Source organism: Hirundo rustica, chromosome 2 (genome assembly GCF_015227805.2).
Source record: "Hirundo rustica isolate bHirRus1 chromosome 2, bHirRus1.pri.v3, whole genome shotgun sequence".
NCBI classification, from domain to species: Eukaryota; Metazoa; Chordata; class Aves; order Passeriformes; family Hirundinidae; genus Hirundo; species Hirundo rustica.
In genome coordinates this window covers 1,035,356-1,306,011 of record NC_053451.1, presented here as the reverse complement: position 1 = coordinate 1,306,011, position 270,656 = coordinate 1,035,356, and the positions used below count along the sequence as shown (strand labels likewise).

At 49.5% G+C, this 270,656-nt stretch overlaps 10 protein-coding genes and 1 long non-coding RNA gene across 23 annotated transcripts in view; 8 read left to right on the top strand and 3 right to left on the bottom strand.

The window, feature by feature from the left end:
* Positions 1-18,714: 18,714 nt before the first annotated feature.
* P2RY6 (pyrimidinergic receptor P2Y6) lies at positions 18,715-25,314 on the top strand. 3 transcript variants are annotated; one of them, XM_058419337.1, is made up of 2 exons: positions 18,715-18,731; positions 23,067-25,314. In XM_058419337.1, the coding sequence occupies exon 2, from the start codon at positions 23,122-23,124 to the stop codon at positions 24,109-24,111; it is 990 nt and encodes a 329-aa protein (XP_058275320.1). In that variant the 5' UTR covers positions 18,715-18,731; positions 23,067-23,121; the 3' UTR covers positions 24,112-25,314. The 3 variants fall into 3 exon arrangements, with proteins under 3 accessions (XP_058275320.1, XP_039911462.1, XP_039911463.1); XM_040055528.1 differs by having other exon boundaries at positions 18,731-18,859; XM_040055529.2 differs by lacking the exon at positions 18,715-18,731 and adding an exon at positions 18,925-19,018 and having other exon boundaries at positions 23,067-25,245.
* A 2,520-nt stretch (positions 25,315-27,834) lies between these two features.
* Positions 27,835-56,941, top strand: ARHGEF17 (Rho guanine nucleotide exchange factor 17). Its single transcript, XM_040056610.1, has 21 exons — positions 27,835-30,735; positions 46,813-46,890; positions 48,482-48,664; positions 49,055-49,171; positions 49,469-49,561; positions 49,926-50,102; positions 50,373-50,423; positions 50,682-50,791; positions 50,902-50,987; positions 51,098-51,216; positions 51,450-51,663; positions 51,759-51,832; positions 51,951-52,144; positions 52,230-52,480; positions 52,815-53,061; positions 53,142-53,228; positions 53,340-53,407; positions 53,746-53,894; positions 53,983-54,157; positions 54,818-55,060; positions 55,497-56,941. The coding sequence occupies exons 1-21, from the start codon at positions 27,835-27,837 to the stop codon at positions 55,685-55,687; spliced, it is 5,808 nt and encodes a 1,935-aa protein (XP_039912544.1). The 3' UTR covers positions 55,688-56,941.
* Positions 56,942-57,360: 419 nt separating this feature from the next.
* RELT (RELT TNF receptor) lies at positions 57,361-64,034 on the top strand. 2 transcript variants are annotated; one of them, XM_040054723.2, is made up of 11 exons: positions 57,361-57,454; positions 60,027-60,084; positions 60,355-60,444; positions 60,530-60,684; positions 60,766-60,851; positions 61,115-61,348; positions 61,519-61,599; positions 61,689-61,770; positions 61,851-62,036; positions 62,110-62,224; positions 62,826-64,034. In XM_040054723.2, exons 2-10 carry the CDS (start codon positions 60,040-60,042, stop codon positions 62,195-62,197), a joined length of 1,047 nt encoding a protein of 348 aa, XP_039910657.1. In that variant the 5' UTR covers positions 57,361-57,454; positions 60,027-60,039; the 3' UTR covers positions 62,198-62,224; positions 62,826-64,034. The 2 variants fall into 2 exon arrangements, with proteins under 2 accessions (XP_039910657.1, XP_039910658.1); XM_040054724.2 differs by having other exon boundaries at positions 57,441-57,505.
* Positions 64,035-67,762: 3,728 nt separating this feature from the next.
* Positions 67,763-188,766, bottom strand: FAM168A (family with sequence similarity 168 member A). 6 transcript variants are annotated; one of them, XM_040054726.2, is made up of 9 exons: positions 188,630-188,749; positions 151,336-151,419; positions 124,525-124,612; positions 78,416-78,496; positions 73,142-73,267; positions 70,830-70,972; positions 70,518-70,692; positions 69,066-69,195; positions 67,763-68,361 (listed from the first exon to the last, which is right to left on the bottom strand). In XM_040054726.2, the coding sequence occupies exons 3-8, from the start codon at positions 124,592-124,594 to the stop codon at positions 69,083-69,085; spliced, it is 708 nt and encodes a 235-aa protein (XP_039910660.1). In that variant the 5' UTR covers positions 124,595-124,612; positions 151,336-151,419; positions 188,630-188,749; the 3' UTR covers positions 67,763-68,361; positions 69,066-69,082. The 6 variants fall into 6 exon arrangements, with proteins under 6 accessions (XP_039910660.1, XP_039910659.1, XP_058280049.1 ...); XM_040054725.2 differs by lacking the exon at positions 151,336-151,419 and adding an exon at positions 168,499-168,581 and having other exon boundaries at positions 188,630-188,730; XM_058424066.1 differs by lacking the exon at positions 188,630-188,749 and adding an exon at positions 168,499-168,516.
* Positions 188,767-191,333: 2,567 nt separating this feature from the next.
* Positions 191,334-196,932, top strand: PLEKHB1 (pleckstrin homology domain containing B1). 2 transcript variants are annotated; one of them, XM_040054733.1, is made up of 7 exons: positions 191,334-191,397; positions 192,344-192,406; positions 192,852-193,004; positions 193,826-193,928; positions 194,727-194,766; positions 195,481-195,586; positions 195,663-196,932. In XM_040054733.1, exons 2-7 carry the CDS (start codon positions 192,370-192,372, stop codon positions 195,797-195,799), a joined length of 576 nt encoding a protein of 191 aa, XP_039910667.1. In that variant the 5' UTR covers positions 191,334-191,397; positions 192,344-192,369; the 3' UTR covers positions 195,800-196,932. The 2 variants fall into 2 exon arrangements, with proteins under 2 accessions (XP_039910667.1, XP_039910668.1); XM_040054734.1 differs by having other exon boundaries at positions 191,344-191,397; positions 192,347-192,406.
* A 4,795-nt stretch (positions 196,933-201,727) lies between these two features.
* On the bottom strand, positions 201,728-243,296 carry RAB6A (RAB6A, member RAS oncogene family). 2 transcript variants are annotated; one of them, XM_040054732.2, is made up of 8 exons: positions 242,984-243,296; positions 218,095-218,153; positions 215,626-215,679; positions 214,115-214,220; positions 212,052-212,163; positions 211,255-211,348; positions 205,880-205,946; positions 201,728-203,801 (listed from the first exon to the last, which is right to left on the bottom strand). In XM_040054732.2, exons 1-8 carry the CDS (start codon positions 243,051-243,053, stop codon positions 203,737-203,739), a joined length of 627 nt encoding a protein of 208 aa, XP_039910666.1. In that variant the 5' UTR covers positions 243,054-243,296; the 3' UTR covers positions 201,728-203,736. The 2 variants fall into 2 exon arrangements, with proteins under 2 accessions (XP_039910666.1, XP_039910665.1); XM_040054731.2 differs by lacking the exon at positions 214,115-214,220 and adding an exon at positions 213,942-214,047.
* A 29-nt stretch (positions 243,297-243,325) lies between these two features.
* On the top strand, positions 243,326-250,758 carry MRPL48 (mitochondrial ribosomal protein L48). 3 transcript variants are annotated; one of them, XM_040056257.2, is made up of 10 exons: positions 243,353-243,521; positions 244,260-244,979; positions 247,314-247,366; positions 247,663-247,700; positions 248,014-248,099; positions 248,693-248,865; positions 249,487-249,589; positions 250,125-250,214; positions 250,306-250,381; positions 250,651-250,758. In XM_040056257.2, exons 2-9 carry the CDS (start codon positions 244,848-244,850, stop codon positions 250,378-250,380), a joined length of 750 nt encoding a protein of 249 aa, XP_039912191.1. In that variant the 5' UTR covers positions 243,353-243,521; positions 244,260-244,847; the 3' UTR covers position 250,381; positions 250,651-250,758. The 3 variants fall into 3 exon arrangements, with proteins under 3 accessions (XP_039912192.1, XP_039912191.1, XP_039912193.1); XM_040056258.2 differs by lacking the exon at positions 250,651-250,758 and having other exon boundaries at positions 243,326-243,521; positions 250,306-250,521; XM_040056259.2 differs by lacking the exons at positions 243,353-243,521; positions 244,260-244,979; positions 250,651-250,758 and adding an exon at positions 246,294-246,568 and having other exon boundaries at positions 250,306-250,521.
* Positions 250,759-251,315: 557 nt separating this feature from the next.
* LOC120749111 (cytochrome c oxidase assembly factor 4 homolog, mitochondrial) lies at positions 251,316-252,461 on the bottom strand. Its single transcript, XM_040056260.2, has 2 exons — positions 252,117-252,461; positions 251,316-251,919 (listed from the first exon to the last, which is right to left on the bottom strand). The coding sequence occupies exon 2, from the start codon at positions 251,911-251,913 to the stop codon at positions 251,674-251,676; it is 240 nt and encodes a 79-aa protein (XP_039912194.1). The 5' UTR covers positions 251,914-251,919; positions 252,117-252,461; the 3' UTR covers positions 251,316-251,673.
* Positions 252,160-257,871, top strand: PAAF1 (proteasomal ATPase associated factor 1). The gene is made up of 12 exons (XM_040056256.2): positions 252,160-252,314; positions 252,392-252,432; positions 252,895-252,998; positions 253,333-253,422; positions 253,860-253,958; positions 254,624-254,774; positions 255,145-255,339; positions 255,663-255,754; positions 256,043-256,158; positions 256,738-256,820; positions 257,064-257,146; positions 257,474-257,871. The coding sequence occupies exons 1-12, from the start codon at positions 252,268-252,270 to the stop codon at positions 257,546-257,548; spliced, it is 1,176 nt and encodes a 391-aa protein (XP_039912190.1). The 5' UTR covers positions 252,160-252,267; the 3' UTR covers positions 257,549-257,871.
* Positions 257,872-258,049: 178 nt separating this feature from the next.
* Positions 258,050-261,734, top strand: DNAJB13 (DnaJ heat shock protein family (Hsp40) member B13). Its single transcript, XM_040055680.1, has 8 exons — positions 258,050-258,117; positions 258,757-258,860; positions 259,067-259,228; positions 259,492-259,649; positions 260,213-260,326; positions 260,937-261,050; positions 261,137-261,213; positions 261,560-261,734. The coding sequence occupies exons 1-8, from the start codon at positions 258,050-258,052 to the stop codon at positions 261,711-261,713; spliced, it is 951 nt and encodes a 316-aa protein (XP_039911614.1). The 3' UTR covers positions 261,714-261,734.
* Positions 261,735-269,984: 8,250 nt separating this feature from the next.
* Positions 269,985-270,656, top strand: part of LOC120749177 (uncharacterized) — a 2,446-nt gene continuing 1,774 nt past the window's right edge. Inside the window, exon 1 of the long non-coding RNA XR_005699572.1 lies at positions 269,985-270,161. This is a non-coding gene — a long non-coding RNA (uncharacterized LOC120749177). The remainder of the gene's footprint in view (positions 270,162-270,656) is intronic.

The window sequence follows — 270,656 nt, the reverse complement described above, 5'->3', positions numbered from 1 at the left end:
TGAGCAGCTCACAAAGAAACTTCCAAGGGATATGGATGATGCCTGCAAACACGATCTTGTGGAAATCACTGCTCTATGCATCCTGGGAAATGTTCAAGACCAGGCTGGACAGGGCTGGTGCAAGGTGCCCCTGCCCAGGGCACAGCGGTTAGAGTGAGATGATTTTTAAGGTCCTTTCTAACCCAAACCTTCTGCGATTCCATGACTCTCCAGTTCTATGAGTTCCTTCACTTTTCATCCTGAAGTTGTTTTCAAATCAGTTTACCCTTGGTGTCCCAGCAATGTCTTTAAGGGGCAGCCACAGTCACTCCTCACCCCACTGTGGGACAGAAGCCCTTCATGGTCCCCTGCACCAGGGCAGAAAGCTTTGCTTTGCTCACTCTTTTCAAGAAATTTGCAGCCCTTAGAGCTGCCAAAACACAAAGTATCAAAAGCATAAAGCCAAAGAAATAGCTTTAGAGAAATAGTCAAAAAAATAGCCAAAGAAATAGCTTTGTGAACTATTTATTCTGTGAGCCCCAGAACTGCTAAAATAGATATCCCAGGATGCACCCTCTGAAAAGCCCCTCTTGATTTTCAGGCCAGGTTTTGGGTCTCCTTCTGGGGCACTGCCCAGGGATCAAGGGCTCATATGTGAATAGGTTTAACTTCTGGGATTTAGAGCATCATTCCCAAATCTTTACTGTGATGACTATGCACAGCTCATACCAGCACTGAGTCAGCCAAACCCAAGAATGAGAATTAAGGAAGAAAAACAACCACTGATGGGGAGCGCAGAGGTTGAGCAGAGAAACAAGCAGAAAAAAAAGCCAGCCAGCCATGCCAAGTGGTTAGAAACCGCTTTTTCTAAATATCCCTTAGCACAGGGAGTAGGAAGAGAAAGTTAAGAGCACTGATGGTTTCCTGCCAAGGAGACAAATCTGCCACATGGGCTGGAGGGATGCACACTTCTTCTGGACCTTCCCAGCATCCAAGTGGAGAGCTTTTCCTTCCTGATCATGCCTGTCTAGGAAGTAGACCCTTAATGGGACAGTGGCAGGCAACAGGCCATGTTGTCACTGTAAACACTTGGTGGATCCACTTCTTCCAAGTCCTGTCTCCATTTTTCTTCTGGGTTTCTGTCTTGAGGCTGGATTATCCAGAGGATCAAGTCTGTGTGCCCCTCCAAGTCATTTCTGGTCTGTTTGGCCAGCTTGATTCAGGGACAAAGCCGCTGCACTGTTGAGCTCCTATGAATTTCATGGGAAATTGTGACATGAAGGAGAATGAGCCAAAAGAATTGTCACATCTCAAAATCTGTTTTAGACACCAGAGAATCCTCCCCTGTTCCACAGCCTGAGGTGAGAGTGGGAGAGTGTCCCTCACACCATGACGGGTGAGGGAAGGTGACAGGCCCAAAGCCACCCAGCAGGCCAAAGCTGTGTTCAAACACGGGGGCAATTCCCAAATCCCACAAACCAGTATTATTGCAGAAATTCCCCCACTATGGATAGGCCAAGGCAGCAGTTGCTCAGGGAGAAACCAAACCAGTGGGTGTTGGAAATAACACGCCAATCACCCAGCACTGTGAGGAGTTTATTTGAAGACTTTCGTGGCTTCAATACCAATATTTGCAGACTCTGGCAAATAAATGCTCAGGGAAAACCTGAAAGTTTGAAATACCTTTTTTTTGAAAGAATTATTTCTCCTCAGATACCTGCAGTTTTAAGCCCTGCCTAAGCACCAGCATTTTGGGGAGCAGCTGGACTGTGCACGTGTAGGCACACATGCATGCGTTGTATATAAGTACACAGATGCCCACAATCCCACTTCTCCATGCTCCAGGTTTGGAGAAGGGTTGGACCCTCAGGCCTATTGCCTGATCTCCCAAGGGCAGAGGAAAGCATTCAGAACAGCCAAAAAAAAATACCAAACCCCAAAACCTAATTTACATTCCCAGCCCCCCTTGAATCCTGGGGGAGCCTCTAGATGCCCTCAAACCTTCAAACTTGGAAAGGGAGGGGCGAGGGGTTTCCAGCTGAGTTCTCAGCCTGTGGGGGAGATGGTGGAAGGTACATGGAAGATCCCGGGCCTAGCAGTGCAAAATACATCCTGGGCTGATTATTTTTTTTTTTCTTCAGAAACAATTTAGCTGTATGGGCTGAACCTGCGGCAGCAGAGTCCTCTGCTGGTGCCAAGGGGATGTGCCAGCAGTGGGGCCCTTATCCCCAGGCTGGGATTGTGGCACTCACAGCCGCTCAAGGCCAGGTCCTGATTTTCATCCGGGGGACTTTCCAGGGGATGGGGAAGTTTTCTGTTCACTTTGAAGTTTCCCTTGTGTGGTTTTCCTCCTCGTGTGATCTGTGGTTTTAATGACGGGGGACGAGCCTGGTCACCATTAACTCATCATCCAGTCCCACCTGCTGTTCCAGCTCCATCCCTTCCACTAAGGGAAGTCTTGATGCACATTTAACGTGTGCCATCCTTTTTCTCAGCTGGGGCAAGTGGGTTGGAAACTGGCTGGACACATTAGGAAAGGATGGATGTGTATGGATGGAGGTGGAGACTCCTTGGCACCCGCGTTGGGAAGGACCTTGGTCGGTGCCCTTCATAGTGGGGCTTTCAAACCATCACTGCCTTTGGAAACGAGTTTATTTCAGATGTCCCTGATCAGTCACTCATCTGGGCCCTGAAAGGCCCTGCAAACCTCCTCTGCTGAGAAGCAAGAGGATGGGATGTCTTTCCTGACCTTCTCCAGGTAAGCAGCTCCACCACCCCCAGCCGGATGCAGTTCTTGCCCTGCTCCTGCTCCTGCTCCTGCTCCGTGACTCGGGTGCATTTTGCAGCCTGGCAGCAGGACAAGGCAGCACATGAGTGCCAGCACAGCCTGTTTGCAAACAGGGTGCGGGTTCAACACCCCTCATGACCTGTGGAACGAGTCCATCTGGTCCCAAATGAGCCCGAGAGCCTTGGGATTGGAACTCGTGTGGGGTGTCCAGCCCTTGGGTGCCACAGCCTGCAGAGCCAAGAAGAAAGGCTGCAAGAAAGGGGAGGTGCTCAGGGGATCCACACTCTCCTGGTCCTCCTTGGGCAGAGGAGTCGAGACAGCCCAGCTGGGAGCTGTTAAATGACCCAAATTGTCCCTAAATAGCTTCTGCAGCCCTGTTCTCAGCAAGATGCCTCTACTCCGATGTTTCACCCTCCAGCATCCTCCAAGGATGAGCTCACAGGGCTGAGGCCTAAAAATACCTCACTGGGGGCAGCGGGTGGGTGGGCATCGCTGTCACTGCGCCATCAGCAGCGTCAGCATTCCCAAGCCCGTGTTTCCAAGCCCATCTGCACTCTCATGCCGGCCCAGAACCCCTCTGGCACACGGTGGCTGCGCTGCAGCATCCAAGGAACCACGAGGGGTTGCCGAGGAAGTCTCAAAAGGCCTGGAGCAGCTTCCCAGCTCGTGCCTCCCCATCTGCTCCTCCTCAGGCAAAAGGACTCCCCGCAGGACATGCTAGGCTCCGGGATCCCTCTGTAGTCAGCACCGGGAGTGGGGGGCAACAGCAGTGCCAGGGGGTTGGAATCTTTGGGATCGTGGGCCTGGAGTGAACGATGTGACGATGACGCCTCAATCCAGTGCCGTGGGCAGCAGCGAGTGCCCATGTCCCAAGATGCCAGTCCCATGTGGTGATTAATACCCCACTGTCCTGAGCCTCATCCAAACTTTATGAGGTCATTTCCTTGAAATCCATTATCCCTTCCCAGGCAATGCTTCCCAGATGTTGCAACCCATCTCTGCATTTCAGCATCTGGCTGGTGATGTGAAGCAGCACAAAGCCTGGAGCAAGAGCGGCGCGTTGCAACCATCCCTTGAAGCATCAAAATCCCCCTCATCACCAAAATACTTCCACTTTTTGTCCCCATTGTGGTAACTCTTCGAGCATGCCCAGAATGCAGCTGGATTGAAATGTGCTGCAAGTTTGGATTTGTAGCAGCTGCTCTTCCTCCTGGTTGCCCGTAGATGGAGGAAGAGCACTGCCCCGCCTTCTTCAGCCGCCTGTTTTGGGGGTACGTGGTGTTTTGGGGGTCTCCTCCCCCCTGCTTTGGCCCATCACATGCTTGGTTTGGGTGATTAAAGCCTGTCCTGGGAGAGATGTTGGCTATGACCTCCACGAGACCCCAGTATGAACCACAAGACAGAGGTGAGCCCTTCAGGACCCCATGGACCCTCTTGAGGCACTCAAGATGCCCAGGTGGCCACATCCAGATGGGCATCTCCCAAAAAAAAAGAGATGTTGTGGGGGGGTCCAAACCATACCAGTGGTGGTGCAATGGTTAATCTAGACATTCTGAGCCCAGGGCTACGGATCCAGCTGGTGACGTCCAAGGAGGGTGAATCATTCCAGGCAAGCACCACACGAAGATTTACTACCAAGGTGCTACTCTGCTGCTCAGAGGCTGATGTTTAGTTGAGGGTGGAGATATTTTGGGGAGGAATAGAGAAGATGGGGATGGAAACATCCAAGGCCAGGTTGGATGGAGCTTGGAGCAACCTGGGATAGTGGGAGGTGTCCCTTCCTGTGGCAGGGGCTGGAACTGGTTGATCTTCAAGGTCCCTTCCCACCCAAATGATTCTGTGACTTCTATAAATAACTCAACTCCCAGAAAAACATCATTCTTTTGGGAGATAGAATTATTCCCCTTCCTACTTTTCTGATACAAAGCACTTGACTTTTCATTTCAAAAAGACACTTTTTCAAACCACCACCCCCTCCCCCCGAAAAAATACCCAAACGAAAAACCTCCACTCATTTATTTTACCAAAATAGTCAAGGGTTAAAAGGAATCAGCAGAAATTACTCGCTTTCACCTCCCTTTGACCGGAATCATGTTTTCCTCCCAAATTTTGGTTCAGCCACCCGGTCACAAAATGCCTCCTGCCCCAGCCTTGCCCAGGGCCGGCTTTGTGGGTTTTGTCCGGTTTCAAGTTAATGGGATTATTGTGAAACTGGTGGACGCACACTTGACGTTGACCCTGTGTGGGAGGAGGATCAGTCTCGAGACTTAAGAAACCCGATTTAGTAGGAAAAAAGGCAAGAGAAAGACTCTGTGCCCTCATTACCCTGCAGATAAAGCGCCAACAAAAGCAGGGAGGGATAAAAAAATTCTTTTCCAGTAAGAGCAAATGTTTACTGTGCACAATACCAAACTGACCCCAGGTAATCTCAGGTTTAATGACATGGTTTAGTACCACTGAAAAGGGCCTCTTTTGTGTTTCTCAGGCCGTCATTCAGAGATGTCCCCACTGGGGAATTTCCTACGGATATCTGGAGATATCCTGGTAACAGCAGAGACAATTTTCAAATGTCTTGTGAAACCTGTTATATATATAAATATATATTTATGTATTTTGAGATGCATTGTGCATTGTTTTTCATACATATTTGCGTAAGCCCCAGTGCCCCATTGCTGGCAGAGGCCACTGGGAAAGGGGCAGGGGGAAGGAATTAGTTAGCAATGTGATACCTGCTCTGAATCACACCCTGCTTTTGTGGCTGCAGGATTTTGTGAGAAGGAGGTGGGGTAAATTAGATAATCTCCAGAAAATTTCCCCGCTTTGGAAACCTTCCCACTTTTATAACATCCACATGTCACACTACCTCCTCCAGGTGGGTGCTGGAGGGTGAGTCGTGGTGGCTGGAACATTCCCCCCTCCCTGTTCCATCCAGGTGATCTTGGATCTTGGCCCTGGGTCTTGGACAGGTCTTTTACAACCATGAGGAGCTTAATCACTGTTTGAGGTTCCCATTCCCCCTCGGGGCCCGTCGCAGCTCCAGCCCATCTCCCTGTGGAACAGCAGGGCAGGGACAGCTCGCGGGAGATGCTGCCACCTCCTCAGAGCTGTGCAATTCAGCACAATTAATTTTATCCACCACCACCACCACGAAGCTCTGCAGCTCTGCTTCCTGTTCATTCCTTTTGCAGCTTTCAGTGAGTTGCTGCTCAAAATCTTCTCCGTGCTCAAGCGGAATTTCACATTCAACTTGCGGTGTCCATCGTCTCTCCCACGCCTCCCGTTCGGACACGCTGTGGACCTTCTGCAGGAGATTTTCTTTCCCCTGGTGCCATTTCTCAGCCTGCTGTTTGGAACTGGCTGCCCTGGCTCACTTTTTGAATCAGTGCTCTGCATTTGCATCCTCAGCCCACTTCCACTCCCTCTGCAAACATTTCATCCTGTTCAGCTGCTTAATTCTCAGGAGCTTCCTCATTTCTCTGCCATTTCCCTTTTTGCAGTCAAGCACTGCAGTATCTGGATTTTTTTCCCACTGAAAATACTTCACAGCAATGCTCAACCTTCTCTGCTAAATCCAAACAACTCCCTAACCATGGCCAGGCAGGAGTTTATCTGGGCCAAATCAAACCCATCAAGACAACGCTCAAGGATGGTCAACTCTATGGGTTGGCCATGAATTTGTCCTCTCCGAGGGTGGAACACTAATTCATGGCTAAATTAGGAGGGATTCCAGGATATGAGAGCTTTAAAGGCTTTACAGAGGTTGAACTGCTGTGGACTTTTACAAGGAAAAGTCCGAAGGATCTTGCAGCAGAAGCATGTCTTGGATGGCCTCAATAAAAGAGGGAAAAGTAAATTCTCTCAAGTATTGCTGTAGAAAATAACTTCCTCTCATATTTCATGGTCTAAGCCAGAGTCCAGGATCTCACCCCCATCATCATCTTCTCAGGGCAAGGCTGGTGGAGGTGGTGAGAGCCTGGTTGAACTGAGTGTGCTGGGGAGCCCTCCCTGACACACACAGTGTCCTGGGACAGCCAGAGCTAGTGGGAGCCAAAGGGTGCCTTCAGTCAGGAACACACTGCCTTGCACATTTCTACTCTGGGGCTTGGCTTTTGCCAGTGTGGTCACCTCTAGGTGCCCCTTGACCACTGTCCTCCAGGGACAGCCTCTCTGCACCTCTGCTCCAGCCACCAGACTCGGGGCAGGAGTGACTCTCCAGACATGTGGCCTCAGTCTGATGAGCCTAAGAGGAATATTTGTTCTGGCCATGGGCCAGGACACTTTAACGTCCCAGCCCAAGCCCTGGAGAGTCACTGGTCAGTGTTGTGGCACCACAAATCTCTCGTCCTGGCTCTGCCTGTCACAGCTTGGCCACCCAGACCTTGGTGACAGCACCCTGAGCTCATGCGTGGATCCTTCAGAAGAAGAGGAAAAGCCAAGGAAAAGCACCTTGAGCTTTCATCAGTGCAAGACCTGCAGATTTACTTGTCTGGATCGTGTCTCTACACCCCTAAAACAAGGCATAGCCTTTTTTTCCCTCAGAGAAGCTCAGAATCTGTGAATTCACACAAGGGTGTAAAGGTGCTGTCTTGTGCAGCTACAACAAAGTCCTTCCTTGTGTTCCTGAAATGTTATGGGCACAGCAAACACCTCTGACATGTAGCCAGATCATTTTTCCAGGTGTGCAACTCCTTGCTTGGCTGAGCACACCTGAGGAGATAAAAAACCCCTGTGGATATCTTGGGGGTTCCTCAGAGATGAACCCCTTTCCTAACCTTTCCATCTTCATGGAGAGCAAGGATGGAGACATCTCCTTTGTCCAATAAACGCCATTCCCTGACACCAGCTCGCTTTGTTGCTGCTGTTCTGTGTGGCTTGAGGGTTTGAACATAATCCAGGGAGTAAAAATGGAAATTCCCCAGAGCCCAGAGGATGGAGAGGGAACTGTTCCTAATCTTGTGGCAGCTCCTTGTCCCTGGTTTTGGGCCAGGCTGTTCCAGCTGGGAAGCCACAGGGGCCACTGGGACACAAATTTCAGGGCAGGCTGACCTGAGGGAGTCATCTCTTGCCAGGCTTTGCTCCTCACCACAGAGGCAGAGGCAGGAAGGTGGGAAGTATTGAGCCTGCGGTCAGAGAGAGGCAGCTGAAAGCCCGGGTCCTTGATCCAGAATCCCTGGAAGTGTTCAAGGCCAGGCTGGACAGGGCTTAGGGGTCTAGTGGGAGGCGTCCCTTCCCATGGTGTGGGGTTGGAACAAGATGGTCTTTAAAGCTCCTTCCAACTCAAATAATTCCATGATTCTCTGACACACACTCCAGCGTGCTCATGAATGCCTGCTGTCTTAGAAAAGCCTCCATCAGCCCATCCAAAATCAAATACAGCTAACTTAGAGAACACAAGAATCTTCTGTTATTGCATTCTCTCTATTTATCTTCTCATCACAGGGTTTCTCCAGGATCATCTAGGATCCCTTGTCCCCACAAGGGGCCAGAAAGCTGAAACTTTGGGAATTGTCAATTCCCAGTCTCCAAGCTGGGAGAAGCAGTTCCAGTGGACGGATACCCATCGTTAGAGACACTGCTGAAGCAATCAGCTCTTCTTTCCAAGCTCCTTGGGGTTTCTGATCTGTATTTCATCACCCCTTCTGCACTTCTCTGGTGTCGTGTCCCAAGTGCAAACACACAAATTGCCCCTGGCCGCGGTGGGAAATATGGCCGCTATCAGCAACACACATTAATTCCTGGTTAAAATAATCCACTAAAACTAGCAGGGAAGAAGATCTGGTGTCCTAAGAGACATCACAAAGAGGAGTTGAGTTCACTGTCCAGGCTCTGGCTCAAATGCTGGTGCTGCTTGTTTGCCCCTGTTATTATTTCCCCTCCAGCCTCTCTTCCCCTCTGCATTTTCCCCTCCCGCTCATCCCAGTCTAGGGCCAGGAGAGAGCTGCAGAAGGAACCCGCATGGGGAGCGTGAAAGGACAAATATTTGGCTTTTTGTGCTGTTTCTGTGCAGTGTTTCTGGGGCACTGGTATTTCCCTGGTGCTCCCACTGTGGCTGCTCGTGGGAGGTCACTGTAATTCAGAGGTAGGCAGCAAACAGCTCTGCATAATCCCAAGCCTTGTCCCCAAATATTCAGAAATCTCTGGTTTGTGGCATTAAGGACCTGCATTGTCCTTTGAAAATGAGCTTTAGTGTTGGGTGAAGGGATAAGAGAAGCAAGATCCTTCTTGGGCCTGAAGGAAAGGGAATCAGGCAAATCCTCAGGGATGCTTCGACCTGCTCAGTGCACACACCAGCCTGTATGCAAAGAACAGTGTGGGAATCAAAGAAGATGGATTGGAAGGGAGGGAGGGAGGGAGGGAAGGATGAGAGAAAAGCTTGCAGCACATTATAAAATCATAAAACCATTAAGGTTGGAAAAGACCTCGGAGACCATCAAGTCCAACCATTAATGCCGGACCAAGCAGAAGGACCTGGAGTATCTGATCTCCACCCAAGGACAAGGGAAGGGAAATACCCAATGCCAGGGTGACTTCCCAAGGGAAGCAACCCTGAGCATGGTGTTGCATCCAGCCACGATGCCACAGAGAGCTGGAGAAGGAACCAGAGCCTGGATCAAGGTGCTGGGGGATGCTCAGTTATAATTATTAATAGCTATGATTTGTAACCCCAGGGATGCAAAGGGCAGCAGAGCAAAGGGATCCACTTGGAACATCCACGATTTTGGACTGAGTCCCAGAGGGGCAGGGTTTGTCCATGCCCCCAGGGCTGGCAGAGTGTGTCCTCTCCTGTCTCTGGTGCAGTCCACAGTTGCTTGGCCCTGGATGCAGCTTCCTGGAGCTGAAACAATTCCATGCCCTGCAGCTCAGCCAATGGCTGTTCTTATCACAGCCCAGCTCCCTGCGTCTTTACCAGCCCTTATCTCCCCACAAACACTCTCCCTGTGCTTATAAACCGGGAGAAATTTTTAACTGGGAGCCCTTTCAAACTGGGAGAACATCGCTCCCCTGCCAGCTGGGTTTTTAGGCTGGGTGAGCTTGGAGGGGTGATCTAGGGCAGTGAACACATGGTTGTATCCATTTCCCCCCACCCTGTTCTTTTCACCACTTGTCTCTCCATTTTCCAGTCCCAAACCAGGAGGCTGGATGCACTGGGAGGAATGTTAGAAGTGTGCTGGGAAGAGAGGGACCCCCAGCCCCCCTGCACAGCTTGTGAGGGACACAGTGACCCTGTCTCCTTATCCACAGTGGCTGAAACGTTCAGTATGCCCCCGAGGGCACTGAACCAAGCAGCCCTGGAGGGCAAGCACAGGCTGGAGCCAGAATGGAGTTGTTTGGGCTAAGGGAGGAGCTGATTAGAGCTGCTGAAGGCCCTCAGAAAAGCTGATTTTGCTGCAGGACAGTGGTGAGGAGCTGGAGCAGAGGAACATCACACATCCTCTGAGCAGCTCCCGGGAGAACACTGAGCTTTGATTCTCCCTCTGGAGCAACTTTTCCTGCCCCACTCCCTTCTTCACTCTGCATCCATGGGCAGTGAGCTGTGAGATGATGTATGGCACAGAAAGAAGAAAACAGGACAGAAAATTAGATACAAGAAGGTGTTGTGGTTTTTTTTTTTTTTTTTTTAATAACAAGGGTGGTAAAACACTGGCACAGGATTCCCAGAGAGGTGGTGGATGCCTCATCCCTGGAAACACTCAAAGGCAGGTTGGATGGGGCTATGATCAACCTCATCTAGGTTTGGACTTTTCTGGGCTCCTTCCCACCAAAACTGTTCTATGATTTTACAAAAGTAGGTGGCTCTTCATGCCACTAATCCTTCTCCAACCTCACAGTTTCTCACTAGCCCAGTATTCCACTGGCTTTTTCCCCACACCAGATGCGACCGTGGCTCTTTGTGCAGGGGAGTGTGAGAGGTGCAGGTGCTTCCCTGTGCTCCTCATCTCCAGAGGAGCTTGTGCTGCCTTTCCAAACCAGCTGGAAAGGGCTCCCTCTCCAAGGAGAGCAGGTCAAGCAGCCACCATGCCCAGATGTTTCTCCTGGCCCAGCCTTCTCCCCCATTTCGTCCCTGTTCATGCTGTGAACATCTGGACTTCGGCACCTGCTGCAGAGGGCACGAGTTCATCCACTGCAGCCAGAGCTCTTCTCTCTGATCTAATGACAAAAGCCTGGTGCTCATCCTTCCGTAGAACATCTGGAGGATGTCTGGGATTTAATGGGCAGGGAGGAGGAGGAGGATGAGCTCACTGTGTCCTTGCAGGGCCACTGCACGAGTCAAGGCACTGCACTCCTGATGTGCACTGTGGTGGGTGGAAGAAAGCTTCCTAAAAAGGCTTGGAAAGAGCTGGAACCGGCAGCCCCTCCGTCACGCAGAAGTGTGGGTCAGACACATCCTCACTACACCCATCTGTGGCTTCAAGGACTTCCCTGGTTGCCTCCCAGGCCTGGGAGAGACTCCCCGCTTCCCATGCAAGCAGGCAGGATTTATTTCCTAAGGATGGCCTCTCCTTCCTTCCCTTCCAGAGGGCCTGAGGCTGGCAGGGACCTCTGGAGACCCTTTAGTCCAGTGCTCAAGTGGGGGCACTGAGAGTGGGATGCTCAGGGCCACATCAAGCTGCATGTTGAGCATCCCCACAATCCATTCCCTGGATGCCACTCCAAAGACTCTGGCTCCAGTTTCTTATTCCCACCTTATCCGCTGCCTTTGGATTTTTGCCTTGCACACAGCTCATGGAGACAGTCCCCCCTCCTTGGCTCATCAGAGCAAAGGATCTGCCTGAGCCAGGACCTTGGGGAGGTCTCATCCTCCCTGCCCTCCAGCCATGGCCCCTGAGAGGGCTCTGGGCAGGCTGTGGGGGATGAAAGGGGTTTGGCTCCCCGTTGTCCTTGTATGGGAATTTGGTTGGAAGCAAACGTGTAAGAAGCTGGCCAAAAGGAAATTCTCAGCATGACATGTCAAAGCAGATTTTAATAAATGTTTACAAACCTCCCAGCAGCCAGGAGGGGGAATAAAGAGGGAAATAACTGGAGGAAAGGACAGGTTTACTATTTAAAACTTCTTTGATTCATTCCTGCCCAAAAGGACAACCAGCTCTTATTCATTTTCCTCAAAAACAGAGACCTCTGGGAGTCTGCAGGACAGGGCTGGATCATCCCGTGCAGGAGCAGGAGAGGGACCTTCCCAAATCCAGGATGAGTCTGTGTCACTGTGGGACCCAGGTGGCCCTCAGGGACAGGGTTTATCCTCCCGGTGGCATCTCTCCATGGATTGTCCTGCTGACTCTGCTCTGGGTGAGGAGCAGAGTTCCTGAGCACCAGAGCTGGGAAGGGGAGAAGATTTTCACCTGCCCGGCCGAATTTAGTGAGAGGACTCACCCAGTCTCTCCTCCAGGACAAGGTGGATTCAAAGAGCGAACAATTCCCAAGGCTCTGCCGAGGCCTCTGCTTTCGCGCTTGCCTTGGCACAGGGCCACGGCGTGAGTCACAGGCCACCAGCCTTTTGTTTAATGTCCCCATTCCGGCTCTGCCGACTCGCTCAGAGGGAAGTTAATTCATAAACCCAATCAATATTAACCACCCGAGGAGGAGGAGGAGGAGGAGAAGCCAGGCCGTCTGCCTTCACCACCAGAGACCCCTTCAACATCGCCTGCTGGTGCGGATGCGTCTTCCTCACCACTCCTAGGATGAGGGTGTGACAATCTAGGACAATGTGGCTGTCCTAGGACCTACATGACAGTCCTAGAAGCAGCGTGGACACGGTTATTCTCTCCAGGGCCCGCACACCAACAAAGAATTCCTGGGAACGTAAGGGAGGAGCACAGACCCCCGGACACGTCAGTTTGGAAGGTGCCCAGAGGCGTCAGCCCACCACCACATGGCTCCCCACGCCCTGGGCAGTGACACCTGGGAGCTCTCCCACGGTAATTAATGCCTGGCAAGGGACAAGCACGGAGAGGAGGGAGGAGCAGGGCTGCTGAGACAAGGAGAGAGGGAGAAGAGCCAGTGGAGGAACACATCCAGGAGCTGGCAGAGTGGGAGCCAAGCCCTTGAGCTGCGCTGGTTGTTTGAAGACTGAAAGCCTTGAGCGCACACGTCCGCGGGGATGTGCTCTCTTTGGAGATTCCCAAACCAGCCCATTGCTGTGTCGGCTCACGGGCCACACGGTACCTCTAAAATCCCAGAGCCCCAGACACTTGGACGCTCACCCAGGAGGAGATGGGATGCAACTCAGTCCTCACTCTGGAGCCGAGCAGAGAGGCATGTCCAGGTGCGCCAGGACAAGAGGAGAGGGCAAGGTGTGTCCTGCTCAGAGGCCCTGCTTAGCCAAGGGTGGTTTGCACCTGCTCTCATCCTGGGGGACAAAACCAGCATTTCCTCTTGTGGCTGGGTTAACAAGCAGATGTCCAAGTGCCTGGAAAACAGAGATTTAATGATTTGCTTAATTACAGCCGCCTGGTCTCGGCCCGTCTTGGCCTCTGGATGGCAAGGGTGGGATAAGTCATACTCAGAGCCGCGTGTCAGGGACAGAGCCCACCACAGCACATCCCAGAGGCCATCCCAGGGCTCCTTCTCCAGCCACCCTGCTGAGATGAGCCAGTTTGGACCAAGGACGACCAAGCCCAGACGTTGTTCCTGAGGGGAACACAGTGCCTTCACCGCCCCCTCCAACGGGCCTTTGGAGCACGGCACAGTCACATCCCTGCACAGGAGATCCCTTCAGCCTTCCTGGAAATCCAACCAACCTCTTGTCCGCCATTCCCGTTATTTTTCTGGTTTTATTTTAATCTCCTGTCTGTTATTGTTCGGTTTTCCTTTGAGCGATTTTCTCTGAGTATCCAGGAATAGAGGAGACATCAAATAATAACGGGAAGGAAGTGAGAATGCCTAGGATTACTGGATATATTAAATCAAACTCATTTCATCATTTTCTCTGTTTATGCCAGATTTGTCTGGGTATTTATGCCTTAGTTGGAGGAGTCACCACACTGCCAAGACCAGGAGTCTTGGTGTGACGTCCATGGAGAGAGAGCGACCCAGGCGCTGGCAGCTCCTGGCCTGAGTAAAGGGATTTAAAAATAATAACTTGGGATAGACAAGAATTGAATAGAACTCTGTTTGCAGGAAAATGATTCAAAAAAACTAATTCAAGAGGCTGAAAAAGGTGCTGCGAGTGAGGTCACCCACTGCTCCTGAGCCTGCCAGCACACGCAAGCTCCAGGGCAATGAGCTGATCTTGTTTCCCATCAGATTCCCCTCCTCCCTCCCTGCCGAGGTGCAGAACTCAGCCAGTGCCTTAGTTTTGCAACACATCCCTGACGGGACGGACCTGCTTGAACATTTTTGGCTGGGGCAGGTCTCAGGTGTCCCGGATGGCACAGGGCGGGCAGGCTGAGAGGAGGAGGGCCCTGCCTGCTGCTTTCGCCCATGGCAGACGTGAGATACAACTTCCCAACCCTCCGTTTGAGGGTTTTATAGCTGCGACCTGGAAGTTGAAAGCCGGGTGTTCACTCTTCGGTGCAACTGGGGAAGCTGAGGCACAGACTGGGGTCAGCACAGGAGCTCCCCGGTCTACCCTGTCACTCCCAGCTGCGACAGGCACAGACCTCTGTGCTCAGGATGGTCTTACAGCACCCCAAAGATACCCCTGACATCCATACCAGCATCTCCTGAGCATCCATGAGCATCTCCCGGCCACCGGACAGGCACCGGAGAACCACCCACCCAAACCCCCAAACACATGCAAACCACCGCATCAAAAGAGAAGGCTCAGCAGCCATGCCTGCTTTAGCCCAAACGCAGAAAATTGATGGCCAGGACCCCCCAGGATTGCATTTTCCTTGTTATGGTTTCCCCCCTGGTGTTTGGATGAAGTGTCTGGGCACTGGCTCTGCTCTCAGCTTTGTTTAGAAGGTGCTGCCAAGGTAATGCTGCTCCCAGCACTGCTGCACAAGCACCACGTCCCTGCAAAAACCCAGCCCATCCTGGGGAAGCTGTTCCTGTCCCCCTCCTTATCATGGGCACAGAGCTGGCCCCAGACCCCTGATTCCTGCTCCTAATGTAGCCCATAGCACCAAGCAAACCCTACAGCGAGCCCTGAGTGGGTTTGCTGGAGCTTTGAGCCCTTCTCTGCTTGCACAGAAGCAGATCCAAAGGATTTTCTGGTAGATTAGGTGGGGGAAGAAATGGAAATAATTCCCCTTTGGGAATGGAGGACATGGAACTGTCCCTCTGTGGGGCTGCTCCTGGTAAAACCTCCAGCAAGTGGTGCTTCCGTCATCTCCCAGCAAGCAGGGCAGAAAAACCTCTTATCCCTGAATCAAGGGGTATCATCACCTGGGATATCTCCAAAACCTTCCTGTAAAATGTTACCATCACATTTGGTTTAGCTCGAGCACTGAGCTAAAGGGTTTTTTTGCCCACCTGTGAATGATGGAAGAGAAAACCGTGACTCAGTGTTGCCTTGTTTTTGTAACTCTGCTCTTCCACAGAAAAAGGGAAAAAAACCAAACAAACAAAGTCTTTTCCTTCTTAGGAGAAAGAGACCAATTCTTGGAATTAAAAAAAATAAATCACTTGGGACATGCCTTCCCCTTTCATCTTCTTCAAGGGCATGGCATGATCTGAGAAGCAGAATCGAAAGGGAGAAGTAAAGACATATGAGTAGCCCCCGGCGGGAAACATCAGCAGTGATGCCAGACATGAAACAGAGGGTTCTTTTCCCCAAAATAAATGTCCAGTTTGGTTTCCTCTGCCGTGAAAGGAACAGGGAAGTGTGTCTTAAATATTTGCTGTGGTGGCTGGATGTGATGGACCCACCTGCAGGAAAAGGAGAACCAACCCAAGACTTGAGCAGATCCCTGCCTTCTCCTGGGAAGCAAAGGTTCCATGCTGAGTTGGAATGCCTGGAAGGCTTTGGTCCCTCTGGGAGATGCCTCATGCCTTGAAGTAATTTTGGGTTCTCGGGAATCCCCAGGTCCCCATCCTTACAGACCTTGGTGAGGGAATGGGCAAACTGAGTCAACAGCTCTGCATTTAATGGTATTAATGAGGAAATAACTTAAACTGACCTGAAAAAACACTTAAGAAAAGAATTCCCATTAAGGAAATGCACAGACTCATCGCACAGACTAAGAATTGTACATCAGTCCAGCTGGGTGATTCCATCCATGGTTTGGAAATCACATGGAAAATTCCTTACTGCTTCCAGAACTGAGCACAGGGTTCCCACAGAGGCAACAGAAAGTTGCTCTAAGTAGTTTTTAATGTAAAGCATTTCATTTGCGCTGCACAAAATTCCTGGTGACATTTAACCATCTTGTCCTTGTGCCGTCTCCACCCATCCATAAGATCCAAGTGTTGGATGCCCACACGCGGTGGGAAATTGGGACAGCTGTGTTTGGCCCTGGTTTATGGTGATGGACCATGACCATGGAGTTCCTTGAGGTGGCTCATCCCTAGGATGATGGGTTTCAGCCTTAAAATAACTGTTCAACTCCTTGGCTCTGTGGTCTCTTTGGGATGACGCAGGCATTTCTACCAGCATTTCCACACTTGATCCCTCCCCAGCAAGAAGGTGCAGGGCTTCACCAGAGTGTACCTCAGGAGATGAGACTTTCCGCACCAAACACCTTCTCTGCCAAAAATCCAGGGACTCAAAAGGTGCTGGGATAGCAGATGTCCATCGAGGAGTCTGGGATGACCATATCCTCTGAGCTGGTTTAAAAAGAGAAAGTTGATCATCAAATGTGACCTCCTCACGAGCAAGCTCAACCAGATCCACCACCCTGGCAGGCTAGAGTTGTCAGGACATAAGAGATTAACTCCATTTCCGTTATAAATAGCTTTTAGATGTAATGAAATTCTTCATGCAAGACGTCTCCGGTCTGGTGAGACGCGGCGGAGCCCGAGGCAGAAGGGACCCAGCCTGATCCCTGCATGTCTGTGCTAGGTAACAATCTGAGAGCTCTGAGGAACCTCCCCGTGGGGACAGCCAGTGTCTCGTGGTGGGGACATCCCAGCCCCGAGGCTCTCACAAAGCTTCAGCATTTCAAAAATGCTGCTTTTCACCTCCAAGGGGTTTTGCAGCTGTTGAAAGACCACGGTCCCAGTTCCAAATTGCCTCTTTGGCCTTGACCACAGATGTTCCTGTCTACATCCAACCATTCTGGGATCCGCTGGCAGCTGGAGGCCTGGATACCAGTGGGAAGGTGCAATTACCCCTGGGAACAGCAGTGGCAAAGGTCATCTGCATTCAGGAGCTAATGCAGTTACTGGCAACATCCAGCCGGAGGAACAGAAACCAGGGGCTCGGAAACTCGAATCCAGCCACGGTGCCAGGCCTTTCTGCCAACGATTAATTCACTTGGTCAGACTCTAAGAGGAACCCCGGCTAGTCCCTTTCCCCACTTATTTTTCCTAATGAACCTTTTTATGTGAATAAAAAGAGTATAAAAACAATGCTTTGCTTGAAATCTCTTTTTTTAGACCCAGCTAATGCCTCCAAATTCGCCTCTCCTATCCCTGCTCAGCCCTCAAAATGCCATTTTTGGGGATTTCCCATTAATTCCAGGTGCTCTGGGGCTGGGCTTGTGGCTCGGCAGAGGCATTTGGAGCTGGCAGGCAGCCAGGAGCCACTATTATATTTTCTGTTTTTTAACACTCCCACCACTATTTACAGTGTCCCCACAGCAGGACAGACGGCTGTTCACCTTGGGGAGTCGCAAGGACATCCGCTGTGCCAGGAGGGAGGAGGACATCAGCCTTCCCCAGAGCCAGGGGCAGCACTGGAGCTGGGATAGATGCCCTCACTGTCAATGGGGGAGGGGGAATGAGTTGCATCCATCCTCAGCTGCATTCCCCGGATGCTTGTGGGAAGTCCTGGGCTCCCCATCCCAGGACGCTGGGCTTGTTTGCACAAGGTGTGTTTTCTGGGGAAAGGCACATTTCCCCCCAGTTTTCCTCTCCCCGTGGAGGCTGAGGGAGCAGGGAATTTCACAAGGGCACCGAGCCATCGCCAACCCAACCCCGCAAGCCCGGGCAGCCCTGGGATGTGAGGGATGGCTCCAGCCTGGCTGTGGTTGCAAATGTTCCTGACACATCCTGCCAGAGCCCATCTCTCCCGTGGCCACGCTGCCCGGCTTGGCCGTGGGCTCGCGCCAGGATCGATGAAAGCCCCCGTTGTCCACTGCTGCAGGATCCAGATGCCTCATTCCACTTCACCATCCATTCGGTACAACCCAAACCCTCTCAGGGCGTGTTTGGGTGCCTGCTCAATGAAGTGACACCGGGGAGCTCCCCCGTAGGGAGTTCCATCATCTGGGCAGTGCCTTCAGCACCTCCTTCCCTCCCACGTCCACCGAGACCGATCACAAGCCCCAAGAGAGAAAGCTGGGAATAATTCTGGAGGGCTCCCAGAGAAAGGAAGGGTCAAGCCCATCATCCCACCGAACCCCAGCATCCCAGTGCTGTTTATGCATCTGTCGTTCCATACCCAACCCTTCCCCCCCGGGGGTTCTTTGCCTTATTGCTCTTTAATGGCCCTGCTCAGGAAGCGCGGAGCCTTGACCGCCTGGTTAATGAGTACGGGAGGCACCGACCCCTTTGGCTGCACCCGGTGCCGCAGGGAGACCCTTTCCCCCCACACCCGGGGTGGGACAATCCAGCTGTTCCCCAGCGCGTGGGCATCCCACCCTGTAAATCCCTTTTTCGGGGCTTTCGGGAGACCCCCGACACCCGCTTCCACACAGATGCTCGCCCAAGATCCCACGGCAGATGTTTGCCTGGGAGCCCGGCACTCTGCCCCCCCAGCCCAGCTGTTTCTCCCCCCTTCCTCGCCCCGGTGCAGCTGTGACCCCTCCCGCAGGTGCCCGAGCCGGAGCGGGGCGGAGCGGGGCGGCCCCGGGGCGGAGCGGCGGCGGCGGGGCGGCTCCGAGCGCTCCGTGCCCCGGGCTCCCGGCGCATCCCGCTGCCGGTAAGTGCCGCGAACGGTGGGAACGGGATCAGCCGAACGGGGCCGGGATGGGACCCATCAGGGTCAGAGTGAACCGGGCAGGTTGGGACCCTAAAGGGTCAGACCCGGCCGGGCAGGATGGGATCTTGGTGGGTCAGAGTGGACCGGGCGGGATGGGGCTGGACCGGGCGGGATGGGGCTGGAAAGGGCGGGATGGGGCTGGACCGGACGAGATGGGGCTGGAAAGGGCAGGCTGGAAGCCCACAGGGTCAGAGTGAAGCCGCTGCCTGCCGGCGCATCCCTCTCTGGTAAGTGCCGCGTACCGGGACTAGGGGACAAGCCGAACCGGGAAAGGATGGAATTCGAGTGTGTCAGAATAAAGGGACAGGATAGGACTGGATGGGACTGGACTGGACCGGACAGGATGGGACCCAACAAGGTTGGACCCGACTGGGTAAAATGGGACTGGACCGGACAGGATGGGACTGGACCGGGTAGGAAGGGACCCGACCGGCAGGATGGGACCTTATAGGGTCAGAGTGAACCCGCTGTTTCCCGGCACATCCCGCTGCCGGTAAGTGCCGCGGATGGGGAGTGGGGGACGGGACAAGCCAGACCGGGAAGGGATGGGATCCGAGTGGGCCAGAGCGAACCGGGCAGGATCAGACCCGAGGGGGTGAGGCTGAACCCGTCAGGATGGGATCCAACAGGGTCAAACCAAACTGGGCAGGATGGGGCAGGACTGGACCCAAACGGATCTAATAGAACTGGGCAGGATGAGGCAGAACAGGAGAGAATTGGGGTCACATCCAGAGAACATCTGTGCTTCGGCTGGGATTTGGGGTGATCCCAGAGCCACTCCAAATGGAAGCTGATGGACTTTGCTCCTGGGGAGGTTTGGCAGCTCTTCCCGTGGAGCAGGGTTCAAAATCCCACCGTGATCCCCCTGGCAGGGCTGGCACAGGGTGGATTCTCCCCTGTCCCTCTTCTCCCGTGCTCTGGGGTGCACCCGGGACACGCCTGCATCCCTCGGGCATCCATAGGGATCAGCTCCGTGGTGGAGGTTGTTTTGCACATAATTGTGCTTAAATCTGCTCGGGGGATGGACCTGGTTTTCCTTGGCACCTCTGCTGTAGGTGTCGGTAGCCTGACCTCTACCTTTTATATATATTTACATGTATTTGTGCATATATACATCCAGAGGTATAAATATATTCCTAGAGATGAGCATGTCTGCATAGACATTTGTGTGATATGAATATATTTCTGTATGTATGTATGGAGTTACACATCTACGTGAGTGTGATTCCATGTGCTCTGGGACATATATTTGTGTATAGGGGTGTAGAAGTTTGTGTGCGTGCATGCGTGTGAGCAGAGGGATGTATATTTATAAATATGTAATGTGTGTGTATGGAGAGCCATAGATACGGCTGGATGAAGTGAGAGATATATGTGTAGAGAGATACGCTGAGGTGTATTCAAGTATTGAGGTGTGTATTTACATTTATTATTGTATTTGTATTTTTATTTGTATTTATATTTACATGTACGGAGGTATAGGCCAGCTGAGATTGGGAAAGATCCTTGCACCTTCCCTGTCCCCATCATTCCCTTTCCAGCAGGAAATCGCAGCCCAGGTTGCCCAGACCCTCCCTAAGGCGCTGATTTATGACGGGGCTGTTGGAAGATGAAGGTGATCACCCAAGGACAGAGTGGCTCTGCCACCGCCCTGTGCCCCATTCCCGACTATTTATCTTTAGTACCCCAAATTTACCAATGTAGTCCAAATTTTTCCACTCTCAGGCTTCACTAAATGGAGATTTCCCTCAAAACATCTGAGCCTGGGTCGCCACTGGGTAGATGGGCACCTGAAGATATTTTGGCACCAGCCAGGAGGTGTTTGGGGTTAAGGATGTGGTGGCTTTGGCCAAGGGACATGCAGGATGGAGCATCCCCCTTTCACGCTCTTTGAAATTTGCTGAGCTGGAGCTTTCACTTCCACCCAGCCCAGCTTTCCAGCCCTGCCAGCAAGCCACAAAGACCAGGATGGGAAAGATAAACCATGGAGGAAGATTTCCAAGAGAGGAAGTCCTCCCCCACATCCCATTCGAGGGCAGCAACATCCAAAAGCTTTTCCCACTGTATCCAGCTCACAGAATCTCCCTTCAAACCCATAGCAGGGTGTTAATTAAAGCTAATTCCTCTGGAGAAGGGCTCGGTTTGAAATCAAAGAGGCCGGAGGGGGCATGTGCAGGGGGCAGCTCATGGCTGCTGGTGATTACTTTTAATCTCTTCCCCATCTGGCCACAGAGCAGCCCCACTTCTCTCTCCTGGTCCTTGTTCCTCTTCTGCAGGCACCTTAAACCTCTGGGAAGAGGGTGACCCCATCCTGACCCCTCCCAACACCACAGGCACCTTTTTTGTTTTTTCCCCCTGAAGTTTCATTTCCCAGGGGGTTTCAGTACCCATCACTGTGGTAGCAGGCCACCAGCTCCTATGGATTTGAGAGGTGCCAATTCCATCACCCCAAGAGCTGGCAGAGATTCCCATGATGGGATTTTTGGGGTGAGAAAAGGGACTTTTGGGATAACCCACCCAGACAGACAATGAGGTAGGAACATGCCATGGGCACAGAAACTGACTTGAGGCTGAGGGTCTCAGTGTGGTTTCATTAATTGGTTTCATTAATTGGTGGGTGCTGGCAGACTGTGGCCTGGATACAGCTGGGATGGGGATTCTCCAGTATCTGGCTTTTCCCTGGGATCAGGAGGGGTTTTTCCTCCTCTCCTCCAGCTTTCCCATCCCTCCAAACCCAGCAGCAGGGGGATTTAGCGCTGTTTCCCTCTAACAAAGAGGGTTTTTTTTCTCATTTGTAATTTTTTTTTTTTTTTTTGGCTGCTCCTCCTTTTTTTGGGTTCCTTCCATAACATGGCCCTTGGCAATGCCCTGCCAACACCTCCAAGGGGTGTTTTGGAGGAAAAAGATGTTAAAAAGGGGCTGTGCTCTGGGGATTGCCGAACCCCCACACACCTGAAAAGAGGGGGCTACAAGCTGACGGGGTGGCCCTGGACTCGTTTGTCTCCTTCTTTCCCTGTTGCCTTGCGCCCCACGCTCCCGGCTGGAACTTGAGCACGTCTCCCCTGCCTCAGTTTCCCCTTAGCAGTGGGAGGGAGCGAGGGGCGGGAGGAGAGGCGGCTCTCCCGGACCGGGTGGCACCCGCGGGCGGAGCCCGGGAGCAGCGGCCGGGCTGGGGCAGGGGGCTCGTGTTGCCGTGGCGCCGCGTCTGTCCCGCTGCTCCCAGCCTCCGGGGAAAGCAGACGTCCTCCTCCCCTGCTCAGAGCAGCCCAGGGGACACTGCCTGAGCTCTCTGAGCCCACTAAACTAAAACAGCTCTGGCGTGGTCGTCACCGGTGCCACGGGGGTCGCGCCGGGCTCCGTGCGGTGGCATCTCCCGGGCTGCACCCGGCTGGCTGCAGGGCTTTGGCACCCCCTGCAGAGGCGCAGGAAGCCGTGCCGGCGGCTACCGCCGCGTCCTGCCGCGATTTCCCCTGCCGGAGGGGCACGGCAGCGGCTTGACCTTGTGCAAACCTTTCTGCGGGGGATAAGTGCCGTGGGAAACGGAGCTGGGATGGTGGCAAGTTCTGGCCACCGCGCTGTCCTGTGTGGTCCCACTCATTCTGCCTTCACCTTCTCGTGAGACCCCTAAATCCATCCACCGTGGTTTAGAATCCTGGAATCACAGGAGGGTCTGGGTTGGAAGCGACCTTAAAGGTTCCTTACAACTTCCTGACATGGGCAGAGACACCTCGCTCTAGCCCAGGGTGCTACAGGCTCTGTCTAAGCTGGCCTTGGACATTTCCAGGGATGCCACAGCTTCTCTGGGTAGCCCAGCTCTCCCAGCCTGGCTCCAGAGCAGAGGGGCTCCAGCCCTGCAGCAGCTCCGTGCCCTCCTCTGGACTCTCTGCAGCAGCTCCAGGTCCTTGTGCTGCTGGCCCAGGGCTGGGGCAGCTCTGCAGGTGGGGTCTCACCTGAGCTCAGGGGCAGAGGGGCAGAATCCCCCCTGCCCTGCTGCCCACAGTGGGATCAGCCCAGGGCATGCGGTGTTGCACAAAGGGCATGCGGTGTTGCACAAGGCTGCAAGAGGCTGGGTCATGTCCAGCTTCTTATCCACCATCATTCCCAAATCTTCCTCAGGGTTGCTCTCCATCCCTTCATCCCCCAGCCTGTGTGGACACTGGGGACACCGGGACACTGCAGGCCCCAAGCTGCAGAGCGCTGGTCCAGGTTGGTCCTGTGAGGGCGTAGGTGACACCACACAGACGAGTCACCAGCTGTCCCCTCTGACATTCACAGGTGCTGAGGAGGGGCCGCGCCAGCAGAGGGGACGCTGACGGCTGGGGACACTGCCATGGCCAACCTGACAGCCGTGAGCACCGCGAGAAACTCGTGCACCTACCACGAGGAGTTCAAGCAGGTCCTGCTGCCCCTGGTGTACTCGGTGGTGTTCGTGGTGGGGCTGCCCTTGAACGCCGTGGTCATCGGGCAGATCTGGCTGGCGCGGAAGGCGCTGAGCCGCACCACCATCTACATGCTCAACCTGGCCGTGGCTGACCTGCTCTACGTCTGCTCCCTGCCTCTCCTCATCTACAACTACACCCAGAAGGACTACTGGCCCTTCGGGGACTTCACCTGCAAGTTCGTGCGCTTCCAGTTCTACACCAACCTGCACAGCAGCATCTTCTTCCTCACCTGCATCAGCATCCAGCGCTACCTGGGCATCTGCCACCCCTTGGCCTCGTGGCACAAGAAGAAGGGCAAGAAGCTGACGTGGCTGGTGTGCGCGGCCGTGTGGTTCATCGTCATCGCCCAGTGCCTGCCCACCTTCGTCTTCGCCTCCACCGGCACGCAGAGGAACCGCACCGTGTGCTACGACCTGAGCGCGCCCGACCGCTCCGCCGCCTACTTCCCCTACGGCATCACCCTCACCTTCACCGGCTTCCTGCTGCCCTTCGTGGCCATCCTGGCCTGCTACTGCAGCATGGCCCGCATCCTGTGCCAGAAGGACGAGCTGATCGGCCTGGCCGTGCACAAGAGGAAGGACAAAGCTGTGCGCATGGTCATCATCGTGGTCATCGTCTTCTCCATCAGCTTCCTGCCCTTCCACCTCACCAAGACCATCTACCTGATCGTCCGCTCCTCGCCCGTGCTGCCCTGCCCGGCGCTGCAGGCCTTCGCCATCGCCTACAAGTGCACGCGGCCCTTCGCCAGCATGAACAGCGTCCTCGACCCCATCCTCTTCTACTTCACCCAGCGCAAGTTCCGCGAGAGCACCCGCTACCTCCTCGACAAGGTGAGCTCCAAGTGGCGGCACGACCACTGTGTCACCTATGGCTCCTAGGCGAGGATGAGGCCACCTCGGTGCCACCGAGGCACGGAGCGATTTCGGCTCCAAGCTCCACAGAGCGGAGGTCGGCTCACCAGGGACATGCTGGAGGAGAGGAAGATGGCATCTCCCGAGCTTTCAGCACTTTCGGCCCATCTCCAGCCTGCAGCGGTGCAGTATTATCCCCATCACAGCTCCAGAGTCCTCTCCCTGGCTCCATCGCTCTCTTGGAGCAGCTCAGCACCTTGGTGGTCAAGCCACCAATGCAATAAAAATCCACTGGGACCGTGGAAAACAAGATGGGACCGTGGAGGACACATCCCTGGCTCAGGATGAGCTGCTGGGGGATGATTTGTCCCCGTTCCCAGTTAAAAATTCACTGATGGGGCCAGCGTGCAAAGGCTGGGGAGGGTTTGGTTCATTCCGTGGGGCCGTGTGTTCGTCCAGCTCAAGATCAGTGTCACGGGTGGTTTTTGTGGAACACTGGGACATCCCTATCCCCCAGTGCCCAGAATGAGGACAATACCACACTCACTGGTATTGCTGGTGCTACAAAATGGCGGAGGAGCACCCCAGACGGACTGGGAACAGGGAAAGGGGACATCAGGGCAACCGGAACACCCATGCTGGATTTCCCACTGAAGCCACGCCCATGGGCTGGGTTAGGCACAAGCCTGCAGCGTTGTCACCTGCCTGGGGACCTTATTTGAGTCCAGCTCCCTGCTTAGCCCAGCACCCCAAATCTGGCCAACGCTGGTGTCAGTGGTGCCCTGCTGTCACCTCCTAACCAGGACCCACCACAATCAGAGCCAGCACACATGGACACGATGCCCAGAGTTGGAAGATGCACGTCACACACTCAGTGTCCTGGCCACGTCACCGCACATCCCACAGCTGGCTTGGCCTCTCCACGGGGTTGAGCTTTGCTCCCCAGCCTCTGTTGGGATGCTGCTCCCTCTCAGCCAGGAGGGCTTTTCCAGGTGGATGCACCACTCATCGCTCTGCAAGTCTTCTTTAACGTATAGGATGTATAGAATTGACTCCCTGCTCTTTCTCAGATGGGTGTATACACCCACCGTATGTACAGACATAGAACGTGTCTGAGCAGAGGGAGCTCTGTGGCCCAGCATATGCTCTGCAGTGCAGAAATTCTCTGCCTGAACACAATATATGTATCCATACAGTGTATATATAAAAATATATATATGTGGATAACTGCATTTTCCATGTCTGCCTATAATAATCACACCTAAGCAGATCTGAGTAATTTGCCTCAAATCTCCAGGGTCGAGCATCCCTCCAGCTTGGCTGCCTGCAGCTGGCCAAGCGTGCAGCTCCATGCTGGCTTGCTCCCTGCAGGTACACAGTGTCTCCTCGGGTACCCGGCCACCCAAGCATCCAGTGCTGGCAGTCCCAGGGTGTCTGCTTGCTGTCATGAGGATGAGGAGGGTGTCCAGAGCTGTCACAGGCTCTTGGATGATGCTCAGAGATGTCAGCATCACAGCACGGCTGGAACAGAGAGGGATCCTGCAGCAGCTTTAGCTCAAAGCACCTGGTTTTGCAGGAGCTGTATCCCTGTCCTGTGACGGTGACAATGACTCTGGGGCACAGAATGTGACAGAGCACGCAAAGGCAGCCCTGTGCTTTCCCTTGGCCTGAGCTCATCTGCGCCCAAATCCCCTCTGCTGCATCTTTGGGGTCCTGCAGTGGAAGGGCAAAATGCTGGGAGGCTGGAGGGACAACGCCAGCCTGATGTCCCCATCTCTTCCCAGACAGCAGGGTGGCGGCGTGGGAGGGCCGGGCCACGCCATCCGGACCCAGGAGAGGGCGCAAAATATTTAGATTTGGAGAAATCCGGCTGATCTGTGGGTGTCCACCTGGCTCCAGGGAGGGAGGGAGGAGCCCTGCACCACCAGTTCCCGGATAGGACCCATGGGAGGAGGTGGATGAAAAAATCCAACCACAATAAAGCTTGGGGCGGGGGGAGGAATTAATCAGCTTCCAAAAAGTCTGGTGGTGGCTGCAAGGGCTGCATGGGCTGAGGTGGTGACATCCAACAGCCTCAGGATGCTGTTCCTGATACTGGAATCACCAATTTGGAACGTTTTTAAGAGGGGGACGGACACACAGAGCTCCCTTTGGATCTCACCGTGTCCTGCCCTGCCTTGGGGTGCTGCCAGCAGTTCCCGTGGCCTAGAAGGGCTCCCACAGAACAGAGTGGGGATGAAAGTGGGGATGAAACGCATGGCTCTTCCCAAAATGCCACATCGTGGGGACATCATCCTTGCAGCCAGGAGACACCCAGGCCTGGGGGAAGCAGGGAAGCAGGGCGGAGGGTGGGAAGGGAAAGCCAGGGAAGGAATACTTGCTGGGGTGGAGCATCTCACGGCATGGCTGCGGGCGCTTTTTAGTGCCTGAAAAATGCATTTACAGGAGGTGTCGGATTTTATTTTTCTTCCCCCCTTCTTTTGTGCCTCGGGGTCAAAGCCAGCAATATCTTCTACATGGCCAGGACACCTCTCCAGCCCCATCCACGTCTCCAAGGCCACAGCTCACGCACCAGCCGTCCCAGCCACCTTCATTTTTCACATCCCCAGCGATAAATCTGCTGTCTCAGGGGGAAAAAAGGGTTATAGGCTCCAAATAGCAAGCGCTGACAAGCGATGCTGAAAACCCACGAGAAAGTCTGTTCACGGGGCAGTGCCTCGCTGGAGAACTGTGCAAGTTGGGAACAAGGTGTTCTCTCTTCCCTGAGCTGCAAAGCAGGGTCTGGAGGAATCTGCTGCGATGGGAAGAATCTTGCACTGGCACTCACTGGCATTTTTGATTATTTGTCCTCTTTCCCCCAAAAAAGAAAAAGCTGGGAAGGGATGGAGGGAATCACAGAACGGTTTGGGTTGGGAAGGATCTTAAAGACCACCTAATTTCAACACCCTGCCATGGGCAGGGACACCTTCCCCTATGCAAGGTTGCTCCAAGCCCGGTCCAGTCACAGCTTCTCTGGGTACCCTGTGCCAGGGCCTGCCCACCCTCACAGGGAAGAATTTCTTCCCGATATGCCACTTAAATCTCCCCTATTTTAGGTTAAAGCTGTGTCGTGTATGTCCCTCCCTGTCCCGTCCCCCCGCCCCCCTCCCATCCTATCACTATCTGCCCGTGTAAAAAGGTCTTCATTACCTCCCTTATAAAAGATAAGGGGGCAACGAAGGATGCTGGGGATGGCGGAGTGTGGAAGAAAGGAGGCAGGGGGGTGCGAGGTGCTCCTGCTTAGCCTGGGAGCAAGAGGGCAGCTTTTAAAAAAAAAAAAAAAAAAAGTAACAAAACAACAACAAAAGCACAAAAAAAAAAAAAAAAAAAGCGGGGGGATAAAAAGCAAACAGAAAAAGACGAATTAGAAATTTTTTTTTTTTTTTTAAGGGAGCAAAACTTCAACCCTCCCCCTCTGCGGGAGCAAACCCCGCCTCCGGGGAGGAAAGTTTATTTGAATGCAACAAATAAAAAAGCAGGGGGTGAGGGAGGAGGAAAAGCCAAAAAAAAAAAAAAAAAAGAAGAAGAAGGGGTGGTGGTGGGGCGGGGGGGGAGAGAGAGAGAAAACAAAGCGGGAGGGATGCAGCCCGCCGGCAGCCCGGAGGAGGAGCGGGGCCGGGCGGTGCCTGCGGCGGGGCCGGGGCCGGGGCGCGGCGGCGGCGGGGCCGGGGGGCGGGCGGAGGCGGCGGCGGCGGCGGGGGGGCACCGACAATGGCGGAGGGGGGCAGCGGCCGGGGGGTAGCGGCGGCTCGGTGCCTCCTGCCCGCCTCCTCCCCGCCTTCCTCCTCCTCCTCCTCCTTCTTCTTCCCGGGTAGGAAAGTTTCAGCGCCGATCGCGGAGCAACAACCGGGCCGGGCTTTTGGCAGCCTGGCCCCGTCGGTACGGCAGCTTTCTCTTCGTTTTACCGAGCCGGAGCCGACGGGCCCGGTTCATGCCGGGGCTCAGCCGCCGTCCCCGGCTCCACCGCCGCCGTCGCCGCCGCCGCCGTCGCCGCCGGGCCCGGGGTTAAACGCGGAGCCGCCGCGCTGGCCCAGCGTCCCGGCGATGCGGAAACTCTTCGGGGAAAGCTGCCGGCAGCCGACGGCGGCCACCGGGAATGGGATGGGGAGCGGGAGCGCCCGCGGAGCTCCCCCGCCGCCTCCGCCCCGCAGCCGCGTCCCGCACCCGGCGCTCCGCTCTCCCCGCGGAGCTCCGCCGGAGCCCGGCCCGCATTCCTGGCATAACTCGACTCGACCGCAACCACCCTCCTCCTCCCCATCGCCCCGCTCCAACGGGGACGATGAAGCCGCGGCGGCCCGCTCTCCCCGCGCCTCATCGGGCAGCGAAGGCGAAGGGCAGAGCGCTGCCCACCGGCCCCGCGCCGCGCGGAAGAAGAAGGAGAGCACGGCGGACGGCGATGCCGAGGCCGAAGGCTGCGCTAGGGTGGTCCCCCGCCACCCGCTGCCCGTGGTGGCCCGAGTGTCCAAGGTGAGCATCCTGCCCTTCGGCAGCCCCGGCGGGTCACGCGGCAGCAGTCGTTATTCCAGCACGGAGACCCTGAAGGAAGAGGAGCAGTTCGGAGCCTGTTGGCCCGGCCAAGGACGGACTCTCCAGACAGGTTACGGTATCTATCGATCGCCCAGTTTCGGGGCCAGCGACGGCCTGGCGTGGGGACAGCCGGGGGTCCGCATCCGCCCCAAGCTGCCCCAGAGTGTGGCCAAGGCAAAGCCGGACTATGGGAGCGAGAGCCTGCACCAGCCGGGGCTGGAAGGGGAGCGGGCCAAGCACCGCAAGTCCTTGTCCAACCCCGACATTGCGACCGAGACCCTGACTCTCCTCAGCTTCCTCAAATCGGACCTCTCGGAGCTGAAGGTGAAGAAGAAAGGGGTGAGGATCGGCCTTGACGTGGGCTCCGACGGATGCTCCGGCCTTGCCAGCCCCTCCCCGGGCAGCTGCGGTGCCGCTCATCCCCAAAACCGCTGGGCGCCAGGCGAGCGGCCGACGCTCAAGGACCTGACGGCCACTTTACGTCGCGCCAAGTCCTTCACCTGCTCCGAAAAATCCGGGACGCGGCGGCTTTTCCTACAGAGCTCCATGAAGCAGAGCTCCTCTGAGCTCCTTCTGGCCGCTACGGACAGCCAGGACCGGGTGGCTCCGGGTGGGGGACAGCGGGGGGACGAGGATCCTCTCCCCGTGGTCATCCAGGACCAGTACATCCAGGAGGCAAGGCAGGTGTTTGAGAAGATCAGCAGGATGGGTTCCCAGCAGGACTACGGCTTTGCCGCCGAACAGAAGGACAGTGGAGGTGTGGAGGGCGCGGAGGTGGTGGCACCGACGGGGACGACAGATGCGACCCTTCGGGGACAGGCGGAGAGCACACGGTGTTTGAAGGACGTGGAGTCGGAAGAGAATCTCGCTCACAGTAAATCCGTGGAGGAGCTGTCGGGTCACGAGTCGAGCGTGACGGACGAGGGCATCGTCACGGAGCCGGAGCCCGTGGGGATGCCCTTCCAAAACCTGCGCGGAGCCGTGGACGCTTGGATGCTGCCTGGTGCCGCTCCAGCAGCTGGCGACTCCGAAACACCGCTGCCCGCTCACCCGACTGCAGCGGCGGCCGAAGACCTTCCAGCTGGCAAACCCGAGACGCCCAGCACCCCTGGCAGCCTGCGGCGCCGACGTAAGTTCCCGTCAGCGGGCGCCAATGGGATGGAGGGCGGCAGCGAGGGTGGCGCCGAGCCCTACCGCTCCCTCAGCGACCCCATGCCTCACCGGAGATGCTCGGTGGTGGAGGAGGCCAAGAATTTCTCCGTCGACAGCAACCTGCTGGGCTCGCTGAGCGCCAAGGCGGGCATCCCCCAGCCCGCCGCCATCGCTGGCAGCGCGGGCAGCGCGGGCAGCGACCTGTCCCTGGGCAGCGATGGGCCCCGGGACTACAGCAGCCTCATCCGCACCATCGTCAGCCAGCCTGGTGCCATGGCCAAGCTGGATGATGACAAGGCCAATGGCAAGACCATCAAGAAGAAGTCGCTGAGTGACCCCAGCCGGCGTGGCGAGCTGGTGGCCGGTGCCTTCGAGGGTCCCGGTGAGGCCATCAGCGAGCTGGAGCCCAGCATTCCCCCTTCCAGCAGCGAGCCCATCCTCTCGGCACAGCCGGCAGCACCGGGCACCGGCCGCGGCTACGGCTTTGACCCCAAGCTGGCCGACGTGCTGTCCCCTCGCATCGCCCGCCGCAGCTCCAAGAAGCGCTCCAACCGCGCGGCTCACCAGGAGAACCAGCCGCCCCCGGCGCCCGCCGTCCTCGCCAAGAGCCGCCCGGCCACCAAGCACGTCCGGCACACCAGCGAGCCCGCCACCTTCGTCCCCATCACCGTCCCCGAGCCGCTCGTCCCCTCCGGCCACCACGGCCCCCTCCCTGCGCCGGCTGCCGGCCGCTCACCTGGAAAATCCTTCCCGACCCTCCAGCCTCCTTCGCTGGAGGATGTCACCAAGCGGTACATGCTGGCCCTCAACTCAGGTGACACGTCCCCCGGTGCCGGGGATGGACCCCGCTCGCCACCCGCTGCCCCACCGCCCCGGCTGCCCCGGTGCTCACGGCTGCCCGAAGAACATGGCCCCAGGACCAAGCCACAGGTGGTAAGTGCCCATCCATCCTAAAAGCACCTTCGTCTCGTGGGCTACACCACCCGTCCAAAGCACCAGTGGCCTTGGGGATCTGTCACGTGGCCCTTGTGCTGGACAAATTCCCATCTGCAGAGGTGCTGCTGGATGGCCAAGAGCCCTCCCAGCCCCTTCCGGTGGTCCCCAGGGATGAGTTGTTTGTTGGGGCAGGGCTCTCCCTGATAAAGAGGCCATTTTTGGATGGGAAAAAGCAGTTTTCAGGTTAAATAGCACCAAGTTTTGGTGGAAGAGGGTTTTATAAATATATATATGTGTATAAAGTTTTACGTTCATGTGTAACATCTCTCAGTGATGCCATATAAGGTACTGATAAACTGACCATCCCTGAGATGCTGAACCAAAAATTGCCTTTTCTTTGGCTGGGAAGGCTTAAATGATCCTTCTGCTTGGGTTTCCTCATGTTAACACCCCTCATTGAGCAAATTTGCATTTTCCCCCCCACAAAAAAACCACCATCCCTCTACTTGCAATCATGAGCATTGCCATGCCGGTGGGTGGGAAAAAGGGGGAAAAATATTTTTGTGCATGCGCTCAATATTTGATGGATAGGTGAAAGTTTGATCCTCTCTGGGCAAGAATTGGTGCAGTCTGGGGGATGTGAAGGTGCTCTGCTCACCCTGAGGCGCAGCTGCGGGCTTTGGGATCTTTCCTGGGATGGGTTTTTGGCATTGCCTGCCCCTTGGCTGTTGTTTGAACGTGGACTTGGGTTCCCATCAGTCCGGCTGTCTGTGCCGGGAAAGGCTTGGAAGCATCACCTCCTGCTGCGGCACAGCAGTGCCAGCACCCACGGGGCTTTTAATAGCTCTGGGAGAAGCCCAGAAATACCCGTTCCAGCGGGGGATCTGCCGAGAGCTCGCAGGAATGATGCTGGCAGGGCTCTCTCCCCTGCTCCGGTGCCGATTTAAGAGGATGGGCCGGACCATTCCCTTCCAGCAGCCGCCGGCAGCCAAGCGTGAAGTCCCCGGGGCTGAGCCCAGCCGTGTAACCCTTGCTGGCCAGGGCAGAGCCACACGGAGCAAGGCTGCTTTTCTTTGGATCCACCCAAAACCCAGATCCCCGCAGCATCTTCCCCCAGATCTTGGGATCTGGCATCTTCCTCACAGGATATTCTCGTGGGATGCAGCAGCCCTGCGGCGTCATCGTCCCCAGGAGGTTCTCCTGGGGTCTGGCATCATTCCCCCAGGTTATTCTCTTGGAATCCGTCCTCTCTGCAGCAAGATTCCCCTCAAAATATTCTCTGGGGATTTCTGCTCCCCATCCAGCTCCTTCTCCCATCCCCCCTGCCAGACAACAACTGTTGGCGGCTGAGAACAGGGATGGCCACTCTCGGCCATTGTGGGGGTGCTTTGGGTGAATTTGGGGGGAATTTGGCAGCATTTTTTGCCTGATGGACCAGTTTAAGTTCAGTTTTTTTGTCATCCTGATCATGGGCTGAAAAGTGCTGTGAAAACATCGAGCGTTATAATTAAAATGGGTTAATGAGGAACCTCCTGGAGCTTTGGCTGGTGCCACCTTGGGAACATTGGCAGGTCCCCAAGATGAGGCTGTGCACCCAGTGGCATTTCTAAATAATTAATGTGTTTAGTTTATATAATATATGGTTGATCTTAATAATTTATAGGAGATATTTCTTACTCAGGCACCTCCCTGTGGTGTCCTGGGGCCGGCACCTGATGGCCCCAATATCAGGGACACTCTGCTGACCCCACTCCCTGACCCACCCCCAGCCCTGGTCTGATCCCAACTTTGGGGTGATTTGGGGTGGATTTTTAGCAGCTGGGAGCCCTGTTTGGCCGAGCACGTCCTCAGGTGGATGGGCCACCCTGTGGAAGCAGACCCTGAGGATGCTGTTCCTCACCTTGCCTGAACCCTCCGGCCTCGAGGAAGAGGGTGCGAATTTTCCCTTTTAAGGGCAACACCACAGCTGTATCTTCAAATCTCTCCCCTGCCTTGGGATTTCTTTGTGCTCCAGCCTTATCCTAACTGAAACCAGGATTTTTATTTCTCCTTTTGATTTATTGGATAGTGGAGCTGGGATGTTTTATTTCAGATGGCACCAACTTTGCCTGGGGGGGCGGAGGGGGACAGAGCCCTGCAGGGGAGTTGCTTTAATTCTACGTGAGAGCACCGAGGACCGGATATATCTTGGCACTGGGATGGCTGGCTGGGAACAGGGATTTACGTGCTCCCTGACCAGCAGAGAAGAAATAAGCTTTACCTTTTACTTTTAGATTATTTCCCCCCTGCCTAACTCAATGGAAAGGGCCAGCGTTGTGAGGCTGTGCATCTGTATGGGGAAATGGTCACATGCTTCTGGGAATTTTGGGGGATGGGAGCATCCATCCCATGTCATGGTGGTGATGGTGAGATGGTGTCCATCTCCAGCAGACTACGCTGGGAAGGGATTAATAATGGGGTCTGGCACCTCTCCCTTAAAATATTCTCTCCCAAAATCTTTCACCCTAAAGATATATTCTCTTGGGGTTGAGTATCCCTGCAGCATCATTCCCCCAGGGTATTTTTCCAGCTCCCATGGTTTGGTGGTGGCTTTGGCAGAGGTGCATCTGGCACATCCCGCCCAGAGAGTTAACGTGCTGTTCTCCCTTGGGGGCAGCACTGTTTGTCCTGGGTGCTTTCCAGCAATTCTCTGTGGGGCTGGAGCCATCCAGTTCATCCGGGGTGCAGTAGAACTCCTTCACCCTGTACCTGATGATGGGCACCAGCATTTTAATTCCTTGGGGGTCGTTAGCAGCCCATCCCACTCTGGCAGATCCCGTGGGAGAAGGAAACCCCAAAACTCAAGATAACAACTTTTTCCTGCTTCCAGCATCCCAAAAGCTGCTGGAATGTGTGTACATCCATGTGCAGCCCCACACAGCCTAGCAGCAAGCCAGGACACATTTAGATTGCATTTGGGTTGGATTTGGGGTCCATTTGCTGCTCAGTGAAAGTCTGAGCGGGATGCCAGACTGGCAACCCCTTGGACCTTTCTTCCCCCCACGGCTGAATCTGTCTGGGGATGGAAAATTAGGTATGTTCTCTGTCATGCTGTGTTTGTTGACTTAGCAGCGCTTGGATTAAACAGGAAAATATTGATTTAAATATAGCACCTCTGGGGAGCACGGGAGTCGTGGGAATGCGGCCCCCGGCGCCCCGGCCGCTGCCTTCCCCACCTGCTGGTCCCAGAGCGGGGCGGCCGCACCCCGGAAAAGCCATCAGGGATGGAGAGGGAACCCAGAGGGAAACGTCGGGGTCACGTTCCCAGGGACGCTTGCGTAAACCACCCCCTTTCCTCCCCAGCATCCTCCCTCCCAGCTCATCCCTGATCCTCCAGGAGCTCTCCTGGCTGTGGGGAGAGCTCAAAGGCCGGATTCGTGTGCCGGCCATGTATTCCTAAAGTTTGTCATCTCTGGACTTAGTTTCCCTGTGCTACATTTCTGTAAATCCCCATAGGAACCAGGTCTGGGGCTGTGGCTGAGAGCTGTCTCATTTTTTTTTGGTGTTTCTGGAAATCTGGAATTGAAGCAGCTGCAGGGGAGAGGCAGGAATGGGAAAATCTTGGTTCTTCTCTCCCTGCTCCGATGGTTTGCCCGGAGTTTGTGTCCCTGAATCTGCTGTGCTCAGTGAAATGCTGCAGTGGGGGGAAACTGAAGCACACAGGCAGCCCTTCAGAGAGGTGGGATGTGGGACTGAACATGGAGAAGTTGACTGGAATCAGGTGGCATGGATTGACCCTAGGATCAATGGCATGGGGCCAGGCAACACGTCCAGGGGAATGGCCCAGCCCAAATCCCCTTAACTCTGCCCATTTTTGTCTCTTTCTCTCCCCACTGCCAAAATCCCTTATCTTTGCCCATTTTTTATTCTTTCCTTCCCCTGTGCCACAATCCCTTATCTTTGCCCATTTTTTTCTCTTTCCTTCTATGGTGCCAAAGTTCACCTAACTCTGCTCATTTTTACCTCTTTTCTTCCCCTGCTGACCAAGTCCCCTAAACTCTGCCCAATTTTTACTCTTCCCCAGTGCCCAAATCCCCTAATCTCCGCCCATTTTTTTCTCTTCCTTCCCCTGGTGCCAAAATCCCCTTAACTCTGCCCATTTCTGCCCCTTCCCTTCCTCACTGCCAGAGCTTTAAACAGCGCTGCTTTGTCGCTTGCCCCAACCCCCCCCCTTTAATTAAAAGCCTCTAATTAATTAGGCAGCGAGCTCCACCAGAGGGGGTGATCCACGTGGGATGTGCATCCTTTGAGGCCCAGGATGGTGGCGCGGGGCAGGATCCAGCCTCGGAGCGACAGGGTTAGCACTGGGCTGAGCTGGTCCCGGGGGCTGGCCTTGGCCTGTGGCTGCCTGATCCAAAGGTCAGGCTCTTGGCAGGATCCAGGGACTGCCAGCGAGGGAGGCTGGAACGGGCTCGGCAGGAGCTCGGCTTCTCCAGCCGGGAGAGACCCACAGTCCTGCAGCTGGGATGCACCAGGAGCTCCCTGGAGGGGTGCACAGGGAGAGGCTGCTTCTGGAGTTTGTGCATCCAGGGAAATCCCTGGAATTTGTGTGGATGTGCATCCCTGCACAGGGAGTCCTGGAGCGTCGGGTTACGCATGTGGGGGCACGGAGAGGGCCCTGGTGCTGGGATATATTCTCAGAGATGCACTGGGCAGCCTGCCTGCACCCTGCCTGCATCTGTACACAGATGCCTGGGCTTTTCCATGGAAAATCACATGCCTCCAAAGCTTCTGGGAGGAGGTGGCCTTGTTCTTCCATCTGCTCTTGCCAGGGAAGCAGCAGGTCAGCCTCTCTGAGACGTAACCTCCAGGTAACGTCCTGCCAAACCCAGCTGGGATGGGAGCTCAAAGCTTCCCAGGGCTTGTTCTTGCAGCCTTAATCCATCATTGTAAGGGTTGTGGGATCCTTGGAAGCGTTCAACGCCAGACTGGATGGGCCTGTTCCAGTTGGATGTGTCCTTGCCCATGGCAGGGAGTTGGAACAAGATGAACTTAAGGTGCCATCTGGTCCAAGCCATTCCGTGATTCTCCAGGTCCGATTCATTCTCGGATTTGGAGCCTTTCCCGGGGATATTTCTGAAGAGGGAGATTTCCCCTGGGCATTGATCCATGAGTGATGGGACTGTCCAGAGAGGTGATGTGCTGAGGTCTCCTCTTGCTGAGCTCCCTGACCTGGCCACAGCAGGTCCCATGGGGCATCCCACAGCTTCAGAGCTGCAGCAGGAACTTCTCCTAAATCCAGGATGGAGAAGGAGGTGCCCTCACACGAAGGGAAGGCGCAGTAAGGCAGCACTGGGGTTTGACCAGTGCAGTTTCCTCTTCTCTCAGGGCATGCCCTAGAAAACAAGGGAAGGAGACTGCCTGCCATCCATCCATCCATCCATCCATCCATCTGTTTTGTCTTCATCCATCTCCTCCCATCTCCATCAGCCTCCATCCATCCACGTCCATGTTCCCATCCAGCCATCCCCCTCCACCCATTCCCACCACCCATCCAACACAACTGTCCCCACATGCTATCCAGGCATGATTTTCCAAGAGAACGTGGTCCGTCTTCCAGGATGTCTCCTCCTGAGGGCATCAAGCCCGGCTTGCACAGGCAGAGCCCGCTAAAACTAAAGTGTTGCCATTTCCAGCATGGTGCTTCCAGGCCAGGTTGTGTCCAGTGAGGAAAAATCAGCCACTTCCACCCCCTCTCCCTTAGTGTGGCTCTTTTTAAAGCTCTGATGGTTGGTCCCGGTGGGGCTGTTTCTCTGGACTCCCTTGGTTTCCATGGAGAGGATGAGTGAGGAATTTCAAAGGGAATGGCTCCAGTAAATGAACTCTTCTCTAAAAATAGTGTGTTTGCTTTTGGTTCTTTGGGAACTGCAGCCCGGCCAATGGCAGGGAGAGCGAAAATCAGCATCTGGGTAAAAGTATTCCAGTAACCCACTCTTTGTGCAAATTCCCGTTGGAGCCGCTCAGCTTCCGGGGAGCAGGAGGCTGCTCCCAGTCTGCCCAGCTCCTGCCTTCATGACCACCATTCCTGGGTGCAGCTGGGGGCTCTCCCCAGGCCTGGTGCTCGCCTGTACCTTGTGTAGGGTCTTTTGAGCAGAATCCCTTTAATCCAACTGGTGGAAGGATTGGTGGAAGCAGATGTTGGGCTTGTGTCCCCCCCGTGTCCTGCGTTGTCCCACAAACCCCAGGCGGGTCCCTTTTTGTGAACCTGGAGATAGCCACCACCACCTTCCACCCCACCAGCGACATCCAGGACATCAGCCCCACCAGGACATCCCTGCATGGATGTGCTGGGGAAAGGACACCTGTGGTAGTTCCCACCACCAGGTTTCCTCTGGAGGAGTCACCATCCCAGTGAGGGGACGGCCACCACCAGGTTCCCCCTGGAGAAGCCACCATCCTGCTGTGGGGTCAGCGGCATCCCCTCATGGTCCTTGGGGCTGGAGGACGTTTCCTTGGTGGTGCCGTGGAGTTGCTATTTGCGACTGCCTGTTCCCGAGCCCTCCGATACTCTCCAAAAAAAACAAAAAGGGAGTTGTTTGCATGGGAAGATTGGCATCTCCGAGCCTGGGATATGGTTTCCTGCTTTTTTTAGCTGGAGTAGCAGCAGACTCGTCGGCCTGCCCTGATTTGGCATCCTTCTTCTTGCTCTTTTTTTTTTTGGAAGAGTTTCATCCTGACCCCTCGGCAGAAACACCATCGCTAGCGGTAGGGGATCGGGTTTGGTCCTTTCGATTGTTTTGGGGTTGCCCAAAAGCCCGGTGAGATGGGATGTAGATGGCTCAGAGCCTCGGTGAGCGGAGAGGGAACTCGTCCCTCGATCGTCCGAACCTGGCGCAGGTCAGTGGATGCTGGACCCCCCCGTTCCACCCCCTTCCCCCCACCCCGGGGTGCTGCCATGACAGTGACAGGGCAGGGAAGCTGTCACCTCTCGCCCTGACTGCGATGTGACGTGGGCTGTGGGCGTTCCTGGCGAGGTCTGTGGTTCCCCCTCCCTCCCCAGATCCCTGCTGTCCCCCTTGCAGCCGGCTGAGGGGACCCACGGAGTCTGTGGGGCACAGCTGGGTGGAGACTGGTGGTGGTACCTCAGCTGCTTCCAGGACATGGATCCAGGCAGGAGAGACAGGAGAAGCCCTGGCAGGCGCATGGAACGGGGTGTTCATGTCTCCTCCGTCAGCTCCTGGGTGTCCATCAGCTTCTGTGTGCTTGTGGATTTGTGGATACCCACAGATTTCTGGCGCCTGTTTGATCCCAAGAATCCATCTGCCAGCTCCTGGCTATCTGCCAGCTGCCAGATGATATTTCTGGGTGCCCATGGACTCCTGGTACTGGTTGGCACCGGGGGGGCCATCACCTCATGGGGGCAGGTGATTACTTCGGGATTTGTGAGTGTCCATGGACTCCTGATACCTGTTTGGTTGTGGGAATCCATCGGCTCCTGCATCCCCATCCCCTCTGGGTGCCCTCTGGCTTCTGGGTGTCTGTGGACTGCTGATTACCTGTTGGATCCTGGCCATCCATCAGTTCCTGGGTGCCCATAAGCCTCTGAGTGTCTGGTGGCTCCTGGCTGTCCTTCAGCTCCTTTGTGCTGTTGGGTTCATGGGTGCCCAGAGTCCTTTTTGGATGGTGGGCACCCATCAGTTCCTGGGTACCCAGGGAGTCTCCGTTGGCTTCTGGGGCCCATGGACTGCAGGGTGGCTCCTGAGCAGCCACCATCTTCTGAGCACCCATCATCTTTGACTCCTGGATACCTTGGCTTCAGGCGTGCTTGGAATTCTGGCTCCACGTGGAGACCTGGATCCCCATCAGCTCCTGGGTACCAAGCACCTTCTGGTGCCCATCGCTCCCTGCGTGCCAGGCTGGCTCCCTCCTGGCTATCCCGAGACTTCTGGCCCCATTCCACCAGGCAGCCAGGGCACCTCCCACCTACCTGTGCCAGGCTGGCATCCAGCAGTGATGCCAGGGAGTGCCAGCATCCATTGCCCTTCTCTCCGGCTCCCTCATCCCCCAAAATCCCAATAACCATTGCTTTTGGGGTGGCGTGGGATGCGGGGGCAGGCTTGTGCCAGCAGCAGAGGATGCCGGTGGGGGATCCAGGGATTCCAGCGAGTTGAGGGGGCGGAATTACTCCTGTCCCGGTGGGTGCGGGGCCAAGCCCACTGGGAGGCAGCAGGGAAGGAGCAGGGGGAGGGAAGAAGAGCCGGGCTGACCTCAGCATCTGGAAAGCTGCGCTCTTGGGCCGTGGCCTGCGTGCCGAAAACCGGAGGCAAAAAAAACCTTCCATATTTGGTGAAAGTTGCTCCAGGACTCGGCAAAGGCTGGCCGCAAACGGGGGGCCACAAGCCCCCAGCTCTGCCCTGGACCACTGGTGTTGTAAGGGCTCTGCAGACGTGCCAGGGGATGGATGGTAGCTGGGGAAGGTTAAATTGGGGTGAGCATCTCCGATCCCATGGGAAGGGGGGCAGGGAGAGGGGCATCCATGGGATGCTGCCAGCAGTGCAGGGAGGATGTAGGAGGAAGTAGGGTCAGCACGACCCTGAGCTTCGAATTTTGGCAGGGGGGAGAAGCCCTCACCCCAGTGCCTTTGGTGGAAACCCCTATTTCTAGTGAAAATCCCACAGGAAAAGCCCCACTGTGCATTTGGAGGAGGAATTTCTGTTGCTTTGGGAGATGAGTCTCCTACAGCTCCCCATTCCCCATCCCACCAGCACTGCTGCTCCTCTTGGACAGCACAGGGACGCTCAGCATCCTCCCACCCTGCCTTGGAAAAACTGCCCCAACTCCTTTATTTTTTATTCCCTTTTTTTTTTTTCTCACACTTTAAAAGCAGAGTTGCAGCCAGGCCGTGTCCTCCCGGGATGAATCACCGCAGCCGAGAAGTCCAAGACGGGAAAACAACTGAATTCCCGTGCACTGGGGCTGAAGCTGCCCTGCTCCTCCTCCTCCTCCTCCTCCTCTTCCTCCCCATCCCGGAGGCGGTGGTGCTGCCGGGTTTCTCCATGGGAGCATCCCCAACCAAATCAATGCTCCTCTGTGAGCCGGGAGCCTGGGAAAAACCAGGGCCGAGGGAAAAGCAAACATCTCCAGCCCCGGGCCTGCGAATAAACACGGGAATATTATTAGTAACTGAAGCGGGGCTGAATCAGAGCTGCTGATTTATGCTCTTATTTCCTTTCAAGAAGTTGCTCTTTGGAGAGCAGCTCGGACTTTCCTTACCCGTGGGAGAGCGGGGAGAGGCTGCGCAGGGAGGGAACGCAGCCCCGGATGTGATTCCGGGCAGGCTCGGGCATGTCCCCTCTTCTGTGCCACAGGTCCTCCTGTTCCCATGGGAGTGGCTTCCCCAGGAGCTGGTGGTCCCAGGGATGGGCTGACTGTTATTCAGGGATGAGAGGCTGGTAGCAGGGAGGGAGAGGTTGGAAGCCAGGGATGAGGTGACCCCTGGAGAAAGAGGTGACTTGTGCTCAGGGGTGGCAGTGACTGACGCCCAGGGATGTGCCCCAAAAAGGTGACTGGCACCATGGAATGGAGGTGAATGGCAGTGGCTGATCCTCTCCTTGGTGGCTGCCATCCCCCGACTTCATGGCACGTGTGGGACGTAGGGCAGAGCGTCACTGATCCCAAGGGAAAGGCTGCTGAGGTTCAAAAACCCTACAAATCCCAATCAAACCTCCTGCTTTAATGCTTCCCAAGAGGACTGAAGGTAATTTTTTTTTTTTTTCCCCCAAGTGGTCTCCTGCCAGAGGCTGAGTGCTGGAGGAAATACAGGATTGGATGGAATAGCATCCTCCTGTTTTGGGAGACGGTGCCAGCCAGGGGCTTTTCTGGCTGCAGGAGGAAGTTTTACGCGCCAGGATGATAATGTTTGTTTCAGAGCTCGTTGCGTTGGGATGGATGGAAGCAGGTCCAGTTTATTTCCAAGCCTTTTCTTTCCAGGGTTTTGGTAGAAATAAGAGCTGAGGATGTGTTAAAATTGTTCAGCTTGGGAATTCACCACGCACTGTCCCCATGCACCAGTGGTTCCCACTATGTCCCAGCTCCCTCTAGTGGGATCTGCTCTGGGAACAAGCATCCAGTGAAAGAAAAGGTGCAGAAATTCCAGATTCTTTCAGACTGGGAATGGTGGTTTCAAGGAGGTGCCAAGATTTAGGTAGCTCCCAGCACAATCCTACTGTGACACCCTAGGGAATTTCCCATCAGGAGCTGGCAGCAGGAATGAGCTGTCATGAGGGAAAACCAGCTTGTATTTATTTACCCTTAAAATCTGGGCGTGTTTTGGAGGGGTGGGAATAATTTTGTTTGAGGCAGGGTTAGCTCCTCCTTCAGCAGCTGCTGTAAGGCCCTGAGCAGCGAATCCCACCCTCAAAGTGGTCTAAAACACTCCATTTTCCCCTGAATCTGGATATTTTCTCCCCAGAACAGGGTCTCGGGGGCAAAATCCCTGCTGCAGCTCACTCGGGATAAGGCTGAGTGCTGGCACAGCTCATTGCACCAATGAAGGGAGGAACACTGAGTGCTGTGGCTGTGGGAATTTTGGGTCTCTGGGGACACAGAGATCCTCCTTCCCATGGGATGTGATTTCAGCATCTCAGACAGGTGGTGACAGCACGAGGAGCACCCTCCCACACCGGCCAAATTCCCGGGATTTGGGAGTGTGGGGGGGGAGCCCTCAGCGTGGCTGAAAACATCATCATTCTATGCACTGGTGTGTGCACGGCCTCAGCCCAGGCTCAAGGGCCAGAATTTGTGTGATGGCTGTGATTCCTCGTGGAATGTACATTCCTGCTCTCCCTTTGGCCTCTGTTTGTTTAGAAAATGGATGTTTTAGGACTTTCCTCCATCGATGCCTCTTTGTTTGCGGGGGTGGAGGCAGGACACAATATACCATGGCCTTTCCCAAATATCTTAGGATGTTTTAAAATCCCTGGGGATGCTCAAACTCCTCCTGTGCAGGGAAAAGCAAAATGATGTGGTTGCACTCTGAGCCTGATTAAAAAACACAGTAAATCAAGATGGGAGATTCCCATCCTTCTTCAGGGTTGTATTTCCAATGGCAGCAGGAAAGCTGAGGGAAAAGACCTTTCCTTGGCCCCTCATTCCAAGTTTGGGGTGCTGCTGAATCACCCCCAAACCCCCGGTGCCGGATCCTCTCCATCTCTGGGTTTTTGGGAGCATTTTGCCACGCTGGCACAAGCCTTGGGATGAGGGATGAGTCCCTTGGCTCCATCCCAAGGAACTGGCACACGTCTCCCAGGAGGGTTTGGGGTTTTGGGGCAGGAAACACCCAAGTCGGGGAAAAAAAAAAACAAAAAACAACAGGGGCTGGTCCGAAAGGAAATCTAAAGGTGTTTACAAAGAGCCGCGCTGCTAAAAATAACCGGCTCATATTTTAGACAGCCCTAAAAATAGGCAGCGCTGTTGGAGTGGCCAAACACTCCCAGGAATTTCCTGTGGGCTGCTGGCCGCTTGCAGGGGGGTCCGGCTGGGCTGGCTCCGCAGTTTGCTTCCCTGGGTGATGGAGAGGTGACCCCCGAAAGCACAGCGGGATCCGGCCTGGCTCCTTTCCTGCGCCAGCCAAGGCGGGTTTAACCCTTCTCCAGCCATCCTCCCTCCCTCCCTCCCGTGTCACATCCCCAGGGATTGGGTGGCTTTGGGCGAGGGTTCCGAACCCATGGGAGGAAAGCGCAGCCCCTCCAGCCGACACCGGGGAGTCTCCTTGCAGTGCTCCCGATGGCTTGGATGAAGGGATTGATCCAAGAGTGGCGTCCAGGGAGTGGGGAAGGAAGGCTCTTCTGCGATGGAAGGACGGGCGGTCCCGGGGCAGGGCTCGGGGGCGTTGCTGCGGGAGGAGCCGCCGGGACAGGGACTGCGGCAGGAGTGGGCTGGGACTGCCAGAAGAATGGGATCGGGATTGCCAGAGGAGTGGGAATGGGATTGCAAGAGGAAAGGGATCGGGATTGCCAGAGGAGTGGGAATGGAATTGCAAGAGGAATGGGATTGGGATTGCATTGCAGCTGGACCTGGGTTTGAATCCTTGGTGGGTCTGTGATTGCAACCCAAATGGTCCCGGAATCGCAAAGGAATGGGTTTGGGACTGCAGCTAGATGGGTCTGGGATTGGAACCCAAGTGGGCCCAGATTGGATTCCACCACAGATGGGGCCCAGGATGGCAGATAAGTGGGTCTGGGATTGCACCCCAGAGTGCTGCAGCCCAGTTGGGCCTGGATTTGCAGTCCAGGTGGGTTTGGGATTACAACCCCAAAGCACCCAGAATTGCAAACAGAAGGGTCTAGGTGGACCTAGACTAGCAACCTGTTTTGTTCTGAGATTGGAACCCAAATGGATCTGGAATTGCAACAGAAATTAGTCTGGAACCCAAATAAAACAGGGATTGCAAGAGAAGCATGTTTGCAATAGGATTCTAGCAGAGCCTGGGATTTTATCCCTGATGGATCCCAGATTGCAATGCAGATATGCCCAGGACTGCAGTTGAGATGGGTTTGGGATTGCAGCCCAAATGTGTCTGGGGTTACCACCAAAATTAATCTGGGATTGGAGCTCAGAACAGCCCAGGATTCCAATCCAGATGGCTCTGGGATTGCAATGCAGACGGATCCAAGCTTGCAACAAAACTGCTTCTAGGATGGCAGCCTAAAGGAATCTGAGATTACAGCAGAAATGGGTCTGGGACTGGATCCCAAAAGAGCTCAGGACGGCAACCCGAACAGATGTGGGATTGCAAACCAAATAAACCCAGCATTCCAACAGCTGGGATGACCAGGGCGCTGCACTTGCAGGAGCAGGGGCTGCTGCCTTGAGAGCAGCCTGGTTACCTGGCTGCAATTAGCTGTCCCTCTTCCCTGATCCCTGGGTGCCCTGACAGCTGCTGCAGCTCTCATTCCGTGCCCCGAGTGGTCCGTTCTGTGCCGCGCACCCTTCCCGGGATGGGATGCTCATCATCCTCGTTTCCAAGAGGAAATTTACTGGCTGCAACGGGAGGATGCAGCCCTGCTGCACGCCGTTGCTGTGGAAACGGGGTGAGCGGCTAATTAGATTTAATTAGCGAAGCAGGAGGGGAGATACAAACAGATCTGGGCAGGATGCATCACCCGGCCAGCAGGGATGTAGGTGCTGAGGTGGTGATGCCGTGGGGGGCAGGGGGCGTGCCTCAGTTTCCCTGTCTGCCTGGTCAGGGAGGGGGATGTTCACAGGGATGGAGTCCCTAAGGATGCTGAGCACACCAGCATCATCCGTGCGTGTGTCCCCCCCACCCCCCAAAAAAAAAAAAAATCACAGTCCTCGAGAAAGCATCAGCTCCCCCCCACCCCACCCCCAGCATCCTCCCCGGGCAAAGCCTTTCCAGCGGCATCCCCCGGCGGGATCCGGCCCTGCCCGCGTCCGCGCGTGTCTGTGTGGGCACGGCTCTGCCTGCGGCGCTCCCGTCGCTGCTCCTGGGCAGCTCCGGTGGCCGGGGACCCCGGCGTGGCCGCGGACGCAGGCGCAGCCTCGCACCCCGCACAGCCGCTCTGCGGGAGGGCTTCTTCTCCATCCCCGTAGTTCCACATCCCCGCCGAAGCCCGGCGATATAAATAGCGCCTCGCTTTTATTCCCCTCCCCGCCGCATCCCGGCGCAGCGTTCCGGCTCGGGCGGACACCTGGGGATAGAGGCGGAGGGATAGAGAGGGGATTTCTGCGCGATTCCTTGGGCCGCGTGGGACGGACCGACCCCCGGGACCCGCATGCTGCAGATGGTGAGGACTCTGGCGCAGTTCACCATCGCGCTGGAGGACATGCGAGACATCGGGGACGGCATCGACGCGGCCTTCGCCACCTCCGGGCTCAGCGGGGCGGCCGAGGAGCTGCCGGACAAGGGCCGCGGTGGGACCGAGGTGATGGCCAGAGGGGTCCCGGGCAGCGGGCGGGGGGGATGCGGGGGCGAGGCGGGGATGCGTCATGTTTGGACACGTGTGCGGAGCCCGGCACCTGCGGGGTCCGCACCGCGATTGCCGTGGCAACGGTGCCTCCATCCTCATCCTCGGCTCCGCAGCCCCGGGAGGCTCTGGCTTGCGGGCGGGGGGGATGCTCCGGCCCGGAGAGGGTGAGATGAGGGGGCAGGAGCCATCGCTGCCCCCTCCCCCCGGTGCTGGTTTACACCACGGAGGCGTCGCTGGTGGGAAATACCCCCATTCCCGTGGCGGCAGGGGCCGATCCCGAGGGTGCCGAGCGTCTCGGGGGAGGCAGCGGGAGGCCGGGGTGAGGCGGGGGCGTCCCCAGGGAGAGCAGATGGAGCCTGAGGCATCATCGGCCCCCCAGCTCAGAGGCTTTGCTGGGATAAGGAACGCAGTGGGGCACAGCCTGCCTCTGCCTTGCTGGGACCGTGCCTTACCCCCAGCTCCTGCTCATCCCGGTGGGTATTTGCCCATGCCGGGGTGGTACTGGTGCTGTGACAGTGGAAAAAAATCCCCTTGCCAACCGTTGGGCCTCATCCCGCATCTCCCCACTGCTGCAAATCCCCAGCGGCTAGTGCAGCGTGCGGTGCTGAGCCTGCTCAGCTCCTGGGTCTGACCCTTTGCTTCGGTCCTGGCTGGGACGGCTCCAGGAAAAAACAGGCTGGATAAGGGCTGGGGAAACTGAGGCACTTTGGGGCATCAGATTCCCCTGAGCCCCATCCTCCAGTGAGTGCCCGTCCGTCCATAATTACAGCAAATTAATCCGTCAGTGAGAGTGTCTGTAAGCCTTCTAACCAAGTGGGAAGGGCTCAGCTGGTGTCCCCGAGGACTCCACTGTCACCGTGGTCTCCTGATTCCTGAGGAGATTCAGACCCGTCACCAATATTTGGCTCTAGGCAAGAGTTTCCTCCATGCTTGGTGGGGGCAGCCTAGTGGGGAGCAGGGAAGCTGAGGCACAGCTCTATCCTAGAGCACTCAGCAGGATCTGGCCAGGATCCCTCTCTGGGGACCATGAGGGGCATAGTGGCCTCTCCCCATGGTGAGGATGGTCAAACTTCCTCCTGTGGCAGCAGAGCAGCTTCGCAGTTCATTGTGTCCCTGCTGGGGAGGACACAGCCCCACATGTCCAGGGGACAGGGGCTCATCCCACAAGACTGAGGACACTTGGGATGTCTCACATCCAGGGGCTCTGGAGATTCTACACGTGCAAAACTTTTGGGGTATCTGTGCACCCAGGGCACTTGGAGTGTTTGCACCAAAAGCTTTTGGGATGTCTCTGTCCCTGGGGCACCTTCACCGGCAAAACCTTTGGGTGTCTCTGCGCCCAGAATCTCTGGAGTGTGTCCAAACACAAAACTCCTGGGGTATCACTGCACCTCCAGAGCATTTCTGCATCCAAAACTTTTGGGGCCCAGGGCCCTTGGGGTGTCTCTCACCGAAATCTCTTGGGGTGTCTCACACCCGGTGCCCTTGAAGCATTTCAAACCCAGGACTCCTGGGGTGTCTCTGCACTCGGAGCCTTTGGAACACCTCACACCCAAAACTTCTGGGCTGTCTCCTGCCCTGGACTCTGGAGCGTTGGTCCCCCGGGCCGAGCTGCAGGGAGTGCACACAAGAGGGGTCCCAGAGCCAAGAAGACCCCGGCCCATCTGCACCCAAGGCCGGCGGCCCATCCCGCACCGCCACCTCCCCGTGCCCCGTGAATCCGCCCGCCGCGGGGCCACAGCCCAGCCCCAGGGTGCCCGGGGTGCTGGGCGGGAGGTGAATTCCTACGGGTCCGCTCGGAGCGGAGCCGCCGGAGAGCCAGAGGGCTCCGGCACCGACCCATGTAGGGCTGTGAGCTCCAGGGCGGGCTCCTGACGCGGCCGCGGAGGAAACCAGGCGTCTGTGCGCTCGGTGTCATGTACTTCCTAATCCTCCCGGATTCCTCCATCGGGGTGGAGAGGCAGCGCAGGGGAGCTGGACGCCAGCCGGGCTGCTCCGGTGTTCAGCCTCCCCAGCCAGCCCCGGTGCCGGCCCCGACCCCCGGCACGCAGCTCCCCCGCCCCCGGTCACCCCAAAACGCTCTTGCGTGTCTTTTCCCCCCGGGCAGGACATGAGGAAACACGTCATCATGACACTGCTGGACACCGAGCAGTCCTACGTGGAGTCCCTGCGCACCTTGATGCAGGTAAGGTGGCACGGCCGCGGTGTGACACCCAGAAGCCACGGCGCGGGGTGGCCGTGGTCACCCCGAGCCGGAGCCCCGGCTGCGGGTGCTGTGCCAGGACCTGCGTGGCTCCGGGGTGGGTCGGGGGCAGGGGGGATGCTGGGGACAGCAGGAGCAGAAGTGGGAGCACTGTGACAGCAGTGCCAAGAGCGGGGTGTGGGAGTTACCTCCGTCCCCACAGCGAGCCTGTGACATTCCCAGGGTGTTGTCACCTGTCAGGTATCCTGTCCCCGAGGCTCTTCGCCGTGCTTGCCTTTCAAAAGCTCTTCCTCGTGTTGCACCCCATCTCCTGATGGCCCTGCCATGACAGGGGACCCCTGAAATCCCCTGTTCCCTCGTGCTCCCTTTTCCTGCTCAGATCATCACCTGCAGACCCGAGCCAAAGGTTTTTCTCAGGCTTTTTTTGCTGAGCTGGTTCCAACCCCCTAGAGCAGCCTGGCCCGAGGGTCCACCCCACGTTTCAGATGTTAATGAAGGTGTTTCAGCAGGTTGATGATGGTCAACGCCCTGGAGACATCACCTGGCCGAGGTGTGGGTTGTCCAACTGCATCCCTGCTGGGGGGAGACACCAAAAACTCTGAGCTCTGCAAAAGCAGTGCCTGTGGGACCTCTGTGACAGCCCACAAGAGCATGGGGCTCTCCATCCCAGCACTGTTGTGGGCTCTTCCCATAAATCCCCCACAAGGATGCCCCCGTGGTGGACACATTAGGGCAGGTGAAGGGGGTTAGGAGCCTCAGGAGGGATTTGGTCCTTCTAACTTGGGTCTCCAGGAGATAGCTGGCATCAGCTTGAGGAACCTGATCCCTGAGGAATCACTCCTCCTTGACCAGCATGGTCAGAGATGTCTGAAGCCACCGGAGATGGATCCTGTCCTCACTGCTCAACTGTGTGGTCCTCCGCACGTCCTGAAAGCCACCAGCACCCTGTACTGGTCAGACTGAGGGGGTGGCAAGGGGCTTGAGAGGACCTTCCACATCCTGCTGCATCCCCTGCAAATTCATCTTTCCCATTCCAGGGGCACTGCTCCGCTCTGCAGCTCTGGAGGGAGGGCAGGGCTTTCACAGCAGGGCTCCTTGGCCATTGTGTTGTGGTCCAGGGTGTGATCCAGTGGATGCATCCTGCTGGTCCAGCCCCTCCTGGTTCCAAACACTCTAAATCCCACCAGGAACACCGCAGCATCCGGATCCCGGGGTTGTGTTGCTGTGATTTCCAAGCTGGGTCAGGCAGATGGAGGCGATGAGGGCTCATGACAACAAAGGTGGCTCTTGAGGCCCTGGGACAGAGGATCCTGTGCTCTGGAGGTTCCTTGTGCAGACCTGTCCTCCTCCCCACATGGCTGTGGGGGATTCACTGAGTGGGATGGGACCCAGGGAGGCTGGCTTGCAAAACCTGTCTGGTCCTGTTGGCGTGTCCCACAGCCCGACATCCCCTGGAGGAACCCCCTACTGCAGGATGCCATCCAACCCCCTATTTACATGGGCCGAGAAATCCAAACTGGCCAGGGAGGGAGAGGAATCCTCCATGGATCCAGGTGCCTCTGCTTGCCCTCAGGGATACATGAAGCCGCTGAAGCAGCCGGAGAACTCCGTGCTGTGTGACCCTTCGCTGGTGGACGAGATCTTCGACCAGATCCCCGAGCTGCTGGAGCACCACGAGCAGTTCCTGGAGCAGATCCACGACTGCGTGCAGAACTGGCACGAGAAGCAGAAAGTGGGCGACCTCCTGGTGCAGTCGGTAGGTCCTGGCGGGGCGATTCCCCCCAGGAATGCGGGTGTGCCCGCTCCTGGGCACGGCCCCAGAGCAGAGGTTTTGGAGCAGGAGGCAGGGGAGTGGTGAAAGGATCGGCCAAGCAGGCCTGGGATGGAGAGCAGGAGACGATCTCCAGGCCTGCTGTCTGCTTAGCATAAGGGTGGGAGCTGCTGCTCCCGGCTGGCTCTGCAGCTCCGCGTTTCTGCCTCGGGAGCACAAACGTCAGGGCTGAAAAATCGAGGTGGGCGGACAGCGGGTGAGCCCTCCCTGCCAGAGCCAGCCCAGAGCCAGAGTTAACCCTTGGGGCAGCTTCTTCCAGGCTCTCCCAGCATGCCCATGATCCCTGCTGGATCTAGCCCTGGTTTTCCCTCCCAGTTCTCCAAGGACGTGCTGGTGAACATCTACTCTGCCTACATTGATAACTTCCTCAACGCCAAGGATGCCGTCAGGATCGCCAAGGAAGCCCGGCCAGCTTTCATGAAGTTCCTGGAGGTGGGTCCTGGTTCCTGCCTCCATGGATCCTGGCCACGATCTAGGCATTAGCTCCGGTGGGAGCTAATGGGAGTAAATTTATTGCCAGACTGGGAATTTTCCCCCACCTTCTTGGGTTTTTTGCAAAGAGGTTCAGTTGCGATGAATGAGAATCACTTGGGTGAACCAGAACCGCCCTGGATGGTGTGGAAGGAAGTGACCCCAAACCAAAACGGGTGCTCCTGGGTTGGTGGGAGGCTGTGTCCCTGCCGTGTCCCACTGAGGGGCCCATCCTTGTCCCTCATGGGTGTTTTGCAGCAAAGCATGCGGGAGAACAAGGAGAAGCAGGCCCTGTCTGACCTGATGATCAAGCCGGTGCAGAGGATCCCGCGATACGAGCTGCTGGTGAAGGTGGGTGACGCGGGGGCGGCAGTGTCACACCAGCAGCGGGGGAGGCCACGGCTCCTCCTCGCCTCCACGCAGCTTTCAGGGCTCTCAGATGTCTCCTGACCCCTTTTCCCACCCCTTGTCTCAAAGTTGGTGCGTGCACATGGCTCTGCCCTCCTGGAGATGGTCACTCTGAGGACGGTCACCCTGGTGCCCCCCTGCCGCTGCTGTCCCCTTGCCCTCAGCCTTTCTGCTGGACATGTGCACCCCCTCCCTGGGGCTGGATCCATCCCCAGCAGCCAGAGCAGCCTGGGAGGTGCTCAGGCAGTGACGTTGGCAGTGTCCAGGCGCTGGCAGAGGTGACAGCCCGGCTCTATCTCCGCGGCAGGACCTGCTGAAGCACACGCCAGAGGACCACCCCGACCACCCTTTCCTCATCGACGCCCAGCGCAACATCAAGCAAGTGGCCGAGAGGATCAACAAGGGCATGAAGAGCGCGGAGGAGGTGGAGAGGAACGCCCGGATCGTGCAGGAGATTGAGTCCCACATCGAAGGGATGGAGGACGTAAGTAAGGGGGGGGCCTTAGCTGGGGGTCGCTTGTTCCTTCTCCACAAAATGTCCTCATTTCTGCTCTTTCTGGGTCAACCCAGGCCAGGGCACTTGTTTTCTCCTCCAGGTCCAGCTTTCCCCGTCATCATTTGGCCTAGTTGTGCTACTGGGTGTTTGGGAAGGGACTGGGGTCCCAATTCTGAGCTGGGGGATGCAGGGCCGGGGATGAAGGCCACAGAGCTCCCTGCCGCGGCTTCCCACCCACAGGTCTCCTTGTCCCCACAGCTCCAGGCTCCGCTCCGCAGGTTCCTGCGCCAGGAGATGGTCGTGGAAGTGGTAAGAGCAGGGTCCGTGGGGCCACATGCTGGGTGGGGCAGGGGGGTGCTGTGACCATGGGTCATGGGACACCTGTGTGCCCATGGGAGGCTGTGGATGGATGGATGGATGGATGGATGGATGGATGGATGGATGGATGGATGGAACAGACAGATGGAAGGCAAGGCGGCACACGGGGGAAGCTGAGGCAGGGCCCTCCCCCAGCACTGGCACAGAAAGATGGTCATTAACCCCCTGCTGTCTCCCACGGCTCTGCAGAAGGCGGTGGGTGGGAAGAAGGACCGCTCCTTCTTCCTCTTCACGGACCTGCTGGTCTGCACGACGCTGAAACGCAAGTCGGGCTCGCTGCGCCGCAGCTCCATGAGCCTGTGAGTACCGCCGGGCCTGTGGACAAGCCCTGGCTGTTCCTGCCAGCTGGCCTGGCTTTAGGGGGCTGCGGCTGTGGGTGCAGCTCAGCCATCCCCCCCCAACCTCCCAGGTACACGGCGGCCAGCGTGATCGACACCGCCAGCAAGTACAAACTGCTCTGGAAGCTGCCCCTGGAGGATGTGGACATCGTCAAAGGTCTGTCACCGCCTGCTGGAGTTTTCCATGTCGCCCCAAAACCCATGGCTCCCCCTGGCTGGTGGTGCCAGGGAGGGAGGGGTTAACGCCGTGCGTGTGTCCCCACACAGGTGCCTCGCAAGCCACCAACAGGGAGAGCATCCAGAAAAGCATCAGCCGCCTGGATGAAGACCTCAACACGCTGGGGCAAGTCAGCAAGCTGTCAGAGACCCTCAGCTTCCCCCACCAGGTATGGGGATGGCAGCCCTGGAGCCGTCCCCTAGTTGGATACGCTCCCAGTGGGACCACACAGGATGTCCTCAGCAAGAGGGGAGAACCTGTGCAGGGGCTGGTGGCCGTAAGCGTCCAGCCCTAAGGTCACAAAAGAGGTTGGGGCAGCCTCTGAAGGATGGCAGGGGGTTATCGAGCCTGTGGCTTGTGGTGGCCCGTCCCTGAGAGCTGAAGTGTTGTCCCTATCCCAAGGGCCTGGATGACGTGATCAAGGACCTGATGGCCGCCATCCACCGGGAGCTGTCGGAGAAGCAATCCCTGTCCTTCAGCATGGCCTTCCCCCCCAACAAGGTGGAGCTCAGCACCACCAAAGCTGACGGCACCGAGTCCTTCATCTTCGAGTTCCCCAACCCCGACGCCCGGCTCGGCTTCGAGCAAGCCTTCGAGGAGGCCAAGAAAAAGCTGGGTAACAGCAGGGAGGGGGGGAGTTGGACGTGGTGGTGGGCTCAGGTACACCCCTTTCCTCCATCACTTCTTGATCCCCCAACCTGATTTTCCCAGCTTCCAGCAAAAACTGCCTGGACCCGGAGTTCCTCAAAGCCATCCCCATCATGAAGACGCGGAGCGGGATGCAGGTACTTAATGTCTGTGTTCAAGCACCCCACGGGCCCTCTCCGTCGCAGTGATCTCGTTACCAGATGCTGACAGCTCCTGCATCAGTCCTGAATAACCCAATCTGCTGCTCCCTCGCAGTTCTCCTGCGCTTCTCCCAGCCATGGCAGCCCGGAGAGCTCGCACGAGGTTTGGGTTTGCAACAGCGACGGCTACGTGGGGCAGGTTTGCCTGCTGAGCATCCGCAAGGAGCCCACGGTGGAGGCCTGCATCGCCGTCTGCTCCGCCAGGATCCTCTGCATCGCCTCCGTGCCGGGCCTCAAGCGCACCTATAGGTAGGACGCTCCCCGGCCCCGCGGAGCCGGCGGGCGCTGGGCGATGCTGGAGCTGCTTCTCTCCCTCCCTCCCCGGCGGCGGCAGGGAGCGCGCGGAGCCGCTGGGCAGCCCCTCGGCGGAGCTGGGCGCGGCGCAGCAGGAGGACGCGGGGCCGCAGCCGTGCCTGCACATCTCCATCTCGGGCTCGTCGCTGGAGCTCTCGGAGCCTGTGGACGGCGGCAACAGGGAGCTGGTGCCCTTTGACAGCGATGACACGGATGACGAGTCCTCGCCCAGCCCCTCCGGGACGCTGCAGAGCCAAGCCAGCCACTCCACCATCTCCTCCAGCTTTGGCAGTGAGTCCTCTCCAGCCCCTGCTTAGGGAGAAATGCACTTTTTAGCCCCAAAATTATGGGCAGCTCCAGTTTTTTGGCCTCTCTGCCTTGTATTCCTCAGGGGAATCTGCCTCGAATGGAGGCTTTTTGAGCCTGGGAAAAGAGATGTTGAGAGGCATCAGCCCAGCAGTGTGGAACTGAGATGGGAAGGGGCTTTGGGTGAAACCTCGTGGGTTTTGGGGCTCAGCGTCCCTGTGCCATCCCCTGGACTTGACATCACCCATGGTCTCTTCCTGTGACTTTGGAGGGTGTTGGATGCTCGTGGTCTGACCCTTTCCTTCCTCCTCCTCCACAGATGAAGAGATCCCGAGCTGCAAGGAGGCAGTAGTGGAGACGACGAGCTCAGAGGAAGAGCAGGAGCCTGGTTTTGTGCCCATCACTGGCACCTACGGGCAGAACCGGCACGGCGAGAGCCCCACGGACGGGCGCGCCCTGCGCCGCTCCAGCCGCGGCTCCTTCACCCGCGGCAGCCTCGAGGACCTCCTCAGCCTGGACCCCGAAGCCCACCAGAGCTCCATGTGGCTGGGCACCGAGGACGGCTGGTATGTCCCTGGGGTGGGAATTCCTACACGGGAAGGGCGCCAGTCCTGGGGGAGCCTCAAGCTTTGTTCTCCTCCTGCAGCATCCACGTGTACCAGTCCTCGGACAACATCCGGAACAGGAAGAACAGCATGAAGATGCAACACGCTGCTGCCGTCATGTGCATCCTGTGAGTGGGGAAAGGGGGGTTTTCAGCTCCGGGGGTGGGCCAGAGCAGGGGGTTTTGGGGTGGCTGAGCGAGGTTCTGCAGCTGGATGTTGAAGGTGGTTTGTCCCCACAGGTACCTGGATAACCAGGTGTTTGTGTCACTGGCCAACGGGGAGCTCGTGGTGTACCAGCGGGAAGCAGGTGAGGTCGGATTTGGGTCAGCCCCAAAATGGTGGCTGTCAGGGGGTGGCTTGGGCAGCCCCTGGGGAGGGATGCTCAGGGTGGCTTCCCTGCTTCCACAGAAAGGGACATCCCAGGAGGGATGCTGGGGACACCACACTCAGAGGCAGGTGGAGGTGGGCATCCTTCTCCTGGTCCCTGCCTGCCGCTGGAACCCCACGGTGGCATCAGTTTATGTCCCCTCCAAGGGGTGACCTGAAGAAAGCTGTCTTCAGCCGCCGCCTCCAATCCTCCGTATCGAGTTGGCCTTTTTTTTGGGAACGCTTTAACTACCCGCCCCACCCTTCCCACCCTCTCAGGCCGCTTCTGGGACCCCCAAAACTCCAAGTCCCTGTCCCTGGGCTCGCCGGGCAGCCCCATCACCAAGATGGTGGCGGTGGCGGGGAAGCTGTGGTGCGGCTGCCAGAACCGAGTCATCGTCCTCAACACGGCCACGCTGGCACAGGAGGTAGCGTGGGCGGCGGCGGGCGGGCGGGCACGGTGGGCAGGGGCAGCGGGCGGCGCTGGTGGCATCACCGTGGCTCTGTCGCCCGCAGCACACGCTCCAGGTGGGGCAGGACGGCGGGCGCAGCGTCACCTGCATGGTGAGCGCGGGCAGCGGCGTGTGGGTGGCGCTGCAGGGCAGCGCCCAGGTCCGGCTGTACCACGCCACCACCTACGAGCAGCTGGCGGAGGCGGACATCACCCCCCCGGTGCACAAGATGCTCGCCGGTAAGCGCCGCCCCTGACGCGTCTCCCAGCGGGTGCCGGTGCCCCTGGAAAATGCTCTGGAGCAGCCGGTGCTGGGAAGTTTAGGATCCTGAGTTTGGGGAAGGAAATGCGAGTTCTTGTGCTCGTGTTAGGCAGCTGTGTAATCCCAGGTGGAAATGGGGCAGCCCCTGGGGAAATGGGTAATCCCGTGTTGGAGCGGGGCGGTAATCCCATAGTCACAGAATCATGGATTCCCAGAGTGGTTTCGGCTGGAAGGGACCTTAAAGGTCACCTAATTCCAACCCCCTGCCATGGGCAGGGACGCCTTCCACTATCCGAGGCTGCTCCAAGCCACAGTGTTCCAGCCTGGCCTTGGACACTTCCAGGGATCCAGGGGCAGCTGCAGCTTCTCTGGGCACCCTGTGCCAGGGCCTCACCACACTCACAGGGAACAGTTCCTTCCCAATATCCCATCTATCCCTACCCTCTGGCAGTGGGAAGCCATTTCCCCTTGTCCTATCAACCCAATGTGCTCCCACCAGCTGGCGGTGGGGTTGTGAGGTCCCTTCCCCACGTCCCGTGTGCCACAGATCCCCCTGGGGATGGATCCCTGTGGTGGGGGGTGGGTTCCCAGCCCCGTGTGAGGCAGGATGAGGCGCTGATGGCCGGGATGCTCGGCAGGCTCGGATGCCATTATCAGGCAGCACAAGGCCGCCTGCCTGCGGATCACGGCGCTCCTGGTGTGCAAGGACCTGCTGTGGATCGGGACCAGCGCCGGCGTGGTGCTGACGCTGTCGGTGTCGGCCAAGGCGGCGCCCGCGCTGGTGGGGCTGTCCCAGGGTCACACCGGCCACGTGCGCTTCCTCACGGCCATCGAGCTGCCCGACGGCTTTGACGTGCTCTTCCCGCTGCCCAGGGACACGGGTAGGTGCGGTGGCTGCCGTGTCCCGCTCGTGGCACATCTCAGGAGCAGCACAGGGCGTTTGTGGGGCTGGGAATGCCGTGCTGGGGGACCAGGAGCAGCCTTGAAATGTCGGAGTGCCCGTTCCATTCTTGCCCTGTTAAAATCCAGGGTGAAAAACTGGCAGCGCTGGGTGGGGGAAAACTGCGGTCTAAACTGCCCTCCGCCAGCATGAGCAACCCCAAAATTCCCAGGGGACCCAAATTCCCATGGTGTCGGTTTGGGGTGAGAGGGGCTGTTGGGGTGAGAGGGGTTGTTTTGGGGCCGGGATGCGGTGCCTGGGAAGCGGTGCGGGGTTGGTGCTGAGGTGCCGCTGCTGCTGCCGCTGCTGGGCTGTGGCAGGGACCGGCGGAGCTGCGGGTACACGGGTGACAGCGTTTGGGGTTCTGCGCTCGGCAGGGGCCGAGAAGCCGAGCGAGGCCGAGAAACGAGACCCGTCCCGCCCACGTGGGCCGGCCCTGGCCCTGTCCAAGCCCAAGATGTTGGTGATCAGCGGCGGGGACGGCTACGAGGATTTCCGGCTGACCAGCAGCAGCGAGACCGTGGGCCGGGACGACAGCACCAACCACCTCCTCCTCTGGAGAGCGTGACCAGCCACGGCCCCCCCGAGCCGCCCCGGCCAGGAACGGGGGTGCTGGCCCCCCTAAGTGCAGAGGGGGGGTCCCGGCCCCCTGCCCACCGCCCCCCGCCCCAGCACCTCTCATCTCCAACCCGGCTGCTCTCTGTGTGCTCGGGGTTGGGGGGGATGAGCCCCGCTCCCCCCGCCGTCCCCCCGGCCGCCGCACTGGACTCGGGGGGGGGACGCACAGCGCTTCGGGGGCCTCCGGAAGATGGGGAGGGGGCGGGGGTTTGCTTGGGAAGGCGCGAAGGAGGAGGAGGAGGAGGAGGAGGAGGACGTTACTGAGCATCCCTGGGGACCAGCCGGAGGATGCCCGACCGCCAGGAACCTGCCTTGCTCTCCGGTTTTGTGTGTGCCTGCTTCATGGGGCGGGGGGGCGCGGGCCTGTCACCAACCCCCCCCGGCCCCCGGGACCCCCGGCCACGCCGCGGGACCACCCCAGGGACAATCCGCCCGCGGTGTCCCCCCCGGCCCGGGCCTCCCGCTAACCCGCTCGCTCCATCGCCAGCACCCAGATAGCTCTGTTCGTTTGTTCGTTTGTTTTAAATATATATATATATATTATATATATATAAACATCCTTATTTATTTGGGGGTGTGCGGGGCTCAGGGGCGTCAGCACCGCACTGCCAGTCCCTCCGCTCCGGAGCTGAGGGGTTAAAACCTCCCGGTTCATCGTGCCGAGGGTGAGCCTGACCCCGCTGGTGGAGCTGGACCACGCTGCTGGAGGGGGGGAGCTGATGCAGGGGAGGAAGGAAGGAAATTTGGGTGTCCCCCCCCCTCCTTCTCTGTGATTTCACGTGGGATTTTGCAGCCTGGGTAGTGGGATGAAGGCGCTGCTGCCTTTTGAAGCACCTCTGGATGAGAACAGTCATCTTCGCGTTCCCTGCCAGCCACCAGAGCTGTTCCCCCGCCCTTAAAATGGGGTGACAGTGTGGGGGACCCTAAAAACCAGACTGCGCTGGACCAACCCTCCCGCGTTTGCCCTTTGTCTCGCCATTTTCCTGCTTTCACCCCAGGATCCAGGCGAGATCGGTGCTCCCAGATCGGGACACCCCGTTGCCCCCGTGGGAGACGTGACAACCGTGGTGGCAGGGATGAATCAGGGTGTCCCCAGTCCCACACAGCTGGGTGAGTGACAGGAATGCTGCCATCCCACATGGAGCCATCCGTCTGTCCGTCAGCGGAGCGAGTGGGTGTGTGCTATAACTGGGATGATGAGGATATTTTGGGAAAGGAGGGTGGGGCGGGGGGGATTTCGGTCACTTGGGGGCCCTTTGTTATTAAAGGTCACCCGTGCCGGAATGATCCCAGCGTGGTCTCATCCTTCACCTCGGGATGGGGTGGTGGGGACAGGGTGAGGTCGGGCACAGCTCCCACCACCCACTGGTGCTGAAGACCCCGGTGGGGAGCAAGGAGCTCTTTCCACCACTGGGGTGCAGTTATTCTGTCCTGGATAACCCTGAGGGGGATATCAGGGTACGCAGCCCCTCGGGGGGGATCAAGCCCATCCCAAATCCCGCCGGCAATTCCCGCAGTCCCCACCGAGGCCGGGAGGTGGCGCTGCAGTGACAACAGGGGGTGTGGCCATGCAAATATAGGGCGTGGTCTGAGCGTATGACGTCGTGAAACGGGGCGGTGTCTGTGCAGCCGCGCTCCCGCGGGTTCATTCATAACGAGGAGGCGCGACCGACGGGGCGGCCCCGGGGGGAGCCCGGGGGCTCCGCGGTGAGGACAGGTAGGGGACAACCCCTGCACAGGGACACCCCCTCTGCCCGGAGGGGCTCGGGTAATTCCCCCTTCAAGGGATATTCCCCCGTTGGGGGGATCTGGGGTCGGGGTTTCCTCAGCTTTGGGTTGTGCAGGGAAGGGGGATCCGGTGTTTTTTGGGATGCTCGACCCCCACTTTGCGCTAAAAAGGGTGGGCGGTGTTTTTGCCTTGGCCGTATCCCTAAAGCAGGGCTTTGGGGGAGCTCCGCCTGGAGTGGGGTGCGCTGGGGAGAGCCCGGCGGGTCCGGGAAGCTGCGGCTGCTGCAGTGCCAAAGTAGGTTAAAATAAAGGGTGGAGAGGAGAAAAAGTAGGTTAAGGAATACTCAGCAGCAGCTGCCTGGGAGAGGAGGTAGGAGCCGTGTAGGGTCTTTTTTTTTTTCCTTTTTTTTTTTTTTTTCTTTTTTCTTTTTTCTTTTTTTTTTTTTTTTTTTTTTTTTTTTTTTTTTGCCGGAGCTGGAAAATCCCAGGGCTCCGGGCCAAAAGGCCGGAGATGCTGCGGATGCTGCGGCGCGGGGCTGCACCCCGGAACGGGGCCGGGACGTGCCGCTGCCGGGGCTGGGCGCCATCCCAGCCCTTCCCCCGGGATCATTTGACTTTAAGGCTGGAATTTCGTGGCGGCTCTGTCGTTCCCACTTGCTCCGGGGGTGCGGTAATGCCGAGTTTCGCTCCATCTGCCGAACAATCCACAATCCCCTCCTTGTGCAAGGCTGTCTCCAGCAGCTGTTCCCCAAAGTTTTCCCGAACAGTTGCTCCTTTTTACCTCTGTTTGTCTGCGGGAGCCATCGGCTGAAACCCTGTTCCCCCACAGGGACGGGAAGCCCTCGCTGGAATCCCAGCGGGCAGTTTTAGGTTGCAGACTGTGCTAAGGGGGGCTGGGAGTAAAGTGCTCATGTGATCCCGGGGGATTAGGGGAGGTTTCCAAAATCAAGTCGCCTCTTCTGGCGTGTTGGCATTGATGCGCCGGTCAGGTGGGGCGCGGGGCTGGTGGAGCTTGGAGCGTCCCCAAAAGCAGCCAGGTCTAGCACCGGTGGGGTTATTTTTTTGTTTCCTCCGGTTCTTGGAGGGGCAAAGTCGGTTTTAGGAGTGTGTCAGGGCAGCTGGGCTTCCCGGCATCACCAGCTGAGGGTTTGTGCCTGCATACCCCGTCCCCACTTGGGATGGCCCCAAGCTGCCCCCAAAAGCGGGTGTTGAGTCCTGGGCAAAGCTCCAGTGCCAACCAGGAGCTGGCACCCTCTGGCCCCTGCACCTCCTGCATTCCTGTGGCAGCGTTTTGTTCATCCGAGGGATGTCCTTAATCCTTGGATTAATCTTGGCCTCAAATCGTCTTTACCCCTGCTCCTGGTGGTGTTTAGATCCAGTTACCATGATCTGGAGTGCTCTGGTGAGCCGGGATGCTCGTGGTCCCTCAGGCACGGTGGGACCTTCCTGTCCCCTCCCTCAGGAGACCATTTCTTCCCTAGCAGAGCCAGCCGGTCCCCAGACATCTCGGTGTGTCCCTAAAGTGCTCGAATTGCACAGCCCCAGAGGATTAAAATGCTTCACGTTAGGTTTAAACTCGAGTTTTGTTGGATTATAGGGTGGAGAGCTTGCCTGGGAACCACCATCCCTTCGGCACATCCCAAATCCCAGGGGCATACAGGAGCTGAGCTGGCCGGCTCCGTGCCGGCACCCTGAAGGAGTGCTCCTGTACTGGGAGCTACTGGAGGGAACTGGAGTACGGAGGATGCTCCTTTTGGCTTCTGCCATCCTGTCCCAGCCACGTCCCCTGAACACACCCGGCTCAGCCCCGCTCACCCCCGGGACCCCCCTCATGTGTAATTAGCTGCATCTCGGAGTGGTGCTGGCCACTAATTAGGAGAAACTAGTCAGGCACAGGCTGTAATGAAGCTCTCGCAGGACCGTGACGACCGGGGGCGTGGGGGGGAATTTCCATGCGGGTGGCAGGATTTCCATGCGGAGGCTGGATCCGGCTTTGGGTTATTATTTATTTTTTCCTTCCTTCCTTCCTTCCCTGTGCTGTCAGCATAGATTTTAATTTTAACAACCAATTGCTGAGCCCGAAGAGGGGGGATGAGACTCTGGGAAACACCTCTTCAAGTTTTTATTTAAATATTCTTTAGAGATTTTTTTTAGTGGCTTCATTTCCTTGTGGCAGATGCAAAAGGATTTCCTCCGGAGCAGGAAAAATCTTTCTTTAACTTTGTTTCGCGTCATCTGCTCCTTGCACGAATGGTGTGACTCCACTGCTGAGTCACACCATTCGTGCAAGGAGCAGATGGTCCCTCTCCAGTTTGGGATGGAGCAGTTTGGTCCCTCTCCAGTTTGGGCTGGAGCTGGGATCTCCAAGGGCAGGGGTGATGCTGGGCATTCCATAAAACCTCTAAAAAAACTTTCTGGGGAACGGTTCGGGACTGCTGCTGTAGGGATATTTAGGCAGATACCTAGGAGCATCCCAGAGGGGAGAGAAAGGCCCCCCCAAATAATAACTTCTCCAGTGGGATTTTCCCTGGATGATAAGCCCGGTGCTCCCCCTCGGGCAGGTCTCCCCGGGTGATGAAGAGGAGCGGGATGCACTGGTGGCTTGTCACCGTCCTGGGGGTGAGTATGGCCTCGTCTGTCCCGTCCCATCCCATCCCTCTGCTTCTCTGATGCTCAAACATCACCCCGCTGCCGTGTAGGACATGGGCATGGGTTTGCATCCATCGTGGTGCATCCAGTGAGTTCTCATCCCTCACCCCACGGGATGAAGCCCTCCGCTGGCTGTGCGGCAAGCGGTGGCATTACCTGTGACAAGGTGGCATCTGCCACCGGCACCCCACCACGGGGGAGCCGCAGCAGCCGGCGCTGAGCGCTCTGATCCTCCCGCAGGTGCTGAGCAGAGCCGCCCAGGGGGCCGGGAGCTGCAGTGCCCCGGAGCAGGGGACAGCGGGATGCCCGCCCGGAGAGGAGCCCAGCGGGGTAAGCCGTGCCCACCTGCGGCACCTCCAGCCGGAGGGAGACTGCGGGACCCTGCCGGCGCTCACCCTCCTCTTCCTCACCGCAGGATCCAGCGGGGACGTGCCGAGCTTGTCCCCCCGGCACCTTCTCGCTGGGCGACGCGTCCTGCGCCGCTCACACCCAGTGCCGGGCCGGGAACAGGGTCCTGGTGGCAGCGGGGACAGCGGCGAGCGACAGCCGGTGCGGAGCCTGCCTGCCGGGGTGAGCCCAGCCGGGGGACGCTGAGCCGCAGCCCCGCCCGGGCTGGGGGCCGTGTGCTGACCCTCCCCTCCCGCCCCGCAGGTTTCACAGCCCTGGAGGGGAGAGGGAGCCCCGGGGCCGGTGCCTGCCCTGCGCCGCTGCTCCCCGCAGCACCCCGGGGTGCCCAGGTGGGTGCTGGAGCCGCAGGTGTCACCCCAGGGTCGGGGGTGACGGAGGAGCTCGTGCCCTCGGCCAGGGGACGCCACAGGGCGCGTCCCCCTTGGGATGGGGCGCCGTGTCCTGCTGTGATGTGGCAGCTGAGGACGCCTCTGCTCACGACACGAGCGGCTTCTGCCTCGCTGGGGTCCTACCCTGGTGCGGGGCTCCTGGGGAAATGGGGTTTAATCCCAGCGAATCCCCTCTCTGAGGATGATCCCGTGCCTCTCTGCAGGCCGGCGGAGAGCCCGCAGCCCCGAAATGCCGGGCCGGACACCAGGAAGCAATGGGACAAGGGTGACCCTGCTGGGTGAGGAAGAGGAGGAGGCAGCGGCAGCACAGGCAGCCGTGCTGACCATCGTCCCGGTCTTCTGTGCCATGGGATTGCTGGGAATCCTGGTCTGCAACCTGCTGAAGAAGAGGGGTTATCACTGCACCGCCAGCAAGGAGCCCCAGCCAGGCGGCACCGGTGAGCCCTGGCTGTGCCACGATCACTTTGGTGATCCCACATCCGTCTCATCTTGCTCAGCCCATTCCCATGGTTTCCTGTCCTCCTCGTCCCAGGGCATCCTGCTTGGCCTTGGAGTGCCTTATTCCCCGTCACCGAGTTTTCCCTCACTTCCCATCTTCTGCTTCCAGGTCCCAGCTCCATCTACCAGCTGGAGGATGCCAACGAGGACACCATTGGCGTGCTGGTGCGGCTGATAACCGAGAAGAAAGGTCGGGGGGGTCCCTGGGAAGGGGGAGGAGGGGGTGACCTGGGCCAGAGCCCCGTGACCCCCAACTCCTCGGTGTCCTCCCACACACAGAAAACGCAGCGGCGCTGGAGGAGCTGCTGAAAGAGCATCAGAGGCAACAGCTGATGCCACCGAGCTGTGCCCCCCTCAATAAGTAAGGGTCCCCTAAGGCTGCACTGAGGACCCCCCATGGTGGGACCACCCCCACGCTGACGGCATTTGCCCCCTCCCCAGGCTGCACCTCCTGCCTCAGTTTCCCCCCGCCTGCCACCACCAGCAGCACCTGCACACGGTGCAGGGACCGGCCCCGTGCGCCCGCTGCGGCCAGAAGTGGCCCGAGGTGCTGCCATCGCTCAGTGCCACCAAAGCCCCCAGACCCGGCGCTCATCCCAGCGAGGTGACCATCCTCTCCATCGGCAGGTAAGCGGGGACAGCCCCGCCCTGTGTGTCCCCTCTGCAGGGGGGGACGCGCTGATGCGATGCTCCCCGACAGGTTTCGGGTGTCCCGGATCCCTGAGATGAGGAGCGAGGCGGCGGGGGAGCCCCTCCGTGGTCCCCTCCCCGCCAGCAGCGGGATGTGACCCCTGAGATGGAACAGCACCCACGAGGTGAGGGGGAGCCCTGGGCTCCTTCCTGGAGAAAGGGGTTCTGGAGGCTGGAAAATGGAGCATTAACACTGTGGGGATGCAGCGTGGGGGCTGTGAGGCGGGAGGGAGGGGGTGTCCCTCGCTGCAGGGTGCTGGCAGGGCCTGGCACGGGGCATCCATGACTCATGGGCAGCTGCACGGGCACACGTGCCCTCGCTCACGTCCCGTGTCCCCTCCTCCCGCAGCGCTGCTGCTGGCACCATCCATCTTCCCCACATGGACAGAGGGGCTGGAGCGTGTCCAGGGAAGGGAACGGAGCTGGGGAAGGGGCTGGAGCATCAGGAGGAGCTGAGGGAGCTGGGAAAGGGGCTCAGCCTGGAGAAAAGGAGGCTCAAGGGGGACCCTGTGGCTCTGCCCAGCTCCCTGACAGGAGGGGACAGCTGTGGGGGATCGGGTTCTGCTCCCAGGAACAAGGACAGGACAAGGGGAAACAGCCTCAGCAAACTGTGCCAGGGGAGGTTCAGGTTGGGTAGTGGCAGCCATGGATGGGTGACACCGAGTGGTTCCTGCCACCTTGGGGCCAATCCAGCCTCACCTGTGGCCCATCCCTTGTCCTCCACAGCAGGCACCTGGCCTGGGGGCTGCCTCAGGGGTCAGTGACAGCCACAAAGACCCCGTGGAGGGGATGGAGGACACTGGGCACTGTGTGAAAGCCAGTCCCGCTCAGAGCTGCAGAGTGCTGGAGGTGGCAGCTCAGCTTCTGCCCCTGCCACCAAGGTGTCCGACAGCAGCACAGCAAACGCAGCGTCTCTCTCGGCTGGTGAGAAGGATTCTCTGTCCCTGAGGCCTGATGGTGGCCACAGTGTGGTGGCCTCACAGACAGTAACTCCAGGAGCTGCGATGCCGGTGGTGGTGGCTGCAGGAATAATCATCTCTGGGAACCATGCTGCCACAACACAGCTCCGCGGGGAGCACAGAGGACACTGAGTGCCATTTCATGGTCACCTTCTGGGTCTGTTGAACTCTCCAGGACCATCATGAACTCCTGATTTCCCTCCATCACCTGGTGCCAGCGCTCAGCATCACACAGTAATGAATCACTGGATCACGGAATGACTCCCCCCTTCCCAACAACCCAGCTGGGGCAGGGATTGCTCCGAGCAAAGCTGGTCTCCTGTACCCACCCCTCCATCCTCTCTCCCAAGTCTCAGGTTCAGGAGCACATGGTGGTGATGCTCACCATGAAGATCACACATTTCACTTTCCACAGGAATTGCTTCTATGGGATCACACTGGCCTGGCCATGGGATATCCCTGGGATAACCCACCCAAGGCTGGGCTGGAGACCATCAACCTCAACCATCAACCCAAAAAAAGGGTTTGTGGCTGGTCCCATTCACCTCTCCACGACATCACTGTGCCAAAAAACCGACCACCAAACCCTCTCGGGCTCTTTTATTTATTTATTTAATTTTTTTTTTGGAAACATTTTAATAGTTATCGAATGTTCTACATCTTACAGTAAATATCGTACAGTTACAAACTCTTGGCTGAAATCTGTCAGGGAGATCACGACCTGATCCTCAGAACCAAAACCAGAACAGAAAACAAACGGGAAAATAACCCCAAATTTACACTTCAGATGGACAAACTGAGGCTGTGGGGCTCTCCAGGGCATCAGTCCAAGGCCATGTTCCCTACACACCTGTGAGATGTAGACTTGGAAGACGTGGTTACTCTTGGGTTTAATTTGTTGTTGTTGTTGTTCTTTCAGGGATTTTTTTTTTGGTATTTATTTTTATTTAAGAGGTCCAATAATACTTAAAAACCAGCTGGTCTGATGGTCGAAATTAATTTAAAACTAATTACATAGAAAGAGGGGTGGGAGCCTGGTGTGGGTTGAGGCCGTGTTGTGGGAATGGGAGGGTTTGGGTGTGATCCTGCACCTCGCCATGCTTTCCTAGAAATCCCTCCCCTGATCCTGAACCCCTTTGCCCCCAGAAAAATTCCATCTCCCAGCTCCATCTCTTGCAGCAGGATGCAGGGAGGCTGCAGGTGGCCATGTTGCATCAAGATTATTCCCTACAAACAGCGCAATCGAGCACTTCCAGGGAATCGCTCCTGTCAAACCAAGTATTTTGCTATTCCTGCCCTGCAAACATTCCCACAAGTTCTTTTACCTGATTGCCAGAGAATCTCTAAGTTCCATGGTGCAACATGCCACAGAAATGCATTTTCCAAGATTTTCTCCCTCCCAAGCTCCGTCACAGGCTTTATTTTCCTTTTTTTTTCCCCCTAAGGGAATGCTAACGCACAGCAGAGCAGAGGCTGATCCTGGCTGAGGAGCAAAGCAAAGGGAAGATGGGCAGAGGGTCACCACAATTTGGGGATGAGAGTTGGAGGGCCTGTAAATATTGGCAATCAAAAAAAAAAAAAACAAAAAAAACCCACAAAACAAAAAACCCCACAAAAACAAACAAACAAACAAAAAAAACCCAAACAAACCAAAAATATCTGGGTTTATGGGTATCCAGCAGCTCTTATTGCTATTGTTGGCTGGTTGGATTTTACCTAAAATAAAGCCTCAAATGTTGTTTTCCACCCCTCTAAAAAACCAGGATGCCATTTCATGCCCTCCAGCTGGGAACCACATCATACCACATTCCCTGTGGGGATGGGGGAGGGGATGGCAAAGAGTCAGGGGGGATCTCTGTGGGAAGGACCAGTGGGCAAACTGGGAGTGGGATGCCCATGGCTGGAGGAAAACCAGATGCTCTGAACATCCCTCATTAAAACAAACCTCTTAAATAACATTTCCTGGGAATTACATCCCAAAACTGCAACAATGCTGACCTGAGGGATTTACTATTCATAAAATACTGGAGCAAATCCTTGCAAGGATTTGCCTGGAGGGTTCAGCCACATGGAGGCATGATGGCCTCAGGCTTCAAGAGGCTCCTGGGGTTTGGGGGTCACCGCCACTACTAAGATCCTATCCTCCCCCCAAATCTCGCATCGCAGCTTGTGTTTTGAAGTAAAGGTAAGGACAGGGATGGATAAATGGTCCAGAGTTTTTTTCCTTCCTCTTTAGCTGGAATTTTAATCTCAGACACTTCAATGGCTGCTAAGGATGGTTTAACCACTCCTGCTCTTCCCCACTAATGCCTGGTGTGATCCCTCACTGTGGAAAACCCTTTTCCTTAACCAACATCAGCAAAGCTTTGCTGGAATGAAATATTTGAGAAGCTGGTGGCCCTCCACCGGTGTTCCCCACTGCGACCTTCCCAGGACCCTCACTCAAGCCATGACTTGACCAAGGGAAGGACTTGGGATCAAGGAAAGGGCAGGGAGCATCTCCCCACCACCATGAAGCCACCTTGGGAAGGAGCTACCCAAGCCTGGCACCGTGTGGTGGCCCTGGGTCCACACAGTGGCTCAAGGCTGGTAACCAGATGTCCTCACTAAAGCCTCTGGCCCAACAGGTGGCAAATATTTCACCTCTTCACACCTTGGTTAATAAGTATTTCTGCCTGGGAATAATGGGATGAGGAGCACTGGATCTGCTATTGATCCAAGCAAAGGAATTAAAACCCAGCTGCCCCGTGTCAGGTGTCATCAGTGGGAACACTGGGTGATCCACCACGCTCAGCTCCTGGGGCTTTCTCCACCACCTTTAATGGGTTTTTTTTTCCCTTCCAGGAGAAAGCCCAACATCTCCTTTCCACACATGGGCCAAATTTTTAGCAGTGATTCCTAAAGCAGTGCAGGGTCTCTGGGACAGTGGTGGGATGGTGTCTGCTGGGAAAGGTCACTTGCCAAGCCCAGGCTGGGATCCCAAAGCTCGCCGGACCCCACAAACCGGAGCACCATTACACTGGGAGACCTGACTCAACGCTGACAGACAACTCCTGGAGTGTAACACAAAATCAACATTCTTAGGATCTACTGGGGATTTTTTTGGACCAGGTTTAACTGCAATGTGCTACAAATGGTGGAAAGACGATGTGGTGGTGTTATTTCCCAAGGTCCTGTTGCTCTTTACTAATCCTTGGCTTTGCCAAGCCAAATGGGGAACCCTCTAATTATTGGCTCTTTTTCTGTTTTTTCTTTCTCCTTTCTCTTTATATGAACCAGAAGTGCAGCACAGGGGTGCCCCTTCCTCACCCCACAGCACTGGCCTCCAGTCTTCCCCCGCTTTGTTCCCCTTGTGGCTGAGGAGATCAACCAGAGCTTTGCTCTAGATTTCCTTCAAAACCAGCACAGTCAAACAAATGACCCCCAAACAGAAGTGCCAACGCCAACACCCAACCTGACAAACCACCCGGGACCAGCCAGTGGGAGGGAAATCCTCCTGGGATCCCTAGGCTGGTTACTCCCCACCGGGCCCATGCTCAAGGGCAGGAGCTCCAGGAGCTCTCCCAGTGGCAGCAGAAGCCAGGCTGGGAGACACCACCGAGAGCATGGAACGCTTTTGGCACACTTGAGGCAAAAATCAAAACCCAACCAAGCTATTGTCTTAAAAAAACCAATAAAATCCCAAAAACCTTGTTTCTATGCTGGGTTTAGTGACAAGGATTTAAAAACAAACTGGCCACAAGCACTGTCTGCAAATCCAAACTGCCTCTGCTCCCCTCAAGACAACTTATTGCTCTACTTGGACACCCCGAGGGGGGATGTCACCAGCTTCCTGTCCCCACGTCCCCGGGTAAGCCAAATCCCCCCAAAACGACCCTGATGCCCAGAGCCTCTGCGTGCCTGGTGTCCTCCATCCTGTCCATGTCAACGGTGGATCACCTTCCCTGCTGTCACCTCTTCTCAGGTGCCTTCCCGTGAAGAAGGCGACGTGTTTATTGCTATTGCTTCCTCCTCTCCCACTTCTCCAAGCAGAGCAGCCAGACATCGTCCCCCTCCCCGGCCTTTCCCTATGGTGCTGGTATTTGTGCTTGGATGAACATCTCTCCTGGAAGTCCTGGAGCTGTAACCCAAACAACGGGAGGGGGACACCTCAAGTGCCCCACAGACAGCACGGTTTGGTCTCAGCCCTGCCAACACCATGGGTGCAAGGTGAAGCCACACATCTTCCCCTCACCCTGCCTTGAAGGCATCTCCATCAACCAGACACCCTCTTTTCCCACACCACCATGCTCTGGAGAAGCTCTTCAGACCAAACCCTGAACCTGGAGGAGCTCTTCAGACCAAACCCTAAAACGAGAGAAGCTCTCCAGATCAACCCTTGGACCTGGAGAAGCTCTTCAACCCAACCTTTGGACATTTCCTTGCTTCCCTCAGCAGCTGCCCAACGCACCTCTGCTGGCAAACAGCAGCCACGCAAGTGGCTGAGGTGGAGCATCCCGTTTTCCCAAGAGGTTCAAGATGCTCCCAGGGCATGCGTCTTCCTGCTGCTGCCTTCCCATCACCCACCATCCGTTTGCCCAGTTGGAAAAAGCAGACCAAAGACCCGCCGGTGACCAGTCCTCGTGCTTCCTAAGACAAGTGTGTTACGTCGCTAATTATATTTATATTCTCTTACTCCTACAAAAAGAAGGGATGAGTTCAGAATTCCACTGCAGATAATGCATTTATAATCTATCACGACAGCTATCTGGAAGACACCAATTTTCTTGTAATATGTTATGGAAGATTGAATAATTTATATTCTCCAACTAAAAATACCCAAACCAAATCGGAATAAGCCTGCCTACCAGTGCTGTGCTTTTCACATAGTACCCTGAACATCAACCACTCTTACTAGCCAAAAAAATCTAGGCTCTTGTCAACAACAACGACAACAGAAAAATAACAGAAAGAACCCAAACGAACAAGAAGTGGGGGGATCTTTGCACCACTCAGCTGGGCAATGCTGGAAAAGTGAAGATTCTGAGCTTTCAAATGATAGGACCGAAGAGAGAACTTGACTATTGCTCAGTGTCAGTATGTGTGTTACACAATTCATGTGGGGGACGGGGGCGGGGAAGGGGAAAAAAAGAGGCAGAAGATTAGAAAAAGCAGCTTTTACAAAAACCACTAAAGAATGCATAAAGTGACCCTTGCACTTTTTTTTTTTCTTTTGTTCTTGCAAACAGACGAGGCGCTGCGGCCCAGCGGCTGCAGCACCGATGTAAGACTTGTGTAGTTGCATACAATGTTTGACTCCGGATCTGGAAGAGAGCAAATACATTAAAAACAGGGAGCTGGAAGGATGTTCTCCTCCTCTCTGCACCCCTGTGCCACGTGGAGCTGATCCATATGGAATTCAACCCTCCCTGTGGGCAATTTCTCGGGCAAGGGAGCTGGGAAAGCAGCAGCTCGCTGGTGGCATCCAAGGCAGAGGATTACAAATGTGCAGATGGGATGCCCCCTGCTAATTGCACACCAATTTGGGAGGGGCAGGATTCATTTGTGTGGCACCGAGAGATTTCAGATAACCCCGGGGCTGGATGGAATCTCCGCCGCCTCCCTGGGCAGCATGGTGTTCCCATCAAGTGCCTGTCCCGGTAATTGGGCGTGATGGGCCAAGGGCTCCAGGAACAAGCAGCTGGGATTTCTGGGATCCTGAGCATGACAGGAACACACAGGCAGTCGCACGCACCCCCGGCGCTAACGGACAGCGCGATCTCCCAGCAGGGGAAAAGAAATATTCCAGGGACATAAAGATGGGGAGGGACTCCTTGTCAGGGAATGCACGACGAGGCCTGGGGTAGTGGTTTCAAACTGCCAGAGGGCAGGGCTGGATGGGATAGGGGGAGGCAATTCCTCCCTGTGAGGGTGGGGAGGCCCTGGCACGAGGCCCCATCCCTGGAAGTGTCCGAGGGCAGGTTGGATGGGGTTGGGAGGCTCGTCCAGAGCGAGAGGCAGCACTCACATGGATTGGCCAGTGGTTTACCAGTGTGGAGGTACGTAGCTGTAGGTGGGGGTTCCTTGAGCCCTGTACGTTGGCACGGACACTGGATGTGCTCCGATGGCAGTGTGTTGGGGGGTGGTCAACAAGGTTCCTGCAGGGACAGGGACAAACACTGGTCACAGAGCAGAGGAAGTGGCATCCGCGGGTACAGTGGGGCAGGAACAGCATCAGCTGCCTCCTTTTTCCTTTTCCCTTTTCTTCTGCCTGCCATACCTGATTGGGAGGTGTTGGACCCATGTAATTGCGATTAGCCAGCACCACAAACTGAGTAAGAACACCTGAAGCTTCAGCAGATTTTCCATGCTACCTCTGGCCCTTACCCTTAAAAGGTTTTCCTTGTTTTTTTCCAGTGTTCCTTGTCCCTAAAGAGCAGTAGCAGAGCTGGCCACAACCTGCTGAAATCTACCTGCTGAAAACACTGGGCTAAACTGGGACAGCAAACCACTGCACAGATCTGAAACAAACTGGAAGGGAGATGAGGAAAAACCACAGCAGATCTCCAGGGAAAATTAAGATGAGCCTTTTTTTATCTCTGCAGACGGTCAAGAGAGGGATTTAAGGCCAGAATTTGCACAGTGCCTTCATGGGAAGGGAGAACACAGCCCTGGACTGCCCTGTCCTGGGAGCAACTGAGTGCTCAAACCAAATTCTCAGTTTCTGGGTATCTCTCTACAAATGTTATTAATGAAATTCTAACACATCCCACGTGCATTAATTACATTTATCCACTTCTCAATATAAGCAACAGTAAATCTCTCAGAGTGGTTCTTGTCACATCCAGGCTGCAATATCTCTGCTTGGAATAGGGATTGTGTCCCTTTACACACTCCTATTTCACAGCTAATGCAGATGCAAAAGGATGAATGATGCATTTCTTGGCATAATTCAATATACAGTCCTAAGAATTGCTAAGGAGAAAAATAAAGGCTTTGGGAAAATATAAAACCAGCCCCTATCTTACTTAATGTACTATCAATTAATTGCAGTTAGAATCTGCACATAAAATGTAGAGGAGCTGGGATAGATAAAACAAGGCTAACATTCATTTTGTGAAACAAAAACATGACCAAAAGTGTCTTAAAAATAAGAGCCTGAGAGAAATACAACTACGTGAGGATGGACCAGCCTGGTTACTCCTTTGCTTATGGAACAGACAGAGGAAAGGAAAACATACTCAAGGATACGGAATAATACGTCTAAGGATGCAGGAGTGAGCCAAAGCAAAGGTCTCCCCTGCTGAGTCAGACCAGGATTTGGGGCGAACCACTGCATTTTTGCCTGCAGAGGAGAAGTAAGCAGCAAGCAAAACCGGCAGGCGAGCGGCGTGCACCCTGCAGGGCCGGGGCAGCACTCGGGACGCACGGGGAAGTTTTCTGCGCGGGCCTCAGGGCACGGGAAGGGCTCCCCGCTTACCTGCGGACATTGCCATGGTGGTGCCGGCGACCATGCCCATGGCCACGCCGTTGGTGCGGGGCGCGGCCACCGGGGCCGGGTAGATGGCCGAGGGGATGCTGTTGGGCTGCACCACCGTGGTGTGGTGGATGACGTGAGGCTGGGCCGCGTACACGGGCTGGGTGTAATAAGCTCCCTGTTGCAGAAGAGGGAAGAAGAAAAAAAGATCCCGCCGTCACGCTGGACCCCGGAGGCTTATGCGGTTCCTGGCGACGGCAGGATGCTCCAGTCTCAGCATCCCAGCACGATGAGGGGACAGGAGGTGGCACCTACCTGGGTGTACAGGTTCTGCTGTGGGTAGGCACTTCTGATGGGGTACATCGCGGTTTGGTACGGGTTCGGGGACGGCGAGTAGGGAGGAGGGGCGTTGTTACTCTGGGTCGGTGGCACCTTGTAGGGAGTCCCCGCAGTGTACCCTGCCAGAGACAAGAGGGGCCCCAGTCAGGGCTTGGGATGGCTGCTCAGGGCTGCCAGGAGGACCGGGAGAAACCATCCCGTGAGCAAACGGGCCCCGAGGACTGTGTGGGATGGAGAGGAGAAGCCAAAGCTCAGCCCAGCCAAAACACTCAAATATATTTAATTTATTTACTCCACCAGTGTTCAGCAATTAGAGGAGGCCAAGATTTCAAATCTAATATCCCACATCATCCTCCAAGCAGTGAAACGGTGCAAAGAACACACAGAGCTTTTAGGAACTCCCAAACAGCATCTCACCCCCTCCTGATTACTGCAGACTGGAAAAATAAGTGTTAATTAACAAGGGGAATAGCTGTGACTCTTCCTCACTCACATGAGCAGGAGAGCAATCGTCTTTGAATGACAAGTGGAAAAGGTTTGAAATGCTGATCAGTGCAGAAGTGGAGCCTCCTCCATCAGGACTCCTCCAGGAACCCAATGTCACCCACAGACTAACCAACCTCCTGTTTTTCCATCTAATGGATTTTTTTGTCTAGTCTGAACTTGTTTTTTCAAACAAAGACCTCAGAGGCTGCCAGTTCTCTGCATCACACTTCATTTCTGAGCTGTGTCTAGAGTGTGCCTGTGTGTTTATTCACCATTTTGAATAACAAGACTTGCAGTGGTTTCCTGACTCATGAATTACGGACAACTTATCTCCTATATTAAAAAGGTATTAAACATAATAACCCAGGCAGATGTAATCTGCTGTGTGTATAAACTGGGGAAAAAACAGAACAACCTGCAGGTAAAACAATGTGAAATCAAGATTTAATGACACAAGATGATGGAGGCTCTCCTCTGTCTGGCAGATAATTTTAAAGCCTAATTATGACTAACACCTTATTAGGATTAGGCTGGTGTGGCCCGTGCTGCTGCCGCTTTGTGGTTCAGCAGCAGTGAGCCTTTAAGCTCCAGCTTCTATTAAAATTGCTGATTAAATCCCTCATGTCACTCGAGAAATCTCAGCCTTATTGATCCTGCAGCTCACAAGGGCCCTGGATTGCAGAGAAATGTTTTTCTGTAAAGGGCTGCTGGCGGCGGTGGGGGAAAGAGCTCAGTGGGGAATTTTGTGTCGCCATCGCCGCTGGTTTCCAGGGTTCACCACAAGCAGGATTCCTCAACTGGGCACGGAACTGACTCGATGTCCACATCCAGATTCTGCCCCTCTGCCTCCCTCAGGTGAGATCCCACCTGCAGAGCTGCCCCAGCCAGTCCAGAGGAGGTCACAGAGATGCTCTGAGGGCTGGACTGTGCCCAGTGTATGGCCTCTATCCCAAGGAGTGGTAGGGACATCCCTTTTCCAAAAGAAAGTCTCCCAAAAGCTTTTAAAATATTTATTTTTAATAGCTCTTTTCATTAAAAATAAATATATTTCTTTCTCTCACCTTGCTGTGTAATTGATTTAATTTAGTGGGGAAAAAGGTGTCTGGAGTAGCCGGAAGGTGGGGAACACTGACCCCATGCCACTCATGCCCCAGATTTAGCAGGGAACAGTCAGACAGGGGCCAAAGGACACCCCACATACCAGGGAAAGCATCCCAGGGTTTATCAGGGAGCTTATCAGCCCTCCTGGAGGCACTACTTATCCTCTTCAGGGATGAGATGACAAGGCTGCACTGGAAAAGCCTGTTGGACTGCATCCCTAAACTCCCCCTGCTCCTGCTCAGCCAGCCTGGATTACAAGGTGGGAGTTCAACAGCGCTCCTTGAAAATCAGGCTTTATTTTGGAATTCTCTCAGTTTCAAGGGAATAATGTCCCTTTGCAGATAAACGCCCGCGAACAACCCCAGGTTGCTCCCAGGGATCAAACACTCAGCTGAGAGAGGTTTCACCTTCTCCACTGGAATTCCTCCTCTGCAGGAGCAGCAGGAGGGTCAGCGCTCTCCTTTTCATGATCCTTCATAGTTTTAATCCATCAAAGCCAGGTTGGATGGGGCTTGGAGCAACCTGGTCTAGTGCAAGGTGCCCACGGGGTTGGAACAAGATGGTCTTTAAATCCCTCCCAACCCGAACCAGCCTTGGGCTCTGTGATCCCAAATAACCCTGTCCACAAATCAAGCCCCAGCAGGGGAGGCAAACAGGCACAAACCAACCCAGTAAAGCCCCAGAAGGAAAGGTTTATTTACTGAATGCTGCAGAAGAAGCCTGGTAGGTTCTGTTCTCGGTGCCGGTGTCCACCGGGAGGTGGAAGGTGCCCTCGGTGGCACAGGACGAGGAGGTCTGGGGCCAGGCCTGCTTCATCAGAAGTGTGGCTTGAGTGGAGACAAAGAGGTGTCACACAGAGCAACGAGAGGCAACTTCCCACACTTATGTCACATTGGAATCACCTCGATAATCTCCTCCCCCTAAGTTCTGACCCCTGAGGTGCTGAGCCCCACGGAAGGGACTCTACACCTTGGTCCTTGGGCTTGGAAATCTTCCTGGAGTCTCAAGGCCGAGCATATCTGCTCAGACTCTAAATTAACCCTCTCTGAAGGTACAGCTGTACATCTGGAGTGTCTCCCTCCTCCTCCTCCTCCTCCTCCTTCAACAGAAAAGCAGGAGGTTTGTGGGAAGTCAGAGATTCAAGCCCCATTTCTCCTCCATTCACGCACCGATCATTTTCTGCTCCAAGTCTCTGCCCTCTCCCAAAGGTTTGGGAGTTATTAAGGATTTCCAGGCTGCCTTGCTTTATTTTCCATGGTAGGCTGCACTCGGGAACATCACACCGGAGAGCAACTCCCAGCGCTCCGAGAGAAGCATTCCTTCACTTGTGCTTTTATTCAGATTCAGATTCATTTTTGCCTCTGGATTTCACAGAGGTTTTAATCTCCGAGACAGATGAGACAATTCAGCCCAACGTTACACGAATGCTTCCTCTGTGGTTTTCCCTCTCCACATTAAACCTGCCACAAAATCAAGGCAATTTGGGTTGGAGATGGCTGGGAGATTGCCATAGCTCTGCATGCTCTTTATTAAACCACGGATCCTCGGAGAATCCATCACTTAAAACTACACAAAAGGTGGATCAAGGAGGCTTCCAGGAACATTAATTCCTCCTGGTGCTTTGCAATAATTCAAAGGGATCACAATCCAGCCATGGCTGCCTAATATCTTTTAAGGGCTACCTCCAACCAGAGTCTTCTAGATTTAGTTTATCCTCTCAACTAAAAATAAAGAAAATAAAGAGTTTTTATTCATTATTGGTTTAATCCCTGGCAAATCAACCAGCGGGAGCTGAGCAAACAATGTGAGCTGTGGGTCTCTGCAGCACTGGGGCTGCTCAGTTTTCCTGACAGGCCCTTTAGATGAGGTGGGAATGTTCAGGACATATTTTAAGTGGAAAAGACAGAACTATGAACCCTTTCAAACCATTGCAGGATATCTTGCTTCCCTCTGACAACCTCATTTGTGATGGATACGGCCTCCAGCCCTACACAAAGTTTGCAATAAGCTTAATTCCCCAGGCAGTCCCGTGCCTGAGTGCCTCAAAACTATGGGAGCATTTATCCTTGGAAAGCCCTGTGAGGCACTCTGGGATATTCACTTCTCCAGAGCCCAAGATATCCCTTAGGAGACCCAAAGCGTGGCTGGGCACCTCTAGAGGATGGCTCAGAGCACTGCTGATGCTCCAACTTCCTCCTGCAAAGCAGCCTTTCCTCCAGGCAGGATCCAGAAGCAGGAATGGGGGATCAGAGCCTCCATCCTGTCCCACGACATTCCCACACAGATCCCTAAATTCTGAGGCTGCTTTTAGTTCTGCTCTGTTAGGATACCACTGCAATGCCATTACTTCTGCCCTGCATTATTAATAAACACAGCTCCAGCCTCAGCCAGCCTCCAGGAGCAAAGTGTGTGTCCTACTTTCAGGAAAATAAAAAGGGAGGCTTTAATGAAGGAAGTTAAAACAAAACAACCATGTGCAAGACAGAATGCCTGCGAGGGAACATGCATCAGGCTTAATGAAGACATACATAATTTTATTTTTTTTTTAATTGTGTCTCTGCAGCAGAGTGACTTTAGATGCTTATTTTTTGCATACTTAAAAGGGATTTTTAAAGAACAGCGTCCTAAAAAAGCAGGCTTATTGCAAGCCTGAGTTTGCAATGCTGGTGTTTTGCCCTTGTGTGTCTCCCTCTAAAAGCTGTGGGAAAATGCAGCAGGGAAATCACACAAGGCAGGAACTTGAAGTAGAATGGGAAGGAACTGATGGAATCACAGAACATCCTGAGCTGGGAGGGATCAACAAGGATCATCCAGTCCAGCTCAAGCCCTTGCTTGTAGGGCTCCTTTGGAATAATCTGGGGAATAATTTAACACTTTTTGGGCTCAAACACCACAAATATCCACTAGAAATGTGGCACTGGGAGAGGGAGAAATCAAGACTGGCTCCAGTTATCATTTCCCTTTCCTCACTGAAGGACTGGACCAAGGGGACTCCAAGATCCTCTCCTTGTTTCCTTCTGATGCTGTTACAAGGCTTTGGTCACTACGTCATTTAATTTGCCACGTGGAACCCAGGATTTTGGGAACCATGAGGTCAAGAGAAGAGCATGAGCATCTCTGACTTCCAGGGAAGCATCAGGGAGCGTTTGGAGAACATCAGGGACAAAAGAGGGTGGGATTTGAAAACTGGAATTATCTTCACTCAGAGGTCGATCTCCCACCAGGACTTTGCATGGAATCCAGCAAAATTCGTGAGGTTTCAGGCAAGAGACATCTGAGAGTGAGCAGGAGCATCTTTAGGGTGGAGCAGAGAGGGTGATCGAGCTGGGAACAGAATGGTTCCGATCAAGAGACCTTGCTTGCAGTTACATCTCAAGGATTCAGAAACCACAAGCTCTTCCCACCCTTCCCGAGCTCTGTTCCAAGCAGTACTTGAGGGGAACCTTTGCCTGGTTAATCTCCATATGGAGAACCAGATGAACCCTTGGTTTGTGACTGCTTTCTAGTGAGCTGGAGGGATTTCTGCCAGCAGGTACCACCTCCTTCCCAGCCTGGGAGCTTTGGAAGAGGACCTTGTCCATGGATGGGATGTTCAGGAGCAGTAATTCTGCTGGGAACATGCAGCATCTCTTTCTTTTTTAGACTCAATGTCTAAAATCCCTTAAAAACATATTTAGAATTAGTCTGCTCTTTCAGAAGTCCAAGATTTTAAACCCCAAGCTGATTCCCAGTGTGCTTGAAGGACACCAGGAGCACATTCCTCTCCAGGCTTTTTCCAGCCTCCTGTGTGACAGCAGCTCCTTCAATTTGAGGAAACACTCTCAGTACTGATGAAGGTTTTAACTCAGCCACTGAACCACAGAATTAGTTCAGCCCAATTCCATTTAACACAGTTGAGGATGCTGTCACTCTGTCACATGTTCCCACTGCTGGGAGATTTTATGGCACTTTTTCCCATCAGCTGGCTCTCAAAATCTCTTCTTTTTTTCCTCCTGGAAGTCTGCTTTCCATTGAGAAGAGACCACTGAGTGTGGTGCTGGGAGGTCCTGAGCAGCAGAGCCTGCTCCTGCTTCCCAGAGTGGTTAAAATGGTTTAATATCCTGCTGTGATATTAAATTGTATCAATTTCAACAGCTAGAATAAAAATTGTTTATAACAGAACCACAGAACGTTTTGGGTTGGAAGGGACCTTAAGGACAATTCCAGTTCCTTGGCCAGGGACGCCTTTACCCAAACCAGGTCTCTCCAACTTGGCCTCAAAATTTATGAGAAACTCTATAAAAAGTTTCAGCATTTTCATTTCAGTTTTAATTTCTGAATTCTAATCTTCATCGTTTCCTCCCCAGTTTAGTGCTTAGCTCTGTAACCTACTGGAAGGTTTTTGTTCTCCATGCAAAACAACCTGCCAGCTCTCTGGACATCAGGAGATTTCCAAGATGGAAATTACTAAAAGCATTTTTTAAGGATGAGAAGCAGAGGAATGAAATTGAAATGTCAAATTGCCGTGGCAGCTCTCTGGCTTGAGCATTAAGCTGTGCAACAAAAAGATCTGGTGTGGGGGGACAAAAATGATCTGAAGATTTTTTGTTTGTTTGTTTTTGTGGGTTTTTGGGGGTTGTTTGTTTGGTTTTTTTTTTGGTTTTTTTTTTTTTTAGGGAAAGCAAATCAGGAAAGATTAGGATTGCACTGGGAATGAACAAAAGGCTGACTGGCACAAAGAAGATTGACCACATCATGCAAATCTAAAGCAACAGACAATAATTGGCACAGCTTTTTAAAAAAAAAAAACAAACAAAAAAACCAGCAACTCGAGCCATAATGAATCTGCAGAGCTGCTTTCTCCAAAGGATTGTAGTGATAAAACAGAGCAGGAATCAAAGCATTTTTCATGAGAGGACGCCCACAGCCACAGCCATGGGGACAAAGGTAGGGAATAACCAACATCTTGGAAAAGGGGTTTGGGGGGATTATTCTGTATGGGACAATGGTGAGGAAGCTTCTGAAAGCTGTTTGCAGTGAGGAGAAACCAGGACAGATGGACAGCTTAGCTCTCACTGTGTCCCTTCTGCTGGGTGGAGGGGACAGGCCTGGGAGAACCCCATTTTCAGGGTTATCCCTGTGTAGGAAAGCTCTCTCCTGCTTTTCTCGACTGTTCAGGTTGGAGGGGACCTTAAAGCCCATCTTGTTCCCCTCCCTGCTGTGGACACCTCCCACTATCCCAGGCTGTTCCAAGCCCCATCCAACCTGGCCTTGGACATTTCTTTCTGAGGGTTGTTTCAGTATGTTTTCTCATGGAAACTCCACCCCCCACAAGGATGGTGTCTAAGATGCACAAGAAGCAATACAGACTCCCCCCAAAAATCCCTGTCCCGCAGTGATTTGGGGTTTCCTCTCACTTGGGTGTTCCCTTGGCCATCTGCCCACTCAGGGGAGGAGCCGCTGCCTGCACGACTGGGGACCAGTGACATTTTATAAGATCCAGGCCAAAATGCTGGAATGCTGCAGTATTTACATTCCTGGCTGAGCAGGGAGAACATCGCCAGCCTCTGGCAGGACAAGCTACTCATAAATTTATGGGCTTTTTCCTATTCCGTGGAGTTGTTTTCATTTAATTCCTCCAGTGTTTCACCCTTCAGGAGAATTTGAGGGTGGCCAGCACAAATCCAGGGGAACAAAAAGTGTTTCATGTTCCATGTTAAGGCTTTAATGGGAAGAAATGCAGCTAAAGACTTTATTAAAAGCACATAAACCCAAGCAAAACACAACAGATCCCTTCCAGAATCATCCACAATAAACAGTTTTATGAAATTTGTGTAAACTGTGATGTGGAGGAGACAAAACCAAAAGATTTTGGCAACAAACCCCTCATTCGTGTTTCGTCAGCCTTGGAAAGTGCCTGAGCCTGGGGATCCGCTGATTTTATGACAATTGGGAGACTGAAAACTCGGCAATTAAGGGGAGATCGGGATTTTTACCTGGGGCGTAGCCAGGGCTGCTGGTTGGATACATGTTGGGATTGTAGGCTGGGGCAGCGGTGGGATAGCCTGTCGGATAACCTGAAAGGAGAGAAAAACAGGAATTGGGATTTGATTAATCAAGCAAGGATGGCACCCCTGAAAAGCAATCAACAACCTATGTGAGCACAGAGGCCACCGAGGGAAAACACAGGGGGATTCTCTGGGAATAGGAAGGGCCATGAATGCGCTCCACAGACTTCCATGTGACGTCATCAATATTTCATCTTTCGTCCTGTGGGAAACAAGGATCAGAATGCAGAATGCAGGTGTGCTCACTGTGCTTTGGAGAGAACTGCTGGGAAAATCCACGCTCTGACCGTGGAATTCAGGCACAAATCCCCACCGGCACAGCGGTATCGGAAAGGTTCTCCTGGGCTGCGGGGCAGCGCTTTGGAGAGCTCAGCACTTCCATCAAGCAGAGTTTCTTGCTGAAGGGAAGGCAGGGATCCTGCAGGAAAACATGCCAGCCCTGTATTCACCCATGGCTGCACAAGGGCCATTCCCAGGAGGGACCTGATTACCTGCCAGGCCACCTGGAAGGAACACGCTTGGGACCTTGGGAGCCAGGCAGGGTTTAATGGCGCTTTGGGGAAGGTTGCAGAGCATCTTCAGTTTGCATCAGCCTCACTCGGGGAGGTCACAGGGAGTTCAGGGGAATTGTGTGATGGGAGCCGGGGGCTGGAAATCGTGGCACACCCCAGCGCCTGTGTGCACCCACACAGTGCAGGTGCCCAGCATCCAACTCTTACTTCACTGGAAATTTCTGTCCTCCGTGGAGACCACAGACACAACCTCTGCACCTCGGTCTGCTCCTTTTCCACAGAGTCACAGAATATCCTCAGCTGGGAGGGATCCACAGGGATCATCCAGTCCAGCTCCTGGCCCTGCACAGACACTCCAACAATCCCGCCCTGTGTCCTGGAGCTCAGGCAGCCTCGGGGCCGGGCCCATTCCCTGGGGAGCCTGGGCAGTGCCCAGCACGCTCTGGGGGAAGAACCTGTCCCTGATATTCCACCTAAACATCTCCTGGCACGGCTCCAGCTGTTCCCCGGGGTCCTGTCACTGGTCACCATTTTGCTCTTCACTTCCTTGCATTTTCTGGAAGTTTTCCCTACCGAAAAGAGTAACACCCACATAACCCCATCCTTCTTAGGTGCTGCTGAGTAAATCCCCCTGGCAGAGCGAAGGGGACACGTTAATCCTGCTTTGCTGGTGGACAATTTGGCTTTGCTGTGCGTCACCACCCGGTTTATCTGTGTGTCCCCTTGGCCATCATCCCAGGGCAGAGCCAGTGGAATGACCCTTGGAAAATGTTTCCATGCCAAGCCCCACTGACACTGACTGTTGGCTGCCAGCAAAGGCTGGAAGGAGGTAATTAGCGGTGGATTTACACCCATCTTTTTAAATATTTTATTTTATTAAATAAAAGCGAGCGTGGGTCCCTACTTCCCTCTTCTGGGCACCAAAAGAGCCACAGCACAGTCCCCCCTCCCATGCCCCAGATCCCACTGCTTTCAAACCCTGGCACCACTGACTTCTGTGGCAAAATGTTGAGGTTCATTTGAATAAATCTAATTCAACAATCATGACCACTGTACTGGAATAAATGACTGGATGTTCTACCCTCTCATTTTCATCAGTGATATATTTGGCTTCTAAATCAGGTTAATTAAAAATTGCTGTAGTTAATGTTGGATAAGCAGCAGTTTAACAGATTTTTTTATTTTTTTTGGGCTACACAGAACTCCGTTGTCATCGTACCCAGGAATATCTAAAGCCTTTCAGCAATCAAGAAGCTCCTTAGAAAGTTATTTGCAGATCCGGTGATTGCAAGCAGAGCATTAATGATGAGGATCTTAAATCAGAAATATCCCTTCTCTCCAGTTCATTAGAAGATAACCCTGTCTTTTCCAGGACGTTCATCGCTGCACGCTCTTCCCGTTTCTTCCTGACAATCTGGCCAGGGGTGCTAAACCAACTCCAGCTCACTTCTTGAAGTGTATTTTCCCTAAAATTCTCCCACCTGTGTGTCTCCATGGGGTTTTACCCTCTTGGCACCTGGTTTAGTGAAATCCCAGGCTGACTGGGGTTGGAAGGGACCTCAAAGATCATCCTAATTCCAGCCCCCTGCCATGGGCACAGATGATGATGATGGCTGTGTGTGCTGTGGTGTTGGGAATTCCCTTGCTCATTTGCAAGGGATCTAGATGACAGTCTCTCGGGGCTCCAAGAGGCTCTTCTGACCTTTGCTGCTGGAAAATCCCCCCAAAATAAGCCCTGAATCCCACAGACTGCTGCAGTCTTTAGTCATAATCCTTAATTAACAGTCCACACCTAATTCAAAACCCTCCAGGGCTGGGGACTCAATTGGTCTTTCTTCCTTTTTGGGGGGTTTAGTTTCTGCTTCACAGGACTCCTCCTTACCATTGTTGTTCTGAAGGTAAGTCATGGCTGAGTTTGGATTCATTTCAGCTCAAATAAATACGATTTCTATCAAGGAAGCTTTAATAGCTTTGGATGCAAAAAGAAGCCCTGCTCTGCACTATCTTCCACTCTGATCTCATAAACTTTGATAAGTGCTGACCTCCAGCAAGAAAACTTGTCCTTTCTATTTTAAGGCAAAGCAGAGATGGGAAAGGTACAGGAAAATTAATGCGGTTTGCTCCTTTTTTTGGACATAGTGAAAAATAAGAAAGTAGCAGAATCTGGGGCAGTTTGTGCCAGAAGAAACATGCCTGGAAATTCCCAGCACTCCAAATCCAGCAGGTTTAAAAATACACGAGATATTTTTTTATTTAGCAGGGCCTGTTGTGATTGGACAAAGGGGAAGGTTTCAAACTGAAGGAGGGTTGATTCAGATTAGATATGAGGAGGACACTTCTCACAATGAGGGTGATAAAACCTCAGCACAGGGTGCCCAGAGAAGCTGTGGCTGCCCCATGATCCCTAGAAGTGTCCAAGGCTGGGTTGGATGGGGTTTGGAGCACCCTGGCACAGTGGAAGCTGTCCCTGCCCATGGCAGGGGGTGGAACTGGATGACCTTTAGAAGGTCCCTTCTGACTCAAAACTATTCCATAATCCTATCATTTTTATATCTTACTGGTTTTGAGCCTTTCGGAGTTGTTTGTTGGCTCTTCTCCATGCCCCAAATAATCCCAAATCAGGTCCCACATGGAGGCAAAAGCTGTGGTCCCCCATGAAGGTCCCCATGTCTCACATTCCCTTGGGTAAAAAACCAAGTCTGGATCCAACAGCCAGGAATGATCTCAGGAGAGGTGACAACACCAAAGCACCTGGCATCCTGCTCTGATTTTCCCCCTGGAAAAACCTAAGAGACCTCCTGTAAATTCCTGTTCCTCCTGCTGACACTGCTCCCCTCCTGCCATTTCTGTCCTGCCTCGTCACCTTGAGTGAAAAATAACGGCAAGAGGCTCAAACCCACCCGACATGAAAAGGTCAGGAACAGAAAGAAAATATCCTTTACTTTCTATGGATCTGCACGTGACAGGACTCTGTCTCTGCTTGAGGCTCTGCAGTGGTGCAGAAGGAAAGAAAATGAGATGAAAAAATATTGAACAAAATTTATTAGATTCCTCATAGAAGAAATCCAAAGTTGTTTTGTGGCTTGTTTTAATTTAATATCATCTCCACAATCAATAGGAGTAAGAAAGGCAGTGTTCATTTAATCTCCTCTCCAAGGAAAACACACAGCACTCCAGCTCTGGGAGGCACTGACTGAGCTGCTTTAAAAATCACCACACAGTAAAGTGTGCAAAGCAAAGAGCACACGGGGCTGCATCAAGTAGGCATTTAAAAGGCCATCTTTAATTTTTCATGTGTTTTAAATGTTTCTGTAGCAAAATCATCTAAATAACGCCGAACAATGACAACACACAAGTGCTAAGGCTCTGAAGGTTCTCTTGAAATTCTTGAAAGAGAATTTGCTTCTCCCTGGCTACAAAGCCCTTGCTATGGTCCATGTCTCAGCCTCCCACCCACTGGGAATTGTCACTTACAACACTGAATTCCACAATGTGCCATTTCACTTTTTCGAGAGTAGTTTCATTGACCATTATCTGATCAAGGCCTTAATTGCTACAAGCAGCTGACATTAATTTAAAAGACGAAATATTCTCCTCCATTCTTCTCCTACGCGAGTCTCGAGCAGCGCAGACTCCTGAAAGTGGCCCTGTCACAAGGATTTTTACAGGGACAGATGATAAAGTCCTTTATCTAAGGGCAGGACAAAGCACTATAAAACCACACTTCAACTCCTTGAACTCCCAAGGACTCCAGCTCCACTCCTGCTGCAATTGAGAGCTCATTAACCACCAGCATTCCCTGGAAGGAAAAGCCAGGCAGGCACACAGAAGTGTCCCTCTTGTGGCATTCATTGCTCTGAGGTGGGTAAATATTTTTATTACTTACATATTTAAATATTTTTATTATCACCCCGGGCAGAGGTGAGTCCCCATGCCTGAAGCCATGTGGATGCGGCGCTCGGGGCAGTTGTAGGGAAACAGTTGGACTCAGTGTTCTTGGAGGGCTTTTCCAACCTGATTCTGTGATTCTGTTTTACCAACCCTCCCTCTAAACCCCGTTAACCACTGTCCACCCCTTTGTTTCTGCTGAGTGACAGCTCTGAAGCTGCAGCAGCCCCAGGAACATTTCTGCTTTATGATCACCTCCTCGGGTCAGCCAGATGGAGCCAAAGCATTTTCCCCAGCAAAACACTTTCGTGTTCTATTTTAAGCCCATCCAGCATTTCTCATTCTTTATTGCCCAGCCCTCAGAAACTCTTCAAAAATAGGATTTACAAGCACCTTCTCAGGACAGAAACGTGAGAAACTCCGTGCCTTCAACTACATGCAGCTGTAAATCCGTTCCCTTTCGGGCGATCGGGAATTTATTCCTGCAGAAAATCTCATGTTGGGAAATGAATGTGCAGATTTGGTACTTGAGGAATTACCCCAGCAGTGAGAAATGAGAGAGCAGACACCGTGTAGGCTCGCTGGCACAGCTCCACCAAAGCCTGCACCAGCCAGACTCGCAGCAAAGGCCCCGGAACGTTGATTGCTGGGAGCAGTGACACTGGAAAGAACGTGCCTGGAGATGTGATGGAGAGGGGACACGGGGAAAAGAGCTGAGAAGGACATCTGGGAACTCATTCTGCATGGGAACGCAGCCTCCAGAGATGAAGAGCTCCAGCGTTTCCGAACGGACTTGCAGCAGGGGTGTCATCAGAGCTTGCTCTCCCCCATGGCATGAGCCAGCCTCGTTCCAAAAGGATCTTCCCAGCCTGCCTGGCTCCTCACACAGCTGCAGAGCCCCAGGCTGAGGCCGTGCATCTCCTCCTGCCTCTTGGGGAGCAGTCCCCAGGGAATATCCCTCACCATGAGGGATTTAGGGAGGTGATCTCCGAGCAGCTCCTTACACAGGGCACTGCTAGACCTTCCCTGCTCAGTGGGAGCTGTTTAACTCATCTCCGGGTGAACCCTGCTCTGCCAGCTCAGGGCAGGAAGGACGGGATCACCTTTCCTTCCTTCCCTCAGTGCACAGATCCATTTGTGTGATGTGACACATTTCCATGGCAAGTTCTACCCAAACCTCTCCCGACGCCTCTCCTTGGAGAAGCAGCCAGGTAAATGCACCTGGATGCTGCAGGAGCCCAGGGGCTGGAGCAGGTTTCGTTTCCCACTGAACATCCCACATCACCACAGCTACCCCATCACTCACTCACCACCTTGCCATGAAGCTATTCCAGCCCACTCATGCTAAATGGATGTAAAAATAGAGGGAAAGCTGAAAGCAAGGGTGGGACTGTTCTGAAGAGCAAGTTAATGGATGGTTGAGAATCCAGCGTTTCTGAAGGCTCTGAGGATAATAAATACATTTGTTCCCATGAAAAAATGCCACCCCCTTATTACTGTTTCAAGGCTCATCAGCCCAAGAGTGGAGCAGTCAAATGAATGTGAATGCACCAGACACAGCAACGGCTTTAAAAAAAGATTTGCTCTCACATTTGACAATCTCACTCCTGGAGACCTTTTACAGTTGATTCTTTTTTCCCCTGAAGGGTCCTTCCCTTTATATAAACAGCAACTATTTCCTGCTCATTACCCAGAGCCATGAAAAAACAACCTTCCACCGTCCCAGGCTGCTCCCAGCCCTGTCCAGCCTGACTTTGGGCACTGCCAGGGATCCAGGGGCAGCCACAGCTTCTCTGGGCACCCTGTGCCAGGGCCTCACCAGCCTCCCAGGGAGGAATTCCTCCCCAATATCCCATCACTCCACATTCCCAGGATTGCGAAGACATTACACAGGAGGAGGCAGCTCTGGGCTTGCAGAGCAGAGGATGGGGAAGGAAGAGTGCAGGTCCTCTCTGGTGAGAAGATGTCTGTACCTCCTTCTGTCTCCTTCCTCTCCCTCCCCAGGATCACAGCTTGATCCAGAAGGTGGTGAATTCCATTTCTGTGACAGCACACGCTCCTTAAGGAATTCTCCTTATGGGTTATCCACATTTTTCATGGCAAGCACAACGCTTGGAGTCCGAGGACGGGAGCACCATGGGCATCACCCATAACACAACCGTGTCTCGGCAACCTCATGGAGAAACCATAACCCAAAATCCCGACAAAACCCACAGGAATCCGGCAGGAAATCTGTTCTTTTGATGCCCATTTCCTTTATATTGCACAGACTCCTAAGAAAGCATGGCTGACAGCGCTGGGAGTGGCAGAGGGGCCTCTGGCATGGGGTGATGGAGAGAAACCCTCCAGTCCTCGGCAGGACAGCTCGGACACGTGGCACTGCCTGTTTGTCTCCATTCCACAGGGTCACAGTGTTGACACAATGGGGTCCTGCCTGCCTGGAGGAGCTTTTCCCAGCTGGAGGTCAAAGACAAGGGGATGGATGGGGGGGGGCTCCCTGCCCCGAGGAATCTTGCAGAATCCTGGCTGGGATAGCGATGACTTCGCACAGAACTCTGAGCTCTTCCCTGGGACTCTGTAGTTGCACGATGCCATACGTCAGCTGGAAGCTGTTTCCTTCATCATGCCAGGAATTAGGACAATTTATGAGCTCAAAAAGATATTAAGAAAGTGACAGAAGCACTGTTTTGGACACATATTGCCCCGATTTTCTCTTGTTCAGACTAAACTTGTCTTTCAGACCAGTTTTTTAAGGCTCAGTACAGCTGTAAGCTGTAGGACAAAAGAGATCGTTCCATTCTTATTTCAATTCCCCCTCAGTTTTACTTCCCACCTACATCCAAAACAAACCTCCCAGGCCTTACTGCAGCTGTCTGAGCAAAACTCATCCTGAAAACTAGGAGCAACTGTCCAAAAATATTAGAGAGATTGTTGATTGCTTAGCGCACACACTATAAATAAACCAGAGTGACAGAACTTGTCAGACTGTCAATCAATATAACTTCTGGGCCACAGACATGTGTCATATCCTCTCCTGTGCTCAGACAAGGCTCTGTGGAAAAGAAGTTCTGGAAAAGGGTTTGAGTTGTGCAGCATTGATTCTCCTTGCAATGATTTGCTTCGTTCTGTATTTGAAGAATCCAAAGTAGGATATGAACAGCCCCTACTGATAAAATAAAAGGGTTTGTTGGTCCACAGAAAGTGGAAGCCTGAGATAAAGAAGCTGCTTTGCAGTTTTTCTTAAATACTTAATTGTGGCTCAACCTTATCCAATAATGTTCCCCAGGGAAATATTTAGCTGGAAAGATTTAAAATAAATGAAGATGGCAGAAGAGCGCTCAGCTTGAAACAGACCATGTAGTATTAGAACCCCGGGATGGTTTAGGTTGGGAGGGACCTTAAAGCTCATCCAGTCCCACCCCTGCCATGAGCATGGACACCTTCCACTATCCCAGGGTGCTCCAAGCCCCTTCCAGGACACTCCCAGGAATGCCTTCATTTGCTTTTCAGTCGTGAATTTGCCATTTCCCTGAATTTGTGGAGGGCGAGGAGAGCCTCACCTGGACGCTCCTGGTCTGGCAGAGTCTTTATGGCAGCTCTAGAGGGGTGTGAAGGCCCTTTCTGGAGGAGTTGGACTGGAAATGCAGGCAGGACTCCGTGCTCTCCATGCCCTCAGGTTATAGGTTACAGCGCGATATTTACAATAACTGCTCGGAAAACAGCCCTTTGTCATGTCCAAAATGCACTTGTTCATCTGGCTAATTTTCAATCCATCCTTTTCGGCTCTGCTCCCGAGCCAGGAGATAAAAAGAGAATCAGTTTGAGCCTCGTTTTTTTTCTCCAGCTGTTAATTCTTGCCCTGTCACAGAGTGTGGTCTGTGCAAAACCTCTGTGCTTCCAGCTAAGGAAAGGCAACTGCTCCAGTCTGCATTCCTGATGCCTTCCTAGATCCTGGAACTGGGAATTTGTCTCTGTTTTCTGTCTATCATAATTTCTTTTTTCTTCCAAGTTGATGTTCGCAACAACTGGGTACGAATAGAATACTGGAATGGTTTGGATTGAAAGAAGTGATGGCAAAAAAGTGCCTTGCTTTTAGTTTTTCTTATTCAAAATGCTTGAATTGAATTTGCCAGGTTTGGAACTGCCTTAAAAAATGGTGTTCCAGGTGTGTGGCCAAAGCCAAGGTGCCCAGCACTGCCCTGAGCATGATCCACGATTAACACAACAGAAACTGCCTGGTAATGAATCAATTAATCAATAATCCATCAATTAAATGACTAATGAGGTCTCTCTAGCACAAACACTGTCCTGGCTCCCATCTTTGCTTTTGACACTTCACTTTGTCCTCTGGCACTGGCAGCATCCTCCTGATTTCATCCTTGATTCACACCCTTAAACAACATCTCCGGGGACACCACATTCCCTATTTCGGCTCATTTTAGCAATAGGCAGCTCCAGAACAGTCAAAACAATGTTACAAATCAAATTACTGCCCCAAAGGGCCAGTTTCAAAGCATGAATGTAGTGATTTTCATTTGCAAAGCTAAAAATTCAAAATGATAAAATATTTAGGGTTACAAGAAGAGGCCAAACTCAAGGAAGACTCAGGTTTGGGGACCACAACAGCCTTAGATATTGAAATTTTGAAATGCTCATTAACTTTCAAATGTCCATATGGTATTTTGAACATTTTGGCCTCAGACCAGAGAAGTGAATCGCTCTCAAATCCATTGGCTATGGACAAACACAGCAGCAGATGGAGCACACGGAGAATATTAACAAAAGCAGGTTTTGGGTGTTAAAAGGCTTAATGGGTCTCTCACATGTATTTGGGCCAGGAGATCAGATTCAAATTGTGCTTGGGGGAAGCTGAGAATCCCTAATATTTAAACTGGCAAAACTCCACAGTGCTGTTTAAAAAACGGCTCTGGTGGAAATAAAATCTGATTTCACCAGCTTGGAAGTGCAAAGATTCTGTCAGAAAGGCAGCAGGGATACAGTGATCCCACAAAGAACCCTTATCTCAAGGGTTTTGTTATTGATTTCCCAGCCAAAAGCTGGGATGACATTCCCTGACTATTACACCTGATCCTTGAGCACCCCACCAGCTCCTGCCCAACTCACCAAAATCCAGGGAGGAGGAACAGCACTGGAATCATGGGGCCATGCAGCATTTACTACTTCTGGTTCACAAACTGAATTTTTCAACCCCTAAAAAAGTGTTATAAACCATGCTCATGCCCTATAATCCCTCTCCTAAAAAAAAAAAACAAAAACCAAACACAAACCCAACTAATTTCTGGGAATACTTGAATTAGAGTTGTATTTTTACACCAGGTGTTCTTGTAGAGCATCTCTTCAGAAAGCTTGGGAAGGGAAAAAAAAAATACAAAAAAAGCAAATAGAAATCCTTTCCCTCCATCCTGTAAATATTTTATTCCTTACAAAAAGCCCAGGAGAAAATCCAAACATAATAGACCTCACAGCTGAGGGGTGACAGCCTGGGATGTTTTAGCACAGTTTCCATTTGCTTGCTTTAAAACAAGGATTTCTACACCGGTCCAACTCAGCAAAGCGATTACTAATTAAGTAAATTACATTTTCTGGTTGAGGTGCATCCTCCTGGTTGCTCAGGCAGGTAAAAAGTGATAAATTTGTGGCAGCTCCTCTTTTACTTGGTTTTGACACAGGGAAGCAGGCGGGCTTGTTTAAAGGGAATCCCGAGATTTGTGCGGGGCAATTATTTCACACGGATAACTGGGAGACCCCTGTGACTCACAGGATGGATGGCAGATGGAGAGCGAGGGAGGAGGATGGAAAATTTCCTCATGGAAAGGATTGTCCAGACTGCCCAGGGAAGTGGAGGAGTCCCCATCCCTGGAGGGATTTAAAAATCCAGGCTGCTCAAAGCTCCATCCAGCCCGGCCTTGGAGACTTGCAGGGACAGAGGGAATTAAAGCTCCTTGGGGCACTCTCTGCCCCCTCATTTTAGAAGGGCAGTGTTGGGTTGTGTTCAGGGGATAGCTGTGACTTTAACATCCCCCAAGGATCTGGGGATTCTATGCTGTGCTCCCAACAATCCTCTCAGGAATTCAATCCAGGAGCCGACCTCTCAGCAGAAACGTGGGGACCTGGCAGATCCAAAATGAGTCATGGTACTGCAGGTAGTGAGGCTGCCTTAAAAATAACACATCCAGCGTGGCTGGGAAACAGCAGAAAGGATCAGCAGTTCCCTCCAGGAGTAGCAAATTAGAGTAATGGACTGGGATGGAAAAGGGAGAGGGAAAAGGAGAAAAGCTCAGTAGTTAAAGCAGTGAAAGGCACGACATCGAGCAAAATAAAATCAGAGGGTTCACATCAGCCCCCTCCTGGTACTGGGGGCTGCTGGGTTGAAAAATCAGCTTAAAAGAGGGCAGATGAGTAATTATGGTTTGGGACTCAGAATATCAGCAGGCTTCGGTTTCACCAGCAGAACCTGAGGGATGATTTAAGCGAGGAGCGCAGATCAGGAGAGGGAAGAGGCATCCAGGGGAATCTCTCGGATGGATTTAAAAATTATTACCAAAAAAACCAACAGTATAAAACTGCCATTAATTCATGGCATCGAATATGCTTCATAAAGTATCATTTGAGGCACTTGATTCTGAAAAATAGCAATATATACACAGAAGTGTGGATTATGGAGAGAATCATTGAATGGTTGGTGGAAAGCTCATCCAGTTCCCACCCCTGCCATGGACAGGGACACATTCCACTATCCCAGCTTGCTCCAAGCCCTGTCCAACCTAGCCTTGGACACTTTCAGGGATCCAGGGCAGCCATAGCTTCTCTGGGCAACCTGTTTTCTCTACAGAGCCAAAACTCCTGGCAGGTTTTTGTCTCCTGCCTCAAAATGTTAACAGGAACAGTTGAGAAGCAACGGATGGACCGAGGTTGTGTCTACATTTAAAAAGAACTAAAATAGGTAAAATAAACCAAGTTTGTATTTATCCTGGCACAACATGACTGGCAGCACACGGTTCCTCACCAGTGCTTCTGTAGGCAGCGGTGCTGCTTTCTCTTTAGATCCCCTGAAATCCTCCTCTGCCTAGATTTGTGCCTCCCACTCCATCTCAGCACGTCAGAGACCTCCTGTCATCCACAGAGTCCTGGTCTACTTCCAAGCAGGGCAAGCAGAAATGGCATCTATTTTATCGTATGGGGTTATTTTAAAAGCTCTGCGTAAAGAATGCATTTAAATTACTGTAAATCCTCAGCTCTATGAAACACCGAGACAATTCCTCATCTCTAAGCTTTTTATGAATTGCACACGTTGCCTGAAGAAGCTGTGGCTGCCCTGGATCCCTGGAAGTGTCCAAAGCCAGGTTGGACAGGGCCTGGAGCAGCCTGGGATAGTGGAAGGTGTCCCCGCCTGTGATGGCAAAGGAGGCTCTGAGGAAGTTTTTCCATGGACCAAAGAAATTAGCAATTTTCTCCGGGAATCCAGTTTTAACAGACTGACTGGAAATGGGGCAGCCTTAGGAAACACTCCTGGAGATTTTGCTGCTTCTCTTAAACACAAGCGAGTGCCAGTTTCAGGACACCTGGCAAACATCAAGTGGGTCAAAGGCTGTTTGACGTCACCTCAGCACACGGTGACATCTCGGGTGTCCTTGCTGGCAGAAAATGACTTATTTTGGTCAAATACCCACCAGGCAGCTGGTCAGGCAATGCTCCTGTTCAATGCTAATGAACTTCTGCAGATTTCCAGGATAAAATCAATGCATTACAATTAATTTATCCCAGCGATTGTCCTGCAGGATCTCCTCACCGCAGTAAATTGAGGGAACCCGTGACTGAACATTCCTTCATTTCCTAGGTGGGATGCTAACATGTGGCACTCACCCCCTGCTTCCCCAGGTCACCTATGGCTCAAAACTAAGCTGTCGCCTTTAAATAAAGAAAAATGAGACCTGAGATCCAAAATTCAGCTGAAATCAAGCAGTGCCCCAGCACTGCCATGAGGAACTGGGCTTTCTGCCCCAATCCTTTTCAAAAACAACAGGACCAACAGCAAAGAAATTCAGAAATATACCATTGGAAGACTCACTTTTAGCATTTAATTTCCAGTAAAACAAATTAATGAGAACTCTGTTAGAAGTCTGGAATTTTCTAAATTTACGTTGGAAACATTTCAGGAAATGCATTTTAGTTCAAAGTATCACAGAATCACAGATGGTTTGGGTTGGAAGGGACATTAAAGCTCATCCCATTCCACCGCCTTGGAGTGGGCAGGAACATCTTCCGCTATCCCAGGTTGCTCCAAGCCTTGTTCAGCCCGGCCTTGGACACTTCCAGGGAACCAGGAGCAGCCACAGCTTCTCTGGGCACCCTGTGCCAGGGCTCACCACTCTCCCAGGGAGGAATTCCTTCCCAATATCCCATCTAATTCTTGTGAGTTGTAGTGCATGGGGAAAGCAGGAGAAAAAGTTCAGTGTTGAGAGCTGTCAACAGTCACATGGCAAATTGCTGGAGAAACTTACTGCAATAAATACAAAAAAAGGCCTCTGGGATCCAAACCAAGGGTTTGATCACAGTGCCTTGGACTGGTCCAGGGTTATCAGCCAAGTGGAGGAAAGGAATTTCCAGAATGGGTCTATTTAACAGCAGAAGTCTTTCAGGAAGAGAATTACTGTGGGTATGATGTCACACATTCCATAGAAAACTCAGATGTGCTCACTAAAAGGAAAGAATGGAATGGAAGGAATAGAAGAGATTAGAATGGAATTGTTCAGTTGGAAAGGATCTACAATAATCAGTCCAGCTGCAAACTGGATTCAGTTCAAAGGTTCAATCAGTATAAATTGATATCTGCAGCTTCAGTGTTCGCCCTGCAGGAACCCGAAAAACTGGAGAACAAAAGATGTTTAGGAGAAGAGCTCTGGGAAAATCTCCTCTGCTCAAAGGTAAGAGCAACAGCACAATCCTGGGAAGTCCATCCCTCACACACAGAGTCCAAACCCCAGCAGCATCTACTTATGTGCTCCTTTGCCCTTTCCACATGGACAGCTGCCACAGACTTCCATTCCATTCCATTCCATTCCATCCCATCCCATTCCATCCCGTCCCACACTGTTGTGTCTTTCTCTTCTCCCCTACACATAAACCTGTATCTGCTAGGACCTCATGCCAAAGAGCCAAGGCAAACATCCCACCTCCCTTCCCACCCCCTGCTTCACCCACAGGGTACCCTGGCTGAACCCAGACAGGTGAGAGCTCACCAAGTCAAAGCCCGAAAGCCATCCCCGCCACACTTCTCCTTGTTCCTCTCCCTATCCTCCTGTCAGCTACGACAGATTTTGCTTCTCAGACCACTCCCACACCTCCCAAATCCCTGCAGCTGCACACTCGCACAGCAGAGCCTTTGCCACCCAGCATGGCAGGCACTGCCCCCTCTCTCCTGGCTCCCTTTATTCCAGCCTGGGAGCTGCGGGCTCTCCCCAGGGACACGCACTGGAGTCTGGGAGGATCAAGGAATATCCATCTCCGCAGACGGAGCTATTAATAGTCGCTCACCTCTCCGACTGCAAATTCCAGGCTCTTCACAGCCAATCCTCTCCCTCCTTAAATGTTCTCTTCTCATCACTATAACCCTCTCAGCCTACTGAAAGCCCAGTATTTTAATCTTGCAATATTAAAGACGATTCCAGCAGGCACTTCAAAAGAAAAGGAGCCAATAAGAAACAAACAGTTTGAGGTCAGGGTCTTTCCCTGCTCAGCTCACAAAATAAAGAGGTGAGATTCCTTCCCCACTTCGATTCCTCTGTGCAAATTTTAATTGCTTTTCTGACATCTACAGAACGTAATCTTCTTCCTGTGTTGTTCCTAGGATTAGGGCAGGACGAAGGTAAAGCTATTTTTGATTAATATGGAAATCAGAAATTACTTTCCAGAGAAAACTGGGGACTGTTCTTAATGCTGCTTTATCTTTGGGGAATTACAAATCTGAAGAGTAAGAAGACTGAGCTGGCAGCTCACCGAGTCTTCCAACCTGTGCAAATTATGCTTAAAGACTTTCGAAAATCTCTTCTGATGGAAATATGAGATTAATATAGTTAAGGAAGTGTACAAGCTGAAGACAAAGAGAGTTAAATCCCCACAGAACCGGGAACATCAGTTTATCTGTGAGAAAAAAAAAGGGGGGTGGGGGGCACAAGGTACAAAGAATCCTTCCTATGTTTTACGAGAAATGTAGTAGTTAATGTAATGGTTAAATCTAAATTTAACCATTAAACCAAATCAAAGCTGTTCTTGCTGAAATACAAACATTCAGCTGAATTTCTAATGGGTGAAAATGTGAAGAATCCAGTGGCATCCAGCCCCTCTTCTTTGTGTGAAGGGAAGAATTTGGAGGGAAAGAAAGAACTACGGGGGGATGGAGTGAAAGGACAAAAGGGAATGACTTTAAACTGAATGAGGGTGGGTTTAGATGGGATACTGGGAAGGAATTGCTCCCTGGGAGGGTGGGCAGGCCCTGGCACAGGGTGCCCAGAGAAGCTGTGGCTGCCCCTGGATCCCTGGCAGTGTCCAAGGCCAGGCTGGACATTGGGGCTTGGAGCAGCCTGGGACAGGGGAAGGTGTCCCTGCCCACGGCAGGGGTGGAATGGGATGAGCTAACTCAAAGCAGTCTGGGATTCTGTACCTGGGGGTAAAGACTCAAAGCCATGCCAGCAGTCCCATCTTCCTGCCAGGAGCACCTGCAGGAGTAGGGAACTGGAGATGATTTAGGAGGAAAAAAAAGGGACATCCCGGCAGGCCTACACCTGGGAAATTTCCCTTGAGCTCCCTGTGAAGTCCCCCCAAAGCCCTGTTCCCACAGAGCCACGCGTGTTCACTGAATAATGGGATGCCTGTGGAAAACCAACCACACATTGCACTGCTTTTTAATGTTATCATTGGACACATGAGATTAACGGGATTTTCAAACGGAATGGCAGCACTTCAGCCATGCCTGGAAACAAAGGCATTGACTCTGCCGACCAGAGAGGAGCAAAAAGGAGACAACTGCATTTTATCTTGAAAGCCCTCAGACACTTTCAAACAGACCCAGGAATCAAAAGCTCTGTGTAAAGAGAGGAAAAGCCCTTCAGGACCTGTTGGGCCATGCTCCCATTTTTAAAAATGACAAGATGTGGGAGTAGGATATTTAGTGTAAAGATACAATGTGGGAGCACGAGGTTTGGCATGTCCAAAATTGATTTAGATGTGGGAAAATACCGCAGCCTGAAAACTCAGAGGTTCAGCTTTGTGTGCTGGAGAGAAAAAATACACAGTGACATTGTCACGTTCAGTGGGGATCCAGCAGTACAGTGGGTTTATATATATATAAAGTCATTCCCCATCATCTTGTCCCTCCATCCCTTGTCCCCAGTACCTCTCCAGCTCTCCTGGAGCCCCTCTAGGTTCTGCCAGGGGCTCTGAGCTCTCCCTGGAGCCTTCTCCTCCCCAGGTGAGCACCCTCAGCTCTCCCAGCCTGGCTCCAGAGCAGAGGAGCTCCAGCCCTGCAGCAGCTCCGTGCCTTCCTCTGAACTCTCTCCAGCAGCTCCAGGTCCTTGTGCTGCTGGCCTCAGGGCTGGGGCGGCTCTGCAGGTGGGGTCTCACCTGAGCTGAGGGGCAGAATCCTCCCTTTCCTGCTGCCCACGCTGAGGGATCAGCCCAGTACACGGAGGATCTGAGCTGCTGGAGCACGTGGCCGGATTCTCCCGCAGGAATACAAATTATACAATTATAGTATTATTTTAGCAGTTGGCCATGGTGACATTTCCTGCTGTTAGGTGGCTCTGGTCCTGCCAGGATAGATTAGCAAGGCTCACCAAACATTTTGTTTGGCTAAGGAACAGCTGAAGGGCACTGCCTCCTTATTCTATTAAAAGCACCGCAGGAACTCGGTAACATTTTCCTGTTGATCTCCACTGCTCTGATAAATGGAAACCTCATCCCTTCCTCCAGGAGGACAGGAGACATTTTTAGGAAGGGGAACCAATTTCCTCTCAGTGTTATTGAGTTAAACAAGGTAGTTCAGTTTCCAAAGGTATTAAGGTCGTTTTGTTATTCTCCCACCGAGCACTCGCTGAGCTGTCGGAACAGCCTTCAGGAGTGGAGATGGAGGAACTTCAGCTCTGCAGGCAAATTCCTACAGATCGTGTGCTCCAGCAGGGAGGGTAGGGTCAGTACAGACATCCTGACAGTGATGGAACACATCTGAATGCATAGAGCTTAGAACAATTACTGCTGAGCAGCCCTCAGCACACCAGGAGCGAGAGAAAGGGAAAGAAAGCCAACCATCTTTGGAGAGATGAACAATCCTTCTCGTTATCAACACTTCATTTAGTATCTTAGTTGCTTAAACCCAATTATATCCAGAAAAGACAACTGTGAATGGAGAGGATCTGAGCAACCCCAGATAATGGGAGAAGATAAAAACCCACTCCAAGAGTAATGACCTGATTTGGCATTCATCAGTCGCTCGGTAATGAGCAAACGCTGATTTCAAATCTAAATTCATGTCAAATGCTTCTGGATAAAATTAACTCCGAGCATATTTCAAAACACCCATTCCAAGTGTCGCTGCTGCTTCCTCCTCTCCCCTCCAGCAGACCAAACTCTCTCCTCTTCCACAGCTCCTGCTGTTTCTCCTTTCCCCACTTGCCACATTTCTTCAGGCTCTGGTCATGGAAGTGTCCAAGGCCAAGCTGGACGGGGCTTGGGGCAACCTGGGACGGTGAAAAATGTCCATGCCCGTGGTGGGATGCTTGGACAAGATGACCTTCAAAGATCCCTTCCAGCCTGATCTGTCCTGTGATTTTATGGCCCTGAAATATCCCTAGCGAGCACGGACACCCCACCCTCTGCCACTTGCCAGCGTCCTGACCCTCTGATCAGCAGCTCCTCAGCAGAGGAACACCCTTGGAACATCACACATACAGAGAAATTGCATCCCATGCAGGAAGAGACAGCCTTGTATTTTGGTTTTATATTAAACAGTAAATTCAGGGCTTTAAAAGCACAGCACAAGTGAAGACAGGCAGGGGTGTCTCCCAAGCAGAGGGATGAACTCCTCTGCAGGTAATGCAGGTGTGTGTCAGCAGGAGACTGAAAAAGGAGGGAAAATCTCCCCTGTATCCTGCATCAACAACTCCTTGCATGAGCCTCAGCTCCCCCTGATCTATCACTGCCTTCAGTCTTTGGCCTTACATGTGTTTTTCACACAGGTTGTACAATCTGTGACTGGCACTGATCTGATTTAAACCACTGATTATTTATTTCCCAAGAAACTGGCAATGGAGGAGATTTGTTGTCACTGGTAGCAGTGAACAGATCCAAAAGCATGGAAATGTTTAGGTTGGAAGAGACTTCAAAGATCATCCAGTCCAACTGTTCCCCCAGCACTGCCAAGGCCACCACTGCCCCATGTCCTCAAATGCCACATGGCTTTAAATCCCTTCAGGGATGGGGACTCCACCGCTGCCCTGGCAGTGACTGGTAGGGCTGGGCAACACTTTTCATGTAGAATTTTTCCCAATATCTGATCTAAACCTCTCCTGGCATAGATTGATGCCGTTCCCTCTCCTGTCCCTGTTCCTGGGAGCAGAGCCCAACTCCCCTGGCTGTCCCCTCCTGTCAGGGAGTTGTGCAGAGCCACAAGGTCCCCCCTGAGCCTCCTTTTCTCCAGGCTGAGCCCCTTTCCAGCTCCCTCAGCCTCTCCTGGTGCTCCAGCCCCTTCCCCAGCTCCATTCCTTTCCCTGGACACGCTCTGGTCCCTGATAGCATGGTGGAAGTCACTTAATCCCAGTTGCTGCAGCAGAAGATGCACATCCTTGGTTAAATACGGCCAGAAACCCTTCCTGTTCACCATGGCCATCACGTCCAGATGTCCACACAGAGATGCTAACAAAAACTACGGATTTCCATTAAAAAAAGCCCCAGCATCATCCTGCAGGGTGAGGGAGAATTGTGGTAAAAGCTCTCACCACCATCTCAGAACATCAAAGTGCTTGCAAAGACCACAGAACACCTTTTAGACAGCAAATTCCCTTAATTCTGGCTGTGTGAAAGGACTGGCACAAAAAAAAAAAAAAATCCTCTAAGCCTGCAAAGTGTTTGTGGGAAGAGATTATAAGAACAAAGACGTTGTGGGCCGTGTGTGGAAGACAGGACCCAAACCCAGCAGTCTCCAGGAGGCCTCAGTGCCCTTGTTTCCCGCTGTTCCTACAATTTCACTACTTTTTGACCTTAAAGAACCCTGAAGCTTGTGGGTAATCCAGCTGTGATGAGATTTCCTACTCCTTGATGAAACATTTGAAGCTGCTGTTCAGTTCATTGATGGATCCTTTTATATGTCTGAACCTGCTTTTTTCCTGTTTTTTTTTCTGAGGATGAAGAGCACCCGGTGGACACCCGGCAGGGACTGCGCAAGCTTCGGAGTAATCGTTCTGCCAAAAGCAGGAAAGATCTGACAACAAAGGCTGCTTCTCTCCCCTTCTTGAGCCACTCCTCCACTGACTTTTTGTACGCTGGACAATCAGGCTCTGAATCAAGAAGTGGCTTCTCCAACTTCAGCTTTTCCTGAAGGGGAATTTAAAGCTCTTTACTACCTAACAAAACTCAAGCGGTGTCTCCTGCAGACCTGAGCCCTCCTGTCCAAACAATATTTCAGCTTGTGCTCATCTCTTCATGGACATCAGGGATGCCAATCCATCAGCTGAAGCTCTCAGGGAGTGAAAGTACAGGAGTTTTCTCCACAAGCCTCTATTACTTTTTCATCGACTGTATCCAGCATCCTCCCTGTCACTTGCACTGAAAACTTCATCCCTGCCTTCAACTGTTGGTAGGAGATTCCAAACCCTTTGTGTGTAACATCCTTAAACACAGCCTTCCCCATCCGTCCAGGAGCCAGAGCCTCTCACATCTCCACTACCAAAAGAGTTTTTCCTTCAACTTTGACTGAAGTTTTGCTGTTCCATGCCCTTCTCCCTCTACCCAACTTGACTAACTCTCTTTCCTCTACCAAAAGTAAGGAATTCGTGCTTATTTCAAGGTTCTTTATCACTTAATCCTCACTCAGCCACCTTTTTTCCACAGTGAGGCCCCAAATCCTTGGTTCCCCTTGGTTCACCCTAGCCTTGCTTCTGCTGCTCTCTCAGGACACATCAAAAAGCAACTCCGTGTGCTGCACTCCCACTAGGAAAATCCAGAAGTCCTCCTGAATACCCAACACCTCTTCCAAAGGCTCCTTTGACGGTACACTTCCCTAAAGTGACTCCAGACTCCACTTCTCTAGCCCCTAGGGCAAGGCCTGGGTTTGCTCTGTGCTTGGGGTGCTACCTGAAGCAGATGTTGAAGAACAGCCCCAAATCCCAAAGTCCCACTAAAAATACAGGAGATAATGACCAGAGCCCTCCTCACCCTCTGGTCAGCTCTGCAGGAGCACAGTGAAGGAAGGCAAAAACACAGGTTGTAAGCACAGAGGGTGTGTTGTATCGTGGTCCCTACAGGCATTGCCACTTCGGGAGGGGGTAAGAACATCCCTGTGAATCAAACACCACTTAAATCCATACAGGAAAGGTTTGGAGGGGTAAAACAAACGCAGGGAAGATTTGGAGGGGTAAAGTGATCTGCAAAAGCTCCTTCATCAGCCACAACCCTGAGCAGAACCTTAATCCATCATCCACTCCCACCTGCCCCAAACCAGATCCTTTTATCAGCCTGGCCTTTTAATACACGAGCTAAGATATTGACTGTAAAACATTTTTTTCTTTTCCCAGACTCAAACTGCTGCAGCAAAAGCCATAATCCACCTGCATCCCCAACATCCAGGAGGGAGCACTCCTGAGATCCACCCGTTTGTACATGAGCATGTTCATGTACTGTTCAGTGATGCCCAGGAGGAAGTCGGGGTCATGGACACCAAAAAAAAAAAAGAAAAAAGTAAAGAAAAGAAAAGTAGGTCAAGCAATTCACATTTGCTGAAAAGGACAAAGAACACTGCAGATTTTTTATTACCTTATGCAATTGCTACCAAATATCTGAAGCATTCTTTTTATCTGATTCAAATCCCACATGAGTAATCCATGATTAAATTTAGTGGGTGTGAAATTTCATTAGGTCGTTCAATTTTAAGCAGATTGGATAATGAAGTTCCGTCGTCCTTCAGAATTAAGGAAAAAAATATTAATACTGTAATTTTTGTCTCACTCCCAGCCTTCCCCCATCTGTGAGATTATTCTCATTCATGTAAGACATCCATGTCCTGCAGCTCTATCTTTGAGGCACGTGACCTTGGAGATGGAGAGAGGGAACTGCTTGGAAATGTTGGCAAAAGCCAAACCCAAGCCAGACTTTATCTGGTGCTTTTCTGGGATAAGCACAGAGCAGAAATTTAAGTTTTCCCAGAACAAAGGCATGGATTGAGCAGATTCTAGCAGGGATGTCTTCTAAAATATTGTGATTGCTCAAAAAAAACTCTTTTGGACCAATTCAGTGATATCACAATGGGAAAAATGTTAATAGGTAGCAGATGCTGCTTTAAGTCTTAATTCCCTATTCCAAAGAGCTAGATAATTCAAGGAGAAGCCACCAGCTTCCTGCATGCAAAAGAGCTCCATGTTAAGAGGTTTGGAGTTTTTCTTGGGTTCTTAAATTCTGCCTTTTTTTTTTTTTTTTTTTTTTTTTTTTTTAAATCGTTTGAATTCAGAGCTTATATGGAATTCCTGCTGGGTTTTTAGAAGAGCATCGGTGCAGCGATGGGCAGTGGAGTGTGCAATCCTCATTTCACTGTACATCACCCTGTGTTTCCCACGTAGGACCAATAAACTTTGCTCATCCACCCCCTAGAGCCAATAAATTCAATTAAATTTTCAATTTAATCAAAAATTTAATTGTATAATCCTTGGGAAGCGCCTGGCTGGGAAAGAGTTAAACAACAGGCCTGATTCATCTTGCTGTGTTTTCAGGCAGCTGAAGCCACTCTGTGCCAGTACAAATAAATAATATCTCTGTCCACATCACAACAAAGTATTTTCCTCTTGATGTTGTTCACCAAAGCATGATGACAAATGATGGCTGGAGAAGCAGGAGTTGTCAATTCTGCCTTAATCGTGTTTCCTTTCGGGCTTGACAGAAGTTGCCGCGTTTATCCCTTTCTGTAAGCGGCCACCAGGTGCTTCCAGCAAATGAACTGAACACAATAGACACCAATTTGCCTTTCACAGTCTTCTGTGCTCTCTTACTGGATACTTTTCTCAGGAAAAAGGGGGAAAAAACTCTCAAAAATTCAGTGGAGAAGCTGAAGTTTCGCACATCTAGAGAACCCTCAAGGAAAATACATGTCAGGAAAGATATTATCTGATGGGACAAGATCAACACATGTCAGCCTCAACATTTACTGAAAGTATGTCCTAACATCACCCATCCATGATAAACAACATCAGGAGGACGTGGAGCTGCTGGAGAGAGACCAGAGGAGGGCACAGAGCTGCTGCAGGGCTGGAGCTCCTCTGCTCTGGAGCCAGGCTGGGAGAGCTGGGGGTGCTCACCTGGAGAGGAGAAGGCTCCAGGGAGAGCTGGAAAGGGACTGGGGACAAGGGATGGAGGGACAGGACAAGGGGAATGGCTTCCCACGGCCAGAGGGCAGGGATGGATGGGATACTGGGGGGGAATTGTTCCCTGAGAGGGTGGGCAGGCCCTGGCACAGGGTGCCCAGAGAAGCTGTGGCTGCCCCTGGATCCCTGCAAGTGTCCAAGGCCAGGCTGGATGAGGCTTGGAGCAGCCTGGGATAGTGGAAGGTGTCCCTGTCCATGCCAGGGGTGGCACTGGGTGGGTTTAAGGTCCCTTCCAGCCCAAACCAGTCTGTGATTCTGTGAAACAAATCCTACTAGGAATTAATTTGAGAGCCTCTGGAGTAGGCGTTGCGAGACATCAGTCAGGCATCAACAGCAAAACAAATTAACACCACAAAATAGTGAAAAACACAGGAGCCAAACCTGCAACTTTAAATAGCCCCAGAGAGCTTTTCCTGTCAGTAGCAATTTTCTGGCCAAGCTCCACCACACCCTCTCTCTATTTCACCCAAACCTGCATTTTTCACATGACTAAAATGCTCATCCGAGTCTGGATCACAGCAAGCCTCAGACTGATTATCACTCCTGCAGTTTCCCGTTCACCTTCTCCACCCATCTCACCTTCTCTGCCTGTCTTGGATGCTTTCCCTGACCTCCTCTCCCATGGAACCTCACCACCCACACTACTGGATGTCTCAAGAGTTCAAAGGGCAGAAGATGAAAACCGTAGGGAGCAGGAAATCCAATGACTCCAAGTAATCCAAAGACAAATGTGCCAACACCAGTGCTTTCTCCTGGGTCAGGAGTGCAGATCCTGTCACACTTTAATGTCCCAGGGTGGTGACACATGCAGGCTGAGTGGATGCCATGGATCTGGAGGAGAAACCAGAGGAGAACATGCAGGAGAAGCAGGGGAGTGAGGTTATTTGATGATGTAATCAACATTATAGGACTGACTCTGGGAAAAAGGAGGAATGCCATGCTACCACGGGAGGAGAAAGAGGGGAACAAAAATGAGGAATATATGAATTTCCAGTTCAACAGACTTTGCCTTATTCAGTGGATCAGAGGGATCCTGGGGAAGGCTGTTGTTGGATCTGTGAGAGCGGAGTCTGGAGAGTGAAATACAACTGTTGACAAAGGATGGACGAATTACAGACCATTTAAACAATGTGCACATACACAAGTCCCTGGGGTCAGATGAGATGTGCCAAGGGAGCTGGCTGGTGTCACTGCCACTCTGTCATCTCCGAACGGTCACGGAGATGGGGAATGTCCCTGGTGATTGGAAAAAGGGCAACATCACACCCACCTTCAAAAAGGGAAATGCCAGCTCAGTCAGCCTCACTCCCTGCCCAGGAATTCACGAGGCAATTCCTTCTGGACACCATAACCTTCCAAACCAAGTGATTCTGGTATTTACTACCCAGAGAGTGTCTGACACAGAACTATTCAATAATTGCTATTTTATGTTGTCTCTACCACTTCAGATCTTGCTGCTTCTGCTTTCTCTCCCCTGGAATGGTGTCTTTTTGTTCCATATTTGCAATTACAACAAGCACAGGTTTATATATATGAGATAGAAATATATTTTCCACCTGAATTTGGGCACTCAGAAGTGCTGGATTCATTCTGGGCACTGTGCTCTCAGTGGTGTCTCATTATTGGAAGTGACACTGGGAATGAAGAGTGTGGTGGAGGAAGAGCATGGAGTCAGCATGCGCTCATTTGTCTGCTAATAGGGGATAAATCAGAATTCGGGAATAGCTTTAACCATTCCTGTTGAAGCTAATTCACTCTTGATGTTTTGTTTCTGTGGGCAGTTCTGCCCTTTAGCTTAATGAAAATGGTAAATAAACCAGAGTGGAGTGATGAGAGCGGGGCAGAGCTGTCAATCAGAGCCGGAGCTTCTGTATCCTTTCCTCATGATTTATAGGGAAGGGCTGTCTTAGACCCAAGGACCCAAACCACAAACACAATTCCCACAGTGAGTTACATCTGCCAGAAAATGACACAAAATGGAGCTTTATGATTCAATGCAAGACTCGTACATCAGAATTTTTCTCCCTGTCCAAGAAGCTCCCTGTACTCTGGAAAATTAACTGGGAATTGAGCATAGACAGTCTGGCAGGAAAAAAAAAAAATAAAACAAGAGTGCAACGAGAATGTATTTAAATTAATATTTGACAAGGGGTGAAGGAATGAGAGGCAAAACAAGAATTAAACTCCAAACTGACGAATCTGCCCTCTGCAGCATCCTCATCCCATCCTGTGGGATCCGGCCACCAGATGTTCCAGACATCGCTGCTGCTATCACTGGGCACTTCCATGGAAAGATATTGGCTCCCTGCTGGTTTAAACAGGGGGAAAGGCTCCTTGCCTGAGCTGACCCGGGCTCAGTGTCCTGGACAGGGTGTTCTGTCTGTCTCCCACTGCAGCTGATTTGTGCTGGTGCTGTGATATCAGCGATCCCTTGGCTCGGACACAACACTCCATAAATTCTGTATTAATCCAGGGTAGCACCCCTCCTCTATTAACTTATGGAAGAAAACCAAACACATCAAAATTGTTTGACACATGGATTAATAATGAAAAGTGGGTAGGAAAATAGGAAACCTGCCAGTTAAATATATTAATAACACCAGCCAGGCCAGACAGAGCACAAGGAATAGAAGGGGGGAAAAACACCTGCACGAAGTTGGCGAATAAGCAAAAGGACAACCGACAAAATTCACTTGTGACAGGTGTAAAATAATAAATATTGGGAAAAACACTCCGAAGAGAGCTGAGGAGGGACTTGAAACAAGGGATGGAGGGACAGGACTAGGGGAATGGCTTCCCACAGCCAGAGGACAGGGATGAAAAAGGATATTGGGAAAGAATTGTTGCTCCCTGTGAGGGTGGGGAGGCCCTGGCACAGGATGCCCAGAGAAGCTGCAGCTGCCCCTGGATCCCTGCAAGTGTCCAAGGCCAGGCTGGACAGAGCTTGGAGCAAGCTGGGATAGTGGAAGGTGTCCCTGCCCATGGCAGGGGGTGGCACTGGATGAGCATTAAGATCTCTTCCAACCCAAACCATTCTGGGATGGACCTTGGACATTTCCAGGCTCCTGCCACAGAGAGAATGAACCAGGTGGACTCTCAGGACCTGCTCCAGGCTGGCAATTCTTCAGCTCTCAGCCTGTCCCATGCTTGAAAGACAAATGTTTATAATAACATAGGATGTGAAATGAGGAAAACATCTGAGAAATCAAAATACGGCTTCCAGCTTTCAAGTAGAGGTCAATAAACAGAGCAACTCCTTTCTTTATGGTTTCAAACAGCTTGGCAAGATCCTTTTGGTGTTGGTAAATCAAAAGATAAGGAGATTATGAAAAATAACATGAAAGTGAAGATCTGAAGAGCTTCAGCAGAATCAAAGTCCTTCTAAAGCTTCTGCAACAGCACAGAAGTTTTATAAACGGCACAAATTACCTCATTTAGCTTTTTGCAACTTCAGTGCTTTATCTTCCTTCCAAACTTCCACCTCCCATTTTACCTCTCTTCATCCTCAAACCACCCTCCTAAGATCCTTCTCAGCAGCTTGTTGACTTGTCTTAATGATTCTCATTCCACTTTTTCAACAAACATTCCCTCCGTGCATCTGCCCAAATTCTCCGTGATTGCGTCGATAAACACCCGGCTTGCTCGGGGTGTTCACGTTCCAGAACAACCATCTCGGGTCTATCCTTCCCTAGCTCAAGGAATCCCTGCCTTTTTCAGCAGAAAATTACAACTGGTCACTGCCTGGTGATCATCTCTCGGAATGAGGTACAACACTGGCAGGATTACAGGGAAGCGCATTCCAGTCTACAGCTCCCTGAGGAGGGCGCGGCTGGGGGGGACAGGCTGTGCTCCCAGGAAACAAGGGACAGGACAAAAAAAAATGGCCTCAAGTCATGCCAGGGGAAGTTTAGGTTGGATATCACAAAAATCCCTTCCTGGAAAGGGTTGTCCAGTCCCGGCACAGCTGCCCAGGGCAGTGGTGAGTCCTCATCCCTGGGCGATTTCAAAGCTATGTGGATGTGGCACTTGGAGGAATGTGGGTCAGTGGTGGCCTTGGCAGTGCCGGGGAAACGGTTGGATGGTTTTGGAGGGCTTTCCCAACCCCAAAGATTCCATAATTATTTTATAGAGAAGAGGAGATGCTCCCAACACGGTTTCAGGTACTGCTGGCAACAAAGCTCTGCCTCAACATCATCACACCTCAGCTGAGCAACAAGGTACCAAGTTCAGGGATACCCTCACGATTAAGGGCACCAAAAAGGGACTCCAGTTTCCAGTTTCCCCTCAGGAGAGTGCAAGGGAAGGAAGTGCTGCAGTTCCTACAGTACCTGTCTCCTGTACCCACCTATAACCTGTGTAAGTCAATAACCTGTTTTATTGGAGTGGATAATCAAATCAGTGTCAGGGCTGAATTCATTCTCCATGACAGTGAGACCTTGCTTGAAGTAGGTTGGGATGTGGCATTTTCAGTCCAAATCTCAGCATGCACTAATCATTCCACAACTATTTTGACTCCTGGATGAGCTTTAAGGTCCCTTCCAACCTGAACCATCCTGTGATAATGAATATGGCGTTAGGGATGTCCAGGGAAACTACCGGAACAATCTCTCAATGTTTCAAAAAGAATTTAAAAGAAAGAGCTCAAAAAGATGTGTGATTGAGAGCTGGTCTCTTACCTGTCAAGAAAATACTTTAAAGGCATTTTCTGTCACTCTTTGGGTGGAATTTGTGCAGACTTTTGATTGAATGAAAAAATGCAGATGCAGGTTCCTTTCAAATGAAAGAGAAATGAGCTAAAACTAATTTATTAGTGGTCAAGGGCATAGCACAGCCAAGTGAGATTGAAGATTTTTTTCCCAGAAACTTTGGGAAGAGGCACTGCAATTACTGTAAGAGGAATCAGCTGGATCTCCTAGCCAGTGCTGACGTAGATGCCTTCAAATTGTCTCATTTACATAGGGAAGAAGGTCAGGAGGGATTAAGAAGGTAAATATATCACCTGATTAGGTATGCAAGTTCAGGGTGTTCCAAGGACTAATTCCATTAATATTCAAGAAGGTCTTTGCTTCCCAAAGGTTCAGTCATAAGCAGTAAGTTGAATATGCAGAAGGAATCTGGTCAGAAAACCAAAGATGCCACCTGTGTGCATCAGTATCACCTGTTCCAGTGGAATCAGGCTCTTGAATTCGCTTATTCCCTTTTCCGTTTCACCTTTTGAAACTAAAGAATAAGCAGAGTATGCACAGGTGAAGAAGGAAAAGCTGGGAGCTGACAGGGACACCTTCACCACTCCCTGGATGTGCATTTTTAACAGGAGCAAACAGCCCTTCCTCATGATTCCTAATTTGGGCAACATTTCACACAAGACAATATCACAGTGCACTGACGCAGCCTTCCCTGTCCTACTTGGGGCAGACAGCACAGGGACATGATGTGACCATCATCTGTGTTCTTGGATTTGTACTTTGCTTCCTAGGAAGAAGATCATTAACTAGGAAATTCAAGTCCACATGAGCTCAATTGCAAGACCAAGTACGCTTTCCAAGAAGGAAATTGAGCTGAGCTTTTGCTGAGTGATGCCCTGATTCACCCTGCCCAGAGAAGCTGCGGCTGCCCCTGGATGTGTCCAAGGCCAGGTTGGACACTGGGACTTGGAGCAACCTCAAATAGTGGAAGGAGTCCCTGCCCACGACAGGGGGTGGAATGAGATGAGCTTTAAATGTCCCTTCCAACCCAGACAGTTCCATGAGTACGATTCCCACCTTCTCCCAGCTGTTACTCTTCCATCTGCTACCTCAGAAACTCCGAGCAGCAGCAGCTGTTTGTATTCCCACTAATTGCACATCCTTGGAAAACAAAACAAAGCCTATGTTCCCCACACACAATGTGCATCGGTATGAATGAGGGTGTGTTTGGGATGAGACAGCACTGCTGCTCCTTTCCTCTTCCTGCCAGGTGACTCATCCCCCTGAATTTGGGAGGATGTGGAAATCCATTGAAAAAGTGGCACCAGCTGCAAAACCTTTGTGTCCATAGATTACGCACACTTTGGGGGAATAAAAAAAAAAAAACAAAAACAAAACAACACAAAAAAGAAATCAAGCAACCCAGTGTGCAGACTCCTATTGCAGCAAAAATGCTGAGTCTGCCCATAAAATTTTCCGAGGAAATTTGTAAGGATGAAAAGGAAGAACTGTGCATTTGTAAGGACTAAAGGAAGCTTTTGGTCCAGCCATAGAGGAGGAAATGGGGCCAGTTTTGAACTGCTGCACTTTGATTACTAGAGCTCACAGTATTCCTGCTCTGTTCCCCCTTTTCTTGTCCCTCCATGCCTTGTCCCCAGTCCCTCTCCAGCTCTCCTGGAGCCCCTTAAGTCCCTGCAAGGGCTCTAAGCTCTCCCTGGAGCCTTCTCCTCTCCAGGTAAGCACCCCCAGCTCTCCCAGCCTGGCTCCAAAGCAGAGGGGCTCCATATATAAAAGTGCTCACATCCAGCTACAGCTGGACAACATCCTGGATCCTCTGGAAGCCCTGTGCTTTGAAACCTGGCTACAGAGCCAGGAAAACTTCCTTCAGCAACACCTGCCAAAGAAATATAGCTCCAAGGGTGGAAAACTTCCTTGACTTCTGTCCACCGGACAAGGCTCTGACCAACCTGACCCCAGCTGGACCTGAGGATTTCCAGAGGTCCTTTCCAACCTGAATCATCCACTGACTGCTTCAAATTTATGGGACAAATGGGAAAATATCCTGAGGACTGAACTTTCTGCGCATTCATTGGGACTCTGATCCCGTTCCAGTGTTAACCCAAAATGGAGCAGGAACCATTCTGGGAATCTGTGATTTTATGAAAATTAGCAACTCTCTTCCCTCTTCACTTCCTTTAATTTCCTCATAAATGAATGAAATTAAACATTTGTTGTTGAATGAAATAATTTGTATTAAACTCAAGCAGACTGGCTGGCAGGCAAATGGGGTGTTGAGGCAAGAATAAATATTAATTATTCCTTAAATAGCATGGAATTGTTATTATGTTTTCAGCTTATTTGCCAAATGAAATGTAACATCACTGTCACATCCTGAGCTGAATAGGCAGGAAAAGAACTGGGCTGAACTGGGACAAAGTGGGGAGTTGCAGGAACCCCAGCCCTGAGCTAAGACCTTGAGGAAGGCCTGGAAAAGCTGCTGAGGCAGCTGAGGGAGGTTGAGAGGGATTTTCCTAAGCCCTCTGGGGTTTAGGAACAACTACAGGCACCAATTATTCAACAGCCAGCCTGGAATTAAAATAGATTTATTTGTCCATTAAAAATATCTTTCTTTTTCTTCCCTAAATCATCATGACCATGAAGATTTCTCTTTCTTTTTTACCCTGTGATATATTTTCCTTGTTTTTCCTACATCCTGCTGAACACACCTGAAATGCTTTTAAAGGGAAAAAGCCAATTTTCAATGCTCTATTTCGATTTTAAAACGATGTCATGCCCTGTTCTTCAGAGAATCCTATGTGCTCTTGCAGAAAAAAAAAAATGTGTTTTATATAATATTTATAAAAGGTGACGTAAATCCACAAGCATGGAGGGGAAAAAAATGGAAAAAAAAATCAGTCAATGGGATTAAAAGATAAGGAGAATGTCAGCGTGGATACAGAACTGGAGGGAATAATACCTGCAAGGCTGAGCCCCCTGAAACTGCTGCAGAGGAGCATCAGGAAGGAACAGGAATGTAAATATCACCCAATAACAGCTCATTCTGATTTTCCTGGAACTGCCTGCGAAGGAAAACTCCTGCCAACTCCCCACCTGCCCTTGCAGGGAGTCCCTCCATCAGGAACAATATCCAGGGAATCACTGCTGTCCTTAGGGATTGCTTGCAATCTGAGATGTTGGTTTATCTTCTGATGGGCCCAGCAAAGCCCAGGATGCCAGCAGGGCAGGAGCCGTGGGTGCCACGCTTGCAGGACCTTATCGGGTCTTTCTGGCAGCCTGTGCCCTGCCAGCTCCCTCCCCCAAGACAATAATAACCATCCCCAACAAGTTCCTTATCTTATCCCAGCAGCATCCCTCCAGGAGATTAGTCAGGCATCCCGGTGTCATGTTTTATCTCTAAAGCCTTGGATTTAGGCGTAGCATGTGTCTATTCCCCAAAAGCCATGCGTATTGCAGTCAAACAGATGGATATACATAAACATTTCATCTTTTTTTTTTAATGATACGCACCAAGTTCAAGCCTGCTTTAAGTCAGACGCAGTCCTGACATTCTGACATAAATTGGCCAGTGATTAAAAAAGGAGGGAAATGCTCAAAATTTCAGGCAAACGTTTCCTGAAAATTATTTCATGTGGTTCACGTGCAAGGGAAGTGTGGAGTTTTCTTCCAAAACTGCCCACAGGTTTTGTGGAGGGCACACATTAATGCCAAGGATTTCACCTGATCCCTGCCCGCCACCGCAGGGTGCTGGAGCAGCACAAAGCAAGACCTGGGACAAGGCTTAAAAATGGGGTTTTATAGAAATGTACAGTCACAAAATATCCTAGTTCGAGGGGAGCCACTACAATCCCTCCAGGGATGGGGACTCCAGCACTGCCCAGACCAGCTGTGCCAGGGATGAACAGCCCTTTCCAAGTAATTTTCTTAATATCCAACCTGAGCTTCCCCTGGCACAGCCTGAGGCTGTTCCCTCTCATCCTGTCCCTGTTCCCTGGGAGCAGAGCTCAACCTGCTCCCAACTTGCTGCTGTCCATGAGGAAAATCCCGCTGGTGGGGATGGGAGCAGGGAAAGATGAGCTGACAAAGTGGCCTCAGAGCCAGAAGGAGTCGAGGAGAGGAAACCTGTGCCTGCAAAGCCCTGGGGATGAGCAGACCATGACCAAAATGTAATTTATATGAAGATGTTTTGAATTTCTTCCAGCTACTTCCAAGTCATCAATGCAGAACAGCTCCTCGCAGCTTCCACACAAAGGTTTCTGCTGGGAATATTGCTGGATTATAATTACAGGCCAGCATTTAACATTAATTACTGCAATAGCCCATGTTCAGGTGCACTGTGCAATGTAATTATGGCACCCCTTGCTGTCCACAGCACCTTCCTCATCCTGTAGCCTGAAGAATTCCCATCCTGGCAAGATGTGGCTAACAAAACTGCAATGTTTTGGGGTTTGTCTGTGGGGTTTTTAATATGAGCACTCAAAACTGCTGCTGGCTGCTCCTTCCAGGATCAGCAAGGACAGCCTGCACCACTGGAGCATGAAGAATCTTGGTTCCTGTTTCACCTTCAGCCACAAAACCACCATATGGATGTGGAGACTCCCAGTGGGGTTAATGGCAAAGCAATGGGAGCAATGTAGCACCACTTCTCCAAACACATTTTCTTGAGTGTGTGCAGCACCATTTGTCTCAGGAGAGCTCTTTGAGGTATCATTTTTGTTGATCAGTCTAACTGTGATGGTCATGTGCCACTCAGCAAGGCTGAAATCCCATATAGTAAAAGGAATTTCAGTGAACATACAGCAAAATTAATTTCAAAGCCACAAAGGTTTTCCTCTTTTAAAGAGTAACGAGGGATATGGGTGAAAAAAAACACTCTGAAGGTTGTTGAACAATAAGAAAAAAAGGCAAAGAAATACCAAGAAGTTCCTGGTTTAATGATTTCACAGCAAAGCTGAATTCTGCCACTTTGTCCCACCTTGGGGACTGACAGCCGAGTTTGATGTGAACCTCAGGGAGACCTGGTGGGTTTTCCAGCCATGTGTGTCCTTCACTTGCAGATCAGTGGGATCCCAAAGAAAAAGGCACTGCAGGCCTCAATAAATATGCAAATAACTTCAAAAGGAGACGAAAGCCTTTGTCCTGTTTATGTAAGTGATGAGTTTGTGCACCGGGAACCAAAGGGTCGTCGGCTTTCTTATTTTAACCATTCCTTGAAGGTCATCTCTGCTCAGGAATGGGGGTTTTTTGAAGCCCTAAAAACTTGTTATATAACAAAGGCAGAGCTAAACATCAAGCCTGTGGCTGGTTGGAATTAGTTCACCTGTATCCCCTGCTTTCCATCAATAGGCACTGCCGAAGGAACTGGCTTCCTGGCTGGAATGTTAATTATTCCCCTCCGCTTCCAGGAACAAGAGCACTGCACGGGCAAAAAAGAGATTCCTTTCTCCTCCTCTCATTAACCAGTTTCACTTGCTCAGCACATCAGTGCCGAGCTAAGGATGATTATACAGGGGCTCACACGAGCCGAATAAATCTGCTTCCCGGACAGATGAGCCGAAGGCACTCGGGAATAACGAGGGCGATGCCAGAAGGAAACCCAGCTGGAGTGTCATGCCAGCCCCACAGAGCAAAGGCAGGGACAGACCTGTGGGTGCTTGGAGTCATGGCTTCACCTCATTTCTAAAAATAATCTCGCACCCAGTATTGATTTTAAACTGTGGGCAGGTGCTTTCTTCAACTGAGGGACCGAAATGACCTTGGTTTCACTGGAAAAATGTGTTGGGATTGACAGCAGGAAAGGAAAGGCTCACGGTTAGTGACTGGATCAGTAAACCGGGGACACGGAATGTGTGCCATGCATGGAAATATCTGGACACCTCCCTGTGGAGGCTCCTGATTTAAACCAGGAGCGAGAACAAACTGAAAGATTCCTCTAAAACACAGGGAATAATAAAATAAAAGACTCAAACATTGCCAAATCCTGCACTGCTTGCCAACAACATTAGAAGTCCTGCCATCCATCAAATCTCCCCGTTCCAGAGAATGCCAAGTCCTCCCGCTTGGCGAACGTGGATAGAGAAATGCAGGGTGACATTCCCTGCCTTTTGAAGGTGACTGGCTTTGCATTTACTTTGGAAAGTTGCTCTGAAGGAGTATGTCAGAAGCCTTAATATCCATACCTCCTAAATATCCAGGAGCCGGGCTCTTCCAACAGGTAACTTTTGTTCCCGTCATTCCTTGTGCATTCGTTCACAGTCAAAGCCATTCCAGACCTGCAGACTGACAGGAATTCCTGCTCCTTGCAGTGCCTCACTTTGTTCCTTAAACACTTCTGAAAGCAGCGATTTTGGGATAAACTTCCCGGGAGAGGCTTCTCCAAGGCCAGAGCAGGGCCAGATGGGTTGGAGCTGCTGCCAGATGGACGTGCCGAGAAGCACCTGGACCACCTTGAGCGGCCAATTAGTCAAGGGAGCCCCGGGGATGATTTAACCATTGCTTAATGTGAGAGCTGGAAGGCAAACAAGGGGATGGATCGATGGCAGTTGAGTCAGTGCCCGGCAGGATTTGATCCCGAGCTTAAGGCAAACGCCTCCAGAATTTCCCTTTGCTTGCACACCAGTTCTTCCCACTCTTTTACATCAGGCTACGATTCTGAAGAATTTTTTCCCACAGGAATACGGGTTCCTTTCCTCAAACAAGACTATACATGGAGACTTAGGGTATTTTATGATTTCCTGGTGCAAAAAGAAAATTTCCCTCTGGAAGAACAAAAGTGAAAATGCTGCTCCTCGTTCTGAGCTTCTTCAGGAAGCCCTGGGGGAGCTGACCCCAAATTCAGTTAAAAGCAAGGATGGGGAAACATCTCCTCAAGCTGGAAATATGATGTAGTGTAATTTTGCTAAAATATCAAAATAGGCTGAGGAAACCGAGCCTGCTTTTTGGGGTGTGTCATCACAGAGAGAAAATCTCCTGGGTGTGTAAAAATTTTGCACAGATTTTTTTGTTCCTATGTCTTTGTCTACTCCTAAAGGCATTGGAGCAGGATCTGCATTTAGGAGAAGTTACAAAACCCTGGAATGGTTTGGATGGGAAGCGACCTTCTACTAGGTCAGGTTGCTTTGAGCTGTGTCCAACATGGACTTGAACATTCCCAGGGATGGGCAGCCACAGTTTTCTCTGGGAAATTCCCAGAGGAAAATCTGAAAAATTCCCCTTCCTTCAGAAATCACATCACCTCCTGAATTTTCTGCTATGTGCAAGTGGAAGGAAACTCCATTTTTTCCAAGCTTGGAGATTTCATTGCACTTCCCTGTAGCCGCTGGTCCCAAAGTTGGAGAAAGAACAGATCATGGTGGATTTTATAACCAACATCGTCTCATAAAATTAATTCACTGGTCACAGACATGCAAATAAAACCCAAATAATAATGCCCTTAATAACATGATCAGCCCTGAATTAGGCAGGCAGATGGATGAGATGATTGTTGGAGATTCCTTCCAACAGTAATGGTCTATTCTGTTTCGTTCTGTTCTGTTCTATTCCTTGCAATCCTAAATAACGTGAAAAGAATAAAAATACAGGGAACAAAACCCACTCCATCCCAAAAACATAAGCAGTATTATCAATACCTTACATATATTATATTAGTTACAACCTTTATTACCAATTAACAGCCATTAGAATAAAATAGTGATCGGGGAAAGCTATATAGCCTCTCAACACACATGGAAAGGGCAAAGGAATTATTCTGGGAACAGCATGTGGCCAGAATTCTGTGGGAACACTTAAATACAGCCACACACCTCGCAATCAACATCAACAGAAAATCAGGGTAATTATGCCATATCCTCTACAAGTAGCAGTAAAAAAAAAAAAAACAAAACAAAAACAAAACAAAACAAATTTAAAAGGGATTTATAGATTATTATTTCAATTAAGTGCTCCAGCCTCAGCATCAGGATTTATCTTCCTTGCATCTCACAGGATGCTGAGCAAAATCCTGATAAAAATCTTACTGCCACTGTTAGTGCTACAAAAATCCAGCATATTTCATCCTCTCCCTTGTACCTGCAGAGTAGAATTGAGCCATCAACCTTCCCAGGAAATCCTGCTGCCAAAATAACCTTACAGTCCTAGAGATGAGGGCTGTGTTATGCAGAAATCATGTTTTATTTGGATTCTGCATGGAAAATGCAAACCCAGACACACCAGAGAGCAAAAGGACTCTGATGAGCATTGAGAGTCTGCAAGCAAGAGGCATTAAAAAACTCTTCTGATTGCTCTTATCAGCTGTAAAAAGATTCAGAGTCACCTGAACAGCAAAAGGATTTCATTACCCCAGAGAGAGGAAGATTTTACACCATTTATAAAGAGATTTTTTACCATCAATGATAAGCTCCCGAGCCTCTCTAGAGGTTTAAAATTATTGATAGAAATATTATCTGTATGAGAGGCTGTGGCTACCCCATCCCTGAAGTGTCCAAGGCCAGGCTGGATGGGGCTTGGAGCAACCAGGGATAGTGGAAGGTTGAGTGGAGCTCAGAATTCAGCTGGTATTAATGACACAACAATTTAACATGTCTAAGAAACTACAGAGCAACTCTAACAGTTATTAGGTGTGGAAAAAATTCCCCAGTTCAGTGAAAACCCTCACTCAGGGTGTGATGGATACAAATAAAAAGCCTATATAGTCTCAGCCACCTTCCAGAAAGACTGATAATAGACTGGGGATAAAATAGAAGCCCATGGATAAAGGAAGATCACAAAGTAGTTTTATTTCCCTTTTTATTTGAGGTGATCTATAATATTTTATTAATTTGGAATGTATTAATTATAAGCCAGTAAATGTTCAGCTGATTGAATAAATGTTACTCCAGTAAAACTTTGCGGTAAATTGACAGACAGAAAAGTTAATTTCTGTGTGGGTTTTTTTCCCAAAACAACCCAGCAACTAAAAATTACCACTTAGTGTGTGCTGTTCAAGGCCCTCTATAGTTTTTCATTTTCCCTTGCAGATTTCTTTTTCCCAGTGGCCTGTGCAGAATGTGAAGTTTTCAGGCAGAATTTAATGCCAAAAAAATGGGGTCATATGCAAAGAATACAATAAAAAATAGGGTCATAGGCAGAGGATACAAGAGCTCGGGCACTACAGGAAATGTAAATGTTAAAAATCACACAAGAGAAGATAATAATAGCAATAATAATAATAATAATAAAAAAATAAGTGCCCACAATACAACAAAAGCAGCTGCAGAGGCACTGCACCGAGCATCCCTCAAGGCTGACGGAGGGATGGGTTCACCTTGGAGGCCTCTGCCTTTCCTGACTTCCAGACTTCTGTGGGGCTCATTAAAGGCTCCAAGCACAAAGCATCAAACACTTCAAGGAAAAGTTGGTCTCCATGGGAATAGAGGACAAACTAAAAATAACCATAAGCCAGCATTTTAACAATTTTGCAGGAGATTGTCATGGCAATGAAGAGAGTTGTAACCTGTTGTCATGATAACCAAAGTTTTAAATTAATGGGAAAGCATTTCACTTCCACTTCATCTTTATTCATAATGGATCCAGCTTGTTCCATGGGAGAATTCTACGTTAGTGCCTTCAAGGAACCAGAGAGCTTGGGAGTAGCAAGGGAGGAATAATGGACTGTGGGGATTAAAAGAAAAAATTAAAACTCCACAGCCAAAGTGGAGCACCAACAGGAGGGAAAAAACCCCAGGGATGAAAATCCTTTGACAGAAGAAGGATATTGGGTAGGAATTCTAGGCTGTGAGGTGGTGAGCCCTGGCACAGGGTGCCCAGAGAAACTGTGACTGCCCCTGGATCCCTGGAAGTGTCCAGTGCCAGGCTGGATGGGGCTTGGAGCAGCCTGGGATAGTGGAAGGTGTCCCTGCCCATGGCAAGGGTGGCACTGGAAGGGTTTTAAGGTCCCTTCCAACCCAAACCATTCTGGGATTTTGTGACTCAAGTCCCTTCTTGACAATCTCTTCTCAAACCAGAGTTCACAGCACATTGAATATCACAGAATGTCCAGTTTTTCAAGATACCCAGACTAGGGGAAAATAATTTGGATTTCCAGCCCAGAGGATGCTCCGGGGGCTGGAGTTCCTGTGCTCTGGAGCCAGGCTGGGACAGCTGGGGGTGTTGGGTATAAGTGACCAACCTGCTGCTTGTGCATTCAATCAGACCCTCAATTATATTAATGGGCTCAGAGCAAACCATGCCTTGTTTGATGACAACATAATTGTTATTTTTGTGGAAAATTGCTCTGCTCACCCTGAAATTACTGATAGTCCATTATACTACAGTTTCCTTAACTGTTTTAAGGGGAGAGAAAAATTATTCTGGCAACAGAGTGCCTGCACAGAACACACTCCTCTTCGTCTTCAGCACAGCACAGAACGGTCTTCACCTCAACAGAGTTCCTAATTTGAAATAAAAAGAACTAGAGGTAAACAGAAATTCAGATACAGCCTAAATACATTCATCTTTCTGAATGAAACTCTTCATTATTCAGCTGTATCAAGGTTTTTCCCCTATGTGATTTCATTTACAGTCACCATGTGCTTTGCATCTCCGGGGAACGCCACGGAATCAACCTCTTATCCCCAGAGATGGATGCTCTTTGCTGCCAAACATGAGGTCTCTAATGATGATGCACAGAAATGTCATCTTTAAGTGTAAATAGATGGCAACAAATCAAGCATAAAGTGGACATTTCCTTTGGTTTCTTACCAAAGTCAATTTTGTAACTACGAGCTCCCAAGTTTCACTTGTTACTACTCCAGGGTTTTTCTCCTTGTACTTCTCCTCCCAAGCCCTCCCCTTTATGCTCTCAGTCTTCTGAGAGCTCATCTTTTCAGCCCAACATCTTCTTTATTCTACTTGCTCCGGAGAAATGTTCTGTTGACGAAGTGAAACTGCTCTGAGCTGCTCCCAAGAAGGGCTGCTGGGCTGACAGTTCTCTGAAGGAGGGGCTGGGGAGCAGCTTCGGAGAGGAGCCCAGGTTGGACAGGGGTGTGTCAGGTGTCCAAGGCCAGGTTGGATGGGGCTTGGAGCACCCTGGGACAGTAGAAGTTGTCCCTGCCCATGGCACAGAGTGGAACCTTTAAAGTCCCTTCCAGCCCAAACCATCCTGGAATTCGTGATCTTCCCTGTGTACCACCAGTTCACCACCTGGAGCCCAAGCCTTGCACCATGCCACAAAAGCTGATTTTTTTTCCCAGATGAAGGATAGCAGCTCATTCTGGGAATTCAGAGGGCTTTACATGATGAGGAGGCCATTGACAAACACATTCCTGTAAAAAGACCTGGAGATGGCAATTCCCCACAAGGAAATGAGCACTCCTCACCCTCAGCAGAAATCCAGGGGTCGGGGAAGGGGAAGGAGCGGTGGGGGCGAGGGGAGGAGAAGGGAAAAAAGGCTCCAACACTAAAGAGTCTTTCAGGACTCATTTATTCGAGCAGTGCCAAGGCAGCTCACTGCTGCAATATTTTCTTCCTGCACTCAGAGCCAGGGCTTTGGGATCTAATAAATCATCGCTGGCCGCAGAGACATTAAAATTCTAGCCCAGTACTGCATCAGATGAAATGAGGCCGAGTGCCAGCAAGCGCGGGGAGAGGGAAGGGCAGCCCCACACACTTTAAAATAAGTATATGAATGCATTTGCATATAAGCAACACCTGATTTTGGCTTCACACCAGGCTAAGTCTAATGAAACGGAACAGCAAAACAGATCTGCAACTGGATGATCTTTAAGGTCCCTCCCAACCCGCACCATTCTGGGATTCTGTGATTAACAAGCTCAACCGCTCCACTTTGGGAAAGCTGATCCCCATTAAATTAGAAAGAAGATATTAGGTATAAAGCACAGTAGGAAAACAGACCCAGTAATTAACAGATCTGGTACAAACCAGGGAATTATTTCTGAAGCTTTTCCAAGCCCGGGCCAGCTCACATTTCTGTCTGAACAAACCTCTGTGCTGGATCACATTGACTGCGCCCGGTGTGAGAAATAATTGTGCACCAGGAGGGAAGAAAAACTCAATATTTAATCTAAAAACATTTTTGCAGAAGTCAAGCCACTAAATTTTAATTTATTACCTTCAGCCTGAAAAAACATAACAAGGATCTGACCACTTATTTGCTGTGCAAGACGAAAAAAAAAGGTGTGGGGGAGAAGGAAAGGCAGCAAATATTAAGGGTTTTCAACGGATCAGGAGGCAGTCTTGGAGCTTATTTGCAATCATTTAATTGAAGCACCTAGGGATTTAAGAGGTATTGAATGTGTGGGGTGCAAACATGCACAGAGAAAAACAAACCAGCATATGAATTTAAACTGCAAGTGGCAGAAAGAAACATGCAGGAAAAGGCCTTTATTTTATACTGGGTGAGATTTTAACTCTGGGTGAGAGAGTCCCTGAAATGTGGGGTGCCAGGGCCAGGAGATGTTTCCATCCTGGTTAATGAACCCCCACCTCCAACCTGCAGAATGACAAGGTCACACTCCAGCTCCATGGAGCCTGTGGCAGAGGTTCCCAAATCCCCCATCCCTGGAGGGATTTAAAAGCCATGTGGATGTGGCACTTGGGGCCATGGGGCAGTGGTGGCTTTGGCAGTGGTGGGGAACATCTGGACTCGGATCACATTAAAGCTCTTTTCCAACTTCAGTGATTCTGTGATGCTGAAATCACCAGTGTGATTTTGGCTCCCTACACAGAGGCTCCTGATTAGGAGCTGAGTAAGAGGAACATAGAAAAAGATATGGAAGTGAAGGGAACATGCAGAAAAATAAGTTATAAATGGAAAACAATTGGTCATGGCTAAAACAAAGAAAAAGGAGATGGCTCAGAAACACATTAGAAATTAATAAGCTGCTCAAACCCAGTTTCATTCTCTGATACACACACACTTAAAAAAGAAGACAACAAAAACCCCTTTGGTTATGAATTTTAATACTGAATGTGTACTTAAAAGCCAAAAGCACTGGTTAGAATTTGTCTATATGCAATTTAAGACAGAAATTTGGGAGGGCTCATGCTTAAAAATAAAGCTTCTCTTTTCCCCTGGTGAGTGAAGAACTTCACAGGATGTGCCTGTACTCTATAAAAGCAACTGAGACACAAGAAAATTCTCTGTTCTCCTTTTATTTTCTTTAAATGCAGCACTTTTCCCTTCAAAACATGTTTCCAAGGCCATCTTTTTTTTCCCCCACCTTTGCTTTTTGCTTCTCTGCCTCACAGTTTTCCCCCAGCCCTTTTCAAGCGTGGCCATTTAATCTTTTTGCTTCTTTTCCACCAAAATCAATGCTGCAGCCAAGAAATGAGGCAGAAATAAGCCAGTTGCATGGACTCACCCGAGCCTGGAGGATGAGAAGGCCCACAATGAGGTCATTTGGGAAAACAGAACATGAGTTTTTGTTTGCTTTTAAGGTCTGAGACTAATCTGTTTCTTCACAACACAGAGGGACTCAAAAGCCTGTAAAACCTTCTCCAAACAGTTACAAAACAAGGAGTGAGGGATGTTTCCTGGTTTCTATGAACTCCTTGGAAGGCTGGCATCAGCTGGACCAATCTCCAAACAAGCTGAGTGGATGTCATGAACTATTTTAGAACCACAGAGTCATTAAGGATGGAAAAGCCCTCCAAGACCAGAGAGCCCAATTGTTCCCCAGCGCTGCCAAGGCCACCACTGTCCCATGTCCCCAAGTGCCACAACCACATGGCTTTGGAACAATTCCAGGGATGTCAATTCCACCACTGCCCTGAGCCACCTCTGCCACTCACAAACATCCCTAATCTGACTCAAACCCTTCCGCTTCCTTCTCCCAAACAAAAACACTAGTCCTCCCTCATTCCCTTAGCGGTTTTATGCTTTTTACAACCTCAAGAAAGTCCCTGGGGTAATTCTTTAGGAAGATGGTGATTTATCCATTGTTGATCTCAGGGCTGAAACTCAGCAGTTTCCAACACTGAGGAATTCAGCAAGTTGTTTGGAAGTAGTCCCATATGAAAATCACGCATTTCAACATAAAAACAATGAGAGGCTACACAAGTCACAGCTCATTCTTCTCCCAGTCAAGTAGGATTTTCCTGTCTGCTCTATACACACCAATTAATAAACATGAAGAAACGCCAGAGGAAAAAATATTCACTGTATCCACTTCATACATTTTTAATCACCCTGAAATCAATTCAACACCCTGAACACGGTTTAGAATTCCTGTTTTACACACCCGGTAAGCGATGGATCACCTAATTAAATCCAGGAGTGGCATTTCCCAATCAATGGAAGGGGCTGCCATGCATGCACATCTTAGAGCAGAAGGCGAAGTAAGGAGAGAGCACCTCAGCCCTGTCATTTGCATCACGTTCCTCAGTGCTGCCCATGAAAACACTGAGGAATGGCAGAAAGAAAGAGAAGAAATATAAAGTTCATCCCCTTTCACAGAGTAGTTGTGAAAGAATTTGGTTTGTCTGGCCGAAGAGCTGATCTGCCATCAAAGGCCCAGCATTTCCAGAGAATAATACAGCCAAATTGTAATTGTAAGTTAATAAGGAAGGCTGAAATCACTCCTAGAATTATCTTTGTCCCACAGAGAGTATGCAATGGAGGATTAAAAGCCAACAGCAGAAATCCTATCGGAACATCCTTCTGTCTTCTACAACATCGAAGGCCACCAACTTCCAACATCACAATAAATAAAAGGAACAGTCAGGAGTAAATGAGGTCACCCCTCACATGTGCAGTTGTGTCTGAGGTTCAACAATGAATACAAATGACAGGGATTAGGACAGGAACACACGTGAGAATCCTTCACCTCCTGTCCTGCCAACAAAACCAATGGCCAGAGGGCACAGATTCCCTGTGTTCATCATTATGTCCACACAAATGTTGTAGTTTCACCTTGGGGAAGAAAAAAATGACAAAACTTGGGAATTTTCAATGTGGGAATGATGCAAACAGCCCAGCTCAGGGATGTATCTTGCTCTTCAGGAGCACAAAGGGGTCTTATGCAGGGAAAGCATCTCTGCTCTGGAGCCAGGTTGGGAGAGCCGGGAGTGCTCACCTGGCGAGAAGAAGGATCCAGGGAGAGCTCAGAGCCCCTTCCAGGGCCTAAAGGGGCTCCAGGAGAGCTGGAGACAGGACAAGGGGGGAATGGTTTCCCAGAGGGCAGGGCTAGATGGGATATTGGGAAGGAAATCCTCCTGTGAGGCCCCAGAGAAGCTGTGGCTGCTCCTGGATCCCTGGAAGTGTCCAAGGCCAGGTTGGATATTGGGGCTTGGAGAAGCCTGGGATAGTGGGAGGTCCCTGCCCAAGGCCAAGGACTGGAACGAGATGTTCTTCCAGGTCCCTACCAGAAACCATCCCAGGATTCTGTGAGCATCTCTCCCGAGCAGGCGCTGCCGCGGCAGGACCTGAGAAATGCCGTGCGCTGGAGCGACGTGACACAAACCCCCCGGAGATTTCCCAACCGGCTCCGCATCTTTGGGCTCTCGGATTTTATTACCATTCATTATTTAGGAATAACTCCGCCGAACACCGAGTCAGCCTAGCGGAGGTTCATGAATCACAGCATCTTATCAGCATATTAATCAGCTCCTGGTAGGGAGAGGGAAAACGGTGTGAGCTATCACAAACACTTTATAGTTTCACGCTTGAAGTGAAACAAGCTCCAGGAGAGACTGATTCTTCATCCCTGATTCCACACCAATGGGCTAATCTATTCACTGCAGCACTGGTGCCTTCCTGGAGCGGCTGCAAGGAGATGGGGAAGGGTAACCTGCCAAAGGAAAACCAGGTGCTTCAGCAGATCCCATCTGGGGCAGGTAAAGTGAATTCTACCAAGAACAAAAAAGCAAATTGGAGGCCTTAAATACATTTTAAAATTAGCCTCAATTAAAACAACAGCTTACATGAAGAGCCAACTTAATTACAGTCTGGTTTAATTAAATAGTAAACAACGCTGAAGCACTGCTGCTGATGTTCCAAAATCCATGGAATTAGCGGAGTGGAAGCCATCACCAGGCGGGCACGAGGAGCCAGGACTTGGAGCACAAACCCGGCATCGGGCAGATGTAGCTCTGTCTGCAGCCAGAATATTCTCCCCGTGTCACCTTCCCTCAGCTCAATAGCTGCTTGGCCGGCAGCAGGAAACGCTGTCAGCAGAAGTTATTCTCCTCCTCTTCCAGTTTCCAATGAAAAACGGGAAGGAGGGTGCAATTCAACAGATCTGGGAGTTCTGAGGACCCCAAAAATGAGACACAGGAGAAGCCACAGTGCTTAAAAAATCCCTTAGCTCAAACACAGGGATTGTTTTCATAAACATTTCTCCTATGAGTTGAATGATTCTGATTTTATCTCGCCAAGTAACTGTACTTTAAAACTTCCCTTTTTAAACTTAATTATTATTTCCCATAAAAATGCAGCTAATCCAGAAGACACTTGAAAAATGATTTAGGAAATAACTGTCCTTCACACTTCCACTAAGGAAGAACAAAAAGGAAAAATCAAGAATCTGAATAAGCGGATGATTCATCAAGTACTTGAGTATGTGCCAAGGATTTCCCATTCTCCCTAACTCAAGGATTTCCCATTTTCCCTAAGAGCCAATCTGGCAGAAAAAATCGGATTATTTATCTTGCAATGGACCTCTCTCCCTACTCTGCCAGAAGATCACAAGGAAGTCAGAATGAGAAGAAAATCAGATTAAAACTCATTATTTCAGCCTAAAGCTATCATATAAATAAAAATAATAAACAAAACACTTAGTAGTATAAAGCATTCACATTTAGCACAAAAAAACTCCCCACAAAAGCATACAATTCAACCTGCCAGTATCCTGATTATGTTCCTGCTTTCTTTCTGCCTCTATCCCACCCAAGTTTTATTCCACAGCTCTTTTCACAGCTGCTCAGACCACCCTCAGGAGCTGCCTGTCTTTTCTCTACAGAGGATAAAATTTAAATCTTCTCCTCCTCATTTGCTATAGAACTTTGGGTCTTTCATTACATATTCAAACAAATTCAGATTTAAAAGGGTTTGTAATATTATTTGCCCAGAAAAAAGAAAAAAAGCTCTTCTGTTAAACGCTATCAGACTTCTATTTTGGGACTTCGCTGTAAGAGTTCAGCCCACTGACTCCTTACCTTCCACCTGGGCAATGCAACAATGCAGCAGGAATATTCCTGCTGTGCTGTCCTACATTTGTTTCTTTGTTTTAACATTGACATAACCAAGGACCTTGTTTTCATTTTTCCAGTCTGATGTGCCTCCAACTTTTTCCTCCAAGATTAACCTGCATATCCACCACTGATTTCTGTGCATTTACCACAAATTCTGGAAGACAAATGCCTGGAGGATGATTTGGGATGAAACCAGTGTCTGGAGGCCACCTCCTCCTGATCCCTGCATGGATCAGAGATGGCACAAGTCAGCCAAGTCAAATTTTACAGAGTTAAGGGGACAGTAGGAACTTCACAGTGATCAAGCAGCAGATTATTGTAGAAGACAACATCCCATTAATGTTCGCACTTGACTAATTCCAAATGGAGTCCTGCAGAATTCATGTGTTCGAGCCCAGGCTGGACGGGGCTTGGAGCAACCTGGTCTATGGAAGGTGTCCCTGCCCATTGCAGAGGGTGGAATCAGGTGAGCTTTAAGGTCCCTTCCCACCTAAACCATTCTGAAATTCCATGAATTCCTTCACCTAGAGCAGAATTCTCCCTCTAAAATTCTAGAAAGGTCAAGGTCCAAAGTCTGACCGATCTGCACCTCAATATTTAAATTAAATTGTCTTATCAAGTGCCAGAAAACAGCTTCTAAGACACCCAGGGTTGCATGAAAGCAGATACAGAAATGTACATTGACTGGATATTAAGGTGGAGCTTTAAGCACATGCCAAAAAAATCAAAGTAAAGTGAGAGAGAAGTAGCCTCTTGAGCTGGAAAGCCACAAAATTCCTGTTATTTCCAGAGTAGGAAAATAACTGTGCACTTATGAGCTCGTTCTATCACCCAAGCACTGCTGGAGTCCACAGTCCTCTCACAATGGGGAGATTTTTGAAGAGACTTTTTCACAGAGATTGTTTTTTTTTCAAGCCTCCCGTGCTTTGACTGTGAGACCAAAGTTCCCCCAAGCTACAGTATCTCCAACAAAGCAGCTGCATAAATTGGAATGGGAAAAAGAAAGGATGAATAAAAATGGGGCAAAATGCCTTTGAGGAACTCTCTGCTCCGCAGAGTCTCAGACAGGGCTCCTCACAGCCCCACTGATCCACCAGCTGGAAGAGCTGCCAAACTCAACCAGAATATTCCACGTACAAAGTAGCTGAGAGTATTTGATGTTCATCCTCATTTGCTGGTGACCACTCTCCTCCACAAAAGCACATTCCCAAATAATTCTACACATTAGGCAAAAGTCAACACATCCAACTGGAAACGCAAATACAACGCAGGAAGCCCTAACGCAACATGACACCCAATAGCTGATTACATTCCCCAAAAGGATATAAAAAGGAGTTTTCCAGGGCTGATTTTGTAAGGGGGTTACAAGATGAGAGCAAGTCAAGGTGTACATAATCCACAGGGAAAACCAGATACACTTGAACTGGGATTTTCTTTTTCCAGGGCACCATTTCTCTCCCAACTGAATTCTTTCCCCATCAGTACACTTTCGTTCCCCACTAGTTACATAATTATAGTAAACATATTTCAAGGCCAGCCTTTTTCAAGTATTGAGGAAGACATTTTTAGACAACTCAGTTCTAAAGAAGGTTTCAAACAGACATCAGACTTGCTCCTCCACACAAGATTAACTCAACCAAAGCACAACTTGAAATCAAAAAATCAGTCAGTAATGTAGCTTAAGTCAATGCCTATAACAATAACAGGATGTTCTCCAAACAAGGGGCTTTTGGCTGTGGGATCCTCATTCCCACAGCTGGATTATTCCATGCTCATGCACCCCCAGTGGTTCAGTGCAGCTCTGGAGGGAAGCTCAGCTCAGCTCCCGAGGGAAGCCCTCCTGCTGACTGTCCCAGCACCTGCTTGCACGGTTGTTAATCTAAAGAAAACCCCTTTGGATCCTTTTCCTTAGGATTTCTGGGGCATCCTCTTTGCATGAGTTCAGCTCCAACTCTTCTCACCACCCTCGCTGCACTGGCTTTGCTGAAGGGTTTTTCCTGCAAGTCACGTTCCCGTCCGGCTCCCCAACGGGAAATCTTTCTCCCTCATTAAGGGATTAAGCACCACCACACACAGACATTCAGGAAAAGCCACAGCCCCTGTCCTACCTGTATAGGCCATGTTCTTCGGGTTTCCGTAGGGAGCCCCAGGTTGGACGGGGCTGTAAACAGGATTCATGGTGGAAGACCGGGAACTCTGAGGACAAAAGAAAAGCAGAGTTGAGACAGCTGCCTTACGTTGGCTCCCGAGTGGCTGTCTGGGCAGAGTCCTGATAGCATCGCCCTGTTAGAATTCCAGACACAGAGAGCTGTGAAGGAAGGGATTTACAACCAGACATTACAACCAGATAGCATATTTAATAATTCAAGTTTTGGATCTCTCTGTTAATTCCCACAACTTCTCCAGCGCTGCATGTGCTGCCTACAAATGTACCGGGAGCAGATTCATCTTCCACATCCCTGCTCCAGAGGGGCTCGGGACTCATGACCCCACTTCCAGCTTGCGATGAACAAAGAGGAGGAGCCACAAAGTCAGGCAAGAAATTCTCCCCCTTGGAAGAGAGAGGAGTTCTTGGGTGATAAAACCAACCCTGACCTTTCTGAAAGCAGCAGAAAAAAGACCATTTGCCGCCGGCGAGATGGAGAAGGAAGGGCAAGTCTTGGTGAGCTTTCAGCGTGAGCTGACTGTGAAAACCTGGAGCCCAAGGCTTTGGATCCTGTGTGGGGCTGGGCAGGGCCACCCCCTCGTGCCACCCGTGTCCCACAGGGAGACTCTGTCACAGAGCCTACGTGTGCAAAGAGATTTCCACAGCCCTTGTGCTCCTCTCTCTAATAAAGATGACGGAGCCTGGTCAGCTTCTTGTGGGTTTTATTAAGAGGAAAGCAAGTGACTTGGGAATTTGTGTCTCCTAACTGTCAGTTAAGCAAGTGGCTCAGTTAATTATCTTAATGAAGCACATTCTCAAGTCTGATTAATGGGAAAATCAGTCATTAAGCTTTATTAGGCGACGCATTTGTCTCCACAGCTATCTAGTGGTAATTTCACACCAGAACCGAACCCATCTTGCTTCAAAATCTGGGGGTTTTGTTAAAATGTGTTATTTTACAGTTCATAAATAACACCATTCTCTCCGAACATGTCCCTCATGATGTGGACACAATTTGTTAGATCATTAACTCCTTTCGCTTTACCTCCAGAGAGTAAACAAGTCAAACGTTAAATGTTAGCACCGATTGACTTGACAACAATTAGTGCTTAATTAATTAGCTGTCCCTCCACCCCCAAGTTAGCACTGAAGGAGCCATTCTCAAAGCAAAGGAAATCTGGGTTATAAGCAAGTGGGGAGAGACAGGGAGACTCGGAATTCCATCAGTGGCTTCACTAACACTTAATGCAGAGCATTAAGAAGATCAGTGCAAGACCAGGCTGTCCAGAGAAACTGTGGCTGCCTCATCCTGGAACTGCCCAAGGCCAAGCTGGATGGGGCTCGGAGCATCTGATCTAGTGGAAGGTGTCCCTACCCATGGCAGGGTTGGGACTGGATGAGATTTAACCTGCCTTCCAACCCAAATCATTCTGTGATTTTATGAAATAAAATTTATGAGGGTAACGCTTCACCTTTCCATTGTTCCTTCCCAAAAAACCCCCCAGTGACAGCTGGACCTGCTCCCAGACAGGGCTGGAATCACGGCTGCTTTTCTAAAGCGCCTTTTCAATGCCAGCATCGTTTCATCTGTACTCTTGTGTGTGTAAAGAGTATTAAAAAAATCATAATTTGGAGGAAAAAAAATGACTGCCTATGTGCGGATTGCATTAGGTGTTGTACCAAGTGGAAAAAGCAAAACACTCTTCCTGAGAAGGATGAAAGAAAATGCTTTTTATCCCAGATAAAAAGGTTGTAATCGTGGTGGGAGCTTGAGAGCTTGTGAGGAAGAGGTTTGTGCTTCCTCCCTGCTTTGTATGCAGGGTGGGATTTCCAGACAGCAGGAAAGAGCCCCTGCAAACGGCATTTGGGAGGGATGATTTTCTCTCCCATTCTGCAAGACAATGCCATCCAAAAATACATTTGAAATTCATTGCAGGCACCATGTTGTGGCATTGAAACAGCTACAGTGAAATGGGAATAAAACAGGATTAGCAAAATTAAACCTCCTGCACCGCCAGAACCTGCAGAGTTCGCTTGTGTCCGTGAATACCCAACAAAAAGACTACTAAAAATTAATTATAAACAGACAAACACTAGTGCTGCTCTATTGCAGGAGCTTCCAGTGCTTCCTAATCCCTGAGACAGCGATGCCCAGTTGCTCTGAGAGACTCCAGCAAGGAGTAACTCCAGCAGGAATGCCATGGGAATAAGCTGCTAGCAAACAGTCTTGGGATACTTTGCGGCTGTAACCTGGCTACGTTCTCATCTGTTTCATCCTTCCCCTGACAGCGCAGGACACGCTCCCATCACAGGAGGGAACCGCTCCACATGAAGGGCAAACAGAGCCACAGGGGAGGTCGGGAATGGGTCACTGTGGCCTTGGCAGCGCTGGGGAATGGCTGGACTCCACGACCTTGGAGGGCTTTTTCAACCTTAATGATTCTGTGATTCTATGAGTGTGTCCCCCAGCCCTGGGAATCAGGAGTCGCCACATCTCCAAACTCCCACAGACACAGGACACCCAGAACATCTCACCCCACTGTTTTCCTCCATCACTGGTTTACTTTGTGCCTTTGGAAGCACTGTGCTCAGATCCCCCTCATCTCCACTGGGGGGCTTGCAACCCCCCTCATCATGGTTGGAAAAGATCTCCAAGATCATCAAGTCCAACCTCTGACCTAATGTGAAACCCAAAAGAATAAAGCGGGCATGGAAAATCCAGGATTTTCCCTATCATTATCTTTTCAGATCAAAGGAATAAAATCTTTACAAACAGAAAAATAAATCTATTTTGCAGGGGTTTTAAAACAGTGACATGGACAGGTGAGCCTTTCAGGCTCTCCAAAAATTAAACACTAGCTCTGAGCTTGAAAAGAGTAAACAATGGAAATGGGAGCTGTTCTGAACAGCAGACATTTTTCCATTTTCTTTCAAGTCCTTCCTTGTGTCAAGGTTATTTTCCCTTTAAATTCCCCTTGCCTGGTTTTCTGTGGCACTGGGATGCAATGCCTTTTGAGAGACCTACTCTGGAGAGAGGGTGGTATTTTCTCTATGTGCCAGAAGTCATTTATTTCACATCAGGTGGCACAGAACCAACATGAGAGAGTATGAACAAAGAAAAGAGATACTTTTCTTCCGTGACCTGCACATCACCTCTTTAAATGAATTTTATACAAATTGCATGCTAATACTATTCAGACAAAGTCTCCTTGAACATGAAAAGGCCTCCTGACCTTACACTCCATGCAAATTCCACTAATTTTCTGACAATTTTTCACTTAGGTCGTTTGAAGCTTGACCCTCACTGGGGATCCCCCAAACAATAATTAAATTACCTTCCAATTCATCTGTTAAAGGTTAATATAGGCAAGTTACAAGGGTATTTCCCACCTTTCCCCAAAAAAGTCTGGGACAGTGGGCAGGAGCTCGGAGATTTGTTTCCACAATGAGCAGCTTCTTTTTTAATTTATTCTTTTTTTAGCAACACCTTAAGAGTTGATTGATTATCTCTCATGTGAAACAAAATATTGAACCTGTTATGGAAAGGTAACAGGGTTTTATATAATGTGAACACATCAAGTTGACACATGGAAGCCCAGACTGGTTTGGGTGGGAAAGACCTTAAAGATCATCCAGTTCCAACCCCTGCCATGGGCAGGGACACCTTCCACAAGACCAGGTAACTCCAAGCGCCGTTCAACCTGGCCTTGAACCAGTTCCCCCACAGGAAATTTCAGAATGAGAAAAACCAGAAGATTCTGGCACAGCTGGGGCTACATTAACTTGTTTCCAGAGAAGAAAATGTCTTAATGCAGATGAATTCCTTGCTGTAAATTCCCAGCTTTTTATCTGCAAGTCTGATGGGTTTCACCAGCAGGTAACCAATAAATACATGTATTTTTTAAAAGATCTAATATATCGGCCCCAGTGAGTCCCAAACCATTCTCAGCAGTTCTCAAACGACTTCCTTGATAAATTCCTACTACTTGCTCTAACTCAATGCCTTGCTGACTTTTCCTTTGGAGATGAACCCTGCTGTACTCTTGTACTTGGCGCTCTCCGACTGAGCCACGGCCTCCTCCAGCTGATTATCTCCATTCTTTTATCTTCCCTATCCTACTTCATTATGTTCTGCTGAAAAGGCTTCCTGGAATACGCAGCTTCAAGACACTTCTCCCTGCTCCTTCCTTTCCACAAGCAATGCCTTGGGAGATTTGGGTTGGCCACAAGGAAAAGCCTAGGTTATAGACATCTATCCCACAACATCACCCAGTCACTACAAAAAACAAACCAAAATATTCTTGGTTATCTTTCTTATCTGAGCCTTCTCGAGCTGCTTTTGACCTTTCTCCCAGCCAACCACTGCTCCTTCTCCTAAGAGAAGTTGAACTGCAGGAGACAGAATAACCAGACACAAAAGCAATATCCATAAAAAGACAATTTCTGACACTAATAAATATAATCTTCCCCCCTTCCAAGCTCTTTGAAAATATGAAATAATTGATCACCTCTTTGCCTTTATTTTACAGATGCAGAGAAGACACAGGAGAGCGATGGGTTCAAAGGTGAGCTCACTGAAGCACTGGAATAGGTGGAATAACCATCCCGGGAAGTGTTCAGGGAACACACATCAGTAGTGGCTTTGGCCTGGGTTCACAGTTGGACTCAGTGGTCTCAGAGGACTTTTCCAACCTAACTGATTCCATGATTCTAAGGTAAACCAGATTGGCAGGACCAAGATTCAGGTGTAATATCTGTTTTCCATCGCATTATCCTCAAAGACAAGCTTTAATTTATGTTTTGCTCCAAAATTTCCAGCCACTTCCACTAATTACCCTCCCTCCATTTTTATAATTACTTCCCCCAAAATAGGAGAATCCCTCTGAAGCCATATCCTGAATATTGAAAACATCATTCCTTCCCATGGATTGCAACAGGATAAACATCTAAATTTGTCTTGGAGCCGATCACACCATACAAAATTGGCACATCCTCAATAAAATATTCCTAGAATTAAAATCAGATGAGGGCAGAGATGTCCTTTTAATGACAGATGGGTCAAGCTTCCCTGGGCTTTATTTGTTCAAATCTGTGCTGCAGGTTTTGGCTGTAATTTGTCACTTCCAGCCACGGTTGTTCCTCAGTGTTCTCTAGCAATCTTCACCCAGGTTCTGTTTTCTGGTCACTTCTGGGATTTCTGCTCTGGTCAAGACTGGAAACTCAAGGCAGGGTTGAAAGAGCAGCTCCAGCCCCACTTTCCCATCAGGCAGCACAGCAAATCTCTCCCTGTCCTCTTCTCTTCCTCTGCTCACATTGATGGATGGACCCAGATGGGCTTTAGAGACTGGGAAACAGGAAGATGAACAGTGCAAATGGAGGGGATCAATCCTCCCTAATAGTTCCTTCTTGCTTAAATATTTTGGAATCTGTGTTCTGAAACAAAGCAGTACCAGGGAAGATGAAGGAGGGCCCAGACTAAATCTGTCATCAGAAAGGGAGCTTTGGCAAGAAGTTTGTTTATCATCGTCTTTCTTTAATTTCGTGTTGGCAAGAGGCTCTGTGTTAACAAGCCCAGGAGCCTGAAAGTCTTTCCCATCCATAGGACAGGCAGACGGTGGCATTCCCTCACTCCATTTGGAAAGCAAGCTACGTGGAAGGAGAAAAAGAGACTCCAGATTTATGTTGGGCTTGATGTGCCCCACCAAAACCCAGAAAATATATGGGGCAGCTCGGTACCACTTGAAGAATAAGCAAAAGAAGCTGCTGACTGTCTGGGGGAAAGCTGCCAAGTGATGAACAAACAGAACTCAAATTCAGAAATTAAGAAATTCACAACAATCATAGGCAGAGCTCAGGCAGGGGTTTAACTCGCTAAGGAAATATGGGACAGCTCAGGCTTTAAAACAAAAAACAAGGATGCACACCAGAGGCAGTGGTGTTGTAATTATATTATGACAAGCCTTCAGAATAAAGCTTGTTCAAAGTGAAAATATGAAATTAAATAGTTGGTCGAAATGTCAAAGACTCACTTCATCACATCCATCCCTCAAAGACTGAAGTGGGAGTGGGAGATCAGCTGTTCTACAGCTTGCTCCTCTCCCCTTGCCCACAACAGCTTGGCACTGTTTTCCCAAAGGTTAAGCAGTGCTGGTGGGGATCGCTGCCTGGTCACCACATCCCAAATCCAGGAGTCTCCATGACCAACTTGTGCCATGCTCCTGAGCAGAAGAGCCATCCTTCAGCATCCTTCTCCCTATGAGGAGCGCTAACATCCTTCCAGGCCAGGCTGGAGAGGGCTCAGAGCAGCCTGGGCCAGCGGGAGGTGTCCCTGCCCACAGCAGGGGGTGGCACTGGATGAGCTTTAAGATCCCTCCCTCCCAAGCCAGTCTGGGACTCCATGATTCTGCACCTATGCCCGACTGCTCTAGTATTGATCCAGCTCATATCCTACTGGAATTCTGTCCTACTTGGCATTTCTTTCATAGACTCTGAGCCTAATCCTGCAAAAATAGGCAGTAAAACAACACATAACTAGCACAACAGAAAGCAAGCTTACACAGATGACCACGACAGAAATCTTTAAATGAAGGCTACAGATGTCTGTAAAGCTGTCCCAGGCCTCAAACACAAGTCAAACATTCCATACAGGAATTACCAGAGGTTAACAGCAGACACTGTATAAGGGCCAGGAGCCAATAATCAGAGCATGTATGGCATGATCTCCAACACATGCAATATGCACTCAATTAGCATATTCATATTTCATAACCACTGGAAAAGACAAGAATTTTCCAGCCTGCCATTACAGAGGATTCTGCAGTGCTTTTATTCACCTAAACACTCATTCAGGTTTCCAGTGAATATGTCCGGGCCAGGAAGCCAGAACCAGGAATGCTTTTGCAGCAACACAAAGGAAAGGGCTGAAAGGCCACAGCAAGTCAACAACTAACACTTTTCACAGATTTCTGGACATACCTTCGCAAACTAAAGAGTGGGAAGAGAAGTTTGAAGGTGTTTAGAGCTTTCAGTTTGTATCAGGAAAAAAAGAAGAACTAAATCCCCAGCCTATGACAGCCGGAAAACCCAGCTTTGCTTCCTTGTTTTCCATCAGGGGAATAAGACCGGTTGGGGCAATGAATAGCGCGGCAGAAATTGCAAAGCAGACATTCCCTTCTACCTTAAAATAACAGTGAGTGCTGACAGCAAAAAAAACCAGCTAACAAAGTCCTGGAAGTCTCCTGGAAATGTTTAAAAAGAAAAGCTTAGTCTGAAGCAGCCAAGCAAATATTGGCATTCCCACGTGCACATCTGTACTCATCTCAAATCGATCCCTCCTGGCTGCAAGGTCAAGGAGCCACTTGAAAACCCAGGGATTCAGCATCCGTGTGTAGGTTAAACAATCACTAAATCACGGAATGGTTTGGGTTGGGAGCGACCTTGAAAATCCTCCAGTTCCACCCATGCCAGGGACACCTTCCACTATCCCAGGCTGCTCCAAACCCTGTCCAGCCCGGCCTTGGACACTTCCAGGGATCCAGGGGCAGCCACAGCTTCTCTGGGCACCCTGTGCCAGGGCCTGCCCACCCTCACAAGGAACAATTCCTTCCCAGTATCCATCCCTGCCCTCTGGCACTGGGAAGCCATTCCCTGTGTGCTGTCCCTCCGTTCCCTGTCCCGAGTCCCTCTCCAGCACTCTTGGTGCAATGCCAGGGGAACATTTGTACTCAATGTCCCAGGAGCCTGTTTCCAAGTTTAACAATTCCGTGACTGCACCTATGACTGATAATTTAATTATTCTTAGAATTCAGTGTTGATTTTACAAAACACTCAGGTGTAGCCAGAATAAACCCACCTGGTTTAAGCACACAGAGTTGCCTGTAGCCTCACAGCTTCATATTATAAACTCCACAGAGAAAAAGCCTTTTTATATTGCACAAAAGATCCCAGAACACGTTACACAGCAATTCCATGATTTACAGTGCACATCCTTATTTGTTCCTTTTTGAAAAAGAAGAAAAAAAAAAAATCAGGCCTTTGATTTGCAACCAATTTGTGACACATTTCTTTTCATGCTGATAAGCCTCATCTCTGAACATAATAAGGCTTTTTTCTGCCATCATTTCTCCCTAACAATTCAATTTTCATCTTAAATGAACTCTATCAATCATACAACAGGTGCACATCACCTACTCAAGAGACAGATTTCCTTTCTCCAGATTTCTCTGTCCTCTAACAATGCCCAAATTGATAATAACTGTGATAAAACCCCCAGTCTGGTAGGGGACTAATTTTGGTAAGATTTGCTCTGTTTTTTAATGAATTCATAAGTTTTTTTCCATGCCTGGAAAATAAACTCAGTATTCCCAGAAGATGTTTTGTGAAATACTGGTGGGCATGTTTCTTATTTCCTTAACAAACAACAACAACTGAGTTCCTGGTTTCTGTTCAATGACTAATTCAGCTTTAAGAGATGATTCCAATAGCAAAGAAGAACTAACAGGGGATGTAGAAGGAATTAAATATATAATAAGCAGCCCAGTAGAATGAATTAAATATATAATAAGCAGCCCAGTAGGCAGCACACGCTGTGGGGAAGAGAAACCAGCCTGGATGTGCATCCTCTGGAAGCGCAGTCCTAAGATATTGGACAATGTGACCAGCACAGGGAACACAGTGAAGGCACAGGGCAGGGCCTGGGCAACCTTCACAGGAATTGCCAGGCAACAGGAGCGAAAAAAATGTCCTTGAGGGAAAGAAAAGGAGGGCAAATTGCGAGAGTAGCCACGACCTCTATGATCTGGAGAGCCTGGGAATACACACTTCAGAAAGAACAAATGTTACACAGCAAGACATTTCCCCAAGGCCCCCCCTTCTCTCTATTTTTTTCCCAAATTGACTCCTTTCAATAACTATAAAATAATCTGATTATTCCTTTCCAATTAATAATATGCCTTTAATCACACTTGTAATATATATTTTATATTTTCATTTTTATCCATGTGAATTTAAACAGAATGATGCCTGTATTTAGAATCAGAGCACAGCGAATGACACTCCATAAAGTATTTCCACATAAATTTCCAGGGCACAGGTGTCTCTCACTGGCGTTACTGGGGCTGTGCTCTCCCACCAGCATCCCTCAATGTGCAAAACACCCCCAGTGCAATTCCAAAGGAAGATGGAAGATACAGAAAACAAGGAGAGGAAGATGCACTTCACACGCCTCAGTTTCCTCTGGAAATTAAAACCCAGCTGCGCCCAGATTTCGGTATCAGCACAACAGTGTCAGATTGGTCCTCCCAATGTGGCTGAGAGCTATGGAAATGTAATTACAAAGGGGTTTAGGGTGGCACTTTTAATTTCCCCCTCAGGCACCCTGTTTGCCACAGGCAGCAGTTCATCTGTGTGTTCTGTGGGTGTTTAAGCCCTTGGCAGGGGAAGCCCAGGTTTCCCCTGCTCCCACTCTTAGTTTTCAAATGAACACGAGCCTGCAGGTATTTCCATAGTGGATGAGCTGAGGTGAAGCTGCCATTGATGTTCTCACATCCCTCCTTTGTTCAGCTCAGCCAACACTAAAAGCAGCTCTAAACACACGAAGCGTGTGCGTGCGCTGCTCCTGGTCTTTTATCTGATGTAAAATACCTGTCCACTGGCTGCAAAGAGAAAGGGAGGTCTGATACTGAAAGACAGGAACACCATTTTGGAGGGACTTTTTTTTTTTTTTTTTTTTTTTTTTTTTTTTAAATTTTTTTTTATTTTATTTTATTTGGAAGGACTGCATTTTCACGCAAGAACACAACAACTTGGCAGAAGCAAAATATTATTATTATTAGCAAAAGATTCTTTACCCAGCTCCCTAGGGAATGGGCACAGCCCAAGGCTGCCAGAGCTCCAGGAGGGTTGGGACACCGCTCTCAGGAACAGGGTGGGATTGTTGGGGTGTCTGTGCAGGGCCAGGAGTTGGATTTTGATGCTCATGGGTTCTTTCCAGCGCAGGATATTCCATGGTTTTATGATCTGTCAAGGCAGCCTTGTAGAAGGAACAGAACAGAACAGAATTCCTATCCCCACCACAGCAGCAGCTCCCCACCATAGCTACACTCCCGAGCTCTTGCTGACCCAGGACTTGTAATCTCCTTCTGCTGGAGCATATCTGATATAAATGCTAAAACTCCTGATTTGCAATTCACTGCTGCCATCTGATCCTGAAAATCTTCTGCAGACATCAGAGCAGGGAAACAGAGAACTGAACATGAGACAGAACTGCTCAGGCTGTGCTGCCAATTAGCAGCAATTAAGAGGGCACTCAAAAAGAATCCTCACCGGCCCCTGAACCACCTCAGAATTTGGAGCTGGCATCACTGACAAGCTTCCTTGACAACCCTCTCAGGGAGGAATTCCTCCCCAATATCTAATCTAAATTCACCCTCCTTCAGTTTAAAACCACTCCATTCTCCTTCTATCCCCTGTGCTGAATTCTTCTTCCGCTGCCCATTTATAAAATATTGCAACAATCCTGAAAATCCTGAGATCGATAGGAAAGCCATGAAAACTGAAGGAAGCTCCTGGAGGAATGCAGAGGGACTGGATTAAAAACTTAAAGGGGGAAATTAGAGGGGCAGAGGGAATACAAAAGCAGCAAGTGCATCTCTGAGTCCAAAACCAGGAAGAGAGGCTGAGTCATGGCTGCTATATTTGGTATAAATCCAGAGAAATCATTCCTAAAATAGGTTAACAAAATACTAAGAGCAGAAAAAGGAAATTCCATCTTGAATATAGAGTGAAAAACTCCATCTCACAGAGTTTAATATGGTAAGGAAAGCCCTGGGGTCACCAGCATCCAAAGGGAATGAAATACTGGTAGCTGAAGAGGATCTTTGTTCAACATAATCCTGCAATTACAAAAGAGCCGCATAAAAATACAACTCCATTTCCCATCTTGTAATCCAGTCTTTAACACTTGCTTTCACCAGGAAAGAAAAAGCATCCTGTTCTCTTGGGCTTTTGAAGGCTGTGCAGTGTTTGCTCAAAAAACAAAGTAGGGCTTCAGATGAGCAGCAGGAACTCCGGGGTTTACTTTCCCAGGGGTGATGAGAACAGTGAGTATGTGCAGCCCTGGAAAGGTTTGGGAACTTTCAACATTCCCCCCAAAAAAGAGGCTCACAGCTGCTCCAGCAGCTTCTGCCCACAACCTCGGCTCATTTCCTGCACAGCTCCTCGGCTGTGTGTTCACACATCCTGCTTTGTATCCCACACAACCTGGGCAAATCACTCAGCTGAGTGGCTGGCAATTACGGCTGCACATCACTTCTGTCTCAGCATCAGCCTTGGGGCAGTCACACATCTCTCCCTGCTCTGGTTTGGCGTAACCTGATGTCTGTGCCCACTTCCCAGGAGAGGGCTGGAAGTTGTGCTGCAGCTGGGGGTGGGCTTGGCTCCCTCCTGACCGGGATTTGGGGGTGACTGGGTTAACGAAGTGATCTGCTGGTCCATATCCCATATATCCTACACATTCCTGACAAGGCAGAGACTTCATATGGGTCTGTGTATCTTCTGGCAGGGCCATCACCAATTAATCCAAAGATATCAACTTACAGAGGTATCAGGTTAATCCAAAACTGCTCCACAGAATTAAACTTGTCCAGATTTCTAAACTATTTCATGACGCCTTTATTGGGAAAATCTATGCAATAAATCAGGAATATGGATCTCTTTGAAGCACAAGCACAGGTTTGACTGGAAGCTACAGACCTGAAGGTGACATTACACATGAAATCCCAGGTCTGGTTGAGAGGAAGTCAGGAGAGACGCTCTGAACTCTTCAGCAAGGAGGCTGAGGAAAGCCTTCCAGCCAGGGAATCCAGGGAATACCACTGCCTGTGCCTTGGCAGCTCCCCTCCTCTCACTATCATTAACTGCTGCCTGCTTGCTCTGCTCCCTTAGCTGCAAACAGCCTGGAGATGAATCATTATGCATCCCTGAGCTTGCAGAACAAGGATCATTTTTCCAGCTCCAGTCTTCCACAACTTTTGGCTGGCTGGATCAGCAGTACCATGCCAAGAGCAGGTATTTCACCCAAAGATGCTACAAAGACATTGCAAGGTTTGGACACAGCAAGAGGACAAGCAAAGATACAGAATCTCAGACTGATTTGGGTTGGAAGGGGCCTCAGAGTTCATCCAGTGCCACTCTTGCCATGGGCACAGACACCTTCCACGAGCCCAGGGTTGCTCCAAAGCCCATCCAACCTGGCCTTGGACAGACACTTCCAGGGATCCAGGGCAGCCACAGCTTTCTCTGGGCACCTGTGCCAGAGCCTCCTCCTCTTCACAGGGAAGAATTTTTTCCCAGGATCTGGTCAGAATCCACCCTCTACTAGGATAAGTGTGATTTACTTTCCTTTTCACACCTCTGTCAATAATCAGTGCAAATTCACACATTAGCAAGTTAAAAGTTCTCGTTCACAGCATTGGAACCACATTAAAAATATCCATAAACTTAAAGCAAAACTCAAAAGAAATTACAGAGATCTGCCTTGAAAAACAGAAATTTGGCTAGTCCTAAATGATAGGAAGAGGCCATGGAGATGCTCCAAAGGCTGGAGCCCCTCTGCTCTGGAGCTGGGCTCGGAGAGGAGAAGGCTCAGAGCCCTTCCAGGGCCTAAAGGGGCTCCAGGAGAGCTGGAGAGGGACTGGGGACAAGGCATGGAGGGACAGGACACAGGGAATGGCTTCCCACTGCCAGAGAACCATGGAGTCTCAGTCCACAGTGAGCCTCAGAACAGCCCATCAACACTTGGCCCCTCTCTCTCCCTGCTTTCCTTGGATCCACGGAGCTGTTTGGGCTGAATGAGCAATTAGAGTATGAGGAAACAGATGGCTCTATTTGGCAACTTCTTGCAAAGTCAAAACTTCTTGTCATTTTGAGACAAGCCAGGTCATGTTACAACCAAATGACTCCAGAGTAACTGCTTTCAGGAGCCTTGGAGTAAAGGGGTGAAACTTTTCAGGCAGCAGAGTCTAAGATGGTCAACCAGATTGCACCAATTCAGCTTCCACTGGATTTTGTAATTAACAGCAGAGTTGACCATTCTTCACTATCAGGATCACAGAATCATTCACAGATTTGGGTAGGAAGGGATCTTTTCAAGGTATTTAATGATTGCAGAAAAGAAGCATGTTGGGTAATAGAAATAGAAATACTGACTGTGTCTATTTCCTTTTCATTTTTTATTAAAAATCCCAAAGCTTTTCCACATATGGGCCTTTGGGACCACAGGGATGCTACTGGACTGCTGCACTGCTCTGAGCTAATCCAGACAAACTTTTAGCAACTCAGAAGGTAGGAACTCCAGTGTACCATTAATCCAGTGGTGCTACAATTAATTCTCATTCTCTTCACAGTGATCTTGGTTCAGAGCAGCAAAACAAGACCAAAACATAACTAAAACAGCCAACTGCATCACTTAGGAGTTCCCTGGCCCAGAAACCAGCTACAATTTGAGAATGGTCTCGTGGCTGTCATGGCTTTGCTGGAATTCACTCTGCCTGATCCCTCAGATTTCCACATCACATCCAAGGTGCCTTGGACAGGGTAGAGTTTCTTTGTGCTTCACTGAGGTGCCAGTTCGGGACAGCTGCAAGAGCTCCCCTATTCCAGGAGTGTTCCAGTGGTCTGAGCAGCACAAACAGTTGATGTTTCCTGGGATGAGACCAGCTGGGACGACCAGCAAACACTGTCCTTTTTAACTGCTGCCAACAAGTGTTTCAATGTCCCCTTCTAAATCAACCAGCACAACCTGAACTTGCAGCAACACAAAACACATGGGGGAATTTTCCGCTGGATTTTATGTTCAGCACTGGCCCACGTCACACAAACTACCAGAAAAACAGACAACACTGCCCAAACCCATCCTTCATCCACTCATCCATGGAAGGGCACCGTGAACTCACGGCTGATTTCAAAGCCAAAGCTGCTCTTTACAATTCAGATGAGAATCTGGCAAACACCCCTTTTTCCAAAGCATGGATTCTGCTTTTCCACTGCAGTCTCATCATAGATAGGGCCAGCTGGGGGGAGGTAATTTTTTTTTTTTTTTTTTTCCTGAAAGATGAGACCTGCATTCTATGCAAATTAATGTTTAAAATACAGTTTTAGGCTAGAATCTGCAATTTAGTGATGCCACCTCAGAGAATGCTCCTTCCTAACCTGTCACCACCAGGTGAGTTCTGGCAGCTCATTTAATGCAAAACCAGACGAAAATTGGATTCTTTAACCTGAATTTAATATTCATAATTAGGTTTTAACTTCAAAATGAGTTAAAGAAGAAAACCAATTTTAAAATGTAATTCCAAGAATATATTTACTTATGGCTTTTGAGCTATTCCAAGGCCAGAGTTTTCTGGGTACCTGCACCAGGAGCATATCCTACAGGGTATTTACCAAGTAATTCCAGGGGATTTCTAGTTATTAAAGAAAGACAACATGACCAGACAACTCCCTTTTCAAAGGCTTCCTGAAACACAGGTGAAAGAGCTGGGAATTATTCTGGGAGAGGGATTTAGCACATTTAGGTAGAGTTACAAAAGGCATCCCAACATCCTGGGGTTCAGCATCCGCCTGGCACCAAGAGGCTTTGCCAGCCCCAAATAAAGATATTAATACAGCAGCACAGTGTCTTCCTTACTTATTCTCACCACAGTCACCCCCAAAAAAGAGGAATTTTCAGGCTAAGTCGGCAGCTTAAGGCACTTCAAATTCTCTTTTTCTTCCCCCAGCTTCCCGCAGATTTCTCTCACGGTGTCCTTCCCAGCCAAGAACAGCAAATGGAAATCTGCTCCACATCCGTGTGAGATAATGGTCTAATACAAGTGGAAAGTATTTCCTTATACCAGGAGAAAACAGCCATCAACAAGACAAATCGGTGGAATTGCTCATTCCTAAGTGTTTCCGGATGAGTAGGAAAAGGGAAAAGAAAGATGTTCTGGCTCTCCCTGAAACGCATCTGAAAGATATCACTTCTCCTACATCTCAGAATCAAACAAACTGCCATCACAAGCCACACGTGGTGTTCCTAACTTGGGAATACTGTACATTCCCTGCTTTATTTTGGGATTTCTGATGTATTTTTCCAATAGCAAGAGCTGTGTTTACCGTGAGGACTCTGAGGGCTGAGCATGCCGTCAGTAATCCGGAAATTCTGCAAACAAACAGCACTTCAGCTCTTCCCTGCCAAGAATAAAATCTTATTTGGGACAGGGAAAAAGCCAATGTTCTCTAAAATGAGTAGGGTGACATAGAAATTTGCATCTGTTCACAAGAGGATTTAAAATATGGATCATTTCATGTAAGAAGAGTCCAAAGGTAGGAAAACTAAAAGCAACAGACTCTGCTTGTGGTCTGTTTGAGGAATGTGAGAGAACCTCCAAAAAATATGAGAACAGGAGAGCAGGGAGGAGGATGCTCAGTGGAAAACAAAATAATAGGAAGCAAATGAGTCAAAATCCAAACCAAGAAGAGCTTAAACAAAACTCCAGAACACCTTAAACAAGCTAGAAAGTAAAAATAGCAAATGCAGATCTGCTCCATGCTTATCCCAAGTATGGAAAGATTGGATATTTCCAGAGAACTTCATGAGGAAACAGAAAGCAAATATATACTAAAGTCAATAAAACCAAATATTGTTTACTTTAAAAGTCAGGGAAAACTTATAATGCCCTGACCACGATGCCTTTGAAAATCCTTTATCACGTTCAAATCACGCACTGTGTAACAGCACAAGACTTGTCCTTATCTTTAACAAGTGTCCTAAGGATTATCATGGAATTAGCCAATGTCTCCTTTCCCATGAAGCAAAAGTGGCTGGAATGCTGCAGTGCCCTCACTCAGATAAACAGACACAGCATGAGAAGCAAAATAACTCAACCCAAATCCCTCAATTGTGCCTAAAGAGTCCAGAACTGGGGAATAAACCACCACAAAAAGCTACTTACAAAAGCCCCAGCAAGACACTATTAAAAAATTAAAGTTATGGGACAACAGGAGAAGGGAATGTTATGGATTAGGGAGCAGTTAAGCAATAGGAAATGGCCTGTATTAAACACGGGATTTTCAGACTCCCCGGAGGGTGACAGCAAGGTGCTCCCAGAGCCTTTACAGGGATCAGCAGTGGAAACTGGGGAAGAGAAAGAAGAGACAAAGCAATGTTTGTGGATATTAAATTATTCATAATAGTCATAATTAAGTTGGGAGATTCAGAGAGCCCTGAGAGAAGTGCAGAGAGTGAAATCATCAGCTGAGAGATGCAAGGTAATGTGTGTGTGCTGAATAAAATAATAAATCCTGCTCCTATTGCAGGGGCTGATGGCTCAGAAAGATTCCCTAGAAGCAGTTCTTGGCTACTAAAAATCACTTATGATGGAGCTTCTGAAATGCTTGATTGAATGCTGTAATATTAGTATCCAGGCAATGAAAACAAAATGGCCAAATGATTAAAAAATGCATTAAACACTGCACTTTTTTTTTTTAATTAACAGCATTTCTGAGTTAAATTCCAGTGCCTAAAGGTGCTCCAAGAGAGCTGGAGAAGGACTGGGGACAAGGGATGGAGGGACAGGACAAGGGAGAATGGCTTCCCACTGCCAGAGGGCAGGGTTAGGTGGGATATTGGGCAGGAATTGTTCCCTGAGAGGGTGGGCAGGCCCTGGCACAGGGGGCCCAGAGAAGCTGCAGCTGCCCCTGGATCCCTGGAAGTGTCCAAGGCCAGGCTGGACATTGGGGCTTGGAGCAACTTGGGATAGTGGAAGGTGTCCCTGCCCATGGTAGGGCGTGGGAATGAATGGTTTTTAAAGTCCCTTTCCACCCAAACCATTCCGGGATTCTCTAAAATCCAAAGGTGGTTTAGTGTGTTACTTTGATCAGGTGGCATCACTGCAACAAAACAATCTGAGGGAAGAACGACATTTGAAATTGGTTTGGTTGCTAAAAATCACCTGCAGCTCAGCTCTGGAGTCTTCCAGTTCACAGAATTCCCAGATGGGTCAGGCTGGAAGGGTCCACAGCTGCTCATCTGGTGCCACCTCGCAGAGCACAGGACAGTGTCCAGATGGTTCTGGAATATCCCCAGTGAGGAGACTCCACACCTCTCTCTGGGTGATGTGTTCATGTGTGGTCACTCCCCAGGGCAGAAGTTCTGCCTTCTGTGCAGGTGGAACTTCCTGGGCTTCAGTTTCACCCCGTTCCTCCGGTGCCATTGCTGGACCCCACAGAGCAGATGTGGGACATCCTTTCCCATATGCACCTTTACATTTTGCTTTAAATTCATCAGCCTGCAAAAGCATTTAAGAGCCAGTAAAAGTCATTTGTGTCTGTTCTGAGGCCATCCCTCATTTGTGAGCCACGGCAGAGCAATACAAAAATCGGATCATAAACCTAGCATCTGGGTGTTCTTTTTTAAAACCACACCTATTTCACAGGTGGGACTGGAAAAGGATAAAGAAAATGGCACAAAAGATGACAATGGTGACGAGAACTGAAGGTTCAGCTCTGTGTGTGGCCTTCTGAGGAAAAAGCAGAATCAAAGGAGCAGGCAAGAGGAGGACCTCTATAAAAACACACAGAGTGGAAGGCAGAGCCACAGGGAATCCTGCAATGCTCTCCCTGCACTGGCAGCAAGCTCTGGAGCAGGGGGATGAGAACAAGGACAATGTACGTGGAAGGAAAATTTTCCCCTCTTGTTTCACCTACAGATATTGCTACTATAAACTGATTTAGTTAAATTATCAGGAGAAAAGTGATGGTCTTACACTGCCCACTCTGCTCACATTATTGCCCATCCCCACGCCTCGGTGAGATGCTGAAGGCGGCACGTCACAACAATTTCTCTAAACAGTATTTGACTGATAACCTCCCATGTCCAAGCAATTCTGGGTTTGTTTTTGGTTTTTTTTTTGAATTGACATTAGCACCAGTCAATTCCTACATGGTTTTCAGCTGGGATGCTGCAGACACAAGACCTTCATCAAACAAAAAGCTTTCTTTTTCCCCAATGAATTATTTTAAGGTCACGAAAGGAATTTTTTTTTTCCTCGTAAAGCAAGTTGTCTTTTTGTTTGAGGAAAAAGAATACACGTTTCCTCTTGTGTAGAAGATATTCTGATTGCATTACGGAGATCCTGCTGATGCTCTTACGGTGCCAAATAACCCTCAGGAAAATGAATTTTTCCAACAGTAAAATATATGGATTAACAGTTTAGAACACCCACATCCACTCTGTAATCCCCAGGGCTAAAACCAACAAATTCCTAGGCCTGTTAATTAGCTCACATGCAGGAATGCAATGCCATGGATGCAATAATGTGTAGTCAGGATGTGTTTTATCAGCTCGGGGGCTCCGACAACAACAATGCAGCGCCTTGGCAGAGCGCCGCGAATTCCGACTGAAGGCTCTCCAGCCCGGCTCGCTGGAGCTGCACGTGACAAATAAAGCAATGATTCACAGCTGAACTGCAGTGAGATGCTCTGGCAGGCCACGAGCACCGTGGGGATGGGAATTTGCCATTCCTGCACACTGGCAGCTGGGGGAAGGGAGCCCAAGGGTGCGCTGGTGACATTCCAGGGTCATTGTTCCACCCCGAGAGGAGCATAAACGGAGAGGAGGAATAATGAGGAATAAGCTGCAGTGGTCTTCCCATACAGCACAGTTACACCCAATTACTGTCCCCAGTCTGCAAACCCTGTGCCTGTAATCCTTTTTAAACTAACAAGGCTTCTCACTCCAAAATCTCACGTTATTTCAACATTAAATGCAAAATATTTCAGGGCTCCAGCCCGAGTCCACCAGAGGAACCAAAGCTATCAGCTTGTAAATCCCTATCCAAGCCTTTAATGAGCTGGCAAAATAATCCTCTAGTAGTACCTGGGAACAACAGCAAACCCCTGGTATTATTGGTAACTTCTGATGAATAATCAGCTCTTTTCCAGGCACTTTTGCTGAAGAAACACCTTTCAAACCTGACCTACCCAAAGACACGGCAACAGCAGCTCCATGAATGTAGAGTGCTGCTTGTTTCCAAAGAAGCCCAGAGTGGTTTGAGTTTGAAGGGGCTTAAAGCCCATCTCATTCCCATCCCCTTCCGTGAGCAGGGACACCTTCCACTAGACCAGGCTGAACTCGGAGAAGAGCCTAGAGAAGAAACAAGGAACCTCATTTTTAGGCGGCCTCACGAGTTATAAGTAATTCATTATCCCTCATTTGCCATAGCCCTCAGACCAAGATATCTTTCATGGGTGAATCACTTTTTAGGGAGAGAATCCTGGACAGAAATCCTGCTGATAAGGCCTCACATAAATATAGAACAAACTGAAAGAGCAGTTACTGACTTCCAGCCCCATTCTGATTTTTGAACTTTGCAATCTTGACATTAAAGATGTCTTCTTTTTAACTTGAAATGACACACTCAGCTGTACACAAAACACAACGATTCTCCCTGCTCCCAGCTGGGACAGCCAGAAAGACTGACAGACAGGCACGAGGGGCATGCTGAAGTGCCAAAGTGCCAAGGAATTATCAGCCACGGTGTCCTGACAGGACGGGGCAAGCTGGGGGAGTCAGGCTCTGTTCCCGGGGAAAATTTGTTCCCCAAAAGGGTTTTCCAGCCCTGGCACAGCTGCCCAGGCCAGGGTTGGAGTCCTCATCCCTGGAAGGATTTAAAAGCCATATGCACGTGGCTCTGAGCAGCATCTCACCTACCTGCAGATCCATGCCAGCCACGGGACTCAGTGCGGGCTGAGCATGGCCAGCACCTTCATGGATCTGACACCAATTCCTCATGGATGTTGACAAACTGGGAAAAGCATTTTACACCTGTGAGAGAGCCCTTGAAGTGGAGAACATTATTTTCACACTTTAATACTAAAAATGGACAAATGTATGTAAGGAACTCCAAAATGAGAGACAACTTCGGGCAGAAAGAATTTATGATTTTGCTCTGCTATCAGTTCATCTTCAGTTTTCCCCATTTTTTTGTAACTAACCTCTCCATTACACAACCAGATAACATCCAAGGCTAAACAGGATCCTAATGCTAAATTTCCCTGCAGAACACTTCCAAAGAAAGAAGAGGTCAAAACCTGCTATCAGTAAAAGGAAAATTTCAAAGCACCAGGAAACCAGCTAAATTGTTATTTTTCCTACTCCAAACCTGTAGCTCGTAAGGACCCACTCCCCCACGGAAAAGCTGCAAAATGTGGACCCAAAGAAAGGCATTAAATAACCATAAAAGAAATATAAAAGTTTAGGAACAGTTGCTGTGTACTATCTCCTGACTGGATACAGCATGAATATGGGAAAAAAAGAAGAGATTTTAAATGCTCGATCTGTGCAGCAGCAAGAACTCACTCACCCTGTTTCACTGACTCCGCTCCAAAGGGGCACAGACCACCTACTCCCAAATTGGATACACCCATCCCAAATTGTGTGGGGGATTTCACCCACTGAGCCATGGCAGATTAGGAGGCTTTGAGAACAATTATGTGGGATGAAAAGGAGAGAGGGGGAACCCCGAGCCTTGAACGAGCACGTGGAACACCGATGTCTAGACAGCGCTGACACCTTTGTCCTTGGGAAGAAGGATTAGGGAAGCAATCTGGCTGTGCTGTCCCTTGCTTGATATGAAACCAGAAGACACTTTGGGCTAAAGGCCTGGCCCTGCTCCAAAAACCACTTTATTATGGAGGAGCTGAAGAAAAGGAGGTCTGTAAGAGTGAGAGTGAGGTTTCTGCCTGGCAGTCACAGCAATTAAACAAGCTGCCTTGATGAGGGGGGAAAAAAGCATCCAAATACAACCCAAAGCCTCAAAAGAGCAGGAGAAAGTAATTTGAAGAGTAGGTCAAGCCTCCCAAGGGGATTACCTTTCCAGTTTGAGACTTAATGCTGGAGACATGCTTGAAAAAGCTGACCAGTGAGATCCTGTTGATCCCACGGATGACCCCGTAACGTCTGGATGCTCCAGCACAAGTCAAGTGTTAAAAAGGGAACGTGGAAAACTCTGTGAGTTGGGACCAAAACTGGCAGAACTAGAAGGTTCCTCCTCTTCCTTCGACCTTCCCTTTCTCCCTTCCTTCCTCTCTATGAGATTGCTGGGTTAAAATGTGTCATCAAATCCCAGATCACATAAGAAACTTGAAAGATCCACTTCAAAGAGCTACTTCGGCAAACAAAGCACTTAAGTCAATTTAATGCTTCTCATACTGGAAAGAACCACTTCCTTCAATGGGAAAAGAAAACAAATAATGGAGAGACAAAGCTGGGAACATTTGTGGGAGCTGGGAATAACCAAGCCCGGGCTGTGGCAGTGAAGAGGTGGGGAGCTCATACTTCCCTGGCTGTTCCAGTGCTTCCAACACGATGGATTTCTCTCCTAGGATGTGCTGACAGAGTGAAAAACCAAGCAGAAGTTCAAAGGCTTTCACTCTTACCCAAAAATCCATCTGCCAAACATGGCAGACACTGGAAACTCACTGCTCCGAGGACTTGGATGTGTTCAGAGAAGGCAGGAGGGAATACAGCTCTTAAATACCTCAGTGCCTATAAAGATATTTGTCATTTCAGACCTGTGCTGCTGTTAGGAACCAATTTTGCTAAAAATGAATTTTAAAGGGAGTTTCCATCCCCTTGAATACCCAGAGGATATTTCCAGTTCAATACTTCAAAGTCCTATGGTACCACCATCGTCTCTCCAGGCGTGCAGGAAGAAGGAAGGGAGAAGGAACCTTCTAGTTCTGCCAGGAAATTAAGGCAGAGCTGGAGGATCCAACTGTTGGCTCCTTAAGGACAAGTCGGGATGGAAACCCAATCCAACCTTCCTTTTATGGAGCAGTTAATGTGATAATATCTAAGAGAGACGGAAACTTTATACAGACAGAGGGAAATCTTAATTCTCAAACAGACCAGAGGCAATTACCAAAATTATAGCAATGGAATTGTTTTTTTGCAGTCAAGCATAATTATGGAAAGTCTATTGGAAAGAAAACTTAGGCTATGATTTGCATTTCAATTGATTTTCAAACTTTTGTGTGGAGAATTGATGGCCAGAATTGGGAATTACAGGAACTACCCCTACACTGAAATACACTCATCAATGTTATAATACAGGATTTCCAAGGATACAACACAGACAGTGTTCCAAGATTTAGGGGGTTTTGAGTTTTTTCCTATTAGCCTGTAGAAAATGGATAAAGTTGTAGAGGAAAAGAAAAAACCACCAGTGCTCCCACCTGGGTCTGCTGGGTGGTACAACAGGACGAGAGGCAACGGGAAGAAACTGGAGTGAAGGAAGTTCCACCTGAACGAGAGGAAGAACTTTACTGTGAGGTGACCAAGCACTGGAACAGGCTGCCCAGAGGGGGTGTGGGGTCTCCTTCCCTGGGCATAGTCAAAACCCATAATGCCAAGGGTTGTGGACACAATCCTGGGTTACCTGCTCAAGCAGAGAGCTTGGACTAGACGACCTTTGTGTCCCTTCCAACCCCAGCCATTCCGGGGTTCTGGGATTCACATGCAGCTGGAGCACTGCACAATGGGCAAATCCAAGGCTCCTGAGAATATTTTCCTTCCTGAGGTTTACCAGCAGTGGCCAGGGCTCACAGCAAACCATTGGGATATTGTCCCTGCCAAACTGACAATCCCAAGTTACCACTTCCACATGTTAAAAAGGAACATTTCTGTACTAAAATATCTGGAAAGTTCTGCCCAATTGCTTTACAACTTCATTGATTATAATTGGCTCTTGCTCCTTCAGCCCAAGAATTTCACACAAAATTCCAATTATACAATCCAGCATGAGACAGCCAGAGATACAGACCCTCTAACAAGCTTAGGCAAAAATCAAAGGGCTAAATCAAAAACTGGCTCACACCAAGTCTATTCCTTGTGCAGTCAACCAAGACTAATTAATGCTTTTAATGGCAGTTTACCCCTTTTGGCGCCATAAATCAGAGCAGGCAGCTTTTCTGAATTAACAAAAGATTCTGTGAAAGGTGTAGCTCATTAAGCACACTCCCCAAATTCAAATGCACTTAATCAGAACCAGGTACATTGAGCAGGACTGTACTCCAGGAGCAGAGAAATCTGCAGGTTGTACACAGGGCACATTCATTCATCAACACAAACAAGGCTGGCACACCGGGAAGAGGGGCTGAATTATACATCTGAGAGAAAGGCCCCTGCTTCCAGCACGGCTTTTGTGAGAGCAGGAATGTGCAGCACACTGCGGGAAGGCGCTGTGGAGAGGTGGAGGGAACAGGGAGGATGTTTCCCATCAGCTCACCTCAGCCACAGAGTCCTTGAACGGAGCACGCTGCTGCTGCTGAGCTGCTGGAGCACTTCCAGACAAGGCACCAAGCTGATCAGAGGGATGGAGCAGCTCTGCTGCGAGGAACGGCTGAGAGAATTGGGATTGCTCAGCCTAGGAAAGAAAAGCTTTGGGGTGACCTCACTGTGACCTTCCAGGACCTACAGGGAACCTACAGCAAAGATGGAGAGAGACTCTTTACAAGAGTCTGGAGTGAGAGGAAAAGGGGGAATGAAGCCTACTGTCAAACTGACAGAGAGGTTTACACTCATCTTAGGAAGAAATCCTTCCCTGTGAGGGTGGGGAGGCCCTGGCACAGGGTGCCCGGAGAAGCTGTGGCTGCTCCATCCCTGGCAGTGTCCAAGGCCAGGCTGGAGCAGCCTGGGATAGTGGAAGGTTGTCCCTGACTTTGTGGGGGTGGCACTGGACGGCCTTTAAGGTCCATTCCAAGCCAAACCACTTGGGGATTCTATGATGTACCTAAATATGCTGTAATATATCACGTAGGGAAATGTCTTCCTTGTAGAAAGTGATGAATTTATAAAGATTAATGACCCAGCATTTCATTCTGTGAGACACTCTTGCAAATACCTTTCTGAGTCAGTTCTACACCTCTAAAAAATCCTCTTTTAAAATGTTTTTGCCATAGTTTCTTCCCAATATCCCATCTAATCCTGCTCGCTAGCAATGGGAAGCAATTCCCTGTGTCCTGTCCCTCCATCCCTTGTCCCCAGTCCCTCTCCAGCTCTCCTGGAGCCCCTTTAGGCCCTGCAAGGGCTCTGAGCTCTCCTTGGTGAGCACCCCCAGCTCTCCCAGCCTGGCTCCAGAGCAGAGGGGCTCCAGCCCTGCAGCAGCTCCGGGGCCTCCTCTGGACTCTCTCCAGCAGCTCCAGGTCCTGCTGCTGTTGGGGGCCCCAGAGCTGGATGCAGCACATAACTTGGCTTGACAGAAATCATTTTCCATATCATATGTTCTCTGAGAGGAATTTTGTTCTCCAAAACAGAGCTGGCAGTGCAGGAAAACTTCAGATCTGTGAACAAAGGATTTGCTCCTGCACGAAAAAAATTCACTAAATGATGTTCCCAACAGCAGCGAAGTGTCCAAGAACTGCTGGCAAAATGCTCCACTTCAGCTCTGGATTCAGTGCATTCCCAGCCCAGTGAAGACCCCACCAAGCTGGCAGAAATACTCAGGAGACTTAAAGTCCAGAAATTTTCCACATGAGTTCAGAAATGTTGAGGAGCAGAAGTATAAAGTCCAGGCCCAGTTCCAAATTCCACTCACACACACTGGATAAAAACCAGCCTAATGTAAAAGCACATTTAAAAACATTTACATCAAACCAAACCATTACAGAGATAAGAGAGGTATTTATAGAAACACATGGATTTTACACACACACACACACACACACATACACACCCCCACCCCGTGTTTAACTATTTAATGGCTGGAATTTCAATTAGGATGTGGGGGATTGGGGTATTTCCCAAGCAGGAAACAACCTAAGTAAGGTAAGACATGGAGCACACACACGTTCAAGTTTAACTCAATTTCCTCCACCTTTTGATTTCTGAATGAACACAGGGTCTAACAGGGAGGGTTTCAACTAGGTTTCAAGATAAAGTCACCCAAAAGTAAATATCTGAAGTGGCTGCTGGAGATCCCCAGAAGGGCAATCCCAGCTTGGAGAGCAACCCCGACCTGCTTGGTCAGCCAAGTCTCCACAGGCTCCATCAATTCCACTCTTGAGGTTTAAATTTCTTAATCTGGAGGTGGGTTGGACCAGGAGCCTTTGGAGAAGGAGCTTTCTTATGCAAAGCCAACACTGCACATATTCCCACTTGAAACACAATCTTGTTGTCTGGATCTCCCAGCAGTTCCAGTCTCACTCTGTGTCCCTTCTCCCACCCATCAAACCCACCCTTGGCTTTGTCTCTCCCCTTCCACAGCCTTGGATTTCTGCTTCTCAGACCCCCAAAAAGCTGCAGAGCCCAAATGGGGGAAACTATGAAGAAAAAAAGAGATAGGAGCAGCAACAAAGTCCCCCTTTTTAAATTCTTTTTTTTTTCCTAGCATGAAGAGAGGGAAAAGGGGAAGCAGGAGATGGACAGGGGATCACCGTTGTTGTCTCAAGGCTGGCACAAGCAGGGAAAAGCTCTTCTGAAATCCTTGGCATTTTCTGTCCCATCTCACCTAAGCTGGGGTGGCATGAGAGGAAGAAATACTGGATTTTGTCAGCACCCAAAGAGGAGGCACTGATTTAGGGCAGCTTTTCCCAAAGCAGGGCTGGAGTGCTGAATTATTGTGACGATAAGGGTCAGAGTGTGCCCAAAGGTTTGATCTCTGTGCAGTGCAGCAGACCCAAGAGCAGCTGACATTTAAAGTTCATGTCATTAAGTGAGCGGCAAAACATATAAAAAGGAAATAAAACATAGAGTCAACCCTGGTTTTTCCATATTCCTGCACAAGAACAGCTGGATGGGGTCAGACAGACACTTCAGCCACCCCGGTGTCTTCTCTGCCCAACAGGGAAGTGTGAATCCCTAAGGGAAAATTAAAGGGCAGGCACACAGGGACAATTTCCCAGCACACTTTCCAGAGTGATTTCCTGAGGGGGTATGTTCCTGTTTCACAGCTCCTGTAGGTCATGTTCTCCCACTGTTTAACATATTAAATTCTCTTAGCATAAATATGTATAGGTATTTTTATATATAGGTACATGTTCAAAGGGCTTGACCTGCTCAGGTCTCATCATGCTGGGCACTATAAACCAAAATAAGGAGTTAAAATAGAAACTGGTCCAACCAAATTACACTGCAAAGTTTATATTTGAAAACAGTGTTTTCAGCTTTCCTCTCCCAAGAAATAGAAACTATTAGAAAACAATTTGCCTGTCTCCAGGCAAATGACAGAAGTTTATATCAGGAATCGTGTCTGTGCCAACCCGGGGATTTTGACCCAGCTAATGAACACAAGTCTCCTCTCTAATATAAAACAAAAATGTATTATTTACAAGGAAGATATTAAGACAAATAAACACTGAAAAAAGAACCCCTCTCACAATTCTTTATAGGAACAGCACACAAGTACTGCATGCTTTACTCAGGCTGCTGAAGACCTGATGTTTATTAATTTTCTAAATCAACACAGTAAAATACACCAGGCACAGAGTGTTGCTGGAGCTTCATCTCATGCATTTCTCGACCCAGAAATCACTTCTCATTTTAAACTGTAAAGTGCTTCTGTAACAAAGTTCATTGACTAGAAAGAAGAGTCCAAACCGTATCAAACAGCAACAGCTGCAATCTCCATGGTATCCAAAGCTTTCCCGTCTGGAGGGAGCAGGGAAAAGGTTTTGGGAGGAATAGCTAAACCCAAGAGCTACAAGTGAAGGGCACAAAGAGAGGATGAATTGGTACCTCTTGGATACGAGCTTCCTTGGGATGGAGATAATCCGGAGAGGAGTGTGCCTGGGCAGGGAATCTTCACAGCATTCCAGAGCTCTGCAGCAGCGAGGCCAGAGAGAGAGAGAGAGAGAGAGAGAGAGAGAGAAGGAGAAACACCCGTGAAGCTCTGTGGAAAACCTGCCGGAAGGAAACACGGCTCTCCCCAGCTCCGAGTGGGCTTCACCTCCACTGGAGCAGAAGGAGAAATGGGACATGTAAGAGATGCAGGCAAAAAAAGGAGGAGCTCTGGAAACGTAGGATAACAGGAGAGGGAAGGGATACCAGAGCTGACAATAAGACCAAGGCCTTCCCAGCTTTCCAGAAAGGGAAAACAAAGTCCAAGCTTTCACTTAAATACTTGGTTACCAGTTATTTGTCAGGATTTGGGACTAAACGGGTTTCAGCCTGAGTTTTACATGTTACTCCTACATCCTCCCTTCCCAGCTGACACAAAAGCTCAGAGAACTGAAAATGAAATCCCTCAAAATGAAGTGCAGCACCCAAAAAAAGCTCTCAAGGCACTCCACATGCTTTATGCATTATAAGGAGGAACAGAAACCCTACTGTTCCCAAAGCAGGACCAGCTCCTCGGAACAGTTGTTTATTTTAATCAACCCAGTACCAAAAGGTTTACATTAAATATTTTTTCATGGTTTCTAACCACTGATCCTGTATTAGTTTACATTCACTCAAAAAACACTCTGGGGGAGAAAGCAGGAGGCAGAAAACATCGAATCCAGTAAAACAACTGAGGTTTTCTTTGGGAGCGCTGGAACATCCCACCTTTCCCTGCAGAATTACACCGCCAGCTAATGAAATAGCAAGAATTTGTAAATGAACGGAAAACAGTAAATTCTTCATTTTCACTGAATCTTTCTTTTTCCTGCCTCCTGCAGGAAGCCACCACCTGCCATCAGAGATGACATCCTTGGAGAGAAGTCAAAACCCACGCTGCTGACGCTCCCATATCCCACTGGTGATAGCAGGAGCATGAGCACACTCAGGGAAACAGAGCAGGAACATCTCCACCTGTTGCTTCCACGGGTGCTTGACTTCTGTATTTCTACATTATAAGAAGCATATTCATTGCTTGGAATCTAATTCTGGTTTCAGGCTTTTTGACTTGTTTCTATGGCCCTTCAGTTCAAAGGCAGAACCCTAAAATATCTTCAGGAGAGAGAGGAAAGCGTAAGTGAATTTGAGCAGAGACAAGGACTTAACAAATCTCATCCCATCAAGCTCTGCAGTGGCAAATTAGTCTTTCTCTGAGCACATTCTGTACTCAAAGTAGCCTCAGTGCTTCAGGAGGTACCAAATATAACACAGCCCCATTTTAACTTCCTTCCAGGAATACACACACTCATTTATCAAGAAGACGTGGGCTGCAGCTCCACTTCCAACAGCTTCGGTAACATTTTGTAAAATTAAACAAATTACTCCTTTTGTGGCAAGAAAGAAGCTGAAAATAAGTGTTCAAGCAAATGGGGGAGAAAAGCACCTCCCTCACACCTTCCTCCCCCCTTGGATTTCGGGAAAGCAAGCCTTGCCTGCTGCACCAGGCTCAGCATCAACCACAGCATCACCAACCGCTCCTTCTGCTGCTTTCACACCTCAATCCCCACACCTTTATCGTTATTATTTCATTTCAGAGCTGCTTTGATAGCTCCGTTTGCTCCGAGTCCCTGTTTTGGAATATTTTCACATCCTTATCGTCCTATAAACCAAGGAAGTCCACAGGTTCTTGCTTACAACCACTAAAGGTGCGTGTCCAACGGCGCTGAACGTCCGGACGGCTCCCAGGATTTGGCGGGAACACAGCGCTGCCACAGCCTTTAATGCTGAGGGATTCTCCAAACATTCCCCCTTTTGTTCGGCTCTGGCTGCTACAGAGAGGGAGAAGAACAGTCCCCACCTCTCATTAACCTTGGTGTTGGATCTTTCTTTAGCTGCAACAGCATCGATACCTGCTTGCATTGTGCTGCCACTCAGCAGGGATTAACCCTTTTTGGATTTTTTTTTTTTGGCTCCTTTTCTGTTTTTTTTTTCCTGACCAGAAGTCAAAATGATTCAGTGCAGAGTGAGTGGATGCTGCTGCTGCTGCAGAGAGAAGCTGTGATAAGCCGCAGAGAAGGAGGCTGTCCAGCTGCCAGCACACATCCCTGCCCTCTGCCACTGCTCAAAAACCAGCAGGGAACAGTCAGGATTGACCAAATTTGGATGTATTTGCAGGAAAACAATCAGTCCCAATCAGTGTCTTTGAGTGGAAGTGTAAAGACATTCATTAAAGAACAAGAAAAACCAAACGAATTTGTGAGATGGTATTAATCTGGAAAATCTAGGGAAATAGCCCCACAACACTGAGAAGTCCTGTTGGCACAACCTCATTTGTGAAGAGGGTGATCTGGGACTAAGCCAGGGAAAAATTCAAGAAAAAAACAGTCCTGCCTGCCTCTGAGCCAACCTGTGCCAGGGCCTGCCCACTTTCACAGCCAAGAATTCCTTCCCAGTATCCCACTAACTCTGATTCTGGCAGTGGGAAATTGTTCCCTGTGTCCTGTCACCACAAGCTCCCGTAAAAAGTCCCTCTCCATCTTTCTAAACAGCTTAAGCAAAGACACCAAAGCAGGTTCCTGCAGCCCAGAATTCCTCCTTCCCTTCCCACTTTCTTCTTGCTATGAAAGAGATTAAATCCCTTAATATTTCCCAAGATTCCTGCAGCTACTAAGTAGGGAAGCTCATTCCCTAATATCTTCATCAACTCCATGCACTATTTCAAGCAGCAAAACAAGATTTTTAATTCCATCCTACCTCCTATGCCCCAAATTTAGTTTTCTTCTTTTGTTTTAGTAGCTACACTTCAATGATGATCTTATTACAATTATCTTTCTATATTTCTGTTTTAATCTGTTATTTTCATTCTTCTTTCCACAAAATTATTATTAATTAGCACTTGGTGACTAAAACACCTGCTCTGGTAGATTGCAGAGGGTTCTGATAAAATAGTAGTAGCATAAAAATACACTCCACAACTGCTTAAAAAATGAAGATAAAAACATTCAGCAAACGTCTGTAAAATCTTATTCTATAACATTTTGGGTTTAGCCCTCTGAGTAACCAAACCCCACAAAATGGAAAGGGAAAAGTTCCCCAAAAGTCAGCATTCACTTTCTTTACCGCCTGTTTTCAACAGTTTTCCCAAACTTCTTCTAGAATTGACTCTGGAACAATTCTTTTCACTTCTGCAAGTTATATATTATAAGGCACCTTGAGGTTTCTAAGTCACAAATGAGTTTGTAATGAAAAGAAAACAATTTCATTATCTAAGATTATTGTGAATTGAAGGAAATATTAACTGTACTACTGACAACAGTCAACCTCCAGAAAGTGCAACATTAAAAATTGTATGCAGCCATTGTCTTAGAAATAAAAATAAACCTTTCAGTGAGAGCAGCCTCAGTGAGACCCTTTCCTCTATTAAAAAAATAAAATCAAAGCAAAACACTCCAACACAACCCTTCCCTGCATTACAAAAGAGGGATTAATGAGAATCTATTTGGACACTGGGAAAAGCCCTGGCAGGTTCATTGTGAAGGTTAATTCAGACCCCTTTACTCATACAGGGAATGAAATTAAAGGAACAGAATTTAAAGGAACTAGTGAAGGGTGTGGTGTTAAGCTATGAGCAAGGAGATACCACAGAGAGGATACCAGAGACGTTTCTCATGGAGCCTAATGCACTTAGGACCTAAATTCTGGAAGAACAGGGAAAAATGTCAATGCATATGTACAGATTATCCAGAATGGATCCAAATTCCATTCTGCTCAAGACACATTTAAAAAAAAAAAAAAAAAATTAAAGATCCACCTGGAGCAGCTGGAAACAAAAACATCTGAGCAAATACCTCACAGGAAATAAAGGCATGGAAAGAAATAATTTTGGAAGGCAGAGGACATTGCAGGAAACCACAGGGTCGTTCCTGGCTGGAAGCACCTTCCCGTCTTTCCCCTCATTAAGAACTGGCAGTTGCCTTTGCGCCACCAGGACTGGGCTGGAGCTGTACCGAGACCTGGACTAGGGAAGGGATCCAGGTTAAAAATAACCTGGGTTTGCTGTTCCCTGATGGGGCACTGGGAGAGCTGGACTGGCACAGCCCAGGGAGCCCAGCACCAGGAATAGGCAGCACAGGAGAAGGGAAGCTCCCAGGGACAGCTTCACCCTGGAGTTAGGAAATACAGGACACAGCCAGGAGAACTGGCATGGAGCAAGAGGGGCAGCACCAGCTGGATTTCACCCCTGGATTCCCCAAACACTGATGATGCTCAGGAGAAAGATTCCCAGGGCTGATTCCAGCTCTTGAGCTTTCCTCCTGCCAAAGACCTGTCTCTGGAACTCGTGGAAGAATTAGAATTGTTGGGAATCACCAGCAAAGGCTTTGGCCAGCCTGGAGGGCAAGGAGTTTTTAAGGAAGATGGTGAAAAGGTCTATGTGCTTCAGCAGCACTCTGCACACGTCCACCACAGGAAAACATCCCTCCATGGAACAACAGCCAATGACTCAACATCTCCAGGAGTGCAATAAGCTTCTGGAATTCGATGGTTCTTGAAACTCCAGAGTTTAAATATCCCAAGGCCCTCCTTTGTTTTTTACATGCAGGATCCAAGTGAGAACTGAAGAGGCAAGAAAAGTGAGGAAATCATTAAACTGGCAAAGTTGGGCATCTTCCTCTCTCCAGGAACATCCCCTTGGCTCGTCCCCCAAAAAAGACAAGTGACACACTTGTCGTGACCACACCTCCCTTTGACATCACTTCTACTGTATCCTTAGAATAACTTTCCCACTTGGAGGATGCCAGCAGAAGGCCAGAAGGGCAGAGCGAGCTTAGGAAAAGCGGCAAATCCCATCCGCATTTTTACTTACTCACAGTTACTGATTACAAAAAAAGGGAGCCTAATCACCTGGAAAACTGGAGGGGTTGCTTTTGGAGCCAAAGAGCAGGAAAGAGGACAACTGCTACTGAAATATCAGCACTGGGCTCCCTGCTCCTGTCGAGCACTGGATTTCAGGTGCTGAGCTGGGAGTGGATGCAGCAGCAGGATGGGTGGATTCAAGATATTTAAGTCAGACACTCTAACCTGAACTCCTACCAGCAGATAAGACAGACTTAAGCAGTGTGAGAATCAGTTTGCTTTTATATTTAGCTCTGTTTAAAAGACATTCATTTCTCTAAGGCCAGCCTTTCAAACATGCCAGTTTGCTGAGAAATATCGCTCTGCACCACATCTGCCAAAGTTTGTAATGCAGAAAAATACACACTGGAGATAAATGCCTTCATTCTTGATTTTCACTTCATTGTGTTTAGAAAAGCAAAGGGCAGTAAATTCTAGTCTGGTTTAATAATCTACTTCAATTTACATGAGCCATCTTTTGAGAAGGGTTTTCCTTCAGTCTCCAAACTCAGAATAATTGGAATATCAGAATCATTCAGCTCAATGCATTGCTGAGTAGCAGAGTTTGGGGAGACAGATCCTCCTGCCAACAGAATACAGAAAATAAGCACTGAGAGCCCCTTCCAGTACCTAAAGGGTCTCCCTGGAGCCTTCTCCTCTCCGAGTGAGCTGGGGCAGCTCTGCAAGTGGGGTCTCACCTAAGCACAGGGCAGAGGGGCAGAGTCCTCTTTCTAACCTGAATTCCAGGTTGAGAACAGCCATTGATCCCTTCAGGATATTTTTCCAGTGCAGCCACACAAGGCAGCATTGAAATCTTTTCTCTACCATCCTCAATGGAAACATGACAACAAAATCAATTTGGAGATTGTTAAATTGACAGAGACACTTCCTGCTGGAGTTATTTCCATCTGAAAAACCAGCTGAGCCACACTGATGAAAACGTTGTTTAATCTGTGTTTCTGCTAGGAAACCTCTCAGCTCTAGAAAATTCACCCATTCCAGTTCTCATGTATGTCTTGGGCAAAGGAGTTCTGGTTAAAAAAGGGCTTCACAAAACCAACTGGTCTCTTTTTAATTATCCATAAAGTTTCTCAAAGCAACAATTGACTATTTATCAGGTGTTTTGCCTTCCTTTATACCCAAAGCACACACATTCTGCCATACCTGAGCAGCATCCCTGTGCTGAACCACACTTCATTAAGTAATTAATGGAGCAATTCAGACAGATTAGGCAGCAATAAAAATTATTTTAAGGTGAGTAACTGCCTTTCCATAGAGGTGTTCCCAAAGTTCCCCACAATCTTTCAAGGCCTTTAATTACTTTCAGTAACAAACTCACTTAAGAGCTTAAAAGCAATTAAAAATGAGTTAAGTCAACATTTCTTTCACTGGGGTTTATTAAGCACTTCTTCGAAGCAGTCCCAATCTCTCCTTCCTTTAGAAGTCATTGGTAATTTCTGTCACTGCAGACTTAATTTTTGTTCACTTAATTCCCTATGCCACACAGGGACAGGTATTACACTGCTGGTGGAAAACTCACCAAAATTTAGAGTAATATTCCCCAGTTTTTAAAGAGATCATAGTGGGAGGAGCCCCCCAACACTCAACTACTTCACCTCCCTGAACACTGCACATGGATTATAAAAATTCCTGATAATACTGGAGCAAAATAACGAGCTTTCCCCCAGCTTTTGCAAAGGACTTTAATCATTTCCTGTTCCAATCCCAGCACGGACCTTGCCTAAGGCACGTTAATCCCTACCCCACACATTTAGTTCCTGCAGTCGGGTCAGGTCACCAAGCAGGCCAGAAATGGTCCCTTATTAATTATTTAGTCACTGCAGAGTGTGGATTTCCTCATTTCCGGCGTGGCCATTTCCCAAGTTTCTGGTATGTCATGGTGCTCCTGAACTTTCCCACTGGCTCCACTAAATCCACCTCCTCATTCCAAATGACTTCTCATTCCAAACACTTCTCACTGCCAACATCTCCCCGATCCATCCTACCCTAGACCTACACGCTCCCTATATTCCACACGCTCCTCTATTTCATTTCCCAGTGCTGACTCCCATTTGAAAACTACTTTTCCTTGCACAAAAAAACCCGGACTTAGCTCCAAACAATTCCTAAAAGTATATTTTTCCATTCTCCTTCATACAACAGGCAGTGTTTCAACTCTCCCATTATTCAGCAAGGGGGAATGGCTTCCCACTGCCTAAGGGCAGGGATAGATGGGATGCTGGGAACAAATTCTTCCCTGTGAGGGCACTGAGGCCCTGGTACAGGGTGCACAGAGAAGCTGTGGCTGCTCCTGGATCCCTGGAAGTGTTCAAGGCCAGGCTAGACAGGGCTTGGAGCAATCTGGGACAGTGGAATGTGTCCCTGCCCATGGCTGGGGGTTGGAACTGGAGGAGCTTCAAGGTCCTTTCCAAACCAAGCCATTCCATGAATTCATGAACTTCTCACTGTATTACCTTCTTCCATGTAAAATGCAGCTTCCCTGGGAAAGGGCCATGTCAGATTCAGTGCAGAATGCGCATCAAAATTAAGTAACACATGACAGATCCTCTTTTGCCTCTCCACCGGCTACAGTGAGAAATATTCCAAAACAAAGGGCAGCACCTGAGCTTGCCTGTAAGTGCCCTTCCTGTACCCTCCCTCTGAGAACCACAGAATCCTTAAGGCTGGAAAAGATAGCCAAGATCATCAAGTCCAACCCTGGAAAGCAAGAAAAGCCACAATAAAGCTCCAGACCCTGAGAAGCACCAATTCCTCTTCAAACAGCCCTGAAAATGTGCCGGGGGAACCACAAGAGAGAACGGCAGCAGTGCCCCTCTTGCAGAGATAAGAAATCAACCCTATTATACAGACCACAGTCTAATCTCACAAAGATACTTAGGAGCTCAACTCCCACTGAACCAACAAAGTTAAATTCCTAAAATCCCCTGCAGATCCAGGCACCGGAGAAGCGCAGTTCTTTGAGCCGGCTATTTCACATTTAATGTTTGTTGCGTGTTCTGGAGAACATCTAAATATACCAAAACCTCCAAACATGCCACGGTCACCAAACCTTTGCTTCTACAATTCCTCTGCTGCCGCTGTTTTCCACAGGAATTCTACTCCAGGATGTTCCGGTAGGGGTGACAGGTTCAGCCATTTTATGCTTTCAGCAATCAGAACACAGCTCCATTTTATTTCATGCAATGCAATCAGAGTTTTGCCCTTAGTTTGGCAGCTCTTTATACCATGCAATAACAATTAACTCCCTTTGGCATAATTTATATGAATCATTGATTTAATACAGATAGCAAGGAAAAAGAAAAGACCTATTAAGGCATCTAAATGACCCAAGCAGCACCGCTGGATTGTTCTCAGCAGCACATTTGCTGTGCTTGTTTGAAATGTGCTTGCACAGCACAAGTACAAAAGCTGTCTGCAGAGCAGACATGTTTCACTAACAGATGCTCTAAGTCAACATAGCTTGGAAATCTTCAATTTATAACTAAATGTTGTACCGCACTTTCACTCCTCCAAACAGGCTTTAGTGTTTCTTGAGGGGCTGAGAAGGGGATATCTGTATTTCGGTAGAAAACACTTCCCTGACAACTTCCAAGTTGGATCTAAGGCTTGCATGTCCAAAGTAGGACCTGGAATATCCTGGGACCATCTCTTGAGAGGATATGGATGCAATGCAAGAGGAAGTCTAGTTCTAGGCATATAAATAATACAGATACGCAATGTTCAGGAGGGGTTTAGGTGGGTTTTTTGGTGTTGTTTTAAATTTTTTTTTTTAATCTTTAAAAGTAAACAAGGTGGTACTTCCCTGATGAAATTCCAAGAGGCAAACTCCTGGCAGATGTGTTTTCTAATCTAAATCTTTCTAATGGGAATTCCCAAGTTTCCTCAGGCGATAGCTCAGGTTTGGGGTTGCTCTTCCTGTCTCACCAGAAGCTTTCCTTCCAATCCATCCATGGGTTTACAGGTGGTACATGCTATTCCACCTACCAAATCCCTGAGAGACGGAGTTCAGAAGTGCTGGTCCCACTGTGAATCCTCAGGGAGGGTTCACACACATCCTCGGGGTGGGATTCATGGTGGGATCCTTGAGGTTGTCCTGAGCACGGCCAGGATTTGGACACAATGATCCCTGTGGGTCCCTTCCAACTTGGGATATTCAGTGAGTCCATGATTATATCCTGTAATAACCATCCCTCTGGGAACATCAAACCACTGACCTTTACTCATCCATCTCACGGCACACCACTCCTAGGGATGTGGAAAACCTTCCTAAATCCAAGGGAACAACATCCACCCTCAAAGCTGCTCAGCTCCCTACTGGGAGCAATCAAGGAGCTACCAGGAGTACTGTGACAGGATGAGAGGTGTTTGTAATTAAGCACCTCTGCACAAATGCAAATTAAATGTGCCCCATGCTTTGAGTTTAGCAGAGCCTGACTCTGCTTTTGCTGGCACAGCTTGGAAAGCTGCGACCCAAGGGGAGGGAGCAGAGGTTTGTGCAAGTGCTAAAACAAAGCTAAGCAAAATCATTTCACGGGCCACTCCAAAAGCTCCCCTCCGTGTGCTTCCTTGACCCACTAAAAGCTTTCTGCAATAAACAGCCAAACACACAGATGTCCATGGCCCTCCTGCAGAAACCATTTGCACTGTAAACAGGACATAAAGTTGGGAGGGGAAAGCAATGCTGTGACTGAGCAAGAATTACAAGTCCTAAATTTCACTTTGTACCTCACAATGCAGTCACTGTTCCTTCACAGACGCACTGGTTTCTGAGTGGAGATCTGTGATTTGGCAGGACCTTGAGAACCACCATGGGAAGAGAGACCAAAAACCAGAAAAGTGGCTAAAAATAAGTGGGAAATTAGAACAACACCAAAGACCAAGGGAATAATCAGGAAAATCCTGTCAGGAACGATACCGAAGAAGGATCACTGTCATGAGAACTAAGATCACCAGATGACTGCCAAGACAAGGAGTTATTGGGAATAAATCACCTCAAAGCAAGATATTCAATGTCTGTCACTTCTCAAAACAGTGACAACATGGTCCTTGTGCCACCATGGCAACCTACAAGGCTTTAGAACAAAACCTCTGGGACAACAAATCTCAGATAACACTGACTGTAGACCATCTTCAGGAGAAATTGGACACAATGCAATCCTGCACTGAATAATGGGAAGAAAATATTAATGACCACCAAATTCTGACTGGAAGCTCAGAACAGCAAGAACAAAGAACAACACAGAAGTCTCCGTGAACACCAGTGATCCCTAAGAATCACCATGTGCCCACCCCTGCCTCAGGACCATTGGACATCCACCACAACTCCCCAAGCACGGACCAACACCTTATTCCATTCCATGGGTCAGCTCCGACCCACTGCCTTACCCAGCATCCTCGGATCGTCACCACCACCAGACAGACAGGGCCCTGCATCACATCACATCACATCACATCACATCACATCACATCACATCACATCACATCACATCCTGTCACATGTCATCAAATTGCTCTCACTGTGCTGTTAATATGATTATCACCATGGGCAGGTTTGGGTTTTTTTCCCAAAGGAAAACAAGTTCCCTGCAGTCACTCTGGAGACACTGAGAGAAATGAATTGTTGGTCCCCTGAGTATAAATCATTGTCTTTGTCACGATCATGACCACTGCTGTGTCACAATGCACAAGAATTAGCTCTAGAAAGTGTCTGTACTGTAAATTTCAACACTGAAAAAAGCCTCAGATCCTTAAAAACCTCCTTGTTCAGCTACAGCAAGGAAGAAGACCCAGAGAAAAAACTTGTATGAGTAATAGGAGAGATGTTCAGTGCTACAGATAATGCAGGAAAATTTATCCTCCCCCCATTTACACGGCCCAAAAATGAGTAATTATGTGCCAGGAGATATCATCTACTCCACAAATCAAGTCACTGAAACTACAAACTAAAAATTGTTTTTAAGAAAGTCAATTTATTAGCGATTACTGTGCAGACAGACATATGAGTGCTCTTGTGTACTTGCTGCATTAACAACCTCTCAAAAGCCACAGGAAAAGGAAAATCAATACTGTGTATTTTTTCTCACATCAATTTATCTGCTGCTGAAAAAAAATAACTCACTTCTGTGTATGCCACACATGACATATCCCAGGTTTCCTCCAAGCAAGGAAAAAAAACCAAGCTTTTGCTGGTTTCAACCAACCAAACCCTGCCTTGCTGGACTCAGATTTTGCTTTTGATAAAACCTGAAATAAGACTTGAACAAACTCAGAGCAGTCTGAGGCAGCTTGGCACTGGTACACAGAGCCTTTTGTTACTGATCCTGTGGCGCTGGCGCAGGGCTGGAGCCCATTAGCAGTGAACGGTCCGCTAAATATTTCATGATTCTGGATTTCAGACGTTTCCCAGGACAGGTTCTATCACTACGCATCTTACACACGGGCATGACAGTTGCTAAATAAAGGATATCATGCAGAGTAGCCTCTCCAAAGCACTCCCAGAGCCTCCATCCAATCTCTATATTTTTTACATATATATATATATGTATGTATGTACGCATGTCTCAAAATATTTATTTTTTTTCTCTCCAATTACAAGACACTTTGTAACACTTTGATTCCTGCTACTTTGGCAGGAAACAAATTAAATCCCAGGATGGCATTCCCTGTTGAGCAGATTAATCTTGTTCCCTTCATTTTCTTTTTCCAGGTCACCAGTTTACTTCCTTCAGCAGAGAGCTCCCCACAGACTCTGGGAGGGTGTCTTAAAGAGCTCTGCAGCCAGAGCATTTCCCCATCACTGAATCCTAAAATGTTTCTGCCAGATCCCAAACGGGGCAAAGTCCTCTCCAAAACCAATGCTGCAGCTTTGATTCTCCTGGCTGGTGCAATTCCCAAAGACGCAGCCTTGCTGCTTTCCCTCCGGGAATGCACGGCCACAAAGCCTGCCCAGCAGAATGTGGCTTTCACCAGCCATGGTCCAGCAGATTTTGTGCAAATCCACTCAAATCTGTAGAGAGGAGTGGCTGGAGAGCAGCCTTGCAGCCAGGAACTGGGGGTGCTGCTCAGCTGGAGCCAGCAGGGAGAGCTAACCAAAGCCTGGGAAGCATCGAAGAGCCGGGTAAGGGAGGACTGTCCCACTGGCCACTTCAGGCTGGACATTTGGAAGCATTTCTTTACCAAGAGGGTGTTAAATGCTGGAAGTGGCTTCCTGCAGAGGTGGGCAATGCCTCAAGCCTGTCAGCAGCCCCTGGACAATGCCTTTAAGAACACACTGGGAATTAGGTCAGCCGGGTGACCTGCATGATCCCTGCAGGTCCCTTCGGCCCGAAGCTGTTTGATTGTAAAGCACGAGAGAAACCCCGAGGACTGGAGCTGAAAAGCGCCGTATCTCAGCTTTGCTCAGGCGCTGAGGGTGACACAGGTGCTGATCCTCCTCCCAGGGACACTTCCATGCCCACTTGGCTCTCTTGACTCTCGCAGGCAGGCGGATAATCCTGCCCGGAGCCAGGCCCCTTAAGGCAAAGCAGCTTTGTGGGCCGGCAGGAGCCACTCGCGCCTCAGACAGGCCTCGCGCCGGCCTTCACTCTCGCAGCCGCCTTAAGCTCATCTAAGCTCCAAATAACATGGCCAGAAACGTTCCCTAAGCCTCAGTGATCCACAAATGGTCATGGCAGCACAAGGAGAGGTGGGAACAGAGCAGGAACAGAGCAAGAACAGAGCAGGAGACATCCCCTGGTAGAAGCCTAGCCAGGGACACAAGGTAGGCCGCTCTTTGAGGGGGAGGTACCGCAACTTGGTTTTGCCATGATTTTTATTCCCTGCTCTTATATCAGGGCTCACACACCAGCAAGGCACTCACTTCTCCACCTCTCCCACTCCTATGCTTTGTATGACCCCCTTTCCCTCCCCTGCCCTGCAGTCAGTGCCTGCAGCCACCTGGTCAAAAAGAAACCATCACTGAGTTCTAAAATCAAGCGTCCCCTTACATCAAACACCAAAACCTGGAGCAAAACACGTTTTTAAATCAAAATTTGGCTGAAGCTGACCCCTGCACTCACAACCTGTGGGGAAGCAGCCAATGAGCAGATGTCACTGCTGTATAAGCCTCATTTCTTTAGGAAGCTACAAATGGAACCAGCCATCACCATCATCTATGTTTAGATCCAATATCCCAAACAATCCCTCTATTTGCAGTCCTCTTTTTTTTCCCCCTCCTGAAGCTATCTCTGGCAGAAGAATGAAACAGCTGCCACTGAGAGCAGGAATTGAGTTAAAAGCTGAAGAAATGCAGCGCTGGTAGCAGAGGTGACGCACCAGCTGGATGCATTCCAGGTCACTGCAGCCTGGCAGGCTCTCCAAGAGGACATCCCAGCGGATCTCGGCAGCACAGTTGGATTTTTCCCCCACGTATGCAAAAGCCATAACTCCTAGAGAGCCAATCATTTCACTCTGGAAGCCTTGCAATTCATTTTTTAAATGGTTTGCCAATCAGGTTATTATGTTCAAGCTAAGGGAGGAAAAAAACCCTGGAGAAAGACTTTTCATGGGGAAAGCATTCCGCTTGGGATTTTACTTGTCTTCCTGTGCCAAATTGGCAGGAGAGCTGTATAATTACAGCGCTTTTACAAACAAAATTAATGTACAGCAAGTCTGTACATGGCCACCCTCCCATCCATGGATTTGATAGAGAGCAGAGCAAAAGCATACCAGTTTTATTTCACAGTGAAGCCACGCTCCCAAAACAGGAGTATTTTTAAGTAAAATCCCTGTGTGTTGCCACAGACTGTAGTCCCCTCTTCCGCTTTAAAAGGCAGACAAACTTTACAATGCAAGAGCCACAGAGAACAGGGATAGGATCCCTCAGATCTGTGTTCCCACACAAGGATCAGGATGCAGAATGCCCAGGAGTGGCATCAATACATGAGATGTGGCCATAGAGACAGAGAAGGGCTATTATCGATGTTGTTAAGGATAAAACCTTCTTTTCTAATACATCTGATCAGGAGAGCCTTTTCTTTTAGACTAAAATATAACCAAATGCACGTATCAAAAAACAATTCTCAGAAAAAGCCACCTTATTATATATAAAAGGTTTATTTCCCTTTATTATAGCAGCACATCAGTTCCACTAAGATCCACAACCAGCTTCCAGGAATCCTCTGCTGCTGCCACAAATGTTCATTCTGTGGATCCTAATTTCTCTTTGTTTTCCCTGTCACATTCAATATATCTCCTGTTCATGAATTATAGACTTGCCTGATTTTCCTAACATCACCCAGGAGTCTACAGTAATTCAGGAACCTGGCAGATGCTGGGGAGGTCCAAGTCCTCCTGTAGGATGAGAACAGACTAAGGCACATAATTCCCCCCTGACTGAGCTGGCCACATTCCTTTCCCTTATTTTCCCTCCAAAATTCCACTCCTAGCAATTTACTCTTGAGGTGCTGAAGAGGTAAAGATGACACACGTGTGTGGTCCCAGAGCTGCTGGCACAGGACCCATAGGACAGCTCACAGTGCATGCTCCAACACCGTGCCAAACCATTTCACTCCATCAAAGCCCTGCTCCTGAAAACTGAGCAGTGCAGGGGACACTCCTGAGGGACAGGGGCATCCAGAGGGACCTACACAAGCTTGAGAAGCAGGAGATTAAAGGGAATCATGAGGCTGAACAAGGCCGAGTGCTGTGCTGCGTTGGGGTATAAGAACAAACTGGGAGGAGAAGTCATTGAGAAGAGCCCTGTGAAGAAGGATTTCCTATTTCTCAGCAACATGAGACACATCCCCATTTGCTCCAGAGTCCCAACCCAGATTTTTTTTTTTTTTTTTTTTTTTTTTTTTTTAACAGAACAAGATCTGTCATTTCAGCAGCACCCCCACAACACTGGGATCATTGAAGAATTTACTCAGTGACCTTTCAGCAGCAGATAAGCGCACACACACTCCTTAAACATTAACTCCTTCCAAACCCATATACATTTTAGCATTTTTTGGACACTGATACAACTTTAATATGAGAGCAACAAATGTCAGAAATATCCCACTGCTTTCTTCAACTTGTGAGAAGCTCAGCACAGCAATTAAACCATGTGTGGAGTTAAACACAAGCTCTAGAGCTGCTGCACTGACAGCTTCTCTCCAACTCTTCATGGTCCTTAACCACTGTAAGAGGCTTTGTTTTTTTGTTTGGGGTGGTTTAAGTAATCTTATATATACTTTTCTGGCAGGGGGGAATGTCTTTTAAAGAGGATTGAAAATTATTTTAATCTAAAGAGCATTTATAAACATTTCCCACTATACAGCAAGAACAATCTGCTGTTGTTGGTACATCAATCCTGGCGAGCACTTGAAGGGCAGAAACACAATGGGGTGAAATTGTTACAGACAGCCTCAGGGTTATTCCAATACTTGAACAACTGGAATAATGGGGTGGAATTAAAAACATGGGCCCGAGCTTAGGAAACGCCTCATGATAAGATCACAGCACCCAAAAAGAGGAACATAAAACTGTTGAAGAGGGGATGATTGTGGAAGTTAAAAATGAGCCTTGTAGAAGCACAAAAAGTATTTTCTAGCCCAGATGGAAAAACCATCCATCCATCTTCCACTCAAAAAAAATAATAATCAGCAGGAAAATTATCTTTCTTCCATGTGGACAAGTAAAATTTCACAAGGTTACTGTAGAGAACAACCCAGAACTGGCAAAATGGAAGAGAGGAGAGATAATCTAATAGGCCTTTTCTATCTAATTTTTATGATTCCTATGAAAAATGACCTGAATAAGTGAAGTTATTTGCCCTTGTCCTCTTTGTTCATATTGGATTTAGTCATAAGGGAAATCCTGTCAAGGATAGTATGTTTTACTCAATTTACTACCCTTTGTGATTGCTCTATAAAATATTGGATACATGATAGGAAAGGTTATGGAGGTTTGGGGTGGGGGGTTTTTGCAATTGGAAAAAGAAGGAACACATCGAGCACTTGCTGGCAGTAAAAATTAAGACAACAAGAACTGATGGAATTTTCTGAGGAGAATGTTTATCTATCAGTCCATGTTCAAAGGATCGTATTTAACCTGAATACAGTGTAACTTTAAAAAAAAACAGCAATTGAGTATTAAACAAACAGTCTCTTGCAACATTTCAGTTCCAAGTAGGTCACAAATAACACTGGAGTCAGAAGCTCCATCTCTCCGCTGCACAAACTCTGTAATTGCCAGAAGCTGAGGTTTCCTTTGAATTCCCAGTATTTATTACACTGCTACTTTTGGACTCCCGCTGTTAATCATACGGTTACACTGCTCCTGCTATTACAGCAGGAGGCAAGAAACCAGAACCTGCTCTTCCAGGCTTTGCATTTGGTGTAGCTGACTGACACTGAGCTGCAAGTCCCCGTTGCCGACTCCTTCCATGGAATCCACCCCCAGCCCCAGCACCTGTGCTGACAGGACCTGGGTCATGCACAGTGCAGTCCCTGAGCCATAAATAACACGGAGAACTCCGGCAAAGCCCAGGTGCAGCCGGTCACCAGCACCACCGACCCATTCTGGAGGACTACAACACACTGAGGTTGTTTTCCTAAAGCTATAAAGGCCAATCATAATGATCCAAGACCTGTTAAACCCTGGGAACAGATTCCCTGCACACCCCACTCCGCATACAAGCTGTGCTGTAAGATTCCAGGGAGAAGTTGGGGCATTTCTCCCTTACCGTTCAATCCTAACCCAAAACCAAGAGCCTGGGAACTTGCAGCTGCACCGGACTGTAATAAGCGGTGGCAAAAATTCCAAGCAAATGAGTACCACATGTCTGCGAAGCAGGCCCTTTTCCTGGGCTGACCTTGGAGGCTGAAGGGCTGCCCCTTTCCTGACAGAAGGATTGCAGGAAGGAAGAAAACCCGAGTGCCGCCGTGTAACCACGTGGGTGATATCCTGCAGCCTTTGCCACAGAGAGCACGAGTCAAGTTTGGGATGAGATCGGATCCCATTCCTCAGGAGCTTCCCTAAATGCTCAGTGGACTCCCACAGAGCGGGTCTTGTTACCTCACAGACTTTGGGTTTTTTTGGGGGATTCTATAAATCACTGCTGCTATAGCATCCCCCATGGATTTATTAAGGCTGTTCTTGGAACGGATACTGGGAGACAAAGGCAGAACAGAAGCCCTGACTCACCTTGTGGAGGGCGGATTTTTTGCTGCCATTGGAAAGATGGACATGCTCCTCTCCAGCTGTGTCAGACATGAGCATCAGAAGGCCTGGAAATTATACATGTTACTCCTTAACCTCTTTCACAGCAAGGTCCTCCTGACCCTTTACTTGGGATTAAATTACACACATTTACAAAAACTAATTGTCTACAATGCATTCCAATTACAAGTCTAATTATACTTATCTAACTGTTGCCTGACCGACTTGGTCTGGAATCAAACCACGATTTTTTGCTTTATTCCATATTAAATTGGGCTGAAAGGCTTTCTGGAGTTCTGGAACTTCAGAAACAGATAAAACAGAAGCATCTGAAGACTGAGCAGATTAAAGGCCAGGCCAACATAGAAGAGCTTTCCAAATGCACATCAGAAGGATCCATCAGGATTTTAAAGATCTTGGACTCAGTAACTTTACTTGAATATTAATTGTTACCAAAAGACCAAAAAAAAAAGCTCAGTTCCAAGCTTCAGGAGGGTCTTTCATCCAAACAGAGGATTATGTCAGTCCCTCCTGATCTTGGAACATGTAAATCCATTTTACATTGCTTTCCTTTTTGTAGGCTCTGAACAAGTCTATCAAAACCTTGCAGTTACGTATGAAGGCAATAATTACACTCAAGAATACGTGCCTGCTGTGCCCAGGGCTCAGGATCAGATCAAGGATCAGATCAAGTCCAGGGAGGAAGGCATGCCATTCCCTCTTTGTCTGCTGCATGGACTACGCCCAAGTGAACATCAGCTATGCCCCATCAGAGCAGCCTTGGCAATTAACACCCTCGTCTCACCCATCAGTGCCTTGTGACAGAGTTCATCCCGTAAGGAATCACAGCGTGCATTTAGTTTTCTGCTCAGAATTTGCACCATCTAATTTACTCGCAATTAGCATAGATGATCTAATATTCCTTTCCCATCTTAATTCCCACCAAACGCATCAAATTCAATCTCCCTTTTTGTACAGAGACTACAAAAGCTCGAGTCATTACAATTCCTACCCGGTTCAGCGCTGGTGTAAATGAGAGAATGAGACCCTTAAATTTCCAAAGAGCTTGAAGGCAGCGTTGCATTAATGAACCTCCTGGAACAACCATGTGTCTGTGAAGAAGAATGTCAACTACTTGTATGGTAGCCTTTGAAGGTCTCTCCAAGGAGGAAACGAGCCATCAGCCCGGACAAATTCCCCAGCTGGTGGGTTTTGATGGATCACAAGACAAACAGATCCGTACAAAGAGATGCTGGAATTGTTTTACAAGGCCCGCTAGCCCTGACCTCAGCCCTACTCTGCCCTGCTCCACTCACACAGCCTGAGAGAAACCGCTTCAGGTGGGAACACACAGATTTGGGGATGCAAAATGCTTGTGACAAAGTCCAAGCACCAAGAGAGCACTTCAGTACCTGGGTACAACAGGGGGAGGGAAAGCAGCACCATGTGAGTTATTTGATGTTTACCTTCCACATCAAACAAGCTGAGACAATTTCACACCTTAAACTTTCTAAAACAGTCTGAAAGAGGGACTTTGCACAAGGGCCTGGAGGGGCAGGACACAAGGAATGGCTTCCCACTGCCAGAGGGCAGGGATGGATAGGATATTGGGAAGGAATTGTTCCCTGGGAGGGTGGGGAGCCCTGGCCTAGGGTGCCCAGAGAAGCCGTGGCTGCCCCTGGATCCCTGGAAGTGTCCAAGGCCGGGCTGGACAGGGCTTGGAGCAGCCTGGGATAGTGGAAGGTGTCCCTGCCCATAGCAGGGATGGGAATGGGTAATCTTTAAGGTCCCTTCCAACCCAAACCATTCTGGATTCTGTGAAAACACCTGTCAGATCAATCCCAGTCTGTTTTGGGAGAAGGCTGTTGCTTTTCTCAGGAATTCATCAAGTGGAAAGTTGTTCTATGAACACAAACGCTTGCTGAATTAATCTGAATTCCATTTTCCAAGGGAAGTTTGACATTACTTCCTAGCACACATCAGCACTGAAAAGTATCATTCTTTGTTTCCTACATAATAAAAAATTAAACAAAGACTCTCAAATTACTAATTAGATGCCATTGCTTAAATAAGCGTGCACAGAAGCAGTGGCCAAAATAAAGGAGTTCTAATTTTAATGAAAGGACAGCAGTGTATGACTGATATTTGACCAAGCAGGGAGTAGAAATTTCTTTTAGGAGAACAAAAGCACAATTAAAAAAAAAAAGAAAAAAAGTTTACAATCAAATGTTTTAAATCAGCAAGCTCCAATTCTTGACTTAACCACAATTAAAATCACCAATAGATTTAAAAAATAGATTTAAAACCAGAAGTAGGTAAATGAAATAACCATTTCCTCTCCTGGCATACAAAGCTCCAGAATCTCCTTTGGCAAGAAAATAGGAAATTTCAAGAGAAATTGAGTATTTAAAATTAATTACACCTATTGCAGCCCTTCCTCATATAAAATACAATAATAATCCAAGATATTGTTTCAGGAAAACAATAAAAGAAGGCAAAAATGACCTTAAATAGGATGGTAAATGGTAAAATCCAGCTCCCCCACCCTTCCCCATCAGGAATGCAGTCACACGCAGGCTGTGTCTACACACAGGAATACAACAGGAAAAATTAAACCGGGTGTAACAACAACAAACAGAATGGAATCCATTCAGATCCTCCCACTATCGAATTCCTTGGATGATGACGGCTGGAATGGGCATAAATTCAAAATACAAAAATCCAGAAGGTAAAAGATGTCGGTTCACTGCCACTCTACCTTTGCTAGGACAGTGTAAGGCACTCGAGGAGTCCAGAGCACGATAAAAACCAGCTTTTTCTTCAGCTCTCACCATTCCTTTGGAGTGGCACCAATGCCAAACCCCAGAGCTACAAGGGCTTCTGTGCCATGTAACTAATCCCTGCAAAGTTTTTATCCAAGAAGCCTGAAAACAGCCTTGCAAGGGAAATATCAACAATTCCTTTCCAGGGATATGGAAAACAAAAATCCAGACAAATGACAGATCTTGCTCCATGTCACACCAGAACCCAGCTCCTGTGTCATGTGCAGTCCATGCTAAGTCCCTGCTTTTGTTTTTCCTTGGCCTTGATGGCAAGGCATAGCTTGCCATCTCTTCCCCTTAAACCTAAAAAAACACCTTGGCACACTGCAAAAGAGCTCATTTCCAAGAGAGAAAAACACAGCTTTGCCTTTGACAACTGTTCTTCAGATTGAAATATCCTCTTGAACAAGAGGATTTTCCATACTGGAAAAGGTGTGAAAGCTCTCCAGCTTCTCCTTGCCAAGTTTTAATCAGTATAATCCAGGACTAGCTTCCCAAGCATGGAAAATGGGAATGTTTTGGGTTTTCCCAGCCTCACAGGGAGTTCTGCTGCTGAGGGATGAATAAAAAAGGTCAATTCCACTGTGTATCCACAGCGTTCCGTGAGCTCCAGCAGCTCCATTCATAATTCATGGTGTTGACACACCTACCTGCTGCTTGGGAAAGATGAGCACAGACAAACATGACATGGGAAAGAGCTTTTTCCTTCTTTCACTCTCGTTTCCACTCTCCCAACAGGGGAAAAAAAAAAAAAAAAAAAAAAAAAAAAAAAAAGGCTGAAGAAGCAGAGTAGGGATTAATCCCAGAAGAATAAATTTCTTGCTCCCACGCAAGCCCCTGGCTATCCAGAAGCACACATGGACACTCACAGAAAGCAAGTGTTACATTTTATTTTTACCAGGTAAACGTGGTCATTTACCTTTGTAATTATCAGTTTGAAACTGCAGGGAAACAGACATCCCTGTGAAATGGGATACATCCCTGTGAAACGTAAACAGCCAAGAGTGTTTATATTTAGATGGTTCAAAACTGAATGTTGTCAAACATTAGAAACTTCTGAAGTTCTGGTAAGTGGGAAAAATTGACAATAGGAAAGTGCATTAGCACAGGATGACAAGCCGGGGTCATGTCGTGGAACACTCCAGCATGTGGAGGATCATGCATTTCGTTTGTATGCAATTAAGACCATTTCACTGTCTCATCAGGTTCCCTGTGATACCCAATTAAATAATAACACAAGGAAAGCGCTCTTAATTAATGAGGAAAATGCTCTACAAGCTAGACACAGGTGTGTGTGTGTGTGTATCTCAAGTAGGGCCTGAAACAGTTGAACAGATCATTTAATCTTTAATAAAAAAATCCCCACTCAAATTTGTATCTAATTATCTCAATAGCATGCATCTTTCTGATTTCTTCCAAGGGGGTTACCTTTCTTTGCAATATTCAACAATCAAGTGGTTTATAAAAGACTCAAATTAAAGCTGGCACTTTGAGTGCAGGAATGATCACAATTTACACATCGTTATTCTGGGGATGGAACAAATTTGGTTTAAACCATCTTTCTCCTTGCAATGTTTTTACAAAATCAGTCTCCTCTATTGATATTGAATGAGCACATTCGTGTTTATACTTATACCAGCTCTGCTATTTGGGCTGAGCTAAATGAAAGCCCATCCCCACTGTCAGATTAGTCAGGGCAACATCTTTTAAGGAAAGATACTGGAAAAAGGCAGAATATCATCCTAAGTCTCATCCTTACATGCTTCAGTGAACAGAGCAGCAAAATTTAACTGCAAAAAACGACATTTCCATCAAGTGCAGCAGTTTTGTACCCCAACTTCTTCAGCTAAGTCAAGCGGACGTGTGCCCTTCAATGCATGAAACGCACGGGGCCATTTCAGAGAACTGTATGGAAAATCATGTAGTCACAGGAGTTGGTATGGACAACTTGGATAACCTTTATCTCTCATTTCCCATTGCTTGGTTTCGGTGACATCCCAACCTGAATCAGTTGGAATTAATCAAGCCACAGTTTTCTACCTTTGGTGAGAACCAAGTATGGAAACAAAGTCCTAAATTCTGACTTCAGGAGCAGGAATTGCAAGGAACATTTGCAGGGAGTGAGGCACATGAAAATCTGCCCTTGCCTTTCTTCCCGGACCCTGAGGCACAGTCACCTTTCCTGGGAGATCAGCCTTCTACCTCCTCAGCTCTTTTTTCCCTGGATAACAGAAGAAACCAGCTTTCTAGAAACTCCAATCTTACTCACAGCACAATAAAAGTCTTTGATTTTTAAAAACATTGTAAAAAAATTTCAAAGTACCTATCCAGGCTACGGCAGCCTGCCCAAAATCTTCTACAGTAGATCCCTATGGGGAAAGGTTGATAAAGAGGACAGAGCTGTCAACCTGTACTTTCATAACCTCCCACCCTAGTTTTTCATCACAAGGTTCTTCCCTAAACTCTGCATTTCTTACTTCAGCTGCTCATTTTCAGCTCTTGAAAGTTTTGGTACAAAGGAGCCACGGAGACGATTTTTTCTCTTTGATCAATCACGTCCCACTGTTCAGAAAACAGGCTCCAAACCATTAATCTTGCTTATGTTATCCAAACGCTTGCTAGGATCTCATCTTTCCTATAATTTATTTAGCACTGAGTCCCTTGACAATACATCTGAGGTATTCTTAGATCACTTCAAACATCAGTCAGGCCAGGAGTTCTGATGGCGAGGCAGAACTGGCAGGGATGAGTTTTAGATGCAGACAAAGACCGATCAATGCACGTGGCACTTCTGGAAATGCCATGAATAGTGTCCGGCTGTCCCTCGGTGAAGTCTGGCTTCAAGGAGCACAAGGAATCACCTGGAGACATCCAGCTATCACAATACATCACCTGAAGCCAGAGGATTTCAATACAGACTTTGTCTTGCTGCTCACAGGATTCTTGCTGCATCATTTTACCTGGTGCTGGCATACACTTTAAACTCCATTTTATACAGTTCCCTAAGATATTTTCCCAGGATAAATCCCTCCCTGTGTGGAGAGCCACCACACAGCACCCACCACATCATCACATTCCCAACCAGCCCAGGTTTCCACAGGTATTTTACAGCTTTGAGAGATTCTCTCTTATCCTGAGGAAGCTGGGGGGAAAAGGAGGCTCAGGGGCTGTGCACAACTCCCTGACAGGAGAGTGGAGCCAGGTGGGGTCGGGCTCTGCTCCCGGGGAACAGGGACAAGACCAGAGGAAACAGCCCCAAGTTAAGCCAGGGGAGGTTTAGAATTGGATTTTGTGAAAATTCCTTCCTGGAAAGGGTTGTCCAGCCCCGGCACAGCTGCCCAGGGCAGCAGCAAGTCTCCATCCCTGGAGGGGTTTCAAAGCTGTGTAGATGTGAATTTGGGGACGTGGGTCAGTGGTGAGCAATGGAAACTCCATGGTCTTGGAGGGCTTTTCCAACCTTAACGATTCTGTGATACTATATAGGGGAATACATTTATTATAGAAATATAAACCTTTTTAACCCTCACTCTCAGCAATCCAATTCCATTCCCATACTCACCATGTGCTCCACAACATTTTCGGGCTTGTCTCCAGCTCCCATTAATTTGAGCTGTATCCCAAACCCACCCTTCCCACTGTGCCATCCTCTGCAGCAATTTTTAACTGGAACAAGGTGGTAATTTTAATGTGGAGGTTGGCCCATTAACTAAAACCTGATGTTTCAATTAGCAAACTCCATCAGCCCCTCACACAACCCCTGTGCCACAGCCAGGGGTTAACAGCGCCTGCTGCCTTCCTGCAATTCTTTCTGCCTGGGTAGAAAATACTGTTCATACTTTCATCAATTTAAACATCACCCACAACCAACCTAATCCTCAACAAGAACATGCCCTGCACTGGTCTCTATAGTTTTAAAGGAAAAGTGATCAATTTTAGAGATGAGAAGTGCTCTTTTCCTTGGACCATTCATCCCAAAAGGCAGTTCACCTTTAAAGGGTTCTCCCTTTAAAACACCAACTTCCTAGGATGTATGGGAGGGCACCCAGTGCTTGGAATTTTCTCTGGGATGCTCCTGCAGTCAGACTCTCCCTCTGATAAGCCAAACAGACTTAGCTCTCTGCTTCTGCGTGTGTGTTTTTTTCAAGTCCTCAGACTATTTCTGCGCTTCTTCGTTCCCCTACAATTTATCCAGGAGCTATTTCTGGATGTTGAAATGGAAATCATACACAGGAAAGTCACAAGCACCAAATACAGAAATGAAATCTGTTCTCTTCTAAATATTTTCATGCTCATACACCTAAAAAAAAAATAAATAAATAAAATTGCCTTTTTTGCTGCAGCATCAATGCTGGTGTTTACACACACCTGCTCTGTAACCCCTTTGAGCACCACTGCTCCTCACACAACTCTCCCAGAGCCCCTTTAAGCACTGGAAGGTGCTCTAAGAACTCCCTGGAGCCTTCTCCTCTCCAGGCTCCCAAAATCCTATTGCATCCACTGCTGGATCATTGAAATCCTTCTAAAACCCATCCATTTAACCACAATAACACATTTTTAATATGATTAATATAATATTTATTTGCTAACATCCTGCCAATTTTCTCCATCAGAATATCGCTTGGTATGAAAATGCCTCCCAGGTCACAATTTAAACAAGAGCTTCCCTGGATCCATCCCAGAGGTTTCAGCAGGGCACCAGGTCTGCAGGAAGACAGGACCAGGGTGAGTTCTCAGTGCTGCTGCTCTGCTTAATTGAAAACAGTAATTTAAGCACAGTCAACTCGATTTAATTTCCTAGTGGTGACAAAAACTGGCAACCTATTTAGGCAGTATTAATTTAAAATTAAGTTGATATTAAGTTGACTGTAAATAGAAAGCAGATCTGCTCTAACAGGACTGAGTTTGAGTCTTTAAGCACCCCTTTATTCATTGGGGTTTGGCTGTCTCTGGGTGTTATTACAGAAAACCACTTTTTAAAGATGTTTATTGTAGACAGAGCAGAATCCTGAATGGGTAAATTGAAACCGATAACCTTTTAAAAATAGAGTTGCACAACTTTTATGATCTATGGATTTAAAGAGACACAAGTTTTGAGAAACTAAATAACCCAAAGTGAAAATCCACATAAGAACACAACGATGTCTTTAACCTCTAATGATGTCTTCTCACCCATTCTGTAAAGACTGCATTCAGAAATAAATCTCAGATAATCTGGGATGATGGACATAAAACAAAATATTTTAATTTTCCACTTTATTTTAGCGAGTGAGAACAAAATTTGAGAGCTTGCTAATAATGTGTATTACGGACACACTGCCAAGCAGGAATAAATTATGCCTGTGTAGAAGAATCCTTCTAAGATGAAACACTGAAGGAACAGCAATTTTAATGGATCAGCTCAATTTTCAAAGCATTTTGGGAAACAAAACTGGCTTTAAAAATAACGTACCTCCACACGTTTCTCTTCTGAAAGTAGAGTGACACAGTTATCTTGAAAAAACTATTTTTAAAGGCTTCCAGCTCTCTAACTTCCCTGAGTTATCTGATAACACTCTGGCTTCACTTCCCAATGTTAATTGAGTTTGTTTCTGCACTCCTGTGTGTTGCCTACAAACACAAAAATGAACCAAATCAGGCAGAAACCATCAGGGTTAATTATAATCAGTACCAAAATCTCGAGTGCTGTTTGTGGCAGCAGTGGATTTTTATCCGCACTCTGAGTATGAGCCACTCAGTAAAAAAAACACAGAGGGGAACTCAGGAAGTGTGTCTCTACAGATTCAGGTGCTTTTTGGGAAGGTTTAACACAGAGTCTCTGAATCCTTTGTGCAGAGTCTCTGTTTGCCCAATTTTGGTGGTTTCTAACTGTATCCAGCTACTTGAAACAAACGTAAAATGCCCAGGGGTTTTATAACCTCTCATGCTGCTGATCCTTCCTACTGTTACGGCTCTGGCAGGAAACACGACTCCCAGAAAACTGCTCCAATTAAAACAGATTTCCGCTCTCCCTACCAGGAATAGACTGGATACTCCCCAGTAACTTTAAAATGGATACTCCCATTGAATTATTTCAATATAAAAAGATTTGCAGATGGTACTGATATCCAACTAAGCATCTTCATGAGAACACATCTCAGGTAAATTTAATATCTGGGGTTTTTTTTTCCATTCCCTCTTCACTTAATGGCAATATCCCTAAAAGTACACCAGCTCCTGGTGTCTACTTTGAGGCAGGAAAAGAAACACTGCCCACTTTTCTCCTCCCTCAGGCCAGCCCATGCTCCTGGAACCCTGATGGTATCTCCAGAGGGCAGGCGGAAACCAAAAGCCAAAAAATAAGAGATTGTTTTACCCAATGTTCTTCCCACTATATTTGGATAAATATAAACACCCACAGAAAGTAAGAAATGTGAAAAAAATATGAAAAAAAAATCATATAAAGGTAAAAATCATAGGAAGGTCAGGTAAAACCTAACCTAAAGTGAAGACACAACTTCCTGCAGGAAGAAAACTCCATGATCCATAAGCCCCATGGCTTACCCTGATAGCCAGAAAATCCTGATAACACCAAGAAAAACATATCCCAGAATCAATGCCCTCCCTGCCCCAGGAGAAAACTCTGCTGAGGTCCTTTCAGATTGAAAACCAAGATTGTCAACGAAGTAAAGCCCAGCTAATCCTGACTGCCTGCACAGTCCTGGGGAGAGAGGTCTCACATGGAGAGAAGATTCAAATCAAGGTTTTCAGAGATCAGAGGCAGCAGCCTGAACTGCAAACCCAAGCGAGGGTGACACCAGAGCAGTCCCCACAGCCCTGATGTCACAGCAGAGACATTTCCATGTGGCAGGAGTCAATTGGCTCTGAAACCTGTCTAAGACTTTAAATAAAAGGCACAATAAAGGAGCCCAACCACAGAGAGTCCACAACCTTCCCATTCCTTCATGTGGCAGAGAAGGGGGGAGGTTGTCACTGCAGCATCTTCCAGTGCTCCATTTATCTGTCTCAGCAAGTGCACACATTACCAATCTTTTTTGGCCCATTCCAAATGGGAAACTGAGGCACTGCTTATGCAGTTTGGGAAGTGGAGGGAAATCTGGGACATGGAAAGAAGGAGATGCCAGTCTTCCACCATTGGGTCACAAGAGCATCGTTCATCCCTAGCAAATTATGAGCCACAATGTAAGAGGTTGGAGATCTGGGTTCTCTGGCAGGGGATGAAGAAGTTCAACACGAGGCTGAAAATTCATCCCCAAAAAAATCTCCACTGAAGACAATTCTGTTACGTGGAATTTGGTTAAAGCCAGCAACACTGGCCACAACACAGAGGAAAAAAAGATTCCCTGGGGCTGAACACCAACGTGGAATGTCAGGTTTTGTGTCGGGAGAAGGAGAAAATACGCAAACTGTAGGGAATGGGATGGAACATGCACAGTCAAGTGCCAGGAGCGTCAGTGAAGAGCATCAGGAAAGCAGGAGAAAGTCAAGGACATCCAGGGAAACACCCACAGTGAAAGTCACACTAAACTCTACGTGTGTATTTAGTGCTGGCAGGAAAAAAACGGCCTTGGATTATGGAGAAAAATGGTTTCCTGCTGCTTTCTCCAGCCTGCATTCAGAAAAACCAGCCTCTGCTTTGTGGATCAGCATAACGGCCTCCAAGAAATACTGGCTGCCATAGATTTCCTCTTCCCACGGACGAGCACCAACGTTGGCTGATCACTGTGGCCACAAGAAGCGACTGCGCCTGCTGGGAGCAGCCACAGCGTCAGCTGGAACAAAGCAGGTGAGGAAAGATCTCAGGGATCCTGGAAAAGAACCCCAAGGGAGAGCCTGCATCAAGGGCTGGCAATCTTCACATGGTGCCATGCCAGGCTTTTGCTTCCCACTGGCTCGAGGGTGCCAAGAGAAGCCGGGGAGGAGCTGGTAGGAGCTGCCTCCCAAAAAGCAGCGGGAATCTGCTCCCAGGCAGGACAGTGGCTTTTGCCGAGCCTGGAGCTCAGGGAGAGGCAGGAACTGCAAGCTGCAAATCCCTCTTGCAAAGCGGTGCCTCAAAATGCCAATGTTGTTTGCTCCACACTGCAGCCACAGGCTCCTTGCACATCCACAGGCTAAAAGATGCACCCGGTACCAGATGCAAGAGAAAGCCCCCCAAAAAATCACAGAACTGAACAAGGCTGCACGACTGATGAGAGAATATTTGGCTTTGAGTGATGGAGCAATACTGGAGGGAAGGGAGAGATCACGAACTGCAGAGCCAGCATCTTTCCAACTAATAAGACACCTTCCCAGATGAAACTGCTGATGCATCCAGGAAAGGCACAAGCTGAACACAAGAGAAGGACACTTAGAAGGGGAAATGAGGCACAAAGTCAGACAAGAGCGTTCATTAAAAAAAAAAAAAAGAATTTTCTGTTGCTATATATGGACACAGGGAGTCTGGATAACAAGCAGGAACAAATGAAATCCTGGCCAGCAGTAAGAAAAAAATGAGCACGTGACTGGACTTGAAAATCATTAGTCCCATGGTGTTCAGATATGAAAGGAAGAGATGGCTGCAACGTATCCCTAAGAAAAAAGGTGGGAAGGCTCACCTCTCTGACAGTTATCAACACTGCAGGAAAACTGAATTTCCAGAGCAGAAACTTGGTGTGTTCTAAAGGGTGAAGGCAGAAGGAGGAAGCACCAAGACGGGTAGGTGAGTCCACACTGGGTAAAAAACCCATGTGGGGTCAGGGAGGAGACAGGAGGGATACAGAAACTCGCATGCAGGAAGTAATTACAAGAGATTAGCTGCCCAAAATCCTAGGTGACAATTTGTAACACCAAGTAACTGATCTGGGCCTCATTACAAGAATAAAGCTGCAGAAATCACTGGACTGGAAGCCTTGACAGTGCAGAAAAAGAACAGACTTGTATTTAAATGTATCTCAGTTTAGTAATTCAATCAAGATTGCAAAATGTCTTGATTTCAATAATTGATTTTAAGCTGTATGACATTTGTGCTTTTTAGTTATCATCTTAATGAAATATCAACATAATCACAGGCTCAGAGACTCATTGGGGTTGGGAAAGACCTTTAAGATACTGATTCCAACTGTAATGAAAATTGGCATCATTTGATTTTCCACAAATACAATGCCGCAGAGGAAAAATTAAGGAATTTGCATATAGATGATCCACTCACCAAGTTTCAAAGTGCTTTTGGGATCAAAAAGGAAACAGCTCCAGAGTGAAGTCTGAAAAAGCTTCTGGGGCAAATCAGAGATTGAACTCCCCTCACACTCAGTGGGAAGACACCAGAAAGATTATTTAACAATTTATATAAAAGCAATTACAGGATACAGCCAACAGGAGACAATATGGATGGGTCATGACCAAAGTGTGTCAAACCAAAACAGCCTGGTGAAACCCAATAAAGATGAGTGCAGGAGCAACGTGCATTGGGCAGGTGGAGAAGTCCCAGCTGAGCTGATGGACAGGAGAAAACAACCCTGAGGGGATATAGGATCACAAGTAAAATGTCAACAATATAACGGAATTGCCAAAAAAAAAAAAAAATAGGCACTTCAGATTGTTTAAGAGTGCCATGTGGAAACCAGCATTATTTTGCTTTATTCAATGCTGACAAGGCCTCGCAGTGCCAAGTCTGAGGAGAGAGAGAAGTAAACACGCCAGAGTACAGAGGCAAGCTGAGGAAATAATAAAGAGATCTGAATACAAAATGACCCATAAGAACACAGTAAAGGACCTTGCCAGCCCAGGAAAACAAACTGGAGGAAGATATAACATGCTCCCATCAGTGACAGCAGAAACAAGGGGATGGGTTATTCTGAACAGCAAAACAAAGTACCTTCATTTCTCAGAGATCACAAAATCCCAGGATGGCTTGGACTGGACAGGACCTTAAAGATCATCCAATTCCATCCCCTGTCATGGACAGGGACACTTTCCACTGTCCCAGGTTGCTCCAAACCCCATCCATCCTGGCCTGGAAAAATTCCAGGGATCCAGGGGCAGCCACAGCTTCTCTGGGCACCCTGTGCCAGGGCCTGCCCACCCTCGCAGCCAAGAATTGCTTCCTAAAAGATCTAAGATACTGGAAAAGCTTTTAACCAAATTGGTTAAGTGCTCACTGCCAGGTTCCTGATAAGGCTGGCACCTCCGAGACTGGGAGATTTTAAGGAAAAATTAGAAATACACTCATTAAGGATGCTCTAGGGAGCATGTTACATCCTTCCTCAGCATCCTTTAGCTTGCCTCGAGGAGGAGAATGGACTGGAAAGTCTCCCACAGTCTCTACCAGCTCTTCATTCTAGCATGGAATGATGCCCCAGAAGCCCAGGATGTTTAATCATGGAGTCCTCCAAGAGTCCTCCACCATTCCAGAGACTCCAAGGGCTTATCTGCAATATTTTTCAGAATGCAGGAGAAAATTTGGAAGGCAAACATTTCTAACACAACTACGTCAGGAGAAGGCAAAATGACTCAAGTAAACACCAATCCTTTTGCCAGACATGAGCTCTGGACAAAATAAGGGGAAACTGATTCAGACTTGATCTGGACTTAAAAAGAACAGGAGTGAAATTAATGACAAGTCAATGCTATGGAAAATAGGCTTTGTCAAGCAAAGCTGACTTCATCCTCTGAGGAGATCCATGGTGATAAATGTAAGGGCTGCAATGTTACAGGCAAGCTTTTGAGGATGACATCCCAATTAAAAAATTACCGCTGTATGTGTCAACAAAGCAGCTGAGCAGATTCCGAGTTGGCCGACGGACAGATGACTAAAAGCAGCCACCCGTGGAAAATCACCAGCAAAGTGAGCTGCAGTGGGGTTCTGCTGGGCTTCAGCCAGAGCCCAGAACCACTCCAGAGGTCCACTGTAGGCCTGGAATCTAGGGAACAAAATGGAAAAGCCAGAGGCCCACAAGCAGAACCTGCCCAGCTCTTCCCAGGCAGTGCCGTGAGTTTAAGTGGATCACTTGGTTGTGGAATTAAGAGCTCCCTCCAAAGGGAAAAGTTATTGGGTATCAAAGGACATTTAGACAAGAACTGGCTTTTGGAAGCAATAGTTAGACACTAATTGAAATGACACCTTGGACACTGCAGGGATGAGGCAGCCACCACCTCCCTGGGCAATCAGCTGTGCCAGTGTTTTACCACCCATACAGTAAAAACTTGTTCCTTCTCTCCATTCCCCATTCTGCCACACTCGGTGATGTCCCACACTTCCTGGAATCACCCAGGAACCCACCCTGTCCCTGGCATCTGCTCCAGCAGCAGCACAGCTTCCCTGGAAAGCAAAACCACGTGGGCAAGATGCTCCTGGGCTGTTCTGCCGTGTTTGCTTTTCCAAGGGCTCAAATTGAAAGACAGTCAAAAAATTCTCATACAAAGAAATATTTTCTTGAGCTCCCAAATCCATATTAAAAGACTCAGCTATCCAAGAAAGTTCAACAGCTGGGATTTGGATGCCACAGTAAAGAAAAAGAGCCCAGTTCTCCAATTTATGGCACTGCATTTTAAGGCTTGAAAACTTCTGTTGTGAGTGTAAGTCAAGTGAAGAGCAAACTGGAAAATATGTGGAATGCCATAATTTTGTAAAAGCCATTAAAGTCTCATTAAGTGACACCATACACAGAAAACTGACGAAAATGACTTGCAGAATAAACTACTACAGAATCAAATGTTTTCACAGGGACCTATTCCAAAGTAATTGCATTTTAAATGCTCACAAGCTTCATACAAAATACTTTTCAGCAGGGAAAAGCTCCTAGAACCTGTCTGTCCATACAGGCATGACAATTATCCCAGGTAAAATGTCATCAGGAACTGCAATGAATGATCTTACTTTGTCCATTAAATAGACAGGCAAAGGTAGAATTGTGGAATTGTTAAGAGTGGAAAAGGGCTTAAGGATCATAGAGCCCCCCCAGCACTGCCAAGGCCACCACTGTCCCATGTCCCCAGGTGCCACACCCATGTGGCTTTTCAATCTGTCCCTGGATGGGGACTCCAGCCCTGCCCTGGACAGCCCACGGGGCGGTGGGGACTCTTAGGACCTTGTTTAAAATAACCACAAAAATCCTCTTGTGCATTGAAAAGCGAATTTTTATTGCCTATAAATCCAAGTATAAAGAACTGAATGGAAAATGGGGGAAAAAAAGATCACGCTCAAAACTGCTCACTAGTCTTCAGGATGTATTTCCAAACTCGGAATGGTAAAACCCACTCGTTATCAAATTTAGGGAGCTGGTATCTAACAGCAGAGAAAGCAGAAGCCCAAGCACTGGGCTTTAATTTGTGGCAGATAGAGAGCCTGGTGCCATAAAAGAGGCAAATCTCTTTTATTAAGTTCTACAGCAAATTAGAAGGAAAAACCCTGCGGACCCTGAGACATTATGGTCTATTTTAACTTTTGCTGCAGTCTGCGATCTTTATCCATTTTATCAAAGAATTAGACATGCCTAACAGGCATGATGGCATCTATTCTTTGGGGCTTTTTTGCCAGTTTAGTACTTTTCCTCTCATAAAATACTCTAAGCTTGTCTCCAACAATCCTCCCAAATCTCTAACCCTTGCTGAGACAAGGAAGGCAAAAACGATCAGCCTACAAATACACTTCAGCTTTAGTCTTCCCGTTGAGAAAGTTGTCGGACCAAGGCCACAATAAACCCCAGTTTTCTGCTCTGACTTTTCATTTTTCCACTCCCCAGTTTTCCACATGACTGTTTCAGCCAAGGAGAGGAAGGAGAGACAAGGTGAAGCACAAGCAAATACAAACCAGAGGAGGGGAATGTGGTTTTTTCCAGCTTTTATAAATCCTATGACGATAATCTCCTAAATGGTTTGCTGGGGAGCGCCAGCAGGCCCACATTTTTTCCTCCCAGAAAGCACAATCACTTGAAATTCCTGTGCAGTGCTCAGGGTTTTCAGCACATCCATAGTAAACAAAACCCAGAGGAGCTGTGGAAAAATTATCCAAGTCCCACTCACACTCTAAAAAATCTGCGTGCCTCCATCATCATCAATGGAAGCTCATTCCTTACTTCAGTCTTAAAAATAAAGAGAATTCCACAAAATTTCAGATCTGTAAATGCTGGATATGCCTTAAAAACTGGATCTTCGCTGCCTGGGATCTTAATTACAGTTCTGGGATTCCTGCTTCAGACACCCATAGCACACCTGCCCTCAGCAAAAGAAAATCCTGGAAATTCCCAACTGTTGCTTCCCATTCAAGCTAACAAATAAACATAAAATCCCACCTCGAGGTTATCCATCTAACAAAGGACAGAAAAATCAGAGCAAAACATGAAATATAGATAACTTTAGATTGATTTCATTCTCCTTCTCTGCCCAGGTGGGCAGGTAGGAAGGGCAAGCATGTTATCTTTACTTTCTCCAAAAATCAGGTTTAGACAAATTTTACTGGGAAAAAAAATTTCCCTGTGAGGCTGAGGAGGCCCTGGCACAGGGGGCCCAGAGAAGCTGCAGCTGCCCCAGGATCCCTGGAAGTGTCCAAGGCCAGGCTGGACACTGGGGCTTGGAGCACCCTGGGATAGTGGAAGGTGTCCCTGCCCATGGCAGGGGTGGGACTGGATGGGCTTTAAGGTCCCTCCCAAGCCAAATCCTTCTGGGATTGTATGAATTTACATAAGTAAATACAGCCCTGCCACTGACATTCTTCCCTGGTATTTAGGGATATCAATGTTTTTGAAACAAAAATAGAAACAAAGTGATTCAGTTGAGTGGAAGGAACAAGAAGGTGACACAATTTAAACAGCTCTGGAGAACTGCGTCTGTCCAACTGGTATTTGAGTCACATGGAAAAACTCTGGAAAATTTATTCCCAGGTTTAAACAGTGAGAGATGAAGAATCAGTATTTCTTAATTCAGAGACTTAAAAGACCATCAACAGGTAAATAACCAGACCGGTGGATTTTTTTTCTTGTCACTGAAACAAATCTTCATCTGTTCACTGAAGGGATGCACGGCACGAGAATCCAGTGGCATCCAAAGGGACCAAAGGATGGGAATGTGGAATCAGCCAAAAGAAAATACTACAGAGTATGACAGGAACTGTTTCCTATCCAGTCATTTTGGATCAAATATTCCTATAGACTGAACATGAGAACTTATGGATTTCAAGCAGCAAAACCCAGCTCAGCTGATGAGGAAGAGCAGGGCACAGGCACATCAGTGAGCACTAGGGAGCTAATTTGGGACAAAACCAGGGAGGGGAATGCCTCAGCACACAGACAGACTCCAGGAATTGCAGAGGAAACAGAAAGTACACGGAGCACTTGTGCTGCGGAAAGGGAAACCGGGGGCCTCTGCAGATAGCATCAGGCCCCAAAGGCAGGGCTGGAAGACAAATGAAGATCATAATCCGCACTGAAGGGAAGAGGGAGCTCACAAAGGAAGATGTAAAAGTTGCGTTTCCCTTTGACAGCCTCGACAACCGCTTTCCAGAGAGCTGGGAATCCGCTCAGAGCTCCTGGCTGGAAACACGCAGGGTTCTGACTACCTGAGGGGAAAGGTCTGAACCCTCTCTGCCCCAGCAACAGCAGCAGAGCACCTGGATTCAGAGCCAGGTGGAATTCTGTTCACATAGCAGCTCTCCCAGCAGGTGACCCAGTGGCGACATCCCAGCGGTGAACGTCCCACTTCCCTGGAAGGGAGAGTGGTGCCAACCCCACGCCTTGGAGAACTTCCCAAAAGCAGCACTACCCTGGGTTCCACGGCTGCCTCTGCACCTCCTGTCCGAGCTGAGCTCCCCCAGGCAGATCGCATCATTCAACTTAGCCCCAATTCAATTATCACGTTAATTATGCTTTCGGTGCAGGTACTGAAGGCCTTCCACAGAGCGACTGCTCCCAAGCATTCTCACTCTCCTAAGAAACGTTTTCAGGAGCAGCATCACCTCTCAGCCCTGTTCTTCCCCGTCATCCCTGTGGTGGGTTACGGGTCATGGGGACGGGGAAAACGCCACTGTAGATGTCAAAACCCCCCGAGCAGTTCACCTACTGCAATGCAGGCTCACCATGGAGTTTGACAGATGAGTATCAGCCAGAATCAGAAAGCATCTCCACAAATGTTCTCCCTAAATGACTGTATCCTGGTTATTCCACGTAATTTTTTTTTTGCAATTCAGGTTTCTCACTCCAGGGAATATTCTCTGAACAAACTCCAAACACCTTTTGCTTCCAGTCCCTTTGTTTCAGAGGATATATATCTACCTGTACAAAAAAAGTGTGTCTTTGCTGACAGCCAGGGATTTTAATCAGCTGAAGGATATAACCCAAACCCCCCAGATCTGGACAATAATATCTGTAACACTTATCCCACGTTCCCTAAAATAAAGCATGGGACTTGGGAGAGAAAGATTCCTTCTAAAAAATGTCAACATTTGCTTTGGTAAATAAAAAGTTGGGACGCATAACTGGGTAAGTTGGTATTTGCAACTGACAGAATGAAAGTTAAACAGATTTAATATAAATTTAATGGAAAATCCACAATGCTGGCTGATATCAGTCCTTTTAATAACTATGTATGTAGAAGAAGAATAAATACACAGGTCATAGGTGTTCTTTGGGGTTGCTTTATTTGAAATAGACTCAACCATAAAGGTCAAGAGAAACCACGAAACAGTTAAAACTCAGAATCAGAAAGAACTGGAAAAAAAAAAGAAAATAAGCATTTGGCCTCTTCATACTAATTTCCTTTTTCTTTACATTGCTCAACATCGCTCCTCAATTTGAGTTCTAATCAACAACCACTTCACAGCTCATTCTATGAAATAATGCAGTTGATGCAATCAAGTCCAGCAAAACGTTTCCCTAAAGATGTTTCCATCATTCACGTTCCTTTAAAAACACACACACACAAAAAAAAGGATCCGACTTTCTCCATCACTATTTAACAGCAAAAATAAACACACTGCTGCATCTTAAATCATATTTTGATCACAGCAGAAATAGAATATTTCTGGGGTTTCTTTCTGCTTAGCACAACATGTCTTTGTCCAGGAGAGGGGGAGAAAAAAATACCCTCAACCTGCTAATTTTCCTGCACTTGACAATAACAAGCACCAAATAAATAAAATTCAGCCTATGGAAATACAAACCATAACCCAAAAGCTCATCACGACGTGCAATGGGGGGAAAAAATGCCCCCAAAAGCCAACCCGGTACAAAACCTCTTTCTGCTAATGAATATTTATTTAATTTCCATACTTCCAGGCTCCTCTGCTTTCTATAAAGGACTGAAACCAAGCTCCTTTTTGGCATTATTCACCCACAATATAGCAAAGGACTTTGCTGCCCGGAACACCACAATGCCAACAGAGTATGCAAGCAATCATTGCTAAAAAGAAATTTTAAAAAAAAGGAGGGGGGAGAGGAAACAATCCACATTTTCATAAAAAACCGCTTGGAATACGCATTTTATCCAGGCAGAAAAATCTTAACGCCGCCTTGCATTTCCCAACCTGGATGTCCCCGCTTTCATTCCTGTGGATGCTGCGCGCCGACATCCCCCCGCTCAGCAAAGCTTTTAACCATTTAATAACCATTTTAAAAGCATTTTTCCCCCCAGGAGGGCTGCGGGACAGGGCTGCCGGCTCGGCTCGGCCCTTCCCGTCGCACGGAGTTGCCGGCGGGCTCGTCAATATTCCCGGCATCTGTGCTGCCGGCTCCACGTGCCCCTCGGGATGTTTAGGGGGGGTTCGCCCATCCCTGGGGGTGCACCCCCAGCCCGGGCATCCCAGCCGCTCTTCCCACGGATGGGGGTGAGCCTGGGGAGGGGGACACAGCCCCTGGGAAGGGGGACAGCAGATCTGGGGGGCAACAGGCTGGGGGTGGAATAGCCCGGTGCGGGGACAACAGGCTGCACTGGGGGGGACACATAGCGGGCTCCTGGGGACAACAGCCGGGGCGGGGGGACAGAGCGTCTGTGAGAGGGGGGGACACACAACGGGATCGGGGGAAATAGAGCCTCCGGGGAGAAGAGGCTCCGAAGGGACACAGGGGCAGGAGCCCCGGGGGCAGCAGGGGGAGAGCCCGCGGGGGACATGAGCTCTGCCGGGGTCCCCCCGCCCCAGGGCTCCGCTCTCCGCTCCCCCCGCCCCGGGGCTTGGGGGATGCTCTCCCGCCGCCCCCTCCCTGTGCGCTCCGCGCTCGGGGGTAACCCCCGGCCAGCCCCCTCCATCACCGCGGTGCCCCCACGCCGCCACCCCTTTCCCGCCGCTGTCACCTGGGGGTGTCCCCCCTTCCCTTCTCCCCCCCTCCCCTTACCTGCGGCTGGTCGGGCGGCGGCGGCCCCTGTGCCGGTACAGCAGCTCTCCCTCTCCCGCTCCTCCTCCTCCTCCTCCTCTTCCCGCTGCTCCCGCAGCCGCCAGCCGGGAATGGGGGGGGTAGGGGGGGCAGTACCACCAGCGGGACCGTTACAGCCGCGGCCGCTGCGGGACTACAGCTACCGGCTGCCCCGCAGCCCGCTGCCGCGGCCCGCCGCTGGCCGCCTCGCGCGAAGGGTCATGGGTAGTGTAGTCCGCGCGGCAGGCGGGGGAAGGACATAAGGCGACAGGGCCCCGACTGGCGCGGGGCGTGCTGGGAGGTGTAGTACGGCAGGGGTCGGACCGCCGGGCAGGGTGGGGAGATGTAGTTCAGCGGGACATGACGGGAGCTGTAGTCCGCGAAGGCTGATGGGAGGCAGAAGGCCGCTACGGGAATCCCACCGGGGTGTGCCAGGTGGGATTCCACGGCGATCCAGGGTCCGATCTCTGCTCCGGGACACCCTTGCCGGGTCGCCTGGCCAGAGCAGAGCCGCCGGCCGGCAGCGGGAGGGGAGCTGGGAGCCGCGGGGTCCGGCCTTGCCTGGCGCCCCTCGCCCCGTCCTTCTCCCTGCACCCGAACCAGCCCCTCACCCTGTACGAGGCAGGAAAGGAGTGTTTCGGGAAGAGATGGAGAATTCCTGCGGGTCTCCAGCCAGGGGCTGACACGAGCAGGGCACTCCCCCCAGCCCAGACCCTTCACAACTCTGGTTGCTGTTCCATGTGTTTTGCTGCCGGTTTTGGTTTTTGGGTTTTTTTTTATTGGTGGAGATTCACGCTGCAAATTGTGTTTCCTGAGCCGTGGATGTGGAACGCCTCTCTTGGGAGTCAGGGAATCTGGACGGGGGTAACAAAGGTCTGTATCCCACCCCTGGGATGGGTGTGGAGGAGATGACAAACATGTCGAAAGGGAACATTTTTCCCGGCGCATTCCTCCTGCAGGATTCCAGCGGCACCAATGGGACACGCTCAGCTACAGGAAGAAGAGACTCCAGAGGGATTTGAGGGTATTTAACCAGGTGCCGACCTGTCCCGAGAGTGGGGATGGACAGGAACAGCAAATGCTGGCGGTGTCACCTGCAGCTGTCCCTGGGTTCAGCTCTCAACCAAAATCTGGGGAGACCCCCTGTGGAAGACACGGATTTCCTGAAAGTTTCGAAATTCCTTTGTTTTCTGCCCAAACCCCAGGGCTTGTGGCTGGGATGGGGGAGATCGCCAGGCACGAGCCACTGCAGGCAAAGCTGGAGGAAAAACAAACGAGAGGCATCGAAGTTCACAGATTTTATTAAACAGCACTCAGTTGCTATGGAAAATGGGAGGGAAATCCAGGATCTGGCTCTTTTGAGTGAGGGACAGAGTGTATTCCCACATGGCATCCTCTCCTTTTGCTGGCTGGAAGTAATTTCCTGGCTCTTTGGATCACTATTTTCAAGCAGCATGCACCAAATTTATCCTATTTAACATAAAAAAAAAAAAAAAAAAAAAAAAAAAAAAAAAAAAAAAAAAAAAAAAAAAAACACAAAACCTCTGTTGACAAAAAAATTAATAGACCAAATCCCCAAATCCTACACTGGCACTGTTTCCTTCCCAAGAGGAAAACCACAATGGAAAAGTTTTGAGAACAATTAATCCCAAAATGACACGTGTCTGTGAGGAGAGGCAACCTAATCAATACAAGTGGATAACCCAGGATAAATCCAAATTTTAGCCCAAATCCCTTCCTAAAGGCACTTTTTTCCGGACTCATTGCAGGACAAAGTCTCCGGATTTTTGTCTCTCTCAAATCCAACCGGATTTCCAAATAATTTCTCTGATTTGGGGAATATTCAGTGCCACCAGGATGTTTTGCAGCCCAATAACCAGCACGGGGGGGATGCACGAGGCTCTGAGTGTGGCTTGGCTGAGGTGGTGATTCCAATTTAACTCCTTTGGGATCATCCAGCAGGCTGCTGGATTAATTTAATTCCTTTTGCTGTTTGCCACAGTAAAGCCAGTGCTGGAGGGAGAGGAGGAGAAAGGCCTTCACATTGAAAAATGTGCTGGAATTAAGCATTGGCATGTGCTTAATAAACATCTTTTATTAACAGCTCAGCCTCAGCTGTCACCTGACCTATGTCTTGACTTCCCCAAATAATACAACCGCATGTCCCAGAGCCTGGGACAGTTCTAATTCCAGCAGAAGCTAGGACAGGCAATGATTTTGACCCAGAGGATTGCTCCCTCCACTTGGAAATTTATTTCCGATGAGCACTTTGGTGCTTAAAACTTGGGTTGTTCCTGACTGATGCTTTTTGGCATGAAACACTTTCTCAGACCCATTCCCAGCACCGGAGGAAAATCCCGCACGCCCCAAGCATCGCCTCCCCGTGCCCAGACCTCCAGATTCGGGGGTCCTGTGCGGGCTGAGCCCCGTCCCAAGGACACCCACATTGCTAGATGTGCTCCGTGTCTGAGGAAAGGGGGGGATTTGAGGAGAAGGCGAGGATCGGAGATGCTGGAACCACCGCGGGCACCCCCGGCGGCACCAGCCCGGCAGCATCCCCGCCGCGCAGGCGCCGGGCAGCGGCTTTTTGGGGATAAACCGCTGGAAAGCGGGGTTTTTCCCGGCGGCCGGCGCTTGGGGATGCTGGTGCCGGACTACAGCTCCCGGCGAGCCGCGCGGGCGGGCAGAGCCGGGCGGCGGGAGCGGAGCGCAGCGCATCCCGCAGCAGCGGGCACCGCCGCCTCCGCCCGGTGAGGGATGCGCGGGGCGCGGGGGGACCGGGGATGGGGCACCGGAGAGCCGGGACTGCCGAGGGGGGCAGGAACGGTGCCACAAAATGTGGGCGCGGAGGGGGAAAAGATGCCGGGGTTGTAGGATGAAGGCACCAGATGTGGATACCGAGGGGTTGTGAGCAGAGCGGGATGAGGGTGGCACGGGGATGTGAGTGCAGAGGGATGGGGGTGCCAGGGCACGGGGCTGTGATTGCCCGGGGATATGGCAGTACAGGTGATGGTACCGGGGCTGCAAACTCCACGGGGACCTGGATACCCAGGGGTTCAGGCTCTCGGTCACGCAGGCAAAGGTACTGGGGGGGTGTTGGTGCCTTGCCGTGCCCCCAGAGCCGGTGGGAGATCCTGGAGACCATCCCAGGGTGCCGAGTTCCCATCACTGGGAGCTGGGATTCCCATCTGATAGTGGATATGGGGGCCGCGGCCAGGGAACTGTTCCTGCCTGTCCCTGGGGTGTTTGCTCTGCTAGGGGATCTGGGGAGCGATGACTTCATGCCCTTATTAAGGACTAATTTCCATCCAGGCAGGGAAAATAAACAAGTGTAGGTGTCGTTAAGCATGGAAAGTTACTGGGGCTGTGGGTAGGCACTGCCTGTTTTCATACATGGCCTGGATTTCTCCATTTACCTCCACTGGACGATAATCCCTTAATCCCAATGGGATTAAAGGCAGAAAGAAAGGTGGTCAGGGTGCCTCCTTCGCCGTGTTTCCCAGATGACGAAATCCCGCATCTACCTAACCCCGATTAACCTGGGCGCTGAGCTCATCCCCCCAAAATACCAGGAGCAACAAGGGTGAATCCCCATCCCACCTGGCCCCTGGAGGCTGTGGGGAGGTGGGAGCCATGGGCAGAGGCGGAAGTGAGGCAGGAGCTGCTATTTTAACCCCATTATTCTTCCCATCCCAGCAGATCCAGCGAAACCTGAGGCAGCCATGGCACTGGTGAAGAGCGGTTGGCTTTGGCGGCAGAGTAAGTGGCACTCTTGAGCTTTCCAGGCTGGGAGCCCCCAAAAAAACCCAGAGGGGTTTTCTGGGAAGGGGTGGGGTGTGGGGGACACAAGGAGCCCCGACCTGGGCAGGTAATCCACGGCAGCAGGGAGATTGTGGCTCAGCCGCTCACGGATTTACGTAAGCGGAGAGAAGGGCTGCCTGCCATGAAAACACACACGGCTCCGTGTCCGGGGCTGGATCCGCTCCCGTGTGCTCGGCAGGGCAGTGCCCAATGGCCTGATGGCTTTTTTGGCAGCCTTTGCCCATTTAAAGCCACCCAGTCACGCTGCCCCGGTTGCTCATGCCAGGCACAGGTGTCCTGTGGGACGCAGGAGCTGGAGGGATCCAAGTTTGGGGGATGTGAGCATGTTGGCCGTGTCCCACTCGGCTCGCCGGGGTCCTTCACCTGCTCCCTGCCCCACCAGGCTCCATCCTGCGCCGCTGGAAGAGGAACTGGTTTGTCCTCTACCTGGATGGCAGCCTGGTTTACTACCACGACGAGACGCAGCGGGACATGGACGGCCGGATCCACATCAAGTACAGTTGCCGGGACGTGCGGATCGGCCGTGAGTGCAAAGGTGAGCCCAGCCCCTGCTCCCGAGCCCTGCATTCCCAAGCCCATCCCACATGTGGCTGCACCCCTCTTAAGCCATGTGCACGGCCAGCATACCCCCAAAATAACCCAGGCTGCCTCATTCACCTCTCCTCATTCCCAGGCAGGAGATGCTGGAGCATCTCTGCTATTGCTTTTCCTGGGGGAAGGAAGAAAAAAGGAAGGAAGGAAGGGAGGGAGGAAGGGAGGAAGGTTTTCTCCTGGTTTGTGCTGGTAACAAACAGGATCCCACAGCCCTGACTCATCGCTCACGTCTCGCACAAACAAGGAGAACAAAGCAGCAGCTTGGCTGGGCCCCGCAGCCCACGGCCTCCACACAAAGCGCCTTTCTCGGGCTGGGAGTGGTGGTGGGAGCACAATCCCACAGCTTTGTGCTCACCGGAGGGTCCTGCCAAGCTTGCAGAATGGGGAAAGACACATGAGCCTCGTGGATTTAAGATTTTGCTCTTGTTTGAGCTCATGATCCCACTCCAGCAATGAGCATCTCCCGTTCCTACAAAATTCGGGCACACTCTGGCAAGTTCAAAGCAAAGGCAGCTCGACCTCGTGGCCTCAAGCAGATTTTTTGGCAGTTTGCTGCCGTTTCGTGTTCTTTCTGCCTTGGGGGTGGAGGTTTCTGCCTATCAGCTCATTCCTTGTGTTGGCTTTTAACCTGTGAGATCCTGACTGCATCCTGCACATGGAGATGGAGCCAACACTAAACCCACGAGCTCTGGAGCCCGGGGAGGGTCTCTGGGGCATCTCCTTGGCTGAGGCTGGATCCCACCTCATCCCTTCCTTTCCCAGACGTGCAGCCGCCCGAGGGGAGGAGCCGGGACTGCCTGCTGACTGTGGTGCTGCGGGACGGCTCCAAGACCACGCTGTGTGCCGAGAGCGAGGACGACGCCGTGTAAGCGACTTTTCCATCCCAATTATCCCAGCCTGGAAAGGGCCTGGGGGCATGAGAGCCCTGTCCCGCTCCCTTGGCTAAACCTGCCCCCAGCCTGTGTCCTCAAACACACCTGCAGGGTGAAAGGTGCAGGAGGAGATTTGGGGTTCTCACTGAATAATCCAGAGCCAAAAGCAGCTCTTTTTAAGCAGTCGGTCTCCTGATGGGGGAGGTTTCTCACGGATAAGAAATCCCCTCTTGGCCTGGCTGAGGAGAAGGGTTTTCATTATTATTTGGAAATAAAAAGTCTGAATGTGAAGCCCTCTCTGGCTTGAGGCAAACTGCTCTTTTTAGCACTGTTCCACTTCTATTTATTTCTAAAAGAAATTAAAAATTAAATCTAAAAAATAATTTTATTTTTATAAAAACTGATTAAAAAATTAAAAATTAGAAGTGACAAACGTTCAGCTGAACTTGGATGGAGGGAAACATTCAGCTCTGGCCAAGCAGAGCTTCATCAACAGAGCTTGACCTCAGCTGAGTGGAAATTCTTCCATTGTGCTCTCTTCTCCCCCAAATTTAGGCATGATTTTCTTGCCTGCCCTTGTTTTAGCCAGGGCCATTCCCAGGGACTGCCCTGTGCCCATCCCTGTGGTGTTGGGTTCCTCCCAGCACATTCCCAATCTCAGCACTCATTTAATAAGGAATTAAAGAATAGTGCTGGCCCCGTGGCCACATCCAGTTCCCTGTGGGGAGGGAGGGGACAATTCCCACCCCTCCAGCACCCACCAAAAATAAGTGCCTGTGTTTTGTTTGCAGTGCTTGGAAGATGGCCGTGCTGGAGGCTAAATCCACCCCGGTGAGGCTTCATCCCCCTGAGCAGGGGCACCATCCCTGGCACGGGATTTGGGATCCAAGATTTGGGCTGGGAGAGGTTACCCCCTAAAACCCTGCTCCTCCCCAGGCTGACACTGAGCTTGGGGGGCTCCTCAACACCCTCTTTACTTCAGGGAGTAAAGTCCCTGGAGTCACGGGAAGAAGGTGGGGAGGGGTTGGATGCCACCACTGATGGCAGGTGACACAGCCATTGCCACTGACTGTGCAGTTAAGGTGACAAGGACTCACAGTTAAGGTGACAGGGACAGTTAGAGGCAATAGAAGCAGAGTTGAGGTGACAGGGACACTGTTAAGGTGGCAGGGACACATTTAAGGTGATAGGGACACTTAAGGGGAATGGAGGCAGAGCTGAGGTGACAGGAACACAGCTAAGATGACAGAGACATGGGTAAGGTGACAGGGGCGATGTTAAGGTTATAGGGACACGGTTAAGGTGACAGGAACAGGTGAAGGGAATGGCAGCAGAGTTATGGTGGAAGGGACAATGTTAGGCTGGCAGGGACATGGTTAAGATGACAGGGACACCGCTAAGATGGCAAGAAGGGGCAGAGTCAGGGTGACCTGAGCACAGGCTGCCCCCAGCCCTTGGGACCATTCAGATTCCCCACCCAGGGCGCCATTCCACCTGGGGGAGCCGTGGCCTGACCCCCAAATTCCCCCATGCCTGCCGCTCCAGGTGCACGTGTACGACCCCTACGACGACGACTACTACCAGACCGTGCCCCTGGACTCCCACCAGGCCGCCTACATCAGCTCCGGCCACTACGGCCACCAGTACGGAGGTGGGTGACCCGGTGGCCCCGGGGGGTGGCCGAGGCCATGTCCCCGCCCTTCACAGCCCCCCGTTTTCCCTCGCAGCTCCCGGGGTGACCCACGTCATCGTGCGCGAGGATCCCTACCGCGTCTCCGGGGACCAGATGGCGCTGGGGCTGCTGGCAGGAGCTGCCACCGGCGCTGCCCTGGGCTCCTTCATGTGGATGCCGTGCTGGTTTTAGGCTGGGCCACGGCCCCCGCTCTGCTCCCCAACCCTGCCTTGGAACCTGCCCTGAGCCTCCCTCAGCCTCCCCAAAACACCCTGGGGTCAGACTCCTGCACATGCCCTGCTCCTAGCCCCAGCTTCTGCATTAAATAACCCCCAAGTGCTTCAGAGCCCCCCCAAAAGCCAGTCTAGAACCCTGCAGCATCTGATTCCCATCGGCACAGGGCCCGGGGAGGTGCCAGGGCCGTTGGCAGAGCTTCCCCACCCCAAATCTCCACAGGGAGCTGGCTGCAGAAATACAGAGTTTGGGAGCAAGGGGGACTTACTTAATTTGGAGGGAATCGACTGGATCTTTTTTGGCTGGGTGAACCCCACAATGCAGAGGCTTTTTTTTGGGAGAGGCTGCAGCACCAGAGCAGGAGCTGACACGGGGGCAACGACAGGGATGCTCAAGAGGTGGGTAAAAGATTAAGGAGGATGAAAACCTGTGCAGGATTTCTAACCCTCTCCAACTTGCACCAGTCCCCCGAGCCTGGCCAAGTTGGAGAAAAGGTGCAATCCCCTCAGGAACTGGAGTTAAACCCTTGGAAACTAGGCTGAGAAGAGCCCAGGGAATATCCCAACCTCTCCAGCCGAGTGGGAGGGACACACAGCATCCTCAGTTTTACTGATTTTTGGGAGGGGGAGAAGGGCAGCTCTCCATGGGGACCAGGGAGCCTTTCTGGCAGCCAAGCTGGGATCTTCACAGCAGGGATTTGGGATAGAGGGGGGACACACGGTCAGGCCAGGGGACAAGCAACAGCTCAGGGTTTTGGTTGGGCAATGGAAGAGGTGAGGAACAGCTGCAAAGTGTAACCCTTAGAGCCAGGACGGTATCGTGGAACCACGACTGACATTGAATTTAGGAATTACCAACCCTATAGCTGGATAGAAAACCACCAGTGACACCAGCACTCCAGCCTGCTCCTGCCTTTAGAGCCCCAGGTCGGTTCACCCCTGTGCCCATCGGGGGATTGGGATAGCCTAACACACCATCCTCATCCTCTCCTGCATTCCCTGCCTCCCTCCTGCTGCGCACTCGCTCCCGGAAAGAGAACAAAAAAAGACAAAAAACCTCTTTGAAGTCTAATAAAGGCAGCAAAAAAAACAGCCCTGGCCTGCAGGTGAGTGAGGATGAGGAGGGAACGCTCAGCCTCAGCCACCTCTGGGGGTGGGAAGGATTGTGTCCCCCTGGAGAGCTGCCCAGGGATGTCACCAGCTCCCCTTTGCCTCCTCCTCTTTCCAACCGGGAGCTCTGGGGTCACACCTACAGCCTCTGGGAGTGGCACAGTGGTCCTAAAGAGACACAGAAGGGACCAAGCTGCCCTAAAAATCCTGCTCCTCTACAACAGAACCACCACGGTGTGCTGGCAGAGCAGCTCCTTCCTTTGCATCACGAATCCATGGGATGAGGCATCTCTGCTTGGGAAGGGCCCAGCACAGGGTCAGGCACTGCCAGCCCTGCTTTAGCTTCAAGGTGGCTGAACAGAGTCCCTGGTTCTGTGCAAAGCAGGAGCCATGCCTGGCTCCCAGCTTCTCAGCCAGGAATTCAGCCCCTCCATCCCTCTGTTAATTCCAGCACAAACCCCAGCTCCCAAGGGCTGGAGAAGTGTTCAGCTCTCTGTCCGCCAGGAATAGAAGGACTTGCTGGAGCAAGTCCCAGAGAAGGCCCTGGGGGCTGCTCCAGGGCTGGAGCCCCTCTGCTCTGGAGCCAGGCTGGGAGAGCTGGGGATGCTCACCTGGAGAGGAGCTCCAGGGAGAGCTCAGAGCCCCTGCCAGGGCCTGAAGGGGCTCCAGGAGAGCTGGAGAGGGACTGGGAACAAGGGATGGAGGGACAGGCCACAGGGAATGGCTTTCCACTGCCAGAGGGCAGGGATGAATGGGATATTGGGAAGCTTTACTGGGCAAACTGTGCCAGGACCTCACCATCCTCACAGGGAAGAATTTTGCTCTAATATCTAATTTACCAATCCAATATCCATTTTATGATTCACCCATAATCCCAGGTGAGACATACTGGGAGATGGAAAGAGCCGGAAACTTGTTACCAATAGCAGCGTGACCTAAAAACTGCCCATGCCATGTCCAGCTGCTGACCTGCAAAAGCTCCTTTTTCCGAGCTTAGGCACACATGCTCCTCATTCCTGCAGTACCTGAACATCCCAAAACTGTTCCTGCTTCTCTCCTGCTGCGCTGGTCTCCCAGAGATCCACGGAGCAATCCAGGCGAGGACAGTGCTGGACCAGCAGCAATTCCTGGGGTCTTCACACTGCTGGTGGGAACAGCTGGTGGCAGGCAGTCCCTGCACTAGGGAGCTAAATGAAGGAGCAATTAAATAGCATATAAATAATTTTGAAAGCACAGAGTAGAATCCCAGCCCACAAAAGCACTTGGCTTGGTCTGCTCCACTCAGGAGGGGCTTCCCAGGAGCTTGTGGTGCCGCTGGGTAGGACCAGAAGGACAAGGGGTGCTGAGGGACACGGATCAGGGCTGACCTGCTCCATTCTCAGCTCCAGCCTACACTCGCAGCACTCCTCTCTCCCAGCAGGGAGAGCTGCTGAAGCTCCAAACAAAGAGCAAAGCTCAGAACAACTCCAAAACCCCTCGGAAAAAAGGGATCCACAGTAAGGAGCGGGCACAAGCCATTAATGCCCATCATGCCCACAATGGGAAATGAATCCCACAATATCCTGGAAAATGAATCCCACAGTATCCCATGGCACAGGAATCAGCTGGGGGCCACGTGACCCTCGCTGTGATCCAAAACCACTCGTCTGGAAATCAAGCAGCTCAGGAAATGTCAGGATCAAAGCTCCAATTTCCATACAGCCCCCCTTCCCAAACTGGGAGAAAAAGGTCAGTGCCAAACCACCAGTGCTGGGAGCACCGATAAATCCCATCTTCTCCCTTCCCTGCCCTGTATCTGAGAATCCACTGGCTGTGGGAGAGACACTTCAGCTCTTTAATTAGCAATAACTTTAATCAAGCTTTTAATAACATCCTTGTTCCAGACGTGCTCTCCGGGTGGCTGACAGCGAGCACTCAAAATGCCTCTAATTTATACCCAAACCCTCGGAAACAGGTGGCAAGCCTGGAAAATTCCATTTGGAAACAGCAGCCCTCCCTCCCAACCCAGTGGGGCAGCAGGAGCATCATCACCCAGCTGCCTCCAGCCCTTCCCTACCCCTGATCCTCCCAGGAAGGGCAGAGCTGCAATTCCACAGGCGTTTAATTCCGAACACGTCCAAGCCCAGCCTTTCCAGCATCGATCTGGGCAGCCAGTTCCATTCTGCTCCTACAAGAGGATTCTAAATATTTTATGAAAAGCCACGTTGGACTTCACCATGCGCTCAGACCAGGGTGGGGAAGGGGAAAATGGTTAAAGAGGGGGAAAATCAAATCAGAATTCTTGCCGATTGATGAGAAATCCCTTAAATTGGTGAAAAACATTTCCACTGGTGAAACCCCAAGCCCGGCAAGCCTGGAAAGGCCGGCTCAGGCAGCGAGAGAGCAGCAGAGGAGGAGGAGGCAGCGCAGATGGGAGGGAGAGGCTGCTCCGAGGTCCGGGTGTTTGCAGCTGCCTCCCTGACTGCGGGAACTCCGTGCCGCAGCCTGCCCACCCCATTTATCTTCCTTCGGGGCTGGGACATGCCCAGCATGGAAAAAGGTGCTGCTGCAGCAGGTAGGGAGAGTCCTTGCACTTTGGATTGCTGAGGATTCGGGTGCTGGAAGCAGAACTGCAGTGAGGAGACAGCTCGGCTGCTGCAGCAGCTCTGCAGAGGCTGCCAGGTGGATGCTGCAGCTCCTCCAGCCTGGAAAAATCAGGGCCGATCCCACCAGCGAGCAAAGAAGCCATCAGCACCCTCCAAGCCGAGCCAGACACTCCCTCCTGGATTTTGGAGCCAGGCTGGGAGAGGGAGCTCGACCTACTGCAGCCATGAGCAAGTGGCCAGGGACCCCCACCCATTACCTGCTCCATGGCAGCCCCCATCTCTGCAGTTTAACCCAGACCCCCTCCAGCAGAGTGAAGTTGGGAACTGGGAGTGCCAAGGCTTCCCACGGCAGCAGCCAGGAGGAATCGAGGTGAATGTGGTGTTTCCAGAGGCTCCCAGCCAGGGCAGCACCTGCATGTGCCAGCTACAAGGAACAGAAGCTCCCCCCAGTGACAAAAACCTTCTCCAGGAACTTGTCCCCCCCGCAGGACTGTTCCCACATCTCTAATTCCAGCACATCTGCACCACTACGTTCCATTTATTCACAGTCCTTTTCACAGGGAAGAGTTTGACCAAGAGACCAGGGTTTGGGCACACACCAAACCCAGGTAATTCCCCTTCTCTACTGACCAGGTTGGATGGGGCTGGGAGGAACCTGGACTGATGGAAGGTGTCCCTGCCCTTGGCAGTGGGTGGCACTGGATGGTTTTAAAGGTCCCTTCCAACGCAACCATGCTGCGATTCCACGATTCTCTCCTTCAGGAAAGCAAAGGGTAACTCACCAAAGAGCATCTGTTACTCACCTCCGCGGCCCCGCAGACCCGGCTGCCGTCTCCAGCAAGGAGGAGGCTTAAGGAGGATTCTCCTCAGGGAAGCTGGGCTTGCTGCACCCATGTCCCAGGGAAGCTGAGGCAGTGGTGAGGCCGCCCAAGGTGCCTTTGGGAAGGGAGCAGAGGAAGCAGCTGGATGCAAGGAGCGGGAAAGGAGCGGAAAGGCACAGCTGCGGCCGGCACAGGCCGAGCGCTGGAAACAATCGCAGAGACACCGCAGCAACAGCAAACACAGCCCTCCAGCACCACCCCTCTGAAACACAACCCCCCAAAACCCTTCCTGCCCTCACGAAAGCCTCCTGCAGCACTTCAGCCCCCCGCGAGGAGCTGCGCCTCCCGCCTGCGCTGCGCTGCACGTGCTGAGAGAAGAGACCCAGAGCTTTCCAATGAGACAGGTATTTATTTAGTTCAAGCACTAAGGATTTGTTCTCTTGTTCTGGTTGGTTCATATCATCAAACAGAGCTGAGTACCAGTGACATTCCAACATGAAGAAAAGGAACCTTTTTTTCCCCTTACACAATTTCTTCAACTACTTTTATCAAGACAAAACGTGAGGCATGGAATAGCTGCATGATGTACTGTACAACGAGCAAGCCAGAGCAGGGAGGAGAAAAGAAACAGAGCTGAGACCATCACTCAAAAAAATCGCAGAAAAATCAGCATTAAAAACATGTTTTCCCATGGTTCCACTGGCCACATCCGTGGAGTAATAAGAAAATGAAAATCTAAAACCTGACAGACGTATGGTGCAAAAACAAAATAATAACAAAAAAAAATTAATATAAAGCCCACGTTGCTCCTGTGCTCACCTTGGAAGCGTGTTTTCTCTGGAGAACTGGAGTGAGCCCTGTGGTCACGTTAAGCCCAGGCTATCAGCAAGGACATGCACTGAACGTACCTGGCTGTGCTGAGCAGCCCCAGGGGCCTCGTCCGTGCTGCTGCAGCCCCCGGCCGTGCTCAACACGGAGCTGTGGGAACGCTGCTCTCCACACCTTTGTTTCCAGCGAGTTCTGGACAAACCTGCTCTCAGGTCTTCTAGGAAAAGCATCCAGGCTGCTGGTCCATCACAGCCCCTATGGGCTAAGCCAGCTCCTTAAATGCAGCGCTTAAAGCTTGGGACTGTGGGAAGCAGAGGGGGCTGGTTCTATCAGAAGCAAGCAAAAGAAAGGATGTGCTTGTGGGGAACAGCCAAATGAGGACCAACAGAAGCTGCACGGAGAACCAAAGGAGAAAAAAACAAACCAAAGCAAAGGAAGAAGCAGCAGGATGAAGCATTTCAACACGGTTAAGAACGGTACAACAAAGGAAAAGCAGCCAGGTTTCCTTCCCCCAGAGAGTTTCTTTTAAATAAAGAATGATCCTTTGTCACATATCATTGATGTTTATTTCAAGACATGCCACGTCAAAAAAATTCGCCTTTAATATTGCATTAGAAAAGCACTTTTACATCTCGTTCTGCCTTTAAGTTATTGTTGTGCAGAGTTGCTAGAAACCCAGGGCGGGGCATGAGCCTGGCATTCACCTCAGGAATGAAGAATTCCAACTCTTTTATGCCCGGTTCCTGGGGAAAGTGGTGGTGAGGACGATTCCCTTCCTCTCCCCCAGGTGGTTATTTTAGATGGTAGAGAGAGGGGCAGAAGAGAAGAGAACCAAGGAGGAGCCTGAATATTCCCTTGCAATTGTCCATTTAATTCGCAATCGCAACACAGACTCGAGAATTCCTTCCTGCACTGTAACTTGGCCAGAGTCGCCCAGCAAACAATGTATTTACAATTGTGTTTATTAACTTACACAGCAACTTCACAATGACTAGTAAAGATTAAAAGGGTGCACTTCTAGTGTGTTCCATTCCGTGTTTCTCGGGTAGCTACATCTCGCAACATCAGCAAAGCTCTACACAGATTCCTCAGCCAAAGGAAAACAAAATCAGCACTGAAGAGAGTAAAAAAAAAATTAAAGCCAAGAAATAAATATCAAAGAAGAAACGGTTAATTGTGAGACTAATTCCATAGAAAACTAAATTACTAATTATTTAACCGAACTATACAGCTCTAGAGAACCAAACTAAACCAACTTGGAAGACTGAACATAAAAAAAAAAAAAAAAAAAGGAGCTAAAAAATAAAGGCATAAATCTGCATAATCAGAAGTTGGTTTCCATCCTACTCAAGTCCCCCCCTTTCCATCTAAGATGTCTCAACTAGGATTCTGTAGGATCAAAGTAAACACCCCTTCCCCACCAACCTACGCCCACACTCTGGAAAAGTGGGTGCCATTCCCCCTCTGCTGGGGCAGCCAGCTGCTCTTCCCTCTTTCTCCCAGATTCCCAAGGTTTCAATCGGCTTTGGCAGGTTTTAGTGCCAGTCCTGATTTCAAAATTTCCTCTAAAAAAACCAAATAAGCAAAATGCTTTCTCCTCCAAACAGCTGAACCTTTACGTTCCCATCTCTTGGGCAGTAATAATTCACTTCATCGGTGTTCTACTTAAAAAGGAAAAAAAAAAAAAAAAAGCTCTGAAAACTCATTTTGCACTCGAAACATTATTTCCCCATTTCCTGCAAGTGTTTTGCTAATGCAGATCCACCCTTTCCTTCCCCCCCAAATCCTCCAGAAGCCGCTCATCCCAAAGAGCCCATCTGTGTTTCCCAGTGATGCTTCCTCGGAAATGTATCCCCACTGCCTCAGCCAGAATTCCCAGCTCCAGCAGCCGGGGGTGTCAAACCCCTGCTAAGGCCAGCCTGGGCCTGGACACCAGGCAGACTCGCTCTGCTCAATGCAATCAAGAGCTTAGGGTTAATTTGTGTTTAATTATCAAGGATAAGCGTTTAACCCTCGGCATCTGCCACCTCCCACCGTGATTCCGCCTGCTGTCTACACGTTCCCAGTTTCTGAGAGAAATCCAATGGGTCAGATTTGCAAGCCACCTTCTGCACATACATCTCGTCTAGATCCAATTCCAAACTTACTCAGTTGCCATCATTTCAAAGTGCAAGATCATAACATATTAAAAAAGGAACAAATATTAAGAAATTGTACCTATTTTTTTGTTTGGATTCTTTTTTTTCTTTTGTTTTTGTTTTTTTGTTGTTTTTTTTTAAAGTTATACCTAGAATGCGGTGGAATATTTTGGCTTTTTTTTCTTTTTTTCTTATAAATAATGAAGACACTGACATTTTGTTGGTGTGTGTGTGTGTGGGGAGGGGTGTGCTTGTGAAGCTAAAGATCATCTCCACGAGACAGCCAGCGATGATGAACTGCGATACGTTATTACGGAAAGGGGAAGGTTCAAGCCAATATTCACACTGCAGTCAATGAAGAGGACAGGGAGGGAAAGCAGTGATGTTCTGGAGAAAGGTGGAAGCCACATGGTATTAGCAGGAACAGCCTCCTTCACTGACAGGCTGCTCTTGAGGCTTTTCCAGTTTTATGTCAATCACTGGAAGGAGGAAGTTAAGGCAAACAGATCTCCAACTCTGTTTCCCTACCAAGAGCAGGATTTTGAATGGCATTTTCAGTGTTTCCCACTGAAATACTCGGAAAGACCAGCTCCAAACCAAAGGTTTCTCACCTGCCCCTCCTGCCCTGGCACTGGCACATTAAATTTGCAGCAGAAACAATGTCAGATCCCAATGCTGCTCTCTAAGCAGTCTCCTCTTCCCAGCAATACCACTGATGTCTTGCTGTGGGAATTAAAGATGCATGGATATACCAAAGGGTCTAACCACCACTTCTGCAGAAGCACAGAATCATTCAGGTTGGAAGAGCCCACTGAGATCTTCAAGCCCACCTGCTCCCCTGGCACTACCAAGGCCACCAGCACCTCATGTCCCCAAGTGCCATATCCACAGGGCTTTAAATCCCTCTGGGAGTAGGGCTCCACCACCTCCCGGGCACCACTGCACATTGCTCAGCCTCAGAGCTCTGTCAAACCACTTCCTTGCTCAGTCAAACCTCTCTGCTCCCCCCAGCAGACAGCCTGAATTCCCCCTTCCAGTGCCAGCTGATGTCCCACAAGGTCACTGCAGAGCTGGCTGCTCAGAACCTGCCTGTGATAAGCGACTCCCTCTGCAGCACTCCAATTCCCAGTGGATGCTACAGCTCCAGCTTTTCCCAGGAGGAGCTCTGAGTGCTAATCCCCAGCTCAGAGCTGTTCACCACAAGTCTCCAGCTTTGCCCTTATCAGAGAACACACAGGCAAAGAGATCACACAGCTGTACTTCCAACTTCTTTCTTTAGGGGCTTGAAGTTGCTTTTAAAAGAGGTTTGGAGAAAATAAACATGGAAATGGAAACAGATGACAGGCAATTCATCTCCAATGTTTGGTCCATTTGGCTGATTTAAAGCTTGAAGTGTGTTTGAGATGCTTGACATGAGCCTGGCCAGTTTCATCTCAGAGCATGAATGGGTCAAGATCCTTGAACCCCCCATGTTTTGCAGAAGTGCCCCCATTAATCCTAATGCAGCTGCCTGAGAGAGGATGCTTTCCATCCCTGCTATCTGCAGGCTGCAAGAAGCCCAATTCCCAGTGCCCTAAATGCACTCCCATTTAGAGACTGGTGATCAAGCGCCTGGCAACAGCCCCTGCCTGTGCACTCTACCCCTCCTCATTAATAAAGATTGCTGCTCATTAACCTTTTGGGGACCTGCACAACAAAATATTTATGACCATTCAAGTCCCTATCACACAAAGCTTGTGCCTCAGCAGCTGCAATCCCCAGCTTCCCAAATCCTTCTTTTCCCCATGCATCAGATGCTCTGACAGAATTTCAGTGCCAGGTTTGTCCCACTCCCACAGTTCCTGGGACTTCCTTCCTCCAAGGCACAATATCTCCTCTACAGCTCCATGATCCTTGCTGCAAATAAAACCAACAACCCCGGAAAAGCTGCTATTCCAAGCACACCCACCTGGCCAGGTCAGTGATTCCAGTGTAGCCATCCTGCTTTTCAAGTCTTTTCCATCCCTTATGCCACCTGCTTTCCCTTGGCTGAGACTGATCCCATCAGTTGAGTCGTCTCCCCCCCACCACAGAGATGCTGCCTGGGGTCCAGGCTGTGAAAGGCTGCCCTGGGAGGTTACGGGATCTCCATCCTCGGAGATTTCCCAAGTTTCCCTGAATGTGACCTGGAGAAACTGGCTCAGTTTGGGAGTCAGCCTTGATTTGAGCAGGAGGGTCAGAGAAAGGGCCTTCCAGGACAGTTTGCGTTTGGATTCTGTCAGTCATATCCGCAAGACCCACAGCGGTTTTTGTTCCGACCTCTTTGCAGCTCTTTTCTCCTACCTTCCACACGTTCAAGCACCAAGCAAAGAATCCTTTTGGATCACCATTCCTTCCCCTGCTGCCTCCACCCTCAACACCCCTGCTCCCAGCCTTCCAACCCACCAATCCTCCTTCCTCAGCTCGAAGGTTACTTGCCCCTATTCCCCCTCTTTTTGGGATGTCCATGAGCTGAGCGAGGGCTGCAGCAGATTTTCCTCGTCCAGGGGAACGCCTGGCACAGGCACAGAAAGGATACTGTCTTCTCTACTTTTGTCTTGTGTGCTTTCCATCCCAGGCAAGGCAGCTGCCACGCGTCGGAAAAGCTGCAAAGAACCACACAGGGAAGAGATGAAAACAACGGCTGCCCCTGGCTGAGACAGTTCAAACAATGATTCAACACATCCCCCAGCACTATTTACACTGCTCAGCCCCAAAATCCTGACACCAAATATAACCTTTATTCCTAGAAAAGGGCAAAGCACAGCACTTGCTTGTGGAGATCAGACAGCTGCGAGCAGCAAACCTCCTGCACCTTCTCTGCAAATAGGATGGGTGGGATCCGGCATTTCACCTCACACCTGCCACGGATGTCCACGCACCCCAACAACCTCCCCATGGCAGGTGGGAATTAGATTTTGGAAGAGTGTCAGAAAATGGGAGGTATAGAAAGGATTTCTTCCAAGCATCACATATCTGTGGCTCAGGCTCCTATGAAACAAAGGAACGCATCCAAACCTTTATCTTCATCTTTTGGTGCCCACTCCATGGTTATCCTACTTCCACAATCAGGGCATAAGGCACAGAACAAATGCATCCAAAGCCCTGAATACTACCTCAGCAAGGTCTGAGCTCCAAACTCTCCTCACGGTTTCACTCCGCTCGAAGGAGGCGAGATGGAATGGGACCGATCCCCTCTCCTGCATTCCCTACCTTTGCCCCTGAGGCTCAGACTCGTAATTCCCACCATGCAGCTTTTCCTCGGCCCTGTGGGTGAGAGCCCCTCAGATGTGCCCACTATTAATGCAGGAGAACTGCCCTGAATTCAGCTGCCTGTCCCCCCCGCACAGGATGCCCTCCATCCATCACGTGTTCCCACCGCGTCCCCGGAGCCGCGCGCGCGGGAGTCCCGGATCGCGTGGCGCGGCTCTGACGTCAGGCCTGGCGTGTTCCATTACTGCACGTTTTCCTGCCTCTCCTCAAATGACACAAAGCTAAAGCACTTATTCCCAGTGACCCACTTTCCACAGCAGAAAACCCAGCCGAGGCACTGCCGGCCTGTTTACATCAGGAATGGGGGTACCCGACCAGCCCTGCCCAAGGGCTTTCCCCACTTGGGCTCCCAGCGTGCCAACGATGCTGGAGAGAAAATCAAGATGACTTTTTTCGCTGGACAGCCCCCTCCAAGCTCACCATGAGCAAGCCCCCAGGTCTGTCTGGGATCCTTCTTGGCAAGAATCCAGGCACACACTGGAATGGGAGCCAAGGACAGGGGTCTGAGAAGTCGCAACTTGACGTAACTCCCGAATTTCAGCCAACAGTTTCCAAGTAAAAAAGCTTAGTACACCCCCCCATGTGTGTTTCTGCGAAACTTTGCCATTAACCTGGACCTTCCAGCCTCCCTGAAAACCTCAGGGAAATCCTCATAGGCCAATCAGGAAGTAACAGAATTCCAGATGCTAAACTCTACCTAAACCAGGAGCAGGAATGCCCACACAGAGGAAGGGTGAGGAGTCTTTAAAAAATCCTCAGCTGATGGAACCAACTGGAATTTCTGCATTTAAACCATACTACTGACAGAAAGGCTGTTTAAAATACAGTAATCCTTTCTTTACATTAAGACTGGGAATAAAATGATGCTTTTAGCAGTATTTCTTCCCTAAATTATCGGCCTAAAAATAGGAACTTGGCAACTAAGAAAAATCAACTCTATTTCTTATTAACCTTCTGCTTATCAGCGCCAGCATATGTGAATAAATCCAATTAGGGAAATTTCCTGATGGTTGGAAAGCAGCCTTCCCACAGGGCCCTCCGAGCTTCCTGGTGCTGTCAGCCCCGAGCCAGTGTGTGTCTGTACACACATGTACATGTTTAAATGTTTGTGTGGGTATAAAAACACAAGTATTGATGAGCATCCAGGACTTTTTTCCAACGCAGGAGTTAAATGCAGCAGCTGAAAGACTAAAAGCCACCCAAACTCTCTTTCGGCGTTCAACTCTGCAATCTGCTTCCTGATAGAAACTCTGGAAAAAAGCCTCTTCTCTCACCATCAGTTTCAAGTCATCTGCCAAACTGTGGCTTTTCTGCTACTCCAGCCAATGAATCCCAACAGATCAGGGTCACAAAGGACTGCAGGCATAAGCCAGTTTCCAGCCACGCTCCAGCAGCAATATGGAAAGGACAGGAGGATCACTGTCCAGATGGAAAAGCCAGGCAAGAAACCTGTTCCCCAAGGCAAGGCAAACACAAATCTTTCCCTAATTCTCATTCTATGCAACTCTGAGGATAATCAGATGGAAAAGAATCAGAAGACAGCAGAAAGGGCCCGGCTCTGTGAGAACAGGGTCACAGAGGGGCTGTGCTCAGAGAGCTGCTGCCGTGAGAAAGTTCTTCTGCCAAGGACCACATTCATCCCCTGGCTCTTCCAGGGCCAGCGTGGAGTGTGCCAGGTACTGGTGGAGGGAGGAATTCAAGGGCTCTCCCTCCCCTCTCTTTCTACAAGACAGCAAAATGAACCCTGACATATTCTGGGCATGAAATCCACGGACTAACAATAAGATTCCCTGAAATACAGACTGCCGAGACAGAGCAGGAATTGCAAAGTCTTTTAAAGCTTATTCAGGGCTGACAGAATGAATCAGAGACTACAGTTCTCTGCATTAAAAGGAGGAAGTTATCTACTTCTCTTCTCCAGCTTATGGCTCCCCTGGCAATCAGTCTTTGCAGGATCCAAAAGCTAATCTCTTCCCCTCTGCTGCATCAGTTTAAGCCTGCAATAACACTACCACCACTTTTCTTCCTTAATATCCACTCATTTTTTCTCCAATAGCCCCTGTCCAAAGCCAGAAGGAACACTAGGTGTGAAGGGGACTGCAAACAGCTCTGCAGTAACAGATCTAACAGGACCCAGCACTGAGGAGACATCCTCAGAGCCCTCCCCTTTCCTGATACAGGGAAGGGCAGGAAAAGCCAGGCAGCAGCACAGTCCCCTCTGCTTCTTCACTGGTAGAAGATCCTGGCACTGGAACAGCTGCTGTTGGAAATGCAGGGCATCTCACCTACTGGGGTCCCAGCACAAAGCCAAGCCCTCTGGATCTGCAGGGAGCTGGAGGCAGTGACCTTCCCTATCCGTGCTGCCTTCCAGCAGAAAAGGATGAACCAGAAGCTAAAGGCAGCACCCAAGGACAGAAGTCCCCTGGATTCCCACTGATGAGGAGCAACTGGAAAAGTCACAGCCATTCCCTCCCCAAGCAGGACAAGAAATTCTGCTGCTTCTGGATGAAATTCTGTAGGAAATTAACTTAGGCAGTGATTGTTCTGCAGGATCAGAATATATTGTGGAGAGAAGTTACCTGTTAGGGGAAGGTCGAATTTGCATTCAGCTTATTAAGGACTTTACACAGGTTATGGGAAGGGGATCCATTCTGCAGTTGTACTTTCCCATTTCACTGGGAGAGAATTTACTGCTAAGTCACTAAAATAAATTCACACAATTTAATAGAGAAGCTGCAAGAAAACAGGGCACTATATAAGTGTGGTATTAAAAGTCTTATCCTTTAATAATTGCTTAAACAGCTACTTATTAAACTAATAAAAATGAGAGTTACAAATATTCTAGAATACAGAATAGCTTTGAAATCCTTGAGCGTCCCACTCCATGCCTGCAACACATGGATCAAAACTTGTAAGAAAAATCCATTTTTAATTCTTTTTGAATAGCCACTCATGTCTTTACACATCATCAGATCCTCAGGGTTCCAGCTGGCCTTGAAAGCCACAGGCTTGGCTACAGAACGTCTGGAAATGTGGCAGGGCACAGAAACTCCCTCAAGGAAAGAGAGACTGTAGAGCTCCACCATCATCGTCACCACTCCTCTCAGTGAGGCAACTGCTTTCAGTGCACACCCCCAGGTCTGAGCACTCATTAAGGACTGCAGCACAGAATCCAAACCTTAATTACAAGGCAGCCTCTGTTGTGGCAGGATAATTGGGGGACCCTGGAAGCCAACATGTCCATGGTGGGTGATGCAGTGAAGCAGCTCTGAGTTAACACTGCTGTAATTATCCCATTATACAGGGAATCATTTTGCTACTTAGAGATAAAGTCAAGGGACATTTTAATAACAGACTCTTTAGTCCTGCCTAGAACATGAAGTAGTTTATAATCCTATTTTATTACTCCTGGTACCCTTCTGCATAGAAACCATGTGCACGACTAGATGTATAAAATATACATGGAATGTCAAACACACACATAGAATCCCTGATGGTTTGGGTGGGAAGGGACCTTAAAGATCACCCAGTGCCACTCCCACCCATGGGCAAGGACACCTTCCACTGTCCCAGGCTGCTCCAAGCCTCGTCCAGCCTGGCCTCAGACACTGCCAGGGATCCAGGGGCAGCCACAGCTGCTCTGGGCACCCTGTGCCAGGGCATCCCCAACCTCCCAGGGAACAATTCCTTCCCAATATCCCATCCATCCCTGCCCTCTGGCAGTGGGAAGCCTTTGGCCCCTGTCCTGTCTCTCCATCCCCCGTTCCCAGTCCCTCTCCAGCTCTCCTGGAGCCCCTTCAGGCCCTGGCAGGGGCTCTGAGCTCTCCCTGGAGCCTTCTCCTCTCCAGGTGAGCATCCCCAGCTCTCCAAGCTTGGCTCCAGAGCAGAGGGGCTCCAGCCCTGGAGCAGCTCCGGAGCCTCCTCTGGACTCTCTCCAGCAAGTCCTTCTATTCCTGGAGGACATGGAACTGAACACAGCATTCCACACGTGTGTTCGCTCTGTGGAGACACCCATGAATTTATGTCTTCTCCAGGTCTGAATTTAAAGAACCACAGCTCATCTCAGGACATCAGTCCTCATTTTTCTGCAGTCCCATCAGTTCAAAAGACCTTTCACTGCTTTCCCCAATTGAAAAGCAACTCATCATCTACTAGAAATAAACAGCTCTGGCTGTCCAGGAACATTTGCTGGCACTTCCAGTGCCTTCCAACAGAGTGGGAACAGCAGTTGCTCTGTCTCCCTGTGCACTGGAAGCATTTTAAGCCATCACGCTCCTCCTTCACTGGTTTGTTCATTCACTGAAACAGAATCACAGAGACCTCAGACCTGTGTTTGCCCAACTTTGTGTCCCACTCTCAGGCTAAACAGGAAATCTGGATTACCAAAAACCCAGGCAGGTGTGATTCTGCACTCACAGATTCACACTCTGCTTCCACAGCTCCTCTGTTATTTAAGGGGAAGGCAGTCCCAAATCATGTGATGCAAGGTCAGAGATCCTTCAGAACCTCAGCCAACAATTCAGCTCTGACCTGTTGCCTGCTGTGTGTGGACTGCCATTCCCACTGGCCCCCTTCACCAAAGCTTCCCAAGATCCAGGAAGGTGTTCCTCCCACAAGGGTGTGTGAACAGCAGCCACTCACCTGTTTTACATTGTATCCTGCTTTTGCACTAGTTTCAATGAACATTACATTCAACTCTTTGGCTTTCCTTTCTCCTTCCTCAATGGACACTTGTCTGGGGAAGAAAACACAGAGTTAGGGGAAAAAAAAACCCAAACTTGCACAAATACCTTAATAATTAAGATTTGTTACACTTGAAAAAAACCCTTTAAGTGCTTTATCTGAAAGCACTTGATGGGTTTTTTTCCTGCATGGAATGTACAGCTGTTGACAGGTATCACCACCTCACTTCCATGGCACACCTGGCTACCAGAGCAGAACTCAGCTTTCCAGCAGAACAGCCAAGTGTTCACCCCCAAACCCCTGCCCAGGAAGCTGTGCTTTTATGTCTGAACAATCAGCAATCACAGTTCAAAAATAATCATCAAAAACCAAACTGTTAACAAAGGTCCAAGTGTAACCATCTCATATGGGAAGAATTCTGTCCCGTTTCTCCCTGGATATGTATTCCGCCCATTAAGCAGAACATTTTTTAAGAACAAATGTTTGTAAACAGTTTATTCATTCACTGGTGTGGGCTGTAGTCAACAATCCCTTCTCTCTTGACATCTGTACGAGTTGGTGATGGCTTTTCAACTCATTCACGGCACTGTGATGGAAATTTGGCTTAGCCAAAAGAAAGAGGGTTTAAATTTGGGATTTGCCTAGTCACAGCCATCTCCAGAAAGAAAAAGGTACATTTAAATATACTCCTTAAAATAAGAGCAAACAGCAGCAGAGTAAGAAAAGCATTTGAAAGCTGGGTTATTCCTCCATACCTCTTATCTGCTAGATCTGTTTTATTTCCCACCAGCATGATGATGACATCGCTGCCCCGTTCCGTTCTGACATCATCGATCCACTTTGTGGTTTGCTGGAAGGAGTTTACATCTATCAGAGAACAGTGGAGAGGGTTATCACTGCAGGTGCCCCTCACAGCTCACCAGGAAATACATCTGGACTTGGAAAGAAAAGCTTCACATTCTGTGGAGTCGGCGGAAGAGGGTGATGAAGAATCAGCGAGTGAAGCCCTGAATCTCCCCACTAAAAGACACAGAAGCTCTGGCACTGATTTCAGATGGGCAAGTGCTTCATTACAGGGGGTTCAGAGCCACAGAGAGAACTGACTCCATCTATAATTTGTTTTTGACAGCACCTAAAATGAAAAGCCTTATCACTGTGTTTCAGTTCCTTATTTTTTTAGTTCAACATGAAGTGTTTTCTATAGGGAGTGGGGATTAATTTTTGCACTCCACACTGCTCATGGCTTGTGCACCTACAGAGGTTCCTACAGTTCTCAAAATCCTCAATCCCAGCCTTGCATTTTGTGCACCTGAATCAATCACTTTTTATTTTCTCTAGGGAATCCCAGGGTTGTACAACGCAGCAGCAACTCCCATGGCACTGAACGCTTGCCTTCAAAACAATTTCTAAACCTTCGCATAAAACCAGAAGCAGAAATTTAACCTCTTCACAGGCACTTAATGCTACATCCTTAAAAACTGCAAGGTAAGGATTCCAGACTGTATGGTGCTTGAGACGTTGCATCCCACAGGGAAAAAGGAGTCGGAGGGAAGCTGCCACAGAGCTCGGCATTTGCCAGTTAGTGACACAAAGAGCATCTGAGCAGCCAAAGTAGTTCCAGTACTTAAAAAAGGGGGGCCCTCTGCAGCAGTTCTTGAAAAGTATTGATTTTTTTTAATGGCTTCTACTGCAAAGTAATATATTGCATGCTAGACAGCCAAGACTTGATCACTTGCCAGTCTTAATTCTCTTTACTGCCTGGCAATATTGAATTTGCTGGGTCAGGAAAAAATTCAGAGTTCACAGCTAACCTGTAATTTTAGCTCAGAGGAAAGAGCCATTTTTAACAACTAGAGCTTTTCTAGGTAAAGCCCCTATTCTTGGCTGTAATATTCTAGTATTTATAAATCAAAGGATGAGAACTTATGCATTTGTGTAGAATTAGGCCATTGTTCTCAGTCAGTTCTGGCTTAGAACTGAAGTTGTCCAAAGGTTTAGTTCCCCTAAAATAGAATTTCTGCTCTTTGTCAATGCAGGAACTGGTACGTTAAAGGGTGTCTGGACTGAGGGGAGGAACAGAAGGAGCAGGGCTGAAGAAGCACTAATATTTTAGTAGACAAAAATGTACATACCTTAGTAAGAAATGAAAGAGCAATTGTTAAAGGGCAAGGGCTTAGTGGTGAGTTTTACATCTTGCAGCACATGAGAGTGGCTGATTCCAAGGAAAATGTGATGTTAATGCGTTCTCCCCGCCAGCCCGTGCCCAGATTTCGTTTGGTGGGGGAGGGTGAATGAAGTGGAGCAAGCTACAAAAGTCTCCGGTTTGAGAGGTCAGATACCCACGGACACGAAGACCAAAAGGCACAGGTGATGTTATGACCAAAAGGCGGATGGAAGAGTGCAACAAGAGCAGGCAGGACCGGAGGACTGAAGAAAACGGGATAGGGCGGGGTTAAAATGGAATTTGTGAGACGGTTTATACATTACAACAGCAGCAACCACGGGGCTTGTGTGACACAAGCAAAGGAACCACGTTTTTGTCATGCCAGGATGAAGCCCAAGCAGATGACGTGAGAGGGCATGCAAAGCTAAGCTAGAGGATGAGAAGGGCAGAGTATTAGAAATGCAGAATTCCCCCCACTCACTTGTGATATCATAAACAACAACTGCAACAGTGGAGTCACGAATGTAGCTAGGAATCAAGCTCCTGAACCGCTCTTGACCTGCTGTGTCCCATAATTGCAACCGTACCTAACAAAATCAGTCAAACAAGCAAGAAAAATAAGAAAAAAGGTCAAACCCAGTGCAAAATACCTACTTGTGATATCGTAAACTACTACAGCAGCAGCAGAGTCACGGATGTAACTGGGAATGAGGCTACGGAAACGTTCCTGACCCGCAGTATCCCACAGCTGCAACCTGATCTGTGGGTGGGAGAAAATTAAAAAAGCCAAACTGCCACTAAAAATAAAAGAGTAAAGAAATGTTTTACTTTTTTTTTTTTTTCCAAAAAAAGCTAAATAAAAAGGATAAACTCATGCAGGAGGTGCCTGGGGACTGGGAGGAGCAGGACACTGTCTCCTTACAATCTCTCCCGAGGGATAATAAGAGCCAGACTGGGGGGAGTGCAGCTTCCCAAAAAATGCTGCCCTTCCAAAAAGGGAGGAGTGGAACGGCTCAGCTTCCAAACTGAGAGGACCAACAAGAAAGCTACGGCTGAAGTGAGGGAATCACCATCCCTGGAAGCGTTCAGACGTGTGTGGATGTGGCACTTGGGGTTAGTGGTAGCCTTGGCAGGGCTGGGGAATGGTTGGACTTGTTCTTGGAGGGCTCTTCCAGCCTCAGTGATTCCGTGAAATGTTCACCTGCAGTTCTCCCTACACGAGAGTTTCATGCTCTGCTCTCCTTCCTCAGGACCCCCACAGGCAACCTCCAGCAGCATGAAGGATGGTTACTGGTGGAAAAGCTGGGAAAGCTACTCATGTCAGTTTTCCGAGAATAAAATGCTCGTCTTAACTCTAAACTGCAAAGTAACAGGCACAGACAGGCTGAATGGCTCTTACCAGCAAGGTTCTGGAAGAAAAGGCAAAACACACTAAAAGCAATGTGTATGGCAAGGTGTGCAAGAGCCAGTCTGGCCATGGAAAGCACATCTCATCCCTCAAGCACTCTCCATGCAATCCCATTTATTGGGGGTTTATCCAATCCTATTTATTGGGAGTTTATCCAGTACCACAAGCTTCTGCAGCACTGCAGTTCTGTTTCTGCAAATAGCTCGACTGAGGCTGAATTTCTTAATTAAGAATCTGAGCTCATTTGAAACCACAGCTTTGCTTGCACAGAGGAGTGATTTCACTTGATGAGCTAAAACTGCACCAAGCAAGGAAACTAGTCTCATTTGTGAACTCATCAGAGGCCACCTTCATTTTAAACAAGGAGTATTAAGAAGATGGAGCCAGCTATTAACTGGCCACATCTGGCAATTTGTATTTTGCCTTCCTGTCTTGTGGCATCAAAAGGGGTTAAGCACAATGCCCCTTTCTCCAGATTCCCACCATCATTCACCCCTCAAATCATCTGTACCATCTCCTTCTGCACAGAGGATGACACTAAAGCACCTTGTGCCACTCCCAAACTGCACACATTAACCAAATTATGATTTCCCATCCCCATTAGCGTGTCTCCACAGCACTTGTCAGCCTGGAAGCAGCTGGGAGATGAAGGCTCAGCCTGTGCTTCCCAGTGATCTCACAAGTGTGGGCTGCACAAAACCAGATGCTGGTCCTCATTCCTACTGCTCACAGAGAAAAGCAACAAAATCTTACTCACTGTTCGATCCTCCAAGTACATGGTTTTCGATAAGAAGTCAATGCCAATTGTTGCCTGTGAAGAGATGAGAAAACCAAGAGCTCTTAAAAAAATGTCAGAACATTGCAGTGATTTTCAGGGGAGCAGCAGCAGCTGCAAGAAAAACAGGTTGGGTTTCTTATTTTTAAGATATAGCTTGATTCAATAAGCAATTTGTTTAATATATCCACAACCAAAACATTTCCTTAAAGCACTAAAGGTTTTAAGCTTGACTCCAGTTCATACATCGTGACAGTTTAATCCACACATTTATTTGGGTAGCAGCAGAGATTTTTATGCATGTGACAAACTGGTGTCCTCCAGCTCAACCAGGATATGTGGGCACACTGTCTCCACTGCCAAATATCTCCATGGACCTTCACTTTTCCAGGCAGGTTAAGGCAGACACCTTGATCCACATGATCTCTAACAACCACTAAAGCTTGGTTCATCTTAAAGCAGCGTGGCTGCACCCAAACTTCCCAACACCAGTGGGAGCTTCCTGGAGAACATCTTCATGGCAGTGGGAAGCCATTCTCCCTTGTCTTGTCCCTTCATGTGCTGTCCCAAGACCCTCTACAGCTCTCCCAAAGCCTCTTCAGGCTCTTGAAGGGGCTCTAAGGTCTCCCTGGAGCCTTGTCCTACCACAACACAAGGAAGCAGCAAATCAAAGAGTGGATTCCAGCCTGCCCTGTACACCAGACTTTTACTAAAATAGATCTATGATATGTGACACGTGGGGCCACAGCACAAAGAAAATCACAACACCTCCAATCACACGGTTTTATTCCAGGTGTTTGGGTTTCTGACACAGTACAGCGAGTTCTTACTGATAAGACAGAGGGACACAGCTGAATTCCTCTCATCCAGCAGCGAGCAAAAGGAATCCAATGCACAGCACGGATTTTATTAAATGGCAGCTTTCTATTTTTAACAGCTGAACATAAAAACCCCATGTTCAAATGATAGGTTTCAGAAAAGTATGCATTCAAAATCTGCCAGAAACGTCCAGAACAAGCAGATCGTCCCTGAACTCACCTCCCGCTCCAGTTACCCATGATCACGGAGTGATGTGCATTGCCAATAAATACTGGGCTCTCCAGAGAATCCTGGGCATCCAAAAATGCCTCTTTTGGGTTGACACCAACAGGCAGTGTGATTTTGGCCAGATTCCTGGAGCTTTTGTGACTGATTCCTTCTTTCAGCTGCAGCACAATAGGAGGTATGGCCCCACCTCAGCCACAACTCCAGGGGTTTGGATGAATGGCTCTGACCCAGGTCCATTAACACCCAAACTGGGCAGGCAGCGCTGATGCCTAAATCCAAGCTATCCTGGAAGCCCTTAGGATTTCTCACTGTTTTAAGTGCCACTCAGTGCTTTTGCAATCATTTAATGTATTACATCAGACCCCCCTTCCACGGTGACACCCGTGTGATCCTAAAGCACATAGGCTCAAACCTCCTCGAGGAAAAACTGGGACACAAACTCAATAAGGAAAAGGAGCAGTCCTAAAAGAAAAATACTGTGGTGGGGGGGAAAGTCTCAGCTTAAATAGAAGAAGTGCCTTCAATGTCCATGCAGTTACAGTGGGAGGAATCTGGGAGGATGTTTGCTGCCTTGGGCGCGGTGACGTGTGCTCCAGCCCTCCCACGCTGTGCAAGCGTGGCTCTTCCCACCGTTAGGGAGAACTCCACATCTCCTTTTTCCCAGCAGCAGCAAGAAGAAATTACTGAAGGAGGCAGGAGGGAAATCTCTCAATTCAATGAGATCCTTGGGTAGACACTGAGGAACAGGAGAATCACGTTTTCCCTTTTTTTTTTTTTTTTTTTTTTTTTCCTATTACCTCCTCCTCCCACCCTCCTAAAAAAATCTTCCCAGGCTCCAAGGAACAGATTTTTCTCAGCCTCATGTATCCAGAACATCACCAGCTGTAACCAAGTCATGAAACATGCCCTGCTTGGAGGAGGCACACTTCAGGAAACTGAAGTACTTTTATATCTCACCACATTTTGAGCTCATGCTAAATTCTGGGAGTGGGAAACACCTACTGTTCTCCTGGACTGCACAGTGCTAATTTGCAAAATTGTTTTCAAAACATCCTAAATTTCCTTTTTTCACATTTTGCATTATTTTCCAGATTAGATCTGTGATGGTCTGGTAGAAAATGGTGGGGAAATAAGAAAAACCCTGGCAGACTTAACAACTGCTATTCCCTGGCTGTGCCTTGGGTACTCCTTTAGAACCACAGCTCATCTTGCTGCAAGCAGCAGGTAAAATCCTGGCGTAGAATCCAACCCAGAAGTGCCACTCTGGCAGGTGATTAAAATTTAAGATTTCACAACTGGGAATTCCATGGTCGGTGCCCCAACTCGTCTGGAATGACTTTTCCTGCAATGGAAGACACGGCAGCAGAGGGGTCTTACACAAGACAAAAATATGGATTAATTTACCTGGTAGGTGTTGTCAAAGCTGTCATACATGAACCGGGTGATCAAGGAAGTCTTCCCCACTAGAAGAAGAAAAAAACATACGTTCAAGGACCAATTTCAGAGCAAGATTTAAGCAAGTGATTTAAAAATGGTTTACTGTGGCCAACAGATCCATAGCGTGCACTTCAACTTCCTGCAAGGACAAGAGCAGTTATTTACAATTGTAAAGTCATTTTAATTTCCCTGTATCATTCCCAAGCATCACTCTTAAATATTTATGATTTGAGATGAAAATTAATTTCATTGCTCTGTTTTCTACCATGTCATTCAGTAATTTTAGTTGAACTGAATGAATTTAACAGCCCCTATAACTAACAAGTAGCAACAAAAAGCTCTTCTCATTCATATAACATGAGAATTATTCAATTTAAAACCCCACCATCCACACAACACTTATTTTCTACTCCTCTAAGACCAACACCGCAGCAGAGTTGGGCCAAAGCCTATCTCATACTTTCTAGGCTTTTTCCTTCTCCTACATCTTCACCTGGAGGGATCAGCAAGATGCACAGGAACTGGAACACGTCCAGCTGCCCCATTTTGATGTGTATAAATCCTCTTCATTGTAAGCCAGGTATTTAGGAAGCAACTGAAGTTACTCAGGGCTGCATCACCCCCCAGCATTTTTTCCAACCTTCTTGCAGCTGGAATTTTCCATCTCCCAGTGGCAGAGGAGAGGAACTGTGTGACTTGTGTTGGAACACCAAACACTGCGTGTGCAGATAAAAGAGCGCTCGAGGCAGAGCTTGTGTTCTCCAAGCAATATTCCAAGGATTTTAGTTCTTTGCCAGGGTGACCGTGCAGTGAACACAGGGGTTTAAGGCAAGATGAAGGTCCTTTCCAACCCAAACCACTCTATGATTTGTAGGGTGAGTTTTGGGGGGGGTTGTTTGTTTTAGATTTTAACATAAGAGTGTCACCAAAATCTCCAGGATCCCAATTAAGCAGCATTTTCATCTTCACTTTACTCTGACAAAGGGCTAAACAAACAAGGACCCAACAGACAGCCTCGGAGAGAGGAGATTTTCCCATGTCAAAATCTGAAGTCCCATGTGAATTTTTAACATACTCTGCTCAGGAGGCAGAATCAGGTTTCCCACGAAGTTAAAAAGCTGCCTTCACAAAGGTAGAGCAAATATTCCCTTCACTGAGCAGGTTTTCAGAAGCAGTGCCTCCCAGATGGGAATGGTTCCTGAATCCCTTACTCAGATTTGTCCCATGGATGTGCTGAGCAGCTCGAGCTGGTGCAGGACAAACAGCCATGAGCTGCTGTGAGGGGAGGAGGGATTCACTCCAGACCCAGTGACAATCCTCAGGGGACACAGACAAGCAAACCCAATCCCTTCCCACTGCAGCACGGGCTGAATCCCAGGAATTGATCTGCAGCATCACAAACAAGCTGCTTTTCCTCACGTGGCCACTGATGCAAACAGCCCCATTTAATTCTTCACGGGTCCAATCTCACCCAGGAAATTATTTGCTTTGGTAACTGATAACCCCTGAAGGACAATGAAGTGTTCCTGAAAATTTCTCCCTTCGGAGTGACACGTCTTGGATGGGATCTGTCCACAAATCATAAAATATGAAAATGTTCTGTTTATTCCTGGAGCCTCCCTACCTTACCTTCACTCATTTCACAAAAAGAGGGGGGAAATGAGGTACTGCTTGTCTTGTTTATATTTAAATATCTGCTTCAACCAACATTTGGAGAGGGCATCCTAATGGACTTGAGTTCCAAGACATTTCTTCTCTGAACAGACCCAGGTTTATGTTGACAGGCACCAGATCAAGATGGTATAACACCAACTGCTCACAGTTTTAATTCTATGAATACTGAGGCATTGCCATTCCTCCTTTTAAAAAACCCAGAGTGACTCCTTTTAGAAATCCTGGCAGGAACGAAAGCCCGCAGTTCCCACTGTATCTCGAATTTCTGTTCCGCTTTGCCGGCCGTATGTTTCTCCAATTCCCAGAAGGCATTAATTGGGAGCGATTGCAAGCAAGGGAGAGGACAGATTCAGAATTCAAATTCATCTTGGAAAATGCCAAAATGACCTCAAGAGGCAAATGAAGCTCAGCAGGGAGAAGCAGAAGAAGGTAATACACGGAGACAAGAACAACCAGCTGCTCAAAATCCAGATGGGAAATAACTGGATAAGTAATCCGGGGGTGGTAGCCTAAGGAACAGATAAGACACTCAAGACTCCAGCTTTGTTTCATTAAGATGCTGGTTTGGGTTTTTCTTTTTTTAATCTAGTGAGTTAATTTAATATCTTGGAAAAATTTCCACACACTAATGCTGTCCAGGGCAGCATTAGTCAGCAATGCAATATCCTTTAGGCCAAAATATTCCTGGTATGCTGCTGGAACAACTCCAAGAAAAAGGTCAGTATCTCATCCTTGGAGTGACAGAGCTGGGGGAGGAAATGCTGGGAATGGGGTTTGCTTTGACTGGACACACTGACAGCTGTGCTACAGGAAGCGAGGGAAAATCTCAAACAATTCAGGAGCAGAGAAGGAATTATTTGTCAAAAAACCAGGCAGTTTGCAGAGTTCACAGCAAGCAGTTGAAAGGTGAGGGGCAGAAGTGACTGACTGCTCAGAAAAAGTTGCCTCCAGCCACTTTCCCCTCTGTAGCTCAAGATCTAACAGCTAAAAGCTGAGTCCAACCACAATCCGAGCAGGAAGGGCATAGAAACGGGAATTTGAGGCAATTAAACTTCAAAATAACTTATTCAGCTGGGCAGTGGATTCTCCTCCCTTCCTTGGCATGCAGAGTTGTCAGATGCCATTCCACTCTAGGAATTTATATCCAAGGCATCCAAGAGAATCTTTTGAAGAGAAGGGAAGCCAAGTAAATAAGTGATTAACCAAAGAAACCATTTGCTTCAACACCGAACCTGAACATCAGCTCTGGACATTTTTCTGTCATTAAGTGGCTGAAAAATGGCTTCACCAGATGAGTTCTTGGCTCCTTCCAACTTTCCATCCAACAAAAACTCCACATCAAACAACTCCTAATCACACAGTTGTACCTCAGACACCATTGCTTAGGTGATTGCTCTGATTATAACATCCTAGAAGGTTTTGGGTTGGAAAGGACCTTGAAGACCAGCTCATTCCAACCCGTGCCATGGCAGGGACACCTTCCACTATTCCAGCTTGCTCCATGTCCTGTCCAACCTGGCCTTGGACACTGCCAGGGATCCAGGGGCAGCCACAGCTACTCCGGGCACCCTGTGCCAGGGCATCCCCAACCTCTCAGGGAACAATTCCTGCCCAATATCCCATCCCATCTGGCAGTGGGAAGCCATTCCCTGTGTCTGTCCCTGCATCCCTTGTCCCCAGTCCCTCTCCAGCTCTCCTGGAGCCCCTTCAGGCCCTGCAAGGGCTCTGAGCTCTCCCTGGAGCCTTCTCCTCTCCAGCTGAGCACCCCCAGCTCTCCCAGCCTGGCTCCAGAGCAGAGGGGCTCCAGCCCCCAGAGCACCTTCCATCATCTGATTATCCATGTTCACTACACTTCTGAAGGGGTCCAGCTCCAAAAGGAACTTTTAAGCTCAGATCTGATTTGTTCGGATGGTTTTTTTTTCAGCTGGATCAGTTCTTGAAGAATCTGGACCTGGTGCCTCCCATCATCAACTGGCTGTCCACCCCATCCACAGGAGTTCTGGAATGCTGCAGTGTTTTCATATGTTCTGGGACGAGAAGAAGTTGGCTGTTCTGAGATATAAAATCAAGAAACTCCTAAAAGGAAAGGTTTGATCACTGGTTCAGCACAGAAACCAGCAGATGTCCAAACACCAACACCCTCCTGAATCGTGGCAGCAAACAGGCAAATGCCCAAACACGATCAAGCTGAAAGATGGGAAGTTGTGAAGTTCCTATCAGTGGAATTGCCATGAACCAGGAGGGGCTAAATTCCAAGCCTTCAGCCCATCAAGTCACCCTGATCGATCCCCTTTGTCTGGAGCCTTGAGCCCCTGCCTGGCAGGGATTTCACAGCGAGAATTCAGCTGCAAGATGGAATCAATACGCTGATCTCGTGCTTCCAGCTGCTTTGATCCGACAGCGGCCGCTGGAGAGATTCCAAGGTCGTTCCATCTGATGCTTGCAGGCTGCTTTTCCCTGCTCCTGGGGAGATTCGTGTGTCCAGCAGCAGCCCCCAGCACTGACACTGATGAATGGTGGGCTCCCGCAGCTCCCGGTGCCGGGCGCTCTAACGAGGCACTGGGGAGGAGGGCACAGAGCCATTAGGTAATGCCAATCACCTCCCTGCCAGCACGGGATTAGAAGGTCATTTGTTGCCAGAGTCTGCAAAGGGCTCAGGCACCAGCCAGGAGTGACCTGCGAGGAAGAGTAATTGGGATTGTGCCACTTGGACTGTGTGATGCACGAGGAGCAGCTCTGACATCCCCCTCTCATTTTCTCAGGCACATCATACTAGAGATTCACATCTTGTCCAAGGGTTCTTCTGGAGAAGTCACATTTAAATCACTGACTTCATCCTAGTGGTTGTTTAGAACTCATCAGCAATCAGGAAAAAAAAAAACCAAGAAATATCTTGAAAGCAAAGTAACCTTAAGAGTAATCAACACATCCAGCCTATTCAACTGGAAAACTGCACTTGGCCTCTCCCAGCTCTCAGAAGCAGGCCTGGCTAAAAGATCCAACCTGCTGAAAGCCTGAGATAAAGGGAGAAGGACAAGGAAAGCCTTCTCCTCACATAAGCAGATATGTCACAGTGTAATCCCAAAATTTCACTTGCCCTTTGCATGATTCCTTTCAGATTTGATAGAAGGATAAACCCCAGTGACACTATAGCTTTCTCTCATAGATAAGCTCATCTCAAAATCTTCACTGGAATTGTTTTGTTGGTGAAAAAAAAAAAAAAAAAAAAACAATGCAAGGCACCAAAAGGATAAGCATTGCTAAGAACAATATATTGAATTATGAATGCCTCAAAACCATTTTTAGATTGGTGTTTAAAAAGAAGCCCCAAAAGGAAGATGCACAGAGTTAGCTTTAAATGGTCTGTATGAGCCAGGAAGAGTATTTTTAGGTATGCCATTCCCAGCACTGGAAACAGAAATGCTGTAATGAAGTGATTAAAGCAGCTTCTCTGGAATATAATAAAAACATCCCCTATCCTCCTCTGCTGTTCGCTGTCAAACAATTGAAATTTCACCTGGTTCCCTCAAAGCAAGAAACAAAACTCCTTCATTATCCAAAGGCACTGACAGAGCCAGCAGACTGTATTCATCCAAGTAATTCTCAGCCAGGTGAAGTTTGTCTCAGTCACAGTGAGGAACTCTGAGGATGGAATCCAGTCTAGTCCCAGGGAGCAGAGGCAAAAGCCACAGTTGAGGAGGTCTCATCTCCTTGCTCTAATTAAAGGATTCTTTTTTTAAGCCTGATTTTTTTTTTCCCTATTGATTCCACTCTTGCTCTATTGTCAAACCTATTTTTCTGCCATTTCTTTCCTGATGGGAGATGAGATCAGACAAAAGGACCACCTGAGTCAATTCCTTACAGCTTTAAGTCCTCAATAATTTTTTTTAAAAAATCAAGAAAAAAATAAAATTAGTAGAAAGCCTGCAAAGTATAAGGCTTCTTGAAATCCATGCATGGACCCCTCGAAGTAGTATAAACAAAACGGTTCAAACAAGCCCTTTTAAGATAATTTATTCCCAGTCTCGTTAAAGATCTAGGTTATAAATCATACTGTAGTCCTGTTATACAGATGTACTTCATTAAGAACGAATTTAAGATTCTGTTTAGGAAGCTAATGTAAAATATCCAGAGAGTTAGAGGGAAACAAGACCCAGAAAAACATGGAACCATTTAGGTTTGTTTTGTATCATTCTTGGAGGTCAAAAGATGCTCCATCATTTTCAACCTTAAATATATTTCACTCCATTCCTCCCAGAGAACAACTCACCTTGATTTTAGCTGCTTCTGAGTTTGATACTCATTCCAAGCAGAACAAACAATGGCCTGGAGCTTGTGGCAGAGATCAAACGTGGAGATCAGACAGCGGAAATTAAAGCACCTACAGCGAATCCGCCGGCTCAGAGCACAGGGAGCACCCTCTGAACACAAAGTCCCCTCAACACAATTCCAACAGTTTTATTCCTTCTATTTTATTGGCAACTCCTCTGACAAAGGATATTTGCAGCTGCATTGCTTCCCACAGAACCACAGGCCAGTGAGGCGCCGCACACAACGTGCTGATGCCAAATATTGGTATTTAGGTATCCCTTTGGCAGTTCAGGACACATTTTGGTCCACAAGGGTACTTTTAAAATGCAAGAAAATAAATCATAGACTCGCAGAACCATTTTGGTTGGGAAAGCCCTCCAAGATCATGAAGTCCAATCATTCCTCCAGTACTCCCAAGAACATCGCTAACCCACGGATCCAAGTGCTGCATCCACAGGGCTTTGAATCCCACCAGCAATGGGGATGCAGCAGCTCTCACAGGGCTACAAACAACACCCACGTGGCAAACCTCAGCCCCAAAATAAGCCAAAGCCCTCCAAGAACTTACACACAGACTGCAGAACCTCCTCCAACCTGCTCTGAACCTCCTCCAATGAAAAACAGCCACAAACTGCTGGCAGCAGTTTGTCCATGACTGTAGAGGAAAGGAGGACAGACAGAAGAGCAACCACCTCCAAAAGGGTTTTTTTTGCAGTTTATTTGTGGAGGTTTTATGGCATTCTACCTCGAAAAGGAACTCTAGAAAGGCAGACACAATCAATAACAATGTCAAACAACTGCAGCTGGCCTTTTTAGACCAATGAATCCCTGCCAATCCTTCATTTCTTTTCAGGTCACCACCACAACAAAGCTTTTATTTTGCCTTTTAATTAAAAGCACTATTGAAAACAGTTTGATATAGTGCTGGATCAATTACTTTGGCTTCAGGCATTGCTGGCAGCCTGGAGCTCTCAATTTGAGAATTGCTGGCCTGGACCCACAGGGCAGAGGAGGAAACACACAGAAATTCAGGGACCGGCAGTGGAGGATTCCCATAGTCCAATTCCATTCTCAGAATGGCCCATTCGACCTTGGTGAACTGCAGGGAAAGGTGGACTTGGCCTTTTCCTATTTTCCACGGATTAAGGTCCTTCCAACCTCAACCATTCTACGATTCTGTGATTCACGGGAGAGTGTTGAGCCTCTTGAAATTAATTTTTTTTTTTAAACCCAGGATTTAACCCCTTTCCAGATGATCAGTAATAGCACTGTCCCAGTGCTCTACACAAAATGAGGATGAATTTAATGAGATGCAACATGTGATCAATGAACCAGTGGAATGACCAAATTGGCCTCTTTCCCCTGCCCTCTATACACAGCCCTGAGTATTTTAAAATACTGAGAGATCCTGAACAAAAAGTTGATTATTTGCCCATTGTGAATTCAATTCCCTTCGTCCTTACAAAGATTCTATCTGGACTGGACTTTTCCAGGCAAGATGAGACATTTTTATTAGGGCTGAAGGTGGAGCGATGACTTTTACTCATTTAATGAAGCAAGAAACAGCACGGCCAGGATTTTGCTGCTGCTGAGGGAATTTCCATTTTCCTTTTACCCTGTGACAATCGGGTGCCTTGAACTTCGGTCGGCTCTTTGTGATGGGAGAATTTCTGATCAAAACCTTTTTTAAAGCCTTAACATCCCAGCAATTCCCAGCAACTTCCCAAAGCAGAAAGTGTGACATCAGCCTTTAGCTCCCCAGCCAGCCTTCAGCACTGGTAAAAAAAGCTGCTCTTAGCAAACTGGAACAGACCCTAAGCCAGGGATAGGAGCCTAAATGGATGGTGGGAAGTGTACATGAATATTTATGAGTGTCTGGTGCAGAGCAGCAGGAAGGGAAGCATGGAATGGAGTGAACTGACATGATGTAACAGGGAATAACAAGGAATGACACCTACCCAGCAGATGAACACACAGAAAGCTGTTCTGGGAATGGCTGGGATCATCTGCAGCTTGTTCCCATGTGCTGCAAGAACAGGGATACAAAGGAAAGAGCCAGGACCTTTGCACAGGAGCACCATTTTAAACTCTAAGGATGTGGAAAAATGTTGCCGTGACCCTGCATTTCACGTGCTTTTTCTTCCCAAGACAGAGGGTAGAACTTGATTTTCCTAAGAGTTGCACCAAAAAGTATCTGCTCTGTTTGCTACAGCCCCAGGAAATCAGGGCAGGGCAGCTCCTCAAGGCTCAGGGAAATGTCCTCAAAGAGCACCAGAGCTGTTTGTCACTCAGGAGGCTCAGCCCTTCTCCCTGGCCACCACCAAAGGTTCATTTGTAACAGCTTCTAAAAGAAATCCGTAATACTCACTTCAAGCCATGCCAAAAATTAAGTTTCACACACATTTGGCATTGTGTTTAAAGACCTGCCCTTGCTACCGAGAAGCAAATAGGAAACAGAATTTTGTTGCAACCCAGTTGTCATCAGAGCAAAGGGGTTTTAGTTCCAGTCAATCTCTCTGGGCAATAATCCATAGAAACAAGAGTTTTCATGCCTGCCCCTCCCTGTCAGACATTTCCATCATTTACAAAAGGGGACCAATTACTCCCTTACCTACAACAACCAGTAATCAAATGATTAACACTTCAGTAACTGCCTTATAAAAAAGATGATTATGAAAATATGCGTTAGCCTGAAAAGCTCATTAATTCTCATTCATTCTTCTCTTTGGGCACCTCAGAGCACATTCACAGTGTTGTTTTCCACAATAATTCATCCAAGACAGAAGGAAATGGAGGCTGATGCACTTTTCTGACCTAGAAAGTGTTTCTTCCCAGGGTGTTGCTGACAGCAGTGTCCAGCAAAGGCTGTAACTCCACTCCCCAGCTTTTTAGTCAAATTCAATACTATGCAGAAATCAAGGATTTATTTTCTTTCTTTCCAAGAGATGCTTTTCAAAATCTACCAGCTCAAGGCCGGTTCATGTCTTAAATCTGAAGCTCCCAGCCCTGCTTTAGATTAGATTTAGATTTACATCTGGATAGAGACAAATACTTGGGATTAAATCTAGCTGAACATTAGTCTCTGTAACTAGGAATGCAGAGCTAGTTAAAGTTACTAAAAACCTGCTCTCTTTTTCTGTAAATGAGGAAGTTTTCATTTTATTCCTAATCTTGCAGTATACATTTTCCTGGCCAAATTCCTGCTGCACACAACCGCAGTTCACTTCAAATATTTGGAGATAATATCATGGAATGGGTTGGGTTAGAAAAGACCCTTAAAGATCATCCTGTCCGAGCTCCCTGCTGTGGTGTTCACTCTAAACAGCTCAGGTGAAACTTCCCTTCTTCAAGGGAACCCAAACCTGTTTCTGCCACTGCAAAAGATGTCAGCAGACAGTGACAAGCGTCTCGTTCCCTATGGTCACATCTCACCTGAAGATTCCTCCTCCCACTCAGCTGAGCTGGCTCACTGGTATTTACTGGTCCATCTCCAGTGGACAAGAAATTGCCTCTAACAGGCAGAGCAGCAATTCTCCCAAAGGATCCTTCCTTTTACACAACCATTCCCAGGCACGCTATGTAAAAACCCAGGAGGGCTTTTCAGCTGACAGCTACACATTGAAGGACAACCAGAAAAAGCCTGCTCTGCCACTGATCCAAGTATTCAGTGCCATATGGATGTGTTTTATGTAGTCCCTGGGCATTTTAAAACCAGCCAGAGAAGCAAAGAATTGTCACTTGTATTTAAAGCTCAGCAGTAGCTAAAGGGAAATGAAGAGGCAGAAGAGAGTATTTTCTATTATCCATCTTTTTCTAAGGCAACATCAGCCTGCTCGCTGTCTACAGGCAATTTAGAATGCTGTTTTATTTAGCACTACACTTTTTTTCTTGAGGGAGATGCCAGTTAGTTTTACCTGGTATCTGTATTTCTCAGAAATAAACTAAGGCACAAGTTAAGACTGATCATGACTGGCCCCAAGGTAGAAAGCACAGCCTGGACACACAAAGCTGGGAAAAGCTCCCCTTTGCATTTTGGGATGTGAAAGGATCACACAGATCAACAAAAATGTGTGGAGACTCATTACAAGTTTAATGGCAAACTCAGAACTCCTTCCCACTAAGCCAATCCTAATCGGCACTGGCAGAGTTGATAAAAGTAGAACAATATCCATGATTATTAATGCACAGGCAAGATTTCCTTTGGGATCCGCACCAAGCCTTGTGACAGGGACAGAAATACCCAGTGATAAATAGCTTCATTAACTCTTGTGGGTTTTGTCAGTAATTAGCTTGACTCTTCCTCCCAAAATGGGAAATAAATGAAAGAGCACAACACAAACAAATCTTGCTCTGTTTGCTCAGTCACAGCCACAAAGAAATGAAACTGTGAAAACGGGTCAGCCTCTGGTTCTATCTCAAAATCACACTTTGGAGCTTCTTTAAACAACGAAGGTGCACACGGAAAAGTTTTCGCATAAAAATTGGGGTGTTTTTTACCACCCCATTGTAGAAAAGAATAAACAAGAGTCAACCCCTCACTGCTGAACAGGAAGGAGCAGATCTATTAAATATAGTAATTCAATTACTCTGCCAGTATAGGAAAATAAAAATCCATGGAAATGTTACCTCCTAAGCACAGCTATAAAAATTCATTTTAAAATCTGCACCTTATGTTCTAGAGATGAAACCTCTTGTCTGGTTTTCTGCAGAGGAATTCCAAGCCAAGCCTGAAACAAAACCAGCGCTGTTTTCACAGTTTGAAAGGTTTCTAAAAGCAACAGAGCCAAAAGGAGTGTCACAAGCGGAAGACCTCCAGGCAATCCCAGTTCTCCTCCCCCAGGATAACACCAAGCCTCTGGGAAGTGACACAATGCCACGTGAGGAGCCAGACTCCCAGTTTTCTGTTGGAGGAACAGCTGTCATCTCCCCTGTTCAGAGCGCTGAATCCCCCATCATTTTGTACGGAAGGGACAAATATTCTAATTAAATATGGCTGAAGGTAACTGAGGTCTGCAGAAGTTAAGTCCTGCCCATTTCTGAATGCTGGGTGGGTTTTTAAAATTTAACTTAGGTTATTAACTGGTGTGGAAGCCAGAAACTGTCCTCAACTTCCTACAGCCAAGCAAAGTAGAAGTTTTGGCTGGGAGGAAGAGCCTTGGAATCCTGTGAAGAGCTGAAACCAAAATGCTGCAATGGGGTAAATGAAACATGCACGTGAACACCTGGAACAATGGGGAACAGCAGGAGCAGGAAGGGAATCTCACGTGCCAATTGCTGCCCAGTGTGGTAAATGTGGTTTCATTCAAATGAGGAGGAACAAACCCAAGATAAGGTAACCAGAAGATCAAGATTTGGAGCAATGCAGATAAGGAAAACAAAAGAACAGGCAGACACAAGAATTTTGCCCAAGCCTAGAGGGATGAGACAAAGCACCTAAAGGAAAGGTTTTGACTTCAAAGAGGTGCAGGACAAATGTCACAAAGGCATGGAAAGCCCAAAAGACAGGATGAGCATCCAGCTGTGTCCCATCCTGTGTCACAGCATGGGGCAGAAATCTTGGCCCTTTGGAGGACAGGGCTCAGAGTGGACAGTTAAGATCTACGCTCCAGTGGCTGGGAGGGAAATCCAGATTAGGATGCCTTTCACTTCCATGTGGATGAGTTTAACACAAACCAGAAAACAGGAATTGTGGATGATACACTCATGTTTTCATGGATATCAAGCTTGGTTAATTAACTAAAGGGTACCCACAGGTCACCTTTACATTTCAAAGACTTCTGTGCAGTCTCTCATTATTTGTCAGGAATGAAAATAACCTCCTTAATTTACAGACTCATGAGGATATTTTTTCACCACAGCCTGAGGACTTTGCTTCCCTTCGTATCTTACATAGTTAGAGTTTTTAAAATAGTTTCCAATAAGGTCTCAAATATTCTCCAAAGGACTTTATCTTTACTGCTCACAAAATGACTCAGAACCCTCAGCCATAAACACTGGTAGGACAAAGCAGCACTTGGAAATATTGTAAAGCACATCCCAGGGAACTTCTGAGCAGCTGTGGAGCTATGGAAGAAGGAAGATTCAGTAGTCCAGAAATCCATATGACCACAGTCTCTACCCAAAACTTCTTCGGAGCAAGGCACAGCGAGTGGAAGAAGGAGCTCTGAGCTGTGGGAATCCCAGGTGGACCTGATCAACAACTCAGCTGCCATGTGCAGCACAAACTGGAAAGAGGAAGACATTCTGTGCAGGAGATGTTATTGGGAAGCTGCTCCTACATCTCAGAAATTATTTTTTTCTAAAGGTGATGAACAGCAACAGTTCTTGCAAAGTCACCTCTTTTGGACTCCTCACTCTGGTTTTAAACACTGGGTTTCACCCTGGGAAGACATATTCCACAACTGGACTGGATCCTATCCCAAATATTTAGCTAGGTGATATTTCTAAGTACAATTCTGTGAGAAGAAAAACACATTTAAGAGCAAATTTATGATGCAGAGGAGGATGACTGGGGAAAGAAGGAGGAACAGTGTTAGATCCTGGCTAGTGCCATCCTCTTCATTCCAGCTGCAGTTTAGCTGGGAATGGCAGCCTGCCCCTGAGCCAGAGTATGAGGACTCACAAGACTCAGTTTAAAATCAAAGAATGAACAAAATTTATGCACCTCCATTAGCAGAGACAGGCACTGAGGGAAGCACACGGAAAATAGTTCTAGGAAGTCCCACTGGAGAAAGATTTAAAGGTGCTTCATATTCCCAGCAAGTCAGTGATTACAAATTAATTCAGGCTCCAAAGTGACACCCGGATGCTGAGGCAAAGCATGGCAGACTCTGGTACTGCACAGCTGTCTCCTGGCTGCAATTCCAGTGTCCTCCAAGTGGGAAGGGCTGAGCCATAACCAGGAGTGCAAGGGCTCAGGTGACATTTACTATTTCCTCCTTCCCAAAACAGCCTGCTCATTATTGCTCCAAGAATCCCATCAGTACCAGATAAACATTGTCTTAGTAACCCAATTTTTGGACAAAGTATCGATTTTGGATTGCGGTGTTCGGGTTGAAACTTCCGAACAACTCAGCTTTACCTCAGATTATTAAAGCTTTGCTGTCAGCACAATGAGACAAATTAAATGGTTTTAGAGACACCTCCAAAAATTCTATTCTATTTCATTCTATTCTATTCTATTCTATTCTATTCTAGTCTAGTCTAGTCTAGTCTAGTCTATTCCACTCCACTTGCGTCTCACACAAAAATTTGAACTATCAAGTTTCAGAGCCCAATACTGAAGTTTTATTATTGTCATGCAAAGGTGGTTCAATATTCACTTTATATATGATGGCAGTTAAAGCCCATGGGGGTGAAATTACTTTTTGAAGCATCTACTGCTTCCAGGTTCTATCATTCCAACTTTCCATTAAAAACCAGCGCAGGACTGAGCAAAAACTCACCAGGAGACCTTCAGTAATTCATCATTCATAAGATCCAATTTTTACATCCCAGTATTTTATTTTTAAACACCTAATTATCTGCTTGTAAAAGGCTTGAAAGAAATAAAATGCTACATACGGAGACCAAAAGTAATTAAGCCACTCTGGACAGACATTACGTTGGAAGGGTGGATCTGCTCTGCCAGGAGTGGTTCTGGAAAGTGCAAATTCCACATGGGCAAAAGGGGGAGGAGCCAAGAGCTCATCGGATCACCTTAACTACAAGAGATCCCTTCAACAGATTTCCAGATTTACAGCCACTTTAAGTCCTCAATTTAAGTCAGAAACTAAATGCTGCCAAACCATTTTGCAAAGAAGGAGCAGACCCATAATTCGGAATTTCTGGTTTAAATACCTTTTAACACAGTATTTGTTCCCGTAACAAACCATTTTCATGGGCAGTTTAGACAGATATCTGCATAAAAATCCTCAAACAGGACAGTGTTTCCCAGAAGGAACTTCTGTTAAATAAACTGCAAATGATAGGCTAATGCATCATCTGATACGGAAATACTCTCCTGGAGTCCTCAGAGTTAAATTCCTGAGGCAGGAGCAGAGAGCAGCCACCTGAGGATGCATTTCTGAAAGGAAGCATTCCCTGCTTTGAGCACTGAGCATTATCCCCATGCAAGCTAAACCAGCAGATGCCAGCATTCAGCTGAGGGAATCCAGGCATCTCTTCCCTGGATCATGTGCCAAATGGAGCCCTTGGAACAAGCTCCTGCTCTCTTCCCAAAGATGTTTTGCCCTTGAAAACACAACAAGCATTGCTAAGTCAGCCATTTCTAGCGAGGAATTAGAGAAGTTTCAGGAGACCTATTAAAATGCAAGGGATTACCATCCCCTTCCCTTCCCTCCATCCCTTAACTCAGTTAAATTTTGCCTAATGTTTCCCCAGCACCATAATCCCACTGGCAAAACAAGCAAATACTTCCTCCTGCTCCCTCCTCTCCTGGCTCCCTACATTGCCACAAAGAAATTTCAGCCCTCTCACACTGTGGTGACAATTTTCCTACAGAGGAAGGAGGGAGAAAAGGAAAAGAAGGAAAAAAAAAATAAGGAGGAGGAGAAAAAGAAGAAAAGGAAGAAAGGGACGACAACTCCATATAGCATTTTCCTCAGTGATTCCATTTTATTCTCACAACCTATCATCTCCTGGGCAGCACTGGAAGGATTAAGACCTGTCCTCCGCTCTTTCCACACAGGAGGAGCAGAACAGCTTCCACAGCAGCTCCCTCAAAGTCATTCTCCAGGCAGACACACAGGTGAGTGTTTCTTCAGAAGCAAGTCTGGACAAGATCCTAAAAGAATCCTGATTTAAGGTCGATGCAGGCTGGCTTATGAAGAGGCAACCTGTAAGGAAAAAACTGCCCAGAGCACATTCATTAAGCACAACTCTCCTCCAGGCATCTGCTGATCCGAGCTGACAGGGTTGGCTGTGGAGAACACCTGGGGACTGCTGCGAAAATAACCGGAGCTGCACCGACGCACACGGGTTTGTGCACACGATGCAACTCCCCGGCCAGGCAGAGGGAAAACAGCTGCTGTAAAATACAGGACACAGACACCAGGGCGTGTGCAAGGGCAGCACAGAATCACGGGGTTTTGGACCAAAAATACCCCAACCACAATTTGGTTTTTAGCAACAGAAACCCAAACCGTGTAGAAACTGAGATCAGCACAGCTGAAGGAGCTGCAGGCTCTGGGCTCCTCAGACATCTGTTTGGGTCCAGGCAGCACATGGCTACAAATCCCTGACAGCAAGGATTCAAGGGAAGGATATCCTGACACCACACTGTCCTTTCCTCCTTCACTTCTCCTGCTCCTGAGCTGCCCCAGCTCTTCTCCTGGGAACTGGGTCACGACAGAGGCCATCGGACACTCGATGCTCGTGCTGCCTGCACTGCCTGGGCTGCAAATTAAGAAATCCAGCATGTTAAACCTGTTAAAGGATGTTAAACCATTACATCAATTCCCAACTTTTCAATGGAAAACTTTTTCTCCAAAACCTTCCTTTTTTACCTTTCTAACTTCTTCCTAACTGAGACACTGACCTCTCCACACGGAGTTTCAGCCAGCTGACAATAAACTTGTTCCTTCCCGGCTGTGCTTCACAAATGCCTTGGGAAGAGGGCACAGAGCTTGAAGGGTCTGCAAACCCAAGGTCTGATATTCATCTGTATGAATTTTAAAAATAAAAATAGTTCCTCTTTAAAAGGTAGAAATGTGGTTCCAAATAGTAAATGGAACAAGTTCTGTTGGTGTTTTATCCTGACCTTTCCTAGATGAATGGATATTCCAGAAGGAATTCAGCTATATATGTGGGATTCAGCTATAGAAAAAAAGAAATTGTTTATATGAGAAACTGGGTTTGGAGCAGAAATTTCTTTAGGCAAGAATTATCTACACTCCAACTGGGATCTTGAAATAAATACTCTCCTCCAGCAGTATTTTCCAGAACAATTCTTTCATAATAAGGACATACACTAGTTAAGTTCCTATTTAATTGGAGTATTTATTCTCTAAGACTTGTTTCTAACTTGAGCAACTCCTTGTATAAACGTGCACAGAAAATATTTTGGGGTCTTCAGGCTGTCCTACCTAAAACCAGCTTTAAGTGCACCATGGCTCTGGTCTTTAGGCAAGCAGCTGAGAAGCACCAAATCCAGGGAAAAGCACAGAGCTGTTCTGAGACAACTTCAAAGCATCTAATATAAGACACTTTTTTGCCTCCCCCAGTTTCCAAAAGGTAAAGCTAAAAAGCCTTTGCTCGTCCTGGGATCTGGAACCAGGCAGGCAAAGCCAGATCTCAAACCTCTGCCTCGCTCTCAGCCGTGCAAGGCTTGTACAGACTAAACAACCATTTAAAACATCAGCCATACAATTCCCCAGGGAAATTTTTCTCTAGATGGCAGGATTTACTGGAGGTAATGTGTAGTAATTCACACAAGGTTCCTTTTGAGTCTCCTAAAATCTCTCTTGCATTTTAAAGTGAAAATGTAAAATTCCTAAGGCAAAGGAATTTATTTTTAACTGTAAATTACTCACTGTGACAGTACAGAGTCCACCAAGCCTAGAAATGGAGGCAATCTATGAGCCCTCTGCATTTCACCAGAGAGGGGGGAAATTTTAACACCAAACCAGCTGATGACTCAAGATTGGAAAAGCTTTTTTCACTGGGAAAAGCTTTTTTCAAGTCTGCTGTTGCACTACAGCATCCAAATAAAGAGGTCAATTTTATGGGACACGAGTGTTTGATCTGCCTACTGTTTATGCAGTGTCAGGAAAAAAAATCCATCCTCTTCTCCAAGTTGTGATTTAAGAGCAACTAAAAATTAAAAAAAAAAAAAAAAGTGGAAGAGAATTACGGTCAGGACTGTACAGTAGTGGATAAAAAACACTCTAATGACTGCCCAGTGAAAAAAGACCAAAGATAACTCAGCTAGGGAAGAAAAATGGGAAGCTGGAAGAACAGAAAGAATAGGAACATAATTATGATTTGAATACATAAATATTTAATATTAAGAGGCAGCTGGAAAAGCTGAGAAGATATTACAAGAAGCAGTGAGTGAGTCTGGCAGTGAGAGACTAGAATAGACCAACCCTGTGAAAATCTCTTTGTAAAGCATTCCAAGGTCAGGAAAAAGTAGGGGGGGGAAAAAAAAGGTTGGGATTTCCTTGTGATGATACTCCAACTGTCTTCACCATCAGCCCCTCCTCCAGCTGTGTCCAGCTGCTCTGCTGAAGGATTCACCTCCAGCCTTATCCCAATCAGCAGCACCACTTCCACTGGAGGAAAGCCATCCCTGGTTTTATTTTTACACAAGTGATTTTTCAGCCATTTTGAGTGAGCCAAGGACAAAATTACCAAAAGCTGCTCCAGAAGCAAATAAGGGAAAGGGAAAAAAAAAAATGAGGACATATACACAAGACAAAGAAAGCATCAAACCTCTAGCATGAAGACCTGCCTACTGCTGCCGAGGAAAGTCACAAATGAGCCCGAACTTCCTTCGAAAGGGAATGTTCTCCATTTCCTCCACCACTCAGACATCCACTGGATGATTCCATCACCCAGCCAGTTCAGACTTCTCTACTGAACCCTTCTTCCATCAGGCCATTCAAAAAAATCCTCCTGTCACTGACGCTGAGGGCTCTCACAGCCAATTCTGTACCAGCAGAGGACAGGAATGAGTGATTATTTTCTACTCCTAGAAAATGCAACATCTCCATTAAAATAAAGAGAAACACTCCTGCACTCACATTAATCCAATGCTGTCTGCCCACTCCCGTGCATCTCCAGAGCCTCTGCAGGACTGAAGTCCCAACCTGTTAACAGCAATTCTCTTTTCCCAACTCCAACAGCAGCTACCTACACCCCTTGGCAAAGCCCACACTGACAGTGATCTTGTCAATCCTGCATTAGCCACGGCTTGGAGCTTTGCCATGGATGCTGCACCCTCCAAGGGCCCCTCTCCTTTTACCTACACATCCATTCCAGCTTTAATCCCCCTTCTCTTTGTGCTGCGCATATCGAGAACGTTATGAAAATTAACTTGCTGTAACTCAAACCTAGACAGGGGCATGGACAGGAAGCACAGCAGGAAGCATTTAGTGGAATGGAATAAACTGGCCCCTGCATTAATTACAGGAATGCTGGAGCGGGTTGGTTTTTTCTGCAGCAATTGCTGATTGCTCCTGAAGAAGCAAACCATTAAAGGACAGTCATTTAGCAGGATAAATGGCACTCATCTATATGGTGCAAATGTTAATAGTACAGAGGTTTAAAGGGTCACAATTCAAGACAGAGAAAAGACCGACTGAAAGTTAAGACATTTTCTCATTAGCAGGTTTAGCTGCCCTTCCTGGTTCTGGCCACGTCTGAAGACAAAATACCGCTCATCAGTATTGCTCCAGTATTTCTTCCCAACTCTCTAAATTCTGGGAAAATATGCTTCAGAGTTAAGGCAAAGCCTCAATTCTGCGTGTTGGTAACACCTACACATGTCTGGCTGAGAGAACACTACGAGCCTGCGAATCTCGGAATAGCTGGGTGGCATCTCCAGGGGATACTGGCACCTCCTCAAGGCACCCTTGGAGACTCTTCCAAGTGAGCCCCAAAAACCCTGCTCCTTCAAACGGCAGCAGCTGCCACGGGTGACAGCAGCACGCGCCCATCCAGCTCTACAGGGGTCCCACAGGAAGGACACGCGAACCAGGGACAAAAACAGGCAAGTCACAGCCTCGCCCTAAGAAGTCAAATTAATGAAATGCACTGTTGTGCTGGACAGCTGAATAAGGACTTCCTTCCCAGAAACTTCTTTTTGCCAGACTTAACAGGAGGCAGCCGGAAGCAAGCAAGTGGCTTGACAACTCGGAGCTCCTGACGAATTTATTTACGTTTAGTTTCACACAGTATTTGCTTCCCAGATAATTTTTTTTTTTTGTGATGCACTAGGGTTTATTTGGTAACAGTTAAATAGTACTGAAACACACAGAAAAGTAATTTTTCTCCCGTTAATATCACTCAAATATTCCAGAACATAGTTTGAACATAAAAGGAAAATATATGACATAAAATAATTGATGGAATTGTTCACTGTCCCTGGGCCTTTCATTATATAAGAGCCAGAAGAGCTGGGTTTATGCTGAGGGGAAAACAAAGAATTCATTTAGCTTTTCAACTTTGTGTGAGCTCAGTAAATCAATCAAGCAAAGAGACCTGAAAAATGTGACTTTCACTGCAAGCCCACATCTTGGCTGCTGTTTGTTTGCCAAGACGCACATTTTTCATTTAAACTACTTCCATAAATAATTTATATTAACGTGTCAAACCCATCATCATTTTGATGGTAGCTGTTAATTTTCAAAATAGTGCTTTTACAGAAGCTCAGGAGCATCTAGCTTGGAAAAGACCTCCGAGATCATCAAGTCCTTGACCAGCCAAGGGTTGGACCTGATGATCTCGGTGATCTTTTCCCTGCTCCATACTGGGAGAAATGCATCAGCATTTCCATACCTGTTCAGAAACCTTCATGTATCACAAGGTTACTGTTCTTACAGGTTACAGACCCTCACAGAAAAACTTTGGAGGCTGACTTGAAAAATCTCACCGATGTTCATGTTGAGACAGCAATGTGTGGGTTTTTCAAAGCATCAAAGGGTTCAGCTGGTTTGTTTTGGTTTGTTGGTTTCGTTTTATAAACATTAGTGTACACAACAGGTACTTGTATACGCATGAACACAACAAAATGCCTTTAAACATCTGGATGAAATTAGCAAATAACTAAAAGGCAGCTATTTCCTCACAGACTGATTAGAGAAGGCAGATTTTTAACCATCAGTGAAGCTGAGAAAAATGGCTGTTGGCTCTGACAATTCCCAAATGCCACATCTGTCTGCTAAGGTGGGCTCAGATGAGCTTCCCTGCCTTTGTTTCTCCATTAGTCCCACTTAGAGCTTCAGCAAAAGCTTTCAGACATGCTTTGCAGAACCTGGATCCAGCGCCAGGTACCACTACCACCCCAAGAGCTGCAGATGGAAAATCCATTATGCCACATCAAGGAAAGAGATGATAATTTCCTTCCAAATCACAGATTATTTCTGAGATGCAGAGAGAAAGGCACAGCAGAGTTCAGAAAGGCACAGCTATTCCTCCTTTCACGAACAGACACAGCTCCTTCAGAGGCTTCCACAAATAGAAAGGGATCAAAAGGCACCACAAAACACTGATGTCTTTTTCTCCGTGCTTCTTCCCCACGTTGCTGTAGGAAGGGATTTATCAGTGGTGGAGAAGAGAAAGAAGAGAAATGGTGGAGTTCAAGATCTTTAGGCCAGCGAGGAAGGATCAGGCACCAAGCACATTCCTCTATGAAAGAATCCAGGAATAGTTTGGGTGGGAAGGGACCTGTCACCCATGAAGATGTTCAACAGTGCTGACCCCTGAAGAACTCAGGATGAAGAGTGAAGTCTTCACCCCTGAAGACTGAGGTGAAGAAAGTCATTGAGTACCTCATCCTTCTCCATATCCCAGGTAACCAGGTCTCCCGTTTCCTTCTGGAGAGACCCCACACTTTTCCTGGTCTTCCTTTATCGCTGCAAAAGCTTTTCTTGCTGCCCCTGATGACTGGCCAGATTTGATTCTATCAGGGCTTTGGGTTTCCTAACCTGATCTCTGGCTGCTCAGACAATTTCTGTGCATTCCTCCCAGGCTACCTGTCCCCACTCCCACCCTCCCAGGCTTCCATTTTGGGTTTGAGGTCGTCCAGGAGTTCCTCGTTCATCCACGCAACCCTCCTGGTGTTCCTGCCTGACTTCCCCTTTGTTGGGATGCGTGGCTGACATTCCACTTGCAGATGTGAAGCCCAAGTTTAGGAACTCATGGAAAATTCATGCAGTCCAAACAGAACCCCAAATATCTGAAGGCCCAGCCACAGGAAAACCACAATATTAGGAAATTAAGGAGAGGGGAGGGGACAAGCTTTTAAACCACCAGTGCAACAAGGTAAGAGCTCTCTGGACTTTGTGAAGCTGAGGATTCCTTAAAAACCAGGGAATTTTAGACAGCACAGGGATGAGTCCGTGCCTAACGTGAGCAGTGCTGCACCAGCCTCGTGTCACACACCAAGCACCTGCAGCTCCCCAGTTATCTAATGAGACACATCACACCGTTCAGCAGCGCCTGTACCAACATCATTATGCAACAGAACAGCTCATTAGTGCTTTCCAAACAGTGAGATTTCAAAAGTTATTACACGGCACTTATCAGTGGCCTTTCAATATTAAAGATCTAAGCTCCTGATAAAAATAAAAACAAAACGCAACTGGTTCTAATTTCCTTCAAGATCTTACATAGAAATTGCTAGCACAGAGAGACAACAGGGAGCTCTTCTGCTTTCTGGACGTGTTGGTGCCCTTCAGACCTGCTCGCCAATGAAAGCTGCAGGAGAAACTCACGTGATGAACAAACATTTCTGTTGCAGTGCCCACTCAATCAAAAAAGAAATCCATTTATTAGGAAGTAGAGGTGTTCCTATACAAAGCAGAACTAAAGAGGTTATTAGTACTTGAATATGTGTCATATTCACTGCAAGTTACCCCGATGTAGGTGATGTGTCCACTCCCGGATGTGACCCAAAAATCAGAATTCCTTAAACTTGAGGTATTAGGACTGATGAAAATTACCTGATAAAACCAGATCAAAGGCAGTAAAAAACCTGCTTCCCCACACACAATAGCTCTATCTAATCCTTCAGCAGAGAGCTCTCCCTGACTTTTTAGCAAAGATTAGCATATTTAAAACTGCTAAACTCTGTATAATCTTTAGTCATTGAGAAAAGTAATTCAATTAAGGAGAGTGCTAGTGAAGTTGTCTTCTCGCTAGTCAGCCAACACCGTATCCCTGAGCAAGCGAAAGAAAAAAAATAGCGCTGGAAGGAGAGGAGAAGATTCTTCTGGCTGGGCACGGATGATGCTGCAGGCTCGTGATGCACCCACAGCACATGCAGCAAGTCCCCAGGCTCGGCCTGGGAGGGGCGAGGGGGACACAAGCCCCAGAGACAAGGAGATTTTGAGGACCGAGGAGCGAGGAAAAAGCACGGGAAAGAGCATCTGCAGCTAGCGATGAACAGCACGAGGCAGAGCCACTGCAGTCCACGCGAATGCTGAGGGATACGGCACCGAACTCCCACAATATGGCCGAGGAGAGCGGAGAAAACCACACACCGCATCCACTGTGCAATCCCACCCTCAAATGGAAATAAAACGCCCAGGGATGCTTCTAGATTTCCCACGGAAGGGCTGCAAAGCCTGCCCAGTAAGGAACTGCAGTTTAGATTTCCTCAGCCATAAGACACTCCTTTATTGGCGAGGCTGTGTACAGTCAGCACAGGTCTGCCATCAGCCAGCTCTGGATGCTGAGGCAGCTAATGGCCAGCGCAGCCCTTTGTACCATTTCATTCGTCATCCTCAAGTCCCTGGATGTAAATGAGCCCAGAGCACTCAGCCTCCCCACCGGCAGCAAGAGGATATCTTTAATTATGGCCTTCCAACAGGGCAGAGAACCTTTCATCTTAACAGGAAGCAAACACAGCAATCCAGCGCAACAGTTGTACAAAGATCTCCTGGGTTATGAAAGCTGCTAGCCTAAAAACTTTTATTTCTGCATCTCCCCTAACCTTCCAGACAAAGAACAACAAGGTGTGAGCAGAGCTCACTCCAGCTCCCTTTTTGAAACACCAGATCCTTCCGCAGTTTTCTCCAAATATTATGAAGACATTTATTCCACCAGGAACCACTTGGAACGAGAGCTCTGCATCCTTCGGGCAGTGAAAAAATAAAAAATTACAGGGAATGACATCATGACAGAGACATCCGAAGAGCTTCAATCCAGGAAGGGACGTGTCTCCATCAGAGGCAGACTCACGGAGCGCCGTGTCGGAGCATGCCCACGCTGCAGCACCCGCGGGATGCGCGGACACGGAGCTGGCACCGAGTCATCGCCCAGCATCCCAGACAAAGGCAGGGCTGGAGCCCACCCTGCAGCTGCCAGCCCAGCCCTGGATTGCAATCGGCTCCCACCCATCCCTAAGCCCCAGCCCAGGCAGCAGTTGCAGGGCTGGGAATATTCAGTCAGGAGGATTTCGCTGTGCTGTACCCACAGAATCCCTTCTCTCCTCCCTAGGTTTGATGCTACGACTGGGAATGATTTAAAACCTTCCAGTATAAAAACAGATGATTAGCTGAGAGGGGGGAAAAAAATTCCTAGAGGAAGCAGATATCTGATGTTATGCCTGCTAGAAGAGACAAGAAATCCACGTGTAAACGAAGAGCTGCTGAGATTTAAGATCTGCACCAGGTGCCACAAGCTTCCATGGAGGTATTTGAAAAGGTTCATGATATTGAAGCTCAGAAATACAAGCCAGGGATTTTGCAAATGCATGGCTAATATTTCAGATCCCTGTCACTAAATACCTGGAGAAAAAAACAAACAAAAAACCCCAGCATTTTCTACACATGACCCTCATCCAGAATCCTCATAAAATGGCTGGCCAAACAGCACCTTACCAAGCAGATCAGGTGACACCCAAAAAATAATAAATAATCAAGTTGCACTCGTGCTCCCCGAATCCCTGATATGAAAAGAGCTGTTTCAACCCCAAAAACACAAAATAAAAGGAGAATGATTCAAGGAATAGACTAAAGAAAATTGCCAACGTAAAGGTAAATAATTTCAACAGCAGCATTATCACCAAGCTCATCCGGATCTGAGTGAGGAAACATCAAGATACAACTAATTTGGCCAAAAAAACCCCCCAACTAGTATTTCATCATCTCCTACCACAGGGACCAAAGGTGGCAGAGGGAGCAAATACCCCGCCCTGAGACAGAAAATATTTTGCACCTATTCATTATGTCATAGATCGCTCAGTATCTACCAAGGATTACACAAAGCATCTCATAAAGGAGCTTTTTTTTTTTTTTTTTCCCCCCCAGAAAACTCTTCCACGGGAAAGCTTTGGAATGCACTATTGGAGATAGAGGCCTTCCGCTAAGGAAGGAGGAGACATTGTTTAGGTTGGGTTGTTTTTTGGTTTTTTTTCATTCCAAAGACAGGGAAGAAAACCTCTGAATTAAATATTCAGAGCGTCGCTCTGCCGAGACATAACTCCATTATGGAGAAACGCTGTATTTACACAGTAAACACTGCGGATTGAGACTCCTGCCCCCCAAAAAACCAGAGGAGCTGGGATCGAATGAATCAGCAACTGTTTCTGGAGATGGGCTTCGATGGGAGCGGGGGGTTAAACCACAGCTGAACCCCGCGGACCCCCACGAGGGTGGGTGGGTGGGTGTCAGGGATTCTCATGAGAGAGGCTGGGTGCTGGGAAGGGAGAGGAGGGGGATCCCATCAGATCTCCATGAGAGCGGGTGGGTGTCGGGGAGAACGAGGAGGGGGATCCCATCAGATCTCCATGAGAGCGGGTGGGTGTCGGGAAGGGAGAGGAGGGGGATCCCATCAGATCTCCATGAGAGCGGGTGGGTGTCGGGGAGAAGGAGGAGGGGGATCCCATCAGATCTCAGTGAGAGCGGGTGGGTATCGGGGAGAAGGAGGAGGGGGATCCCATCAGATCTCAGTGAGAGCGGGTGGGTATCGGGGAGAAGGAGGAGGGGGATCCCATCAGATCTCAGTGAGAGCGGGCGGGTATCGGGGAGAAGGAGGAGGGGGATCCCATCAGATCTCCATGAGAGCGGGTGGGTGTCGGGGAGAACGAGGAGGGGGATCCCATCAGATCTCCATGAGAGCGGGTGGGTATCGGGGAGAAGGAGGAGGGGGATCCCATCAGACCCCAGAGGGTGGTGGTCCCGGCCCGAGCCGGGCGGTGACTCACCGCTCTGCTCGCCCAGGAACACCAGCTTGAATTTCCGCAGCGGGTTCCCGAAGTCCCCGCCCGACGACATGATGGAGGAGCCGCCGCCGCCGCCCCGCGCTCGCTCCGCTCCTCGCGGCGGCACCCGCGATCGCGACCGCTTCTCTCCGCCTCCGCCTCCTCCCGCTTCTCCTCGTCCTCCTCGTCCCCGGCGAAGGCTGCGATCCCCGGTAAGACGCCGCCGTCGGTGCCGCGGTCGGTGCCGCTGTCGCTGTCGGTGCCGCCGCTCGCCCCCCCCCGCGCTCCCGGAGCCGGCGCTCCGCCCGCCCCGCGCAGGCGCTTTGGGCGCTTCCCTGGGCTACGGGCCGGGAATGGTTCGGGTTGGGAGGGACGCGGAGAATCAGCCAGTTCCACCCCCTGCCACGGACCGCGACACCTTCCCCCAGGACAGGCTGCACCGAGCCCCATCCTTGGACACTTCCAGGAATCCAGGGGCAGCCACAGATTCTCTCGGCACCGTGTGCCGGGGCCTCGCCGCCTTCACATCCTCAGCATCAGGGTAAGGGCTGCAAGGTGTACCCAGGCCGCACGGGCGTGGGGGAGGAACCAGCAAAGTCCTTAAAACCAAAGGCTTAATCCTAAACTGGTGCAGATGCTCCTTTCAGAGGAGCATCTCTGGGGAGCAGATCCCTCGCAGCAGGGTGATGTTTCCCAGGAAGGTCAGTGATCCCCACTGTCATCCTTTGACAGTGGCTGAGGACCCGCCACCTTTTGCTGCAGGGGCCAGCTTTCCCTTTCACTATTTTCTGTCCATTTTCCCCCACTCTAGCCTCAAAGTTCAGTGTTTTGAGAGGTTCTGAGGTGCATCCTGGCCCCTCCTGTTTAAACTTTGGCTGGGAGATTATTCCAGAGCATCTCTGCTCTGGTAGTCAGGGAAATGGCATCTGCTACATGTTTAGTTTTGAAAGCCTTTCTATTTTTGATCATTTCATTTATACTCCCTCAGTGTGATTAACTGCTTCACCAAGGGTTGGGGTTTTTTCACCAAGGCCTTGACGTACCAGAGAACTAAAGGAGGAAAATGTGTCTTGAATCAGGTGATGAAATTTAAACAAGTTTTAATAGATATGAGCAGAATCTCCCACCCAGCTCTGCAGCACCTGGCATCTGGGAGTGCTTCCACACTGGTTGTGGCTGCTCTCCTGCACCACAGAGAAGGGGAATCCAGACTGGTAGAGAACTGGCCTGACGTGATTTCAAATATTAAACCCATATATTGTCCTTGTTTTTGTATCAGGGTGCATTCCAGGATCTTTGCCGAGGCAAAGAAACAGCTGAAGGCAGAAAAGGAGACACGCGAAACAGAGGTTTTCTTCTAAGGTCTATTTGAACACTTCTCGATTGATTTCCTCCTTGGATAAGTCTGAAAAGAAATGGAGGCAAGGCATGGAAAGCCTTAAAAAGGAGGAAAAGCTACCTGGAATTTTTTTAGTGTGGTACAGAAAAAGGAAATCATTGCGTCACCTCAGCTTCTCCATGTAAACGTCACAAAAAGGTTTGGAAGTTGTGCTCCTGCAGCAGGGAGTCGGCTCCCTGGCTGTGAAACGATGCAAAAGGCAAAGAAAGGCACATTCCAGTTGGAAATAAGGACCATGTCCTAACAGGGTGCTCAGCCACCAGAAAAAGCTACCAAGAGCGGCACTATCTTTGTATCCGGGAAAAATCGAGAGGAGCCTTTGTGAGAAAGATGCTTTCACAAAGAGAGGAGTGATCTGCTTCCATAAAGCCATAAGTCACTGGAAACCTATCGACTGCGACGTGCAGGAAACTGAATTCTGTGATTTAACACTCCCTTTTGGCCTTGAAATGTATCCATCTATGATAGATGTCAGAGACATTCCTCGGTGGAGAGGTGGACTCGTTTCTCATGGAGACAAAAAGGACAGCTCATTGGGAGGGGGGATCTCAGCCTGGGGCAATGCTCCCTCCTCAGCCACCTTTTGTGGGAGGAAGAAAGGTGAGTCTCCCAGAGGGGCAGAGGGAATTAAGGGGTGCAGTCCTGCTCCATGTGCACACGGCAATGGAGGGCAGGGAATTGGGAGTCATCCTCTACCTCCTCTTAATTGTGGTGCTCATCACAGCTTCCCCTACAAATACAGGACCAGCAGCCCCTCCTCAATTTCCTCTGGGCCTTCAAAGATCATGGGAGGAAAAGCCCAGGTTTCCTGGAGTGGGAGTGCCGGCCTTAACCCAGCTCAGTCTCCCACAGTGATCCTTAGTCAGGCGTCATTCCCAGGCTGGCCCTGCCTGGGGCTCACCAGATGGGATCAAAGGGCAGGATAACATCCACGTGGGCAGTTCTGTCACGTCCTGGGAGCACCAGGAAAACACAGCTTAGAACACATGTCCTTGCACTGTGCAGCAGAGAGCAAAGGTGCCGTGGATCCCCTCTGCTCTCTCCATGTGCTGGGCAAGTGGAGACACAAGCCTTGTCCTTTCACATTCCTTCTGTCCCCCCTGTGCCCCAGCACAGAGGGGATGGACATCAGGGGTGTCCAGTGTGTGTCTGGAGCTCCAGGCACTCAGAAATGCAGGACAGGGCTGAATCACAGAGCAGGGAATGAGCTTGCCACATGGATGAACTGGAGGGAGAAAGTCCATCAGGAGCTCTGACAGCTCCAGCAAGAGCAGTTGGAGCAGCCATCAGTCAGGAGAGCGGGAAATCCTGACTCAAAACCCAGCTCCCAGGCATGGGAACAGCTCCAAGAAGGAGACTCAGGGATGTGGGCTCCAGAGTGAGGATCTGCTATGGAAGAAGGGGGAAACTGGAGCCAAACTGCAGAGAAGGGAGCCAGGAGGAGGGAATACATCGTGTGGGAAATTAGGGTTTGTGTGGAAGAGGCAGCTGGACATGGGATGGGTTTTCCTGAGCCAACTCCAGACTGTCAGGCCCGGCAGTCAGAGAACCACATGCCCACCTCTTCCCAGGCAGATGCGCTGTTCTCCCACTGGGAAATCAGAGAGAAGGTCCCCTCCAGCGCAGCTTTCCTACGCTTAGGATTTCGTGATTGTAATACTATTTTTTTGTAAAGATTCTTTTTAACTAAGCGGCCGCTGCACCACCCCGGGGCAGGGCCAGTCAGTGCTCCCGGCACGGCCACGTGGCCATGCCACACTCAACATGGCCGCCGCGCCGTGATGGACGTGTCTGACGACCAATCAGTGTGCTAGGACGGGTGTGGGGCGGGCCGCGTTGTGATGGACGCAGGGCAAGGGGCGCTGTGCAGCCGCTGCCACATGGCGGCGCTGTCGGCTGCGTTTGGGCGGGCAGGAACGAAGTGTCCGCCATTACCGTCCGCACCCCCGCGCCCTCCCCGCCGCCTCCTTCAGGGTACCAGGGCCCCGCCAGTACCGCGGGTTGTCCAGAAGTTGTTGCCTACGGGAGTTCTCGGTGGGCGGAGCGGGGAGCTGTCCGAAAATTAGAATTCCCCGGAGGGACCGGTGGGCGGAACGCAGGGAGGGAGCCGAGTGGGGTCTACCGAAGCACGGAGGGGGAACGCTTTGAGCGACGGACCGCAGCGCCGGATAATGGCGGCGGTGCCGAAGGTACCGGGGATGGCCACCGGGAGTGGGAGCGGGAACGGGAAAGGACGGGGGGACAGAGGGAAGGGGAGGAACAGAGGAGTAGCCTTGGTCCTTGGGACGGCTGGGGCTGCCTCAGCCCTGCTACTGGGAGCCCTGATCCGACCCTGGTGTGGTTTCGGAAGGAAGTGTGGGGGTGATCCTGAGCGGGTCCAGATCTTGAGATCTTGCCCTTGATCCGTCTTGGTGCTCCTGGACCAGGGACTGAAACACCCACACACCCCTGCTCCCTATACTCACACACCTAGGGGTCATCCCAACCCCATTACAACCCTCGTCTCCCTGGGCCCTGTCAGATCGCTGTCCCTCTACATTGCCACTTTTGGGACATCGGTGTTTATGCCCCACCCTGGTTCGGCGACAGCAAAGCTCTTTGCCAGATGGATGAGCTGTCTCCCTCCATCCGTGTAGAGGTGGGACAAGCACGAGGGTTGTTCATGGACTATCCACTGGCAGTGTTAGCCACTGGCAGCGCTGTCCAAATGTTCCTGGAATTCGGGCAGCCTCGGGGCTCTGCCCATTCCCTGGGAGGCCTGGGCAGTGCCCAGCACCCTCTGGTGAAAGAACCTTTCCCTGATACCCTGCATAAACCTTCCCTGACACAGCTCCAGCCGTTCCCTCGGGTTCTGTCCTAGAGATGTAGTAACTTGGGGGTGTTGGTGAAAATTCCCAGGCGATCTGCCACCCTGTTGTGTTTTAACCACTGCAGGTGCTGTGCTCGGAGAAGGGAGTGTTGCTCAGGCAGCTGTTTGCCCTTAGCAGGTGAGAAAACATAGGTAACGAAAAAAATGCTTTTTTTTCCTTTGCTTTTTTTTGTCTTCTTTTTTTTCCTTTTTTTTTTTCTTTTTTCTTTTTTCCAAATCTAATAGTGGGGGTAAGGCTGAGGTGAGAGCTGAAAGGGTTGTGTGGTGGGAAGAAGTGGGAGTCTTTGTGCTGATGGGATCAGGTCGTGCCTTTGCAAGAGGGTACTGATTTTTCCATAAGTGAGGGAAATCAGAGTTGTTAATTATTGTCTTGTTTCTTACAGATTTTTAAAATCATTATCTTGTTTTCTACAGAGCAGCAACAGCCAGAGAAAACCGCCTGTGTGCTGCAGGTAAGGTCTGTTGTCAATCTAGCTTTGAGGCAAAAATTCACTTCCCTTAAATAAGTATTAAACATTGGAGCATTTGTGTTTTGTTTTGGGATTTTTTTGTTTTCGTTTTTATTTTTGTCTACTTTGGACTGGTTAAATAACCAGATCAGGTGCTCTGCCATTTCCCAATGTTTTTTTTTCCTAATGTGTTCCTCTTTTTTGCCCTGTTCTTGGCTAAGGAAGTGGTGTTATGTGACCGTAATTTGCGGCTCTCAGAGCGCCTGTAGGTGTTTGTTTGCAACTGGAAACAAGTTTGCTCTGCTTTCATTTTCAGGTGATGCACTCCTGGGTTGCCACAGATCCTACAGGTCCCGACCTACACATGGAATTGGGAAGTTTAAATACCTGCTCCCAAAGGAGGTAGGCAGAAGCACTTCCCTCTGTGCTTGCTTTCCCAAGGTAATCCTGAAGCACATGGATGCCCCATCTCAGAAGGCCAGGTTCGATAGGGTTTGGAGAAACCTGGAGTAGTGGAAGGTGTGCCTGTCCATGGCAGGGTGTTGGAATGGGATGATATTTAAGGTTCCTTCCAATCAAAACTATTCCATGAAGTACCCAGTCACCACACTTCCTTTTGTCCAGTAGATTCCTGTGGAACTGAATGGGGAGCTTTGGAAGGGAGGAACTCCTTCCTGATGCTGAATTTAACACCAGAACTATTCCAGAATATTGTGAGCAGGTCTCACTTGCATGTAACCTTTTCACACACCCTGAGATTTGCAAAGACATCTGTTTGTGTGGAAGAGAAAACAACAAGAAGTCAGCTTCCTTTTAGACAGGAACTGAAATAAGCAACAGGTTTATTTCCACTGGTTTTACAGTGAAGAAGAAATTAACCAGAGCATGAGCATGTTTTCTGTGTGACACCATCCAAGAGCTGAACCTTTATTCCCAACATTGTTCAAACCAGATAATTTCTATTTTATTTCATTGTATTTTCTTTTGGAAAACAGGTTCCAAAGAAGAAAAAGGAAAAAGTTCAGATGAAAGAGATCGATGCTGGCACTGAGTACCAGTATGGAGACATCAACATCCAGATGACTTCCTACGATCTCTGCCTGGTGGAGCATTTTGCTCAGTATGTGCACAGACTCTGCAACCGTCTCTCGATCCGCGTCACTGAGAGGTATGAGGAAATCTGTCCCTCTGGATTGTGACTCCCTGCACGTCAGGGCACTCTCCAGTCTCCCCAAAATACTCCCATTTGGATGTAAATCCAAACTTCTCACCTGCCCTGTGCTCTCCTCTTGTGTATCTGTCCAGTTTTGGATGCTTTATTTATACCAGGAGGGCTGTGGGAATGGGGATGAGGGGGCTGAGGTCTCTGACTATTGAGCAGAGTCTGATCAGTGGATCCAGTCACATTCCCATTAAAACAGAGGTGTCAACAATGTATTTTGAGTGGTGCATAGCAGCAGCAGAGTTTAGCTGCCCCAAAAGACAAAATAAATCAGAACTGTTGCTTTTCTTGGACTATGAAGAAGTTAAAAGTTCTCAGGCTGGTATTTGAAGCTAATCCAGGTTTTTGCTGGCAGCGATGCTGCAGAGCTTCCTCCTTATCTCCTTCCAGCAAAACACCCGGCCCCTGCCAGCACAGCACCTGATTTGCAAGATACATCCTTTGCATAATTTATTTCCCATGAAAAGTTAATCTCCTTCTCCATTCTGTGCTGTGGAGGTTGATTCATCCCTGTACAGTAGTGTCAATATCCTGCCTGTCCTAAGCACTGCCCTCTGGCTTCTGCAGCTACGCCATGCCCACCAAAACCAACGAGGTGCTGTTCATGGAAGAGAGGGGATCCAAAATGCAGCTGGATGCAGTCCTTACCACCCACCAGAGGGTTGTCCAGGTAGGAGCTGGGATTTGCTGACAGTGCTGCAGCACTTCCCATCACGGGCTTCCCAAACCCCTCAAACATTTAACAGATGAAAGGCATCATTTGGGCACAAATGGAAGCAGAAAGTCTAATTATGTTTTCTGCTGAGCATTGCTCCTAAACTAGAGAACCAGGAGGATTTCATGGCTCTGTGTTTCAGGCAGAAGATTTATTATCTATTTGCTTCAGAGTAATTGATATGAGGGGTAGAAGAGTCATGTTTCAGGATGGGTGATTGGAGAAACTCACAGGGATAGATGGGATACTGGGAAGGAATTGTTCCCTATGAGGGTGGGGAAGCCCTGGCACAGGGTGCCCAGAGCAGCTGTGGTTGTCCCTGGATCCCTGGCAGTGCCCAAGGCCAGGTTGGACAGGGCTTGGAGCAGCCTGGGATAGTGGAAGGTGTCCCTGCCCATGGCAGGAGTGGCACTGGATGATCTTTCAGGTCCCTCCCAACCCAGAGTATCCTGGGAGTGTTCCCCTGCAGCTCTGTCATTTCTGCTTTCAGATCCGTGGTTTGAGTTCGACATTTGCTCCCGTACTGCTGGAAATCATTCAGAGTAACCAGCCTGAGGGGGTCCATCTGCTGATGAAACAGGTATAGTTACATTTCCCAATGCTTTCCCTTTGGGAAGCAGAGAAAGGGTTTGTGTGATGCTGATTTGTGGTGGTTTTCCCTCCCTCCACAGCACACAGAAGCCGATTTCAAGAGCCGACTGAAGTCTCGACCAGAGCTGGAAGAGCTGCTGGCAGAGATGTCCTGAGGTGAGGAACAATGTGCCATCCACGGGCTGTTCCAGCCTCCAGAGGGTGCTTCCATGAGCTCTGTACTGATAACTGGGTGAATAGGAAGGAATTCCCACTGCTGGCAGCTAGCTTGTCTCAATAAAAAGAAAGAATGTATTTATATCTGACTGGTTTGTACTGGGAGCAGAGGTGCCGCAATGAAATGTGGGTTTGCTTTCTTTCAGTTTTGATTTTTTTTTGGTTTTTTTGGTTGGTTTTTAATTCCTGCCTACTTTTGCTTTTGATAGGTGTGAGTTTCTGCAGAAATCTCTGTGTGTGAATAATGCTGTGCAGCAACAATCCCAGGAATTGTTGTAACCAAATTTGATGGATGCCAAGAGAAACTGTTCCAGAAACTGGTTTGTTTGCAGGCTTTTTCTCCTCCTTTCTAAGGACCAGCTCATGAAAAAGAGGGAAAATAACTAATTAATTTACACTTTCTCCAAACTGGGACTGTCCAGGTGCTGTTTGTGCTTCCATGCTCAGCCCCTCAGTATTCCCAGCACTCACATCCCTGGGAAATAGCCTGGAACCTTCCTTCTGGCAAAAGCCATGCAAAAAGCAATTTCATTTTCTTTCTCGCAGCTTACTTGCCAGCAAGTGGTGGTCAGATGAGAATCCCTTTTTTTCCCATTCCTAATTTTTCTGTGGCTTCCCAAGAGTTAAATCCCCTCCCCAGAAATTCCATTCTGTGGGATATGAGGTTATCACTGCTGGGAAAAGCCTTAGGATGGCACAGAGGACATGGAGTAAAAATCCATAGCAGGCTGTTCTGGAGCCAAGACCCAGCCTGAGTGCTGTGAATGCTTCTGGACTGGGACATTTTGGGTTGGAAATCCACAGCCACAGCACCATTTTGGTTGGAAAAGACCTCTGGAATCACTGAATCCAAGCTGTGCCCAGTCCCAACCTCATCACCAGCCTAGAGTGCTTAGTGCCATGTCCAGTCATTCTTGGACACCTCCAGGGATGGGAATTCCAAACCTCCCTGAGCAGTCCCTTCCAATGTTTAAAACCCCTTGCCATGAAGAAATTCCTCCCAATGTTCAGCCTGAGCCTACCATGGCACAGCTCGACTCTATATCCTCCAAACCAGCTACACCCCTTCCAACCCGCAGTTATCCCACTGGCACAGAGGAAGCCGAGGCATGACAAATTCCAGATTTAATTTCCCAGCAATTCCACGTGGATTTCCAAGCAATCAGATAGAAATAAAACCAAAAAGGGGAAATGCGCAGCTCCCTTTTTGCCGTGGGGCTGCCCGGGCGGTGTCAGTCCGTTGGCCGGGCCGGGCCGGGCCCGCGCTGCCGCCGGGCCATGCAGGCGCCGAAGGCTCGTAGCTCTTCCTGGCAATGCCGCCAGTCCTGCCGCTCCGCCATGCACTCCTGCAGCTGCCGGTGCTGCTCCAGGCAGCCGGTCCGCGCGATCCTGGCATCCAGGGGATCCTCGCCCTCCTCGGCCTCGCCCTGCTCCGCCGCCGCGCGGCTCCGGGCGTGCCCGGCCTTCTCCATGGAGAGCTGCGGGCGAGGGAGGCGGCGGTGGCCTCGAGGGAACCCGCAGCCCTCTGCGCCCACCCCAGCCATGGGTGCCCAGCACCCTTCTCAACCCCCACCTTCACCTCCCAAGGGTCCCCGTTCCCCCAAGGATGTCCGGCACCCTCCGCGATCCTCATCCCACCCATGGGTGCCCCCTCCCCAGCAGGCAGCCCCCGTACCGGCGCGGCTCCTTTAAGGAGGGAGCTGGGCGCGGCACTTCCGGGACGTGGCACGGCCGCGGCGGCTCTCGTTGATTGGTGGGTTCCTCCGCTTCCGCGGGGGTCGACGGGAAGTAAGGAGGCGGAAGTGGATGCAGTTACCGCGGCAAAGATGGCGGCGACGCTGCGGATCCAGAGCGACTGGAGCCGGGCGTTGAGGTGGGAACGGTTCTTTTTTTTGTCTCTGTCCTTATTCCGGTCCCTGCCCCGCTCACGGCCGCTTCTTCTCTCTGCAGCAAGGACGAGGGCGAGGCCTGGCTGAGCTGCCGCAGCCCCGGTGAGTGGCCTGAAGAGGCCTCGAGGGAGCCGTGGGGATGAGAGGGGATCGGAGAGGATGGAGAGGATTCTGGGAGTGAAGGGATTTTAAGGAGCCTGTGGAGCAGAAGCGGGTGGGGGTGGTTAGGTGACCCTGTGGGATAGGTGCTGGTGGGGGGGTGTCCCGTGTGTTAGCAAGGAACGGGGCTGCTGTGGTGCCTTGGGGTTCAAACGGGGGCGCGGGTGGTTGGGCGTCCCTTGGTTTAAAAGGGACTGGCGTGGGTCGGGGTTCTCTCTGGTTTTAAAGGGGATGGGGTCTTCTGGGCGTCCTGTTGGCACCAGGAGGGGATGGGGGAGTTTGAGTCCCTTGTGGGAGAGGAGAAGGAGGTGAGGGTGGGTGGGATTCCTCTGAGTTGGAGGGTCCCTGTGCATGTCGGGGCTCTGGGCTATGAGGGTGCTGGAGCTGACAGCTGCTGTCCCCCAGGGAAGCCCACGCTGTATGGCAGCGTCACCCGGCGTGGGCTCAGCTCCGACGGCATCCCAGACATCGTGGCCTCCGAGGGATTCGTGGTTGGGGAAGTCACCAAGGTGCCAGGGTTGGGTTGAGGGTTGGTGACCAGCCCCCGTGCACAAAGGGGGTCACTCTGACAGCCTATGCTGTCGCCCTGTCCTTGCACAGTCCTGTCCCAATGTGCAGAGCCCTGGAGCTGGTCCCTACCATTCCACAGGGCTGTCTGGCCAGGCTGGAGCAGCCATCCCTCCCCACCTTTGTCCTGAGGAGATGAGTCCCACACTGACCCTTCCATCGCTTTTCAGGCTCTGGGATCCCACAGCTGGGTCCAGGCCACAGTTCTACCTCGGCAACCTCTGTTTCAGGACTAACAGCGCTTCTAACTACTTTTTTCCTTGTTTCCTCCCCTAGAAAAGCATCCTCATTTCTTGTCCTCACGAAAATGTGTCTGCAAAGTTCCTGGCTCCATACACAAGTTTTTGTAGAATTCATCAGAAAAGCGTGAGTAGCCTTGTGAGGTGGGAATCTCTGGGTGTCATTGGCAACCCTCACATCCCTGTCTGTGGTGTCCTCGCAGTGAGGGGCAGCCTGGAGCGTGGATTGGTGTGTGAGGGGTTGCAATGGACATGGAACTGTGATCTCGTGGTTTAGGAATGGTGTTCCCACTGAAACTCCCTGGAACATGTGCCCCTCACTCCTTCTCCCCTCCCCCTGCAATGGGATGGAAAGAGGGATTGGAGGCACAAAAGGCAAAAATCAGGGTTGAGATAAGAACAATTTACTGAGAACAGCAAGAAAAGAAACAATAACAATAATATTAATTAACAAATGTGTAGGGCAGGGAAGAGATACAGATTTATATATGTAATATATGTGTATATATAATTTATATACAGAATTATATAAAGCTAATTCCTGGTGCTTTTGCCTTCCTGCAGATCACCTGCCTTGATATTTCCAGTGGTGGAGGACTCGGTGTGTCTACCAGCACGGATGGGACCATGAAAATATGGCAGGCTGCAAATGGAGAAATAAGAGTAAGAGCATCTGGCTTGGATGTTTTGTGTTGTCTGTGACATTCCTGGAGTACTGAAGGCTGTGACTTTGGTTAGGCTGTCCACCCCTGTGAAGAATCTGGCTTTTTAATGAAAAGCTAATTGAAATTGGGCATCTTTGGAGGCTTTAAGTCAAATCTGTTGGAAAAGGTGGCTTCTCCAAAGAGGGTGTTGCTCAGAGGGGTACTCAGGAATGACAGGTCACTGACAGCCCCTATCCTGCATGGTAAAAGGCACTGAATTTCTTACGAAAGAGAGAAGAGGGAATGAAAAAGATTTTGGTGCTGGATTAGCCACAAGCTGGCTTGTGGCCTTCCCAGTAATAGAGGGGGAAAGATCCTTCTTGTGGAGCTTGACCTGTCAGCTTCTTGTTTGGCAGAGGATAAAGACATTTAACCTGTAATTAGAAGCAAACATAGTGTCTTTTGCCATGCAACTAGCTGCTCAAATGGTAGAGGGAGGCCCAAAGTCACCTCTTTGAGCGTCCCAAATTCAGACCAGTCCATTCCAGCAATGCAGACCCAGAGGATTTGAGTTTAATCCTTTGCCCATGTGAGAATGCCAAGTTTTCCAGTATCATAACTCGACAACTGCTCGGCACGAGGATGATGGCAATGGAACTAGCACGTAGTTCTTTGTTTTTCCAGAGACTTTTGGAAGGCCATGTGTATGATGTGAATTGTTGCAGGTTTTTCCCATCGGGCCTCGTGGTTCTGAGTGGGGGAATGGATGCCCAGCTAAAGATCTGGTCAGCAGAAGATGCCAGCTGTGTAGTAACATTTAAAGGTCACAAAGGAGGTACAAAGCCCTTAAAATGCTTCGTTTGCTGTGTGTGTACTCGCCTTGCACTGCAGGGCCGATGTCCGGTTGCCAGCCTGCTGCACTCTGTGTTTGATGTCTGGAATGCGGCATCTGATGCTACCTCAAATTATCTCTTCCCTGAGCTACCAATTGCTGTGTCCAGGCTCTGGTTTTCCCTGTCCCATGAGGAGCTGGGCTGGATTGAGAGGTTAACAAACCCCATGGCTGGCTGCCCTAAACTTGATTAACTCAAACCCTCACCTTGTGCTGTCACTGGGGTCAGTGGCCTGGAGCCAGCAGTCGTGTTCAGCTTGGGAAATCAGGTGCTTTTTATGTCTGTCTGAACACAGTCTTGGGTTTCATGCAGGTATTTTGGACACTGCCATTGTGGACCGAGGGAGAAATGTCCTGTCCTGCTCCAGGGATGGCACTGCCCGTCTCTGGGACTGTGGGAAGTCTGCCTGCCTGGGCGTCATCGCTGACTGCGGCTCTCCTGTCAACGGCATCGCCGCGGGCACTGCCGACAACTCCCTGAACCTGGGCACACCCGAGAAACCTCCCAGTAAGGGGCTTGACCTTAAAATCCCCCTTCACTTCCCTGTCCCAAACTGCTTAGGTTTGTCACCGGTAATCCCAAGTGTCTGGAATGCTGCTCCATGCCCTTGGGAAGGGAACAGGGCGCTTCAGTCCTGGGTGGAATTCAGCCCTGTCAAGTGGTTTGAGTGATGAAGAGTGTGCTCTGCATGGTTACTGGCCTTCCTGGTGTCTTGGGATCTGGAGGAATCTTGCCAAAATTCAGCTGGGGTGATCCAAGCTGTTGGGTTCTGATCCCACCAAGATTTGTTGTGTAGCTGCTGCTGGAATTACCTGTTGTCCTTTTGCCAGGTGAACGGGAGGTGGGGACAGAAGGGAAGATCCTGCTGCTGGCTCGAGAGGACAAGAGGCTTCAAGGAGTGGGACTGCAGAGCAGGCAGCCAGTAAGGATCTGGGACTGTCAGAGCACTGGGATGGGGAATTGAGCCAGGTGAAACCTAAACTGGAGGAGAGGCCAAAGCCTGGTGCAATAAAGGGATGCTCTCTTTCTTTCCTCCTGGATGGATTTTTATGTGAGGAGTAAGAATTGCTCAGGATTTAACTTGGGAACGGGGAAGACAATATTTAAAATTAAACAGAGGCAGCTGTACTGTCTTCTAAATAAATAATTACTGCTTCACTCTCATGGGTGTCCCACGTGTCTGACACTTGGTTTGCTTCCAAATCCTCAGGTGTTCCTCTTCGTTGGATCTGATGCCTTCAACTGCTGCACGTTCCTGTCTAGCACCTACATTCTGGCAGGGACTCAGGATGGGAACATCTACCACCTGGATGTGAGAAACACGAAGTGAGTGAGTGCCTGGGGCAACCAGCCATGTTTTGGTTGGAAAAGAGAGTCAGGCAGAGAGTGCTGCCAGGCAGTGCCACTTCCAAGGGGTGCATCCCATTGCACCGGGAGCTCCTGAGCCTCTTGCATTATGTTGATGTGCTTTGTGTATTGTTGTACAAACAGTTGTATAATTTTATATTTATATAATCTGTGTGCATATACCTGTAGATAAATTGGGCAGAAAACTTCCTAACATTGATATTCCCCCCTCCCACACATCCCATTTCTTTTCCTCACTTGAATGTCTTTGTAGGATCCTGGCATTTACTCTGATCCTCATTCCAGCATAGGACTGGAACTGAGCTGTGGAGTTTTATTGCTGTTCCCTTCTAACTCAGTCCATAGGGAAGAATCTTGGAATGGTTTGGGCTGGAAGGGACCTTAAAGCTCCTTCAGTTCCCCCTGTTCCCACGGGCAGGGACTTTCCACTACCCCAGGCTGCTCCAAGCCTGTCATTGGACACTCCAAGGGATCTAGGGGAAGTCACAGCTTCTCTGAACAACAATCCTCATCCCTTGTTTCTGCTCCTTTTCCTAGTGCTCCAATCCAGGTGATCCATAGATCAGGAGCACCAGTGCTTTCCCTGCTCCCATACCGAGATGGATTTATTGCCAGCCAAGGTAATTCCAGGGCTGTTTTGTGCCCACGGAAATCCTGTAATCAAGTCAAGGAGCCTTGTGCTCTTTGGGCATTGTCCTCTTGCTCTTGGCTTTGGGATTTCCACCCTCCACGTCCCTCATATCCCTCCAAAATGGGGCCTCCAAGGCACGTCTCACCCACTGGAGCTTTTTCCCTGTGGAATTTCTGTTTGTAATTAAGAGCGTGGCTTCTTTCACTGATTGGCTGCTGTTCCTTCCTTGCAGGGGATGGCACCTGCTTCATTGTTCAGCAAGACCTGGATTATGTCCTGGATCTCACTGAGGCCGACTGTGACCCCGTGTACAAGGTGAGGAGCTTGGGGTATCCCTGGGGAGAAAGTGGGCAGTGGGATTGAGGTTTGACCTGCACAACACAAAGCAGGAGAAACGCTTTTCCACATTTAATTTTCCCTTTGGATCTGATAGAAGAACCCTTGTATGAGGACACATCTGCTCCCTAAACTCTGGTGGGACCTGGAACAGTCCTTTAAAGCCTACTAGTGGCGTTCCAGGAGGCAATCCCTTCCTTTTGCCTTTGTGAAAGTCCAGAAGGAAAGCTCATCTCAGAGGATTTCACTGGGAGCCATCACTTGGAAAACGCTTTGTGTAAATACTGCCTTTTTTTCCTTCTTCAGGTGGCTTCTTGGGAGAAGGAGATCTACACGTGCTGCAGGGATGGGATAGTGAGGAGATATCAACTTTCTGACTAAGTGTTTGAAGGAGCCAAGTAGATGGTCAGAAAGGCTTGTCCCAGATGATTTTCCTGGGATGTGTGTGTACAAGTTTGAGGCTGTTGTGGTGACCAGGCTCCATACACAGAGTGTTTTTGTAACAGGTCATTTTTTTTTCCTACTACACAACTGGGATCAATTTTTAATTTAGACAGGATCTTGTGTTGTGATGATGTTGTGGCTGCGTTTCCAGTGCTGAAAAAATGCTGTTTGTAGTGGGGGGAAAATGAATAAATAAAGGGGGAGAGGGGGTGCAGTGAAAGTGACTATCACAGAATGGAGTGAGATAAATCGCTGCTTTGATAACAGCTGTGTTCGCACATGTATTTCCACGAAAACTTGGGGATTTATAGGAAAAGAGATGCGGGGTGAGGGTTGGGCGGTGCTGGCAGAGTGCGGAAGTGAGCGGGAGAACTACGTTTCCCGTGATGCCCCGCGCGGCGCGGACCGGCAGTCGCGTCGCTATAGCAACGGGACGCCATGGGGCTGGACTACTACGCCGTGCTGGAGCTGGACCGCGGCGCTACCGCCGACGACATCAAGAAGGCGTGAGGGACCCCCGGCATCAGAGAGACCCCCTGGGCCGGGGGAGCCGGGGGGTGGCGGTGGGAGCGGGGCGGCCCCGGCAGTGGCTGTCCTTGGCCATCCCCCGTGCCCCACAGCGCGGACTGGGAGGAGGGAAAAGGGTCTGGGGGCTGTGCGGGGCAGCCCGGGCTAGATGTGGGGATGGGGTATCTCCGGCCCCATTCTGTGTGTCTGGAGGGGCTATGGAGATACTCCCAGAGGGGCTGGAGCCCCTCTGCTCTGGAGCCGGGCTGGGAGAGCTGGGGGTGCTCACCTGGAGAGAAGGCTCCAGGGAGAGCTCAGAGCCCTTCCAGAGACCAAAGGGGCTCCAAGAGAGCTGGAGAGGGACTGGGTACAAGGCATGGAGGGACAGGACACAGGGAATGGCTTCCACTGCCAGAGGGCGGGGATGGATGGGCTATTGGGAATAAATGGTTCCCTGTGAGGGTGGTGAGGCCCTGGCACAGGTTCCTCAGAGAAGCTGCGGCTGCCCCTGGATCTCTGGAAGTTGCTCCAAGCCCTCTCCAGCCTGGAATAGTGGAAGGTGTCCCTGCCCATGGCAGGAGGTGGGAACGAGCTGGGCTCCAAAGTCCCCTGAGGCCAAAGCATCCTGTGATCCCTAGCTATCGGAAGTTGGCCCTGAAGTACCATCCATTAAAATGCAAGGAGCCCTGGGGGCCGAAGAGATTCCAGCAGCTGGCAGAGGCCTACGATGTGCTCAGCGACCGTAAGTGGGGAGAGTCCCCTGACTGCAGGGGCAGGAAGGGGGTGTGAATTCCTGGCAGGACCCACAGCTCAGCTGGGAACTGGCACACACTCCCATTCCATCCCCTGCTGTTCCTGGGAACCTTCTTCAGCAGCCTCCACCCAAACAAAACCTGGATCTCAGGCTGGGGCTCTCCCTCAATTCCCAACACTTCCTTGTATCCTAAGCTATGAAGAAAGGCATCTACGACAAATTTGGGGAAGAGGGGCTCAAAGGTGGGATCCCCTTGGAGTTTGCGAGCGACAACCCTTGGAGCGTCGGATACGTGTTCCACAACAACCCTGAAAAAGTCTTCAGGGAGTTCTTTGGAGGGGACAACCCCTTTGCAGGTAGGTTGGGAGACTTGGGGGTGGCTTGGCTCTGTCTGTGGCTGCCATGATTCCTTGGCAGCTGCCAGCTCAGAACATCAAGATTTCCAGGAATGCTTTCCTGCTGCTGTGACCCTTTCTGGGATTCACATCTAAAAGAGAGATTAGGGAGGCGAGGCTGCTCCTGGAGCAGTTCTGGGTGAGAGAAAGATGGGAGGGAAAGACCCTCGAGGGCCCCCCACTGTGACCCCAGTGAGGAGCTGTCCCTCTGCTCCCTCACACAGAGTTCTTTGCTGAGGATGGCTCGGAGGTGCTGCTGCCCTTCGGAGGGCCCCGAGGGCGGGGGGCCCTGCGGCAGGACCCCCCCATCGTGCGGGACCTCTACGTGTCCCTCGAGGACCTGTTCCATGGCTGCACCAAGAAGATTAAGATCTCCCGCAGGGTAGGGGCTCTGGGGGTGGAGGGCGTGGATTTTGGGGTGAGCTCCGCCCTCGGTGTGGGACACTGGGCATTTGGAGACAGCCCTGCCCCAGGAGCTTGTCGCAGGGAGGGATCATCACCAAATCCAGAAGGACATGAACCAGTGTTCTTCCCCCTCAGCTTGACAAAGGGAATTCAGCACAGGTGGCAATGTGGGAGCTGGTAGGAAGGGAGAGATGGATGGAGAAGGAGCTCAGTGTGTTCTGGGCTCCCATAACTCTGTTTTCACACGGCATTTTATCTCCTTTGTGTGCCCTGGGTGAGCTCTGTCCCCCTCCTCGCTGTCCCAGTCTCCTGGACCCAGCCCTGAGTCTCTCCTGCTCTAGGACATGAGGAAACATCCTCAAGCTGTGCCAGGGGAGGTTTAGGTTGGATACTAGTGAAAATTTCTGCGCTGAAAGGCATTGGAATAGGCTGCCCGTGGCAGTTGTGGAGTCCCCATTCCTGGAGGGATTTAAAGCTTTCCTCCGGTGAGCAGAGCACCCCTGACTCTCCCTCTTTGTGCCTCTCCCTGTGCACCCCCAGGTGATGAACGAGGACGGACACACGAGCACCATCAGGGATAAAATCCTAACGGTTGATGTGCAGCCGGGATGGAAACGCGGCACCAGGATCACCTTTGAGAAGGAGGGAGACCAGGTAAACACAGACTTACACAAGACTCAGGATTGGGATTATCCAGAGAGGGAGACTCCATGGCCCCCCTGGGCAGCTTTTCCAGTCCTGTGTCCACTCCATGAAAAAAGTTCTTCCATGAAGAAGTTGTGGTTTCCCATTGCTGAGGGTACTTGGCAGCGTGACCAACAAAGAGACACAGCATTACTGTGCTTAGAAGCACTCTCAGGAGCCATCCCTGCCTGGATTTTCCTTAGAGCAGGTTAAAGAAAAAGTAATTGGAAGGGGTGGTTTTCTTCCTGGCAGAAACATAGGTTTGGATTTGCCTTTGGCTGGGCAGGAGTCTTGGATAAAAGTCTCCATTTTATCTTAAGGGAACAAAATACCCTTCCCTTCTCTCTAGCCAGCTGAAAAGAGCAACAAAAGAGAAGGAAATTCTGTTAGTTTTCCCTGTATAGAAATAATTTTCGGGTTTCCAAGGACAGGTTGGATGTGGCTTGGAACAACCTGTTCTAGTGGAAGGTGTCCCTGCCTGCCCATGGCAGGGGGTGGAACTGAGTGAATTTTAACATCCCTTCCAACCCAAACCATCCTGGCATTCCATGATTCTGTGACCTTTTCTCCCCTCAAGTAGGGCCCAAACATCATTCCAGCTGACATCACCTTTGTTGTCCAAGAGAAGCTTCACCCAAGGTTCAAAAGAAGCGACAACAACCTCCTTTATGTTGCCAGCATCTCCCTGGCAAAGGTAAAGGGCCGAGGGAGGGGGCAGAGCTTCACCTTTGTGCTCTGGGGCTGCAGCAGCAGCCCCTGGTGCCACTCCATGCCCGGCAGGCGCTGACTGGATGCACCCTGGATGTGTGGACGCTGGATGGGAGGCTGCTGAACATCCCCATCAATGACATTGTGGAGTAAGTTCCAGGGGAAAACGGGGCTCAGAGATGAGCAGGTGCTTGGGAGGAACTTGGGGTGCTCCAAAGCCTTTTCCAGCAGGTTTGGGGCCACAGGAGGAGGAGGAGGTTGCCCACAGTGGGTGACTCTTCTGGTCTGGGCCCCTACTGCTGGGAGCAGAGGCAAGGAGAGGGCTGGGTGTGGGCAGATGCTGGAGCCTGGAAGAGAAGGACAGGCCCTGGTTGAAGCTGGAGGAGCAAATAACCTGAGAAACCCGCATGGGACTCTGCAGGTGGGGCTGGGGATCGTGGCTCCCACGTTGGGATCATCCCACAGCTCCTCTCAGCCCCTTCCTTTGCTTGGCAGCCCCAAGTACTACAAAATGGTACCAGGGGAGGGAATGCCGCTGGCTCAGGACCCCCAGCGCAAGGGGGACCTCTACATCTACTTTGACGTCCTCTTCCCCAAGAGGCTCAGCCCTGAGGTGAAAACACTCCTGAAGAGCATCCTCCAGCCCTAGGGACAGAGAGCTTCCCCCTCTCCCCCCTCCCTTATCCCTCCCCAATAAAGCTTTGGAGCCAGCACTGGGACTGTGCAGAAGTTCTTCCAAATGCTGGGAACCCTAAGACACACTAAGGTCATCCTAAAACAACAGCCCTGGGGCCTGGCCGGGGTCTGGCTGACTTTGTGGTCTCTGCTCTCCAGCTCCCCTGCTGCAGCAGCAGCTCTGCAGCCCCGAGGGAAGATTTGGGAGGGATGGAGGGAGGCACCCACCAGCCTCAGTGCTTTATTTTCCTAATCCCAGAATCTGTCCCTGCTGAAGCTGAGCCCTGACAACACAGGGAGGCGTCGGGTAACACTTGTGTTACCTTTTCCAATGGCACTCCAGGGCTGGGAGAATTCCCTAAAAAGGGGAGGAAACCCTGACCCTGCTGCCATCAGGTCCCATCGGGGTGGTTTATTGCAAGTACCAGAAAGGAATAAAGGGAAGCTGTGCCGGGAAAAGCAGTGCTGAAGGGAACGTGCCGGTGATATTCCCATGCCATCTCCAGTGTCAGCTGGAGCCTCACTTCAGGGTGGGTGAAATCAGCTGAATTCTAGGGAATTCCCTCAAGTCTCCCATAGGAACATCAGTGGGCGGGTGCGGATGAGGCTTTTAAACAGCCAATTCTATGGGCTATAAACCTGTCCTTCTCCCGATCCCGGCTGAAACCACAGATCCCCAGACACCACCGCTCCATCATCCCAAAGGAACTCCGGCATTCGCCTCTCCGCTTTCGCACAGCCACGGGCGGGCCCGGGCCGTCAGCAATGTCGCTTCCCGGGGAGTTAATCCCAGCGGAGAGGCGAGAGGAGCCCCGTGTCCCCGTGTCCCCGTGCCGGAGCCCACAGCCCGCTGCCCGCAGCACTTTAAACAAAAAAAAAAAAAAAAAAGAGAAGACCAAGAACGCTGGCCAAAGTGTGGGCATTCATTTAGTGCTGGAATTGTCCTTTCCTCTCCCAAAACTCAAACCATCACAGCCTTTTCCCTTTTCGGTTTAGTTTCGTACTGCAGGAGATGGTTTGGGTTTGGGCTTTTGAGGGTGGTTGGTTTTGGTGGGGTTTTGTTGTTTTTTTTTCTGTGAATTGGGTTTATTTTCTGTTTGTTTGTTTTGGGTTTTGCTAAACCCTCATTAACTCCACTCGCTCTGTTTGCCAGGGCTTAAGTAGCGCTTTTTTAAAAAGCAACCAATTAGCGCCTCATCAGCTTCAATTAGCGGAGACAAAAGCCGTGTAAATACAACGAGAGGGGGTGGCACAACATCCCGTAATCACTTCAGACAGCGCTGGTTCCTGACGCGGCACCTGGGGACAGGGGCTGGGGGTGGCCTTGGCAGTGCTGGGGCAGCAGCTGGACCCACTGCTCTCCGGAGGCTTTTCCAGCCTCAGGGCTTCCATGGGACGCCCCGCGACCGTCCCAGCTGCACAGGCAGGCGTGGGAAGCTGTCGCACACGGATGATACTGCTGCGAGCCAGAGCACTCCGGGTCATCCTTGAGAGAGTGCAGCCAGCAGGAGAAAGACAGGTACAGCACTGATCCTGCTCCGCGCTTTCCCAGCGGGGCGTGAGCACCATCTCCTCCTGACCCTGAGAGCTCCAAGGAAAAGAACCACTGAGCTGGCACTGAAGATGCCACTCTGCTGACACTCCTGCTCCAGAACCACAGCTCAGCAGGTATCTGTGGGAATCTCAATTATCTTTCTGCGGGAATCTTATGAGTTATCTTATTAGTTCAGAAGCTCCATGTCCCTAAAGAAACCCCTTGGGAACATGAAGCTTCCCACTGGCATTTTTTACTCCAATGAACTCCTGGACCAAGGACATCCTGCCCAGGTTTGAAACTTTATTCCTGTTGTTTTTTTCCTCTTCCAGGTAGTTGGCAAAAAAAAAAAAAAAAAAAAAAAAAAAAAAAAAAAAAAAAGGAGAAAGCCACTAGGAAGCAAAGCCACTGGAAAACCTTATCCCAGCCCAGGGTTCCCACTTTTCTCTCTGACTCCTGGATAATGGCGTAACCAGGGAGCGTCCGTTTGATTTCCTGCCTTTTCCAAGAAATCCTTGCCTTCAGCTGGAGCGCGTTCCTGGTGTCCTCCTCCTCCTCCTGCTGCATGGATTTGTAAATAAAGTTCCTGCCTTCTGTCCCACTGAATTTTGTTCTTCCAGCAATTGTGGCTCTCTCGTTCCATTGAAACTTCCCCGCTCTGCCAAGAGTTTGAGATGTCAAATCCAGGTAAGACTGGAGTTTCTTTGGATTGCTACTCCCACAAAACACAGATAATTCTTGGAGAAGTGTAAGCTGACATGTTTAGTTCTCACTTCCCTTTAAAATCAGAGCAGAGGAGGCAGATTTTAAATCATCCTTCCATGAACTTCCACCAACCTCCTGACTGTTCCAAAAGTTTTTAATGTTAGAAATTCCCGAGCTTGTTTTCCAGGCAAGCTGGGATTTGGGTGTTATTCCTTCCTTTTATTTCATGGTTTTCCTCTCTCTGATTTTAGTGAGGGGATATTTATTGCAAATGTTGATTTTCCATCCCAGTTGGAATTTTTGTACATCTTAGGGCACATTTCCAAGGAAATTTGCCAAAAGAGCATCGGAAAATCGGCATTGTGGAGCACCGTACCTGCAGAATGCTGTAAATTCCCAGGAAAACTTGCTGAGTATTTAATTGTCATAATTAAACTCTTTGTAAAGTTCAATTTACTGCATTTTTAATGACATCAGTCCCATGAAAACTTAAATCCTGGCCTAACTGCTGTTCCTTGGACACAAGGGAGAGGTTCTTTTCTTCCTTGGCACATTTGGATGTTCATCCGAAGTGAGTTTCCCGCTAAAATAGAATTTGTTTCCAAGCAAAACTGGGAATTGTCTCAAAACCTTCTTCTCTGGGAGGCACTGGGTTTGTTTTCCCCATCCCTGCGTAGTGCAGGATCCTCCTGGAGCTGTGTTAGGCAGTGGCAGGAGGGGAGAGATGCGTTTATTTTGTTTTATGACTTTTGTATTTTTTCCTTCTCATTTATTTTATTGAGTTTTGTTTTTTCACATTATTTTATTTTTTTTGTTTTGTGTTTTTAAAAAGGTTTTATATTTTATTTCTTCTATCTTCATATTTATTTTATTTTTATTCTATTTTTTCTTTATTTTTAAATTACTTTTAATTTAAAAAATATTTATTTTTTATTTTCAAGTTATTTTTATTTTGTGTTTGTTGTTTTTTAATTTATTTCCATTTTATATTTTAAATTTTTATATAATCTTTTTATTTTGTTCTTTTAATACTTTTAAATTTTTTATTTTATTTTTTTTTCTTTTTTTTTTTCCCCTTACCCTTTCTTACCCCGAGTATGTGGCAGATTGTCTGTTGGCAACAAAGAAGTTGGAAAATGACAGCCACCCACCGAAGGCCTGGATATAATGGGGAGTGAGACCAAAGCCTCTGTACTTTCTGCTCCATTGAGGAACCCGAAGGGAGAAAGCTGTAAGCGCCACGGTGCCGTTTTTTTCCTTTTTATCCCCTAACAGGTCTCATTCTACCCATGAACAGGGTTCGCAGCAGTCACTCGATGTCGGGGTGTATTTCAGAGGCAGCAATAAAAGAAAGGAGATTTTTTATTCTGTAACTCTCCAAACCTCATTGTTCAGTAACAAAGAAATCCAAAACAAAGCTAAAAAAACCCAAACCAAAACAAAAAAACCTGCAAACAACCACCCCCCCAAAAAAACCACAGAAAGGGAAAATATGCCAATATTATTTTATTGATAATTAAATCTTTACCCTTTAGAAAACCAGGCTAATTTAATTCTAATTAATTGTGGTTCTGATGTGTTAGGTTAATGAATTTGTATCGTGTAAAATATAGTTTAAAATATAAACAAATAAACCCAAATTTTTAAAAATCAATAGAAAAATAGGAAAGTATAAATAATAAAAATAGAGATGTAAAATACAAAAACTTATATCAGTAATATAAATAAATACAATCTATAATATTACATGTTATGTATATTTAAAAATATATAATGTACATAGATATGAATAGAAAACAGAAATGGTAAATATAAATATACATATAAATATAAAAACAAATATAAACACAAATATAAATATAATAAATACTAAAATTAAATTATAGCCTACAATCAAGGCTTTTTTGGTTTGAATTTGGTGAGTTGCAGGGTTCTGGTAGTTGCGCTTGGGGGTCTTTTGGGGCATTTTACAGGATTTTTGGAAGTGGGGGCTGTGAGCTCGGGGGCAGTGCTGCCGTCCTGTGGACACAGGCGGTATTGCAGCTCCCCCCCCCCGTGCCCGGACAGTGCTGCCGTCCTGTGGACACAGACCAGTACTGCAGCTCCCCCCGCGTCCGGCCCTGCCGTGCGCGGGCACTGCTGCCACCATGTGGACATAGCGTGGTACTGCATCTTCCAATCCCGTCCGGTCCTGACGTGCGCGGTGCAGTGCTGCCACCATGTGGACACAGGCAGGTACTGCAGCTCCCCCCGTGTCCGGCCCTGCCGTGCGCGGGCACTGCTGCCACCATGTGGACACAGGCAGGTACTGCAGCTCCCCCCGTGTCCGGCCCTGCCGTGCGCGGGCACTGCTGCCACCATGTGGACAGAGGCAAGTACTGCAGCTCCCCCCGTGTCCGGCCCTGCCGTGCGCGGTGCAGTGCTGCCACCATGTGGACATAGCGTGGTACTGCAGCTCCCCCAGTGTCCGGCCCTGACGTGCGCGGGCACTGCTGCCACCATGTGGACACAGGCAGGTACTGCAGCTCCCCCCGTGTCCGGCCCTGCCGTGCGCGGTGCACTGCTGCCACCATGTGGACAGAGGCAAGTACTGCAGCTCCCCCCGTGTCCGGCCCTGCCGTGCGCGGGCACTGCTGCCACCATGTGGACAGAGGCAAGTACTGCAGCTCCCCCCGTGTCCTGCCCTGACGTGCGCGGTGCAGTGCTGCCACCATGTGGACATAGCGCGGTACTGCAGCACCCCCGTGTCCTGCCCTGACGTGCGCGGTGCACTGCTGCCACCATGTGGACACAGGCAGGTACTGCAGCTCCCCCCGTGTCCGGCCCTGACGTGCGCGGTGCACTGCTGCCACCATGTGGACAGAGGCAAGTACTGCAGCTCCCCCCGTGTCCGACCCTGACGTGCGCGGTGCACTGCTGCCACCCTGTGAACACAAAGAGGTACTGCAGCCCCCCCCCCCCGCCCCCCCGTGCCCGACCCTGACTTGCACGGGAGCCCCGGCTGTGAGCTCCGGGCAGTGCTGCCGCCCTGTGGGCACAGAGCGGTACTGCAGCTAAACCCCGTCCCCGTCCCCGCCGTGCGTGGAAGCCCCGGGCTGTGAGCTCGGGGCAGCGCTGCCGCCCGACCAGGACGCGGCCCAGGCGCAATTTTCCGCGGCATTTCGAGGCGCGCGGGCACGGGCTGTGGGCTCAGACTCGCCGCGGATGGGTTCGGGCAGTCGATTTATTCAGGTGCCTGTGATAGGGGCCTGGAGAGGCCTTAGCGGTACCACAAAAAAGATGGCGGTGCAACCGGAAGTTCCTTCACCCACAACCAAGATGGCGGCGAGTAAGGGCGGAAATCACTTGACGCCACTCCCAAGATGGCGACCCGGCACACCGTGCTTGACCTTCCAAAGATGGCTCCAAAAAGGGCGGGAAAATGCAAGGACCTCCAAGGTACGTCTAACCGACTGCCTGCACGCTACCCTGACCACGCCGCCGCCCGGGAGCAATTTTCCACGGCCTTCCCAGGTCTGCAGACACGGGCTATGGGCTCAGACTCACCGCGGATGGGTTCGGGCAGTCGATTTTAGTCAGGCGACTGTGGTGGGACCCTGGGAGGGGGCCTTAGCGGTACCACAAAAAAGATGGCGGCTCGACCGGAAATCACTTCACCCACAACCAAGATGGCGGCGAGTAAGAGTGGAAGTCACGTGACACCACTCCCAAGATGGCGAAGCTGCACATTGTGCTTGACCTTCCAAAGATGGCGGAGGGGAAAAAAAAAAAAAAAAAAAAAAAGGGGGGGGTGGGAATGCAAGGACCCCGAGGTACGTCTTGCCGACTGCCTGCGCGCTATCCTGACCACAACGCAGCCCGGGCGCGATTTTCCGCAGCGTTTCGAGGTGCGGGCGGACGGGCTGGGGGCTCAGTGGCGCTGCGGGCGGGCGGGAGCCGGGCCTGCGCCGACAGGCAGCGGCGGGGACGCCCCGATCGGCCGAGGTCCCGCCGCGGCCGGCGTCCCGGGAGTTGTCCCTGTGCCGTGCCGGGCGCCCGTCCCGTCCCGTCCCCTCCCCGCCGCTCCCCGCCCTCCCCACTCATCCCCCTGCTCCCACCCTGAGCCAGCTGTGAGCGGGGGGGTGCTGTTCACGTCCCCGGGAGCTGCTGCTGCCGCCCATAGAGGACTTGCAGCAGCCTCGTGTCGTCTGTGTGTGGAAGGTTTGATCGGCTTTGTAGCGGATGTGCTGTTACAGGCTGGGAGCGCTCGGTTTCCTGGGTGGGGAAGTCTTTGAAGTAGCCAAGCTGAGCAGTTGCTGAGAGTTCCAAGGCCGGTGTCCCCTGGGATTCTTGAAACAATGTTTAAATAGTTATCATGGAGTTGAAACAGTGGCTCCTGAGTCCTTCTCATACAAAAACAAAAACAAAAGAAAACAAAGAAAAAAAAAAAAAAACAAACAAAAAAAACCCCAACCAACCAAAAAAAAAAACCCCAGTATTTTATTACTGTGTGCAAATTCAGGGGAAAGATTTTATTCAACATCTCTCAGTGCAACATTAAAGCTCCATTTTCTCTACCCTTGAACAGTCTGAGACACAATATTACTTCTATCATCTTTATTACAGGCATTTTAAACTTTTTAAAGAACCAGGAAGACTGTTTGTGCACATGTGTGTGTCATTAATATCCACCCTCTCTCCATTAGAGGATGGGAAAAGAAGGCTGCAGAGCTTCCTACCACGGGCTGTAAGTGCAAATGACGAGGAGCCAGAGGTTTAGTCACGATGATTTATTATTTCTTAAAGAACCCCGTTGATTTCACAATACCAAAACCAGTATGACTAGAAGACTGAGCTCAGGACTCATGATGGTCTTCTTGGGTTTAAAAAGCTTTAATGGCTTTGAAAGACATTTATATCAGACCTGGTACATTTCTATTGCCTTTTTTAAAATAAAAAATTTAAAAAGCCCCGTTCCATCACTGCTGCCGCTCTGTGGGACAAAAGCCCATCTTCCCTCCGCTTGGAACAGGTGAGAGAGAGAACTAAACCCCACAGGATTTTCTGCTTATCGCTTACACGTGAGTTGTATTGGGAATTCTCTGTGAAATCTGATAAATTGTTCTGGAATGTGGCCCTGAGGGTAGTTGAACATGACAGCCCGGATCTGCAAAGGTGCCGTGCCGGAACGAGAACCTTTGGAATGTAAACCAGGATTTATTCCATTGACTCACGGCTGCGTGCTGTGCCCGTGTCCTTTGTGAAATACTGTACAGGGAGAAAGCAGAACGGCACATTCCTTGTGCTCTGTATTGAATTTTGGGGTGGGATAAATAAATATGAGATGCAAATGAGGGAATTGCTTGTACATGTAAATATTCTTGTCCTAAAGGAGCCATCGACTCCGTACCAAGCCTTGAGTTAAAAATTACATTTATTAAAAAACCCCCAAGCCCTTTAGAGGCTACAGTTTGTGTGGTGTGGAATTCCTAGGGGCTGATGTCAGGAAATCTGTGAGCCATATCCAGCTGAGCGAGCGGCACCGAGCTCGGCCGAACGCAGCGAGCGGCACCGAGCTCGGCCGAACGAGCCGAGCCCAGCCGAACCGAGCCGAGCCCAGCCGAACCGAGCCGAGCCGAACCGAGCCGAGCCCAGCCCAACCGAGCCGAGCCCAGCCGAACCGAGCCGAGCCCAGCCGAACCGAGCCGAGCCCAGCCGAACCCGGCCTCCTGCTCTCACGAGCATTAATTAGCGCGACTGCAGTCACTGCCCGGGAGCTCCTGCCCGAGCCCGCGCTCCCATTCGTGTCCGTGCGAGCGCTTGCGGGGCTCGGCAGCAGGAAAACCCCGGGCTCCGCGGGTTTAGCGCCAGGCGCCGCTTCCCCGCGCCGCGCCTCGGCCCGGCCCGCGCCGCCCTCAGGAGCCGAGCCCAGCCGCGGGGAGCGCCGCGAGCGCCTCCGAGCGCAGCCGAACGGAGCCGAGCCGAGCCGAAGAGCCGAATCTACACGACTGCATCCGGTAAGAGACGAGGAGTGCCGAGTACAGCCGAGTTTAGCCGAACAGCCGAACACAGCCGAGACCTGGCGAAAAGGGACGAGTTTAGCCGAAGAGCCGAACCCACCCGAGTTTAGCCGACTTCTGCTGCATCGAGCCGAGCGCAGCCGCGCTCAGCCGAACCCAGCGAGCTGCGCCGAACCGAGCTGAGGTCAGTGGGTTTCGGTGCCGGAACTGGGGGAAGTGGAATCGAGCTGGGGCTTAAAAAACAAACGGAACTCGAGCAAAAAGGACAAAGTTTGTGTGTGACTGGGTTTAATAGTTTCTTCAGTCCTGAAATTGTTTTCTTATGCTATGTTTCAAGCCTAGAAAAAAATTGTTTTGAAGTGTTTCATGCCATTGGGACAGAAATTAAGAGTTTGTATTTACAGAATTCCCTATCAGAGCTCTTTTGGTTTAATCTTTTAAAACCAGTTTTAATACATTTAATGGAATTCACTGGAGCTAAATAAATTGGCTCCAGGGCTCAGGTGCAGCTTGAACCAAAATTTCCTGGGTTTAATTCCTGCAATTAGTATTAAAAAAAAAAAAAAAAAGAAAAAAAAATCTTTTCATATTTTACCAATCTATGATAAACTTTCCAATTGCTAAATTTTACCACCACCTTTTTGTGCGTGTGTGTGCATGTTTTCATGTTATCATGTTT

What these genes read in the sequence shown, in the direction of transcription:
- LOC120749111 (XM_040056260.2), bottom strand. Translation starts at nt 251,913, where the DNA reads ATGGAGAAGGCCGGGCACGCCCGGAGCCGCGCGGCGGCGGAGCAGGGC.
- ARHGEF17 (XM_040056610.1), top strand. Translation starts at nt 27,835, where the DNA reads ATGGCGGAGGGGGGCAGCGGCCGGGGGGTAGCGGCGGCTCGGTGCCTC. An exon ending in GCGACCTCCTGGTGCAGTCG is followed by an intron (nt 48,665 to 49,054) that starts GTAGGTCCTGGC and finishes TTTCCCTCCCAG; the next exon opens with TTCTCCAAGGACGTGCTGGT. An exon ending in GGCCTCAAGCGCACCTATAG is followed by an intron (nt 52,145 to 52,229) that starts GTAGGACGCTCC and finishes CGGCGGCGGCAG; the next exon opens with GGAGCGCGCGGAGCCGCTGG.
- RAB6A (XM_040054732.2), bottom strand. Translation starts at nt 243,053, where the DNA reads ATGTCGTCGGGCGGGGACTTCGGGAACCCGCTGCGGAAATTCAAGCTG. An exon ending in AGTAGTTTACGATATCACAA is followed by an intron (nt 212,164 to 214,114) that starts GTAGGTATTTTG and finishes GTTCTCTGATAG; the next exon opens with ATGTAAACTCCTTCCAGCAA. An exon ending in AGACAAAAGTAGAGAAGACA is followed by an intron (nt 203,802 to 205,879) that starts GTATCCTTTCTG and finishes TCCTCCTTCCAG; the next exon opens with TGATTGACATAAAACTGGAA.
- MRPL48 (XM_040056257.2), top strand. Translation starts at nt 244,848, where the DNA reads ATGTCAGAGACATTCCTCGGTGGAGAGGTGGACTCGTTTCTCATGGAG. An exon ending in CAGCTGTTTGCCCTTAGCAG is followed by an intron (nt 247,367 to 247,662) that starts GTGAGAAAACAT and finishes TGTTTTCTACAG; the next exon opens with AGCAGCAACAGCCAGAGAAA. An exon ending in AATACCTGCTCCCAAAGGAG is followed by an intron (nt 248,100 to 248,692) that starts GTAGGCAGAAGC and finishes TTTGGAAAACAG; the next exon opens with GTTCCAAAGAAGAAAAAGGA.
- RELT (XM_040054723.2), top strand. Translation starts at nt 60,040, where the DNA reads ATGAAGAGGAGCGGGATGCACTGGTGGCTTGTCACCGTCCTGGGG. An exon ending in GCCCCAGCCAGGCGGCACCG is followed by an intron (nt 61,349 to 61,518) that starts GTGAGCCCTGGC and finishes TTCTGCTTCCAG; the next exon opens with GTCCCAGCTCCATCTACCAG. An exon ending in ACCATCCTCTCCATCGGCAG is followed by an intron (nt 62,037 to 62,109) that starts GTAAGCGGGGAC and finishes GCTCCCCGACAG; the next exon opens with GTTTCGGGTGTCCCGGATCC.
- P2RY6 (XM_058419337.1), top strand. Translation starts at nt 23,122, where the DNA reads ATGGCCAACCTGACAGCCGTGAGCACCGCGAGAAACTCGTGCACCTAC.
- PAAF1 (XM_040056256.2), top strand. Translation starts at nt 252,268, where the DNA reads ATGGCGGCGACGCTGCGGATCCAGAGCGACTGGAGCCGGGCGTTGAG. An exon ending in GACTGGAGCCGGGCGTTGAG is followed by an intron (nt 252,315 to 252,391) that starts GTGGGAACGGTT and finishes TTCTCTCTGCAG; the next exon opens with CAAGGACGAGGGCGAGGCCT. An exon ending in CTGGATGTGAGAAACACGAA is followed by an intron (nt 256,159 to 256,737) that starts GTGAGTGAGTGC and finishes TCCTTTTCCTAG; the next exon opens with TGCTCCAATCCAGGTGATCC.
- DNAJB13 (XM_040055680.1), top strand. Translation starts at nt 258,050, where the DNA reads ATGGGGCTGGACTACTACGCCGTGCTGGAGCTGGACCGCGGCGCTACC. An exon ending in GCCGACGACATCAAGAAGGC is followed by an intron (nt 258,118 to 258,756) that starts GTGAGGGACCCC and finishes TGTGATCCCTAG; the next exon opens with CTATCGGAAGTTGGCCCTGA. An exon ending in AGATTAAGATCTCCCGCAGG is followed by an intron (nt 259,650 to 260,212) that starts GTAGGGGCTCTG and finishes GTGCACCCCCAG; the next exon opens with GTGATGAACGAGGACGGACA.
- PLEKHB1 (XM_040054733.1), top strand. Translation starts at nt 192,370, where the DNA reads ATGGCACTGGTGAAGAGCGGTTGGCTTTGGCGGCAGA. An exon ending in GATCGGCCGTGAGTGCAAAG is followed by an intron (nt 193,005 to 193,825) that starts GTGAGCCCAGCC and finishes TTCCTTTCCCAG; the next exon opens with ACGTGCAGCCGCCCGAGGGG. An exon ending in TGGAGGCTAAATCCACCCCG is followed by an intron (nt 194,767 to 195,480) that starts GTGAGGCTTCAT and finishes CTGCCGCTCCAG; the next exon opens with GTGCACGTGTACGACCCCTA.
- FAM168A (XM_040054725.2), bottom strand. Translation starts at nt 168,573, where the DNA reads ATGCTCATGTCTGACACAGCTGGAGAGGAGCATGTCCATCTTTCCAAT. An exon ending in GAAGAACATGGCCTATACAG is followed by an intron (nt 78,497 to 124,524) that starts GTAGGACAGGGG and finishes CTCTCCTTTCAG; the next exon opens with GTTATCCGACAGGCTATCCC. An exon ending in CAGCCCTGGCTACGCCCCAG is followed by an intron (nt 73,268 to 78,415) that starts GTAAAAATCCCG and finishes TCTCCACTCAAG; the next exon opens with CCACACTTCTGATGAAGCAG.